The sequence below is a fragment of the Chionomys nivalis genome, chromosome 11, assembly GCF_950005125.1.
Source record: "Chionomys nivalis chromosome 11, mChiNiv1.1, whole genome shotgun sequence".
Lineage (NCBI taxonomy): Eukaryota > Metazoa > Chordata > Mammalia > Rodentia > Cricetidae > Chionomys > Chionomys nivalis.
Window position 1 is genome coordinate 18,462,610 of NC_080096.1, and position 283,562 is coordinate 18,746,171.

At 48.3% G+C, this 283,562-nt stretch overlaps 7 protein-coding genes and 1 non-coding gene across 14 annotated transcripts; 6 read left to right on the forward strand and 2 right to left on the reverse strand.

The window, feature by feature from the left end:
- The first annotated feature begins 6,019 nt into the window (after window positions 1-6,019).
- LOC130884469 (CAMPATH-1 antigen-like) lies at window positions 6,020-7,492 on the forward strand. Its single transcript, XM_057785582.1, has 2 exons — window positions 6,020-6,105; window positions 7,206-7,492. Exons 1-2 carry the CDS (start codon window positions 6,055-6,057, stop codon window positions 7,431-7,433), a joined length of 279 nt encoding a protein of 92 aa, XP_057641565.1. The 5' UTR covers window positions 6,020-6,054; the 3' UTR covers window positions 7,434-7,492.
- Window positions 7,493-8,998: 1,506 nt separating this feature from the next.
- On the reverse strand, window positions 8,999-32,679 carry Crybg2 (crystallin beta-gamma domain containing 2). Its single transcript, XM_057784736.1, has 20 exons — window positions 32,665-32,679; window positions 24,508-27,010; window positions 23,943-23,990; window positions 23,748-23,860; window positions 23,466-23,595; window positions 20,726-20,865; window positions 19,438-19,564; window positions 19,105-19,140; window positions 18,667-18,803; window positions 18,407-18,533; window positions 18,017-18,156; window positions 17,803-17,929; window positions 17,385-17,417; window positions 17,146-17,258; window positions 13,558-13,687; window positions 12,270-12,409; window positions 11,871-11,994; window positions 10,143-10,301; window positions 9,259-9,418; window positions 8,999-9,169 (listed from the first exon to the last, which is right to left on the reverse strand). The coding sequence occupies exons 2-20, from the start codon at window positions 26,956-26,958 to the stop codon at window positions 9,081-9,083; spliced, it is 4,524 nt and encodes a 1,507-aa protein (XP_057640719.1). The 5' UTR covers window positions 26,959-27,010; window positions 32,665-32,679; the 3' UTR covers window positions 8,999-9,080.
- A 7,107-nt stretch (window positions 32,680-39,786) lies between these two features.
- Znf683 (zinc finger protein 683) lies at window positions 39,787-47,566 on the reverse strand. The gene is made up of 5 exons (XM_057785210.1): window positions 47,464-47,566; window positions 45,219-45,295; window positions 43,595-44,265; window positions 41,171-41,299; window positions 39,787-40,122 (listed from the first exon to the last, which is right to left on the reverse strand). Exons 2-5 carry the CDS (start codon window positions 45,256-45,258, stop codon window positions 39,802-39,804), a joined length of 1,161 nt encoding a protein of 386 aa, XP_057641193.1. The 5' UTR covers window positions 45,259-45,295; window positions 47,464-47,566; the 3' UTR covers window positions 39,787-39,801.
- Window positions 47,567-77,550: 29,984 nt separating this feature from the next.
- Window positions 77,551-89,247, forward strand: Lin28a (lin-28 homolog A). Its single transcript, XM_057785350.1, has 4 exons — window positions 77,551-77,581; window positions 78,041-78,237; window positions 87,994-88,178; window positions 89,031-89,247. Exons 1-4 carry the CDS (start codon window positions 77,551-77,553, stop codon window positions 89,245-89,247), a joined length of 630 nt encoding a protein of 209 aa, XP_057641333.1.
- Window positions 89,248-94,317: 5,070 nt separating this feature from the next.
- Dhdds (dehydrodolichyl diphosphate synthase subunit) lies at window positions 94,318-120,553 on the forward strand. Of its 5 annotated transcripts, none has more exons than XM_057785045.1 (9): window positions 94,318-94,468; window positions 94,788-94,901; window positions 96,139-96,321; window positions 98,229-98,371; window positions 99,905-100,021; window positions 101,573-101,674; window positions 109,724-109,838; window positions 111,995-112,102; window positions 118,373-120,553. In XM_057785045.1, the coding sequence occupies exons 2-9, from the start codon at window positions 94,839-94,841 to the stop codon at window positions 118,610-118,612; spliced, it is 1,071 nt and encodes a 356-aa protein (XP_057641028.1). In that variant the 5' UTR covers window positions 94,318-94,468; window positions 94,788-94,838; the 3' UTR covers window positions 118,613-120,553. The 5 variants fall into 5 exon arrangements, with proteins under 5 accessions (XP_057641028.1, XP_057641027.1, XP_057641029.1 ...); XM_057785044.1 differs by having other exon boundaries at window positions 94,318-94,461; XM_057785046.1 differs by having other exon boundaries at window positions 94,318-94,461; window positions 118,376-120,553.
- A 1,005-nt stretch (window positions 120,554-121,558) lies between these two features.
- Window positions 121,559-124,908, forward strand: Hmgn2 (high mobility group nucleosomal binding domain 2). The gene is made up of 6 exons (XM_057785537.1): window positions 121,559-121,832; window positions 122,623-122,667; window positions 122,858-122,887; window positions 123,174-123,224; window positions 123,598-123,693; window positions 124,056-124,908. The coding sequence occupies exons 1-6, from the start codon at window positions 121,818-121,820 to the stop codon at window positions 124,089-124,091; spliced, it is 273 nt and encodes a 90-aa protein (XP_057641520.1). The 5' UTR covers window positions 121,559-121,817; the 3' UTR covers window positions 124,092-124,908.
- A 51,274-nt stretch (window positions 124,909-176,182) lies between these two features.
- Window positions 176,183-215,605, forward strand: Rps6ka1 (ribosomal protein S6 kinase A1). Of its 3 annotated transcripts, XM_057783776.1 has the most exons (22): window positions 176,183-176,398; window positions 182,981-183,025; window positions 192,223-192,339; window positions 192,763-192,844; window positions 194,801-194,881; window positions 195,050-195,129; window positions 197,028-197,134; window positions 197,826-197,863; window positions 198,351-198,493; window positions 198,886-198,956; window positions 199,352-199,440; window positions 200,331-200,395; window positions 200,654-200,756; window positions 202,704-202,834; window positions 205,405-205,530; window positions 205,732-205,821; window positions 206,100-206,258; window positions 212,111-212,272; window positions 212,468-212,544; window positions 212,660-212,777; window positions 214,274-214,411; window positions 214,749-215,605. In XM_057783776.1, the coding sequence occupies exons 1-22, from the start codon at window positions 176,336-176,338 to the stop codon at window positions 214,869-214,871; spliced, it is 2,208 nt and encodes a 735-aa protein (XP_057639759.1). In that variant the 5' UTR covers window positions 176,183-176,335; the 3' UTR covers window positions 214,872-215,605. The 3 variants fall into 3 exon arrangements, with proteins under 3 accessions (XP_057639759.1, XP_057639760.1, XP_057639758.1); XM_057783777.1 differs by lacking the exons at window positions 176,183-176,398; window positions 182,981-183,025 and adding an exon at window positions 189,623-189,713; XM_057783775.1 differs by lacking the exons at window positions 176,183-176,398; window positions 182,981-183,025 and adding an exon at window positions 191,224-191,419.
- Window positions 180,415-180,516, forward strand: LOC130884571 (U6 spliceosomal RNA). The gene has a single exon (XR_009058088.1). It is a non-coding gene; the product is annotated as a U6 spliceosomal RNA (small nuclear RNA).
- Window positions 215,606-283,562: the final 67,957 nt, after the last annotated feature.

Consider the following 283,562-nt stretch of genomic DNA (forward strand, 5'->3'; position numbering starts at 1 on the left):
GTTGTCATACTGTTCCCCTTCCCTGTGAAGGCTAAGCTGCTGGTTCCTGTTTCACCGTCATGCTGGTCAATCTTCTGTCAGTTTAAAACAAGCTAGAATCACCTGCAAGGGGGGAACGTCAGCTGAGAAAATGCCTCCAAAAGTTCCGGCTGTGAGCCGAGCAGTAGCACTCAGGAGGCAGAGGCAGGCAGATCTCTGTGGGTTCGAGGACAGTCTGGTTTACAGAGTGAGTTCCAGAACAGCCAGGGCTGTTTCACAGAGAAACCCTGTCTCAAAAAACAAACAAACGAAACGATACAAAACAATACAACAGCAAAAAAAAAAAAAAAAATCCAGTTGTAAAGCATTTTCTTAATTAGTGATTGAGAGGGGAAGGCCCAGGCCATGATGGGTGTTTCTGTCCCTGGGCTGGTGGTCCTGGGTTCTATAAGGAAACAGACTGATCAAGCCATGTAGAGCAAGCCAGTAAGCAGCACTCCTCCATGGTCTCTGCATCTGCTCCTGCCTCCAGGTTCCTGCCCAGCTTGACTTCCTGTCCCGACTTCCTTCAGTGAGGGACTACAATGTGGAAGTGTGAAAACCAAATCAACCCTTTCCTCCCCAGCTTGTTTTTTGGTCATGGTGCAATAGAAACCCTGACCAAGATAATTACAAACCTTTATCCTGCTACCCAGAGACCAAATGGGGAACTTGTCTGCTTGTTTGGGTCTCTTTTTTCCTTTCCTTTTTCTGTTTTTCTTTTATTTTCCTTTTCCTTTTTTTTTTTTTGGAGGGGGGGCTAGTGGGGCTTTTGTTTGTTTGTTTTGTTGGTTTGTTTGTTTTTGAGGCAGGGTTTCTCTGTCTTGGGTGGCTGTCCTGGAACTCTCTCTGTAGACCAGGCTGGCCTCAAACTTGGAGATCTGCCTGCCTCTGCCTTCCAAGTTCTGGGACTGAGGGCGAAGGCCACCACTGCCAAGTCTGTTCATTTCTTTAGGTATTTCCTCTGGAAGAGACAAATGCTTTCAGGAGCCCAAACGCAGCCTCTCCGCTCTCAGCCATACATTTTTTGTGCACTCCAACTCCTCAGTATAGAGCCAGGGGTTGCCCATAGTAGCCTGACCAATCAGTGCCACGGCTTGGCCATGGGGTGAAAGTGGACACCTTAGCCTCACTCACCCTTTCAGAGGTCCCTGACACCTGTTAGCCCCATGTCCTACCCTCTGCTAGGTTGGAGAGGTGATCACAAAAGAAGGTACAATCTTTTGTTGTCTGTTGATTTGTTTTGTTTTGAGACAAGGTATTAGGCAGCTCAGTGTGGTCTCAAATTCACTATGTAGCTGAGGATGACCTTGAACCTCTAACTCTCCAGAGTGCTGAGATTACAGGGGTGCACCACCACACCTGGTTTCAGGTGCTGCAGGGCATACAAATCAAGTCCTAAGGCCTTCAAGGGAAGTGAAGTATCTACTGAGCTGCACCCCAGCTCGGAAGACTCAGCTCTTGAAGGTGAAGGGACACCTCCATCTTGAAGGGATTTCACAGAGGAAGTGGGAACTTTCTCTGGGGAGGAGCTTTGTATGTGAATACTGGGGAAAGGCAGAGGAAATGCCTGCTCTCATTTCCTGAGGCTGAGGCAGCGAGGGCCAAGCCAGGCAGCTGTGGGTGAGGCTAGCTAGGAAGTGGTATACACAGGGCAGTGGAGTATGTTACCAAATGAGGGAAGAAGGCTGGGGGTGGGAGGCTTGGTCGTTATACGGAGGAATTTGGCCTCCAGGCCTACCTAAGAAGAGGCACTGGGCACATGGACAACTCTCCTGCTCTGTCAGGCTTAGGAGTCCACCTAGAGAAGGAGCATAGCCATTAGGAGGACAAGCCTGTAGTTCTAGCATTGTCTTTGCCTTACCTCAGTTTTCCCATCTGTCAAATGGGGTTTCCTTAGAGCTCTCTCAGTTTGGCAACCAGGCTTCTGTCTATTCAAATGCTGTCAAGACAGAACAAAGCTGCTCAGAGGCCAAGAGAGGCAAATGCTTGAAACCCTACTTCCCTTCTTGGTTATGGACAGACAGCAGACATCTCTGCATGTCTAAGCCCTCATGACCCTTACAGACGTTCCCAGAGCCCTCATGTTCCGTTCCACAGTACACCACACTACACCCGCACCAGTGGAAGCTTCGCCTTATACCTCACATCTCAGGATTCGAAAAGGAAACTTAGGGGCTTTGTGAGATAATGTTTCTGGGAGCGGTCAGCAGTAGAACACATGCTTAATGTGCAGTCATGGGTTCACTACTTAGCGCTGAGAAAACTAACTAAATAAAAATAAAGCTTTATTAATCAAAAATAACTAAATACAAATAAGTCAGTTGGTGGTGGCATGAACCTTTAATCCCAGCACTCGGGAGGCAGAGCTAAGCAAATCTCAGTGAGTTCGAGGCCAGCCTGGTCTACAGAGTGAGTTCCAGGGCAGCTAGGGCTGTTACACAGAGAAACCCTGTTTTGAAAAGCCAAAAGAAAAAAAAATAATAAGTTTAAGGGGTTAGTGAGAGGACAGGATGGGTAAAGGTGCCTGGCGCCAAGGCTGACGACCTGAGTTCAAGCCTCAGGACCCACACTATAGAAGGAACAAACCAGTTCTGCAAGCTGTCCTCCGACCTCCACACATGCGCAGTAGCACGTTAGCGCCCACACTGATATTTTTAAAAAAGGCTACATCCAGGCTGGAGAGATGGCTCAGCGCTTAAGAGTGCTTGCTGCTCTTTCAGAGGTCCTGAGGACCCCATTTCTGGGGTCACAGCCGTCTGTAGCTCCCGTTCTAGAGGATCCGACACCCTCTGCTGGACAACACGGGCACACACGCACACTTTTTTTTTTTTTTTTAAGGAATAAAAGAAATTTAAATTATCCCATGCATTCCCAGCAGGGAGAAACTACTGCGTGGTCAACTCGAGGGCTCAGCCCTGCTAGCTTCTCAAAATCGGGGAGAAATTGTCCAGTCGGTTGTCAGTTTTCAGCAGGGCGCTACTGGGTTCCGGCAAGGAACTCTGATTTCCTGCTGCTGGGGACCTGCTGCTGGCCTGGCTCCCAGGCACCCGGAGAGGCACCTCTCCTGGTACAGCAGCTGAGAACCTCAGGGACTGAGGGTGAAAAAGCAAAGGAGGTGGTGATCAATGGGAGGGGGGAATGTCACCCCCCACCTCCACTTAAGCTTGAGTCTCACTTCTTTATCCCTCTTAGCTTTATCACAGATCAAGGTCCCTAAGGTCCACTCAGGTTTTACCTAGGTTTGTGACAAAGGCCCTGACCCAAACTAGGGAAGACCAGGGGAATCCCCTTTATCATCTGGCATGCAAATAAGACACCAAATAGACTAAGCCAGAGAGAATGGTTGACGCAGGAGCTGGGCTGCCGAGCCAAGGAAGTGGGTTAGGGATTCAAGATTTAATCAGAGAGGGCTGGAGAGATGGCTCAGAGGTTAAGAGCATTGCCTGCTCTTCCAAAGGTCCTGAGTTCAATTCCCAGCAACCACATGGTGGCTCACAACCATCTGTATTGAGGTCCGGTGCCCTCTTCTGGCCTTCAGGCATACACACAGACAGAATATTGTATACATAATAAATAAATAAATATTAAAAAAAAAAAAAAAGATTTAATCAGAGACTGGCGACTACTTGCCTAGCTTGTGCTAGGTCCTGGAGTTTGATCCTCAGCACCACATTAAAGGGAAAACAAAATAGCAGCAAACAAGACTCCATCAAGTGCACTCGAGAACGGCCCTGGAAGTTTCATACATGACAAAGGCATGGGACAGACTTGAACTCAAGTTCAAATAATTGTTGAACTTGACAAGTCATTTTTTTTTTAAATCAGCCAAATGGGGATAATTATTGCCCAGTATGATTGGGACCACAGTTTGCTTTTTTTTTTTTTTTTTTTTTTGGTGTGTGTGTGTGTGTGTGTGAAGTTAGGGCACTCTCCAAACAGTTTTGGGAACTTTCCATAGCACTGCCACAGCAGCAGAGAGCCACAGCTGCCGTCTCCTAGTTCCTGGGTTCTGGACTGAGTTCGCCTGCTCGTCTTCCCAATCGTGCCCTCTCAGAGCACACTGAGTGACTCTGCTCCTTTCTTCACTGGAATCCCAAAAGTCTTAAGAGACTTCAGGAAGGGGCCGGAGAGATGACTCAACAGTAAAGAGCACTTGGTGCTCTTGCAAAGGACCTGAGTCCAATCCCCAGCACCTACAGCCAGCTGTAACTCCAGTTCTAGGGCCTTCACAGGAACCAGGCTGTACATGGTACACATATGCACACGTAGTTGAAATCCTTGTGCAGGTGCACGCACACACACATACATACTTTTCTTTCTTTTTCTTTTCTTTTTTTTTTTCTTTTTGGTTTTTTAGTTTTTCTAGACAGGGTTTCTTTGTATGTAGCCCTGGCTATCCCAGAGCTAGTTCTATAGACCAGGCTGGCCTTGAACTCACAGAGATCTGCCTGCCTCTGCTGCGGAGTGCTGGGATTAAAGCTGAGTGCTGGGATTAAAGGTATGCGCCATCACTGCCAGGCACACACACACATTTTTTTTAATTTATTTTTTCAATTATTTATTCAAAATTAATTCACTTAAAATGAAGCACCTGAGGCCCAGAGGGAATAAGGCCTGATTCAAAACTAACCCAACCTTGACCCCCTTTTCTGAATCTGAGTAGTCCTGAACTTTCATAAAACCAATGGCAGCATCCACCCCACTCTCTTAGTTCTCTTGTCTTGTCTGATCATTTGCATGTCTTTGTTTTCAGAGTCCCAGGTAGCCCAGGCTAGCCTCAAACTCACTGTATCTCTGGGGTTGCCTTTGATCCCCCTTCTCCTGCTTCTACGTCCCGGGTTCTCACTTTTTAAACACTTTTACCATTTATATAATAGTTGCTAGTGTTGGGTATTATTAATATACAGGGGGTTTTGTTGATTTGAGACTGTAGTTCAGGTTGTCTTGGAACTCACTATGTAGACCAAGCTAGCCTCTACATTGTGCTGGAATTAAAGGTGTGCTTCACCATTCCTGGCTAGTGGTCTTTAAAACAAACAGTGATGGCACACGACTTTGATCCTAGTACTCAGGAAGCAGAGGCAGGCTTGTTATCTTTCTTTTTTTTCTTAATGATTTATTTTTATTTTATGTACATTGATGTTTTGCCTGCATGTATGTCTGCGTGAGGGTGTCAGATCCCCTGGATCTGGAGTTACAGATGGTTGTGAGCTGCCATGTAGGTGCTGGTAGTTGAACCCAGGTCCTCTAGAAGAGCAGCCAGGGCTCTGAACTGCCGAGTCATTTCTCCAGTCCCTTGTTGACACATTTTAAAAATAAGTTATTAGTTAGCAGGGTGATGCAGGCCTGCAGTTCCAGCACCCAGGAGGCTGAGACAGGAGGATCCTGAACTCAAACCCCCAAAATAAGGATTATCGCCAGGGTGGTAGTGGCTGATGCCTTTAATTCCAGCACTCAGGTCATCTCTGTGAGTTCAAGGCCAGCCTGTTCTGCAGAGGGAGTTCTAGGACAGTCAGAAAAAAGGAAAGAAGAGGAGAGGAGGGGAGGGGAGGGGAGGGGAGGGGAGGGGATTAACACTGCATTTGATCCTCCAGCAGCTATTATTATTATTATTATTATTATTATTATTATTATTTGTTGTTGTTGTTGTTGTTGTTAAAAGACTCAGTGATTCAGCCTCAGGCCGAGGTCTGAGCTGTCAGATGATGAAAGCAATATTCCCTGACCAGGACACATGGTTCCAAGCCCAGGGAACACCCTGTAGTTGGCCTCTTGGTGCCCCTCATCTCCTGCCTGTGCTTTCGAGAACTCAGAATTCATGTACCAGATCTTGGAACCTCGAGGCTAATTTCCTCCACCCCCAGGTTTGAAAGAAGGTAGCTCCCTTCCCCGCCCCCAAGCCCTCCTTCTTCCCTCCCCTTTACCCCTCCCTATTTCCTCTACCTCCTAGTTCAAAAGCAGCCGAACTCAGAGGCCTGCAGCTAGCCTTGAACTCAACTCTTACAGCTGCTACCAGAGCCTGGAAGGTCCAGGATGAACGGCCTCCTCTTCCTCGCCACCATCAGTCTGCTGGTTGCGGTTCAGGTAAGGACAGTCCTGAGGGCCCTTACCTCCATCACCAGATCCCCACTGATGGACTGGGCTGGGGTCAGGGAAGGAATGTAAGTTCCTGGGGGAGCAGCCTTCTACCACAGTGACTGAGATAGATGGTTACCAACAGGAAGCCTGGGATAGAGGAGGGCCTGTGTGCCTGGGCTTCCATTCCTTAGTGGCCATCCATCTGCCCTCGGGGAAGCCCATGGTGCCATGTGAGGAAACCTCACAGGCTGTCAGGTACATGGAGGCACTCAGAGGGTTTTGTGCACTTCTGGATCATGAGGTATGGAGAGGATACTCTGCCGAGGAGAGCCGTAAGCCACAGTCCTTTTGGTAGGGGTGAGGAGATGTCTAACAGACCTGCCATAGGCGGCAGGGGGTTGTCCCCGCCCCTGCTATAGGGAAGCCTGGGTGTGCGGGAACGCAGAGGCAGAACTCTCCCAATCAGTCTAAATCAACCCTGGGAGGCGAGGCAGCCTTCGTGGCACCCATGTGCCCGGAGGGACCTGATTAATACAGGAATGAAGCCATCAAGTTCTTGATCAAGAACATCTCGACCAAGCATCTCGGGCAGTTTCACTGTCACCAAAGCTAGTTTGATTCCCATCAAGAGCGGCTTCAGTGGCCGCTCAATCAAGCATCCAGGACAACCTGTCACATCTGCTTATCTCCACCCCACACTCTGCCAGGGACCTTTTCATTCAGCCCTGTCTAATGTCATACTCCCAGCCATGGTGGACTCTTCCTGACAAGAGACAAAATTCCAAAGTGGGGTACCACAGACCCAGAAGTGCCCCCGTGTTTCTGGGAGGGGAAACCATTCCTCAGGCTCAGAAGGGCAACGAGGGGCTTCTGCTTCCCTGTGCTGAAAGATCTGGTGGCCTGAAAAGTGACAGGAAGTGTCTGTGCGGTGGGAGAATGACAGGGACAGAGATGGCTTTATCACCGCCTGTGACAGGACAAGAAGCCAAACCCCCAACAGGGCCTACGGCAGAAGATGCAGAGGCCTAGCGTTGGGGAAGGGCACAAAGGGGGCGGGTTCCTAACATGAGATTCAAATCCTCCTGAGCATGGCAATTCTCTTGCAGATACAAATGGGAGTCTTGGGAGATAATAAGACCAATGTGAATCCCAACGTGGCCACTCCTCCTCGTCCTGCTCCTGTGACTACCAAGGAGGGAGCCCCAAAAACTTCTGTGGCCAAAAAAACCCCTCCGAAACCCCAGAAGAGTGGGGCCTCCTCACTCATCGATGTGGGTTCCCGCAGTTTCTTCTTCTTCGCCAACACCTTAATGTGCCTCCTCTACCTTGGCTGAGGTGATGATGTTGCTTCTACAACCCTGTGCTCCTCAAACAGTTGCCCACCATCAGTAGCGAGAGATATCCCAACCCAGTCTTTGGAAAGTGTTAACACCAGAGAGCCCAGGAAGTGAAAGCTGACAGCCAATGGCCAAAATGGGGAGGTGCTGGTGGAAGGGGGCAAGTGACACCCAGCCGGGGCTCAATAAAGTTCTACTTCTGCTTAGCGGGGGCCTCCCATGTGCTCACTGGTTACTGCTGACCCCAGGAGGCACGTGTGCAGTAACATTGTCTTTCTGTGGCCAGGTGCAGGGAAGGTGGCAGCAAGGCACTCCCCCCAGGTTCCCTAGAGTCACCTTGCAGAGACAAGGACAGGAAACTGTCACCCTCTCTGCCACCGTTAGTTCTATTTGCTTCACTTGTGCCTGGTACTTGGGAGTGACAGACCCAGTTCTTCCCGCCGCCCCACACAACACCTCTCCGGCCATCTCCCACCGCCATGACACAGGTGTCTTTATGGTGACAGATGTGGGGACATCATAGACCACTTGGCTCTGTTTCTCTCAAACCCCCCGGCTGGAGCGCTGTAGACCCAGAAGCACCCCCGTGTCTGGGAGGGCTCACGGAAGGGCGTCTCCTGAGTTGTCTATCACGGGGCTAGCAAACAAGGAGGCAGGTGTTGCCACGCACACCCACAGCCAAGGAAGGCAGGAAGGACAATCAGGCTCCTCCAACTGCTCCTCCTGGGCTTGGGGCTGCAAAGCCCAGACCGGTCCCCAAGACCCTTGTCTCTGTGTCTTCGCAGGAACCTATGCCCAGAGGACCGGAAAGTGACTACAGCTCCAGGCCTCTGACAGCCTGACCTGTCCCCTAGCTAGGGACCCAGCCCCTTCTGACAGCCTGACCTGTCCCCTAGCTAGGGACCCAGCCCCTTCTGACAGCCTGACCTGTCCCCTAGCTAGGGACCCAGCCCCTTCTGACAGCCTGACCTGTCCCCTAGCTAGGGACCCAGCCCCTTCTGGTTTTTGGACCAAAGTCAAGCCTTCAGGCTTTGAGACTAGAGTTGGAAGAAGCAGGGAGGAGCCCAGGACAAGGCTTCTTGGGTGAAGACCCCCTCATCTTTCTTGCCATGCCCACTGTGGGCTCACACCCCGAACCTTGAAGTTCTCACCCATGGACACATCTGTATTCCTAGAGTACGTTCCTCTGCTTCCTCTATTTGACCTGGCTAACTCCTTCCCTCCCCATGTGTGTGTGTCAACTAGGGGTGCTTCTTCAAGTGGCACAGACCTCCACTTCCGTTCCGTAACACCCATCAGAAACCTGCACTGGAAAGCAACACAGAGAAAAAAAAAAAAAGATGGGATACAGGGCTTTGGCTAATGGTTGTGCCCCGCCCCCACAATCAGGGAGGCAGAATTGGGTGGCACACTGTTAGTCTGGTTCTGGAGCTCCCTCTGGTGGTAAGGAAAGGCTGTACAAAGAGAGAAGCCAACCTGGAGGGGGCCGGAAGGGTACCGGGGAATCTCCCTCCCAAAGGCAAAGTGGAAAGACATGACAACACCCGGTAGCGTGATAGAAAACAGCTGATGTTACAGCAAAATATCTATAAAAAACATTTCATCCCAGCAAAAGCTTCCAGCAGGAAACGGGGTGAAACTGGTTCAAAGTACGTAGACAGTCCAGATCTGGGAAGGCCTGTCCTTGGTTGGTTCCCAGAGCACCACGTGGTCCCGGTCATAACCTCGGCCACCTGAGGGGGACATTCAGAGGTGGTCAGGGTGCTGGAGACAGCACTGTCTCCAGTCCCCTTGGGTGCTCCCCACCCCCAGTCTATGTTACCCTTCACGTCGAGGATCTGGCCTTCAAACATCTGGCTGCAGATGTGACCCAATTCACTGATGCTCCAAGTTTGGCGTGGTAGGCGGCTCTCGGCCCAAAGTACTACTTTGGAGCCTGGGCTTGGAGGTCCAATCACCTGTAGGCTCATGGTGGGGGCCACCTGAAGCCCCAGAAGATCATTAGACATTGCATTCCCCACAGGAAATCTCCCAAGCTCAAGCTATCCTTCAGACACTGGATTTTTGTTGCTTGTTTTTTTTTTTTTTCGAGACAGGGTTTCTCTGTGGTTTTGGAGCCTGTCCTGGAACTAGCTCTGTAGACCAGGCTGGTTTTTGTTGCTTGTTTTGTCTTTGAGACAGTATCTCACTATGTAGCCTTGGCTGGCCTGAAGCTTACAGATATCCAACCGCTTCTGCCTCCTGAGTGCTGGGATTGAAGGCCTGCGCCACCATACCCAGGTCATAAGCTGGTTTTGAATGCTGGCTATTACAACTGTAGCCCTAGGCAAATCTCTTTATCCTTTTTAGATTTATTTATTTTATGAGGGTTTTTCCTGAATGTAAATCTGTGTACCACATATATGCCTGGTGCCCACAGAGGTCAGAAGAGGGCATCAGATCCCCTGGAAATGGAGCTAGGGATGGCTATGAGGCATCATTTTTGTGCTGGGACCTGAACCCAGGTCCTCTGCAAAAACAAGTGCTTTTAGCTGCTGTGTCATTTCTCCAGCCCCAAATACTGGTTTTTGGAAGGTTTATCATGAGAAAAAGAAAAGAGGCCACATTCTCTACTTCCTCCAGGCATCTTGGACCTAACTTGGCGGGGACTTCCTACAGTAGTGTGGCAAACCCGGAGCTCAGCAGAGCCGGCTCCGGAGTCTTTACCTGGTTCTTCAGCAGTCCCTCTTCATAGTACCAGACGCAGCTGCCCCCAGCTCGGGGCTCAGAGACCACCACACGGCCTGCTTTCATGTCCTCCACGCGATCAGGCACTGCCAGGAACCCCCCTAGTGCTGCATTCCAGAGGCGGAAGTAGGCTCGGCGCTGCGGACAAGGAAAGGCTGAGAGTCTGCAGCCAGGGGTGCCCACCACCCTCAACCCTGGACCCTCTAGAAGACCCACACCCCCAAACCCTCCCTGCCTCCAAACTCTTCCTGACCCTGCTTCTAAATCACACCTTCTTTATACACCCATCCTGAGGGCACATGCATAGCACACGTGCCCAGTTCTGTGACCATAGATACCTACCCGTGTCTAGGGTTCCTGGCCGATACACCCACAGTCCACAAGGTGGCACAGTTTAGAGAAAGCACAAACAATTCCACAGGTCCACGTAGTCACCACATTCCCACATCATAATTGACACAAAGATCCCTCAGTCTGTTCAGTACTAAGAACCTATGCTTGCTACAGGTATAGCTAATCGTAATAATACAAATGCACACAAGCACACACACATATACACATGCGAGCACTCGCGCGCACGCGCACACACAAGAGAAATGCATGCATGCATACATGCTGAAGCTAAAGAGAAATGCAGTGACACTAGATAACCAGAGATCAGAACAGGCTCAGCCAGCGTCGGCAGGGACTTCGTTAGAGGTGACAGTCAGGGAAACAACGAGGAAAGCCCTAGGTGTCATCTGTGGAGTGCTTCCCAAGAGCGTGTCACCCAAGGGTCCTGCAGTCATGGGCCCTCAACCAAGTCACGACTGTTCCCGTTCCCTCAGTTTATAGATGAGGAAACGGCCTGGCATGGTGGTGCACGCCTATAATCCCAGCACTCGGGAGGCAGAGGCCTGCGGGTCTCTGTGAGTTTGGGGCTAGCCTGATCTACATAGAGCGTTGCAGGCCAGCCAGAATTATATAGACACAATGAGTCCCTGTCTTAATATATAGGTGTACACATACATACAAACACACACACACACACACACACACACGGAAACCAAGATCCCTGAGGGGCAGCGCTTGCCCAAGACTGCAAATAAACTCCTTGCCCACTTCCCTGGGCCTTTATTTCCCCCACTGCCATGAGAGTCTATGAACAGAGAGACTACACATATGCCCTTGTACATGGATGTATATATTCATTCACAAGCTATTGGGCAGAGGTTTGAGCAGGCACACATACACATGCCCATGTCCATACACACAAAAACATACAAATCACCTCCAGAGTACTTAGATGCATGACCTCAAATGATGGAGGCACAAACATACTCTTAGATGGGCACATGTATATGTGTGTATACACACATACACGCAGGTTAGTGCCCTAGAACTGTATGTATGCAGAAATGAAGCCAACTTTTAGACAAGCAGGTACAGACATGCACCTCACGAGCAAGCTTCATGCTTCCCAAAGCCACGTGTGCCGACTGCTGGTATGTGGAGCGTGAGGTGATGCTCAGCTTTGGGGGAATAAGTCTGTTGTACACACTGAGTCTTTCAGGACAAACACAAAGTAGATTTGGCAGAGACTACTGGGATGGCGATACAGAAAGAAGCTAAGGACAAACTGTGGCAGAAGGACACAAACGTCAAGCTTTGAAACACACAGATGTGAGACAGGCACAGCCTGAGGTGCTCACGCTGACTGCTACCTACCTGTTTGATGGGGTAGAGGGAGCCCACCCTCTGGGTGCCGCTGTAGGTCAGCCAGTTGGTGATCTCACAGGTACTTACTAGCCACTGTCGTCCTCGGAAGTCACTGTGCTCACACACCACCCAGCTGCACCCGGCAGATGCCAGAGACACAGGGACGCAGACAGATAGACAGAGAGGACAAGGCACAGGTGTTAGAAGAACCTCAGCGTCCTCTTCCCTCACACAGGATGAGGGTCCTCTGGGGAGGAGGCTAATGGGCAGATTTGGGGTTTTCAGGACCCAGCATCCAGCCAAGCTCTGAGACACTCAGTCCACACTGCTCCCTCCTTCCTGGCCTGGAGTGGGGTCCCCAGCCCACTACTCACCCAGTCCAGCTAGGAGCCCCGCCCCCACACTCACACGCCACCCTTGACGCGCACAGACAGCACGTGGTTGTTGAAGCCCTGGGCCTGTAGGCTTCGCACCTCCCCGGTCAACTCGATCTCCTTGCCCTCGAAGCATTCCAGGCCGAAGAGGGACAGGGAAGGCTCTGAAAAGTGCTGGGGCCGAAGAAAGAGATGAGGTCATGACCCGAGCCCAGCGCAGCTCTGTCTCACAGTCCCAATGTTCATGCCCAGACCTGCAGGTCTCCAAGTTCCTGAGGACATTTACGATCAGCAAGGTCCCCAGAGTTTCAGTCCCAGCCTGTGACAGACTGGCACCAGCTCAGCTCAAAATCCTCTCTCTGAAACTCTTCTTGCATGGATTATCTTAGTTGTGTACTAAATTGTTCAGACTAGACCGGAACTCACAGTGCAGCACAGGCCTTGGCTTCCCGAGTGCTGGGGCTGCGGATGTGTGCCGCTGTGCCTGGCTCAGACCGCTGGCACTCCTAAGAACTAACGGCCAGGCTGGAAACCTGGGGGCTCATTTGCCATCATCTCCGGTTGACGTCACCCCAATGATGAGAACTAATAATCACATCTATGAATAACCACCCACCTTTATCTGTGGCTCACTGCAGGCCAGGTCCTCGGTAGAGCACTTTGTCCAATCTCATCCTAGCTCCTTACCGCCCCTAAGGGGCAGATGCTATCATGACCCCTGTTTAGCAGAGATGGCCCTGAGGCTGAAGAAGGTAAGACAGATGCCTTGAGGCCCCAGATCTGCGCTCCTGCCCAGGTCTAAGTAACTGTCCCAGAGCCCAGTGTACTGGCGGGAAGGGGCTCAAGCTGTAGAGCCAGGCAGCCTGCGGGAACAGCTGCTGTCTGTCCCAGCTGTGCAACCTGGAGAAAATCAGAGTGCCTCTGGGACTTAATTTTCACATCGAGTAATGACAACGAGCCTCACAAAGCTTTGGAAAGGGCCACCCAGAGAATGTCAGCACCACCCAGTCAGGCTCCTGGTCTGATCTCCACAGACACTGACATCATCATAGTGTAGGTATGGCTTCTGTCAGGCTCCTCCCAGGAACAGCAGTCACCTCTATTAAGGGTCACTGAGGCAGCCTCCCCCTGCCTTGCCCCTCCCACCTCTCCTCTGCGGTCTAATTAAGTTTGGTGCCTCTGGACTATTTCAGCAAACGATCAATAAACGCCTGGTCAGCTGAGCTGCTTTAGGAGCCTCAAAATTAAGGAGGAGTCTGGAAGGTGGTATGTGAGACAGGGCTCTGCCTCTCTGGCTACTCGGGACAGAATGGGGAACTCACCAAGGGAACCTTCCGGAGAGAGCCAAGGACCGTGGAGGCCAGGCAGCCCATGGCTGTGAGAGTGGGGAACTCTCCCTCTGACACAATGTGCTGGTCGGCCTCAAAGTTCTTCTCCTCAAACAGGACCCAACTGGAATGGAACAGATACAGGAAGGTGACACTAGAGCCCAAGTCACCTTACACCTGCCAGGAACCCTGAGAGTCCACAGTGCATGCGGACTTGATGGTGTTCCTCTAATCCAGGAGGGGTCTAGGGTGGACAGCACTGCAGCAGCAGTAGGGGAAAGGAAGAAAGAAAAAGAATAAAGCTAAAGAAGCGGGACGTAGTGGCGCACTAAGGAAAGCAGGGGCAGGTCGATCTCTGCATGTAAAGCCAGTCTGGTCTACATAGTGAGTTCTGAGCCAGCCAGGCAACATGGTGAAGCCTTGTTTCAACAAAAACAAACAGTGGGGCCGTGGTGGCACACACCTTTAATCCCAGCACTCAGGAGGCACAGAGGCAGATGGGTCTCTGTGAGTTTGAGGCCAGCCTGGTCTACAAAGTGAGTTCCAGGACAGCCAGGGCTGTTACATAGAGAAACCATCTTGAAAAACCAACCAACTAACCAAACAAACAAAAAAGCCAAAAACCTACTAAGTTTCTAGCCAACTGTGGTGTTTGTGTGTGTTCTCTAAAATGAAGCCAGGCTGTAAGACACCTCTTATCTCCATGTCTTCAGGTAGATAAATTCATTTAGTATATAAGCCTTGGGTGGTGAAGCCGAGGTTTGTCTTCTGACTCGGGGCCTTGGCCATCAGGCCCAAACCAGTTGGCAAGCCTCCTTTCCCAAGCCTTCTTCCTCCTGCTTTCTTCTGTATACTGAACTGTATCTCATCAGGTAAAACTATGCAAGTTATTTGCATTAACTAATTACTTTATTTACTGGGATAGGGTCTCACTATATAGCTCTGGCTGTCCTATACCTCACTTTGTCGATCAGGCTGGCCTCGAACTCAGTGACTCTGCCTCCTCAAGTGCTGGGATTAAAGGTATGCACTACCATGCCTGCTTATGAGCATGAATTTATAATCTTAAAAAGATTCTAGAAAAAAACCAACAACAATGTAGAATTAGGACTTGGGTATGTAGCTCACTGGTAGGATGCATGCTAGTATATATGAGGCCCTGGGATCAAACTTTACCCTTGCAAACAAACACATGAAGAGTTCTTAAAAATTAAAATACTAATCTAACTATATACCAGGTTTGTAATATAATCACAGACAAAAATGATTATTTCAGGGGCCAAAGAGATGGCTCAGAGGTTGAAAGCTCTGGCTGCTCTTTTTTAATTAATTAATTAATTAATTTATTTATTTATTTATTTATTATGTATACAATATTCTGTCTCTATATGTGTCTGCAGGGCAGGAGAGGGCACCAAACCTCATTACAGATGGTTGTGAGCCACCATGTGGTTGCTGGGAATTGAACTCATGACCTTTGGAAGAGCAGGCAATGCTCTTAATCACTGAGCCATCTCTCCAGCCCCTCTGGCTGCTCTTGCAGAGGATCTGGGTTTGGTTGTCAGCACCCACGGGGTGGCTCACAACTTTCTGTAACGCCAGTTCCAGGGCATCTGACGCCCTTTTCTCGTCCCGCAGACACTGCATGCACAGGGTACACATACATTAACATACAGGCGGGCAAAATATTCAAACACATACAATAAAAATAGATCTTCTTTTTCGGAGCTGAAGACCTAACCTGGGGCCTTGCACTTCCTATGCAAGTGCTCTACCACTGGCTAAATCCCCAAACCCCAAAATAAGTCTTTTTAAATAAGATTATTTTACACTTCTTTCAGATTTTCTTTTTCCCATGGGTTCCAGGGTCGCCTCAAACTCACAACACAGGCAAAGGCGATCCTGGGCTCTTGCTTCCACTCTCCAAGTGCTGGGATTAATGTCGTGTGACCATGTCCAGCTCTGTCTGCTGGTTTTTACTTTTTGGGACTGGGTCTCAGAGCCCAGGCTGGCTTCGCAGGCATGACCCTGCTACCTTAGCTCAGCCTCTAAGTGCCAGGGACTAAAGGGACATCCTACTATATGGGCCTCAAATTTCTTTAAAAGGTAGCTTTTTGACAAAAAGGGTTCCTTGTGGTTATTTTTGTCCTCAATTCTTCTTACACCTACACAGTTTGGAACAGTAAAAAACCTACCTTTGAAAGAAATCTGAAGCCCATATAGTAGAACCGCAAGGAACCCCCATAGTGCTCAGTGGCTCCACTCTGGAGCAGTAAGAACATTATAATTTTGAAGCACTTAGCATGCAGATTATAATGCATTATTGGAGGTGTGGCCTTGTTGGAGAAAGTGTGTCACTGGGGAGAGGGCTTTGAGGTTTCAAAAGCTCAAACTAGGACTAGTGGATCACTGTGTCTTCCTGCTGCCTGCCAATCCAGATGTAGAACTCTCGGCTACCTCTCCAGCACCATGTTTGCCTGTGTGCTGCCACGCTTCCTGCCACGATGATACTAAACCTCTGAACTGTAAGCCAGCCCAAATTAAATGTTTCCTTTATAAGATTTGCTACAGTCATGGTGTCTCTACACAGCAATAGAAACCCTAACTATGACAGCCACCATGTATATGCCTGGTGTCCTCAGAGGTCAGAAGAGGGCATTGGGTCCCCTAGAAATGGAGTCACAGATGTGCTAAGAACAGAACCCAGGTTCTCTACAATAGCAACAAGTGCTCTTAACCACTTGAGCCATCTCTCCAGCCCCTATTTTTATCATTTTTAGTTATGTGTATATGTGTGTGGAAAGGAGGCAGGGGAATGAGCATGTTAGTACAGGTGCCTGGGGAGGCCAGAAGCCTCCAGTCTCCTGGAACAGACGGTTGTGGGCCACCAGACAAGGGTACTGAGAATCAGACTTGGGTCCTCTGCAAATACAGCAAGTGCTCTTAACCAACGAGCAACCTCTCCAGCCATGAAAGTTTCTGAAATTTTGGAAAGGAGTCAGAATGTCTTCAAGTGTTTGTGTGAATGTGTGTGTGTGTGCGTGTGTGTGCCACTGTACTCAGGTGAAGGTCAGAGGACTTTCAGAGTTCGATTCTCTCCTTCCACTCTGGGATGGATCCTGGGGTTGAACTTAGGCAATCACATTTGCACGGCCATGGTGTTGACTCACTGAGCTATCTCACCAGCCTCAGATTCCTTTAAGTACAGTTATAAACGGAACACATTTCTGCTGTTGTTTAAGACAGGGTCTCATGCAGCTCAGGCTGTCCTTGAATCCCCGATGTAACTGAACTAAGGTTAGCTTTAAACTGACCTTCCTGCCTCTACCTCCCAAATGTTGAGATTACAAGCATGCACTCTTTGTTCAGCTGGGATTCTCTCCAGAGTTATATTTCGTATTAAAATGCTATTATATTTGTTTTAAAGTTGAATGACTCAGGACATAACAGTTAATCTGAAGGAAGAAAATCATCTGAAAGGTGTTATCCTTTGACCCTCACCCCTTACTCACCCACCCCCTACCCCATCCCCATCCCCGGCCTCTCCCAGCACTCCACCCTCCAGCCCCTCCTCCTGCTCACCTGCCACCATGGACCCGGCATGACTGGGGATGGAAAGAAGCGGGCAGAGAGGCCTGGTCATCCTCAAAGGAAATGTGGTCGCCCAGGAAGTTGGGGCCTGAGAAAAGCTGAATCTGGAGACAGAGAGGTGAAGAGGTCAGAGTGAAGGGGTAAGGGGTGGGGCAGGAGGAAGGGCCAAGGGAAGAGAACTTTGCCCTCTTGTGAAGATCCCACCAGATCCCGCGCAGCCGCCCCCTTACCTTCGAGACGAAATGAAGATCGCTCTCTCCAACCTGCAGGGAGAGATCAATGCTGTGAGTGAAGGATGAGGCAAACCTCAAGCCCCTGAGCTTCAAAACCGTTGCGGCGGTCCAGCAGTCCAGCAGCTACAAGCTCCGCCTCTTCCAGATGCCCCGCCACCAAGAGCTCAGGCCCTCCTCGCCCCGCCCCCTCTGCGTGACACAACTTGTCCCTCCCACCACCTAAGTCAGTTCAGCAGGTCTAAGCCCACCCATCTCCACCCTCAATGCCCCTTATACCCTCCTACCCCCTCCTTCCTTCCCCCTGGCCACGCCCGTCCTCTGTCCAGCCTCGCCAAGCAGTCGGGGTTTGCCAGACTGACCCCGCCCACCGTCTTGGCCCCGCCTCCGAGGCGACGCCCGCCGCTCAGGCACACACCTGCACAACGGGCTGAAGGGAGCCAAGGGCGCTGTTACCGGAGCCCCAGTCGTCGCAGTTGCGGTACACACCCTTCTCCAGGATGTACTGTTCGCCAGAGAAGCCCACCTGCTCGTAGGCCACCCACCTGCAGGAAGGGCGTGGCTTGGGTCGGCGAGGGCGGGGTCGGCACTGCGCCTGGACCCGCCCTGCGCCTGGGGCGGGGATTACTCACACGCCGCTGAGCACGTGGATGGCTTGCGTGCTGGGTCCGTGCTGTGCTAGCTCCACGTCTGGCAAAGCGGAACTCACCTCCACGTAGTGTCCCTGGAAGTCCGTGTTCTCAAACAGCACCACGGCCGGGTCTCCAAAGTCCTGGGCCCCCAGAGACAGTCAGGTTTCTCCCGTACACTGATGCTAACCCACGAGAGTGCCCAGACCCCAAGGAAGCAGCCCACCCCGGGGGATTAGGTGAGAGGTGCCGGTGTGTTCTGCGGAAGAGCCGCCAGAGGGAGAGAGACCATGCCTGGAAGAACGGGCAGAGGGGTGCATATTCCTCCCTTAGATTGTGCTGGGGAAGTTGGGGTGTTGCCAGACAGAAAGATAGCCAATTGCTCCTGCTCACCGTCCGGATGACCCGCAGGGAAGTCAGGAACTCATCATAGCCTCCCCAGTGTGACCAGTCAGCATATTCGCCCTCTTCCAGCAGGTACTGGTGGCCCCGGAAGCCCTCCTTCTCGTAGCCTACCCAGCTGGGGGAAGGGGAAAGATGAGCCAAGACAGCCATGAATAAGACAGTACACCAGACAGCCTAAGTCACTCTCCACCCTCAAGGGGAAAGCCTGTAGAGACAGGGCAGACAGGAGAAATCTCGTAAGTCCTCACCAGCCCCCAAGGATCCGCAGGGACCCCACAGAGGTCAGCTGGGGGCTCCGGCTATCCTCTGGCTGCCGAAGGTTGTAGATGTCTCTGCTCACTTCCCAGCTCTGCCCCTGAAAATCTGGGGCCTCATATACCACAGCCTGGAAGAAAGGATGTCAGGGTGACAGATGTCATCTGGACCAGACCCAGAGAGACTGGCTTTCTAGAAATGGCTCTACATAACACCAGTCTGAAGTCCCCAACTCTCCCGTGGAGCACTGTGGCCTGTCTGCTCTGACCTCTGACCTGATTCACACACCAAAGCCAGTGCCCAGTGAGTCCATCAGGCCTGCCCTTCTAGGCCCACCTTCTGCCCCCCACAGGGTCCTTATCTCCTGTCCAGGCTTCAGTGACCATCCCTCAGATACACTAAATACCCTTTGACCCTGAGTGTTCCCTTACCTTGGGCTCCCCTGGCTTCTCCACGCTTGGGCAACCCTGCAAAAGAGACATGGTTGAAATGCTAGCCCAGAGGTGCGTACACACAGATGAGGCTGGAGACTTAGGGTTTTCTCCATCCTAAGACTCCTAAAAATTGCAGGACCATATCTTCCCATGTCCCACACCTTGGGCTAATCCCCCTTCTCCTCTAGTCCAGGTCCCAATAGGAGCTCTGGGGCACCGAGTCTCTAGGGAATTGATCTATGGTTACTCCCCATCTCCTGCCCGAAGAATTGGGGCCACCCCACAGGGGAGTATAGACAGAGTGGCTTGTGGGTGTCCCCCACTCCTTACCAGTTTCATGGGCTTTAGTGAACCTACACTGGGGCCTGATGTACCCCAGGCCTCCAAGGTAGGGTACTCTCCAGGCTCTAGGATATAGGGAGTATCTTCAAAGAATGGTTTGGGGTATAGCAGCCACCTGGGGGGGATACAGAAGAGAAGCCACTGAACTTGGGACATAGACATGGCATGGTAGGGTAGGTTTAGAGGGGAGGAAGAACTTTTGAGGGGGGCTTGCACAGTTATGTTAGAGAAGACATCCCAATCCTCTCTCCATTCTAGAACAGCCTGTTCTTAGTACCCCTTCCTGTGCCCGCCCTCTCCAATTACATGAGGAAGTTAGAGTTACACACGTACCTGCTTCAAACCCCTACTCTAATCAGCCTCACAGGAAAGCCTAGCTACCCACAGGCCTGCAATCTTCCTCCCTTGGTGCTTCCCATCTCCCCGTCACTGTTTACACTGTATACACTGGCCAGGCTGGATTTCTGTAGTCTGATCCAGGGGATGGGACCCAGGATCTCATGTTTGCTCAAAGTGTGCACTCTACCACTGAATAACTCCTAGTCCCAGGCCAAGCTTGGGGTTTTGTTTGTTTGTTTGTTTGTTTGTTTTTGAGAAACAGTTCAAGGTGGCCTTGAAATTCCCGCAATTCTCCTGCCTCCACTTCCCAAGTGCTGGGATTACACACGCATGGAGTCCTAGTCCTTTTCTGGCTCACTTTTCACATGACCTTCCCTCTTCCAGACTCCTCCTCCAGTTATACAGAGGACAGATACTTAAGTTTTCTGACACCAGGGTTACAGAACATACAGAGACCATACCCCTCTGCATGTGCCAGACCACGTCAACAGAACCTACGAATTCCTGTCCTCTTGTGGTTTAGCTTCTGGGCTAGCTCGTCCCAGGAAGGCTTCTTTGACTACACCCACCTCCACTTCTTCAGCTGGTTGACTTTAGCATGTCCCTGCAACCCTGTGCCCCCCTCATTCCAGAACACTCTAGGTGTTATTGTTGGCTGTTTACATGCCTGTCCCCACCAGAAGAGTAAGGGTTTTTGTTTTGTTTTTCTGTTTTTTTTCTTTTCGAGACAGTCTCACTGTCTGTAGACCAGGCTGGCCTAAAACTCATATAGATCCACTTGTCTCTGCCTCCCAAGTGCTGGGATTAATGCTGTGTGCCACTGAATGCAGGCCTCAGACTGAATGCCTTTGAGAAGTGAACTGTCTATCCTGTCTGCTCTGTGTCCCCAACTCTTGGTACAGTGAATGTCCAGGGATCCCAGAATAGCCAGACTCACAGTCCTGCAGAGACAGTGGCAGATGCCACCTGTAGGGGTCTCTCTAGACCTTGAGAGTCTTTCAAGTCCCCCGTCAGCATCACTTGGTTGCCCTTGAGGCCCTCCTCAGAGAACAGGCTGATCCCCGGGGTGCGGTAGTCCTGCGGAGGGAGAAGGGAAGATGTTCAAGTGCAAACTTCAGGCTTCTCTGACCCACCTGTGTCCCAGGGCCTCCAGTCTGGCGGGGCTCCCGGAGGCTCTACAAAAGCCCAGCTGGTCGTGTTCTTAGAACCCAGAGGGAGTGTTCTCCACAAGGCCAGCCAGCCTCTAACCCTGGACCAAAGTTCTCACTGGTACCTTGTGGACTTCTGGAACCTAAGACCAAAGTCCCCAGAACCTGCAGAGTGTCAAGACTGTCCCCTCTCTAGGTGGCTGACTTCCCAGTTGCTGGAGGGAGCAAGATGGTCAGGCCCTTCCTGATTCTGCTTTGATGTACAGTTCTGACCTCTGTCCAGACTGGCTTTTTGTTATTGTTCACGTGGGTGCTGTGTCTAGAATCCACGCCCTTGCAAGGGCTAGGCAAGGTCTCTGCCACACCCCATGCTTGCTCCAGGGTGGCTTTTTTTTCTTTTTCTCAAGGTTTCATATAGTCCAGGCTAGCCTCGAATTCACAATGTAGCCAATGTTGATCTTAAACTTTTTATTTTTAAATGAAATTTATTTGTTTGTTTTTGGGGGTGAGGGAACACAAACATACCACAACATGTGTTTGTAGGTCAAAGGACAACTTGTTGGAATTGGTTCTCTCCTTTACCAGGTGGGTCCAGGAGATCAAACTCAGGTTGTCAGTTCCAGTGACAAAGTCACTGAGTCATCTCAGCAGCCCCAACCTTCAGCTTCTTATTCCCCTGCCTCGACCTCCTGGATGCTGGGATTACAGGCGTGTGGCACTATGTCTTATTTTACGTGGTGGTGGGGAATCCAAACCAGGATTTGCGTAGCTTGGCAAGCACTCTACCAAACGAGCCTGCTCATCCACTCCATAGTCAGCCTGCTCTTGGCTGTCTCATGCCGCATGGTGGCAGGGTTCTATGCATTGTCTTTCTCCTTCCCTGGGATCGCTTTTACTTGCTCATTCATTCGTCAGATGATAAATCATCTGGATCGTGCTAAGGCTGTATTCTACCTAAATGGGATCATTTAGTCCCTCAAGAGAAGTTCTCCACATAGAAACATACAGGAAGGTGAAGCTCGGCAAAGCTAAGCAGACTTGCCCAGGATCACACAGCCTGTAAGCAATGGAGCTGAGAGCAGGGAAGGGTCATTTTGGTTTAGTGTCGCAACCCAGCACCTCCCACATGCCTGGCACACAGTAGGTGCCAACTCAGGGCTGAATGAATCAGATGGTCCCAGCACTCTGTAACCTCAGAGCTCTTGTTTCTCTCCTGTGTCTCATGCCCTCCTACACAGGGATGAATTCACTGTGAGTGTCTCAGCACGAACTGCCCACCAACATGTTTGTATCCGTAGAGCCTTTGACAACAGCCATCCCTTTCTTCCAGCTCTCAACCTGTACTGGGTCCTCAGCTCCAGAACCTCATCACCCTTACCAGAGAGAGAACTCTGGGGTCAAGGGCTCATCTCGCCAAAAATACTACTAGCTAGGTGCAACAGTGCATGCCTGGAATGCCAGCACCCGGGAGGTGAAGGCAGAGGACCAGGATTTCAAGACTAGCCTTGACGACGTGATGAGTGTGAGGCTAGCCTAGGCTGACATCAGACCATGCGTTTAAAAGAAGAAAAATGTCACCAGGCATGGTGGCTTATGCCCATAAGCCTCTAAGCATAGCACTGGGGAGGCTGAGGCAGAAGGTTTGTTGTAAGTAAATTCTAGCTAAGTCTGGGCTCAGTGTGAGATCCTATCTCATACAAAACAAAGCAAAAACCCACAAACAAACCACCAAGTGTCTGATGGGTTTTATTCCTAACATTGCTCTGCATCTCTCTAGGAGTCAATATCTTTTGTGTGTGTGTGTGTGTGTGTGTGGTTTTTTGAGACAGGATTTCTCTGAAGCTTTGGAGCATGTCCTGGAACTAGCTCTTGTAGACCAGACTGGCCTCGAACTCACAGAGATCTGCCTGCCTCTGCCTCCCAAGTGCTGAGATTAAAGGCATGCACCACCACCATTCATCCGGATATAATTTTGTTAAATTCGGTATCAGTAGTTTATAAAGTCATGCTATGAAAACAAACACAGGGCCTGGCACCTAGCCAGGATCCGAGAAATGTCTGTGGGGTTGGCATGATAGCTCAGCATGTGAAGTGCCTCTTTCCGAGCCTGAAGATCAGAGTTCACACTCCGGGACCCACATGAGGACCTTCTCAAGCTGTCCTTTGATTCATCCATACTGGGGCACATGGGCGTGCACACACACACACACACACACACACACAAATTAATAAAACTTTTAATTAAAAACACCACAGAGGGGAATGTCTGTGAACGAGTAAAGAAATAGGCTCCATGGCACGTTGCCTAGAGCGGTGGGTGACTCTGGCCCATTTCGGCCACTCTGACCTAATTTTGATCTAGCACCAGCTCATACCTCTTCAGCTTGCTTACCCAGGGGCACAGCCCCTACCTGCCCATCAACCTACACCTTCCCAAAACTTTCTTTCTCTCTCAGTGCCTCCAAAGAATGCAGAGATACTCCATACTGACCCCCTTCTGACCTCTTCCCCAGGTAACTGACCACTCACCCGCACAGCCCTCCTCAGGGAGCCGATGCCTTGGGTACTCCAAGTGGATGCCAAGGTACTGATGTCCACATCCCCTTCAGGCAGAACCACCTTCTGGCCTTGGAACTCCGGCTGTTCATATAGTATCCAGCTGTGGACCCAGAGACCCCAGGGTCACAGGGCATGAGGTTGCACCCAGAGTCTCTGTCTCTGAGTAGCTGGTGGGGCTCCTACAGGCCTCACCACCTTCCTCACCCCCAGGTTCACAGCCAGGTCCCCCCTCCCTGGCCACTCCCCACTTACCAGCCTCGCACCACCCTCACGGAGGCAACAGGGGTCCAGCCTGAGGTATCTACAGTGTCTCCCCAGATTTCCCTGCTTCTGCCCTGGCAGCCAGGCTCTGAGAAGAGCGTCACCTGGGAAAACACAGCAGATGTCCTCAGGCCCTGTCACCAGGTACTGCCCCCTGCCAGCCTCCATTTGCCCCCATGTCCCTACCTTCCCAGGCCTGGTGTTCAGCTTGCCCTGAGTCTTCAGTGCGGGACTCTAGAACAGAGAGGGTGTCAGAGATCTTATGGGGTCACCACTTCCCCCACACTGCTCTTCCGAGAATCCCATGTCCTGTTGCTGGCCTCCACCCCACAGGATACAGCCCACAGAGATCACCACCATTGCTTCCAGCTCCTATGGCCTCACCACCCTGCCCTAGGAGCTGGGAAACGTTCCTTCTCCAGCTTCTGGGCAGTGAGAAGCCTTTTGTGTTGTTTTGTTTTTCAAGACACGGTTTCTCTGTGAAACAGTCCTGGCTGTCCTGGAACTCACTCTGTAGACCAGGCTGGCCTTGAACTCACAGAGATCTGCCTGTCTCTGTCTTCCGAGCCAGCAGGCCTTTGGAATCTGTATACTCCCACTATGCTATCACGGACACTGAGGCCCCAAATGATGTGCATTGCAGAGTTCAACTAAGCTCCTGCCTCCTGGGACCCTGCCTCCCAACACCACTCTCTCCAACCACGCAAGGGGAAGCCAGGTACCTCCCAAGCCCCTACAAGGTCTCACTCACCCACCCTTCCATGGGTTGGGAAGGTGCTGGCTTCTCTGGTGGTGGCTTTCCACTGCAGAGCAGGGGTAACTGTCCAGGTACCTTCCTGACCCCTGGAGCTCCATGGGGTGGCAAAGCAGATAGTTTTGAACCTAGTGGTTCCAGGGTAGGGATGTCCTTGTTGGCTGGCACCAGACTGCCAAAGAGAAGGCTGCCTCCAAGGCGGGAAGTAGGCCGGTTGCTGGGCTGAAGTCCGGGACCTTGATCTGCTGTATGCCTCTTCATCATCTCCAGAGGAGAGCAGGAGACCTTAGCAGGTTTGGGTGGGTCAGCATCCAGGGCGGGGCTGGGCCCTGCTTTCTCCTGCCTGCGCTGGAGTTTCTCATCATCGCTCAGGTAAGGGTTCTCCAGCTCCTCCTCCTCTTCCAGGGCAGGTTCCTCCTGGGGACTGGGTCTTGGAATGGATGGGCTAAGCTGATCCTCCTCAATGGGAGGCAGTGTGGCATACATGGCCAGGTAGGAGGAGCGGGGAGCTCGGGGCAGTCGGTGAGTTCGGAGGATCTCAGGGGGCTCCATGCTCCGCAAGGTATCCAGGAAAATCTCCAGGTCGGCAGTCAAGGCTGCTTCATCCTCCTCCCTAGATGGTTCTGTGGTCGCACTCCCCTCAGTGGAGTCTGGGGTGAACTGGGACTCCATGCTGGCCTCTGCTCCCACCGGCTTTGAGGCAGGAGAGCCTTCTAGACTGGGGGACACCTTGGCCTCTGAAGAGGATGGAGCAAGGGGCCTGGCAGGGCTCTGGAAGCCTTCATTTGGGGTAGATGATGAGGAAGAGTTCCCTTGAGAATCCTGGACAACTTCACCCTGTTTGGGGGTCTGGGGAGTCGGGGCAGTGGGGTCTTCAGCTGTCTCTTTCCAAGGAAGGGGATGGGAAGGGCAATCTAAAGCATCCTGGCCATCCTCCTTCTTGATGGAAGCACCTTCTTCTACACCCTGGACAACCTTGGCGGAACTGGAGGATGAGGCAGTGGAAGCAGCAGGGGCCTTCACAACCTCTTTGGGGGTGTGGGAGTGGGCAGGAACACTAGGGCCCGGAAATACCTCTTTCTGAGTAAGAACAGAAACAGGCACATTTTCAGGGTCCTGAACAAACTTATTCTTTGGTGAAGCCGGGGCAGAAAGGCCTTGGGGACTAGGGACAGCTTTCCTCCTTACAGAAGATGGGCTAGGGGGCTGCTCAGGAACTATAACCCTGCCCTTCTCCACAGGGTCCGTGGGGAGACCTGTAAGCTTCTCTTCCACAGGGGGCGGGACATGAGGCATGGGCTGGGCTTTGAGGTGTGTGGGTACCACTGGTTGCTCTGGAGGATGCACCAGGGAGGAGGCACGGGTCTGGGACTTGGGAGAAGAGGGTGTTGGCAGGTGGATATGAGAAGTCTGGTTGGGGAGCAGGACAGGACTGGAGGCTCCCTGCTGCCTTGAAGATTCCCCAGCTCTGGCATCTGAGACACTGCCTTGGTCTTGGGCTGGGTGGACTACAGGAACATCTAGGTTCTGAGTGCAGTGATCCACCACGGGGATGCCTCCTGGGGTCAGGCTTGGGCTGTTCTTCAGTTCGGTTGTGCTAGTCTCAAATGGCTGTCCCAGGGTTGTTCCCACTGTGCCACCGAGGGCTGAGCCCCTCGAAGTAAGTCCGGTGAGCCTTGGGATCCGACTGGCAGGAGGACTGCGCTCAGCCGGTACGAGGTTGCTTAGCAGTTCCAGGGCCTGGCTGCGGCTGGGTGCGTCCTCGGCTCTCGGGTTCACCACCACTGCCCGGATGGTTCGGGTCACGTTGCGGCCCCTCGGCAGTGTCTCGCCTGACATCGAGGGCCCCACATTCACAGAGCTGCTCACTCGGCGGTCCACTTGCCCTCCCACCGCCGTAGTGGTGGTGGTGGTGGTCCTCGCTGTGCGAGTCATGCGCCATTCCTCACGGTTCCTGGAACCTCCGCTCGTGACACCCGCACTGGGATGGGGACTCGGCTCACGTGGCCCGGGCAAGGGCACCAATAGTTCAGTCCTAGCCATGGATCCCACGCCTGGTGGTTCAGTCCTGGGAGCCTGGGGGCCACCATCACCCCAATCCACAGCCTCCTGTATCCTCACCACTGGCCTTTTCTCCTTGGGGGGTGGAATATATTTCTTGGAAAAGATGGGCCCATGGCTTTGAAAATTCGTGGATCCAGGCTCCTCCCCAGGACCCTGGCAATTTATAGTCTCCTCTTCTTTTTTAACAAAGCCATTGACTTCTCTCCGGAAGCTATGCTCCAACACCTCCACCTGAGGGGTTTCCATCCGAGCACCTGACACCAGGGATACTTTGTGAAATCGGTGTCTGGTCTCTTCCTGGACAGGAGGCCGTTGGCGCCATGTCAGTGTGGCGCTTACCACTCTGGCCTCAGCACCAGCTGGGGTCCCAACTCTCTCTTCCATGTTGGGCCCCAGCAAAACCTGAGATGTCCTTGTCACACTGTGGCCTGGCTCCCTGCGGATGATAAAAAGGGAGAAAGGTGAGTAGAGGGAGGGATCCCCAAAATCACAAAGCAACTGCCAGGCCCAGACTGGGCTGAGTACGCTTAGGAAAGTCACATGACCTTTTGCCCATCTCACCACTTCCAAGTGATGCCCCCTGTTCAGGTTCCCAAAAGGCAAAGCTCAGGCCTGAGCCCAGAGGTGAGAAAGGGGATGAATTATTATGTAGACCAGGCTGGCCTGGAACTCACAGAGATCAGCCTGCCTATGCCTCCCAAGTGCTGGGATTAAAGGTGGGCATCATCACTGCCCAGTGCAACAAACGTTCTCAATGGCTGAGCCAACACTCCAGACTATTGAATCTTATTTCTTTATGTTTTTGTAGTGCTGGGCATCAAACCCAGGACTTCATGCAGGTTAGGCAAACACTCCATGGCTGAGTCATATTCTTAGCCCTCTTGCTGTTCCCTCCCTCATCTCCCTGACTCTCTCTTACCTCCTTTATTGGATGGGGGGCAATGAGCAACACCTGTCAAGGCTGAAATCTGGGCTTGGGCACTTCTACAACAGCAACAGCCACCACATGTCGAGGGCACCCTCTGGGGCACCTGACTAAGCACTTTTCCATTTTATTGTTCTACTGAGCCTGAATCTGGGAAGACTGGACATGATGAAGAATAGTGTGAGAGATGGCTCAGAGTTAAGAGCAAATACTGCGCTTGCTGAAGACTCAAATTCCGTACCCAGTAGCCATGCTGGGCTGTTTACAACCACCTGTAGCTCCGGCTCTGGGAGATCCAATGCACTCACATGCAGACACCCACACAGAGATATACACATACACATAATTAAAATAATAAATCTTTCTTAAGAAGAATAAATCATAGAGGCTGGAGAGATGGTGCAGCGGTGAAGAACATGAACTGCTTTTCCAGAGGACCCTGGTTCAATTCCCAGCACCCACATGGCAGCTCACAACTGTCGGTGACTCCAGTTCCAGAGGATCCGATACTCTCTCACAGACCTACATGCAGGCAGCGCACCAATACCAATGCACAGGAAATGAAAATAGATAAATTATTTTTTAAAAAGTAAATCATTACTAAATTATAAACAAGCATTTCTATTTCACCAATGAGACTTAAAAGGTTCAGACAGATGACTCTGAACAAGAGTCACCCCTTAGCAGTGAGACTTGCACCCCAATCCTAAGAGCTTAGTCACACTCCAAACTCCCCATAGGTACGTAGAGGCTTACATATTTATCTGGTAATCAAGGCTCTGGTTTGGTGGTTAATCTAATTTTTTTTTTTTTTTTGAGACAGGGTTTTTCTGTGTAGCCCTAGCTGCCCTGGAACTCACTTTGTAGACCAAGCTGGCTGCAAACTCACAGAGATCCGCCTGCCTCTGCCTCCCGAGTGCTGGGATTAAAGGTGTGCGCCACCACATCCGGCCCTTTTTAATGTGTTGAGATAGTATCTTGTGTGTAACTCTAACTGGCCTGGTAGTAGTTATGTAGCCCGTGTTGGCCTCACCTCATATTAATCCTACTCAGCTTCCCAAGCCAAGCGCGGGAATTATATGCTTGTACTGTCATGGCTGACTGGGGTTCACGGTGAGGTTTGTTTGTTTGTTTGAGACAGGGCCTCATGTAAACCAGCCTGACTTTGAACTTTCTTTGCCACCAAAGAACATCTTGAACTTAATTTTTTCCTATGTTACATTCAGTGTGTGAGTGTGCATGTGTATACGAGCGTGTGTGTGTGTGCGTGCACACATGTGTGTGTGTTTGCATGTGTGTGTGTGTGTCCGCGTGTGTAGGTATCCCACGTTGGGCTTGAGGAGGTCAGAAGACAATTTGTGGGAGTCTGTTCCCTCCTTGCACCACATGGGCTGAGGAGACTGAGCTCAGGGTGTCAGGCTTGACAGCAGACCTCCTTGTCCACATGCTCATCTCCCTAGCCATGACCTTGAACTTTGAACTTCTGGTAGGATTATAGGCCTGTACCAGTTTGATTATCATAGTGCTGGAATGCGACCTAGGGTTTCATACATGCTAGGCAAATACTCTACCAACTGAGGTACATCCCAGCCCTGGGGTTCACCTTTAGAAGAACCCACCTCAGACCTTAAAGAACAATCCACCCATAACCACTCATCTCCACACACCGCAAGGCAAGACGGTTTTAGGCTTGAAGAGGCCAGGACTCACCCAGCTGGATGAGCCCGTCCTCCAGTCTGTACCTCATCTCTGTGAGCCTGTCCCAAGAGGGCTACACTCTGAGTGAAATAGATCCTAATTCTTTTCCCCCCCATCTCTACCTCCCTCCTTCCTGAGAAACTGGAAGAAACCAGAACTTTGACCTGTTCTGTGGCCCCAGCCATGAGTCAGGTTTTATGAGGGGCAGAGATGAAAGACTCAGAGGCCCAGAGATGCCTGACTCAATTCCAGGACCACTGGTGGCTACCAGGGCGTCTAGCATAGAGACCGCGGGGCCCCTGGCAGCCTGTGAACGGTGATGGGGGGGGTTGGATGACTCCCAAGACTTCTCCAACCAGAGTGCATGGTGAGAACCGACACACCTAGACACCCGAGGCCTGAACTCAGCTCCTCACAACAGCCCAATCCGACCCTCCCACCCTCATTGAAACCTTGTCCTCTCTGCTGGGATTCCCTATAGAACTTTGTCCCTCATTCATTCTGCGCTCCGTGCTCAGACTCACAGAGACTTCTCTCTCTCTCTCTCTCTTTCTTTTTTTCCCTTTGGTTTTTCGAGACAGGTTTCTCTCTGTGTAGCTCTGGCTGTCCTGGAACTCGCTCCATAGACCAGGCTGACCTCGAAGTCACAGAAATCCACCTGCCTCTGACTCCCGAGTGCTGGGATTACCCCTCTCCAATTCTGAGTAACAACCGCTATGTTCATCCCCCTCCCGCCCCTTGTCGCTGATGGCAAAAGGCAGAACTTGAGTTATAACTCGCCCATGGGGCCAACTGCCGGTCAAACTCACCCAAAGCTAGTTTTCTTATGAAGGTGAAATCCCCAGAGTCCACAGCTAAAGGTCCAGATGTCTGGAAAGTCCCATGGGCTTCGGCAAAGTCTCAGGAAAACAGCTCAGGGGAAGTTGACTCCGGTCAGCCCAGAGTCTATTGATGACTCCCAGCAATCAGTTCCATGCCTTTCTCAGCCCAGCCCAACCCTGGGACAACACCCCCTGATGGCCATTCATTCCTCAGGCATGTGGTCACAGCTTATGCCTGCATACTTCTAGGGACAGGGAGGTCACCTCCTGACAGTTCACCTGTCCCATCCCTGGACAGTCATAACTGCTAGAATGCCTTTACATGTGTTGGAATGTGCCTGCCTATAGCTCCCCATTTTTGTCTTTGTCTGCAGACACACCCCAGTAACCTAGCTACTGCCCCTGCAAACAGAAGTGCCTGTTCCCAGAGCCCTCTCGTCTCAAGGGCCCGAATCCACAAGTGGATTTGCTAGCAAGGTGACCTATGACCTCTAAACAAGGTGTGTGGGGATGGGAAGGGAGAGGCTGAGGAGGAAAGTGGGGGGGGGAGTGTGGGAAAAAAATCTCATCTAACCCAACAAGTCCTGGGATTCTCTCCGCTTACCTGTGAGTCACCCCCAAACTAGGCCAAACCAGTCCACAGGCCCACATGCTGCCAAACACATGCTACATCAGACAGGTATTCACAGAGCCAAAGACCCAGCACATAACAGAGCACAAAAATACACAGACACCCACCTAGACAAACACAGCCAGGAACGCGCACCACCACACGCATGGGCACACACCAAGAGACACAAACACACAGAGACACCCCACAGCACAACAGGTAGGCAAGCCACATGCTCCACCATGAAACACACAGGCACCACAACACACATGTGCACGTATCCCCAGCACACACCATTTAGTTTACAACCACGGACAAGTTCTCTCTTTCCTGCCCTTGAACAGGGATACGTACTCAGTGCACACATAGCTTCTACAATCCCACTTTCTGCCCTGGCTGTTCTCTGCCCCTTTCCCCACATAAGTTGAGAACCTTGCAGCAGAAAGTGGACACAGAAGGATAATGTCCCCGGGGGTCACCCTCCTTCATTTCTAAGTGGATCGCAGATTCCACTTCCAGTCTCTATTCATCTAGATTGCAACCAACCAGAACCCCGTGTTCCCCAGCCCACCCCACTATCTGTTCCCCACTTCTCTCTAAGTCCAGCTCACCTCCCACCCCCTCATCCTTTTACGGGCTGTCTTCCCATGCTGGAGTAACCTGGCAGCTCTCAGGGCCAGTCTGAGCCACCCATGTCCTCCTCCCTAGACACAGCACCAGGCACACCAGCTCCTACCCACGGGGACCTGAGTCTTCATGCTTTGGCGTCTGTTAAGGGTACTGTCAGATGCACAGTGTGTTCCACACAGCAGCCACAGGGCCACGCTGAGCTCTGCACGGCCACAGAGGCCTCCTTGCAAGGCAGGTGGGGGCCGGGGGAGGACGGCCAGGGCATAGACAGACCTGGCTTTGAATTCTGACTGTCCAGTTGGCTTTAGGAAAGAGACTTATCCTTACTGGGCCTGTTTCCTGATTCTCTAATTAGCTGGGGGTAATGTAAAGCTTAGCCCCTAGTTAATGAATTAAATCAAATTATTCTTAAAAAAAAAAAAGACCAGCCGGGCGGTGGTGGCGCACGCCTTTAATCCCAGCAGATTGGGAGGCAGAGGCAGGCGGATCTCTGTGAGTTCGAGACCAGCCTGGTCTACAAGAGCTAGTTCCAGGACAGGCTCCAAAAACCACAGAGAAACCCTGTCTCGAAAAACCAAAAAAAAAAAAAAAAAAAAAAAAAAAAGACCAGCCACTGATGGCAGGTGCCGCCACCATCAGTAGGAGATCAGTAGGAGTTTCTCAGAGGCCACTTTGGTGGCGCAGGATTCTTCCCTAGCGAGATCCCATGTTCGGTCCTCAGTGAGTTCTGAGGGATTTGCACTCCACCCCCTCCCCAGCCTACCAGGCAGACTCACTTCAACACAAATAAAAAATCTAAGCTTGGGAGTCTTGGCGCCTCTTCTTGGGGCTGCCGGCAGAGCCAGGTGGGATAATTACACTGCCAATGGCGTGTAATTAATAAGCATCCCTGCATTTTAGCGGCCCAGCTGAATGAGGTTCAAAGCATGCTCCCTTAGCCACCTCCTTCTTCCTCATCTCTGACTGCCATACCCAACTCTCTGGGTCGACACAGCAAGACCCTGAGAAGCTAAGGAACCTATGCCTGGGTACCCAACACCTTGGCTGGGAGCCCATTCCCAGACTGGCTCTGTGATCTCTTGTAAAAAACCCAGGAGTAACAGCAGTTAAGGAAAGGAAGGTTAGCCTGACTAGCCCATCCTCTCTGTGATGAGATTTGGCCTCCTGAGGGTGGGCAGGGAAGGAAGGTAGGGGTGGGTTTTAGGAGGCAAACCTGGGAGTGCGGGGGTGGGGGGAGAAGCAGAGAATCAGGAGCGGACACAGAGTTAGCTCACTCTCAAGGTACCAAATAAATGGAAATCTCAAGCCTGAGAAGCCCAGAAACAAGACAGAGGGACCCGAGCAGGGGTTGCCACCCCAGGCCACCCTCCCACCATCATGTCCCTCAGGCACCAGCCTTTATTTACCTGCTGTGTGGGGATCCGGGCTCCCAGCCCTCTCTGAGCTCCTGCCGGGCCTTGCTTCCCTGATGCTGTGGGACACTCAGCCTTGGCTCCTCAGGCAGGTTGATTGGACACCCGGTGATGGGGCGGAGTTCCTGGGGAGGCTCCTGCCAACCCCTGGATTCCTCGGGGCCACAGGGGTGGGGATCTGGTCTGGCCGGTTCCTTACCCTCCTCCCCAGGTGCCTGCCCGCACCCCTGCAGGGTGACAGTGATGTGGTAGTGGGTCCTTTTGACACAGGGACCAGTACGTAGTGGCTCTGGCTCTGGCTGGACTGGCTCTGGGGTGTCAGGCCTGCCCTTTGCCCTTGCTTCTGTGAGAAAGGACACCGGGTGGGGCAGTAGGGCTGTGTCTTCCAGGTTGCTGGATGTCTCTGGCCTCAGCAGAACCTCTGGGGTGCTGTGTTGGGGGTGCTGGCAGGTGTCACCTGGGGATCCCTGTTTCAAACAAGAAGGAGCAGGCTCCGGGCAGGAGGGATGACTGACACCATCAACGGATTCCGCAGAACCTGCTGGTGCTGGGCACTCATGCTCCATAGGGCCACAGGAGGCCAAGTCACCGGCACTGCCCACGGCTGGCCTCTGTAGCCTCCCCAGGGGTTCGCTTCGTCTTCCTGAGATGTGCAGTCGCTTCTGACTCCAGAAACCACCATGGCTCCTGACTTGAAGGTCCCATTCTGAATGGCTTTTGCTTTGAACCTGGTGGGAAGCAGAAGCAGGGATGTAGTGACGGGGACGTGGTGATGGCATCTCCCCTCTGGAATCCAGATAACTCCGGCTATTCTTTTTTTTTTTTTTTTTTTTTTTTTTGGTTTTTCGAGACAGGGTTTCTCTGTAGCTTTGGAGCCTGTCCTGGAACTCCCTTTGTAGACCAGGCTGGCCTCGAACTCACAGAGATCCGCCTGCCTCTGCCTCCCAAGTGCTGGGATTAAAGGCGTGCGCCACCACCGCCAGGCCAACTCCGGCTATTCTTGGTCGACCTCCTTGACTCACAGGAAATGGACCAGGGCTCTCGGAGCTAGAAAATGGGGCAGGACCCTGGCCAAGTTTTTGCTCTCCAATTTTACTTACACAGAAAGTGAAGCCCGGAGAAGACAGTCATACAGCAGGGAAGTAAAGTCTCCTCGCTCTCAGGCATCACACTGCTGCCCCTACGGATAGGGACGGCTGCCGGACCCAGCCATGCCTGCCCTTCCTGAAGCTTCCTCCCAGCCCTGTTGCTGATTTCTCCGAGAGCCCAGCCTCTGGCCCTAATCTAGGGATTAGGGAATGTGTGGGCATACCTGGCATGACTGCACACAGCCTCGCCAGCTCCCAGCCACCAAAAGGCCTGCACCACTTCTCTTAAACCCTCCCAGTCCCAAGTTCCCACAGTAGACCTGGGAGGGTGCTTATGGGCACTGAGAGAAATACAGGGCGTGAGGGAAGCGAGGGAGAGCCCCCATCCCAGTGCCAAAGAGGGGGACAATTCCTGGGCTGTCTATTGTTCTCCCTGGGATCCAGCCTGGCTGGTCATGGGAACAAGGGGAAGAGGGTAAGGATCCCAGACCAAAGTGGACACTGGCCTCACACTACCAGTTTCCAAGGATAGACTTGTGTCCTTGGCATTGGGAAAATCAAATCTAGGAACAAAATCCCACCTAGCAGGGGTGATTTTTTTTTTTTTTTTTTTTTTTTTTGGTTTTTCGAGACAGGGTTTCTCTGTGGCTTTGGAGCCTGTCCTGGAACTAGCTCTTGTAGACCAGGCTGGTCTCGAACTCACAGAGATCCGCCTGCCTCTGCCTCCCAAGTGCTGGGATTAAAGGCGTGCGCCACCGTCGCCCGGCTAGGGGTGATTATTTTTTGCCCATCATCTTTGTTTGTTTGTTTGTTTCAAGACAGGGTCTCACTATGTAACTCTGGCTGTCCTTACTATATTGACCAGGCTAGACTTAAACTCACAGAGATCTGTTTGCCTCTGCTTCCCATGTGCTGGAATTAAAGGCGTGTGCCACCACTGCCAGGCTTGATTCCATCATCTTTAAGTTACTCATTCATGAAATAGATATGACCTCTCATTCCCGAGGGATTAGACACCCGGAGACACCGGAGACACGAATATCGTGGAGGCAACCTGGGCCTGGACCCCAGCTCCACTATGCTAGCGGAGGTAAATCACTCACATCTTCACGTCCTGATATGTGGGGACATAAACTGAGCATCCCACTCCTGGTGTGTTATCTTAATGGTTCAAGTACCCAAGTACAGGGGCGCTCAGTTATACAAAGAGGACCAAAGCGGGGTGACTTGGCTGCTCGAGTGACTCTAGGGGTGGGAGGTGTCTGTCCCCCAAAGGGAGAACCCCGTCCCTCTCCTACTTGTGGCTCAGGTCCCCGTTGCAGAGGGGGAGACCATTCAGAAGGCTAAATCACAGGCCCCATATCACATCTGTAGGACTAGGTCAGGAAATAAAGAAGAGAAGGCCACAAGGAATGAAGGTCAAAGGCACTGGAGGAGCAGGGGGCCCTGAAAACAGGCCCAGTGGCAGCTGTGTGCCTCCCCAGCACCCCAGAACTAGATGCACACTTTTACTTATTGTTTAAACATTTCGTCTTTTTACTCATTAGACATTGATTTTTATTCTTAGGTTATGCGTACACACATGTGTCTGTGTGTAGATACATGCAGGTATCCGTGGAGTCCAGAAGATGGCATTGGATTCTTTGAAGCTAAAGTCACAGACACTGTGTATCGTCAGATATGGGTTCTGGGAACTGGTGTCAGGCCTTCTGGAGGCAGCAGTGCTCTTGACCACAGAGCCGGCTCCCTAGCACTAAACGGACACATTTTTGATACCCAGACGCTGTTGGCCTCCTGCATCTATTACTGAATTCCTCCCCACAGTTCTGACAGAGGCATTATTGTCTTGTCTCCTTTGGCAGAGAAGGGGAGAGATCTCCAGGGTCACACAAGGCAGTGGAAGCAAAGAGGGAGCCCACAAGTCTAGGTTCCTCACCCCGCCCAGCCCTCCAGAACTCCTGCCCCCAACCTCCTGCCATTTGCGTTCATCCTACCTTGAGGCTGACATTGTTGTTGCTGCCCTGATCCTGAGCAAGGTCAGGGCAGCTCTGGCCACCCCAGGGCCTGGGAAGGAAGCACAGGGAAAAGAATGAGCAGAATCCTGCTGTCCCAACACCTGGCACACAGACTGAGTCTAGCAGCCCCTTACCCACCTAATCCAGGGCTCACAACTCGGCTGCATGAGCCACTCAAGCCTTTGAAGAAGGCCTACCAACAGCTTCCTCGGCTTCCTTCACCACTTCCCAACACACACACACACACACACACACACTGTCTCACACACACGCACACTCAACACGCAGACACACAGTGTCACAGAGACAAATACATACACTGTCAAACACACAGGCACAGTCTCACATACACAGACACACACACACTCTCTCTCTCTCTCACACACACACACACACACACATAGATAAGATACTCACATGCAGGAACACACACAGACACACACACACATTCACACGACAAGAGGACAGTGCCCAGATGACTTCAGTGCTTCATGTTTACCAAGAGCCTCCAGGTGCCAGGCTCAGCCCTAGGGTCTGTGCCTATCTGATCTCTTTTAGGCGTCAGAAAAATATCCGTGCCTAGGGACTTCAGGTGAGAAAAACAGAGGCACAGAGAGTCAAAGTCACTTGTTCCGGAGTCACACAGCTAGTGAGCTTTAGAATATGATCACCATGACTATCCTACTGCAAAGCTTGATTGGATGTTGAATTAATGAGAGAAAGATTTACAAGTGTGTTACCAACCCTCTGCCCCTCTCCTGAATAATCAGGGATCAGAGGCCTGTTCAGGGTCCCATTCCCACGGCCGGTAAGAGCGGGGTCCGACTGTATTCACAGTGAGCATGTATCATCACGCGGACCCTGCGTTCCCGTTCCTGCCCTCCTCACTCCTGACTCACCCGAACCCCAAGCCAGCCTCCTCGCTGAGTGTGGAGGGGTGTAGGGAGAACCTATCAGGCCTATAGGGCAGGTTTCTGCCAGACAGGGTAAGGGAGAGGGTGTGTCTTCCAGGTGGGGGTGGGCAGAGCCCTGGCAGGGTGTGGGCCCCCCAGGGCACTCAGGCTTCCAGGCACAGGGTGGCTGGGCCCTCCCCTCTTTAGGGTGAGAGAGCAACACAAACCCCTCCCCTCTGCCCCCACCACGCCCTCATCCCTCCTGGGCCAGCAGGCCCGAAGACAGCTGCATCACGATAAGATCTGAACAAATTGCCCAGTAACTGCACAGACATATAAACACCCAACACCCAGTTCTGCCAGCACACCCACACACACACTCTGTTCACGCAGGGCCTACGAGCTCCAGGGGCCTCTCAGATCTTCACTGTCCCCCCTGAAGCCAACAGGCCCAACCAACCACAGGATAGGCTGTTCTCAGACAACCCACCATGAAGGGCTCAGAGAGGGGAAGGAACTCGCTCATGTGACTCAGGCAGCAGGCACTGTGAGCAGCAGCCTACCATCTTAGCTTTCCCATCTGGCCACCTCCATAGCAGCAGAGCTTTTGGAGAAGTTCAGTCGGCAACCAGCTAAGGGGCGTGTCACAGCGTCACCTCTTCCCAGCTGTGTGACTTTAGGTAGGTGACCTCACTTCTCTGAAACTCTTCTTCTGGATCTGAGTCACACAGGACACAGGCCTCGCAGGGCCGCCCGGAGGGCTGCTTCAGATCATTGGGGAAAGCAGGAAGCAAGGGGCATATGAAGGTTGGTGGTGGGTACCGTCTAGAGCTATCTCTCTAGGATTCAGGATGACAGAGAGAAGCCTGTGTGTGGCATCTGGGGGCAAACACAGTGCAAAGACAGCTCCAGGACCTGCCAGACTCACAAGGGCCAAAGAAAGAAACATTGACCTGTGAGGTGAGAACCAAAGTCCACAGCCGGCAGCAGGAGGAGGTACTACTGGGTGGGTCAGTAAGCAGCTTGCCTGACAGGAAGTTCTCAAAGTTGCTTTAAATTTAAAAAAAAAAAAAAAAAAGCACAAGGCCCTGTCCAACGTAATATAGCATATTTGTAATCCCAGCACTTGGGAGACTTGGCGGGAGGATTGTTTGTCACAAGTTTGAGGCCATGGTTACTCTACATACATATTACGACATGGGGATACTGTATTTTCTAAGACAAAAAATAAAAAAAATAAATAAAAAAGTCCACAGAGAAATCCCACAATTCTCAGACCCAAATCATGGCACATCATCACATATATTTTTGTGCTCTAAGACAATCACATGCTGATTTGAACACTCATTAAACTTTAATACACAGTAATCCCAAACACATACCCCTAGGCCAGGGACGCCCCACCCAGCCTTTCTCCATCTCCCCTCACCTATCCGGGAGTCTGGTCTCCTTTGAGATCTTGCCCCTGCGCTCCCTTCGGCCCCCTAGTCCAGTCAAGAGCCGGACCAGGCGAGCCCCGAAGCCATGGCGTGGCTCTCTCATGGCGAGATCATGGGGCTTGAGCCTGCGGGGTGCTTGGCTGCAGGTGCCACCCGGATCCGCTGTCCAGGCAGAGAAGCACCACCTCCGGCCCGTCCTCCTGAGCAAACAGCAACCTCGCTCGCAAGGGCCGCGGGCGGGGACTGATCCAGAAGTTGCCCGGTCCCTGGGACGCAAGTGCACCTTCAGGGGACCTTGAACACCCCAGGTCCTAGTCCGGAGCACTCCCACACCGAACCCTTTCTTTCGAACTCTGCTCTCTGCTCAGTCTGCCCTGCAACTTCACGCCTCCGGATGTCGGAGGTGGGTTTGTGTGAGCACTCGAGAAGCTGGACCTGAGCAAAGACGAAGGGAGTCTGGGACCAGCCGGGGCTTGGGAGCTGGATCGAGCCTAGGGAGGTACACGGTAAAGGAGCTGAGCGAGCGCGGACAGGAAGCGGGCAGACTCCTATCAACAGGGTGGGGCCAAGTCCGCGGTTGGCATCTCCGCGACCCAAAGATGTGACAAAGGTGAGCCGAAGCCCACCTGCCATCGCCTTAGGGGCTACCTAGGAGGATTCTCTCTGTCTCGGTGCCACCCACCACGTGGAGTGGGACTGTCACTCCTTTTGGAGATGAGGAAGCCACAGGAAACCAACGGAGGCGCGACTGGCGCCCTCTGCCGCAGGTCGGCCAAAAGAACCTCACAGTGGCTAAATATGAGTCATTGTTTGTAGCCTTCCTTTATTGTGGCTCTACCCTGATCCTCCCGGGCAGTTCGATTTCCCACCTTATGCCGCCTGGCTCCTGCGTGGAGGACAGGAACACTTTGCACATCTGCGGGGATCCCGTGGAGATTAACCACCGGTAGGGCTGTTACCCCCACTCTTTTGCCGGTTCTTCCCTGTCTGTAGTCCTAATTGGCTGGATACCCCCTGCCCTCTGGTCCTGGTACATCAGGGACCTCATGATTCTGGATCATGAGAGGACAGGAAAATCTATCTGTGTCTCTTTTCTCACCCCCATCCCGTGGAGATGGCAGGATTAGTAACACCAGCTGACCTCTCTGCCTTGGCTGAGTAGGAACTGAGATTAGAAGGTGTCCGGAGCGGACGATCGGGAAGGTGTTGGGTTAAGGCGTTCAGGAAGGAGGGCAACGTGTCCCGTGCTTGGACGGCACACAAATCAGTTCTTGCTTCATTCTCCCGTTACCTCCAGGTGCTCTTTGTCCATCAGCCCAGGCAACTAAGGTGGCTGATCATAATGGAATGGCTTTAGTCCTCCTGCCTGCGGTGCCCCTCCTCCCACCGAGGACACTCTGCCTTCATCCTGTCCTGAGAGGCAGCACTGTCCTCTGGAGAGATGAGATGGAGGACTCAGTCCCAGATAGGTCACAAACAAGGAGTGGAACCCAAACCCGGCCTGAGGCGGATGGTTGCATGTTCCTACCCCACACGGGTTGTGTGCCCTGCCCTGCTCCCAGGTGAGGGACGGGATCTGGCAGGTGCACGGGGGACATTTCCCTCCATTAGAGTCACTCAGGAGGTCTTCACTCAGCACTGGGAGAATCTTTTAATTGCCAACACTCTGTTCCCACAGCAACCCTAGCCCCACTGCTTAGGCTGGCTGCCCTTGCTTTCCCGGGAACACTGAGGACACCTTGACCTTGTCCACATCCCAGCCCATCTTCCCCGATGAGTCCTCCACGAAAGCTAGTGCTCCTCGGTGCCACTGGGCAAGGCAGGTGAGAGAGGTGAGGGGCAGGTGGGGGTGGGCCAGGCTACAGGGCTGAGGAGCCTGCAGCCTATGGTGCAGCTTCAGATGGACACGCGGAGCGAAGCCGCTGGAACAGCCGTTGCACTGAAGGGGTTGGGCACCTGAGTGCAGGCGGAGGTGGGTCTTCAGGTTGCTGGAGCTGCTGAAGCGTTTGTGGCATATCTGACAGAAATGGGCACTCATGTCATCCTTACCCTCCAATGGGCTCAGGGCCTCTCTCCCCATCCCACCCATCTTGGACACCTCCCTGTCAACTGCAGACCCAGAGGCTTCTCTCCCCGGGACCCACAGCAGGGCACACTAGAGCCTGGCAGGTGGGGGCTAGCATTCTCCTTTACTTCCTGTGTGACTTTGTATAGCTTCCCTCTGAGCTTCTTTCTTCTCTGTCAGTTATAGACGAGCACTAATTCCTAGCCTCATTAGTTAGGGAAGCCCGAATAAGGTTAATATCACTTAGAACTGTGATGCAAGAGGCTGCAGCATGGGCGGGTGCAGCATCAGGCAGGAGCAACATCGGGCGGGTAGTCGACATCTACCCCGGAGCTGGTCAAGCCAGGAACTGACCTTGCCTAGTCTTCCCAAGAAGCGTGACTAAACCCCAGCGAGAGAGCAGGGGCTCAGGGGAAGTGAGCCTCTAGCCAAAGGCCCCACAAGTCGGGAGGAGAGGGTAGGAGCTGAACAGTGGTCTGAATTCATAACCTAGACTCATAACCACTACACTGCTCTCCTTCTGCCCCTGGAACAGGAAGAGATTCCCCGCCTCTGCCTTCCCAAAGAATGAGGCCAGACTCGAGGAGCTGCATTGATCCAATTGTTTGCCTATTTGGATATTTTCTATCTGCTATGGTTCCTTCAACTACCTGGGGAGTCAGGGTAGGGGGTGCATGCTCCAGGATCTTCAACTTCGTTACTCTCCATGCACAGGCGCGCAGCCATGTTTTCTCCTCCAACACCACACATTCCAGTAGCCTGCCTGTGTTTGAGCACGTGCGCACGCGAACACACAGACACACACACACACAGACACACACAGACACACACACAGACACACACACACACACACAAGCTCTCGTCACTAGCTATCTTCCCACCTTCTCTCCATCTTTATTTACTCAGGATTGGGAAACAGAGGCCCAGGAGCCATCCCTCCAGGGACCTAGAACTCCTCACCAAGCTGCAAGGGCATATGTGAAGGGAAGAAGGGTCTCACCCGGCACTGGTGGGGCCGCTCCCCGGTGTGTACCAGGTGGTGCTTCTGTAGGTGGGCCAGCTGGGTGAAGCTCTTCTGACACAGAGCACACTGAAATGGACGCTCTCCACTGTGCACACGCAGGTGGACCTGGAAGAAGTATTGCCAGCTGCCCGGAACGTCTAACAGGGCTCAGAGTCCACTCCAAATCTCCCCCCAAAACCTTCTGCAGGATCCTTTGCTGTCATCCAGGACTTATCACCTCCCTCAGACACTAGCAATACCCAGGGCACTTTCATTTTTTGGTCTGCTCTGTAGCAGAGATTCAGGAAGATAGATAAGGGGTACCCCAGGTATCCCCTTGAATAGCTCCTTGGGGTGCAATTCACAGACCAGCAGCATCACGTGTGACCTTGGGAGTATGCTTTAAAAAAATGCAGAGTCTATGGGCTGGAGAGATGGCTCAGTGGTTAAGAGCAATGACTGCTCTTCCAGAGGACATGGGTTCAATTCCCAGCACCCACATGGCAGCTCACAAGTGTCCGTAACTTCAGTTCCAGGGGATCTGACACCCATAGCAAAATACCAATGCACATAAAATAAATACACTTTAGAGCCGGGCGGTGGTGGCGCATGCCTTTAATCCCAGCACTTGGGAGGCAGAGGCAGATGGATCTCTGTGAGTTCGAGACCAGCCTGGTCTACAAGAGCTAGTTCTAGGACAGGCTCCAAAAAACCACAGAGAAACCCTGTCTCGAAAAAGCAAAAATAAATAAATAAATAAATAAATACACTTTAAAAATGCAGAGTCTCGGGGCTGACCTCTAGGTCAGCTGAGCCATCATCTCTGAGGCCGGAGCCTAGGAATCTGCAGGTTTGCTAGCCCTCTGAGTGGTGGCTTGAGGTTTGTTAAGGCTTAAGCAATCCTTCCTTGGAGGATACAGTAAAGCTGTCTCCCCAGTAACCATGTCCTCCACCTAGCTTGTGGCTACCAGTGAGGGGCCCCTGTGGGCACCCCCTGCTGAGTGATGTACGTGAAGACACCTGCAGCCCCTGGCCTGATTTGTGGGACCCCACTTGAGAAAGGTTGTGAGACTGTGGTCTTGAGTCACCAAAACCTACCCATTCCTCCTCTTTGATCTTCAAAAACAAGAAAGAGGCTTAGTCGGGGACCCAGAGAGGATGCTGTCTGGGAGAGAGCTCAGTAGTTGTTGCCAAGAAACTGAAATCCAAGCTCTAACCCACTAATCAACAGTGCTTACCTTGGAATCCTGTCTACTAGGGACCTCAATTTCTCGTTTTTAACTTAAAGTGATCTCACAGACAGTCTCTCAGGATGGAGGAGGCTCTGACGTGCACACACCACCCTTTATTTTTTTTGAGACGGGGCCTCCCTATGTAATTCTAGTTGGCCTGGAACTTGATATGTAGACCAAGCTGGCCTCAAACCCCCTCAGATTTGCTTGCCTCTGTCTCCCAGGCACTGGGATTAAAAGCCACCACACCTGGCTTTTTTAAAGTTTCTTTTTGTTTTTTCGATGGTGTGAAAGTTTGAATGAGAGTGGCCCCATAGAGCCAAGCAGTGGTGGCACACACCTTTAATCTCAACACTTGGGAGGTAGAGGCCAGGCTGACCTACAGAGTGAGTTCCAGGATAGCCAGAGCTACATAGAAAAAAACCTGTCTCAAAACAGAAAAGAAAAAAAAAGGAAGAAGGAAGGAAGGAAGGAAGGAAGAAAGGAAGGAAGGAAGGAAGGAAGGAAGGAAGGAAGGAAGGAAGAAAGAAAGAAAGAAAGAAAGAAAGAAAGAAAGAAAGAAAGAAAGAAAGAAAGAAGAAAATGGCCCCATAGGCTCATGGAGAGTGACACTATTAGGAAGTGTGGATTTGCTGGAGTGGGTGTGGATTTGCTGGAGTGGGTGTGGATTTGCTGGAGTGGGTGTGGTTTTGCTGGAGGAAGTGGGTAATTGCAGGCAGGCTTGGAGGTCTCAGAAGCTCCAGCCTGGCCAGTGTGTCTTCCTCTGTTCCTGCTGCCTGAGGATCCAGACGTAGAACTTTCGGCTACCTCTCCAGTACCTGTCTGCCTCCATGTTGCCATGCTTCCCGTATAATGGACTAAACCACTGAACTGCGGGCCATCCCCAGTTAAACGCTTTTCCTTATAAGAGTTGCCATGGTCACAGCAATAGCAACCCTAAATAAGACAGGAGGAGTTTCGTTATATTGCCCAAACTGGTCTTGGATATCTGCTGTCACTCTCTTGCCACGGTCTGCTGACTGACAGAATCAAAAGTACGCTCCACCAAAACCAGACAGTGTTCAGCTTATCCTGGATTTCCGCCTGGGTGAACCTCAAGACCATTCGGCCCTAGGAGGTTCCCGGGAGTGGCTTCCAGACTTCAGGAAAGGGGAAAGGCAAGAGAGTCCTGAACCCTGGAAGGTGATACCTTGAGGTTGGAGAGCTGCCCAAAGTTCTTGCCACACACATTGCACTCGTATAGGATTTTCCCATTCTTTTTCTTCAGAGGGTAGGGCAGGGTTACGACACCGGCCTGGGAGCCTGGCCGCTTTGCAGGAGCTGCCACGCCAGCCCGTCCCGGGGAGAAGGCTGAAGCATCTCTAGAACTCCGGCTCCTGACCTGGGGGTATAGGGTGTGTCCAGCACTCTGGAAAGCCCCTGAGTAGAGAAGCAGGGGCTTCTCCTGGGTGATATGGGGCCCAGCTCCATCGGCTGTCATAGGCAAGCTGGAGGCAGCCACTATGGGGTATGAGGTGTCTGGGGGCAGCATGAAGAGGTACGGACATTGGGCTGAAGGTAGGGCCCCATATGTGAATAGGTAAGGGGGAGGCAGGAAAACTGGGTACTCAGGAAAGACTGGGCAAATGTAGATGGGGAGTTGCTTGGAGATGATGGTCGGAGGAAGCCAGGGCCAGCAGGTCGAGGGACTAGGGCTCTTTCTGTCCAGCCTGACATCTGGGGAGGAGCTGGTGAGAGGGGGGAGGGGTAGGCAGGAGCCTCTTTCTGGTGGGTTTTCCATCTCGTCTCTGCTTAGTGGGTCCTTGGTTGTGAGTTTCTCACTTTCCACAGAGTCTCCGTGCGGGCCCGGTGACTGGTGCTCTGAATCAGAAAGGGAAGTTGATCAGGCCCCCTGCAGTCTGGACTGCACATCTGGTCCGCCATAAGCCTGCCCAATGATGAGGCAGCTTGGGCTGGGCACCTCCCTGTGGGACTCAGTTTCCCCACTACTACTAAGCCTGACAGTTTCCCCACTGCTGCTAAAAGCTGTATAGGCAGCCAGAGAGGTCAAGATTAGCTGAAGTTTAAGGGAGAGGCCCCAGATTAAATATATAAATTTGGATGCTATGGGTCAAGAGGAGGTCACACAAGGGTCCCAAGGGGCAGCTGCTGAACACACAACTAAATTTACATTAAAGTAAGTTTAGTAAAATGTTCGGTTCTTTGCTGGGCATGGTGATGCATGCCTGTTATCTCAGAACTTGGGAAGTGGAGGCAGGAGGAGTATCAGGAAGGAATGCAATGGCAGCCTTAGCTGCATAGTAAGGATGAGGCCAACCTGGGCTACATGGGACCCAATAAAAGTGAACAAAAAAATTAAAATAATAGGGGCACCAAAATGGCTTAGCAGGTAAAGGTGCTTGCTACCAAGCCTGAGGACCTGAGTTCAAGCTCTAGAAGCCACATGGTAGAAGGAGAGAACTGAGTTCTGCAAGTTGTCCTCTGACCATCACGGGCATGCCTATACACAGAACGAACTAACTAATGTAAAAGCAATTAAAGCCTGCTCTAGCTCAAACATTCTAGGTCAACAGTTTTGTTGCCCCAGCCTGATGATCGGCTACAGCAGCTGCTATGCTGTTGTCTTGAAAGGGCCACGGGCAATTCTGGCCAGAACGCCAACTCTAAATGTGGCAGGAAAGTGTGCCTGAGGTTCTATCCTCAGTGACACCAGTGACACAGAGTCCCAGTTCCTTCCCCATCCTGAATCCTGTGTCCCATTCAACCCCCCCCCCAACAAAGCTCTCAGGTCCAGTCCCAGGCCCCAGACTCACTTATGTTTGAGGCATCCTCGCTGAGATCCTGTGGGGTCATGCCCAGGAGTGTCTTCTGCAGGACATAAGGTCTGAGCCTGTGGGCAGGCCAGCAAGGAAGGTTTAGCTGGTGCCAGGGGCAAGGGGCACATCCAACTGGCCAAAGACAGGTCATGAGTATCCATTGTGTCTAGAAGTGGCTGAGAAGTGTTGATTAAGAAGACCTGGGAAGCAGGAAAAAGGCCCGAGAACCAAGGCCTTGAGAGTCTCTTGCACAGACTCACCCTCAGTTTGGTTTCTAAAAGGAAGAAGCTAAACCGTGGCCACCCACTCACCATCTCTTCATTCAGATGGTTCCCTTTCCCTCCCCCAAGGGTTTCTTTCATTGACCGTAGACTGTCCCCTCTTCCCTATTTAACTCACCCCGCTCTCCCTCTACACCCCAACTCCTGATTGTCCTGGTGTTCACCTCTTGTGCTGTTCTGAGTGGGACCAAAGGAAACTTTGGAAATCCTCATCCAAGACAGCAAAGGCACAGGATACTTCTGAGCCCCCACTAAAGTCCAAGGCCACGATTATCTATACATTGTGTGGTCTTTCCCTTCTCTTGCCTATAGGACAATCTGAACCCCTAAAGCAGGCACACAGGGCCTCTGGCATCTCTGCCTGGAGCAGGAAGGGGAGGGTCTCATCCATTCAGGCACTCCACCCTTTTGTTTAATTGGGCAGACATTCTCAGGGAGATAGGCATGTCCCATCCTGCATGGTCATTGTGACAAGGCTGGAAGTCCAAGCTGAGGGACAGAGAGTGTCCCAGACCACTCAGAAATCTGGTGGTAACGACCCACTGGGCAGCTGGCTTTCCTTTCCTGTTCCCACTACCAGATGGGGAGATGGATGAGTCCAGGTGGGCTGTGAAGACTGGCACAGCACTGGCACCCTCACTGTGGGGTGAGGCTGGAAACAGGTCACTTTCTTCCTGGCCTCAGAGTCTCTATGTGAGACGCGGAGGGCACGGGACTGGAGACAGAGCTGAGTTGGCAGAGTGCAAGCCTCGCATGTATGAGGCCTTGGGTTTGATCTCCAGCAACACATAAACTGGGCATGGTGAGAAACACTGTTCTTCCAGCCCTCAGGAGGTAGAGGAGGGAGGAGCAGGACTGTAAGGTCAGCCATGGCTACACAGGGAGGTCATAGCTAGATGAGACCTTGTCTCAAAAAAGTAAAGAGAGGGCCGGGCGATGGTGGCGCACGCCTTTAATCCCAGCACTCAGGAGGCAGAGGCAGGTGGATCTCTGCGAGTTCAAGACCAGCCTGGTCTACAAGAGCTAGTTCCAGGACAGGCTCCAAAGCAACACAGAGAAACCCTGTCTCAAAAAAACGAAAAACAAAAAACAAAAGAAAGGGGGGCTGGAGAGATGGCTCAGAGGTTAAAAGCACTGCCTGCTCTTCCAAAGGTCCTGGGTTCAATTCCCAGCAACCACATGGTGGCTCACAACCATCTGTAATGGTATCTGGTGCCCTCTTCTGGCCTGCAGGCATACACGCAGACAGAATATTGTATACATAATAAAGAATTTTAAAAAAAAGAAAGAAAGAAAAAAGAAAAAGAAAAAACAAAACAAACAAAAAAACCCAAACAAATAAACAAAAGCTAAAGCAAAAAGCAAAGAGAAATGGGTACTGTTCTAGCTAATGTGTGACATCTGTCTTAGTTCTGACACGTCGAAGCCAATGACACTTCCCTGGAAGGGGCAGAAAGAATATTAAATGAAGAGCAAAGTCCTCATGGACGCTCTGAGGGAACATTCTGGATTCCTCCAGGCCATTGAGAACTGGGGAAACCTGCCTTTTCCATAGAGAACAGGACCATAGCAACCAGAGGCTCCCACCATCCAGGCTCACCCAGGTAGCGTTTCTGGGGAACACCAGGGTCTTGTGAACCTTGGTTGTTCCAGGGTCAACTCCCTCATCAGTGGTGAAACCCTAGAAAGGGTGAGCCCCAGGTGCCATCTGCCTAGACTGACAAGAAGATGCCCCTGTGTTCAGCTGGCTGGCTGCCAGTCAGCACTCCGCTGCTCTGCCATCTTCATCTGAGGCCACGCCATACAGAGGTCAGCTTAGCTAGGCAATTGTCACCTCACCCCCTCCCATCCTAAGAGACCCCAAATGACCCTCAGATTCTAAAAAATTCTCAGTCCAGTGTCTCAGGCCCCCAAGACCCTGCTTTTCCCTCTCCCCCATCCCTGTCTCAGGTCTCAAATACCGTGGCCTGGAAGGTATGAGCTGGACATGTGGGCTCCTCACCCGGCTCTGCAGCAGCCCTCTCCGGCTGGGAAGGAAGGAGGCTGGGCAGACAGACGGGCAGTCTGAGGCCCCTGGGGGTGTGAGAGACGACAGGAAGATACAACACGTTTGAAGTTGCCTTAAATAGGCTTCCAGGAAAGAAGAGAGGGGTACAGAGGAGGCTGCCAAGGCCCCTTTTGGTCCTAGGGCATGAGCCACTTGTTTGGATTTTTTTCTCTTTTTGAAACAGGGTCTCAGCCAGGAAGTGGTGGCATAGTGGCCTTTAATTGAAGTACTTGGGAGGCAGAGACAGGAGGATCACTGGACTGGAGGTCAGAAGGAGTGCCAGGACTACACAGAGAGACCCTGTCTCAAAAAACAAAACAAATAAACAAACAAAAACAGAGAGAGAGAGAGAGAGAGAGAGAGAGAGAGAGAGAGAGAACAGGGTCTCCCACAGCTAAGACTGGTCTTGAATGTCCAATCTTTTTTTTTTTTTTTTTTTTTTGGTTTTTCCGAGACAGGGTTTCTCTGTAGCTTTGGTGCCTGTCCCGGAACTAGCTCTTGTAGACCAGGCTGGTCTCGAACTCCCAGAGATACACCTGCCTCTGCCTCCCGAGTGCTGGGATTAAAGGCGTGTGCCACCACCACCCGGCTTGAATGTCCAATCTTGCTTCCTGTTTCCCAAGCAATAGTATTAGGGACACGTTACCACACCCAGCACACCAGGATAGGGCTGTGAGTTCTGCCTGTGCCTGACTGCCCCCCTCCCCAGCCTCTCTTGATAGAGTTTGTTGCTATTGTTGTTTTGAGACACGGTTTCATGTGGCTCAACTGTCTTCACACTGCCTTTATAGCCTGGGCCCGCACCCGGGTATCCTCCTGCCTTCACCCCTTAAGTTCTGCGGTAGTAACCCTGCACCTCCACAGCTGGCCTCTACAGAGTGAGGCCAAGGCTCTCCCACTGAAGCCTTTTACAGCAGGGAACCCATGTAGCACTCACTTTGACCAGAAGAAGCCACTGGGTTGCTTCAGAGTCTTCCAAGCTGCTTAACATCCCCACCCTTTAAAAATGTTTTTATTTTATGTGTATGATGTTCTGCCTGCATGAATGCCTGTGCCCTTGTGTGTGCAGTGTTCAAGGAATGCAAGACAAAGGTGTCAAAGCCCATGTGGGTGCAGGGAATTGAACTAGGGTCCCCTGGAAGAGCAGCCAGTGCACTTAACCTCTGAGCCATCTCTCAAGCCCCAACCATTACCACCGCCTCTTCTTTCCCTTGCTTTGTTTAAGTCTGGTTTTTCAAGACAGGGTTTCTCTGTACAGCCCTGGCTGTCCTGGAAGTCTGACCTTGAACTCAGAGATCTGCCTGCCTTTGCCTCCAGAGTGCTGAGATTAAGGCCACTCGTTACAACCGCCCTGCCCTTTTCTTGCTTACTGAGCAACACATCTTTTGCTACAATTTTTAACAGAGGCCCAGCTGTTGCTGAAACATGCAATTTCTATATGTAAGTTGGGGCAAAGAAATCAGCAAACAGGTGATTGTGGACATTAAGTTTGTTGATGTGGGGGTTTGTTTCATTAGGTGTATTTTTTTAATAATTTATTTTTATTTCATGTATATTCGTGTTTTGCCTGCATGTATGTCTGTGAAGGTGTCAGATCTCCTGAAACTGGAGTTACAGAAAGCTATGAGCTGTCACGAGCGTACTGGAATTGAACCTGGTCCTCTGGAAGAGCAGCCACCGCTTTCAACCACTGAACCATCTCCCCAGCCCCTAGACTTTATTTTTATTTATATATTTTTTATTTTATTTTTTATTTTTTTGGTTTTTTCAAGACAGGGTTTCTCTGTGGTTTTGGAGCCTGTCCTGGAACTAGCTCTTGTAGACCAGGCTGGTCTCGAACTCACAGAGATCTGCCTGCCTCTGCCTGCCAAGTGCTGGGATTAAAGGCGTATTTTTATTATTTTTAACTGTGTGTGTATGCATGCAGGGATGTGTGAACGTGCAGGTGAGCAGAGACCCCTGAGGAGGCCAGGTGCAGCCCCCTGGGGCTGGATTTACAGTTGGTTGTGAGGAACCCAACATGGATGCTGGGAACAGAAGTGCTCTTAACCCAGAGCCATCTCTCCAGCCCCTCCATTTTGATGTTAATCTGTGCGTGTAATTATAGATGCATCTCATCTGCTCTTGTGCGCTCTCCAGCACCTGTGGCTACGCCTCTCTGGTTCATGCTGTGTCCACAGTGCACACTTGTGTCCCACTCTCTTCTGACTCTAGCGAGCCTCCAGTACGGCATTCCCTATTGGCGGACACGGAGATGAAGCCCCCCAGAACGGCATTCCCTCTCAGCGTACAGGGAAATGAAGCCAGAAGAGCCCTCAGAGTCAATGTGTGGAATTGTTAATCCAGCTTTGCTAGACATCATCCAGCTGGGTGACTTCACCGCAAATCCCCTGATCTCTCGTTTCTTCATCTGTCAATCTCTGCCTCTTGGAACTTTGTCCAGGATTCTGCAGAATAATCACTGTAAAGCCTTTGGGTTGGGTCTAGCCCACAGCAAGCCCTTAGAATAAGTCACCCTTTGTCCTAAGCAGGGGCCTAAAACAGCTTCCCAGGGGGTTCAGATGGGCAGGGCTGCAGGCTCTTGGGTAGACTGACTTGTTTTATGGCTCTGTTCATTAACCCCTTCCTGGCTAGGGACACTGCCCTCATGCAATGGAGTCTGCCCCTCTCCAGTCTACACAATGCAGGCACTGCACCTCATGGCATGGTAGCCCTAACCATGTGCCAGCAACTGGGTAAGACATTTCTACAAGCTTTGCCTCACCCTGCCAGCACCGTAACCATTCAAGATGGATGCTAGAAAACTGACACCTACCAAGAGAAAGTGATTTACTCAACATGCGAGATCTCCAAATTTGAAGACAGAACAAAAGGTGGAAAGGAGTTTGTTGTTGTTGTTTTGGTTTTGGTTTTCTAAGACAGGGAGTCTTTTTGTAGCCCTGGCTGTCCCGAAACTCAATTTGTACATCAGGCTGGCCTCGAACTCACAAAGATCCAACTGTCTCTGCTTCCTGAGTGCTGGGATTAAAGGCATGTGCTTTTGCAGGGGTTTAAGGTGAGCCGAAGGGTACCAAGATGTAGTTATACCTAGAGATGGAATGAGAACATTGGAGAGAGCAGGGACAAGCGGTATGATCCAGAAGCCGAGGCAGGAGGATCACAGGCTCTAGGCCAGCCTGGGAGTTCTAAATGGAAAAAAGAAGGGGTAGGGGAGGAGGAAAGAAGGAAAAGAAAGCTGAGGAAGGAGGGAGGGGCTGGGGAGACGGCTGAGCAGTTAGGAGTCCTTGGTGCTTTGGCAGAGGACCACAGTTGGGTTCTGGCCCTGACAACCAGCAGCTGGAAAACCCCGGTAATTCTACCTCCAAGCTATCCAACACCATCTTCTGGCCTCAGAAGGACCTACCCACAAGTGCACAGACACACATAAACTTAACAAAACCTTAGCTGAGCCTGGTGGTGTATGCCTTTAATCCCAACACTGGAGAGGCAGGGTCAGGCAGATGTCTGTGGGCTCAAGGCCACCTTGATCTACCTAGAGAGTTCTGGCCAACTTTGTGTCTCAAAATGATGATAAAGAGCCGGGTGGTGGTGGCGCACGCCTTTAATCCCAGCACTTAGGAGGCAGAGGCAGGAGGATCTCTGTGAGTTTGAGGCCAACCTGGTCTACAAGAGCTAGTTCTAGATCAGGCTCCAAAGCTACAGCGAAACCCTGTCTCTAAAAACCAAAACAAACAAACAAAAAAACTAAAAAACTAAAAATGATAAAAGAGAAAGTGATTTCGTGATTTTGGAATCTACTGAGAAATAGCCATGAGTATTAGATTTTAGATTCTTGTGTTTGAGACTGAATTGGCAGTGTCTCTTTATCCCTCTAAGTACATTTTTATGTGTGTTTGTTAAGTAGCTTGGGCATTCAACTGACCTTCAACTCACTGTGTAAGACAAGCTGACCCTGAACCCCTCATTCTCTTTCCTTTACCCCCCAAGAGCTGGGATGACAGATGTGGGCCACCATGACAGGCTATGTTAGGTTCCTTTGCTGTACACACACACATGTCACTATGAAATGACTACTATATTAATGTTGAATTGATGGCTATTATTTGACTGTGGTAATAATTTCACACTATGAATTTGTGTGTACACAGACACATAAAATTTGTTATAAACCTATATATGTGTGCGTATGTATGTGTGTGTGTGTGTCTGTTAGGTCCCTAGGTGAAAGAACATATAGGTTTTGTAAGGAGGTGTGCTATGGTAAGAATGCCCATAAAACACCCAGAAAAATCAAGATGGATAGCCAGGCAGTGGTGGCACACTCTTTAATCCCAGCACTTGGGAGGCAGATGCAGGCAGATCTCAATGAGTTTGAGGACAGCCTGGTCTACAAAGCGAGTTCCAGGACAGCTAGGATTGTTACACAGAGAAATTCTGTCTCAAAAAACAAACGAACAAGCAAAAAAAAATAATCAAGATGGACAGAGGCCAGGGTTAAGGATTAAAGAAATGAACTATGGAATTAGCATCTGGTAACCCTCAGGAACCTGCCCCCCGCCCCCCACTTATTCACATACGTTAAGACACGATCTCATGGAGCCTAGACTGTCCTCCAATTCGTTATTAGCCCAGGATGACCTTGAATTACTGACCCTCCTGCCTTTTGAGTCCCAACTACAGGAACTGCAGGTATGTGTTGCTGGGTCAGATTTTCTGTGGTGCTGGGGACCCACTCCAGGTTTCCATTCATCCTAGGCAAGCACTCTGCCAGCCTGGTTATATCCCCTGCCCTCACCCACAGTTTTCCTGATCGCCAATGAGGTATCTCGCATTGACTACTCCCTGGGTCTACCTCTCACAGGTATACGGCCCAGACCTTGGGGTCTGCAGCCTCTCTAACAGAGGGCCTGCTGGGTGCTGTGGAATCAACATTGGTGCAAACATCAAGGCATAATGGCTGTCAGAACGTGGGCTTGGGGAGCAGAGCAAAGCAGAGGAGCACAGTGAAAAAAAAATGGGTACAATGGCCCTGCAGGTAAATCCCCCGCCTCCTCAAAGGCCTGTATCCCACAACCACTGACACCCCCAGAATGGAAACTCAGTAGCCTGGTGTCAGCTGGCCCTGCACATGGTTCCAAGAGCTTTGTTACATGTTTGAGGGGTACTGTGCCGGGACCCCATGTCAGGAGAGGGCCTGGCATTGTGGCTGGCCAGAGGGAAAGCAAAGATGTAGGACATGATTCTAAGGACTGAGCTAAGGGGACGTGGGGGGGTCCCCACCTCTTTTGTGGTTGACACCTTCCTCCCTCTGCCTGACACCTTCTTGCTTATCTCCTAGGCCAGCCCAGCTGTCAGTCTGTCATATGCTCTGAGTGGGCCCTGACTTCACACCCCAGGGTGAGGAAAGAGATCTTGCGATACAGCTCCAGCTCTCACATTTGCAGAGGAACATGCAGCCTCTTGCATCCCTCCCCTGCGCCCTCGGTGACTTTCCGTTCCTTCTGGGTACAGAAGTCCAACCCTGTCTTCAAGTGACATCCAAGGTCACTCCACCAAGCCTCTCACGTCAGCCATTGCTAAGGGCTGGACACAAAAAACCACACTGCTGGGATTCAGGTCCTCTTCTCCTCCTGTTCTTTCGCAGGCATATGCACGTCCGTGGTGTGCATGCATGAGTGTATGCATGTTCACCCTTCGGTGTGCAGGTGCAAATGCACACAGGTCTGAGGCCAACATCGAGGAGGCTTCCTCAATTGTTCTCTCGTCCATTTGTTTAGGCAGGTTTTCTCAATTAAACCCAGAGCTTTCGGATATGGTAGTCTCACTAGCAAGCTCACTCCAGGGAGCCCCCACCTCTCCCTTTCCAGGCTGGGGATTACACAACTGAGGGTCTAAAGGCTGGTCCTCACTCTTGCACACAAATGCTCTATCCACTGAGCCATCTCCCCACATCCCCCAAAGAGCTAACATACTCTTCTTAGCCACTAGGAAGCATCTCCTTCCTATACTGTGTATGGATGTCCTCTTCAGCCTTCTGTGGCCTGGGGAAAACTGGAGTCCATGTCTATATCCACCAGAAAAGAGATGCTGGTTCTGGTTATAATGAACATAGCGTTCACCTCTGTATCCAACAGGAACAGGAAGCTGTGTAAATGGCCATCCGTGTACCAGATTATGCTACGGCCAGGAAGAAGCAGACAGTGCATTTAATCGGTGTCTCCTCTATGCCAAACCTCTTTGCAGTCACATCTCATACAATGGCCTTCATCACAGTTGATGGGAACAACTTGCAATGTCCCCATTTCACAGCTGAGCAAGCAAAGACTGGCCGTCTGGCAGACATCTCCAGCTCGAGGAGTGGTGGGGCAGCCCAGGAATGAGCAAGGGAACAGCACCTGACACCAGTCTTGGTGTCAAGGCTACAGCACAGGCAGAGCTCAGAGCAGGGCGTTCTTGGACTTGCCATGTTGCACCAGAATTAGAGACCAGTGCTGTCAAGGTCTTCATCGTTCCAGAAGAGAGGAAGATCACAGTTTTTACAGGGAAAATCTCTCAGTTTTTGTTTTGCTTTTTTTTTCCTTCGGTTTTTTGAGACAAGGTTTCTCTGTGTCACCTTGCTTGGGCTAGAACTCACACTGTGGGCCAGGATGGCCTCGAACTCAGAGAGATCCACCTGCCTCTGCCTTGCAAGTGAGGCACTGCCACCCTGCTTTGTTTTGCTTTTTAAGGCAAGCGGGGCCTCAGCTAGGACTGTTGCACAGAGAAACCTTTCTCAAAAAAACAAAAACAAGACAGGGTCTCACTGTGTTGCTCTGGCTGTCCTAAAACTCACTGTGTAGACCAGGCTAGCCTTGAACTTAGGGAGAGCCACCTGTCTCCCAAATGCTAGTGTTAAAGATGTATTCAACTATTTCAGCAGCTCTTGATTTTTTTTTTTTAAATCAATTTGAATGATTTAAAACAATGTTCCTGTCAATCAGAAGGGCTGGTCTACCAGGTTCAGCAGCCTCTGTCCAGGGTCCCTGAGCCTTCCCATTTGTCTAATGTTTCAAAAAGCCTGATGGCTTCTAGTAAACATTAAAAAAAAATCAAGTCTGTAGAGGCACTCACATCTCTGCTAGTTTGGGGCCAGCCTGGTCTACATAGGGAGTTTCAGGCCAACAAGGGCTATATACATAAAATAAATAAAATAAAATCTTCAAAGATTCTTACAAAACACAGATGGGAACACTTTGTAACAATCTGTGAAGCTAATGATATTCTGATACCAAAAACCTAAAACATGAGTGGGCATGGTAGTGTAGTGTACACTTAAAAAAAATTCTAGCTGGGCAGTGGTGGTGCATGCCTTTAATCCCAGCACTTGGGAGGCAAAGGCAGGTGGATCTCAGTCAGTTCGAGGCCAGCCTGGTCTACAAAGCAAGCTCCAGAACAGCCAGGACAGACACAGAGAAACCCTTTCTCAAAAAAATAAAAATAAATGAAAAAAATAAAATTTTGAGGATGTTCAAGACAACTGGAGAGACTTAGTGGCACATGTATTTTTTTTTTCTTTTTCTTTTTTGGTTTTTAGAGACAGGGTTTCTCTGTGTTGCTTTGGAGCCTGTCCTGGGACTAGCTCTTGTAGACCAGGCTGGCCTCGAACTCACAGAGATCCGCCTGCCTCTGCCTCCAAAGTGCTGGGATTAAAGGTGTGTGCCACCACCACCCAGCGGCAAATGTATTTCTCTATCTCCCTCTATCTTTTTTTTTTTTTTTTTTTTGATTTTCGAGACAGGGTTTCTCTGTAGCTTTTTTTGGTTCCTGTCCTGGAACTAGCTCTTGTAGACCAGGGTATCCTCGAACTCACAGAGATCCGCCTGCCTCTGCCTCCCGAGTGCTGGGATTAAAGGCGTGCGCCACCACCGCCCGGCTCCCTCTATCTTTTAAAATATTTTATTTCATATGTATGGGTGTTTTGCCTGCATGAGTACCATTTGAGTGCCTGGTATCCATGGAGACCAGAAGAGAGCTTCAGATTCCCTGGACTCCTCCATGGCTGTGAGTCACTGTGCGAATGGATGCTGGGAATCATACCCAGGTCCTCCAGGAGAGAAATCAGTACTCTGAACCTCTGAGCTGTCTCTCAACCCACACCTCCCATGCTGGTTTTGCTTTGTTTTCTGTGAGTGTGTGAGGTCTCAGTATGGAGCCCTGGTTGGCCTGGAACTCACAGACTGTCCTGCCTCTGGAAGGCTTGTGTCAGTTTGGTCCCCAGACTGACCCCACCCCCATGCAGCCCTGACAGGACTAGAATTTATCCTGCAATTGAGAAGGATCTTTAGCTTGCTGACCCTCCCCGCTCCACTTCCCAAGTGCTGGGATGACAGGCACACACCACCACGCCAGGCTTAAGCAAGTATCTGTCCTGTTGAGCTCACAAAATAATCTTTTCTTTCCTTCTTTCATTCTTTTCTTGGGGGGGTGGGGGGGCTGGTTTCAAAACAGTGTTTCCCAGTAGCTATAGAGCCAGTCCTGGAACTCGCTCTGTAGACCAGGCTGATCTTGAACTCACAGAGATCCCCCTGCCTCTACCTCCCCAGTGCTGGGATTAAAGGCCTGCACTGCCACCACCAGGCATAATCTTTTCTTGATCTAAAACCCCAGAGTAGGTGGTGGCGCACGCCTTTAATCCCAGCACTCGGGAGGCAGAGGCAGGCGGATCTCTGTGAGTTCGAGACCAGCCTGGTCTACAAGAGCTAGTTCCAGGACAGGCTCCAAAACCACAGAGAAACCCTGTCTCGAAAAACCAAAAAAAAAAAAAAAAAAAATAAAACCCCAGAGTAGGAAGTGAGGTAGCTCAGTGGTGGGCCAATACAAGGTCCCCAGTTCAGTCTCCAGCTTCATTTTAAAAAAAGAAAAAGAAAAGAAAAAAAAGAAAGGAAAAAAGAAGGAATGAGGGAGGGAGGGAGGGAGGGAGGGAGGGAGGGAGGGAGGGAGGGAAGGAAGGAAGGAAGGAAGGAAGGAAGGAAGGAAGGAAGGAAGGAAGGAAGGAAGGAAGGAAGAAAAAAAATACAAGTCTGGGGAAGTAGAGCAGAGGTCACCTGCAATACTTGAGGGTTCACCTTTAGGGACAGGGTGGTCAGGCACTGACTGTGGTGATACCCGACTGCCAAGTCACAGCTGCAAGAGGTTCTCAAGGCCATGGCTTTGAGCAATATGAGAAATGGCTCACAACTGTTTGTAACCCCAGTTCCAGAGGATCTGACACCCTCTTCCAGCACCAGAGGCACACATATGGTGCACAGACACATGCAGACAAAACACCCATACACATAAGAAGGAAACAAAAAGCTGGGCAGGTAGCGGTGGTGGTGTACACCTTTAATCCCAGTAGAGATAGGCGGATCTCTGAGAGTTCGAGGTCAGCCGAGTCTACAGAGTGAGTTCCAGGACAGACCCCAAAAATACAGAGAAACCCTGTCTCAAAAAACAAACAAACAACAAACAAAAAAAGAAACAAAATAATAAAAACAAGAGTAATGTAACTTGAGGCAGAACCAACAGGGGCCCACTGTCTAAATCTGTCCTTGCAGCAGATACGCGTGGAGCCCACACTTTCTGTCACTGCAGGCTGAGGAAGGAGGACCAGGAACTCCGGTCGGCCTAGACTATATAATGAGACCTTATCCCCAGACCAAGCAACAAACAAAGCAGAAGTAAACAAAAACCAAAGCTGTCTCTGTGTCCCTCCCTGGGGACAGCCAGTGGGAAACGTGGCCTTGAAGAGAACCTGGTGACTGTCTCTTCACATTCGGGCTGGGACAACTGAGATAGGCATGGCACTTGGAGATGACAAGCCTTTCCTAACAGCAGCAATCGTGGACCGGTGAGACCAGCTGTGAATAATGGTGTCCCTAAAATGTATCATTTTCCAATACGTTTTAAAAGAAGAGGCCTGGGGAGTTGGCTCAGCAGGTAAGAGCACTTGTTCCTCATCCAGGGGATCTGCGTTTTAGTCCCAGCACCCACATGGTGCCTCATAACCATCAATCCAAGGGGGTCTGATACCCTCTTCTGTCATAAGTCGCCATTACCAGGGCGTCCCCCAACAAGACAGCAATGCCCGTGGGTCAGTAAAGGATGTGGAGATGAACCTCTCCAGAGACGGTTTCAGGGATGAGTGTGGGCTTTATCACAACTACTGCTTATAGAGTGGAAACCATCCACTGTGATTTCTTAGCACGTTCCTCGTACTGGGCAGCGAGGGCGTCTATATGGAAGAAACATGTTTTTTTGTTTTGTTTTGGTTTGGTTTGGTTTTGGTTTTTCGAGACAGGGTTTCTCTGTGGCTTTGGAGCCTGTCCTGGAACTAGCTCTGTAGACCAGGCTTGTCTCGAACTCACAGAGATCCGCCTGCCTCTGCCTCCCGAGTGCTGGGATTAAAGGCGTGCGCCACCACCGCCCGGCTGGAAGAAACATGTTAAAGAAACCTGAAGGCCACAAGTCAGCTAGTGGCTACTCAGGCTACTTCAGAATTCAGTGTTCTGACTTCTGGGGCATGGTGCGCCATGCTTCTTTAGAAGCACAGGGTGCCAGCCAGGTAGGCTGGCCAATAAGTCATACCTGAGTTTTCTCCCATAGACATCCATGGATGTCAGGTATGTTTGTGGTCATCCATGAGACAAACACTCATCCACACAAAATAAATCTGAATAAATAAATAAAAAGCTGAGAGAGGGGTGGGGTAGAGAGGAAGGGAGAGAGAGAGAGACAGAGATACACTCCATTTCATGAATGAAGTTCCTGGGAACATTCTGGAAAATTACGGATTCCAAGGGTTCTCAGTTAAGGGATAACTGGGGGTGTAGATAAAGGCACATCTTGGCTGTAGCCTCTCTCTGACCTTAAAGTGCCAGAGGGCGTCTTGAAGTGACTTGCTTGGTTCCCACTTCTTCAAATGGATGCAAGCTTGAAGATCTGAGTTCGATCCCCAGAAGCGTAAGATAGAAGGAGAGACCTGACTCCTTCACACATCCTCTGACCTCCCTCCTAGTGCTGTGGCACACTTAAATACACATGTGTGTACACACATTCCTAATGTGCTCACACACTAAATAAATGTTAAAAAAAAAAAAAATAGAAGGTACAAAGTACAAGATCCTCTTCAGGACCCTGCAGGGCAGGGGACAGTCACAGCCTCTGACCTCACCCTGACTCCGAGCCCACTTAGGCCTGTAAATGAGAGACCTTATCCCTCCCTCAGCCTCTCCCCCGCCAGCTTCTCCAGAGCAGACCAGTTCTGCTTCTGGTCTGTGGTTTCTCTCAGCTCTTAGAGCAGCTGTGGGGGCAGCAAGGTGGGGAAGCTTTGAGAGGGTTGTGGTGTGCCAAGGGAAGGTGTCACCTCCCTAAATAGCATTTGAGGAAAGAGTGGTGACCGCTCTGAAGCAGACTCTCACCACCCCCACTTCCAAGAAACCTCCAGGAGTTCCTAAGACAAACAGCTTTGGTCCAAATCCACAAGCCCTCCTGCATAGACTGGCCATATGCCCAGAGTCTAAAGAGTCCACCCGGTTTGGAGGGGGATCAGGGAGCAGAACAAGGAGGGGGCAAAGCTAGTGGCTAAAAAGGGATTGGCTGTGCCAAAAGACCTGCGTCTCCCTACCTGAAGGTCCCCTGACGGCAGCCTCACGGTCCCCCTTGATATAAGAAGGTTCCATATGGTCGGTTCGGTCTTCTATCAGGTTAGAAATTTTGTATGAGCCTCAAAATGAAGGTGTACTTGGGAGGCTAAGGTAGGTGGATCTCTGTGTTCAAGGCCAGCCTGGTCTACAGAGAAAATTCCAGGATAGCCAGGGCTACACAGGAAGATGTTGCCTTGAAATATCAATAAAGAAAAAGATAAGACAATAAAAACCTCAGCACACCTCCACTGTCTGAGCCTGTGCTAAGTTCTCTCCGTCTTCAGGAAGTCGGGCCTCCAGCACCGCCCGCTCCGCTCACCTCCCTGCATGTCCTCCACATGACATCCGGCTTCAGTTCCCGCTGGACTTGCCCTCTGCTCCTGCCAGCGCACCTAGGCCACCCTCAGCCAGGGGCAGGCACCTCTGGCTAGCTCATTTAACAGCACATTTCTGGAAACTGACTCCAGCTCTGACCACACAGGGGTCACACCCAGGAAAGGACAAGAGCCCCATCCCTAGCTGTCGAGCTGTGAGCCAAGCACATGCTAACTTCTTACAGCTGTTTCCCTGTTCCCTCAACAGCTGCTTCAGCGCCCCTCCTGCTCACAGGTCAGGTGAGGGATGCTGTCGAGATCCGCGCCTCTTGTGTCCTCCCAAATCTGGTTCCCATTTTGTATCATCAGGGGTAGGTCCTGACTTGGAACCATGTGAAATGGCAGGAAGCAAGACAACGATCAAAGAAAAATGAGGACATGTCACAAGACCCAGGAACCAGTTTGAAGGTGGTTCACACTGGATAGACCTGGGATAGTGTGAACATCAGATACAGGATGGCATTTTCGGGGTGTTGAACTCCAGCGCCCTAACACCGAGGAGGAGTCGCCCCCAGAGACCACTTCATACACCACAGCCGATGCAAAAGCATGAGGATTTTATTAATTCTGTCACGACAGGGTTCCTCAGCATTTGGGAAGCCAAGAGACCCCGAATAGATGGCACAGGCTACTTTTAAAGGGGCCACAGAAGCAAGGGGGGTTGTTCTTTGACTATTCTGATTGGCTTATTCAAAAGGGCTATTACCAATAATTGACTGGAGAGCTGTTGCCCAGATCAGGTGAGGTAAGAGGTCATTTTGACCCCGTTTCCCAGGGGACCGAAACAAAACATACGTATATGGGTAATTGTTCAGGAACTGAGTACGTGTGAGTGTAGCTGATAGGTCCTTGGTTCCCAGGGGAGGAGGGGAAGCACTATGGCACGGAGGCTGAGAGGATTCAGAGTTGTCAGAAATGGCTTCAGGATTGTCTTAAAGTCTTACGGGGGGGGGCTGGAGAGATGGCTCAGCGGTTAAGAGCATTGCCTGCTCTTCCAAAGGTCCTGAGTTCAATTCCCGGCAACCATATGGTGGCTCACAACCATCTGTAATGAGGTCTGGTGCCCTCTTCTGGCCTGCAGCCATACAGGCAGACAGAACACTGTATACATAATGAGTAAATAAATAAATATTTAAAAAAAAAAAAGTCTTACAGGGGTGGTGTTCAGTAGCAGAGCACTTACTTAGCATGTGTGAGCTCCTAGGTTCAATCCCTCCTACTTCAAAGCAAACAAATGAATAAAGAATGAGTTAATGGCGAGTGGCAGATGATGTCCCTCATGAAAAAGGGAATTCGTGAATGCATTCCGACACAGCGGGGGAGGTGGGAAACGCTTCTTTTGATCCATTTAGAGGGAGCATGTATCTAGAAAATCACCACGCTGTGTCCATGCATATGAGGGTGACAGGGGTAACTCAGAGAAGTCCCATCTAGTAAGGGGGGGAGGAAGAGAAGGGAAAAAGCAAGAGGGAGGAGTGGGGAGAAAGAACAAGGAGGAAGGAGGGAGGGAGGGGAAATAAATCACCATTTGGTAACCATAAAAAAATAGTCACTGGGGCCAGAGAGATGGTTCAGTGGTTAAGAACGCTGGCTGCTACTTTAGAGAGCCCAGGTTTGATGCCCAACACCTGTGGCAGCTCAAACCATCTGTAACTCCAGTTCCGGGGACCTGACACCCTCTTCAGACCTCCATGGGCACCAAGCACAGACACAGTGCGCAGACACATACAGGCAAATACCGACATGCATAAGATGAAATAAATCTTTTCTAAAAATTGAAAGTAACTGAAAGACTGGTGGTGTTAGTCAGGGGCAGGGTGTGTGCAGTGTGCACAGGACCCCGGGGTCCATCCCACACCACGATTCCTAATAACAGACTTAGCCCACGATTAACTAGGGACCTAAACTGACTAGCTAAGGGGGTTCTGTTTATGTCAAACTGACATAAGCTAGAGCTCATCTGGGAAGAGGGAACGTCAGTTGAGAGAATGCTTTGTCAGACCGCCTGTAGGCCAGTCTGTGGGGACCATTTCTTGACTGATAACTTGTCAGGAGCCGTGTCCCCCCAAAATTTACAGGAAGCACCACCGTGAGGAGTTTTTGCAGAGGGCTTCACTTTCCAATTGTATTGAGAATAGTCTTATTGACCAAGCCTATCTCACACCCAAATTAACTGTTAATAGAGAGCTATCTGTTAACGGAACCTGCCTCACATTCCAGACTATCTAGACAACTAGGTGGGTCAACTTGTGACTTCCTGACCAAGGAATCTTGACTTGACCGATCGTAACCTCTTGGACTACGTGACGGGCGTGGACCACATGGCAAGACCCCGTGCCCCAGCCCCCCAAGCTCCTCATCCAGGGGCTATATAAGCTGTAACCATGACTCTAATAAACGGAGGCTTCGACAAATATGCCTAGCCTTCTTCCTCTTATCAGCCTATGTCTTTCAGGTGGTGCCTCTCCGTGACCCTGGAATAACTGACCAGCCAGGCGGGTTACAAACCCTAGACAGAGTAATCCGCCGAGGCGGTCTACAATAACTGAGGTACGTGGGCAGTACCCCTGGGCAGGTGGTCCTGAGTTTGAACTGAGCAGCTCCTGGGAAGCGAGCCAGTAGGCAGCTTTCCTGCATGACCTCTGCATCAGCTCCTGTAAATTCCTTCCTTCCCAAGCGGCTTCCAGGAATAGTGCTTCATCACAGCAACAGAAAGCTAACTGAAGAGATAGGGATATGGCTCGGTGGTTAGAGTACAGGGTGCTCTTCCAAAGAACCCAGGTTCAATTCCCAGCATCCACATGGTAGCTCAAAACGGTAACTCCAGTTCCAGGAGATCAGACATACTCACATAAACGCACATGGCAAAACACCAAGTTTTTTTTTTTAATTTATTTATTATGTATACAATATTCTGTCTACATGTATGCCTGCAGGTCAGAAGAGAGCATCAGACCCCATTACAGATGGTTGTGAGCCACCATTTGGTTGCTGGGAATTGAACTCAGGACCTTTGGAAGAGCAGGCAGTGCTCTTAACCTCTGAGCCATCTCTCTAGCCCCTAAACAATGAATCTTAAAAACAAAACAAAAAGAACTCATTACTCAGCCAGGTGGTGGTGGCTTTTGTGTGTGTATACCATATTCATGCCTGGTGCCTGCAGCAGACTATGGGGAGGGGGTGCTGCCTGCTGGGACACTAGCAGCTTCACATTTAGCTAGATTTTTCTTTTTCTTTCATAAAAATCTAAAAAATAATAAATAAGGTCTAGAGAGATGGCTCAGTAGTTAAGAGCACCAACTGCTCTTTCAGAGGACCCAAGTTCAATCCCCAGCACCCACAGGGCAGCTCACAGCTCACACAAATATACATGTAGGCAAAACACCAATATACATAAAATAAAAATAAATAATTTTTTAGATTTATTTATTTATTAAGTATACAGTGGTTTGCCTGCCTGTGGGCCACAAGAGGGAACTAGATCTCATTACAGATGGTTGTGAGCCACCATGTGGTTGCTGGAAATTGAACTCAGGACCTTTGGAAGAGCAAGCAGTGCTCTTAACCTCTGAGCCATCTCTCCAGCCCAAATAAATAATTTTTAAAAATAACATAAATATAAGGCATTATCAAGTATTACAAAAAGTAATAATATGCTGATGGGCATATCACTATGCTATTTTCCAAGTCATTAGATGCTGGCTACATATTAAATACATATATTATCTACAAATTAAATTTACAGTAGTAATTAAAATACCATCCGGGCATACTTCCCCTTCCTCCCAGGAAGAACAGCCAAACTGGCATCGAGAACACCTCTGATCTACTCACTTCCTGAGGATGAGGTTTGTGGTACTTGGTTACTCTAGAAAAGCCCCGAGATCTGCTGGCTGGGAGCAACCTGAGCAGTGGAGGGTCCTGGAGTCCCAGCCATAGTACAAGAAGCTTCTGCCACTGAAAGGGTTAAGTCTCTGAGCACAGCAGAATTATATCCAGCCTTACCAGGCTCTACCCACCCACCAGCATTTCCCCTACTGGGCCATCTTTTAGCCTACACACAGGGGTCCCAAATCTTTCCTGCGTCCGGGTCCTTGCAAACTGTTTCTTCAGCCTGCCCCAGTCTCCACACACAATCACATCATCTTCATCTTCATCATTACCACCATCTTCTTGACTACTTTCCATCTGGTCAAGAGAGAGAGATTTGTTAAGTCTCCATTTCTCAGGAGCTTTGTGTAGTTCCCTATCCCTGACATTAAATCGCGATGCTTAGCCATTCGCTGTCATCCTACCCTGCACGAGCCATGAGGTCTGGAACTTTGTGTCTTTTCAGCTTGTGTTTTTCCAGTCCGCGCACTGGATCTGGCGCACAGTGACTGGCACACAGTGGCACGCAAACATTTTCAAATGAATGAATGAACAAAGGAATTGGTGGCTAAGGAAAGGAGCCACGTGGGGAAGGAGCGCCCCCTGCTGGACACAGAGTGCCAGGAGCCCAGAAGAGTCTCACTAAACTGGGAGGCGCAGTCTTAGGAACCCTCATCTCGCGGCCAGATTCCAGACTTAGGCCTGTTCCCCCACTTCAACTCCACGATCACTCTCCTCCCGACCTTCTTGCTATCTGTCTAGTGCTGACTCCCAATAGTTTGGCTTTTATCCCCCACCCTCCCCCACAGTGCAAGCTACACTGGCCCCAGCTCCAGTGACCTCCATCCAATCCTATCTACAATTAATATCCCCTCCTCCTGGGCCTTTAGCTTTGAATAAGAATAGGACCAGATTCCTCATCGATCCTCTCTCTCTCCTCCCTAATCAATCAATCAGAGTGATTGGTTAAGGCACTGGGATGGGGGTGGGGGAGATACAGGGGTGTGAAGTTGGTTAGGGTTGGGGGTGTAGTGTTTTGTTTCTTTCCGAAACAAGAACCTACTGAGAAGAATAACGAAAGTCGGAAATACCGAAAATCTGGCAGAATCATAGGAACCCACGGCACATGGGCGTTGGCGGCGGGGGGGCGGGGGGCGCAATGGCTAAAGACTCATGAGATGAGCTACTTAGACAAAAGTGAATGGGGAGTTGCCAGATACTGTTTTCTACCCAAGTCAGCTTAGCCTTCTAATACCCCCAGGAGGAACAGGAGGAAGGCAGGCAGTGGAAGACGACGGGGGCGGGGTCAAGGGGAGATAGAGGTCACTTCTCCAGCAGTAAGGACAGCAGAAAGAACCACACCGTGTCTCTCCCTAAGGTTCCCCTGGCCTAGCTCCCCCGCCCCCCAGGTACGCCTCCAAGTGGAACTGGGGAGGGGAGGAGAGCCGTTTATTTAATGACCCAGAGTCCTGTGAGTTCTTTTGAGTACCCTGTGGTCACTGGAGAGCTAAAGGGGGCTGATGCCAAAGCCCAGGTTAGTGACCTCTGGCCCCTCAGGTCAGGGCAGGGCACGAATGTGTTGCCACTCTGGGGGATTGGAGGGACCCCAAGACAATGATTACAGGCTGCACCTGGTCTGACTCCCCAACTCCCCATGTTCTTACACACACCCTCGTTAACCCCATCCTGGGGCAGGGTCGCACAACAGACTTTGGCTATCTGGACTTTGGGGTGTCTAGGGAACAAAAAGCTAGACTTACAGGGATTAATTTACTGCTCCCTCACCCCGAAGGACAAAGCCCTGGAAATCCATGATTTCCTGTTACCTAGAATCCAGTGAGATAAGGAGCTAGAACACACTTTGAGGTCGCAAAAGCATGGATGATAGAGAAAGCTCCAAACTCAGCCTCAGGGGGGCACAGAGCAAGCGGCTCTGGCTTTTGGCAAGCTAGCGGACCCTTAGGAGCTCAGTGCTCTCAGCTATAAAATGAAGGGATCGATCCTGTAACTTTAAGATCCCTTGCAGATATGCAGATAAAAGATCCGATTCTTTCTTAAATTATATTATTTATTTATTGTTTATGTGTGAGTGGGGGAGGTAACTCACTTTCTAGATTGCACGCAGAGATCAAAGGACAACTTGAAGGAGTAAGTTCTCGCCACCACTGGGTGCTAGGGATCGAACTCGGGTCTTTGGGCTTAGCCGCAAGCACCTTTATCTGCTGAGCCATCCTCCTCAGCCCACATCTGATTCTAAGGAAGGCAGACAGGAGTTGAGACAATAAAAGAGGTTAAATTAGGAGATAGCAAAAAAGAATTATTAGAGCCGGGTGGTGGTTGCACACACCTTTAATCCCAGCACTTGGGAGGCAGAGGCAAGTGGATATCTGTGAGTTTGAGGCCAGCCTGGTCTACAGAGCTAGTTCCAGGACAGGACCCAAAGCTACAGCGAAACACTGTCTTGAAAAATCAAAATAATAATAACATGAAAATTATTATTATTGCAATTAAAAATGTAGGTCCTAATTTTGGCCATTATTAACTGTGGGAACAGAGGCAAATTCACTTAGCAAACACTGTAAACACTTAACAAGGAATTATGCCAGTCTTGACATGCACAGTACTAAAAGAACAGTGGGCAAGGGTGTTGGATAGGTGAGGGGTGGGGCAAAGCGATTCCTGAATGGATGAAGTGACAGCTGTGTTGAAGCCTAAGGAATGGACTGAGGCCAGCACACACCTTTAATGCCAGCACTTGGAAGGCAGGGCAGGTGGATCTCTGTGAGTTCAAGACCACCTGGTCTACAGAACGAGTTCTAGGACAGCCAAGGCTATACAGAAAAATCCTGTCTTAAAAAGAAAGAAGAAAGAAAGAAAGGAAGGAAAGGAGGAAGGAAGGAAGGAAGGAAGGAAGGAAGGAAGGAAGGAAGGAAGGAAGGAAGGATTAAGAAAGAGATGGCTCAGAGGTTAAGAGCATTGCCTGCTCTTCCAAAGGTCCTGAGTTCAATTCCCAGCAACCACATGGTGGCTCACAACCATCTGTAAGGGGGTCTGGTGCCCTCTATTGGTTTGCAGGCATACACACAGAATATTGTATACATAATAAATAAATAAATATTTTTTAAAAAAAAGAATTAAGAAAGATGAAGCGTGGCCAGGTACGGTGGCTCATGCCTGTGACCCTAGCACTTAGAAGGGTGACGCAGAGCCAGTGAGACGGCCCGGCTGGTTAAAGCAGTTACTGCGCAAAGCCTCGTGACCTGAGTTCAGTGCCCAGAACTGTCTTCCAAAAGTTCTCCTCTGACTTCTACATGCACGTCCCTACGTCACACACACACTAATAATTATGGTAAGTTAATAAAATAAATTTTATTTTATTGCAACCTGGGTTGTAGAGTGCCTCTGTCTCAAAAGTCAGACAGATGGGCTAGAGAGGCGGCTTCGCCATCAAGAGCATTTGTTGCTCCTGTAGATGATCAAACCTGGGCTCAGTTTCCAGCACTCACTTAGTGGCCCACGAGCTTCCCTCAGTTCTCAGGTCTGATACCCTCTCCTGACCTCCAAAGATGCCAGGCATGAACGTGGCACACAGACATACATGCAGGCAATACTCATAAAATATAGTAAATCTAATTTTTTTTTTTTTTGGTTTTTCGAGACAGGGTTTCTCTGTGGTTTTGGAGCCTGTCCTGGAACTAGCTCTGTAGACCAGGCTGGTCTCGAACTCACAGAGATCCACCTGCCTCTGCCTCCCAAGTGCTGGGATTTTTTTTGGTTTTTCGAGACAGGGTTTCTCTGTAGCTTTGGTGCCCGTCCCGGAACTAGCTCTTGTAGATCAGGCTGGTCTCGAACTCCCAGAGAGTAAATCTAATTTTTTCACAAAGAAGCTGGAAGTAGTGGCACTTGCATTTAACCACAGCACTTGGGAGGCAGAGGCAGGTGAGTTTCTGTGCTTTTAAGGGCAGCCTGTCCTAGACACTGAGTTACACGCTAGCCATTGCAAGAGAAGAGCAGGGAGAAGGAAGGAAGAGAGAGAAAAAAACAACAAAAACATAGTGATACCGAGCATGGTATATGTTGGAAGACTGAGGCAGGAGGATCAGAAATCCAACGGTTTTTTTTAGCTACACTGAAAGTTAAAAGCCATCCTGGGCTTTGTGAGACTCTAATAAAATAACAATAGTAATCAACAAACTGAAAGTCTATGAAATGGTTCTCCATGCAGAGACCAGATTACAGGGAAACACCAGAAAGAGACAGCCATGGTGTCTAAGTCCGAGAATATTACTTATGGTCGAAGCGAGAGGGAGGCCAAGGAGTTGAGGGTTGGAAGTAAGGCTTTGATCTGGGACAGAGATGCATGCCCCTCCTCTTCCAACAGCCTGAGTGTCTAGGACCCAAGGAAACAAGAAATGGGAAGCCACTTTGTGGTTAAAAAAGCACGACACAAAATAGTATGAAATCATCACGACACAAAATAGTATGAAATCATCGTATGTGACCTATAGCAAGAGGCTAGGGGTCACCGAGACAGGAGCTGTTTCATTCTGACTGGAGACTATTAAATAAAAACAACAACAATAACAACAACGAGAAACATGTTTGAGGACACAAAGCCTCCTCCCCAACCCCAGTCTTCACAGAAGACTCATCCTAAAGATGCTCATGGGTCTTCTTCAGAGACCAGATTCAATTCCATGGGAGAAGCAACTTTCCCTGTCACTATCCCTGGATGGACCAGATCTCAGCAGCAGTCAGCTAGGAGTCTGTAGATAACAGTGGGCATCAAGCTGAGCCTATGGGGACAGGAGGGACGGCCTTCAAGAGATCCGAAAGTCTTGGTTCCATGGACCTTGGAGTGTGACCATCTTCATTCCACTCTCTTCCTCCAGGCAGAACAGGGGCAGGGCATCTGTGTACAGAATCTCACAGCGCCTCTAACACTCAGTAGAGGCGGAAGGGAAACGTGGGCAGTGTTATAGCATTATGCCTTTGTTTTCTCTGTGATCCTTCTCCAATCACAGATGGTTAAAAGAAGAAAGAAGAAAGAAAAAAGTCCATAATTTTCCTTTTTCCCCCCAACTTGTCACAAGCTAGAGTCTTCTGGGAAGAGAAACTTCAGTTGAGAAAATGCCTCCCCAGAGAACACCGGGGATCTGCATGCTCCTCCACACACCCTCACTATCGATTGGGTTTGCAGCCAGATGCTGAGATGCCTGGCTTCTACGTGAGTGCTGGGAGTCAAACTCGGGTTTTTGTTTGTTTGTTTGTGTTTGTTTGTTTGCTTTCGAGACAGGGTCTTTCTATAGCTTTGGAGCCTATCCTGGAACTCACTCAGTAGACCAGGCTGGCTTCTAACTCACAGAGAAAACCCAGGTTCTTTTTTATTTTGTTTTGTTTTGTGAGGCAGGGTTTCTCTGGCTTTGGTGCCTGCCTGTCCTGGAACTTGCTCTGTAGACCAGGCTGGCCTTGAACTCATGGAGGGAGATGTGCCTGCCTCTGCCTCCCGAATGCTGGGATCAAAGGCGAGCGCCACCACTGCCCGACTCCATCACCCCAGCCTACTCCAGTATAAACTTTTTCTAGGGTACTTACTAGAGAATATTCTCTTTGATGCTGAACCCAAAACCTGTTCATGTATGAGCCAGAAAGCTGAGTATGGCGACATTGTGGCTTTAATCCCAGTACTCAGGAGGGGAATCTCTGAGTGTGAGGCCAGCCAAGAAAACTGAAAATACCCAAAAACATGAGTTCTAACCTGAAAATCAATGAGGGACCCCAGGATGACCACGGGGAAGCAAGCCAGAGAATAGGCAGGAAGAGGAACAGGGACAGGCTGCAGAAGGGAGGGCTTAGCCAAAGAAAATGAGAGTAAGTTAGGGTCCATCAGTGGAAAAGGTGGCAGCTAGAAAGTCGAGGGAAAAGAAGATGCCAAGCCGAAAAAGGAGAGGAGCATCTTGGTAAGGCACTGTGGGGCATTTCCATAGTCATGACAACATAAACATCAGTTACCAATTTAGCTGGAAATGGTGATTTATCTGTACTTGGGAGGAAGGGGAAAGGGCCCTGTAGGGGTAAGTTCTCATCCATCATAACAGGAAATCAATAGGGAAGAGCTAAAGCCAATAAATCAAGGAATAGACATCCATGTGTATTATTTAGAGATACGGAAGTCTCCTCCAAAGAAATGGTTCAGAGAGGCGGCCTAAAGGAATGGAGTGGCTTGGTCACGGTATCTCTTTTATTACAATTCTTCCCACACAAATTGATTATTAATACTGTGCGTTAACTACTTTATCTACTTTGATAGAGAGGAGTATCTTCTTTTGTGATCCTTAAGTTGAGGCTGTGTCTTGTCTAGTACGATGGGGGTCACGTTTGGGCTGCTGAGGACAGACAGTGAGCATGGGCGTATGACATAGTCTCCCGATCAGGGGAGAGCAGGTCAAAAGAGCACCTAGGAAATGACAGTCCTCGGCTAGTCACCCTGCCTCCTGCCTCTGCGGTACATGACACCCACTGGATACAGACAAATGGACACCATGTGAATGACAGCTGGATGGGCTGGGACAACCCTCCCCCCACCCCACGTCCGGACTAGAATCGGGGTGAGGACCCATGAAAGCAGCAGCAACTAGCTAAGCCCAGCTGGGTATCAGAAGCTCTGCTTCAGAGGCAACCTGGAGAGGGACCGACGTTGGACAGACAGACGGCTATCACATACGTGCTCATCATCTTCTCTTGTGGGGGCCGTGTCAGAAAGAGAAGATTTAGAGGCTGTCAGGGTGAGGGTCAGAGGTCAGCTGGGGTCAGGAAGTCTATTTCATTGAGGTCACTTTCGTCTCCTTTCAATCTAATGAAGCCATTATTGGTGAAAGCAAGTGCCTGGCGTCTTGCTCTGTGAAGCAGGACCAGCATGGGGAGCAGATGAAAGTCCCCTGGCTAGTCCTCCTGCTAACTCAACAGGCCTGCGAGGGGAGAGGTGTACAGCCCTGATGGATGTAGGAAGCACTGGCCCCTGCAATGGGATGGGGTTGACAGCATGGGGCGAGGACAGATTGTTTCTCATTAGAGTTAGCAATGGAGTCTCTCTTCACACACACACACACACACACACACACACACACACACACACACACACACACAGGGCTGCAGGATTTCAGTTCTGGAAGACACATCTGTCACCACTGAATCCAACTCTCATTTCAGTCTTAAAGAATAAAGCTGGTCTTTGGCTGAGCATGGTGGCTCCCCTTTATCCCAGCACTCAGGAGGCAGAGGCAGGTGGGATCTCTCAGTTCAAGGCCAACTTGGTTTACATAGTGAGACCCTGACTCAAAAAATAAACAAACACCTGTGATAGTCTCTCGAGATCTCAGGGATGCACAGGCTGGAGGTACGTGCACCCTATATCAACCCACGCTTGCTGTCTGCCTTTGTCTAGAAAGGGATGGACCGAGAACAGGAATTTGACCTCTCTGCTCCCTGCTGTGCCCCCAGCATTTCACACAGTACCACCTGGTACAAAGTAGACGCTCAATAAGTATCTGTTAGGTGAGTCAGCTGATGAACTGCACACATCACGTTCCCTTCTAATGACATTTTACACTGTGTGCACAAGTGTGTGTGCCTGTGCGTGTGCATGTATGTGTGTCTTTGTGTTCAGCAATGCTGTGGCACCCATGTGAAGGTCACAGGACAACTTGCAGGTGTTAATTCTGTCTGCCACGTGGGTCTTGAGGATTGATATTAGGTCATCAGGCTGGACAGCAGGTGATTTACCTACTAAACATTCCTGATGGCCTCTTCACTGCTTTTTACTTTTGAGACAGGGCCTCACTACTGGCCCTGGCTGTCCTGCAATTCATTTTGTAGACCAGGCTAACCTTGAATTCACAGAGATCCACCTGCCTCTGCCTCCTGAGTGCTGGGATTAAAGATGTGTACTTCCATACCCTCCACTGGCGATTATCTATCTGTCTATCTATCTATCTATCTATCTATCTATCTATCTATCTATCTATCTATTTATTGTTTTTTGAGACAGGGTTTCTCTGTAGCTTTGGAGCCTGTCCTGGAACTAGCTCCAGTAGACCAGGCTGGCCTTGAACTCACAGAGATCCCTGCCTCTGCTTTCCCGGTGCTGGGATTAAAGGCGTGTGCCACCACCGCCCAGCTTCCACTGTTAATTTTTTAATTTTTTTTTTTTTTTTGTCTTTTGAGACAAGGTTTCTTTCTACAGTCCTGTCTGTTCTGAAACTCACCCAGGCTGGCCTCAGACGCACAGAGACCTGCCTCTGCCTCCTGAATGCTGGGACTGAAGGTGAGTGCCGCCACACCCGACTTCTCATTTTAAAATAACAATTACATTTTTTTCTTTTCAGTGTACGCACATATGTATGTACATGGGTGCATGTGTGCCATAGTACATATGTGGACATCAGAAGATAACTTTTGCAACTTAGCCCTCTCCTTTGCCCTTGTGGGTCCCAGCAATCAAGCTCAAATCAGTAGGCTGGGTGGCAGTTGAGCCATCTTCTAGACCTCTTTCTTGATGAAACACAGAGCGTTGTCACACTACACAGGAAACGTAAGTAATACACTGCTTTCTGGATAATACTTTAACTGGGCTGTTTTTTAATGTCAAGTTCTCAAATACAGCAAATGATGACCTTGAACTCCTGACCCCGTCTTCGTGTTCACAGCACTGGGGTCACGGAATACTCCTGTGTGAGAAAACTTTTTCTGGAAAGACACAACACACTCGTCTACTCATCCCAGATAGGGAGACCATGATGAACCGAAGTACAGATATCCCCACAGCTCACCAAAGTCAACTTGGTGAACCAACGAGTTTTACTGGGGTTACTTATATGAGGACTACAGGTGAGGGGTCACTTACAGGGGCAGAAATGACTGAATGACAGCCGCATCACCAAGGCCCATCATAGCATGGCTGACAGCTCACAAAACTGGGGGACCTGGAGCACACCGTGCAGCCTGCAGGCAGCTCAGCAGGTTGGAGAGTATCCTTTCCAAGGGGCTCTGTTGGTCTAAATCTCTTGCAGAGAGCTGACCGGTTTCTGCTTCTCCCAGGCAGCTGTCTGGCCTCAGAGACTTCTTTGCTTCTTTGTTTACTGGAGCAGGGAGAGGCTTGGTGAATCTAGTCAGTTTCAGGGCATTCTTGAAGCATTTCTTTTAGTTGTTTACCTTCCTGTTTCAGGAGCTCCCCTGCAGAAGTGGAATGTTTTGATCTGGGAGGAAACTGTTAAATAACACATGCACCACCATACCAGGCTTATGTGGTCCTGGGGACCAAGCTTAGAGTTCTGCACGTGCTCATAGGCACTGCCCTGTACCTCCCGCCTCACTGGTCTGTTTTAAACGATGGGGCGATGCATCAAAGGTTCTAAGGAGCTGGCATCTTTTCCTGTTTTGTTTTGTCCTTTTGAGACACTGTTCTCATGTAGCCCAGGCTGGCCTTGAGCTTCAAATTCTGCCTCCCTCTCAGAGGTACTGAGATTTACAGATATGTACACATGCATTTGTATGTGTGTTCTGCCTCCCTGTCTCAGAGGTACTGAGATTTAGAGATATGCACAAGTGCACTCGCACACACGTGTGTGTGTGTGTGTGTGTGCACAGCTGGTGGGAGAGGTATCTTATGGGACATATTGGGGGAATAGTTTTTTTTTTTTTTTGAGGGCACAGTATCATTTGTGTTAGTAGATGGCCAGGGCTTTCCACTCAGCTGTTCTGGGAAGAGAACTTACAAAGATAGCTGAGTAAAATGAGGATTAGGACTATTTTGATGATGTATCTTATTTCAATTCAAACCTATTCAGGCTGGGTGTGTTGGCTCATACATGTAATCCTAGCATTCAGGATGCTGAGGCAGGAAGATTGACATGAGTGTGAGATGCAAATGCCAGAAGGGGGTGTTGGATCCCCTGGGACTGCAGTTAGAGATGGCTGTGAATCATCCTGTAGGTGCTGGGAATCGAACTCCAGTCCTCCGGAAGAGCAGGCATCTCTTCAGCCCCCATGCCCAATTTTATGAGGGCCTGTGTATCAAGCCCAGGCCTTGGCTCTAGGGCTCAAACTCAGGGCCCTGTGCATCTCCCAACTGAGCGGCACCCCCATTATAATAGCAATGACTTAAGGAATTAAAAAACACATGACAGGTACTGTTGTATGATGTTTTACTCTTTTGCTTTTTGGGGGACCCGCCACCCAGCTCCCAAATAAATCACACACAGAGGCTTATTCTTAGTTATGATTGACAAGCCTTAGCTTGGCTTGTTTTTTTTGCCCACTTAAATTATCCTGTCTACCTTTTGCCTCTGGACTTTTATCTTTCTCTATTTCTGTATACCTTTCTGTACTTCTTTCTCTGTGGCTTACTGTGTAGCTGGGAGGCTGGTCCCTGTTATCCTCCCCTCCTTGTTCTCTTGTTTGCTCCTCTTTCCCTTCCTCATTTCTCTTTTTATACTCTCTGCCTGCTAGCTCCGCCTGTCCTTGCTTCTGCCGTGCTATTGGATCATCAGGTATTTTAGACAGGCAAAGAATCACAGCTTCACAGTTAAGTGCAATGTAAACAAAGTCACACACACCTGAAAACAATATTCCCCAACAAGGTACTATTATGAAAACATTCCCTTGGAATACCTAGTCCCTGCCCTTCATTCTCACAACGTCTCTCTGAGCATCTAAATATCTCCCCCAGGCAGGGCAGGACGCCGAGGCACACAGAGAGTAAGAAAGTTGCCCCAGATCACAGAGTTGTAACAAAAACGGGCAATGTCAATGCACCTGTGCTCTCAGGAAAGCATAAAGGTAGGTGTGGTGGTGCATGACTGAAATCTCAGCATGTGGGAGATGCAGGCAGAGAATTAGGACTCCAGAGTTTTTTGTGGCTATACAGTCTGCCTGAGGCCAGCCTGGGCTGCAAGGAACACCACTGCTTCAAAACAATAATTTAAAAAAAGTGCTTTTCAGCCAGGTGGTGATGGAGCACAACTCTGGTCCCAGCATTTAGGGGGCAGAGGCAGGCAGATCTCTGTGAGTTCAAGGCCAGCCTGGTCTACAGAAAGAGTTCCGGAGAGTCAGGGCAGTTACACAGGGAACCCTGGCTCAAAAACAAACAAACAAAAAACAAATTCAAAACCAAAACTGAAAAACAAAAGGTACTTTTCAATAATGAAACTAACTTAAAATTATTAGTAAATAAACTATTATATTCAAAGATAATATCTTTCTTTAAGATCATGTGAGTTGGCTTGAACATTGTTTTTTCCTAAAGGTGAGCTTGCAATGCCTGCAATGCTCTAACAGAATCACTTACTTCTAGAAATTTCCTCTTCAGTATTCAAGAAATATTCAGGGCTGGAGAGAAGGCTCCATGGTTAAGAGCACGGATTATTCTTCCAGAGGACCTTAATTTGGTTCCCAGAACCCACATTTGTGACACACAACTACCTGTAATTTCAGCTCCTGGGAATCCAACATCCTCTTTTGGCTTCTAAGGGCAGCAGTACATGCATGGCATATAAATACACATAAATACAAACATAATAAAATAAAATGTAAAAGAAAGATTGAGCCAGGCAAGGTGACACACACCTGTAATCCCAGTTCTAAGGAGGCAGAGGCAGGTGAATTTCAATATGATTGAGTCCAGCATGTGCCATGCAGCAAGGCCTTGTTTTAATAAAAAGCAAAAATAAAGTCAGGCGGTGGTGGTGCATACCTTTCCCAGCACTCGGGAGGCAGAGGCAGGCGAATCTCTGTGAGTTTGAGGCCAGCCTGGTCTACAGAATGAGTTCCAGGACAACTTGAGCTATTAAACAGAGAAACTCTGTTTGGAGAAAAAAAAGAAAAAGAAAAAATAAAGATTCTATTTGCCTCATGTGTGCCAGGGGGACATTCAGGCTTTCTGGGAAGGACTTGGAGACGAGAACAAAGGAAGTTCTCAGGGCAGGAAACGGGGAAGCGTTTTCAGCACCAAGGACAGAGCCACAGACTCCCTCAGGACCCTGGACAGAGCAACTGATCGAGCCTGCGGGGGGGAACCCAACCACGTTGGTGTCACCGAGAAACCTGAGCGCTCACCTCGTTTTTCTACATCCCTTCAGAAGATCTCAGCCACCGACTTCTGAAGTTCAGGAGAAGAGGTACAGGGAGTAGCTATCGTAAAGGTGCTGCTTCACGGGAGCGGGCTATGCAAATAGAGGGCTTCGGTTGTTACACTCCGGAATGATTTACCAGTCCCATTGGGAATAGGGCACTGTTAATGATACTTATGTTTTTTTTAGCTAAGTAACAGAAGGCTCACCAGAGTCTTTTTTTTTTTTAATCCTCCAAAGTCCTATCTCATACATTTTACGCTCAAAACTTCAGTCTCGTGCAAAGCACTTCCTAGGGAAGAGGAAAATATTCTTCATAGTCACTGATTCCCCTCCCTATCTTCCATTATCTTTTTTCTCGTTCTCAGATGCACACGTGCCCATGAGTGTGCACCAACACGCGCACAGCTGCAGCTTGTGAACCACAAGAGATTCTACACATTCATGGAGAAGCCTGAATTCAGGGTAAGCGGATGCCCCTGAAAGCAGGCTCTGTCCCTTTAAATGGGTTGTAGCTGTGGGGGAGGGGAACTGACCGGAGCTGGCATTGTCCAGTTTGAACTGAGCACCGGAAGTGAAGGGGCAGGGCCAGGGCCGTGCACTGAGCCCCGGGCCATTGTCCATCTCTGACCAGGGCAGTGGCCACCCCCCGGTCCACCCTCTTTATCTTCTAGTAGGGAGTTTACCTCTTCAAATGAGAAACCTCCCTATCCAGTCCTTCCACCAGCCACGCTACCCGGAGGGGACTGCAATTTAGGAAGGTGACTGAGAGCAGGAGGGTCTGGGAAGCAGAGTGTCCCGGGTACTGGAGGAAGGCCTCCACCTACAATATATTACCCTCTGCCAGCAAGGGAAGGGACATGACGGGACGCGCTGGACAGGATGAGGAGGCAGCTATCACAGAGGACACTCTTCCAGGCTTTCCCCCATGCTCTCCCAGGAAGCTCTCTACCTAGAACCAACTTTAGATGCAGGCTCGGAAGGAAGCAAAGGATTCTCTGCACAAATCAACTAGCAGCTTGTTTCTGATTGGGACAAACCCAGAGGAACTGATGTTGAGACTTGGAGACTTCTAGTTATAGTCAGAGGCAGGCTGAGTTTGAGGCAGCGCCTAGGTCAAGAGAGATCAGCTCTGTGGGGTCTCCTGCCGCCTCCCTGCACCCATACCCTGGCTTCCTAGTGCCCAGAATTCCAGGTCTATCTAAGCACACGGGGGTGGGGGGTGAGAGCAGGTCAGCGCCAAGCAGCCGGGTCAGCTCAGAGGCCTGAGGGGGAAGGGGGGAGGGGCGCGGAGGGGCTGGGGGAGGGCTCATCCATTTCTCCCTTGACAGGTGGTTTGTGTTTCTGATTGGACAGCGCCAACAGGCTCACACCTCCCTCCCCCAACTCTCTGGAATGTATAATTATCTGCCGGGGAGGGGGGGAGGGTTGGGGGGGGGGAAGTGTGTGTGGTCACGTGGTTATAAAACTCCCCCCGTCCCCCACCTGTGTGTGTGGTCACGTGGTTATAAAACTACTACCCCCCCAGGTCCCCCACCTGTGTCTGCTTTAGGTACCCGCACTGAGTCCTCAAAGTGCAGTATCCTAAATTCAGGGGTACTAAAGACTCCTAGGGCAAAAGACCCCCGTGTCCAGATATGCGTACGTGGAGGGGGTGTCAAATCTCAAGGTTCTGGGAAGGGACACCCCAGAGGTGTCAGAGACCAGAGCAGTGGGGGAGGGCGGGAGCCAGAGCCGGAGGGAAAGGGAGGGGTAATAAGAGAGGGGAGGGGAGGGGGCTGCCCGCGGGGGGTTGGGTCATTGTCTTTTAGAATTTGGGAGCCTTTGAAAAGCCGTGGGCCCTCCCACCGCTATTGTGCGGGGGAAGATGTAGCAGCCTCTTCTCCGAACCACCCCTTTGCCTCCGGACTTCTCTGGGGCCAGCAGCCGCCCGACCTGGGGCCCGGGGCCACGGGCTCAGCCGACGACCATGGGCTCGGTGTCCAACCAGCAGTTTGCAGGTTCGAGCTTACGATTCAGCGGGCACACCTTAGGGTGCAGGGCGCCCAAGAGCTAAATAGAAGGGAGGTGGGAAAGTGTCCCACGGACTTGCCCGCGGGACCCCAAGTCCCTGCGGCCTCCTGCTTCTTGGGGCCATCTCTGGAGCAGGGAACCCTGGTGTTCCAGTGGCTTGCGCGCCGAGTCTGTGGGGGCGGAGGGAGAGAAGAGGAGGGGCCTGTCCCGCCGCGTGTGCACGGGCAACATGTGGGAAGACATGCAAAACTTTCGGGGCTTCAGCATCCTCGGTGTAACCTTGGGGAGGCAGCCTGGACAGGTTTCTTCTTAGCAGCTGTTTGGTAGCTGCCTCCTCCTGGGTGTCTATCCGCGGGCTCAACACCGAGATCTCCCAGACGGGTCCCAGAGAGGGGCCCTGCGATGGCTTGGCCCCCAGCTGATCACCTGGCTCTCCCTGTCTCCAGGTGGCTGCGCCAAGGCAGCGGAGAAGGCGCCCGAGGAGGCGCCGGCTGACGCGGCTCGGGCGGCAGACGAGCCGCAGCTGCTGCACGGGGCCGGCATCTGTAAGTGGTTCAACGTGCGCATGGGGTTCGGCTTCCTGTCCATGACCGCCCGCGCCGGGGTCGCGCTCGACCCCCCGGTGGACGTCTTTGTGCACCAGGTGAGACTGATTCTGGTAACTTTGCTAGGAAAAAGAAAAACTGGATGTTATATGTATGGGCTTGGCTGATGGCCGCTCCTGTTGGATTGGAGGCGATAAAGGACACTCATTGTGCGTCCTTATCTGCCGGGACACCCCAATTTTGAGTTTCGAGTAACTACGGTGGAGCAAGGAGGAGGCACCACTGATTACCAGCACCCCCTCCCCGCCCCCTTCCGGGAACCCCTCCGGCTTACCACGTGTCTATTACCTCTTTCCCCTGGGAAGGGAGCAGGGGGCAGGGAGGTGACCCCATGTGGCAGAAACTAAGGTTGTATTGTGCTTGCCGGTGGGGGAGGGCGAGCAGGCCAACCAGGGAAGCACATGCAGGGCCTGAATCGGGCGCTAGCGCCTTGAGTTCTGAAGGTCTGAATGTCGTTCACAGGGCAAAGGGAGTGTGGCTAATTTGCCACCCTACCCACGAGCATGAACCTGCGAAGTCAGGCTCTTCCCCTGTTTTAAGTGCAGACCTCAGTCAGGTAGCCACCTAAAAAGCCAGGTCCTGTGGCCAGAATAGGTTTGGCAGATCCCGGAAGGATGAGCGTGTGGCTGAAAAGCTCCCCTAGAAGGCTGGTTACGGTTCAGAACTGGCAGGCACCTCTGCTGTCCACCAGGTCCTGCCAGGAAGGAAAACGTTAGCCGAAGCCTTCATTCCTGGCTGGGCCAGTCTAGGAAGGAGACTTGGGTCGGTGCAATCCCAAGTTCTCAGTTAAAGAAGGGCAGCGCAGTGGGGAGTGAAATTCAGTGTCGAGGGGCAGGCCGTGGAAGGAGGCTGGCCTCTTGTCCTGTTCTCCTCAGTTTGGCATTTATGGCCCCAGACAGCCATTGATTGCTGTCCCTAACATTCCTAACCCTAAATAAGGAAGGCAATAGTAGAGTCTCCAGGTTCTCTTCCTTACTCGCCTTTATCTCTCAGCATCCGACGTTGTTCAAGAGCTCCCCGAGCCTCGATGGTTAGGAGGTTCCTGCTACCCTGCCTCCCACGTTCGTGGTTAAGGCTGGACCAGGAGGGAAGAAATTGCTAATCCTTGGCCCTGAAGCTTGACACCCGGTCCGGGCAGGGAGGGGTTACTTCAGGGAGGTTAGCTTTAGGAGCTGTGGGGGAGGGGAAGGAGGATGTGGGGATTAAGAGTTGGAGCCTGAGGGATGGCGTTCTTGAGGGGGAGGGGTGGGGAAGGAGATGCTGGACTGACTGGTTGGAGGCTGCAGTGAAGACTGAGCATTGCCCTCCAGTCAGGAGGTTGATGGGGGGGAAACTAGATTTGGGTTGAAGGAATTTTGGGACCAGCTCTCTGCTCCGCTGGTGGTGTGCTAGGGTCGCTGGGCTTCTGGAACATGTGTTTAAGGGACCTACAGCGGTACCTTTAGCTACTTCCTTGAAATACCACCCCCCATCACTACCACCACACTGCAGGTTTCTGGGTGGTGGCTTTGTGCCCCCATCTCATTTACATATGTGAATGATAACTCCCAGGAAGTAATTGTGAGAGAGAAGGGAATTGGCCTCTTTAGATCTATTAAATCACTTTATTGCAGGAACCCTCTTTGAATGGCCCTCCTCCGCGGGTGGCAAGCCGCCCCCACTCTCCCGTTTATCAGATCACAGAGATTCAGATCTCTCTTGGTCTGGAGATGGGCTGGACAGCTTTCCCAATTTGGGGAGGCTGGGATATAAAGGAGGTGCAAAGCTTTCTTGACTCCTTCCAAAGGCTAAGGCTCCTTGGTAGTGTGCCTCAGACTTGGCCTTAGAATCATAGCAAGAGGGACTCTGGAGCATTGTCCCGGGGGAAAAGCAGTCAGTACAGAGCAGCCTGGAGAGCTATGTCCATCAGCCCAAATTTGAAGTTTTTGTGTGTTTGGTTTTCTGTATTTTCTTTCTCCTCCTTTTTTTGGGGGAGGGGGGAGGGTACAGAATTTCACTGTCTTTAACTGTGGCTGGCCTGGACTTTGTTCTGTAGATCAGGCTGGCTTCTAACTCTATCTGCCTGCCTCTGCCTCCTGGATGTTGGGACTAAAGGCCCCGGCTCCTTGCTGGCACCCATATTTGAAGAAGTTCCTCCCTAACCTCCACTCTCCCTCACTGTAATTGGTGTTTTACCGCAGCCTGAGCCTGCTGTTGCTTGGGCTGGTCCCACACTCTGCCATAATTTAGGCTGGTGACCCGAGTTATCCATGCTGGAGGAATGTTGTAGATACAGGTAATCTCTGAAGCTTGTTTACTTCAGGAGAGTGTACACGAGGCAGAGGAAGAAGTGTTTAATGGAACTTTTTGTTCTGGTGATGGGGTGGAAGGGAAGAAAGAAACTCAAGATGACATTTGTCATGCCATGGAAAGGGAGGGGCTCAGGATCAACCCTTCCAAGAGTGAGGTGATAGGTTCTCAGCACCCTGTTAGAGACTGCCCTCGTGCTGATCCACATACCAAACATTCTTATATTTTGGGACAGCAGCTTACACTGTAGTACAGGCAGGCCTGGGAGTCACTTTAGCCAAGCTGACCTATAGTTTGGTGACACTCCTTTCTTTGCCTTGGCCTTCTCTGTCTCTGATCTGCATATACCTCATCCTGTTTCCAGTAAAAGAGCAGGCAGATCAGGGGCTATGACACAGGTTTCTCTGATACCCATTAGGTTCAGCCATAGGTCTCTTTAGATCTTGAAATCTATGTCAGGAATTGATTAGACTAGTCTCCATATCTTATGTCAGATATCTCTTGGAAGGCAGAATAACTTCTAGTTGAGAAACAGCAAGATAGTCGTCAAAAATGGTTGGGAAGTTGCTGACCACTTTAAGTTTTGGTTTAAGTCTGGTTTCCTGTGGCTCAAAATGTAGGCCACCAAGATTTGTAGGAAGTATTGGTTTTCAGCAGCTTTTCAGAACATAGTTTTTTGCTAAGGCAGGCTCTTTTGTAGCATAGGCTTGCCTCGATCCTCCTACCTATGTATCTCCAGATGTGGGTGTGCACAACTACCATCTGGCCCAGGTGAAGACTATAATGAACTAAGTTGGTTTTGGACAAAAATTCAACATTGACACAGAAATTGAAGCTAAAACTGCTTAAGCCACAATGACTTTGACCTACATCACATACCTGAGGGACGGCAGAGAATAGCCTGAGGCTAGGATACCATAGTGGGGTTGTGGGACAGTGTGTAGGATCTTGCCTTCCTGGTTTATAACATTGCATGGACTGACCATTGTGAGTGTCCTGTCAAGAGAAGAACTTGACTGTCTAGGTGACTTTTATACTGTGTTCTTGATCTAAATGAATGACTATAGAAATGAAAACAGATGAGGGGTCTTGAGAGGACCCTGGAGGAACAGGCGTAGACAAAGTGTCTTCACCAGAGGAGACAGGGAAGGTGGTAGGTAGATGAGGCTGCTTTCTTTCTGGGCTGATTAAGATGGCTTGGCACCATATAGTGTGCCGTATTTGTGGGGTACATGTTGACAGTTTACAACTCCAAACCCCACAACTTTGGCTTCATTAAGATCATCTTGGATTCAAGCCCAGGAACACTCCCTGTCATTCCTATGTCAGTGGGGAAAGGTGGCTTAAAAATACGGGTTTTTGTAGAGTTGGTTTAAAGAAGCCCGTGTGTTATTTTTGCATCTTCAAATATTTTGGTGTTCTCTTTGAGGCGGCATGCCTCCAGAGAACAGCCTGGATGATGCTTTGCCACCGTCCCAGGCAAAGCTTCCAATATGGCAACTGTCTGCCTTGTTAATGGTGAGGTTGCTGCCTGCACTGTCAGTGGTTTCCAGGTGTAAGGCACACACACAGCCAGGGCTCAGCTCAAACTTTCCTTTTTTTTTTTTTTTTTTTTTTTTTGAGAACTTACATCTGCATGAAGAGCAAGCCTGTGTAGTCCAAGCCTGGGAGGTTTCAGCAGGAAACATTCATAATGGTACAGACCTTTTAAGCATGGTTTCGTGTTGCTGTTAGAAACCAGTATGATGGCTTTTTCTTCTGTGGTTTTGGCATAAACTTCAGGAAGCTTTTCATTCCCATTCGCACCCTGCACTCCTTGCTGACAGCCGAGGATCGGGGTTGGATGGGAAGAGAGCTCGCTGTCCTTGCATCTCCAGTCTCTTGAGGAATGGAAGGACCAGGAAAAACCACCATGAGGAGGGAGCTGAGGTGTAGGTGCTGACAGTCCCTCCATTCAGAGCCTCGCGCAGGCTGATACCCCATCTGGTGGAGAGCTGCGGAGGAGCATTTATTTGTTCTGGGCTGCTGAGCAGAGGTGAATGGCAGCTAACCTTAGAACAAGCTCTGTGCCTCTACCTGCGAGGCTTGGGTGAAGCCTTGACACCAGAGTGTCACCACGGTGTTGAATCTTTCAATTGAAAGGCATTTAGGAGTTTAAAAGCACAGCTAGAAGAAAAGATGTCCGACTTGCCTTTATTGGACCTTGCTACCCAGCAAGACCAGGCTCGTGGCAGCCAGCCCAACCAACACTTGTCCTTTCTTGATATTATGATCAAGGAGCTTATTTTTATCTGTAGTTCTTCCTTGGAACTTCTGTCCCAGGCACTCCCTCTGGCTGGCTCTCCCAAATACATACTGGGCTAGTCTCCTCACTTTGTTAGGGTTTCCAGTCAGATTTCTCCGCTTAAGCGCGTCGCTAACCTTCAAGGCATTTATGAATCTTCTGGTTGTAATGCCGCATGATTTTGACAGGAGTGTTTAGCACCCTGCTCACCTAAAGTGAGCATTGATGTGTATTTTGGTTAGAGACATGCATAGGGTCACCCAAACCTGGAATGTCCCAAGGTTCTGGAGAAGAGGAGAGAAACCCTTCTTTTGGTCCTGGTCAACTGGGACCAAAGTTGGGTCAAATTCTCTTGCAAAGTCTCCCACAAAGAAGCAGAATGAAATGGTTTGTGCAAGCCACAAGAGACAGGAGAGTCACAGCTCAATCCGACCCTTTGCTTCCTTACTTTTTTTGGCCCACATTTCTTAGATGACACGGTATATGTGGGTTTAGTCAGGTGTTGATACTTGAGTGGGGTATTTGATGTGGGGGCGGTGGGTGTTCCTCAGGACAGAAGGAGAAGTCAGGAAGTGTGTAACCGAAAGGAGCAGCATCAGGGGAGGAAATGCTGTAACTCCCCCACCACCAGGCTGCCCACATGACTAACTCCAACAGGTTGGAGAAAGGAAAATGGGGATTCCTGGCCCTCTTCCCCTTGAAATATTTATCCGCTGAGGGAAGGATTTGACAGAAGGCGCCCTAGGGGAAGTGTCCTCTTTATTAGTCCATCCTGGAGGTACAGGGAGGGTGCTGGGGGGGGGGGCGCAGAGAGAAGATGGCTGTTAGTTGACTAGCAAACTTCCCCTTCCTGAGGTCTGACTGGAGATGTTCTGAAGCCATTCCTCTCACCCCAACCACGGTGTAGAGGAAGGAAGGAACTGGTCCGATTTGAACGTGGGGGAGGGTGGGAGAGAGCCATCCTAGGGGGATCCGTGCCTTGGAACTCCAGGAATCCGACCACCAGAACCAACCAGTGTCAACCCTTTGTTCCCTGGGGCTGGGCTCTATTGGGGGAACTCAGGCCATGCCCCTCCCCCCCAGGGCCTTTGCTTTTTTTTTTTTTTTCCTTTTTTGAGGGGAAGGGGAGAGAGGCGGGGCCCTGCTTTGTGTGTGGTTGGGGGTGGAAGGAGAATTTTCAGGCTCCTTTTAGATGCTGGCCCTGGGAGTCTGGCTTGGTGGGGCTGCACACTGATTTACCTATCTGATAAGGGAAGAATTCAAACTATGTTTTAGAAAGGAGTGGGGGGAGGGGGGATGGGCAGCCACCCCTGGAGACCACCAGTTTAAATCCTGCCTAGCCTTTACGTTGAGGTGCTTGCAGGGGCAGTCTTAAGCAGATCTCTAGTGGTGGAGGAGGAGCTGAGGGGGTTAGTCAGTCTCATTGCCTCACCATTTATACTGCCCCCCCCCCTTGGTCTCACAAGTCTTAAGAGTGGGTAGAAGAGGGAGGTGTTGTTCTCCCTAAACTGGATCTCAGAGAGGGGCTGGGTTGGGTTTTGTTTTGTTTTGAGTTCCCGGGTATACTCCATTTTATAAATGAGGAAGGAGGGAACAAGCTCCTAAACTCAATTCTTAACCAGCTGAATCACAGCTGGAATCGCCCGCCCGGGGAGAAGGCAGTGTGTTGGTCTGGCTCCCCAAGTACCTCCCTCGCTAGCTCCTCTTGGTTTTTGGGTGGTTTCTGTGCAGTGGGGGCTGAGAGGTGGGTCCTATTGAACATTGTAATACTTTTATTTCCTTTTTTTTTTTCCCCCTTGCTCATATTAGATTGAGGCAGGGGGTTAGGAAGTCACCATCCCTGCTATTCCTGTGGGTGTGAAACTCTAGGAGAGACCCGGGTGGAGTATGCTTAGCATGTGTATGATTTTGGTTCAATCCCAAGAACCCTTTATAAAAAGTGAAAGAATGTATCTTCTGTGATGCAATAATTACAAATAGTCATGATTATTTAATGCAAGCTTACTAAGTCCATGCCCTTCAGAATCTGGACTTTGTTTAGGTTGAAATGGCCTGCTTGCTTTATGATGTCTACTCTGGGCCTAACCTGTTAATTCCAGCATTCAGGAGGCTGAGGTGAAAGATCTCCAGTTCAAGGCCAGCCTGGACTACTTAGCAGGATAAACACTTAAAAAACAAGCAGATCGGGCTGGAGAGAAGGCATTGCCTGCTCTTCCAAAGGTCCTGAGTTCAATTCCCGGCAACCACATAGTGGCTCACAACCATCTGTAATGAGGTTTAGTGCAGTCTTCTGGCCTGTAGGCATGCATATAGACAGAATATTGTATACATAATAAATAAATATTTTTTTAAAAAAGACAAGCAGATCTCTGAGTTCTAGGTAGACAGGTCTACATAGTGAGTTCTAGACCAGTCAAGGCTACATAGTGAGATCCTGTCTTAAAAAGAAAGAAAAGCCGGGCGGTGGTGGCGCACGCCTTTAATCCCAGCACTCGGGAGGCAGAGGCAGGCGGATCACTGGGAGGCAGAGGCCAGCCTGGTCTACAGAGCTAGTTCCGGGTCGGGCACCAAAGCTACAGAGAAACCCTGTCTCGAAAAACCAAAAAAAAAAAAAAAAGAAAAAAAGGAGAAACCAGGACTTACCTATTTTGCTGAGGACACTTAAGACCTCATTGAGCCTGGAGAATGGGTATGGTGCTCAAGTCTATGCTCTTCTTCACCAACACCCTTGATGGAGGTCTGGTTTGTGTACTATCAACTAAATTAAAACAAAAGCTAGGTCGGATACTGGTGAGGAACAGCTTTAGCAGAGGCAGGCAGATCTCTGAGTTCAAGGACAGCCAGGGCTACACAGAGAAATCTGTTTGAAAAACAACCCCCCCCCCCCAAAAAAAAAAAAGAATCCCAAAAGTTAGAGTGATGGAGGAATTTGTGCCCCACTTGGCTAATAGTTTCTTTTTTCTCGCTTATTTTCCTAGAGTCATAGTGTGACATATTCTACCACCTAGAATACCAGTGGACCTCGTTAATGCTCTGATGGTCCTGGCTAGGGGCACAGCAGTCCCTTTGTTTCTCTGAGCTCATGTGCTTTTTCTGTGTGTGTTTGTGTGTTGGCAAGAGGGTCTCTAGATAACCATCTGTGTAGATCAGGCTGGCCTTAGATACACTGCCTCTGCTGGGATCAAAGGAATGCACTACCAAGCATTTTTTTCTCTTGGGGAAGTGAGAGCCACTGACTGCTATATGAACACACTCTACCATTGAGTCCTGTGTTCTAGATGAGGACCTTTTGACGTAATTACACACTGAACTGCTTACTCTAGTTCCCGCTGTGTAGAGCCTGTTCTGGGAAGTGCTACCTCCTGAACTAATAAACAGTGCTGTCTGGTCTGTGAGCATGGGGCTTCGAGCTCCTTTTTAAAGGAGCTGGACTCTGCAAACTGCTCTAAGTCTTTATTTCGGATGTGATCATCATTCCCAATCAAGTAGTTGACCGGGTTGCTGGGTGTGCACACGTGGCCCCAGCTGTTCAAGAGGCAGGAGACTTTGGAGCTGACAAATCTGAGAGCAGTTTGGGCAACACAGGTGTCAAAAGATAAAAATCTTACTCATTGCCATGGAATCCATGTGGAATCATGGCACTTGGAGGTTGAGGCAGGAGAATCATGAATTTGAGGCCAGTATGAACAGCATAGTGAGACCCTGTCTCAAAAACCAGAAACCCATACTTCTTCATTAATTCATCCAAAAATGTACCCAGATGGGGTACCAAAATGTGGCACAAACAACAAAACCTATTGGCTTTTGTATTTTTTAAATTCCTGTATGCCTGGGTGTATATAGTACACATGCCACATGTGGAGGTCAGATCATGTCTGTCCTTTCATCTCATGGGTCCCAGAGACTGAGCTTACTAAATTTTCAGGCTTGGCAGCAACTGGCTTTACCCACTGAACCACACCCTGCCAGCTTCCTTTTTAAGATGACCTTGAAGAAGCTGTGCAGCCCAGGCTGGTCTCCAGCAGTGCTTTCTGTCCAGGCCTCCTGAGTGCTGGCATTGTGGGGGTGGTTAGAGGTAGGTGGCACCATACCTGGTATACTAGTGTTTAGTTTTCCCCCAAGTAGTAGCTTCTTGTAGATTTGTCTGATTGTATCTGACTTTTTGTTTCTCTGTTTTTTGCTTTTTGTTTTTGCTTTTATCGAGACAGGGTTTCTCTGTGGTTTTGGAGCCTGTCCTGGAACTAGCTCTTGTAGACCAGGCTGGTCTCGAACTCACAGAGATACAGAGATCCACCTGCCTCTGCCTCCCGAGTGCTGGGATTAAAGGCGTGCGCCACCACCGCCCGGCTTTGTTTCTCTGTTTTGAAACCATGCTGGCCTTGAACCTGCCTTCCTCCTGTTTGAACCTCCCTCCTGAGCCTTGAGATTAGTGCTGTGTCAATAATGCTGGCTTGCCATTCTTTTTCTTACCAAATAGGTATTTAATTCCTCCAGATATATTTTGAGCTGGACAGTGGTGGGGTGGTGGTGAATGCCTCTAATTCCAGCAATTGGGAGGCAGAGGCAGGTAGATCTGAGTTAGGGTCAGCCTGGTCAGCAGATAAGAGTTCCAGGCCTCTCAGCTTCTCCACACGTTCCTGGAGTCTCTTCATGGCATTCCATCTTAATCCTTGCCCTGAAACTGACACCAGTTTTCCGCAACATTTTCATGATTTCAAATTTATAGGAATAGTCACATTCTCTCAGTCTTTCCCCCGGATTCTTTAACATTTTGCCCTCTTTACTGTATCCTTTTATCTCTCTGTGTTTTTTGTTTGTTTGTTTATGTTTTATTGGCGGGGTTCTGTGTGTGGAGGGGAGAGACAGGGCCTCACTATGGTCCTGGCTGACCTGGAACTCATCCTGATGCATGGGTAAGGTTAACCTCGACCTCAGAGATCCATCTGCGTCTGTCTCCCAAGTGCTGGGATTAAAGCCTTGTGCCACCACAAACAAGCCTCCTTAGTAACCATAAATACAGCATTAAGTATGTTTCTGTTTAAGTATCTTAATGTGTATTTCCTAAGAGTGGAGGCGATTGTTTGCTGTTCTTATGGTGACCCTACGATTGGGTGACAGGCATGGGCTGTTTTCTCATCTGTGAAATGGGTTCCTGTCTCACGGAACAGGTAAATGTTTGCAGTTTTGTCTTACGGTAAAATCTTGCGTTTCCCTTTGCCAGAGTAAGCTGCACATGGAGGGTTTCCGAAGCCTCAAGGAAGGGGAGGCCGTAGAGTTCACCTTTAAGAAGTCGGCCAAGGGTCTGGAATCCATCCGAGTCACTGGCCCTGGTGGAGTGTTCTGTATTGGGAGTGAGCGGCGGCCAAAGGGGAAGAACACACAGAAACGAAGATCCAAAGGAGACAGGTATGGCCCAGAAGGTGGCTTGTAGAAGTTGCTCAGGATGGTGCTGCCTCAGGTCCCACCTCAACCCAGCTACCAGTGAATTTAAGCTTCGGCCATGCAGTCAGTGGTTGCTTGCAACTCCCTTTGTCCTCGGACTAGCTTCTGTTGCTAGGAGTGACGCTGCCTGTCCATACTGAATTAGAAGCAAAGGCTACCATGGATATGTACGTGAGCAACGGTATAAGATGTTACATATGTGTTTCCTTACCAGCTCGCCAATTGCTTACTGTCTGCGTTTTTCCTATGGGGCTTAAAACCTCTTAGCTCTAAAGAGGTAATATTAATTTGGCTTTAGAAACTCTTAGCTTGGTGGTGATGGCGCATGCCTTTAATCCCAACAGAGGCAGTGGCAGGTGGATCTCTGAGTTGGAGACCAGCCTGGTCTACAGAGTGAGTTCCAAGACAGCCAAGAATATACAGAGAGACCCTGTCACCAAAGGAAAGGAAAAAATCCTTTCCTTAGCCAGGTCTGGTGGAACATGCAGGACTTGGGACCAGGGACAAAAAAGGACTGCCACCAGTTGAAGGCAAGGCGGGACTATATAATGAAACCTTGTCCCAAAATGAAAATAAAAACTAGGGCTGAAGAGATGGTTCAGTGGGACCCAGGGGAGGGCTCACCCACCCATCAAGTTGTGTGTCACAGCTGATGTGAGCCTGAAGGTCATCTGAAGGTCATCGGATAGATCTAGAAAGGGCATAATAAAGAGAAAGGTGGTTACAGTGATGAACATGGATGAGGGTGTCATCCCTTAAGGGGCTTCAAACTTCTTCCCATGTTTCCCTCACCTTTACCATTCTGTCTTGTGCCAGGTGCTATAACTGTGGTGGTCTGGACCATCATGCCAAGGAATGCAAGCTGCCGCCCCAGCCCAAGAAGTGCCACTTCTGCCAAAGCATCAACCACATGGTGGCCTCCTGTCCACTGAAGGCCCAGCAGGCCCCCACGTCTCAGGGAAAGCCTGCCTACTTCCGGGAGGAAGAGGAAGAGATCCACAGCCCTGCCCTGCTCCCAGAAGCCCAGAATTGAGGCACGGGAGCGGGGGGGGGGCTATTCTTTTGCTATCGGGGAGTTTAAGGAGGCATCAATTGGGCAGAGTGGAGAAAGTGGGGATAGGGTGGGTTGCGGGTAGCTGGCACTGCCATGTATCTCAGGCCGGGGTTCCCAGTATCGCCCTGTCTTCCCTTGGTGGGGGAAGGGGGAGGCGGTGGAAACGCCAACCATGCTTTATCTAACGGCAAGTGAAGGTTTGTGGGGAACCACCCTAGAACCTGCATGCTTTTAGCCGAGGCTTTAACCCAAAATGACATGTTTTTTGAAAGTGGCTGGGATAGGAAGGTTCTTCTGTAGAAGGCTGTGTGATATTTCCCTTGCAAGACAGGGTGTGAAGCAAGTGTAATACCACATTAATGAACCTAACCCTCCAGCTACTACACTCTGTGGGAGGGACTCTTGGGAGCCAGGCAAGGGTTTTTTGTTTTGTTTTGTTTTGTTTTGTTTTTCTCACATCCTGCTTACTCAACCCCTTCCTGGGGTGCGGTGCTAGGAACGGGGGTATCTGGCAGTGGGTTGTGATGGCAACAAAGAGGGTTGGGGATAACCTGCTGTTCTACCTCACTCCCAGCTCTTTCACAGGCCAATGTGATTTTTAATTTATTTACTCCCTTGGGTAACTGCACCTTGGGTCCCACTTTCTCCAGGATGCCAACTGCACTATCTGTGTGCGAATGACGTATCTTGTGCGTTTTATTTTTTTTTCTTAATATAAATAATCGGTTTGTATTTTTGTATATTTTAATCTAAGGCCCTCATTCCTGCACTGTGTTCTCAGGTACACGAGCAATCTCAGGGATAAGTCCGCCGGCAGCTCCAGGTCTGCACAGCAGGAACACTTTTTGTTTCGATTACCATGGAGACCAACCATTTGGAATGCACAGCCTATTGAACTACCTCATTTTTGCCAGTTACAGACGGCTTTTCTGCCATATAGTCCTTAAACCTCTGTCCATCTTAAAATGTTTCGCAGGAGGCTAGGATGCAATTAAGCTGCACATGACTTGGTCTCAGATTTTGGCAAAAGATAGGAAATTAGTCTAAACAGGAAAAGCTGGTTCAGAGACCTCAAAAGGCTGGGCCAGGTGGAAGGCACAAGAGTAATTTTCCATCCCAAATCCACCCTTCACCAGATTAGTCTACCCGGCCATACACAGCAGGGTGCGAGTATGTATGCTTGAGTGTTGGGTTTTTTTTTTTTAATGCAAATTTATAAGGATGAGGTTTTTTTGTTTGGTTGGTTGATTTTGGATACTGGGATTGAACCTGGGGCCTCATTTGTGCTAGGCTGTGTCCTGCCACTGAGTTCTGGTTAGGACCAACATCCTTATCCCACACTGCTTTTTAGGGGTGGGGACATGAAAGAAGGGCTCGAATCCTTAGCCTTTCACAATCTTGGCTTCCGGAGAGACTCTAGGAGTGTGTGGGCTTCTGTAGCAAGTGTCCTGCCCTGCTGCAGTGTAATAGGGCTGGTAGCTAACGGGAGAAAAAGGGGGGTTTCGTTTACATGCTGTGAGATCACCGCAAACCTACCTCACTGTGTTGAAACGGGGCAAATGCAATAGAACACATTGGGTGGTGTGTGTGTGTCTGATCCTGGTTTCTCGTCGCCCCCAAATGCTGTCCCCCCTAGTTGATGTGTTCGTCTGGCCTTTGTAGGACTTCACTGTCAGAGTCGGTGACTGCTAGGCGGCCTAGCTGTGTAAATAGGATGTCGGTCTTCATGTTCTTTTGGGGTTTTATTGTTTACAAAACTTTTTGTATTGAAAGAAAAATAGCCAAAGCATCTTTGACAGAAAGTTCTGCACCAGATGACAGCATGAAGCCTAAGTGTGGGTCCTCTTCTCAATGTGAGCCTCTGGAACATGGTTTCCATATTCTCTTCCCCTGTCTCCCATTTTGGACTACACTCTCTGACTTTAAAACCGCTCCTATACTGCCCTCTTCTCTCTCATAAGAAAACTTAGACACATTTATTTCTTGAAGTCTGTACAACTCTTGAAAGACCCATGTAAGAATTCTGAGGAAGCCACGAACCTCACTTACCCCTTGTTCCCAAACTCAGTCAAGAATCTTGGTTGTTTATTTTGAGACAGGGTCTCTCTGTAGCCCAGGTTAACCTCAGATTCTTGGCTGTCCTCCTGCCTTAGCCTCCTCAACGCAGGCATTGCAGGTGAGCCACTTCTCCTTGGCAAGACCATTTCTTGGTGCGATTCGCCTTTGGATGAATCAAACCGACCTAGTCTATGAGAGAAGCAATTGTGGGGCCTTCCATCTAAAGACCAGAAAAGGGAAAATGAATGTATAAGTCACTCAGGAACTTAATGCAGGTGCAAGAAACTTATGTCAAAGTGGCCACAAGATTGTTACTAGGAGACGTACGAATGTAACTCCATGTTTACTGCTAGAAACCAAAGCTTTGTGAGAAATCTTGAATTTATGGGAAATTCAAGGAGGGGTGGGGAAAGTGTGTACTTGTCTGTCCTTTCCCTGATCCCTTCTCTGTCCTGAACTGCAGGAGACTGAGCCCCCTTGGGCTTTGGTGGCCCCACCACGGGGGTGTTTATTTCACGGTTGACTTTTACTGTACCCGGGTACTTATATTCCTATCGTATAATCATTTTGTAACACGTGCTGACTTTCCCTTCCCTTCTTCCTTGGGAAAATAAAGACTTATTGGTACTCAACTGTTCTCATCAGATATTTAGGATGCATTTCTCTCCGCATAATCCCCACCTTGGATAGGAAGGCACAGAACCATTAAGGTTCCCCCTTCCCACTTTGTTAGGGATGAATCTTGAAAGTTCAGCCCTTATAGCACCTCATTACACTGGATTTTTGTTTCTAGTTAAGGCCTCTTGTCCCTTCCTTGGAAGCTGCCACATTCAAGAGGGGATTAGAGGCCTGGCATGCATAAGAATGGGGATGCCTGTGCTGCTGGCTGGGATGAAAGGACCGGGCCAGGGCTCAGGGCATGAGACCCTAATAATACTTTGTCCTTTACTCCTCAAAGCCCTTTACAAATCCTAATTAACCCCTTGCAACACCCCAAAAAGGAAAATACCATACAGAACTGGGGAAATTGAGGCCAAAGGCAATTCACGGACTGTAAACCAATATTTTGAGATACAGTTTGCTAGCTTTCTAATGAACGCTTAAATGTTTTCCAAAGGAGAGGAAGATTTTAACAGGAAGAGGGAGAGAAAAGAACTGACCAGAGGGAAACCTAAGTATTAACAGAAAGTGGATTAAATAAATCCTCGCCCTGTTAGCAGAGCAGGGGGGTTGTGACCCTTTAACTAATTGTACCAAAAGTTAAACCTAGCAACGCTAACTACTGGCCTTCAGTGAGCTAGCGGGCTTCCTGAAACACCCGTGTTATTAGCAGAGACTTCACGGCTCACAAAGGGGAGAGAATGGAAGCATAAGACCTGGTGAATGGGTTATTCATCGCTACAGCTTTGTTTAATCCCAGCTCCGTGAAAACTGCGTTTTCATCAGGTAGGATTGAAAGGCGGTATTGCTTCCTTGCCCGATGTCGGTGAGACTGCAGGGCAAGTGAGGTAAGAAGGTTCGCTGGGACCTAAAGTTCCATGACGGATGGGAGTACCGCTTGAAACAAATGCTAGTTGCATCAGATATCCAAAGTTCAGGGAGTTTTTTTTCGAAGTTTTGTGTTTTAACCTTTGAGAAAACAGAACTAACAACCTCTTCCAAATCTGTATCATCAGGCAATAGGTAATACTTTTGAGATGTCTCCTGAAGCCCACGATAGCCCCAATTTTGTTATGTTCCGTATCCACAGGTCTTGCATGATTTGGTATACAGGCCATGCTTTTGATCCCTTCACTTGACTATGGTCTTTCAGTTTCTATTTTTCTTTAGTTTTGAGGCTGGGTTTCCTAAGGAAGCCCATGCTAGCCTCAAAGTCTAGGTCACCTATACTGCTAATTTTCCTGCTGCCCACTGCCACCATGCTGTTTTATGCTGGGCTCGATGTTGAACCCAGGACTGGTAAACTAGGCAAACACCATCTATGCTATATTCCCCAGCACAACAGCCAGTTATCGTAAAGTAAATCTCAGTAAAGTAAATCAGTTAATGTGGATCTTGGGAATCTGTAAATTACAAAACTCTGCATGTCTTAAATCAGCCCAGTGACCAGAGCAAGAAACCTCTTTCTGATCAACTAATAACACTAAAAGGTGATAAGCAGAACTACGTTAATACTAATAAAAAGACAGTGTTCTGTATAGATGAAGCTGACCTGTAGTAGAGAAGACCTTGAGCTAATAATCCTGGCCTCAGCCTCCTGAGTTCTAAGTGACAGGGCGCCACCATTTTCCACTAATAGTACAATGTTAGGATGAAACTGTAGCATAGTTTTTTTTTTTGTTTTGTTTTTTTTTGTTGTTGTTTTTTTTTTTTTTTTTTTTGGTTTTTCGAGACAGGGTTTCTCTGTGGTTTTGGAGCTTGTCCCGGAACTAGCTCTTGTAGACCAGGCTGGTCTCGAACTCACAGAGATCCACCTGCCTCTGCCTCCCAAGTGCTGGGATTAAAGGCGTGCGCCACCACCGCCCGGCTTGTAGCACAGTTTTAAAAGAAGCCCACTTCAGCCCTGCACGGTTTATGTCCATAATCCCTGTAGCTGGAGACTGAGGCAGGAAGATTGCTGACAGTACAATGTTAGCGGCTCAACCAAAAGCACTGTGGTCGTTCACAGAGAAACTCGTTTCTGAGGTGCAGCCGCCCCCTTCCCGCAGCTAATTGCCCCAGCACCCGAAGCCGCCGCGCACGTTTCGTGGGCTGGTCTCTGGATGCCCGCAGACGTCCTGGCGGGACGCTAACTCGCCAGATCACGTGACTTCGGCTTCCCAGCCCGCTGTTTCCACGCCCCCGCGGGAGCGTGCACCACCGGTCGACTCTCCCGAGCTCCCATCCCTCCGCCTCCCAGTCCGCAGGCGCAAAGCGTGGCCCCGCCCACCGGGGGCGGAGGAGGTGTGTCCTCGCGCGAAGCGGTGACGTGTTCTTCCAGCGCCACGTCGAGAGTCGGGAGTGGTAGAAGTAGGCTTCCCACGGAGTCCTAGGTGCAGAGTGAACGGAGAGACCCGCGGGAGGGGAAGCTGGGTGAGGAGTCGGCTGCGGGCGATACTGAGGGCCACCCGGAGGAGTGATTCTAAGATCACCAAGGTAACAGGTGCGGCTGCCGATGGGTGTAGTGATTGCTTAGCCTAGAATGAGAAATGGGTTGTAGGAGGAATTGAGTAGGAAGTTGTAGGCACCGTGATGTGCAGGATAATTGGAAGAAATCAGTGCACAGAAGATGGGAGAGAAAATAGGAACCCCCTTGTCCCAAAGGCCTCTTATTGATTTGTACAGGCCTGGGTGGTGAAAGAGCAGACCGGTGTTTTGGGATTCAGGTGCTGGCCTCTTGCCAAAGTCCAACAGAGTCCCTTTAAGTCAGGTATATTTATTTGCAAGCAAGGATGACTTCTCTCTCTTTTCATTTATTCAAGGTTATCTGGTTGGTATTTTGTTCTGGGGTGATTTCTGACATAGCAAGAACTATGTCGTGGATCAAAGAAGGAGAGCTGTCACTTTGGGAACGGTTCTGTGCTAATATCATAAAGGTAAGCAGTAGCCCAGAGGGCATGTTGACCTTTTGGATAGTTGGGTAATCTTATTAAAATTCATTATTAAATGTTAGCAGTCCCTACTCTTAAGTGGATTTTAGCAAAGAAACAAGATAATCTTAACGCAGGGCTGCATTTCTAGTGTTTACTGTTCCGAGTGAATGACTTATTTTTTATTTTTAAATGCAATCCAAGATCTCTTAATAACATTGGACAACATAGACTGTTAGATTTGGTGTTGAGAATGTCAAAAGAACTCGCTGGTAGGATGTTTACTTGGTATGCACAAGACCCTGAGTTAGGAAGAAAAGAGAGAGAACATGAATATGAATGAGAGTGAACTGATATTTGTCTCCTTAGAGCAGTATTCTCACCTGTGGGTCATGACCCCCATTGGGGGTCGAACGATCCTTCCACATGGGGCTACAGCTCAGATAGTCTGCATACCAGATATTTGCATTATGATTCATAGCAGTAGCAAAATTATGTTGGTGAAGTAGCAATGGAAATGATTTTATGGTTGGAGTCACCACAACATGAGGAACTGTATTAAAGGGTCACAGCATTAGGAAGGTTGAGAAACTTCATCAACTTTACCTTATACTATCTATGGGGATACTCTGTTGATGGTTAAGATCACCCACCTTTAATCCCAGCACTTGGGAGGCAGAGGTAGGCAGATGTCTATGAGTTTGAGGCTAGTCCGGCCCACAAAGTGAGCTCCAGGACAGCTAGGGCTGTTACACAGAGAAATCCTGTCTTGGGAAGAAAAAAATAAAGGTTACTAGGGAGGATGAAAATGACCAAAGTATAACATGTCTAACACGCATGGATGGAAAAGTTATAGTGAACTGATTTATTTTGTACTACTGAAAACCAAAAGTATACCAAGTTCTCTTTCTCAGAGGTTTTATCTCAAAGTATGTTAATGATATTTATTTAGTGTGTGTGTGTGTGTGTGTGTGCATGTTGTTTGGAGGCACATAGATGCCACAGCACACATGTGGAGGTCAGAGAAGAACTTGTAGTAGTCATTTTTTTTCTCCTAGTATGTGCACTGGTCCTGGGTCTCAAACTCAGGTTGTTGGGCTGGGCAGGAAGCACCTTTACCCACTGAGTTATCTTGCCAGCCCAGGGATTTTATCTGATTGTTCAAACCTATTAGTTCAGGATGTACTGTCCCCTTTTATCCCAAAGAGAATGAAATTGGCTCATTGTTTGTCTTATTCTATAGGCTGGCCCAGTGCCCAAACATATTGCATTCATAATGGATGGAAACCGTCGCTACGCCAAGAAGTGCCAGGTGGAACGGCAGGAGGGCCACTCTCAGGGCTTCAACAAGCTTGCTGAGGTGGGTGTGGGCAGCAGAACCGGAGGTGAAGGATTTGCACTAGATGGAGTTGGAAATGAAACTGAGGTGCTGTGGTTTAAGTACTTTTTATTTTTGTTTTGCTGTATTGTTTGTTTGCCAGCCAAGGGTCTCATACTGGCATTAACAAACTGTCGTCCTCACAGAATATTAGAGTTAATAACACACATCGGCCTTTTCCAGTCTTTAGCTTTACTGTCTTGTTTTATTGTGTGTCTTTGTCTGGGCTACTATTAAATGTCGTAATATTTATACAATTGACGGGTCAGCAGGGAAGGGCGCAGGCCACCAAGTCTGACCTGAGTTCATCCCCTGGAACACTTGTGAATGGAGCAACCCGACTCTGACAGCTCATTTTCTGACCGTCATAGACATCTCGTGTTTGGCATGACCTGATGCACACGTGCACAAATGTCAGAGTCGCCTTTTCTAATTGCACACATCACTCTGATGACTTTATACTTGTCAGGCTTTTGGATTTTTGTTTTTCCCCTTTCTGCCTATATCCTAATGACAGATTTTTGTTTGCTTGCTTATTTATTTTTGAGGGTTTCTCTGTGTAGTCCTGGCTGGCTTGAAACTTCCTCTGTAGACCAAGCTGCCCCAAACTCACAGATATCTGCCTGCCTCTGGCTCCTGCGTTCTAAGATTAAAGCATGAGACATCATAAGTGGTGATATTTATTTTAGAGACAGTGTCTTATATAGCTAGGCACCCTCAAAATCTGTAACCAAAGACAATATTAATCCCCTGCTCTAGAGGTGCTAGGATTACAGGCATGGTGCAACTGCTCATGACTTTAGTATTGTGCTGGCATTGAACCCGGGGCTTTTGTTACCAGCTGACCTACCTCCCCAACAGTCGTTTATTTATTTATTTCGACTTTTAAGAACTTTAGCCAGGTTAGGTGGTGAATGCTTTTAATCCCAGCACTTGAGAGAGGCAGAGGTAGGTGGATCTCTGTGAGTTTGAGGACAGCCAGGACTATTACACAGAGAAGCCCTGTCTCAAAAAAAAAAAAAAAAAAAAAAACACCAAAGTGAGTGCCTCCCTATGTATCCATGCTGGACTTGCACTCAGGGTCCTCTTGCCTCGGCTCGCTGTGCTGTCACTGCTCCCAGAAGCTCCTTTTGACATGGTTCGGCTTTTAGAACTGACTGATATGCGTCATATGTCACCTACTGTATGCAGTAGGTGACAGCGACAGTCCGCTTGCAGATGGTCATCTGGAAAGTGAAACACAGGATGGCCTTTGCCACTGTGCAGTCCCACCTGGCATTCCAGCCTCGGGCCACAGCATCAAGATGTTCCGTTCCGGGCAGTAATCCCTCACTTTTGTATTCTGTCTTGGCCATCCTGTCAGGATGATTTTGTAATCCCTTTCCGCAGAGAGAGAAGCCTAGACCCAGAGAGGCCTGCAGTTGTGAGTCGACGATGGAATTGCTGGGTAGAACTTTCTGTTCTTGCTGAAGAGTGCTTTGGGATAAAGTGCAGATCAGTTTCTTGTTTCCTATAGCCCACGGTGGCCTCAAGGTGAATATGTAGTCCAGGCTGAGCTTAAACTCATGATCCTCCTGCCCTCACCTCCCAGATGCTCAGATTGTAAGTGTTCACCTGCATGCCTGGAGCAATCTCTTCTGTTTATTTTTATTTATTTCTTTATTTATTTTGCGGCAGGGTCTTATTACGTAGGCTAGCTTTGATCCTTCTGCCCCAGCTTCTCAAATACTGGGATAATAGAACTGAGCCACCATAGGCAGCCTCAGGCTTTTCAGTTTCTTGAATGGTGACTTTCTTCCTAGTTGGTTTGTTATTCTAACATAGGTACTGACATTGCCCTTGCTTTACTTGTCGGGGAAGAGACAAATCCTTGTTGCAACCATTCTCAGGGTGGAAGCATTGCTTACTTCTGCCCATTCCTCCCGAGTCCTAACTCTTTATCTTTTCCCCCTCAGACTCTACGCTGGTGTTTGAACCTGGGCATCCTAGAAGTGACTGTCTATGCATTCAGCATTGAGAATTTCAAACGTTCCCAGAGTGAGGTTGACGGGCTACTGGATCTAGCCCGACAGAAGTTCAGTTGCTTGATGGAAGAACAGTAAGCTGCTGTCCATATTGAAAATGTCTCCTTCTGCCACCTCTGACCCCTCCCCCCAAGCTCTGAGCCTATTCAGAAGGATGACACCCAAGGTTATCCACGTGTACACACAGGAAAAACAGAACTACTACTAGTCTGCCTGTTCTTACTGTTTGGACATTAAATCCCTGTGTAAAGAAGAGAGGGCCTTGTAGGTGGCCACAGAAAGTTAGTGACAGAGCCCAGCTGGGAACCCAGTCCTGGCTCCTCCGTGGCCTTTGTAGTTCTTCAGTAAACCTCAAGGACTTCTTTGCCTCTGTCCTCTGAGAATGAGCATTCCTGTGCCCTTCCTCTCACTTTACCAGCCTGTGGGGACAGTAGCGCGGATGCTTATCTCCAGTTTACAGGTAGGGGGAGATTGAGAGACAAATAGGGGTTGAACTCAGAGAAGCCAGGATCATCAAAAGTGGGGTACTTTAATTGAAATCTAGGTCTTTTCAGGTGTTGCTGAACTGTACATTTTTTTAAGGTTTATTTGATTATTATATGTATACATACATACATACACATATATACACACATATATACATACACACATATACATATATATACATGCATACATACATATATATATACATACACACACACATACACGTATATGCCTGCAGACCAGAAGAGGGCACCAGGTCTCATTGTAGATGGTTGTGAACCACCTTGTGATTGCTGGACTCAGGACCCCTGGAAGAGCAGCCAGTGCTCTTAGCTGCTGAGCCATCTCTCCAGCCCCCATATTGATCTTTTATAATCTAGTATAGCCTCGAAAATAGGTAAATGATTCTTGTTTCACAGACTTTGACAAAATGTGGTTGAAGGTTATGCAGGGCAGATGGGCCATGAACGTGGCCTTTGATCTGGGTCACGTCCTCAGGACCCGCCATGACTCCTACCCCACATTAATAAGCTTATGCTTCGCAAACATAAAATGCCGGTTTCCTTACGGCATTGGGAGTGAGCGGCTGTGCACTCACTGTGTGGCTGAGTCACTGTGGGAACGACGCTGTGAATGGTCAGTGTGCAGGCTCTGAAGTGGAGCCCCAGGTTTAGACCTGGCCTTGCTTCCGTCCAGATTTCTGAACAGTTTGTCTTCTGGGCCTCAGTTTCCTTGTCTGTGAAGGGGACGTAGAGTGTGTACCTCCAAGTCTGGTGCAGGGATTGAAATGGAGTATTTCGACCATCATTTAACACAACAAAATATGCACTCTCTGCTGTCCTTATTATCTTACTTCACTAGAATACAACATGTTTGTATTCTTAAGGCACACAGATCTGGTTCAAACCAGATGCGACATAAGAAGTTGCCTTGGACAGTCTCTGTCAGAGTCTCCGGCTGTGCTGACTGACTGTCAGAGTGATGACACAGTCCTGAAATGATCCTCGTAACAGTGCCTGGCATGGCGAGCACTCAGAAGCTCCTGCTTGGTTCTTGCCCGAATGCCTCCTGCTTGTCAGTGCGGTGTCACAGTGCCGCCTCTTCCCCTCCTCTTCCCCCATCAGGGAGAAGCTAAAGAAGCATGGGGTTTGTATCCGTGTCTTAGGCGATCTGCACTTGTTGCCCTTGGACCTCCAGGAGAAGATTGCACAGGCTGTCCAGGCTACTAAGAGCTACAACAAGTAAGTTCAGGCTGTCCCTTAAGGACGGCGCCTAGAGCCTCCTCGGTCTGTGCTGGGCATGAAGTCCAGCCAGGGGGTCAGTCGTTTGGGACGCTGCTTACCCTGGGGAGGAGACAGCTGCCTTAACATTGACCCACGCACAAACCCAGTTCCTCATCACATGCCCACCCCCCAGTGTGTGCACATCTGGGGAGGAGACAGCTGCCATACCATTGACCCACGCACAAACCCAGTTCCTCATCACATGCCCACCCCCCAGTGTATGCACATCTGGGGAGGAGACAGCTGCCATACCATTGACCCACGCACAAACCCAGTTCCTCATCACTTCCCCCCATGTGTGCACGTGCAGACACACCACACATCCTTTAACGTGACAAGAGTTGGGATAGCTACAGGCCAGGTGTGCTTTTACGTCCCCTAATCCCACCACTCAATAGGCAGGAACAGGCATGGCTCTGTGGGTTTAAGGCAACCTGGACAACATGGAGAGACCCTGCTTAAAAAAAGAAATTCAACGGCTTAATTTTTTAAAAATTTCATTCATTCATTCATTCATTCATTTAGTATACAATATTCTGTCTGTGTGTATGCCTGCAGGCCAGAAGAGGGCAGCAGACCTTATTACAGATGGTTGTGAGCCACCATGTGGTTGCTGGGAATTGAACTCAGGACCTTTGGAAGAGCAGGCAATGCTCTTAACCTCTGAGCCATCTCTCCAGCTCCCTAACAGCTTAATTCTTGTCCCTATGTTTTTTAAGAATCTTATCTTATTTGTTTGGTTTTTCAAGACAGGGTTCTCTGTGGAGCTCTGGCTGTCTTGGAGCTCGCTCTGTAGACCATGCTGGCCTCAAACTAAAGAGATCTGCCTGCCTTTGTCTCTCAAATGCTGGAATCAAAGGCATGCACCACCACCACCCAGCTCAAGAATCTTTTCTGTCTCGCTCTTTGGCCCATTGACAAATTTAAAGGACAGAATTCAGCAATCCGTACCGTATTGTGCGTGGCTTTGAAATAATACTGTCTGGCAGTGATGATATATATATATATTTTTTCTTTTTTTCTTTTTTTGATTTTCGAGACAGGGTTTCTCTGTAGCTTTTTTGGTTCCTGTCCTGGAACTAGCTCTTCTAGACCAGGCTGGCCTCGATCTCACGGAGATCCGCCTGCCTCTGCCTCCCAAGTGCTGGGATTAAAGGCGTGTGCCACCACCGCCCGGCTCAGTGATTATATTTTATATTCAGTCTTCTGCTATCCTTTGATTATGCTAATATCACAGTAAATTTCTGTTCTTTGAGCTGGTTGTCAGTAGAGGGGGAGACGGTTAGGAAGGCAAAGAAAGGTCATTTGGTTTTGATCTAATTAAATGAAGAACATGTTTATTCCAAGAGCTCTTAGAAATCATAAAGCAACCACACAATCTCACCCTTCAAAAATATTCTGCGAATATGAAGTGCCTGTGTCCTTCCAGGGTATGGCTGTTCCGGAATCAGACTGTGGCTATCAGACCCTGTCCCTGTTTGGTGAACTGTTCTCTTCTGCCGTCCTCAGGTGTTTCCTCAATGTCTGCTTTGCATACACATCCCGTCATGAGATCACCAACGCTGTGAGAGAGATGGCTTGGGGAGTGGAGCAAGGTCTACTGGAACCCAGGTATCTGGGGTATCTTTCCTGGTAGCTGATAGGAAAGCTGGGGTCCACCAGGTGTTAAAACCTTTTCTGAGCCATGTACTTGCCAGAGCTCAAATCGGGTATGTATGGAAAGATTTAGGAGATTTTCCCCAAATAGTGGTTAGGGTTTCCTAAGTATACTGCACTCCAACAACCCACTGAAAAACAGCAGAGCAGCTGCGAAGGCCGTCCAGTCCAGTACGAAGTGACTCCTCCTTGCCCTTGTTAACACTTTCCCAGTCGTTCTTTGGTATGCTTTGTCGGAAGAGAATCTCTTATAGGCTTCTCATATTACAGTTTCATAACACAGGAATAAGATATTGTCAGGCATGGGTAGAGGGAGAAAGAAAGGGAATTTTTGTTTGTTTGTTTGTTTGTTTTTATTTTTCAAGTCAATTTTTGTGTGTATCTTTGGAGTCTATCCTGGAACTCACTCTGTGGACTAGGCTGGCCTTGAATTCGCAGAGATCCTCCTATCTCTGCCTCCAGAGTGCTGGGACTAAAGGAGTGTGCCACCACCACCTGGCTAGGAAGGGAAATTTTTAATCATTATCAGCATAATGGAATCCTAATTATTAAGGCTTGGAGTAATAGAGGACTTTTTGAAGCCATCTGTCTATTTGGCCTGTCTAATGTTGTTTCTGATAATATTAGTAATAGTGACAGTAAAATAAATGGTAGCAGAAATGTTGAGGTAATGTGTCATGTTCCCTGTTTACTGTGAGACAGTCCAGCCTTTTTTATTTGTTTGTTTGTTTTTTGTTTTTCAAGACACGGTTTCTCTGAGTAGCCTTTGCTGTCCTGGAACTCACTTTGTAGACCAGGCCTGAACTGACAGAAATCCACCTGTCTCTGCTTCCCAAATTCTGGGGTTAAAGGTGTGCGCGACCACCACCCAGAGGTCCTTTTATTTTATTGATGTGAAAATTGTGAGTAGCGTGTCTGAGGTTGGCACCAATTCCAGTCATTGTCTTTTATATTTATTATGTGAGCTCTTGGGATGCAAGCAATTTTCTGATTTCTTTTTCTAGTATAATATGATTGGCTGGAAACTAAAGTCATGAAGTTGGGCTGGACCTCTAATCCTGTCCACTTAGAGAGGCTTGCAAATTGACAGCCTAAACAGCAGAGCTCCAGGGAGGCTGGAGCTTGTTTGTGGGGCACTTGCTTGATAGGTGGACAACCTTGGGCTTGATCACGTGAACAAACAAGACAGTTTGTCCTTTTTTATTTTATTTTGTTTTGTTTGTCCTTTTTTAAAGAAACGACTAATGCTTAGCCAGAGGGTACCCTCAGAGTCCAGAGTATCAGATCCCCTGGAGCTGGAGCTGCCTGTGGTGCAGGAAACTGAGCTCAGTTGTCTGGCAGAGTAGCAGTCCTTCTTACCCATGAGCCATCTCTCCAGCCCCACAAAGTGCTATTTTCTTTCTTCATGTTTTCATACAGGGTCTCACTATGCACCTGGCTGGTTGGAACTTGCTGTGTAGATCACCAGATCTGCCTGCCTCTGTCTCCCATGTGCCAGGATTAAGGATGTGTGCTACTCTGCTGGCTCAACCTTTTATTTATTCTTTGTTGTTGTTGTTGTTGTTGTTGTTTTAAAGATTTATTTATTATGTATACAACATTCCTTCCATGTATGCTTGCATGCCAGCAGAGGGCACCAGATCTCATTATAGATGGCTGTGAGCCACCATATGGTTGCTGGGGATTGAACTCAGGACCTCTGTAAGAGCAGTCAGTGCTCTTAACCTCTGAGCCATCTCTCCAGCCCTATTTATTCATTTTTGTAATACAAGTTTTAGGTAAGCACATTGCTCCATATAAGGAGATATGTGGTGAGCGTACAAAGATCTACTTTTTTCTATGTTTGGAGCTCTAATAAAGAAAACAGATGTGGGCTGGAGAGATGGCTCAGTGGTTAAGAGCACTGGCTGCTCTTCCAGAGGTCGTGAGTTCAATTTCCAGCAACCGCATGGTGGCTCACAGCCATCTGTAATGAGATCTGGCGCCCTCTTCTGGCATGTGGGCATACATGGAAGCAGAATGTTGTATACATCATAAACAAACAAACAAACAAATAAATAAATCTTTTTTAAAAAGTAAAAAAAGAAAAGAAAACAGATGTTAATCAAGATACAAATTAGCACACATAATGGTGACACATATCACAAAGGCACTGGTCATGGTACTGCAAGGATTTATGATAAATGGAATATTCTTGGTAGAGAAGGCCTTCCTCCTGGAAAAGTGACCTAAGAGGGAAGAAGGAGCAGTAACTAGGGCAAGGCAGAGCTATGAATGAGGTGAGCCTTGGTCATAGCAACTCTTGAATTAATGGTACCATTCGAAGGGAGCTTGGATTGTGGTGGTGCTGGAATGGACAGCAACCTTACTGAGGGGAAGAATTCTGATCAGTGGCCTGGTTCTGGAGAAAGGATATGTTACCCAGGATGTTTGACCTGTTAGGGTCCCACATTGGAGCGACATCTGTTGGGGTCCAGCCTCGACAGGGTTTGCACATTCCAGGGTAGGGGCATGTGGATTAGAAACACCAGGCACACAAAACAGAGATACAAAAGAAATAGAGACACAGAATAGAACCAGGAGGGCAATCGGTGAATATTGAATTTTTCTGCATTTATTTTCCATATGCTTATATATCCTAATCCAAAAAGGTGGGAAGAGGGCAAAAGACGGCTTTAGTGTGATACAAAGAACAAACAGAGCAATACCTCTTAAGTACCTGAAGCATCAAGCAGCTGATACCCTGAGTTGAATATTCTGTTTGTTTAGGCAGGACCACACCTTAGGCCAAGTATCCTGTAGGCAGGAACTCTCTGAGTCAAACCTCCTGTCATAACCTTGAAGGAGCAGGAATAGGCTCTCTGACCTTTGTTCAAGGTGGAACGGATCTACCTCTTTAGCCCATTTTTAATACCCAAAACACCAAGTAACCACACCGTGGTTAAGGTCAAGACATCTTGTTAGTAGCCACACCTTAAGTCAAGCCTCAGTAACCTTGAAGGAGCAAGAATAGGCCTGAACTCTGATCTTTAGACAAGGTGGGCTCCCACATTGACCCATGGATTTTAACACTGCTTAGGAACCCTAGACAGGATCCCATTTAAGGAACAGAGCCAAGTTTGGCTCTGGGCTTGTCACACAGCGAAGATGTTGGATCAGTGGTCCATGGGGTTAAGGACCAGAGGTACTCCAGCAGGAAGGTTGATGGGGTGCGGAGAGGAAGAGGGAGCTAGAAAGTCTGCTGTGAGTAGAAGGCCAAGGGTGGAGTTCTGAGAAACTGTAGGACAGATTGGCACTTAGAAGAAAATGGGCAATCTGTGTTACAGAACCCAGAAGATAAAATTTGTTGGTAGAGATTGAGAAGGAGGTGGGCACAGGTCGGCATGACCGTGCTAATTAGTTGTAGACTAGAGATTGGCTGGTGGGGGGAACTAAGACATTGGCTAAGTAGGCAGGTCTAGGAGGCAGTCAAGCTGTTCGGGCAGGAGAGGGACATACAGTAGTGGGGATATGTTTGACCCTAGCATGTGCAAGTTCCTGGGTTCAATTTCTTGTACTTCCTAGCCTCAGAGAGACAGAGAAAACATGAGAACATACATGTGTAGATGCAAGTGATTGGTAATTAGCTTAGAAGTAATTTCATAGTTCATTATGTTTATGATTCATGGTTTGACTAGTATTATATGTATAAAATAATAATTGAAGTGATAGTGGAAAATATCTATGCTAGAAGGAAAACTCTAACTTAGCAGGCTGATTTAATATGTATTTGCTCCTGGGAACTCTGATCTGACCCCGGGACAGCTTTAACCTCACCCTGTGCTTCAGTGGCCACTGTCTTGCGTCTTGCCCACCTCCCAGGAAGTGTTTCCTAACCATCTTCCGGACTCCAGCGTTTTGTAATCTGCCTCTATGGGGCTGTCATGTTACCGGGTAGATAGAATCACCAGGGTCGTCTCAGCCCAGCACCTTCTGCAGCTTGATTCTCAGCTTTACTGAGCTCATTAGGGCCTAGGCTGTACTCTGTACTCCAGATTGAGACAAGTCTCCTTTTATATCAGTGTTACACAATGAGGTTAAACCAAATAGCTAGATTTTCTGTTCTCTTGGTACTATTAGCTATTATCCAACTCCTTTTTTCTTTAGGATAAAGACCTTTTATTTATTTATTTATTTTTAAGAAAGAAAATTAACAGGTGGTAGCTGGTAGTGACATATACCTTTAATCTCAGCACTTGGGAGGCAGAAGCAGGTGGGTCTCTGAATTTAAAGCCAGCCTGGTCTACAAAATGAGTTCCAGAACAGCTAGGGCACACAGAGAAATCCCATCTCAGAAAATAAAGAACAAAACAAAACAAATTTACTAGTTGTTTGTTAGTTTGGGATTAGAGAGGAAGGAATAAAGGTTGACCCTCAGGGTTGGTCAGTAAACTGTTAGGGAGTTACTTTGAATAGGCTGCTTGGCCTCCTGCGGTCCTCTGTCCTCTGTGTGAAGTAATAATATGACTGTTTACTGAGTAAGTGCTAGGGCCATTTGAATTTTCTGTGTTGTGGGTTTTTGGTTTTTTGTTGTTGTTGTTGTTGTTGTTATTTATTTGGTTTTTCAAAACAGAGTTTCTCTGTGTAACAGCCCTGGCTGTCCTGGACCTCACTCTGTAGACCAGGCTGGCCTCGAACTCAGATATTCACTTGCCTCTGCCTCCCAAGTGCTGGGATTAAAGGCGTGTGCCACCACCCGGCATTGTTCCAGTTTTAAAATAAGTGCCCTTCAGAGAGCACTGCCTAAACTCTTGATCCTCCTCCTTCGGTCTCCTGAATGCTGAAGCTATAGGCATTTCTGCCATACTCCGTGCTCAGATACTGTTATTCCCTAGACTCTAGAATGGATATATTGTTTTTATCTTATTTATCTGTTTAATTTATGTGTTTTCTGCATGCCACAGTGCATGAGTAAAGGTCAGGACAGTCTCCAGGTATGGCTCCTCGCCTCTCCACCTTACTCGAGATGGGGTCTCTGCTGCTGTGTCTACCTCTCCCCATACAGACACTTGATTTACTGTATCTGGTTTTTAAAGGATCTGGAGAGCCAGCCTCCAGTCATCAGCAACAATTTCACATACTGAGCCATCTTCCTAGCCCAAATCTTCATTTTAAAGATGAGAACACAAAAGCAGAAAGAGTACTTTTTCTAAATTTATAGTTGGCACACCTGCCTTGTGGTCTTTCAGTTTGGTATAATGACTGCCTTATAGGAAGGCTGGGTGGACACAGGAATCTAACAATGAAAGCAGCTAACAGGCTGGAGGGATGATTCTAATTTCTCATTATTACAAATGGTGAAATCCAGCCAGCATGGTGACGCACGCCTTTACCCAGCATTCCTTAGGCAGAGGCAGACAGATCTCTGTGAGTTCCAGGACAGCCAGGGTTACACAGAGAAGCCCCGTCAAACAACAAAACAAAAACAAATGGTGAAATCCTTGAGCTTAACTGTTGTCACCTCTTCATCTCCTCCTCTGGAGCTGGGGCTAGAGATGCCTGTTCACATTGTTGTTACCAGGGTTGACAGGATTGCTTGTTTTGTTTTTCGTCTTCCTAGTGCTGGGGGTCAAATCTAGAACCTTAAATATGCTAGATAAGTGTTCTACCATTCCAACCCTCATGTCTGTTTTATTTTGGTGAATACAGACAGTTTGGGGATGGATTGTCTTAACTGTAATCTACAGATGCTTGGTTTCCATTTGGTCAATTTTATCTTTGCCCTAGCTTTCCCTCCTTTCCTATGTAAATTCTGCCCATAGCTTTGAAGCAGGTAGCAGCAACCTGTGAGAGACTTAAAACTCAGATTGTGAGTGGATATCCAAAGTCACACAACCAGGCAATGAGGCTAGAAATAATGTCATTACTATTTCTTATTTGTTTAGGCACTTTTTAGTTCCAAGCTACGCTCGGATCATTTCATTTGACTCTCAGTAGTCTCCCTGTCTATGGTAGATGGGGCGAATGCACTTATTTGAAAGATAAGGGAGCTGAGCAATCATGTGGATTATACAGGTCTTAAATACCTTGGTTAGGGCGTTAGCATGTAGTCAAGACAACAGTATGTGATTGCCAGGGCAATCTGAACCTAGGACCCATCCTTTTTTTTTTTTTTTTTTGTTAAGAAATATATTTGTTCCCAACTTAATACAACTGATGAGTGAGGCTTACCTAAGCAGAGCTAGGTTCATATATGCAAATGTAACCACCACAAAAAGACTTTGAGAATTTTCAGCAGCTGATGTACATTGCTACCTGAATAAACTCTAGCTATATAAGAAGGTAGCTTGTCTCCATGGGTATGAAGGTGGGAATCCACTTTTACCTTTGGTACTTCTCTCCCAAGCAGTCATATACTAAGAATGGTCCCATGGTTAGTGGCTGTAGAGTAAACCCTCTGTAACAGTCCTGCCAGGCCGCGCCAGAGTGATAGCAAGCTACCTTAGCTAGCCATAACCCCCGCTGTGTCATTCCTGGCTTCGCTCCCAGCCCCTAGTTCATCCTTTGTGTTACAGAAATCTTTTGATGCCCTATGGGAATCTTGTCTGAGAGTTTCCCATGGGTACAAAGCCTATGCAAACTTGGTTAAGGGGAAAACCACCCAGGACCCTTTCTTATTGCCTAGTCATGAGTAAATATTGTTTGCTGTGTGATAATACAGAAAATGCATTTTCCTCTGTGGCTTGAAAAAAAATATAGCTGATACAAACACCTCTTAGGGTTAAAAAAAAAAAAAAAGAAGAAAAGAAAAACATAGCACAAAGCACCCAACTAATAAGTATGCTTCTTCTGTTTTTTTGTTTTTTTTTTTTTTTTTTTTGGTTTTTCAAGACAAGGTTTCTGTGTAGCCCTGCCTATTCTGGAACTTGCTCTGTAGACCAGGCTGGCCTCGAACTCACAGAAATCTACCTGCCTCTGCCTTCTGAGTGCTGGGATTAAAGGTGTGTGCCACCATTGCCTGGCCTTAAATTTTTTTTCTTTTTCTTCTTTTTTTTTTAGTAAAAGCTCAGGATTTTATTACCTTCCTAACAAAATCAGTTTGGAATCAGATCACTTGGCCCTTTCTTTACTTAGCACTTCCCAGTTCAAAATACTTGCATCTCTCATTAGCCAGTATCTTCTTTGATCTGCAGTTGGGCTCAACACACTCCGGTCTCAGCACAACCTTTTTTGGAGTTTTAGCCCTGGGCATATAAAGTATCCTTGCCCATTTTGTCCTGTGTCACATTGTGGGGTCAGAACTTGCCACATTTCTTGCAAAACATCCGGCAGGTAGTTCACCATGTTGGTGGAAGCAATATTGGCACAGAAATAAAGCTTCAATTTTTTTTTAAAATATTTATTTATGTATACAGTGTTCTGTCTGTGTGTATGTCTGCAGACCAGAAAAGGGCACCAGACCCAATTACATGTGGTTGCCAGGAATTGAACTCAGTACCTTTGGAAGAGCAGGCAATGCTCTTAACCACTGATCCATCTCTCCAGGCCCTAAGCGTAAATTTTCTTAAAAAGAAAAAAAAAAAAAAAAAACAAAACCTCACACTGCTAGGTCTCAGGTGCCTTTTCAAAGCAAAACGTCAATGAAGAACAACAGTCTAGTGAACACATCTGGTTTCAGACTGTAGGTAAATGAGTTTGGGCAAATTGTTCATCTCTGAGCCTCACTTTTCTGTGTCTATAAAACCAGGTCATGAATATCCTGCATAGGGCATAGGATGATGTAGTATAGTGTTAGAACACTTGCCTGGCATGTACCAAGGCCCTGGGTTCAATCCCCAGTAATGCCCCCACCCCCCCCAGAAAAAGGATTGTATGTGGTTGTTTAGATTTAGAGTCATTCTTGGGGTTGGAGATCTACTGGCAAATGCATTTGATGATGGCCTATAAACTGGGAGGCTGTGTACGGAAGTTCACCAAAAGAGTACTTCAGAAAGAGATGTGTGCTTCTGTTTCTTGATCGCCTAGTGATGTCTCTGAGACTCTGCTCGATAAGTGCCTCTATAGCAACCACTCTCCTCATCCTGACATCTTGATACGGACCTCCGGAGAAGTGCGGCTGAGTGACTTCTTACTCTGGCAGGTGGGTCGTTTTGGAGCATGTTATTTGGGTGTTAGACTGAACCCTAGAACCGTACACAAACCCTGAATGAGAGTGATTCATTCATATTGAGCACCGTTGTGTGAGCAGGAGCAGAGGGCTAACATCTAGAGCAATCCTTCTAGGCTGTACTTGGTAGCATGTACTTTTCTTTCCTCACCTGAAGCTGGGCATATGATGTGGTTCTTGCTCTCTGACAGTCAGGGCTTTTGTCCTAAAGAGAAAACAAAGCCATCCTACCCTAATGGAAGCTTCACATATGCTCCTTTTCAAGGAATGGGCCCTCAAAATCTTGGTTAACCTGGCAGTCACTCTGGCATGGCAAGAACCTTACCTTTCTGTTAGTAGTCTCCTCTTCAGGACATGGGCTACATCTCTGGAGGCCTATTTCCTGAGACTTAACTCTATATCCAAACTCTCAGGATTACTGTTGTCTTTTTGCTCAGTTATCCCAGCATAGGTAGTTATCCCAGCATGACCTCCACACACAGACACACACAAACTGACAGCTAGCTACTGAAAATGCTTTTGTTTAGTCTTTGGGTATCTTTAAGGAGATACAGTGTACTTAATGGTTCTGTAGCCATTTACTCAGATCACATTTTAAGAGTTTACATTGAGCTGAGATTTAAGAAACTGCAGTGGGGCTAGATATGTAGCTCATTGTTACACTGCTTGCCGAGCATGCTCAGTGCCCTGATTTGATCCCTGAAACTTTTGGGGGAGGACAAGACGGAAGAGAGAGGAAAGGAATTAGAAGATGGAAAAGAAAAAGACAGAGTCATACTGGCAAGATGAGGACTTACCCGATGAAACAATCCCAAGTCTTTAAAAAGGAGATTTAGCAGTGGACAGTGATCTACAAAAGCTGACTTTCTGCTCAGAAAAGTTGCTTGAGTTGCTCCTCTGCTGGAAGTGTTGCTGTGATGAACTCAGCAGTGGTTGCTGCTCTCTGCAGATGGGAAACTGTTGGACGAGTCTGGACTCTGAGCAAGTCATCCCATCCTAGGGAGGAGGAGACACTTGAGCCTGTCTGTTCCACAGCGAGACTCACTGTCTCACAGCTAAAACAAAATCAAAGGCACTTTCTCAGACAGGTGGTCCTTTAATCCCAGCACTCGGGAGGCAGAGGCAGGTGGATTACTATGAGTTTGAGGCCAACCTGGTCTACAGAGCAAGTTCCAGGACAGCCAAGGCTACATAGAGAAATCCAGTGTGTGTGTTTGGGGGAAGGGTGTATGTATTCCAGAGAAAGTACTTGTTTGGGGGGAGGGCGTATGTATTCCATCCTGTGTGTGTTTGGGGGGAGGGTGTATGTATTCCAGAGAAAGTACTTGGTGGCTTGGTAGCAGCTATTGGGAAGGTGCCATTGGTCTAGAATAGCAAACACGTTATCCCCTGTGAGGTATTTGGTTGTAGACAGTAAGCCTTGGCTGTCAGGAGTATTTGGGACTGGGGATAGCTCAACTGTAGTAATGATAGTTTATGTTTCTGCTGTCTGAGCTTTCCTTCATGCACATTTAATCTTCATAGTTCATAAAACCAGACTCTTGGTGTTTCCTTTACACTTGAAGCTAAGTCCCAGAGAGGTTAAATAACTCAGTCAGTTCAGTGGTAATGGTAGATCCAGGTGGTTTGGCTCCAGAACCCCTGGGCTTAAACATGGTGTCACACTGTTGCTACTTAAAATAACAAGAGCAGCTACCATTTGTTCTGGCTGACTTTATCAGATTGCGTGCATCTCAGATGACCTCCACGAGCCAATACCACAATCCAGATGCTATTTCAGAGTCCTAAAATTGGCTTTTGGGGACGTGGTGGGGCTGGTGTAGTGGCCTAGACCTCAGGCTGCAGGCAGATCAGTGTGGGTTCCAGGACAGCCTGAATTCTACATGATGAGTTCCAGTCCAGCCATTTACCTAATCTGGTTCTGCCTTGCCACAGGCAGGTGATCTCATTGCCTCATGGTTCTTTTTCCAACAGTGAGGGAAATGGGCTGACGGCAGAAACATCCAGGCCTCTGGAAAGCTCTGCCATCTTGTTTTAGGCCTTCTCCCACACAGCCTTCCCTCCACTGGAGGACTGACCAGCAGTGCAGTTCTGTGCTGTGACTAACTCCTACTCCTTATTTTTACCAGACCTCTCATTCCTGCCTGGTGTTCCAGCCTGTTCTGTGGCCAGAATACACATTTTGGAACCTCTGTGAGGCAATCCTGCAGTTTCAGATGAACCATAGTGCACTTCAGGTATGAGTCGGGCAGGATGGGATGGACAAGGTTGACCCTGACAGACCCACCTTGTGCTATACCTTGCTATGTACTTCTTTTTAAAAAGGTTTTATTGCGTTTGTTTATTTGTACATATGTTTGTGTGCATAGACATTCCATAATTAATGTATGCCTGTGTGTGTGCATGTGTGGAGGACAGCCCTTGGGAGTGTGTGTGCCTGTGTGGAGGACAGCCCTTGGGAGTGTGTGTGCCTGTGTGCATGTGTGGAGGACAGCCCTTGGGAGTGTGTGTGTGTGTGTGTGTGTGGAGGACAGCCCTTGGGAGTGTGTGTGTGTGTGTGTGTGTGTAGGACAGCCCTTGGGAGTGTGTGTGCCTGTGTGTATGTGTGGAGGACAGCCCTTGGAAGTGTGTGTGCCTGTGTGTATGTGTGGAGGACAGCCCTTGGGGGTTGGTTCTCTCCTGTGGGTCTCACGGATCGAACTCAGGTTGTCAGGCTTGATGACAAGTGCCTTTACCCACTGAGCAATCTTTCCAGCCTACCAAACATTTCTTGACACACATGGCTTATCTGAGATCCTGTCTCAAAGAATGTTTCCTTGATTGTTGTTATATAGGACATTACATACGCTCATGAGAGACGCTGACCTTTAGGACTTCTGTCCCCTGGCATGGTTGTACACACCTGCCACCCCAGACCAGGGAGTCAGGGGCAGGAAGACTGCCATGTGTTTAAAGTAACCTGGGCTAAGTTGTAAAAGTTGGTCTCAAAAAACTCCAAAAACAAGCAAACAAAAATAAAGAAAAAAAGGTGGGGGACCTAAAGAGATACATCAGTCAGCTGGTAAAGGACCCAGACCGGATGGCTGACAACTGTCTGTAGCTCCAGCCCCATGGACACCTGCACTTAACGTGCGCATAACCAGGCACACACGTATACATAACTATAAACAATCTGGGTGTCGTAGCTTGTGTTTATAATCTAAGTGTGGGGAGGTGGAGACAGGCAAAACCCTGGCATTATCAGCCATTGTAGCCGTAATAAGTGTCAAGCTAGTGTGAGACCCTGTCTAAAAACAAGGCAGAGCAGGCAAGTTGGTACAAGCCTCTGTCCTGGAACTCAGTGAGCGCTCAGACCCTGCCTCAGAAAGAGAAGGAAGGAAAACAGTGCCTGAGCAAGAACATCTGAGGTTGACCTGTTTCCACATGCGTGTACATGTACGCCTGCACAATCACATGTACCTGAACACACATGTCCAAGAAGAAAAAGGAAAGAGAAGGGAAAATAAGGACTTTGGTAAACTTGAGTATTTTTTTATTTTTTTTTTTTTCCTCCTTTTTTCTTTGAAGTAAGGCTAATAGCTCTGGCTAGCATGGTATTTACTATGTAGCCTAGGACAGCCTTGAACCCACAGCAATCCTGCTGGGGTCTCCTCTGTGATGTGATTATAGGTGTGTGCTGGAATTGCCAGTGTGTCCTACTCGCTTGGATTTTCTGAGGACAAATAACTGAGAAGGCCTCTCTGATATTGGGAGAGTAGCTCCAGACACGTGAGTGTGCCCAGAAGGTATCTAGAAGATGGCTTTCCCACCCCAGGAACCATAGCTCTCCGTAGGTACAAGAGCTGCTCCCCATCCTCTCTTGAAACCACGTTGGGCCAGTGTGGTGGCGCACGCCTTTAATCCCAGCACTGGAGGCAGAGGCAGGCGGAACTCTGTGAGTTTGAGGCCAGCCTGGTCTATGTAGTCTCAACTATTTTGTTTTGCCTTTTTTTTTTTTAAGAAATTTTAAAAGCCACTTTTGATAAACCAACAAAATTTCAGACAGCTGTATGACATAAACTGAGTCCCTTTGTGTCTGAGCCGCAGTGTCCTTGTTTGTGAAATGAGGAAAGCAGCCTAGCATCTCCCCTTGTCATGGTCATGGTGGGTGCCTGAGTCCTACAGACACTCAGGTTTGGCCTTGGCTCCTGCTTTACTTCTGGCCCTGAGCTGTGGCTGCCGTCTAGAGGAGCCCTGAGCCTGCAGGCATTTCTGCCTTTCCTCCCTCCATGGCTGTTTCCTGGGGACGGGACAGCAGATAATCCTTTTTTTTTTTTTTTTTTTTTGGTTTTTCGAGACAGGGTTTCTCTGTGTTTTTTTTGGAGCCTGTCTTGGAACTAGCGCTTGTAGACTCATAGAGATCCGCCTGTACTGGGATTAAAGGCATGTGCCACCACCGCCTGGCGACAGCAGATAATTCTAAGTGAAGCATAAGCATTCTTTTTTTTTTTTAAATGTTTTCTTTATTATTTATTATCTATATAGTATTCTGCCTGCATGTACACCTGCAGGCCAGAAGAGGGCATCAGATCTCATTGCAGATGGTTGTGAGCCACCATGTGGTTGCTGGGAATTGAACTCAGGACCTTTGGAAGAACAGTCAGTGATCTTAACCTCTGAGCCATCTTTCCAGCCCTAAGTGAAGCATTCTTTATCTCGTTTTTCTTGAGTCAGCCCTTGGAGGTAGGCGCTGTCGTCCCCATTTCCCAGATAAAGACAAACTTTAGAAGCCGGGTGTGGAGGCGCACGCCTTCAATCCCAGCATTCAGGAGGCAGAGGCAGGCAGATCTCTGTGATTTTGAGGTCAGCCTGGTCTACAAAGCAAGTTCCAGGACAGCTAGGGCTGTTACACAGAGAAACCTTGTCACGAACCCCCCCCCCCAAAAAAAAAGCCTTGGTTGCTGGAGAGATGGCACAATGGTTAGGAACACTGACTGCTCTTGCATCTTATATGGTGGTTTACAACCATAACTAGTTCCAGGAGTTCAGGGCCCTCTTCTGATCTCCCCAGGCATACCCAGGTGCATATATATAAATATGCAGGCAGAACATTCATACTCATAAAATTAATTAAAGTAAAAATTATTTTAAGGAGAAGAAGCCTTGGGGCCTGGTGACAAAGGCTGTGATCCCAGCACAGGCTCCAGAGAGAGGATCACAACAGCTTTGAGGCCAGTCAGGCGGTGGTGGTGGCGCACCCCTTTAACCCCAGGAGTTGGGAAGCAGGTGGATCTCTGAGAGTTTGAAGCCAACCTGGTCTACAAGGGAGTTCCAGGACAGCCAGGACTGTTACACAGATAAAATTGTCAAGAAAGAAGGGAGGGAGGGAGGGAGGGAGGGAGGGAGGGAGGGAGGGAGGGAGGGAGGGAAGGAAGGAAGGAAGGAAGGAAGGAAGGAAGGAAGGAAGGAAGGAAGGAAGGAAAAAAGAAAAGAAAGTTCAGGAGGCCAATCAGGGCCACATAGCAAGAGCCTGTCTTTAAATAAATAAGCCATTTTTTAAATCATGCTATAAAACAAAAGTAAAATATAGTATAATTTTGTAGCTGGCTGTTTATTTTATTTAACTTACTGAAAAGTTTTGTGTAAGATATTCAATATCTAATGAAAATTTTGATTATAGATTTTTGTTATATTACCAAATCTCAAATCTCAATATCTGGTCTATAAAATAAAACGTGTAGTTGTTCAGGATTTCTCTTTGTTTTTGAGACATGGTTTCTTTGTGTATTTGTGTAGCCCTTGCTGTGCTGGGACTTGCTTTTTTTTTTTTTTTTTTTTGGTTTTTCAAGACAGGGTTTCTCTGTGGTTTTGGAGCCTGTCCTGGAACTAGCTCTTGTAGACCAGGCTGGTCTCGAACTCACAGAGAACTGCCTGCCTCTGACTCACGAGTGTTGGGATTAAAGGCATGCACCACCACACCCAGCTAGCTTTACTCTTAAAATTTCTTGTATGTGATATGGATTATTTATAGCTCTTCCTAGAAATAAAAGAAGTTTACTTGAAAAAGAAAGGAAAATAGGGGTGGGTGGTGGTTGTGCAAACCTTTAATCCTAGCACTTGGAAGGCAGAGGCAGGCGGATCTCTGTGTCGAGGTCAGTCTGGTCTACAGAGGGAGATCCAGGACAACCAGGGCTACACAGAAACCCAATCTTGAAAAATCCAAAAAAAAAAAAAAAAAAATGAAAAAGGGGAAAATAGGAGAAATGGCTGAGCTGTTGAGTGGGCTTCCTGCTCTTCCAAAGATGAAGATCAGTTTCCAGCAGCCACAGGCTCACAGCCGCCTGTGACTCCTGCTCCGAGGGAAAGCCAGTGTTTCTAGTCTCTGGGGCACCTGTACTCGAGTAAGAACTCAAGTACAGGTGCCCACACACACACTCAATTAGAAAAGTTATAAAAACTATTTTTTTAAAAGAAGAAATAGTAGTCTTAGAAAAGCGAGAGTCTTTTGGACAGGAATTTTTCAAATTTCAGGGCTTCAAGCAAATTCATTCTGACCTGAGAAAATGGATGCATTTTTGTGTGTGTGTGTGTGGTATGGTTAATGTGTGTGTGTGTGTGTCTGTAAGTGTACATCTGCTATCTTTCTTCGATCTTTCTCCATTCCTATTTTTATTTTATTTATTATCAGTGTATGTGTTTAAGTGTAATGTGGGTATACACAGTGTCCCACAGTATGTATGCAGAGGTCATGGGACAACTTTGGTTTTCTCTACCTTTATTTTGTTTTGTTATTATTTTTGAGTCGGGGTCTCACTATGTACCTCTAGATGGTCTGGGACCCACAGTGTAGGTTGAGCTAGCCTGCCACTTCCTCTGTGGACCAGGCTGGCCTCCGACTCACAGAGATCCACCTGCTTCTGCTTCCTGAGTTCCTGGGATTAAAGCGTAGACTACCATAACCAGCTCTCCTGTCACCCTGCATGGCGTCCACAGATGGAATCCATTTGTCAGGCTTTACCAGCCCCTCTCCATACCTATGCATTTGCCAGCCCTCCCACCTCCACCTTTGTTTTGAGACAGGATCATCCTCTGAAGGTGAAGTTCATCTATTCTGCCAGGCCAGAAGTTTCAGGGATGCCCTCTCTCTCTACCAGTGCTAGGTTTATAGGCATATTCTGCCACCTTTGGTTTCTGGGGCTCCAACTTGAGCCTCCCCCCCAAGTAATTATTTTGTTTTGGGGGGGGGTGTTTTGAGACAGTCTCCCTGTTATGTAGTGCTGGCTGACCTGATTGCTGTGTAAACCAGGGTTGTCTGGAACTCAGAGATCACCTGCCTCTGCCTCTTGGTGCTGGGATCACAGGCGTGTGCCACCACACCAGGCTGCTCACAGCTCCATTCTCAAGGTCAGTGAGACAGTGGGTGAAGTGTTTGTGAACATAACATAGGCGGCTCCTAAAAAGTAGAGACGTGGTGGCACATGTCTTTACTCCCAGAACTCTTAGAGGCCCGTGAGTTCCAGGCCAGCCAGGGTGACACAGAGAAACCCTGTCTCAAAACAAAGTGAGGACAAGGCAGTGAGCTTGTAGATGACTAGGACACGGTCGGACTCTGGAGGCCAGGTATAGCGTCAGGACTCGTCTGTGAGACACATCAGCCGCTTCTGTTCTAAAGGATTTCCCACTTTGTCACCTGCACCCTTCCTGTCCTCTTGTGAGTGACCTCTGCATATGCAGAGTGTTCTGAGTGCCAGCGACAAAAAGTAGTCTCTGCCCTCGTAAAGAATCTCTCAAGACATATGCACAGTCTGGGAGGCACTCAGAGCCTGTGATCACCACCAGCTGTCAGAATCCAGGCCAGGGGCCCTGATGGCTCTGGAGCCGCCAAGGGATTCTTTCCAACAGAAAGATCAGACTAAAGACTAATACCTGGTCTAGGCAGCCTAAGTGGCTTAAGAGTTGAATTTGCTTCTCATCATTCCTAGGAGGGCTGTTTGATCAGAGAGTCAAGCCTGTCTTCAGTATAGGAGGCTGGACCCTGAAAAATAGGTTAGGGAGCTGGAGAACAGCACCTCACACTGACACAAGAAGAGCCAGTGAATACCGTCTCAGACAGTAGACAACACATAAAATTGCTGGTTCTCTTTCTGCTGATATGTTAAGAGTGGGTTTTGCATTATTATCCCTAATCCCTTAAACCTCTCTGCAGGGTAGACACAGCCCCACGCTACAAATGAACAAGAACAGGGAAGATCTCCCCACGGGTACAGTGAATCAGAAGTCAGGCTGTTTACCTGTTTCCAAGTGTAAGCTTGAAAGAATTTTAAGAAATACAAGTATTTCCACACAAAACAAGCCAAGACGAACTGCTGCTGACTTCTGTGAAACATGGGCACCATCTACTGCCTTTCCACACTAGTAGAAACTCTCCGGAGTTACTATGCTTGGCCACTCTGGTACCCTAGTCCCACCTTCTCCATCCCATCTTACCCACACCTAAAATTATCTCCCCAAACCCCACTTTTCTCTAGCAGAAGGCCCGAGACATGTATGCTGAGGAGCGGAAGAGACGCCAGCTGGAGAGGGACCAGGCTGCAGTGACAGAGCAGCTGCTTCAAGAGGGGATCCAGGCCAGTGGGGATGCCCAACTCCGACGGACACGCTTGCACAGACTCTCTGCCAAACGTGAAGAGCGAGTCCAGAGCTTCCTGAAGGCCTTGAAACTTAAACGGGCTGACTGGCTGGCACTTTTGGGCACTGCACCTGCCTAAGTGAGGCTGGCTAGTGGCCACTTTGCCCTGCCCTCTGCCTCTTGGGCCCCAACTTCCTTTTCTTTTCTTGGTGAAAGGCACCTCCCTGTTTTTGATTTGTGCTCCCTTTGCTTTTTTGCAGGGAGCCCCAAAGGCAAGGCCTACAGCCTATAGTCAGACACCTTTGGGCTCCCTGTGACAGTGACTCACCTAGAGTTTGAGGGGTCTCCCATGCTTACACTAAACCCAAGAGCAGTCACTGATAATCTGAAGAACAGGGAACCCTAACTCATAAGCTGTGTTTACTGTCCGTGCCCCCCCACCCCATTTTTGGATGCATGTTCTTTTTCCACTAGCACATCCTAAAACATGCAGAAGAGGTCTTCCCAAAATCGAGGCCATTACCCATCCTGCCCAAGCCCCCCACCACGTGACTTTGACAAAAGAATGAATCTACTGGTAAATAACTGATAGGCAGCCAGCATCGCTGGGCAGGGAAGAAAGAGGTGGGAAGGACAGGAAGAAAATTTGCCCATCTGCTGCTCCTCCCCTTGGCTCTCCACCTGGGATTTGCTATTGAATCTCCACCCCTCCCACCACCAGTACTGATTGCTCACTGAAAGGCTCAGCGCCCCCAATGGCTCATGGAAGCCAGGCGGGTGATTACAATCCAATTACCTATTGTTGACTCAGCCCACACAAGCTTTGCTCCCCCTTACAGGGCATGGGGCCAGGCTCCACTCCCCAGTGAGACCCAACCCCCTCCATGGCTACAGGGTAGCAGAAAAGCCTAGAGAGGTCCCAGAGTATAATCGAACACATCAGGACCGAACAGAACCAAGCATCTCCTGATTGACTGTCTCCTTCTGTCACCAGCTCAGACTGATTCCCAATCTTCAAGGCTCCTCACAGCTCTTTGACCTGACTCCCTAAGTAGGTCCTGAGACACTTTACTGTCATCATGGCAGAACTTACTCGAGGCCCTCAGCCTGAGAGGGCCAACACTGCCTTTCAGGAAGAGACAAGACTGCCTGCCTTCCCATAGGGCTGAAGAGAGGTCTGCAGAGCTATTCTGCATCAGGTGCCCCAGAGCAGTAAATACCAGCCAGGAACACTGACCAGTTGCCACCCTGGTATTCTCATTGTCTCCAAACCTTTCCCCAGCGCCTTCCTCCCGGAAAGAGGTGGGCTATTATAAGCCATGGTAAATGTACTCTTTAGATTCCTAACTTCTAGCCTTGCCCCCCACCCACCCAGTTTTGCGTCTAGATACCTGTCACTGGTGACCTTTTGTCCATCATTCTTCCTCTCAGAATCAAGGATAAGAGCCTGACACTGTAACCAAAAGCCAATCAGTGCACCCTTTGGCAAGGCCCCCTCTACACCTGGCACTCCCTAAAACCAAATCCTGGCACAGAGTTCCCCAAGAGCAGGTGCTGTACATTTTCCAGCTTTACAATGAGGCTGTTGACAGCCTTAATTAGGGAGGCATGAATTATGTGGCTATAATACAGAGCCCTACAATTAAGGCGGGAATGAGAGGCTGGAGGCAGCAAACGGAATCTGCCCAGCAAGCATGGCTGTCGAGTCCTGGCTGACTTTCTCTTACGATTGGAGTACAGTACAGGTGATTAATGGGCAAGGTATCTTCCAGCCTGGGGACCTGTATTCTGGGAAAGGTGCACAGGGCGGAGTGGGCTGGGGTGGGGGCTGCCTCAGGAGGCGCTGTGCCAGTGGAAAGAAGAGGCAAATCCGTTGCTACCCAGAAGCAAAGGCTGCAAAAAGCTTGTTTTGGATGTTTGCTTTCTGCTGGAATGGTTAGTGCAAACTAGCTTCCACCCTTGCCTCAAAAAATAAGGTGGGAACCTATATATGCGTCTTCCACCTGAGCGCCAAACACCGTTACAGATGTTTGGCCGGTTGTGTTCTGGGTGTCAAATAGAATTTTTTAAAATTCTTAGATGTAAGATTTGTTCCGTGTCTATAACGAAAGAACGCCTTGCTTTGCTTCTGCGATTGGCACCCTCCCGCGAGTGCGCTGGCCAGCTCTACAACGCTGGGCTTTGGACTGGGGTGCACAGGAGGGCCCCTTGGCCATCACACCTGTTCGTCTACTTGTTTCCTAATCTTCCGGCGCTTTCCTTCAACGGCTTCTTCCTCACGCAAGCGAGAACAAGCCGGCTTGATCGTGTGTTGGGGGGGGGGGGGATTTCGCCAGCTGTGGCATCTGCATAGCCCAGGTTTGGTGGCCTCTGTCGAGTGGGGGCAGCTGGACTAGCTGTATCCGAGACCCAGAGGGCTTAGGGGGAGGGGGTGCTCGCAGACTGTGTTGGCGGCTTTTCTCCATTCTGTGATGGGTTCAGGGGACCGGACGTGCAGGGGCTTAAGGAAGCCACCCGGCCGATATTGGGGGGCTGTGTAGCATTTGGGGAGGCCGTTGAGCAGTAGGTGCTGAAAGGACAGCTCCTACCTGCCCGGCCGTACCCGAAAGGCACCCCTGTGTGCAAAGTCTCCACTTGGAGCCCACGCCCCCACCTCCAGTGGACGGCTTCCCAGGTGAGGCGCACGGAGGGATTTCCCGAGGTAGCAGTTCGGAAGGATGCACGTCCGACCGCGCCAAGCCAGCCCCCTCGCTCTCACCCCACTAGAGCCGGTGGCCCCTGGAGCGGCCGCCTCCCGTCGTCGCCTATGGAGCCGGGCGGCGCGGCCAGGCCTCGCCATCCCCTCTTGTAGGGCCCCCAGCGGGAGCCGGAAGGAAAGCGGCCGAGATGTGCCCAGTGTCGCACGGCTTGGAGAAGTGGGTAGCAGGGTTGCATAAGGTGGAAGGAACTTGGGAGTTTGCAAAAGCCTGCTCGGGCGGGAGGAACCCCGAGCCCGCCGCCTCGCGCGCCCCTCATTTACTGCCTCGGGCGCGCGCCTCCCCCACCGCGCCCCCTCCCCCAAGGCGCGCGGCCGTCTAGCTCACCCTCCCCCGACACCCCCTCCTCACTCCAGAGGAGGTGAGTTTAAACCCCGCCCACGTGACCCCAGCTGGGCCAATGAGCGGCGGCGGGAGGTGAAATCCGGTTCTAACCGGTCCGAGGCTCCCAGCGCTATAAAAACTTTATAAACCCCCCGGAGCCCGAGCAGTGTGAAGAAGCAGCGAGAACGACCCCCGGACGGACCCGAGCCGCGCACCGCTGCAGCCCCGCGTTCAGCGCCGACGTTTCCCCCCCCCGCCGCCGCCATGCCCAAAAGAAAGGTACGTGGCGCGAGCGCGTGGGCGCCCGGGCGCAGCCACTGCCGCCGCTCGCCTCGAGCGCGGAACTCGGCGGGGAGAGCGGGCGCGACGCGGGGTTCCAGCCTGAGTCCGGCCGCGGGCGAAGCCTGCGCGCGCGCTGTCCGCGGGCGCCAGAAGCCATATTGGAGGAGCGGCGGCGGCGGCGACGGGAGGAGCCATGTTGGCCGCTGTTTATCCCGCTCCCCTCGACCTCCTGCACCCCCTCCCCCACCTGCCGCCCCCTCCTCGCCTGCGGGCGGGCGGGCGAGCGGGCGATTCAAACCCGAAAGGGCGGGAAGGCGGCGCTCGGCTGGGCGGGCGGGGGAGCGCTCTGCCGCCAAAAAACTGACGCTGCGAGGGGCGGGGCCGCGGCGTGGCTCCGCCCCCGGCCGCCCACGTCCCCGGCGCAGGGGCCGCGCGCCGCCGCCCACGAGTTCCCCGAGCTCCCGCCCTCGACGGCTGCCATGGCAACGGCGCTGGGCTCCGCCTCCGGAGGGGTTTGTTTGCACAATCTGCAGCTGTTGCGCCTGCCTGGCTGGTGGCGCCCGGCGACTCGCCGGCCCTGCTCCAGCTTCTCCCGCGCTTCCCGGAGGCCGACCTGCGGGGTCTGCCGGGCGGGCCTAGACCTTCGTTCGGGCTCCATCCCCCACTAAAACTACTTTTAAGAGATGCTGAGTCGATACGTTTTAGAAACGTGGTGTCGCTTTCTTTTAAGGTCGCGATGGCTGAGGTTTACCCCCAGGTTACAAATTTTTGTCTTCTGTCTTTATAGGCTGAAGGGGATACTAAAGGAGATAAAGCCAAGGTGAAGGACGAGGTGAGTCTTACCCACACAGGGCTTGTTGCACAAGGCCTTGGGTAGTAAACACCACGGGCTGCTTTGCTGTTGTTTGACCTCAGCCCCAGGTCTGGAGTTACCCTAGAGTTTCTTTCTTCACTTTCTTTAATGTGGAAAAACTGGTGCAGAAGTTGTGTTTATTTTTCTGACTTTGTTTTCTTTTTAATAGCCACAGAGAAGATCGGCAAGGTTGTCCGCTGTAAGTGTGTATACTTGACCCTGAGGTTGGGAAACATTTTGGGGATCCCTTTGGTTTCACTGAATTATAGTTGTGGTTGGTTTTGAGTAAATTACCTTGTGGTGTGGCACATCTGGAGTTTATTGTTGTCCTAAGTTGTGATTGTTATGACCAAATTGGGAGATCACTTTCAGATCGTAAAAGAAAGGCAACCCCACTGATAGTTTTCTGGATGTGGTTTGGCAGGTTGTTTCTTTTGGTCCTTCATACTAACAGTTTCCTCTTCCCCTTTGCCTACCAAAACAAGAAACCTGCTCCTCCAAAGCCAGAGCCCAAACCTAAAAAGGCCCCTGCAAAGGTAAGCAGGACTGCGGCGCTAATACCAGATGGGTGATTTTCCCAGAAAGAACTGTCCTTCCCCACCGTAACCTAATTGACCATAATGGGCGTCCACCAGTGGATGTTGTCACTTTGGCCTTATTCCTGGTGTTTGTTTTGTTAGTGTCTGTGGTACGAATTACAGAAAACTACCCTTGACTGGGAAAGGAGTGTTTTTAGTAAACTTAGATTTCTGTAACTTAATTTATGTTCGTCAGTAAAAAGTAGCTGAAATTATACTTCAGCCTAGTGGAGTGGGGTATATCTTCAGTAGGCAAGCCTGTAGAACTTGGTAGGTTACATCCTGGTATACAGAATGAAAAACTGTAATATCTGTCCTTCCTTGGCGTTAGAAGGGAGAGAAGGTACCCAAGGGGAAGAAGGGGAAGGCCGATGCTGGTAAGGATGCCAATAATCCTGCAGAGAATGGAGACGCCAAAACAGACCAGGTACAGTGAGTCTTTCATCCCGCAGTTGTTTATCACCCTTATATCTGGATCACTGTGTGGAGTGTGATTTTTCCTCCTGTTTGAAATCCTCAGTTCAAAAGTGTTATCATCTAAAAGGCACTTGCTGTGTCGACTTAATCCTGTCATGAAATTAAAGGTCTTGGGTCCTCTGATCCTATCTATCCCAATCAGTCAGTAGGCGGGGTGATTTAGTAAAGTGGGCTGTTCTTGAAGTGCAGTCTTGGTGTCCCCAAGTGGACCCAAACCTGGATTTTATCATGGGAACGATAGCGTGTATATAGACTAGAGTAAGCAAAGGTAGTGTTTAGTTTATGTATTGACTTTACTTGTTCTTCTTTTAGGCACAAAAAGCTGAAGGTGCTGGAGACGCCAAGTGAAATGTGTGCGTTTTTGATAACTGTGTACTTCTGGTGACTGTACAGTTTGAAATACTATTTTTTATCAAGTTTTATAAAAATGCAGAATTTTGTTTTGCTTTCTTTTTTTTTAAAGCTATGTTGTTAGCACACAGAACGCTTCATTGTTTTGGGTGGGGAGGAACATGTGTCCCTAGCAGTGTCTCCCAAGCTGGATGGATGATGGTTCATGATGGAAAACATCTTTCCCTGATAATTTTGAAAGACTCCTCTTGGCTCCCAGGAGAGACGTCCTGGGGACATGTTGACATATGTGGCCACCATGGCACAACATGCCTTGTGTGGGAAAACTCAGTTCATTTTTATATCCTCCTCCCCCTGTACCATCAACATAGACTTAACTCCCTTAAGACCGGAGACCTGTTGGAACCTGATCCCCAAAATTGGTTTTGCCAGTCTGTTGGGCAATCTGGACTTTGCAGTGATATTGAGTGTCCTCAAAAGTGCAGCGGTTCCTTTTATAGAAGATTATGGATCTGCAGATTGACAATTCTGCCATTTTCATTTCATTTCCTGAAAGTCAGGGTCGGCTTGTGAAAAGTTGTGAAACAACATCCTCAATGTGAAATGTCAGCCCTCACTCTAAACTCCTCCCCCTTTTCAGAGCATCCAATGAAGACTCACCGGGTTTTATAGTGACTTTCTGATTTTGGTAGTCGATACAAGAAGGGAGTTTGGAAGTTCTTGTATACTGTTACTGATTGTCTGCCCATGTTCTGCCTGGAAAACCATGATTGTTTATGGAAAGTGTCTTTAATAAAGCTGGATACAGTTTGGCTTGGAAATGCTGCCTCTGTCTTTTCCTCCACATTGGGGAACCTGGCTGTCAGTTCTCTTGGTTTGACTGGATGGTCTTAGATCCAGTCAGTCTCGCAAACACACAGTGGGAAGTGGTAGCGGGTATGTATGCGTCCCAGAATAGACCCGATCGTTAGTGGGTACAGGGAAATGGTTCTTGAAGGGTGTGGCAATCCTTAAAGTATGCAGAGCTGGGCATCCCTCTGATGAGCATTGACCCTCTGCTGTCTCTTTGGGCAGTACTGTGTTTGACAGTGAGTCAGGTGGTCTGCCACTGTGCTAACCTGCAACAATGTTAACAGACTGGCTAATCAGAAGGTGTGAAGACACAGATCTGTGGTGGTAACGCCTTTAATTGGGAAGTAGGCAGGAGTTCAAGGCCAGTCTGGTCTACAAGAGCTAATTCCAGGGCAGCCAGGACTATGACACAGAAGCCCTGTCTGGATAAAACAAAAAAATGTGTGATTTGTGGCTGTAATTTGAACTTGTTGCACAGAGTTCCGTGTGGCTCAAATTGGAGGGAAATTAATTGGGAGACAACAGAAACTGCCTCATTCCCTTCTGTCAAAGGTTGAGATGACACTTCAGGGTGGGTGTTTTGAGGCAACTGGTACCAGGTGTGTTGAACTCCTTTCTGGGTGAAGAAACCGTAGTTAAATCTGACAACACTGAGCAATGAAGTGAATCTCAGACCTCTGTCTGAAGGCCACTTGTTTTCTTCTGGTAAAACAGTTCTAGGGGTTCTGTGACCAGTCTGGAGTTGAAGCAAATCTTGAAGCTGTAGTTGGGTTACCAGTGTTCCCGTTGTGCACTTTGCTTACCTGGAGATGGCATGTAGCTCTACCATGTGCTGTGCTAGTCTTTGGGTCAGTTATAAAGAGACATTACCTCATGTGTCATAGCTGGGTGCAAGTATTTTTCTGTTCTGGACTTGTGTTGCCAAATAATTTGGGTATGTATGCTGAGATTCACCTTTGATTTTTTGCTTTTCTTTTTTTGAGACGTTTTCTCTGTAGCTTTGGTGCTTGTTCTGGAGCTAGCTCTTGTAGACTAGGCTGGCCTTGAACTCACAGATCCACCTGTCCTCGTCTCCCAAGGGCTGGGATTAAAGGCGTGTGCCACCACCACCTGGCCACCTTTGATTTTTATTCCTATAGATTGGTCTATTTGACAACCTGTTCTGTCTGCCCTGTGTGAATTAAAGCCTGAATGTAGCCATGTGCTACCTGGCTATATTTTATACTTGGGCCTGAGTACTTGTTTAGTCAAGATCAGGAGTTCAGGGTCATCCTAAGCTGCATGAGTTCAAGACCATACTTGGCCACATGAAAACCATTTCAACAGCAAGAGGTGGGCCCCTAGAGGACTGGAGATACTTTTTGGTTTTTCAAGACAGGGTTTCTCTGTGGTTTTGGAGCCTTCCTGGAACTAGCTCTTGTAGACCAGGCTGGCCTCGAACTCACAGAGATCCGCCTGCCTCTGCCTCCCAAGTGCTGGGATTAAAGGCGTGTGCCACCACCGCCCGGCCAGGACTGGAGATACTGCTTGGTGGTTAAGAGTGCTTAGTGAGTCCCACAGGGTGCAGGTTTGGTGGCCAGCACACACATGACATGCTAACACTTGGCACTTTTAACTCCAGTTCAGGGAATCCAATATCCTCTCCTGGTCTCCATGGACACCAGGCACACACATAACCTTCTAATACCTGGCACTTTTAATAAAAGTAGACCCTTCCCAACTCAAAGCCTGCCATAACTATGTAACTAATCTCAGCTCTCTCTTTTTAAAATTTACCTTTTTTAAATTTCTTCCCTTTTTTTACTTTTTTTCATATACATTGGTTTGCTTGTAAGGGGGTGTTGGATCCCTTGGAACTGGAGTTAGAGACAGATGTGAACTGCCATGTGGTTGCTGGGAATTGAACCCAGGTCCTCTGGAAGAGCAGTCAGTGCTCTTAACCACTGATAGCCTCTCCAGCCCCCATAGCTGTTTTTTTGTTTGTTTGCTTTTGTTTGTTTTTTTTACATGCATTAGCATTTGCCATGAATTTCAGGCCCACTAGAACTGGAGTAACAGTTATGAGCTGCCATGTGGATGCTGGGGATTGAACCTGGGTCCTCTGGAAAAACAAGTCAGTGCTCTTAACTACTAGCCATCTCTCTGCCCCACCCTACTCCCATCTCAGCTCTTAGGTTGTTTTTTGGGTTTTTGTTTTGTTTGAGACAGTTTCTCTGTGTAGCCCTGGGTGTCTTGGAACAGAACTCTGTAGACCAGGCTGGCCTCGAACTCTGCCTCCTGAAGGCTGGGCTTAAAGGTGTGCACCCCTGCCACCTGGCCCAGTCTCAGTTCTTAAAAAGGAAGGATGTATACCCAATTTTTCCATAGACCTCATATTGTCCAGCTGGCCTGAGTCTTCTGTTGATATAACATACTCAGCCATGCCCAGAGGCAGGATTTTAGGGTTCCTTCCTCAAAAAACCCTTTCCAGGAAACTTCTTGCCAGCCTGGGTTCCTTAAGAACAAGTGGTTCACCCACTCCAGCTGAATCTCAAAAGAGTGGTGGAACCACACACTGCTGAAACGCAGTCACTAGAACTGAAGCAGTGGTTCTCAACCTATGGGTTGCAACCCCTTTCAAGGGGGAATGACTATACGGGAGTTGCCTAAACCAATCAGAAAACATATCCATTATGATTCATAACAGCAAAATTATGTGTAGTTGGAGGCTGCTTGTTCATTTCCTGGCCACCCAGACTCCCGAAATAATCACACAGAAACCACATTATTCGCAATACTTTTTGATCAATAGCTTAAGCATATTTCTGGCTAATTCATATCCTAAACTAACCCATCTCCATTAATTTGTGTATTGCCATGTGGCTGTGGCTTACGGGGCAACGTTCCATCTGGTGTCTGCCTCCAATCTCCTGACTCTGCCTCCTTTCTCCCAGGATTCAGTTTAGTTTTCCCCACCTAAGTTCTGCCCTATCAACAGGCCAAGGCAGTTTCTTTATTCACCAATGATACTCCCAGCCTACAGAGGGGAATCCCACATCAGTTACGAAGTAGCAATGAAATAACTTTATGGTTGGGGTTACCACATCATGAATTGTAGTAAAGAAAGGGGGAGAATTAAGAAGGGGGAGAACCCCAGGAATAGAGGATCATGAGATGGAAGAGCTGTTGAAGTATGACTTCATTCACTGTGTTCTGTGACCTCTAGACCTGGCCTCATCTGATTTGTTGGACCATGGGGCACTGCTGAGTGAAACCTTTCCCCTTCTTGAGAGATAAATATAAAATTGACAGTCATTGCCAAGGAGTGGTGACACATGCCTTTAATCCCAGCGCTCAGAAGGCAAAGGCAGGTGAATCTCAGAGTTTGAGGCCAGCCTGGCTTTTACAGAGCAAGTTCCAGGACTCAGAGGAACTGTGTCTTGAAAAACAAAACAAAACAAAGTTTACAGCCTTAAATCATGAGGTTCCATGTGTGGTCTGTGTGGCTGGGTGGTGATCACTACTGCTTTATTCCAGAGTGCTCCCTTCATCCCCTCCATCCCCTCGCTGGCAGTTGATACCCCACTTGTAACTCCCTGAACCCGGCAATCGCTAATCATCTATAGTTTTGCCTGTTCTCAACATTTCTTTCAATATAATAAGATTCTGTGCTCTTTTGAAATGTCGCATTGCTTCCAAGATCCATTCATCCTTTTTTGTTTGTTTTGGGTTGTTCCCCGCCCACCCCCCAGACAAGGTTTCTCTGGAACTTTGGAACCTGTCCTGGAACTCCCTAGGTAGACCAAGCTGGCCTCAAACTCTGCCTGCCTCTGTCTCCCCAGTGCTGGGATTAAAGGCGTATGCCATCACCACCGGCAAGATCCATTCATTTTACAGAATCACTCCAGCACTCTTCCTGACAGGATGCCACATTTTATCCACGCGTTAGTTAATGGATACTTGGGTTTCCACTTTGGGCTATTTTAAGAGTTGTGTCAGCACTGTGTGGACATGTTAGCAATTCATTCAGGCATAATCCTAGGAATGAAGTTTCTGTACTGCGTGGTGACTCAATTTTCTGAAGATTTGCCAGGTTCCTAAAGGAACTGCACCATTTGATGTTTGCACTAGTGACCTCTAAAGGGTCCAGTCTTTACATTCTCTCTCTCTCTCCTTTGGTTTTTTGAGACAGGGTTTCTCTGTAGCTTTGGAGCCTGCCCTAGAACTAGCTCTTGTAGACCAGGCTGGCCTCGAACTCACAGAGATCCGCCTGCCTCTGTCCCCCAAATGTTGGGATTAAAGGTGTGCGCCACCACCAGTTGCCTAGCTCCAGTATGGTCCTGAACTCTGGAGTCATCCTGCCTCTACTTTCAGAGAGCTTTGAGTACAGGTTTTTTGCACTCGTGCAGCTGATTTGTTATGAGATGAGGTTTGCCTGTGTAGCCAGGCTGCTACCAAGCTCCTGGTCCTTCTGCCTTAGCCTTCCTGGAACTGGGTCTCAGCAGTCAGCTATTGTGCCCATGAGAGTGTCGTTGGAAGAGCAAACTTTTTTTTTTTGTTTTTGTTTTTGTTTTTCGAGACAGAGTTTCTCTGTGGTTTTGGAGCCTGGCCTGGAACTAGCTCTTGTATTCCAGGCTGGGCTTGAACTCACAGAGATCCACCTGTCTCTGCCTCCCAAATGCTGAGATTAAAGGCATGCGCCACCACTGCCCGGCTAATTCAGATCTTTTGAGGCCAGGAGGCACACTTCTAGTCTGGGCCACACCTTCTGCTGGAAGCCTATGTAGCAGACATGGAAGAGGGAAACTCTCTCTTTGCTTGACCCCTGCCCTCACTAGCAAATCCATTCATTCATTGGCATATACTGAAAATCAGTGAGGCATCTAACCTTGTGAACCAAACAATTACTGAATTCTTGGACCTTCCATTACAGACACAGGCAGCCATTGTTGGATTAGTAGATCATAGCCTATAAATCATTGTGACAAATCCCCTGTCTTAGTTTCTATCACTGTGAAGAGACATTATGACCATGGCTACTCTTATAAAGGAAAACATTTAATTGGATGGCTTACAGTTTCAGAGGCTTAGTCCATTATCATCATGGCTGGATATGGTGGTACACAGGCAGACACAGTGCTGGAGGAGCTGAGAGTTCTACATCCTGATCTGCACGCAACAGAAGGAGACTGTGCACACATTGAGTGTAGCTTGAGCATAGGAGACATCAAAACCCACCCCCAAAGTGACCCTTCCTCCAAGAAAGCCACGCCTCCTAATAGTGCCGTTTCCAGTGGGAGAAGCATTCAAACACATGAGTCTATGAGGACCATTTGTCCTGGCTGTCCTGAAACTGGCTCTGTGGCCTTTCCCTCCCAAGAGCTGGGATCAAGAGCTTGCACCTTAGTCTAGAGAATCCTGCATAAAACATGTGCAGACTGTAGCAGGCTCATAGCTGTCCTGTCCATTCGCTGCTCTGCAGCCTCCCGTCTTCCCCACCTTCGTCAGTCAGGGCTTGCATTTCCCAAATGAGGTAGCATCGTCCTAGCTCTTCCTTCAGCTGCCGGAGGCACGAGGGTGCCTTAGTCAGTCAGAGTCCTCATTCCTGCGATAAAACACTGTGCCTAAAGCAACTTGGTGGGAAGGTTCATCTTACCTTCCATGTCCCCGTCACAGTCCGCCACAGAAGGAAGTCAGAGCAGGAACCTGGGGGCAAGAGCTGATGCAGAGGCCATGGAGGAGTGTTGCTGACTGGCTTGCTCCACGTGACTTGCTCTATTTGCTTTCTTAGAACACCCAGGACCACCAGCCCACGGTCAGCACCACCCACGGTGATGGGGTCCCTCCCATGTCTGCCATCAATGAAGAAAAATGCACCACAGTCTAATCTAGTGGGGGTATTTTCTCAGTCAAGTTTCCCTTTTCCAAAATGACTCTAGCTGTGTCAAGCTGACACAGAACTAGCCAGCACAGAAATCGACAGCTGAGCAGGACGCAACCTCCACCCAAGCCTCCTAATGCTCCTGGGAACCAGTGTGTTTCTTTGCCCTGCCCTGCCCTGCCCTGCCCTGCCCTGCCCTGCCCTGCCCTGCCCCGATGACCCAAATCAGAATCTTTACAAATTAGGCCCAACATTCTGATTTCAAAAAATCTCCAGGCAATTCTTGGGTCCACTAGGGAAAGATTTTCGGGAGGAGCAGTGTCTAGAAGGGAGACCCTTTGCTGCTCCCGCTCCTGTTATTTGAGTCAGTCACCTTGTGACCATGAGGCCAACTGTCAGTGCAGTTAGGTGAGGAGAGACAAAAAGAGCCACAGCGCTGGGGGCAGAGCGGTCCTTCCGGACACTGGCCCCAGATGTTTACAGAAGGTAAACAAGTACCCTAACTGCTTTCCTTCTGTTGTTCCTCAGAGATCAGAGATAGCAGCGATAAGAGACTGAGACTAGTCTGAGATTGCCCTGGGAGAGGCCTGAGAGGGCAGGAAAATGGCCTTGCCCTCCGCACCCTCTGTGTATGCACCAAGCATGTGCGGGACCTCTGAGCTACAGGTCAAGCCTGGCAACTGTTTTGTTTTGTTTTTTTGTTGTTGTTTTTTGTTTTGTTTTGTTTTTTGCTTTGTTTTCTTACCTTCCCACCTCAGAGAGAGGAGTTGGGGGGCATGGTCTGGTTTCCTAGCTCAGGCTAGCCAGGAACTATCTGTGTACTCCCAGGCTGGCTTCACATTTGTGGTTCTGCTACCTCAGCTCCCTGAGTGCTGAGGTTACACGTATGAGCTACCATGCCTGGCTCCAATGGGCTTGCTTGTTTGTTTGTAGATAGGGCTTCACATAGCCCCAGTACTGCCGTCACCTCCATAGGACTAGGATTACAGGCATGTACCAGAGCGCCAGGCCGAATCACAGCTCCAGACCGCACCTCGGTGACTGGATACAGTGACATACAAATTTTATTTTATGTGCATTGGTGTGAAAGTGTCAGATCCCTGGGAACTGGAGTTACAGACAGCTGTGAGCTGCTATGTGGGAATTGAACCTGGGTCCTCTGGAAGAGCAGCCTGTGCTCTCAACTGCTGCTGAGCCATCCCTCCATCCCTCCAGTGACTTTCTTTAGACAGGATCTTAGTGGTACCTTCAGCCGTCCTGGAACTTCCTATGTAGACCGGGTTGGCCTGGAACTCATACAGATCCACCTGCCTCTGCCTCCTGCATTCTGGGATTAAAGATGTGTGCCACCCTGCCTGGCCCTTTGACAACTTCTAAGAGCTGAAAAGGCTCCGGGGAAATACTGACACGCTTTTATGAAACAAAAACTCTGCCTCCCTCCTGAGCCTTTGCTATGGGAACGTGTTATTCAGGTTCCCGCCATTTCCTTTCCCAGCACTACCCTTGTTATGATGGCAGGGGACTTGAAGGCCAGGAGAGCTCTGTAGGCGATGTCCAACTCTCATATGTGACTAAACCATCAAGCTGCGTGATATGAGCCTGAAAGCTACCTTAGAAATACGTCAGCTGGGCCTCGGTGGTGCAAGTCTTTAACCCCAGCACTCAGAAGGCAGAGGCAGACAGATCTCTGTGAGTCCAAGGCCAGCCTGGTCTACAGAGTGAGTTCCAGGACAGTCAAGACTACACAGAGAAACCTTGTCTCAAAAAACCAAAAAGAAGAAAGAAAGAGAAAAAGAAAGAAAGGAAGGAAGGAAGGAAGGAAGGAAGGAAGAAAGAAAGAAAGAAAGAAAGAAAGAAAGAAAGAAAGAAAGAAAGAAAGAAAGAAAGAAAGAAATACATTTAGCCACATAACCTTAGCCACAGTGATGCAGAGGGACTAGAAACAGTATCTGCTTGCTTGGCCGATTCCCATCACCTCAAGGGCTAGCCTCTAAGCCCCAGTCTTAGAGCCACAGGCTGTCACCTGACCCCCAACCATCTCCTACTCCAGGGCCTTAGGAAAGGGCCACCATCCCAGAATCAAAAGCCCAGTAACTGCTTCTTCTCGGCCTGTCAAATGGAACAACAGCCCAAGTGTTATATTAGCATATAGGAGTCTTGATCAGGTTAGCTCTCCCTGTCAGTTAAAGAATTAAAAGGCAGGGGACGAAAAACAGCTCAAACACTACAGGTACTCTATGGGGTGGGGCATGGTGGAGGTGGGGCAGGGTGGAGGAGCCTCAGACACAGCAAACGGAGTCAGCTGGTAGAGAAAGGTTTTTAGTAGGGCTCGGGAAACACACACACAGCTGGCACACAGAGAGTGGACCCTGGGAAAGCAGAGGGGGCGTTCTGGGATCCAAAGCCTTTCTCTTTTTGAGGGCTGTGTTTCTTTTGGGTTTTGTTCTCCTTTGTTTTCTGTTTTTTGAGACGTGGTCCTCTGTACTGGAACTCACTCTGTAGACCGGCCTGATCTTGAACACACAGAGATCTGCTTGCCTCTGCCTCCAGAGTGCTGGGATTAGAGGCAAATACCATGCTCAGCCTGAGACCTAGGGGTTTTGTGGGTCTATTATTATTATTATTTTTTGTTTGTTTGTTTTTTTAAATATTTATTTATTTATTATGTATACAATATTCTGTCTGTGTGCATGTCTGCAGGCCAGAAAAGGGCACCAGACCTCCTTACAGATGGTTGTGAGCCACCATGTGGTTGCCGGGAATTGAACTCAGGACCTTTGGAAGAGCAAGCAGTGCTCTTAACCACTGAGCCATCTCTCCAGCCCCTGTTTGTTTGTTTTTTGAGACAGGGTTTCTCTGTGGTTTTGGAGCCTGTCCTGGAACTAGCTCTTGTAGACCAGGCTGGTCTCGAACTAGCAGAGATCCGCCTGCCTCTGCCTCCCTTGTGGGTCTATTATATTATTATTATTATTATTTTGGTTTGGTTTTTGAGACAGGGTTTCTCTTTGTAACAGCCCTGGTTGTACTGGCAATAGCTCTTGTAGACCAGGCTGGCTGCAAACTCACAGAGATCCGCCTGCCTCTGCCTCCCTAGTGCTGGGATTAAAGGCATGTGCCGCCACTGCCCGGCTTGCCTATGTTTTTACATATGTATGCCATGTACATGCCTGGAGCCTTCAAATGTCAGAAGAAAACATAAGATCCCCTCAGATCCCCTGGAACCAGAACTGAGACAGATGGTTGGAGAGCTGTTAGCCACCATGAGTGTCCTCGTAAGAGCAGCAAATGCTCTTAACCACTGAGCCATCCCTGTAACCTCACCATACCTGGCTTTTTGCCTGGGTGCTGGGAACTGAGCTTAGCTCCTCTTGCTGGCATGGAAGCCCTTTAACAGCTGAGCCGTCACAGCAAACTAGAATACCTTTTTGTTTGTTTTAGGATAGATTTTCACTATGTTGCCCAGACTAGTCTTGAACTCCTGGGCTCAGCCTATCCTCCTGCCTCAGTCTTCCTAGTAGCTGGGACTCAATATGCTGAGTGGAGCATCTATACTTACTAAGAACTTTCTGTTAAGTGTATAACCCACATTAACTCATTTAACCCTCATATAATGATATTTTGATGCCAGAAAACTTAAGGAACTTGCTTGCAAGAATCTGGCCAAACTTGTGGTCACTGCCACAGACAGGCCATGACTTCAAAACCTCCAGTGACCTTTTTGTTTGGGTTTTGGTTTTTCAAGACAGGGTTTCTCTACATAGTCCTGGCTACCCTAGAACTTACTATGTATACCGGGCTAGCCTCAAACTCACAGGCATCAGCCTGTCTCAGCCTCCTAAAATCTGGGATTAAAGGCGTGCGCCACCACCACCCAGCCTCCTCCAGCATTCTTAATGATGGCCACAGCTCTGGACTTCCTTAGGCTCCATCTTCCCAGCACAGTCCCTAACTTGAGCTCAGACATACCCAAGTCAAGTAGTCCCAAGCAAGGACAACGCGACTCAGACACAAAGATTAGGACCCCTGTGATTCTGGCCTCTTTGACTGCTCTGGATAAGAAGCAAAATCATAGGGGATTCTGCCAGAACTACACCACACAGAGCTGTCCAAAGTCCGCACATTTGCCCAGAACCTAACAGTTGTCACCGGAGAGAGCAGTATTAGTGGTGGTGGCCAGGGCCGCGCGGAGTGCTAATGACTTCTTACCTACTCCCGTTTCTTCCCTGTACATTTTGGATTGCCACAGTAACCAGGCATTCCCAGTGGGGTAGGGGTGGGGCAGGGTTTTTTTCTTCTCTTCCTTTTAAAACCATCGCCTGCTCACAATGGAGATGTCTGAGGGTTTTCTACTGCTGGGGTCTAACACAGGCCTTGGACAAGTGTGCCACAGGGCCCATAAAATGCACGAGGACCTGAGTTCAAGTTCCCAACACCCAGGTCAAAACTAGGAAACAGACAGATCTCTAGGACTGCTGGCCAATGTAGCCAAAAACCAGGAGTTCGGGGGTCAGTGAGAGACTATCTCGGGGGACAAAAGGGACGAGGTGTGTGTGAGTGTGCGTGCGTGCGTGTGTATGTGTGTGTGTGTGTGTGTGTGTGTGTGTGTGTGTGTGCATGTGTGGGCCAGCATCCCTTTTAGTCAGTTTTTCTGCTGGAACTTGCCAAGTAGGCTGGGCTGGCCCCCATCGAGCCCCAAGAATCCACCCGTCTCCACTTTTCTGGTGCTGGGATCGTGAGTGTTCAACTCCATGCCTACAATTATTTTTTTTTAACATGATCTCTCGGATTGCACTCAGGTAATTTCTTCTTATAAGGCAAACACTTTACCCACTGAACTTCCAGTATATAAAATCCTTTGCCTCCTTAACCTATGTTCCTCCCAGAGGCAAACACCCGCATTCTGGTGTGGATGCGGCAAGCTTTTCCTAGGACAGCTCAGACACCACCTGCGGCTCCTTTTCCTCCAGGGATGTAGGACAGATGTTGAAACTGGCTCAGACCTTCCCCAGAATAACAGAGCTCCCCCAGCAGCCTCCCCCCCCCACAAACTCCACCTCCCCATTTCTAAATTTGAATCCCAAGAAGGTATTACTGAATTTACTCAAAGTCTTCAGTTTAATCGTGGCAGGACAGTTGAGGAGGGGAACAAGGTCCTAGACAAAGAATGAGACTTTCTTAGGAGAAAAGACGGAACACTTCTCAAAAACAGCCCTGCTGGGACGTGAGTTAGGAGCCATTAGGCCGTTGGTGGCTGTTCCCAGACTGGTGGGCACCTTCTCTCAGCTGGTGGGCCTGAAGCTGCTGCTCAGATCCTTATCATCCCTGGCTGCCTCGCAGTCCTGCAGATCCCCAGAACAAAGATCATCATAGCCTGGAGCTCTTCTGGTTACCGATTAGTTCGCCCACACACGCAGTTCCTGCCGGTTACACAAAGTACAGGCTGGAGGGGCAGCTGCCTGGAAGCCTTGCTGAGGTCCTCGGACACACTGATGAAGGAAAAGGTGACTGTGACCAGGATGGAAGACAAGGGTCAGCAAAGTCAAAGAGGATCAAGTATGAGGTCTGGTCTCAGTGCTTGCCTGCAGATGAGTCAGGAGAAACTCCACACTTCCTGAACCACAGAACCCCCATCATTCCACCCCTCAGTCCTCAGGCTCTTCTTCTTTTTTTTTTTTCTTTTTTTGGGGGGGGTTGGGTTTTTGTTTTTTGTTTTTTTTTTTGTTTTGTTTTGTTTTGTTTTTTTGATTTTTCAAAACTGCGTGTCTCTGTAGCTTTGGAGACTGTCCTGGAGACCAGGCTGGACTCGAACTCACAGAGATCCACTGGTCTCTGCCTCCCAAGGGCTGGGATTAAAGGCATGTGCCACCACCTCTGTTGTTGGTGATCTCTTTGATTTTCTTGAGAAACAGTTCCTTTCTGGATCCTACCACCTAAATGGGGAAGGGTACAACTGCAGCCACTCTAGCTCCAGCCAAAGGACAAATGGGGAAGTAAGGGGGGGGTCCTCTATAACTTACAAAACGGGCTGCCTGGGGAAGTACTGACTACAAAAACCTATCTCAAGACAGTGCCCTCTACTGCAGGAAAAAGAGACCGCCTCACTACAAGACGGCTGTGGAAATCTGATATTAAGTTTCTTCCAGGGCCTGGTGCAAGAAATTGTTCAGGGGGCTGGAGAGATGGCTCAGTGGTAAAGAGCACTGGCTGTTCTTCCAGAAGGTCAGGGTTTAAGTTTCAGCATCCACATGGTGGCTCACAACTGTTAGGGAATATTATTTTAAGGTGTGTTACTTTTGTTGATGCTGCATTTGTTTAATTCTCTGAAGCTGTTACTATGTCTGTCTAAAACACCTGATGGTCTAATAAAGAGCTGAACAGCCAATAGCGAGGCAGGAACAAGGATAGGTGGGGCTGGCAGGCAGAGAGGATCAGTAGAAGGAAAAACTGAGGAAGAAGGGGAGTAACAAGAGAATAAGGAGAGGAGGCTCTCAGGACCCAGCCACCCAGCCACCTGGCCAGCCATGGGGTAAGAGTGAAAGAAATATATACAGATGTAAGAAATGGAAAAAAGCCCAGATGCAAAAGGGAGACGAGATAATTTAAGAAAAGCTGACAAGGGACAAGCCAAGCTAAGACTGAATGTAAAACTAAGAATAAGCCTCTGACTGTGTTTACTTGGGATTTGGGTGCTGCCCCCCCAAAAAAGCCAAAAGAATAAAACATCATACAACACACAACTGTCTATAACTATAGTTGCAGGGCTTCTGACACCCTCACATAGACATACAGGTAGGCAAAACACCAAATGAATATAAAATGAAAATGAATTATATATAAAAAGCAGAAGAAAAGAAATTGTTCAGGACTTCAATAGAGATCCGAGCATCCAGAGTGCGTGCAGTATTGGTGATTTGCAGGAGGCAAGTGAGGGCTGTTTGGCATTTTAAAGATAATAACCCTTGTGCTTTCTATGCCAAGTGTCTAACAATCATGCTAAAAAATACCCAGTGAGAATACCCCATTCTCTGTAACAGCTATGAATAAAGTTACCCAGCTAGCACACCCCATTCACTGGGAAAGTGAGCCCCATTTTTCCAGGAAACCTTTCTTTCTTTCTTTCTTTCTTTCTTTCTTTCTTTCTTTCTTTCTTTCTTTCTCTCTTTCTTTCTTTTTCTCCTTTTTGGTTTTTCAAGACAGAGTTTCTCTAGGTAGCCCTGGCTGTCCTGGAACTCACTCTATAGACCAGGCTGAATATTTCATTCTTAATTTATTTTAACTCACTGATTTTTATTATATATAATACACATCTAAATATATATTTAACTTACGTGCGTATCTGTCTGTTACGCATGTGCATGGGCGCCGGCCTGCAAGGCCAGAAGGGGCCTCAGAGCCCTGGGGCTGGAGTTGAAGGCAGTTGTGAGTCACTGTGTAGAAGAGTAGCAAGTGTTCCTAGCCACTGAACCTTCTCTCCAGGGCAAAATTTTGTACTTAATATTTTCTTTGTCCTCTCCTCTTGTCATATTCTGTAGGGTTAGAAGGAATCTAAATTGTTGACCGTGAATAGAAAATCTGGGACAGAAGTCAGGTATTGATACGTCATTTCCATTTGTGTGAAATTTAAATATAAACAAAGGTCAAAAGCATCTTTGCGATGGGCTCCAATTTCTGGTCACTGCCCATCATAAACAGGCACATCCCATTATGTCACTATCATGTCCCTCCCTCCTGGTCCCATTCCTCCCACACTCAAGAAATTCACTTTATTAGGGTGGTGTGGAAAGTCCTTCTGTCTATGTGTTGCTTGTATTGGTTAATGAATAAAGCTGTTTTGGCCAGTGGTTTGGCAGAATATACCAAGGCAGAAATTCCAAGTAGATAGAGGAAAAAAGAAGGTGGAGTCAGGGAGACACTATGTATCTGCCACAGGAGGCAGACACCTGATGAAACATAGAAATATAACCGGTAGGCCACAACCACATGGCGATACACACATTAATAGAAATGGGGCCAGGCGGTGGTGGTGCACGCCTTTAATCCCAGCACTCGGGAGGCAGAGGTAAGTATATCTCTGTGAGTTTGAAGCTAGCCTGGGATACAGAGCTAGTTCCAGGACAGGTTCCATAGCTACTGAGAAACCTTGTCTCTATAAACCAACCAACCAACCAAACAACCAACCAAACAAACAAAAAAGGATTAATTTAAGACATAAGAACTAGAGTCATTGGTCAAGCAGTGTTGCAATTATTATAGTTTCAGTGTGATTATTTTGTGTCTGAGCAGCCAGGAATGAACAAACAGCCTCTGCCCACATTAGGGCTGGAACTGTGGCTCAGTGGGAGGGTACTTGCCTGGCATTCATCATGCCATGACTTTGATACCATGGTTTAATTTTCTTTCACATTTAAATATAATAAAACTTTGCAGGGAAGTGTCCACATGACAATTCTCATAACAAAACTTCAGGGATGACTACATCGAAATTGCCTTGCAAAATATCTGCTATCGCCAAGTACCTGAGACCTTTATTATAAGAACGTATTGTAGGCCGGGCGGTGGTGGCGCACGCCTTTAATCCCAGCACTCGGGAGGCAGAGGCAGGCGGATCTCTGTGAGTTCGAGGCCAGCCTGGTCTACAAGAGCTAGTTCCAGGACAGGCTCCAAAGCCACAGAGAAACCCTGTCTCGAAAAACCAAAAAAAAAAAAAAAAAAAGAAAAAAAAAAAGAACGTATTGTAATGACTGGGAAACAGCGCTCAGGGCGAAGGGTTTGTAATGAGGAAAAGGATGGATTCTATTGGTGGAAGACAAAGTACATGGACCTCTTTCATAAGGATGAGTTCTGTTTACTGAGAGACAAAAAAGGATTAGAGTCTAAACAATTCTCAAGATTGTGGGGGAAATCCAGGTGGAGGCTGACCGAATAGAATAGTAAAAGATCACCAGGTTGGGCTGGAGAGATGGCTCAGAGGTTAAGAGCATTGCCTGCTCTTCCAAAGGTCCTGAGTTCAATTCCCAGCAACCATATGGTGGCTCACAACCATCTGTAATGGGGTCTGGTGCCCTCTTCTGGCCTGCAGGCATACACACAGACGGAATATTGTAAACATAATAAATAAATAAATATTTAAAAAAAAAAAAAAAAGATCACCAGGTTGTTTGGCCACTGTAGGTGGTTGTTTGACTCTTTGATCTGGGAGGGGCACCATCTAGCTCCCAGAGTTTTATTATTATTATTTTTGGTTTTTCTTTTTTTTTTTTTTTTTTTTTTTGGTTTTTCGAGATAGGGTTTCTCTGTGGTTTTGGAGCCTGTCCTGGAACTAGCTCTTGTAGACCAGGCTGGTCTTGAACTCACAGAGATCCGCCTGCCTCTGCCTCCCGAGTGCTGGGATTAAAGGCGTGTGCCACCATCGCCCGGCTCAGAGTTTTTTTTTTTTTTTAAATATTTATTTATTTATTATGTTTACAATATTCCGTCTGTGTGTATGCCTGCAGGCCAGAAGAGGGCACCAGACCCCATTACAGATGGTTGTGAGCCACCATGTGGTTGCTGGGAATTGAACTCAGGACCTTTGGAAGAACAGTCAATGCTCTTAACCTCTGAGCCATCTCTCCAGCCCCTCAGAGTTTTATTATTACTTATGAATGTCCAGTCCTAGCTTGGCTTGCTTCTAGCCATCGTGTCTTAGCTTAAATCATCCCTCCCGTCTATCTTTTGCCTCTGGGCTTTTACCTTTTTCTATTTCTGTGTGTCTTTTCTTTCCTTCTTATTGCATGCCTGACTGTGAAGTTGGGTGACTGGCCCCTTCTTTTCTCACTCCTTGAACTTCTCCTTCCCCTAGATTTCTCCTCCTGTTTTATTCTCTCTGCCTGCTGTAGGGAGAGACTGCTTGTTCGTTTCTGGCTGCCCAGACCTGAAATAATTACACAGAAACTGTATTAATTAAACATCTGCTTGGGCTATTGGCTCAGGCTTCTTATTAACTAACTCTTACATCTTAAATTAACCCATTTCTATTATTTTATATTTTACCATTAGGCTTGTGATCTACCAGTAAGGTTCTAGCGGGTAGGCATCTTTCTCCTTTAGTGACTACATGGCATCTCCAGAACTTTGCCACCTTCTTTCCTCCTCTATCTCTGCTTGGAATTCTAGACTTGCTCTATTCTGTGCTGCCATAGGTCAAAAGCAGCTTCTTTATTAGCCAATGGTAATAAAACATATTCACAGTATACAGAGATGAATCCCACATCACCTCCCCCTTTCTGTCTAAATTAAAAGGAAGGTTTTAACTTTAACATAGCTGTGGTGTCGCAAATGAATGTAGACAGATTATATAGATATATACAGCTTTAATAAGGAAATAGACTTACAGGACCACAGGTTCCCGCGGAGCACTTGAAAAGCGGAGCAAAAGAAAAGGGGCTGCTGGGCTCATGCCCGGCAGATTTATCCGTAAACATTAGCCCGAGGCGAACACGCCCCCAATGGGTGGAGCTATGTCCCTACATCTCCCCCTTTTGTCTAAATAAGATAGAACCAAACCAAATACAACTATATACAATAATAACAAATAATAAATATAACAAACAATATTGAGAACAAAACTTTTGCTAAACATTCTATCTCAAGGAGTCTAAATAACATAGAGAGTAACTACAATTATATAATCTTCAACTCCGTCAAAGATCTGAGAAGGGAATAAATATTACTTAACAATCGAGAGATATCCAAAATGTGCAACAATTGACAGAGACAACTGACTACCTGGGCAATCACCCAAAGTCTCGTTTGCAATGTTGAGTCAACCAACTTTGGCTAAGGCCTAACATAACTGGCATACCATTATTAAAGGCAAGGAACTTTCTTAGGACTATCCTACCCTGTCTTGGCAAGATAAGACAATCCTGTTTCATCCACTTAGGGATATTCTGTATCTTTGTCAGAAGTTGAGGTATGGGCTTTTCTTAACCCAAAGGCCAGTTCTGCCAAGAAGACAAGCTCCCAGTGGAGTGTCTTTGGTACTCAACGTTCTCTCGGGAGTAGAGTGGTATTGCCAGGAGTAATTGTGTCTCTTTGGCACAGAAATTTTAGGTTAGATTAAAGGCCATTTTCTACAGCTCTTCGAAGAGGCTGAAGATCATACTATCTATACTAAATATAATCTCTATGTAACTAAAAGACCTGATAAACTTAAAAATAAATATGACAAACATATAATTCTCAATACCTATCTAACTTTGAAGACTAAAAGAATAAACAACTGTGCAATATATGAAGACAATGATCTTCAATTGTAAACAATGTCATAGTATCAGAGGTAGAAATGTACAATGTAATATGGTAGATGTATCAATACAATATAGACAAAGTTATAAGCATACTCATACAAAAATAGAGGTAGTAACACTCACATTCAATATTCAATATATCAATATACAAGAAACAGTACCAATACAATTTTCTATAAACAGTAATTCACAAAAACCAATCATCCCATAAAACCAGTTAATCCCCCTTCTTCCTCCTCCTCTTCTTTTTTTTTTTTTTTTAAGTCCATAAAAATATCACCCCATCCCCTCAACCCTAAACCAACCACTAAAAGATGTCCCTAACCCTGAGGGCAAACTCTGTTGGGAGAGGGGATGTCGCCCCCTGTCGGTAGAGCATGAGACTCTTAATCTCAGGGTCGTGGGTTCGAGCCCCACGTTGGGCGCCAAATGTGGTGTCGCAAATGAATGTAGACAGATTATATAGATATATACAGCTTTAATAAGGAAATAGACTTACAGGACCACAGGTTCCCGCGGAGCACTTGAAAAGCGGAGCAAAAGAAAAGGGGCTGCTGGGCTCATGCCCGGCAGATTTATCCGTAAACATTAGCCCGAGGCGAACACGCCCCCAATGGGTGGGGCTATGTCCCTACACATAGCAAGATTACATATAACAAAATAGTTATCAAGCAAGATTTACAGTTACAATAGTTAGCCCATTTACATTTGGCAAATAAAGGAAAATACTCTATTATTTATACTATCTTTGTGAATCTAAAATTTTATATCTAATATAGCTTTTATTTATTTATTTTTAAATATTTATTTATTTATTATGTATACAATGTTCTGTGTGTATGCCTACAGGCCAGAAGAGGGCACCAGACCTCATTACAGATGGTTGTGAGCCACCATGTGGTTGCTGGGAATTGAACTCAGGACCTTTGGAAGAACAGGCAATGCTCTTAACCTCTGAGCCATCTCTCCAGCCCCTAATATAGCTTTTAAAATTATAATTATCAGCCGGGCGGTGGTGGCGCACGCACTTGGGAGGCAGAGGCAGGCGGATCTCTGGGAGTTCGAGGCCAGCCTGGTCTACAAGAGCTAGTTCCGGGACAGGCACCAAAGCTACAGAGAAACCCTGTCTCGAAAAAGCCAAAAAAAAAAAAATTATAATTATCTTTCATCAACTCCATCAAAGACTCCAGAAAGAAATATTAGCTAAGTAAACAGGAAGTACATTATAAGAAACTTCCAAAACTCGAGAATTGACAGAGACATCTCGCTGCCTGGATAGTCACCCAAAGTTCCTTTGTAACATTGGGGCATCCATCTTGAGCCTACAAGACCATAATATCTGGCAGACTTTTCTAGAAAGCAAGAAATTTCAAAGACAGTTTTGCCTAAATATTGGAAGTTTGTCAGTAATGTTCTTCTGTGTTCTGCAGAATGTCTGGCAGTCTCTTTTATGAAGCAGGATCCCCGAAGGACTGTCTTTTTTTTTTTTCCTTTTATTGTTTTTCAAGACAGGGTTTCTCTGTAGATTTAGAGTCTGTCCTGGAACTAGCTCTTGTAGACCAGGCTGGCCTTGAATTCATAGAGATCTGTCTACCTCTGCTTCCTGAGTGCTGTGATTAAAGGCGTGCGCCACCACGACCTCGGAAAGCCTCACCTTCTTTAGGCTAGTTCAGCAGTCATTTTTCTGTGGGTCCTGAATGTCCAGTTCATACATATACCATCAAGCAGTCCAGGCAAGAGCAGTTTCTTGCCCAAATGGCTAGCAAACTCCTTAAGTAGTCTCTTTGATGCCCATCATCCTCTTGAAGTAGATTGGTGCTGCCAGGAGCAGATGTATCTCATTGTCATTTAAAGTCCTAAGCTCTTAAAATATTTTAAGTGCCATATTCTGTTAGCCCTTGAAATATTTGAAGAATACCTATTCATCTGAAATATATCTCTGTACATCTAGAAAACCTAACTAACATGATTACAGGTTTGACTATAATAAATGACTATCTAGCCGGGCGGTGGTGGCGCACGCCTTTAATCCCAGCACTCGGGAGGCAGAGGCAGGCGGATCTCTGTGAGTTCGAGGCCAGCCTGGTCTACAAGAGCTAGTTCCAAGACAGGCTCCAGAACCACAGAGAAACCCTGTCTCGAAAAACCAAAAAAAATAAATAAATAAAAAATAAATAAATAAATAAATGACTATCTATTAACCTATATTTCTTAACTCTACATTACATTTTTTAAAAGATTTATTTATTTTGTTTATAGTGTTCTGTCTGCATGTATGCCTGCAGGCCAGAAGAGGGCATCAGATTTCATTGCAGATGGTTGTGAGCCACCATGTGGTTGCTGGGAATTGAACTCAGGACCTCTGGAAGAACAATCAGTGCTCTTAACCTCTGAGCCATCTCTCCAGCCCCTATACATTACATTTTTAAATGAGTTGCACAAACAAAATGCCTTAATCAAAACCAGAAATTTACATATAAAAATTGACCTTAAAGTTGTATCAATAAACCAAAATCCACACCAAAGCAAAGTATTCATCTCTATGTCATATCCCCCTTTAAATGGAAACAAACATTTATAAACAATATTTGGGAACTTGGGTGTAGTTCTCTCCACACTACTTCCTGCTCTTTTGTTGGGTGAAGTATTTTGGGGGGTTTATGGAGACCTCTCAGGGGATCTTGGTCCATCAAACCACATTAGTCTGGAGGAAATCCACAGGTTCTCATCCTCTGTGTAAACAAATGCAGAACCTCTTTTCCAAAACAACGTATTCTTAGACCCAAAATTTGAAGTCAAGATCCCTTTATGTTGGTTTAACAGCCACACAATGAAATGTCTGTCTATACTTAACTCATCCATACTAAAAAAAATTCAAAGAAAACACAATAATATACATAACCCAGACTCTCTATGTATGTTCCTTTTTTTTTTTTTTTCAAGACAGGGTTTCTCTGTGGTTTTGGAGCCTGTCCTGGAACTAGCTCTTGTAGACCAGGCTGGTCTCGAACTCACAGAGATTCACCTGCCTCTGCCTCCCAAGTGCTGGGATTAAAGGCGTGCGCCACCACCGCCCAGCTGTATGTTCCATTTTTATGTGGCTTATTTTTCTCTTTTTCTACATGTTTAATATTTATTTTATTATCTTTACTCCTTTAACCTATGACTGTCTGTACTCTTTTATATTATAACTTTTTATACTCTTTTTCCTCTCTCTCTTTCTCTCTCTCTCTCTCTCTCTCTCTCTCTCTCTCTCTCTCTCTCGCCTACATACATTTATCCAACACTGTGACCCATTTAGAGGTCTTTTCCATCTGAATTTGTCTTTATTGCATGCATATCTGTAATTATTTTCTGACCGGGGTGCTTTTTTTTTTTTTTTAATGCTAAGCAGGCAAGGCTAGAACCAAATTTGTGGCCCTTCCTGTTGGCTCAGCCCAATCCAACATGGGGGAGGCCTGTTCACTGCCTCTGAGAGCCATGTATACAACCCCAGCTCCAGGGTCTCGGTCTATATCACCATTAAGCAAATCATAACACGCTGCTCACAGACCCCATTTACATTTTTGGCCACCTGAAAGAGCCAGAGGTGTTCGTGAAACTACCATGAACCAGGAAGCCCCCCTAAAGAAGCCATGCAGCCTTCACTGCCAATGCTGAGACAGGAAGACCTCTCTCTCACTTTTAAAAATTGTATTGAATTTTATTGAGTTCTACATTTTTTTCTGCTCTCCTCCCTACCTCTCCCTTCCCCTTCAACCCCCTCCCAAGGTCCCCATGCTCCCAATTTACTCAGGAGATCTTGACTTTTTCTACTTCCCATGTAGATTAGATCTATCTATGTCTCTTTCAGGGTCCTCATTGTGATCTAAGTTCTCTGGGATTATGATTTGTAAACTGGTTTTCTTTGCTTTATGTTTAAAAATCACTTATAAGCGAGTACATGTGATAATTGTCTTTCTGGGTCTGGGTTATCTCACACAAAATGATGTTTTCGAGCTCCATCCATTTGCCTGCAAATTTCAAGATGTTGTTATTTTTTCTGCTGTGTAGTACTCCATTGTGTAAATGTACCACATTTTTCTTTTTTTTTTTTTTTTTTTGGTTTTTTGAGACAGGGTTTCTCTGTGGTTTTGGAGCCTGTCCTGGAACTAGCTCTTGTAGACCAGGCTGGTCTCGAACTCACAGAGATCCGCCTGCCTCTGCCTCCCAAGTGCTGGGATTAAAGGCGTGCGCCACCACCGCCCGGCAAATGTGTAACCCAGGCTGGCCTCAAACTCGTGATCCTCCTGCCTCTGCTTCCTTCAGCAAATCCTACCGGCCACATTTTTCTTATCCATTCTTCAATTGATGGGCATTTAGGTTGTTTCCAGGTTCTGGCTATGACAAACAATGTGGCTATGAACATAGTTGAGTACATGTCCTTGTGGTATGATTGAGCATCCTTGGGTATATACCCAAAATGGTATTACTGGGTCTTAAGGAAAGTTATTTCTTAATTTTCTGAGAAATCGCCACATTGACATCCAACGAGGCTGTACCAGTCTGCACTCCCACCAGCAATGCAGGAGTGTTCCCTTTACCCCACAACCTCTCCAGCATAAGTTGTTATCAGTGTTTTTAATCTTGACCATTCTTACAGGTGTAAGATGGAATCTTAGAGTTGTTTTGATTTACATTTTTCTGATGACTAAGGATATTGAGCATTTCCTTAAGTGTCATTCAGCCATTTTAGATTTCTCTGTTGAGAGTTCTTTGTTTAGATCTGTACTTAATTTTTTTTTAATTGAATTATTTGTTCTTTTGATGACCAATTTCTTGAGTTCTTTGTATATTTTGGAGATCAGACCTCTATCTGATGTGGGGTTAGTGAAGATCTTTTCCCATTCTGTAGACTGTCGTTTTGTCTTGTTGACCGTGTCCTTTGCTTTACAGAAGCTTTTCAGTTTCAGGAGGTCCCATTTATTAATTGTTTCTCTCAGTGTCTGTGCTTCTGGGGTTATATTTAGGAAGTGCTTCCCTGTGCCAATGTGTTCAAGTGTACTTTCCACTTTCTCTTCTATAAGGTTCAGTGTGGCTGGCTTTATGTTGAGGTCTTTGATCCATTTGGACTGGAGTTTTGTGCATGGTGATAGATATGGGTCTATTTTTATTCTTTTACACGTTGATATCCAGTTATGCCAGCATTTGTTAAATATACTTTCTTTTTCCATTTGATATTTTTTGCTTCTTTGTCAAAAATCAGGTGTTCAAAGGTGTGTGGATTAATATCCAGGTCAGGAAGACCTCTCTTAAAGGAGCCCCGGGCGCCCCTGCTCACTACCAGCAAATAGAGCTCATCTGAAAAAAAAAAATACATCTACCAAGAAGCTGCACCAAACTCTGTGTTTGTGTCTATAATTCCTTTCCAAGCTCTCTCAGGTTTTAAGTGGATGTACTCAGCCCACGTTGCTGCCAATTTGTAGACCAGGGCTGCTTGTTCATTTCCCAGCGACCCAGACCTGAAATATTCACAAAGGAACTAAATTTATTATAATACTCTTTGGCCAATGGACTGTAAAGTATTTCTAACTATCTCTTACATCTTGAATTAACCCATTTCTATTAAACTATGTATTGCCACTAGGCTGTGGCTTACCAATGCCAACATGTTATTCCTTCGGCAGCTACATGGCGCGTCCCTGACCCCACCTTTTCTTCTCCATCTCTGTTTGGAGTTCCTGTCTTGCTCTATTCTGCACTGCCATAGGCCCAAAGCAGATTCTTTATTTACCAATGGTAATAAAACATATTCATGGCCTACAGAGGGGAATCCTACATCAAACTGGTGCCTTTATGGATCCCGAGTTCACGTCTACAGGAACCAGCCCAAAAGGTATGCGGCCTTCTCCCGCCCCTGCCTACCTGGCTTGATCTCACCTACTAAGCATTTTTGCTTTTGTTTTTGTTTTGTTTTTTGCCTAAACCCCTCCGCAGTGGAGCTACCCCTTTTATGGTCCCAAGGCACAGCAACTTAGAAATTTCCCATTGGCCTGCATGCAGCTTGTTCGTGCCCACTGATCTGGGAGCACAGACTTCTCTGGTTTGTGTTCATGGCTCGCGACTGCCTGCAACCTCTGGGTTTGTTGATATTCTGGCCAACTCAAACCTTCTGCCTGAACGAATGCACTGCTCTTAATTAATTAAGTCCCAGGTAATTCAGGTACTAGGACCTTTCTTGCCACTGCTGGTCACAGGCTCCTGAAACTGCGACGCCTGCTGGCCGACAAAGATTATTACACCTAGAAAAATTTGCTGAAAACTCGTAAGGGAGGTAAGTTCATTTGATTCATAAATAAAAAAAATAAATTTGAAAGCTAAACAATTGCAGATAATATCACAACCCAGGAATTTAGTAACCTTTTTGTTTCTACTATAGATGGAATTCTCCATTGATTATGCAGTTTTTCTTGTACGTCAGTTTTTTAAAAAATATTTATTTATTATGTATACAATATTCTGTCTGCGTGTATCCCTGCAGGCCAGAAGAGGGCACCAGACCTCATTACAGATGGTTGTGAGCCACCATGTGGTTGCCGGGAATTGAACTCAGGACCTTTAGAAAAGCAGGCAATGCTCTTAACCACTGAGCCATCTCTCCAGCCCGTATGTCCAGTTTTTGATCTTGGGACTTGGCCTCGTTCTTCATATTGTATCCTTAAAGAAATGGTTTAATAATAGATCAATAATGAGGCACTTTTAGAAATGATACAGTCTTTACAGACCAATAATCAACAGCTAGCTGGCAGGATTCATACCACTGAAAATCAAAAGGTAGCTGAGAAAAGTAATGCCATTGAAAAGATAACATTCATTTGACAGACAAAATTCAATCCAAGTTAATGGGTTATGAAACCTTACAAGAGTGCTGAGAAGCCGGGCGGTAGTGGCGCACGCCTTTAATCCCAGCACTTGGGAGGCAGAGGTAGGCGGATCTCTGTGAGTTCAAGACCAGCCTGGTCTACAAGAGCTAGTTCCAGGACAGGCTCCAAAGCCACAGAGAAACCCTGTCTCGAAAAACCAAAAAAAAAAAAAAAAAAAAAAAGAGTGCTGAGAAATTATATGAATTATATAATGTTGAAATTGACACACTCAAAATCTGTTAAAAGTTAGCAGTTAGAGTATCTCTCCAGAAAGGCAATGTACACACCATCCAAATAATATCTAAAGATGGAAAGTTATCATTAATGGAAAAATTTAATACTTTGGAATCATATGTGCAGAATGAGGATGAAAAGTTATTTGAGTCAATGAAGTCATTAGAAATATTCACAAGTCAATTCAAGCTTTATAAAAGACAGTGGTAAAAAGATTTGAATCGCCGGGCGGTGGTGGCGCATGCCTTTAATCCCAGCACTCGGGAGGCAGAGGCAGGCGGATCTCTGTGAGTTCAAGACCAGCCTGGTCTACAAGAGCTAGTTCCAGGACAGGCTCCAAAGCCACAGAGAAACCCTGTCTCGAAAAACCAAAAAAAAAAAAAAAAAAAAAAGATTTGAATCGATTGAGGAAAATATCAGAACTGATAAGCAAGTAGAGGAGGTACAAGGAAAGGATTTAGCATCGCCAGTACTTGTCAGAGTCAGAGATGACATACCAAGAGTCTTACCTACTTATGCTGTTATCGCCTCTGATGAGCAGATACTCAATACCCAAATGGGTACCAAGAATGTAAATGAAAACCTATAGGTATGAAAGATCTAAAAGTAATTAAGCAAGCAACAGTATCTTATGGCTTGTATTCACCATCTGTTAGGGATGATAAAGACACAAGCTCCAAGCAATAAGGCTACTCCACATGATTGGCTTCAATTAGTCTCAGCAGTCCGTGAAGACAGAACTCAATTACCGTGGATGTGCTATTGGAGAGAGGAGGCTAAAGTCTTAGAACAGGAAGGAAGGGTCAAAGATTTGAGGCTTCCCAAGATCAAATTCTTAGTGAGGGCTGTTATGCTGGTCCACAGGAGGGTAGGGGCATAGGCAAGCCCCATGGCTTCTGGGTTCAGTTTCTGTTCCCTGCTCATGCAGAGGGTTGCTGATCTGTGAGTCTACCACTAAATAAAGAGACCGTTATTATACTCTATTCTGAGCTAGTGTGGGACTACTTTATTATAATTGTCTACAGAGGGGCCTCTCACAGGCCCCCAGGTTAAACATGGTCCAGTCATTCCCAGTCACTGTGGAGGACATGACTCCCTAGAACAATTTTAAAAATCTAGTACCTGGGGGCTGATGAGATGGCTCAGTGGTTAAGAGCATTGCCTGCTCTTCCAAAGGTCCTGAGTTCAATTCCCGGCAACCACATGGCTCACAACCATCTGTAAAGAGGTCTGGTGCCCTCTTCCGGCCTGCAGGCATACACACAGACAGAATATTGTATACATAATAAATAAATAAAATATTTTAAAAAAATCTAGTACCTGTTGTAAAAAACCATACTGTTCTGGATGATGGAATAAACATTGACGATGAATCAAAAATTACAGTAGAAAATAGAAATGTATATTTTGGCAGACTTCTATAAATGATCAAAGACCAAAGCTGAGAGTGCAAATAAATAACATTGTAATTGAGGGATTACTGGACATTACAGATGTGACTATTATCCCAGCACTTGGGAGGCAGAGGCAGGCGGATCTCTGTGAGTTCGAGACCAGCCTGGTCTACAGAACTAGTTCCAGGACAGGCTCCAAAGCCACAGAGAAACCCTGTCTCGAAAAACAAAAAAACAAAAACAAAAACAAAAAAAAAAAAAAAAAAAAAAAAAAAACAGATGTGACTATTATTACTTCAGAATCTTGGCATCCAAATTGACCTCGTCAGGAGGCAGATGTTTGATTCCTGGGAATTGGAACCCTATCTCAAGTAAAACAAAGCACTAGATGGGTTGAATGCCTAGGACCAGAAGGAGAGAGGAAGGCTGAGGCCATATGTGGCTAATGTAGCAGTAAATCTCTGGGGTCATGATCTGCTACAGCAATAGAATACCTAGATTGACATTCCTACAGTCCCAGAAATGGGACATAAACCAATTCATGTTTCTGGAAATCATATTATAAGACATTATATATATATAAAAAAAAAAAAACACCAGCCAATCAGGCTGTACAAGAACACAAAACAGCAAGCAAACCTTCAGAGATGCAAATGGCCCTACATTTAAAATGGTTAACTGAGGAAACAATACTGATTAAGAAATGGCCTTTAATGGAAGAGAAATTACATACAGGCTTTAGAAGAGTTGGTATAGGAGCAACTATTAGACACTCACTGACACAGCACAGGTTAGACACTGACACAGCACAGGTTAGACACTGACACAGCACAGGTTAGACACTGACACAGCACAGGTTAGACACTGACAGGACAGGTTAGATACTGACACAGCACAGGTTAGACACTCACTGACACAGCACAGGTTAGACACTGACACAGGACAGGTCGGATGCTACCACAGTTGTTCTGTCCAAGGGGAAAGCGCACCAACCGTAAGCTGTCTGCCCCACTCTATCATCCAAAGGAGCATGGAGCAAAAGAGAACAGAGGACCCCCATCTTATCAGTTGTCAGAAGGCAGATGAGACCACGCCATAGATCTTGTCGCCAAGAGTTAATGTTTAAATGAATCAAAATTCCATTACAGGAGTGTCTAATTTGCTTGTTTTTTTTTCCTTCAGTGTTTTCAGTCACGTCTTGCTGTGTAGCATCCCAGGCTTGCCTTAAATTCAGAATCCCTATCTCCTCTCTTAACAGTGTATACTATAGTCCAGCTGGTCTAGAGGTCACTATGTAGCTGAGCTTGAACTCCTCATCTGCCTCCAGTTCCCAAGAGATGGGATCACTTGTGGCTGGCTTTAGTCTCTTGCGTGCTGGGAAAAGAAGCGTGGGCTACCATATCTGGCTTATCACGTTCTTTTTAAAGACTTATTTATTTTATTTGTATGAGTGCTTTGCCTGAATGGATGTCTGTGCACCACATGTATTCCCTAAGCCCACAGAGGTCAGAATCCCCCCAGAACTGGAGTTATGAGCCACCATGTGGGTGCTGAGAACTGAACCCAGGTCCTGTGCAAGAGCAACAAGGGCTCTTACCTGACAAGCCATCTCTGCAGTCCCTGGCTTACTGCATTCTTCAGGTGGGTGTTTGTGCATGGGTGTGTGTGTATGTGTGTGTGTGTAAACATTCATTAAGTAAGAATAAGCCTCTGTGTGTGATGTATTTGGGAACTGAAGAGTAAAACATCACACAATAAGTCCCTGGTATCCTCCTGTTTCTGCCTCGCTGTGCAGTGCTATTAGGCATAAGCAATTTTTATCTGGGTATATGGGATCTAATCTCAGGTCCTCTAGCTTCTATAGCCAACACTTTACCAACCTAGCCATTTCCCTGGCCCCTGCTTCTCCAACCCCACCCCTTTGAGACAGGGTTTCTCTGTGTAGCCTTGGCTATCCTAGAACTCACTCTGTAGACCAGGCTGGAATTCAGATCCATGTGCCTCTGCCTTCCAGGTGCTGGGATTAAAGGCATGCACCATCAACACCCAAAGAGTTCTTTAAAAAAAAGGTTTATTTTTAATTACGTGTACAAGGGGTAGAAGGAGGGGCTGGAGAGAGGGTTTGGTGGTTAAGAACACCTACTTCTTCAGAGGAGCAGAGTTCAGTTCAGATTAAAACCACCTGTAACTCCAGCTCCAGAGGATATAACCACAATTAGAGTTGGGGTTGGGATTAGGGTTACGGTAGGTTTGGGCTTAGTGTTGGGGTTAGGAAAGCAGTCCATAGCCTCCAGTTTAGCTCTGGGGCATGAACCCTGAGAGAGAAGCATGAGAAACAACTGAAAGCCTTGGAGGTTCTTCCGCTCAGAGGAAGATTCAAAGTGTAGGGAAGCTCTCCAGTAGGGTGAGGGTTAACGGCGTCAGGGTTAGAGTTCCTGTTGGGGTTAGGGTTGGGGTCAGGGTTATGGTTAGGTTTGAAGTGAATGTTAGGGTTAGGATTAGGGGTGGGGTTATGGTGTAGGGTTAGGGTTATATCTTGGGTTATGGTTAGGGTTAGGGTTGGATTTAGGAATAGGGTTAGAGTTTGGGTTAGGGTGGGCAGTAGGAGTAGGGTTTGGATTATGGTTAGAAGTGAGCATTAGGTATAGGGTAGGGTTAGTGTTGACATAACAGGTTAGGTTAGGGTAAGCTTTAGTGTTAGGGTTATGATTAGGGTTATTAGGGTTCAAGTTATGGTTAGAGTTAGGCTTAGGTTCAGGATTTGGGTTAGGTTTGAAGTTTGGATTATTATGGGTTTTAGGAATAGAATTTGGATTATGGTTAGGGGTTAGGGTTAAGTTAGATTGCTCATGCAGACAAAAATAGACTAGAGATATCTAGTAAAGACAGATCCAGAGGGAAAAATACCTTCTAAATAGGTTGAGTGTTTAAAATAATGCACAGGCTTAAGAATGAAATAGAAAAGATATAGACCGTAATCAAAGGTAAAAAAAATGGTGTTAAAATAATAAGTCTGTAAAGAAAGAAGTAATTTAAAAAACAAAAGCCACGTAGAGATGGGAAATACACAGGGAATCTGGATCCTAGGTTGCTGTAATGACCTTGAAGTTTTGGTTGCTTATAAGCTAAGGACAGCTGCTAGATTCCTGGAACTGAAAAAGGGGACTACTGAAATAAAATAAATAAAAATAATAAAAAACAGCCTATATATTTTATAAATGCCTTAACCTTAAAATGGAACTCAAAAATATATGTCACTTTGGAGAAGAGGTGTTGCTTTTGTTTTCACAGGAAACAAGAGGCTACCCGATTAAAACAGAGCAGGTTTGATTAGTGAAGACCTCCCAAATCTTGAAAGGTGCTGTATATCAACAAATGTTACTGATGTTGTTCCCCAGGACTTGGCCATTATCTCAATTTTCTCAGGGACTCCTAAAGATGCCTTTGCCCACAGACAACAGAAAGCAGACTAGAAAAAAGGATGCCCACATTCCCAAGAGTTGGAATGTAGGTGGTCTTTGGTTATTTGGTCGGTTATGGAAACTTGCTATCATTTAGGGGAATATAGGATAAAAAACAATTATTAATCTCTGGTGTTTTCCTTGGCATGGATTTTAGTATAGTGATACAAATTTAAGGTTATTTTTGTCACAACATGCTGTATATATGTTTCTACTCTTTTAAAGGTATTATACCTATGGAGCTCATTTTATTTATTTATTTATTTATTTTTATTTTTTGGTTTTTCGAGACAGGGTTTCTCTGTGACTTTGGAGCCTGTCCTGGAACTAGCTCTGTAGACCAGGCTGGTCTCGAACTCACAGAGATCCGCCTGTCTCTGCCTCCCAAGTGCTGGGATTAAAGGCATGCGCCACCATCGCCCGGCTGGAGCTCATTTTAAAATGTTAAGATAAAGTTCTGGAGCTGGGCGGTGGTGGCGCACGCCTTTAATCCCAGCACTTGGGAGGCAGAGGCAGGCGGATCTCTGTGAGTTCGAGACCAGCCTGGTCTACAAGAGCTAGTTCCAGGACAGGCTCCAAAAACACAGAGAAACCCTGTCTCGAAAAACCAAAAAAAAAAAAAAAAAAAAAAAAAAAGAAACACAGGTCAGTCATTAGTTATCTATAAAATCAAATTTGTAGATTGTTGGGTAGGTTTTCAAGATCATATATTTTAGATTGATAAAAGGCCTTCAAATACTTCAAAGACCTATAGAATATGGCATTTAAAATATTTTGTTAACATAGGACTTTTCGTGACAGTGAGACATGTCTGCTCCTGACAGCACCAATCTAGTTCACAAAAGGATGAGGGCCATCAAAGAAACTCTGTATAGAGTTTGCTTTCAAAGCAGCAAGACTAACCATTTGGGCAAGAAACTGCTTTTGCCTTGACTACTGACATAGGCATACACTCTATAGACAAGTGGGACACAGGAAAAAGACTCTTGAACTTTGACAAGACAAGCAGGATACTCTTTTGAGATTCCTACTTCACAGAAGAGTCTGCCAGATAATTCTGCAGGACACAGGAAAGCAACTGATTAACTTTGCCAATGCAAGGTGGGAAGTTCTTCAAATTTCTTGTGTCACTATAAAATCTGCCAGATATTTTAGGCCTGTAAGCTGGAGATGAATGCTCCAATTTTGCAGAGAAACTCTGGGTGGCTGTCCAAGTAGCCAGATGTCCCTGCCATTTCTAGAGTTTTGGAAGTTGCTTGTATTGCACTTCCTGTATACTCAGGTAATAATAATATCCTCCTGGGATCTTTGATGAAATTGAAGAGTAGATAGCTACAGTTGCAGGTTTTCTTAGTTATGATAGAAAGTAAATTAGGTATAAAACTTTGGACTCACTAAGATAGGATAAATAATGGAGTAATCTTTATAATTTGACAGACACAAAAGGACTGGACATTGTGAATGTAATCCTTGCTTGATAATTGTTCTTATTGTATAACATCTTACTATGTTTAAGCTAAAACCCTTTCTTTTTCCTTATGCAAAAAGGGGGAAATGTTGTGGAATATTATTTTAGTTGTGTAAAGGTGTGCTACATTTGTTTCTGCTACTTTTGTTAATGATGCAAAGACCTGTTATATTTGTTTGATTAAATAAAATCAATCTGGGGTCACTGGGCAATGGGAGTACACCCCTTTAATCCCAGCACTTGGGAGGCAGAGACAGGTGGCTCTATGTGAGTTGGAGGCCAGCCTAGTCTACAGAGCAAGTTCCAGAACAGGCTCCAGAGCTACACAGAGAAACCCTGTCTCAAAACAAACAAACAACAAAAAAAACCCAGCCGGGCAGTGGTGGCGCACACCTTTAATCCCAGCACTTGGGAGGCAGAGGCAGGTGGATCTCTGTGAGTTCGAGACCAGCCTGGTCTACAAGAGCTAGTTCCAGGACAAAAAAAAAAAAAAACCCAGTAAATCTTGATGGAACAAACCTCTAAATAGGTTCCAATATGTTTATTGTGTATGCTTAGGCAAGAAAAGAACAAACAAAACAAAAAAATCAAAAACCATACAAACAAAAAACAATTGGTCTTAGTGTTAGGTTTAGAGATGGGGTTAGAGTTAGGGTTAAGGATTATGGGTTAGGGTTAGAGGGTTAGGGTTAGAGTTAGGGCTATAATTACTCAGGGTTAGGGTTAGGGTTAAGTTTATGGTTAGGGCTTGGATTAGGGTTAGCATTAGGGTTGGGTTTGGGGTTAGGGTTAATATTAGTGGTTAGATTTGGGTCAGGACTGGGGTAGAGGTTGGAGTTATGATTGGTGGTTAAGGTTAGAGTTAAGGCTGGGATTATGTTTGGAGTGAGGTTGATATTCTGGTTGAGTTTATATGGTCAGGGTTAATGTTTGTGTTAGGGTCAGGATTAGGTTTTAGGGTTGGGGTTATTGTTAGGGTTACTCAGGTTCGCATTAGGGTTAGGGTGTCTTTTTGTGTTCGGGGTTGGAGTACATACAACTCCTCTGGCCTCCACAAATCTGAACACACATATATACTCACACAACAGACACACAAACAAGTTCACACATGCACACACATAATTTAAATTAATAAACATTTTAGCCACAGTCCTCTGCTCTACCAGCTGAGCTACCAAAGGGACACTAGTACAAATTTTAAAACTCAGGATTTGTCTTGTTTTAATGAGCATGTGGGGTTGCAGGAGCCCAAAGAGACCAGAAGAGGGCATAAGATCCCTGAAGCTGGGGTTACAGGCACCTATGAGCTTGATGCAGCTGCTGGGAACCCAGCTCTGCAGCTTCTGAACCATGCATGTCTCTAGCTGCTTCTGTCCCCCCTCTCCCCCTGCAAGACAGGGTTTCTCTGTGTAGCTTTGGAGCCTGTCCTGGAACTCGCTCTGTAGACCAGGCTGGCCTGAATTCACAGTGATCCGCCTGCCTCTGCCTCCCGGTTGCTGGGATTAAAGGTGTGGGCCATCACCGCATGACTGCTGCTTTTTTCTTTTACTAAATAATATTTTATGTTTTTTTAATGATTTCAATTTTTCTTTTTTTTTTTTTTTTTTAGTTTTTCGAGACAGGGTTTCTCTGTGGTTTTTGGAGCCTGTCCTGGAACTAGCTCTTGTAGACCAGGCTGGTCTCGAACTCACAGAGATCCGCCTGCCTCTGCCTCCCAAGTGCTGGGATTAAAGGCGTGCGCCACCACCGCCCGGCTTTTTTTTTTTTTTTTTTTTTTTTTTGGTTTTTCGAGACAGGGTTTCTCTGTGGTTTTGGAGCCTGTCCTGGAACTAGCTCTTGTAGACCAGGCTGGTCTCGAACTCACAGAGATCCGCCTGCCTCTGCCTCCCAAGTGCTGGGATTAAAGGCGTGCGCCACCACCGCCCGGCCCTTTTCTTTCTTTTTTAAAAAAATTTATTTATTAAGCATACATTGTTCTGCCTGCATATATCCCTGCAGGCCAGAAGAGGGCACCAGATCTCATTACAGATGGTTCTTTCTTCCATCCTCCCTACTCTTTCTGTGGTTATTGGAACGGTGAACTCTCCACCGCTGACTACACTCCTAGAACTTTAGTTGTTTTTGCTGTTTTGATTTTTTTTTTAATTTTTTTTAAAGATTTATTTATTTTGTTTATAGTGTTCTGTCTGCATGTGTGCCTGCAGGCCAGAAGAGGGCACCAGATTTCATTACAGATGGTTGTGAGCCACCATGTGGTTGTTGGGAATTGAACTCAGGACCTCTGGAAAAGTAACCAGTGCTCTTAACCCCTGAGCCATCTCTCCAGTCCTGCTGTTCTGATTTTGTGTTTTAGGTTTGGATTTTTTGAGGCAGGAACTCATTGTTTAGTTAAAACTGTTTATGAGATCCTTTTGTATCCTAGGCTAGCCCCAAACCCAAGCGCTTCATGCCTCTGCCTCTTAAGAGCTGGATTACAGGCCTGTACCACCGTCCTTGGCGCCTGCGTCTTTATATACAATTCTCTGGCCTAGAATATTCTTCTCAAACCACCCTCGCATCCTTTAAAGGCCCAGTATTCACCCCCTCGGGACACTGGCAAAGGGAATAAAAACCATGGCTTAGAAATAAGAAGATACGAACTGGGAATGCAGCCAGGTTGGTAGAGTGCCTGTGTTGAGGGTGCAAGGCCAACCTGGGCTACAAGGACTATCTCAAACAACAACCAACTTAGTACACCACTGTATTTGACTTTGCTGTTCGAAGGACTGAAACAGCGGTCCACAGTATTGGGTAAGTGCTCCGCCACTGAGCTACATCCCAGCATGACTCTGGATCTAGGTTTCCTTATCTCTGGATCGCGGTGAGGAATGCAATTACGGCTACACAAAAGCGCTCCATAAGGACCTAGCACATCAGCACTCCTTAAATTTTACCAACTTGACTTTTTTTCCCTATTATTATCAGGGTCGGGGAATGCAGCTCAGAAGACAGTTTTGTGGAGCCTTGTTTTTCTCCTTCCACCTCTGCATGGATTCTGGGGCTCAAACTCGAGTGTTGAGGTTCGCACCGCAAACGCTTTACCCAGCGATTCATCTCACGGACCCAAATATTACACATTTACATGAACTGGGAATGAGAGGACTCCTAGGGTTGTTGATCTCTGCCTTCACACCGTAGGCTGTTAGGAAAGGCTCATTTGTTCAAGGCCTTGCTGCTTTGGGGCGGGATCAATCCTCACCATTTAGGTTACTGAGCGAGGACGATGAAAAGAGAGGCTGGGTAACTACACTCCAGCCCTCTCTGTCCAGAATAGGAGTCACAGCAGCCGGAGGAGAGCGCTACATCTGTTCAGCCGTCTCCATGGCAACCTCAACCCGTCCTCCGGACTGTCTTCGGAAGGGGGCGGCGTCGGGAAAGCCGATCGCCTAGGTGGCCGCGCGTGCCTGGGTCGCGTGCAGCTCGGAGGAGTCCTCCGGCAGCAAGCGGGCGCTGCGTCCTCTGGCCACACGGGGGCGACGCAGAGCCGAGCTCCGCGCGTGCGTGGGAGCCAATGCCCGTGCTGCGGCCTCTGCGCCCGAAACTCCCGCAGGCTCCCTTCAAGCCTCTGATCTGACGTCGTCCCCGGCGCGCGTCGGCCTCTCGTAGAACCGCCCTGCCTCACTGTCGCTCAATACGGCAGACACACTACCCCCGGGCTCTCCAAGCACGGCCCTTAAGAGCGGCCGGGCGGCGCCGGGAGGCTAAAGGAGCACGCGCACGCACGTGTGTGGGCGGGGCTTCGGGCCGGGACGTCTCCAGGGGGCGTGGCCAGAAGCTGGGGCGCGCACAAGAGTGAGGGGAGCAGGAGCGACTGGCGGAAGCGGTGCGGGCACCCGAGCTAGTTCGCAGGGGACCACGTGGTTGGTGGGTTTGGGTGTTGGATGGTGACCCTAGAGTATCTCGGGTTTGGGGTCCATTGTGTGATGGGGCGGATCGTGGCTTGGGGGAGGACAAGACGGATAACCCGAGGACCCAGTCTGGGACTAGATTTAGGGCCTTGGTATGCCCTCCACTCGTTTACATTCCAGCAACTGCCCAGGCTTGTCACTCAGAGGCATCCTCCCTCCACACACTGCAGGATAGGCCCTGCAGAACTCAGCCAAGCAGAGAAATTCTTGAGCCTGCCAATCTTCAGTTTCAACAAGATTAGGAAGCCAGGCGTGGCGGTTCATGCCTGTCATCCTCGAACTGGGGAGCCTGGGGCCACAAGGTCACCAGAGTTGGAGCCCAGCCCTGATTACAACACAGTCAGTTCCAGGCTTGTTGACTACAAAGTAAGTCCCTGTATCAAAGAATAAAACAACGTCAAAACCCTAAAGCAAGCAGGATAGAAAGCTAGAGATAAATATATGGTCACTTTTCCTGCTCTATTTGTGGTCGAGCTGCAGTAGTTTCCCTACAGGGAGGGCTGGGGGCAACTTTCGACACCTAACTCCAGAGGTTTTTGTTACCCGCACAGCGATGGAGGGAGGTGCAGCGTCCTTCACTCTCTGTTCTCTTCAGTGCAGTTAGGCTAAAGCGTGGACAGGACAAAAAACCCTGCCTATTTTTCTTTTTCTTTTTTTATGTGAGGCCCTGGTACCATGAGAAAAGAAAAAAAAAAAACACTTAAATGTAATTTTAATCCGTAAATATTTTTAAAATTAACCTTACAAAACCACATTTAAACCAAGTGATGGTAAGTGCACACCTTCAATCCCAGTACTTGGGAGGCAGGAGCAGGCAGATCTCTTGAGTTTGAAGCTAACCTGGTCTACAGAGTTCCTGAACAGCCAGAGCTACACAGAGAAACCCTGTCTTGGGGAAAAAAAGAAAAGAAAGAAAGGAAGGAAGGAAGGAAGGAAGGAAGGAAGGAAGGAAAGAAAGGAAAAATTTAAATCAGCTTAAAAGTGTATGCCTTTAATTCCAGCACTTGGGAGGCAGAGGCAGGTGGATCTCTGTAAGTTCGAGGCCAGCCTGGTCTACAAGAGCTAGTTCCAGGACAGGCTCCAAAGCTACAGAGAAACCCTGTCTCGAAAATAAATAAATAAATACCCACATCCTTTTACTGACATAGTCCAGTATTTCTGTGTTTAAATACTTGGATCCTACACATAAAGAGGTCACATGCCTATGGTTTGTCCTGTATGTGCCATTGCAATAGGAAAATGGATACTTAGAATCCAGTTAGTCCTCTACTCCTGAGCTTTTAGTCTGTGCCTGTGCTTAAAACAGTCTTTATAACTTCATAAATACATGTTCATGTGCACACTTTTAGAAAAACTATTAATAGGAGCCAAGAAATTGATAAAGATTAAGATTACACCATGCTCTCCTCCTCCAGCTTGTATTTACCTGTTCTTTTATTTGGTTCTGGTTTGGTTGACAGGGTCTTACTTTGTAGCCCGGCTAACCTGGAACTCACTATTTAGACCAGGCTGACCACACTCTGCCAGTTGGTTTTGTCTTTTTTTGTTGCGGCAGAGTCACTGTGGCCCAAATAAGTCTGGAACTGGCAATACAACCCAAGTTGGCCTTGAACGTCTAGCCATCCTCCTGCCTCAGCTCTCTATGAGCAGAGAATACAAGTGGTGAGCCACTCTGCCTTGACTGCTTTATTCTATAAACTACGCTGTCTGGGGTACTTAATGCTTAGTAATTCATTCAGTGGAAATCTGGGAGCTGGAGAAAGTTCTCCTGCGAGGGTCACTTGCTCAAGGTCACACAGCTAGGCCAGAATGGCACAGACCCGAACTGTGCCCAATGTTATCTGATCCCATGGCTCTGTTGATCTTTTCCTGTTAGCGTTCTGGTGACTTCCAATCTCTATTTCTGTGCAACAGGGAAAAAAAAATATTTACATGTAAATATTCATGGTTTCTCCTCCTCCAGTCTTGGTTCAAAGCATATTGTGAAGATTGCCGAGGGAGGGCGCAGACCAAAGCAAAAAGCCTGCTGTGATCTGGAGAATTTCCTCCCAGGCCCTCTTGCTCACTCCCTCGCTCTGGAAAAGCTGCGGGCAGAGGAAGCAGATGTGGGTTGGCAGAACCACGGTGGTCAGCAATTTGGAGGAGGGAGAGCGAGCAGGGCCTTCTGGAGCTGCTCTGGAAGCTTGGGACTTGGACGACGACTTTGGAGGATTCTGAGCAGCTATGCACTATGAGATGAAAACCCTGCAGCCTCTCCATTCAGGCTTTTGCCTCCTGTGTGCGCCTTTTGGGGTTAGACGGGTCGCGAGGACAGAAAAAAGGACTGGCTTATTTAGGTATGTAAACTGGGTTCTCTTTCTCTCTAACGACTGATTTTTTATTTTAATGTACATGCCAGGTGCCTGTGGAGGTCAGAAGAGGGTGTCAAATGCTCTGACATTGGAGTTGCAGACAGCTGGAATCAGTACACACACACTCACCTACACACACCCCTAACACACACCTATACACACACCTATACACACACATACATAAATAAGAAATTATTTTTAGAAAAAGAACTGTGCAGCAGCCAGCCAAGTGTTGTGGTTAAAGTCTGTACTTCTAGCACTTGGGGTGATAGAAGCAGGAGGATCAGGAGTTCAAGGTCATCCTTGGTTACTTAACAGTGAGAATCTGTCAGCACCCCCACCCCCCAAACACACACAAGAGAAAACCACAGAGAAACTGCTGCTTTGCTGGTTTCTCAGTCCTGTGGTCAGGCTCTTCCTGCACCACTTGCTTCCGACTACAGAAGTGAAGAGCTTCTCTGCTTCTTGATCTGTATTTTCTTCGTTCTAATTTCCTTTTTTATTCTTCCTTTTGATTTTTCAAGACAGGGTTTCTCTGTGTAACAGCCCTGGCTGTCCTGGAAGTCACTTAGTAGATCAGGCTGGCCTCAAACGCAGAGATCCGCCTGCTTCCGTCTCACAAGTGAGGTGTGTGCCACCACGTCCGGTTTTAAAACCTCTTTTACTGTAGAAAATGTCCGGTGTCATAGGCCTGGAATCCCAGCGCCTCAGGAGTTGAGACAGGAGGACTGCAAATTCCAGACCAACGCGGGCTGCAGAGTGAGTTCAAAGGTCAGCCTTGGCACTTCAGCCAAACCCTGTCTGAAACTAAGGACTGAGAAGAGGTTGGGGGTCTAGCGCACCAGGAGTGTGCATGACACCTATGGTGGTCTTTACTGTCACTTTGGCTGGGTTTAGACTCTTAGGAGCCCCACCTGTGGGTGTTCCTGAGCCTGTTCACCAAGAGGGAGGACCCTCTCTGAACGTGGGCGTGGGCGGCACAAAAGGAAGAAGGAGACACTGAGCATTCTTCCTTCCTCTCTCCCTCCCTTTACCCCTCCCCTCCCCTCTTCCTGAGTGCAGCTGTGTGACCAGCTGCCCAGAGTTCCTAAGGCAGCACCTTGGATCCCTTCAACTGTGAGCCAACAGACGCTCTCCCTTAAGTTGCTTTTTTACCAGGTATTTATTTGGCCATGGGAATGAGAACAGTAACTAATTCATCTAGAGTGCAAGAAGGCCTTCAGTCACCGCCCAGCACTGGGAGAGCCAACATTCCATAAAATTAAAAAAAAGTTCAATAATTATTAACATTTGCCAACGTTTGTTTTTCCCTTTGGGACTAAATCTCTATAAGTCTGGGCAAAAGTGTCTCCTTTTTATTTTAAAAGTTATCATTCGTGCTAGCAATATTTGGTTTCGGGGTCTCAAATTTGGCTTTGTAGTCTGGCTTTGTAGCCAAAGATGGCCTCTCACTCCTGATCCTCCTGCTGCTGCCTCCAGGGTGCTGGATTCTCAAGCTCCACCAACATACCCAGCTCTGATACTTCTCCTACAGACCCTTTTATCTATGACAGCTACACACTCATCTTCTTAAAATTTTTAATTGCTTGTTTATTATTCTGTGTGTGTGAGAGAGAGAGAGAAAGAGAGAGAGATTCGGGGAAGAGCCCGTTTCCTAGTCACATGTGGAGTTCAGAGGACAATTTGGGGACTCAGTTTTCTCCTCCCACCTTTCCACAGCCCCAGCAATCCAACACAGGTCACCAGGCCTGCGCAGCAAGCACCTTTCCTCGCTGAGCCATGTCACTAACTCTCCTTTTTCTTTTTTTCTGTGTTCTTTATTTGTGGAAGAACCAGAGTGTTTGTCCAATAAGAGCTCCCATACTCTAGAAGATTTGGTTCTTCCTGGAAGTGTATTTAAACTTGCTCTTCTGCCTAAGTTTCCCGTAAACTGAAAGTCAGCTCCAGAGATCTGATCAGATGGGGTTTAATGCATTTGGCAACGGTACTTTATTGGTGATGGTCATGGACACTTCTTGCATTGCTGTTTGTTTTTCAGACAGGGTTGTGGATTCTAGCCTGACCTCAGACTCCTCGTTGTGGCAAGAATGACCTTGAATCCTGATTGAGTGCTGGATTCTAGGTGCACACCACCTTGCCCACTTAATTCAGCACGGGGGATGGAAGCCAAGGCTTCCTGTGTGCTACGGGAGCACTCTACCGTCTTAGCTGAATGCCCAGCACGATACATTCAATATTACAGCAAATCTGGAAGTGCGTAATGTCTGGCTGAGTTATTCCAGCTGACTAATCAGTGGACTTGATGATCTCTTCATTATAAAAGTTTCCATCAACCTTTCACCTTTTGGTTTTAGCATCCACCAATGAATCATTATTTTATCAGGTATTGCAAGCTGGTGATTTTTCTTATTCTTTTTGCGTTCATTACCTGAATAATTCTTCCATAAATATGAACTTGTCGATTTTATTCTTCTGAAATACAGTTTATACGAAATAGGAAATACTTGATTTTTTGTGGGTTTTTTTGTTTGTTTTGTTTTATTTTTCTGTGTACATTTGTCTGTGTGAGGGTGTCAGGTCCTCTGGAACTGGAGTTACAGACAGTTGTGAGCTGCCATGTGGGTGCCGGGAATTAAACCCAGGTCCTCTGGAAGAGCAGCCAAGTGCTCTTAACCACTGAACTGTCTCTCCAGTTCAGGCTTTTTGTTTGTTTGTGTTTTTCTGTTTGTTTGTTTGTCTTGTTGAGAAAGGGTCTTACTATGTAGCCCTGGCTGGTCTGGAACTCACTATGTAGAACAGGCTGACCTCAAACTCATAGCGATCCACCTGCCTCTGCCTGCCCAGTGCTGGGATAGAAGGCGTGTGCCACCATACATGGGTTTGTTGGTTTGTTTTAAAATAATTTTATTTTGTTTATTTTTATGTGTATGGGTGTTTTGCCTACATGTATGTCTGTGCACCACACGTGTGCAGTGTCCACAGAGGCCAAAGAGGGTATCAGATCCCCATGCACTGGAATTATAGATGGTTGTGAGCCACCATATGGATGCTGAGACTGAAAACCCAGTCCTCTGGAAGAGCAGCCTGCGCTCTTAACCACTGAGCCATCCCTCCAGTCCCTCCTTTCTGATTTTTTTTAAGACAAAGTCTCCCTATGTTGTTCAGACTGGCTTTGAATTTGAGATCCTCCTGCCTCAGTCTCCCAAGTATTGAGTATATGTACTGTCTTAACCTTCTTCCTCTTAGAATGTTTTTCTAATTTTCTCATGTGTAGAACAAAGTGTTCGGAGAATGAATGGAGAAAGGCCTTGGAGTATGACTGAACTCAACTCCATGTTGTGTGGTGTAGCCACACAGTCCTTTGAGCCTCTCCTTCCTTAGACGTGGAGACAGCTTCCAGACCCCAGCTTTTCCGGACCATCCACAGAATCATGTCTAGGCCTAGATCAAACAACTCCTTGTATAGGAACTAAAAGTGTATCAACTGAAAATAAACACAGGGGAGGGGACAGAAGTGTGGAGGGCAGCATCCAGCCTAAGCCTGGCACATGGCAGCTACTGCTGACAGTCTCAGCGCTCCCTTGGAGGAAAAGACTTTAGCCAGGGATTACTCCAAACAGCCAGGCCTGTGTGAGAGGCGAGGCTGTCTCCTGAAGGGAGCTGGAGGTCTTCCTCTGGGCTTCTGTCAGGAGCTGGTGCGGATTTAGACAGATCTGCCCTGAGCTTGCTGTGGGATTCTGGGAACGTCAACTACCGCCCTGCACCATGGTTACCTGGAAGATAGAGGTGGGGGGGACATGGCAGGTGGGTGAGGATGTACCCATCACAGTGCTGCACTTGGGTGTGTTCAGGAAAAAGAGGTAGCTTGGTCTGAGCTGGGAAACTCCATTTTTGAGTTCCCATCCCATTTGAGGGCACTGACAATTGTCCCTGTCACTGAGGGGCCATGTGAGGCTTGGCATAGCACCTAGCTTTGTCACAAAGCTACTACCTACCTGTCAGCCTCTTCCTCCCCGGGATTTAAGCGTCCTCCATTTGTAAAATCACTGCCATGGAAGTGCAAACAGTCACAAGAGCAACAGGAGCCCGAGTGAGTGAGGAGCTGGGAGGGGAGAGCGGGGTAGAACGGAGGGGTGTCATCTAAGAGAGGGGACCAGTCGGTTCCTGCTGATGGGTGCAAGGCAGGACAGGGATCCGGGTGGCCAGTTTTTGTTGTTGTTTGGTTTTGTTTTTCAACACAGGATGTCTCTGTGTAGCCCTGACTGTCCAGGAACTCACTTTGTAGACCAGGCTGCCCACAAATTCACAGCCCTGCCTCTGCCTCCTGAGCGCTAGGAGTAAGAGTATGAGCCAGTGTTCCTGGCTCAAAGAGAGGACAATTTTTGTTTTGTTTTGTTTTTCGAGAAAGGGTGTCTTTGTATCTTTGGAGCCAGTCCTGGAACTAGCTCTTGTAGACCAGGCTGGCCTCGAACTCACAGAGATCCGCCTGCCTCTGCCTCCTGAGTGCTGGGATTAAAGGCGTGCGCCACCACCGCCCAGCTGAGAGGACAATTTTATCACCAACATTATTTAGAATCGCCAGGATATGGTGACAATAAAAGCCTATCTGGTTTCATTACTATGTCTTAAAATTCCCGCTCTCTCTTCTGTGAGGTTCCGTGTGGTTGGTTTTATGTGGTAATACGCGCCTTGGTTCTTGAACATAGCTGACAAGCCGCCACCCTTAGCAGATTTGTTCCCGCCCGAGGCCATCAGTTCTGAGCCTTGGCTAAGATGAACCCAAAAGAGCACCTCCCAAAGCTAACTTTCCAGTTCTGACACCGTAAGGGATGCAGGCAGTCCAGAGGCTGTTTTCCCTGGAGACAAGTCCATAATCCATACCTGCCCTATCAGGCAGGCGAGTGAACGCTGTCAGAGGACAGGTATGTGGATGGCAGGCCTTAAAGGCCATTGGCTGGATGTGGTGGCTTATCCTTGGGGTCCCATCCCTTGAGAGGCTGGGGCAACAGGAATGCTGCTAGTTTGAAGCCACCCTGGACTACATAGTGAGTTCTAGACTAGCCTGAACCTGTCTAGAGACCCTGTCTCAAATACAACAACAAAATCCCCCACATGCAAAGGTCATACGTACCTCCAAAGTCTCCCAAAACTTGCTCCTATATCCAAATTCTGGGAGGGGGAAAAGGGAGTTTGGGTGGATCCTATTGACCCTGAGAAAGGGGGCTGAAGGGTGGGGCAGGGGCTCGGGAGAAGCATCCCGTGAGGAAATACTGCAGCCCCTGACAGAGCTGACCTGTTCCTCTGTCTGTCTGCTCCACTAAGACTGTACCTTCCTAGAGCCCGCCACACACTGTTTCCCAAGAGCCTGCTCGTAAATATTTCCGACTTTGCAGGCCATATGGTCTCTGTTGCAACTACTTAACGTAGTGAGAAGGAAGCATAGAGAATCCACAAATGGAGCGTGGCCGTGTTCCAATAAAACTTTATTTACGGGTGCCCAAATCTGTAACAGCTCTGGCTGTCCTGGAACTCACTTTGTAGACCAGGCTGGCCCAGAACTCATAGAGATCCACCTGCCTCTGCTTCTGGAATGCTGGGATTAAAGGTGTGCGCCACCACTGCCTGATCAAATTTGAATTTTATACAGCTGTGACACATCACAATTTTCTTTTCACTTAAAATTGCTTTAAGATGTAAAGACCACAGGACTTGGTGGCCCACACCTATGCTCCCTGCTCTCAGGAAGCAGAAGCAGATGGACCTCTGCGATAGGTCAGCCTGGTCTGCACAGTCAGTGCGTTCCCAGTTAACGGATGCAAAAGCTACGGCTCAGGGAGGTTAATTTAAGTACTCAGGTCACACAGCTAAGAGATGGGCTGAGAGCTCAGGTGCGCAGACCTGTGCTCAGAAATACAGTCTGTGACCTGTGACCTGTGATATTATCTATCGTACATGCGTGTTTATGCTTACAGCAGCAAGCAAGAGGCAGATCTGGCCCCTACAACTTTTGTGGGTTTTTGTTTTCTTTGTTTTTTTTTTTTTTTTGCGGGGGGCGGGAGATTGAGATAAGAGTCTTAATGTTGTTTGAAACTCACAGTCCTGCCTCAGCCTCTCAAGTGATGGAATCACAGGAGTGGGTCACCATCCCCTCCTGGAGCTTGCTTCTCACGGGAAGGTGGACAGGTACGCAGGCATGGCATTGGGTTACAATTCTCGGCTGCCACCTCAGTTAGAAGTCCTTTCTGAGGTGGCACCATCAACGCATAGACAAGGCTTATGGGGTGAGAGCTGGGGAAAGAATGTTCCAGACAGAGGGTACAGCAGGAGCAATGCAAGGAGGGAATCTATCGGGCATGCGTAGTGGCAATGGTAGCAGGAAGGTAGAAAGTCCAGGACAAATGGCACCCGGGCAGTGCAGAGGGAGCAGGCATCCGTCATGTGGGGCTTTGCAGGTGTGGCAAAGGCTTGTGTTTTTCTTGAAGTGTTATGGAGAAAGTACAGTAAAGTTTCTGACTGGGAAGTGACACTATCCCCTGCCCCAGACCTACAGGAGTCCCTACCCCTCACCTCAGCTTGTCCTCCCCCTCCCTCCCCAACGCTGGGCTGTGGGTCAATACCGATGCTGGTTTTCAGGTCTGAGGTAAGTGAGTTTTCAGTCCAACTGCAATATCTGCTATCTGGCTGGGGACGATCCCATCCCTCTCTGAGCCTCGATTTTCTTACCTAGAAAATGGGAGCAGTGATTTCTGTCTGGTGACCTTATTGGGAGACATATGATGAGAATTTGCTATGCTGACAGGATTGGTTGAATGCGAAGAGTTCCCCACAGTCTCTGGCATTTGAATGCTTGGCTCCCAGGGGTGGTCCTGTTTGGGAAGGCTTAGGAGGTGCGGCTTAGCTGAAGGAAGTATGTCACTGGGGGGGGGGGGTGAGATTTTTGAGTGCCAATCATTTGAGTTTCTTCTTTGTTTCCTGCTTATGAGATGTGAGCTCTCTGCCACTTCAGCTGCCCACTGCCATGCTGCCTTCCCGTGGTGGGGATGGGCTCTGGAACCACAAACCCCAAAGAAACTATCTTTTCCAATTTGTTTTATCAGAGCAAGAGAGCAATGACTAATGTGGTAGACTAGGCCAGTCTTGAACTCACAAAGACCTGCCTCTGCCCTCCAAGTGCTGAGATTAAAGGCATTGGAGAGAGAAGAACAACCAGGTTTACAGCTGCACGGTGCTGGCTTTGGAGAAATGCAGCTTCCTGGCTATAGCTCTCTGCCAAATGGCTGTTGTCCCCTACTCCAGGAACAGATGGCAAACTGACCTGCCCAAGGGCCCCACACAGAGTCCATCTGTCCTCTGGGCTTCCCTCTTGCCACGGTGACACATGTATCGCTGACATCTCCAAGTGCTGGGGACCAGCCTTGATGAAAATACCTCTCGCCAGGGTAGAGGGCGGGGACTTAGAAATATAGTAAAATGGAGAAACATATAGGATAGTGTCAGGAGGGAATTCCAGAGAGTACTGAAATTCACCCGCGTTTAATTCCCAACTGGTTAATTTCCCTGACCCTAAAAGGTAGGAACAAGACAAAAAAAAAAAAAAAAAAAAAAAACAAAAGCGCACACCTTTAATCCCAGCACTCGGGAGGCAGAGGCAGGCGGATCTCTGTGAGTTCGAGACCAGCCTGGTCTACAAGAGCTAGTTCCAGGACAGGCTCCAAAACCACAGAGAAACCCTGTCTCGAAAAACCAAAAAAAAAAAAAAAAAAAAAAAAACCTGCATGTATTAACATGATACAAGGAAATGAACAGACCACCGAAGGTCACAGGCTACAGCCACAGCTGAACATTCCGTTGCTAGGACGAGTCGCTCACACCCTAGAACAAAACATTTTGTAGGCAAACCACTCCCTGGGTGGACTGCACAGTTACCTCCTTAAGGAAACTGGAACTTAGTTGGGTCCACAGACTTTTGTTTGAGGTAGAAGCAGATCTACTCCTCAATTCCTGAACAAGGGCTGGCTATTAGCCACACCTGCTGACGATAACCTTGAGAGAGCAGCACTCTCTGATCTACAGCTAGGTGGGGTCTTTGAGGTAGAAGCACAATAACCATGAAGGAACTAGAGGTAAGTTCCAACTGTGGACCTTTGGTCAGTGTGGAAATAGGCTCACATTTTTGGGCCTCCACATCCACAGAAAGGAGATGTGGGAAGTGAAATGTATTCATCAAAAGCAGGGCTGGAGGGATGGCTCAGAGGTTAAGAGCACTGGCTTTTCTTCCAGAGGTCCTGAGTGAGTTTAATTCCTAGCAACCATAGGTGGCTCATAACCATCTATATTGGGACCTGATGCCCTCTTGTATAAAAGTATACATAGAGATAGAGTACTTATGTACATTAAATAAATAAATAAATCTTTTTTAAAAAAGTTCAAAGTAACTGGCAGTGGTGGCCTATGCCTTTAATCTCATCACTTGGGAGGCAGAGGCAGGTGGATCTCTGACTTAAAAGCCAGCCTGGTCTACGGAGTGAGTTCTAGGACAACCAGGGTTAAACAGAGAAACCCGGTCTTGAAAAACACAAACAAACCAACAAAAAGTTCAAAGCTTTGGGGGACTGGAGAGACGGCTTGGTTAAGAGCATTTGTTAACTTTTGTAGGTGGTAGCTCAGAACCATCTGGAACTCCAGCTCCAGGGATATCTAATGCCTTCTTCTGGTCTTCACAGGCACCAGGCATGCACATGGTACATACGTACATACATACATACATACATACATACATACATACATACATACATACATACATACATTCAGGCAAAGTTGTATGGCAAAACTTCCTGGGGAAATAAAACACTCTCAGTTACTTATCCTAGATAGGGAGCCCACGACAGACCAAAGTATGGATACCACCAAAGTTGAACTTGGTAAACAAGAGAGTTTTATTGGTTTACTTAACAGGAGCAGAAATAACTCAAAGACAGCTCTATCACCAAGGTCCACCCCAGCATGGTGAGCTGAAAACCTGGAGCATACAGCACAGCCTGCAGGCCGCTCCACAGGTTGGAGACGGTCCTTTCCAGGTGCCTCAGTTGATCTAACCCCTTCCAGGCAGCTCCTCAGGTGTCTGCTTCTTCCAGGCAGCTGGTCTGGTCCGTGTCTGCCCGCAGCTCCCCACCCCCCCCAATTCTGCGAGGGATCTCAGCTGCTATTGTTTACTCTGGCGAGGAGGGCATAGTGAATCTGGTCAGTTTCCGGGAGTCCAGCTAGTGGAGCTCCTCTGCAGGGTGGAATGCTTTGATCTCAGAGGAAACCGCTACACAAGCGCCACGCCTTCCTCTGGCTCTTAAAGTTCTTTCTGCCCCCTCTTCCGCAATGATTCCTGAGCCTGCAGGGTGGCTAAGGATTAGGCCACATGTCACAGTAACAGCCAGATGTTTGCAGGAGCTTCACCTGTAGGATGGGTTTGACCGTCTTCACTTGTATTGTTTTGTCCTGGATGCCGCCTCTGAACTGCTCCTCGGGCCGTAAAACCTTCCAGAACTCCTAGACACACAGTTTGGCTTTCTACCAATTTTTTCCTCGGGAACTCCAGCTCAACAAAAGTCTTGCCATAATTATCTTCGAGTAACACAGACAGGCCTCTTCCTTGGCCTTACCTTTTTCTGATTTTCTTTAGAAAGCTTTCTCACTTACAAAACTCTCTTGACATGCTAAATCACTGAGCTCTGCCCAAGCCTTCTTTACTTTATATAAAGATATGGGCCCAGCAAAGGCACTAAAGGTTCATATCAGCCTCGAGCGCTCTGCTGGATCATCCTTTTCTTTAATTCCTTTGTGAATATGGTTCTATCTGGCCCAGTTCTCTCTCTCTCTCTCTGACTGGGGGACGGGGGTTCTAAGACAAGGCTTTTCTGTGTGGCCTTGGCTGGCCTTGAACTTGCTATGTAGATGAAATAAATTTTAAGCTGAAGAGGTCATCACTGACCTAGCCCTTAAGTGAGGCTGGCAGCCTGACAGGGCAGAGTCCTTGGACAGGGAGAAGGAAGGAGACTGAAGGCGGAGCCACTGCAGCATCCCCTCCCTGGCTACAGTCCAGCAGTCCGCCACTTTGCCCAGGCCTTCACCAGCAGGCTGTGGTTCTCAGTGTGTCTTCCTCAGGAGTCACTTAGAGCTGTTTGACAGTTGTCGCCTGTGTACAAGCTCGTCTGAGCCCTGAGGAAGATTACCAGACTGAGCATGTCAAAACCCAGGATCTCTAGTTCAATTTGAGTATCAGATAAATGGCAGGTAATAATATAATCAAGTGTGCTCGAGTATTTAGGTTCCGGCCCTGACAGTCAGAGCTGCAGCGTCTCAGCGTCCCAGGCAGTCGGCGTGGACAGTGCCGACACCGATGTTCACAAGTACTACCATCTGGCACAAAGCTGTCCCCAACGTCCTCATCTGCTACATTGGGTAGAATAGCCCCTGTCTCATCAGGTTGATGTGTATACTCCAGTATACAGAATACAGGAAGGGTGCTTAGGAAGAATACAGTAGTGTCTGCTAGCCTTAGCTACATTAATTTATAGTCAGGGTATATGTGTATAGAGTGTATGTGTGTGAACAGATTTGTGTTCCTATGTGTGTGTGCCCACTTTATGGGTCTCTTACTGAACCTGGAGCTCACCAATTACAGCTAGTCTGGCTGGCCAGCTTGCCCTGCCGGACCCTTTGTCCCCGTTTCTCCGGTACTGTGACTGCATGCGGGCGCTAGGACTGCCTGGTTTTTTCATGGGTTTGGAGATCCAAACTCCCATCCTAATCCTGGCACTGCTTTATCAACTGAGCCATATCTCTAACCTTATTTATTCATTTATTTATTTACTGAGACAGGGTCTCACTGTGTTGCTCCGGCTGTCCTGGAACTCAATGGGATCTTTCTGCCTGCTGTCTTCAGAGTGCTGAGATTAAAGAGCAGAAATACCATTCTGGATTCTATATTTTTCTTTTTTTTCTTCTGTGTGTATGTGTTTCCAAGTGCACAATTTTGGGAGTTAGTTCTCTCCCTCCACTATGTGGATCTTGGAGATCAAACTCTTATCTTGATGGCAGGTGCCTTTACCTTATGAGAGATCTTGTGAGGAGCTTTGAGACAGAGTCTCCTGTAGTTTAGGCTAGCCTAGAACTCAATACAAAGCTGAGGATGCTTCTGAACTCCAGACCCTCCATGACCTGGGATTACAGGCATACACCATCACACCCAACTGGATTGACTTTTATTTTTTTGAGACACAGTCTCACTATATAATCTGGGCTGATCTGCTTCTAATTCAAGATCCTCTTGCCATAGCCTCCTGAATGCTGGGATTTCAGGCCTGTGCCACTGTGCTGAGAAGGTCTGGTATGTAATTCACAACTATAAATTATATATGGGCTTATGAGTTTGGTCCTAACTACAAACCTAAAAGACTGGAGTTCTAATCCTATTTTTCAGCTAAAGAAGATGAACGTAAAGACAGGAGTTCTCCAAGGCTGAAGAGGTGGCAGATCTGGGATTCAAATCCATGGTTTTGGGGTCCCAGTGTCCTTTCCACTCAAGATGCAGCTCAAGCCAGCAGTGGTCCCACTAAGGGAAGACACGGGATAGGGGAACATGTAGATTTGGGAGAAACTGGTGTCTACTTCATATGTGCATGTGTGTATGTCTATGTGTATGTTATGTGTGCCCATGTATGTGTGTTGGCCATAAGTTGACAAGCCATGTCTTTATCTTTTCATTTGTTTATTTATTTATTGTATGGGTCTCTCCCTGGACCTGGGGCTCACTTATTTGGCTAAGCTGGCTGAACAGTGAGCTCGGGCGACCCTGTCTCAGCCGCCTCAGATGAGATGAAAGTGCATGAGCAGCGTCTGTTTCTATTTCTTTTTCAATTTGCCATTTTAAGACAAGGTCATTATTATACAGCCCAAGCTGTCTCCAGAATTAAATTTATTTCTATTTATTCATTCATTTACTTACTTGTTTTTTCTTTTGGTTTTTTTGAGACAGGGTTTCTCTGTATAACAGCTCTTGCTGTCTCAGAACTAGCTCTGCAGACTAGGCTGGCCTTGAACTCACAGACATCCCTCCTGCCTCTGCCTCCTGAGTGCTGGGATTAAAGGCGTAAAGGCATGCCACGCCACCCAGCCTTTCTTTCTTTCTTTCTTTCTTTCTTTCTTTCTTTCTTTCTTTCTTTCTTTCTTTCTTTCTCTCTTATTTATTTATTTATTTTTTGGAGACAATATCACTATGTAGCGCTGGCTGGCCTGGAACTCAGATCCTCTTGCCTCTGCTTTCCTAGTGCTAGGAAGTCCTTCTGCATATGTTGCTTTCATTGGTTAATGAATAAAGGCCTTTAGGCCAATGGCTCAGCAGAGTAAAGCCAGGCAGAAAATTCAAGCAGAGATATGAAAAGAGAGAAGGCAGAGTCAAGGAGATGCCATGTAGCTGTCAAAGGAGACAGACACCCAGAACCTTTACCGGTAGGCCACAGCCTCGTGACAATACACAGATTAATAAAAATGAATTAATTTGGCCGGGCGGTGGTGGTGCACAGCTTTAATCCCAGCACTTGGGAGGCAGAAGCAGGCGGATCTCTGTGAGTTCGAGGCCAGACTGGTCTACAAGAGCTAGTTCCAGGTCAGGCTCCAAAGCTACAGAGAAAGCTTGTCTCAAAAATAACCAAAAAAAAAAAAAAAAAGATTAATTTAATATGTAAGAGTTAGCCGAAAATATGCCCAAGCTAGTGGCCAAGCAGTGTTGTAATTAATACAGTTTCTGTGTGATTCTTAGGGTCAGGGCATCCAGGAAACGAAGGAGCAGTCTCCTCTTACAATTAAAGGCGTGCACCATTACATCCCACTTAAAAATATTATTGCATTTAAATTTATTGGGGGAAGTTGTCCCTGTGCCATAGCATGTTTGTGGAAGTCAGAGGACAGCTTGTGGGTGTTGGTTCTCTCCTCCCACCATCTGGGGCTGGGAGTCACACTCAGGGAGGGAATCGGGCCCACTGGGTCATCTCGTAAGCCCACCCCACACTCATAAACACTAGTGTACTCCTGATCTGCTGGGTGACTTTGGATAAATCACTCCACCTTTCTGAGTGTCTGGTAGGAGGTGGTAAGTTCTCAAGAGACTCACAAGCCACCTGGAGGTATAGGTCCATGGTACCAAACGCAACTTAGTGTGCAAAGCCTGGGTTCCATATCCAGAACCAAGCAAGAAAACACACACCGGACCCAATCTCACATACACACATTCTCATTCTCTCTCTCTCTCACGCGTGCGCACACACACAAGGACCCAATCACAATTCTCTCTCTCTCTCTCTCTCACACACACACACACAGACTAGGACCCAATCTCAATCAAATACTCTCTTTCACACACCAGAACCCAATCTCAAATTCTCTCTCTCTCTCTCTCTCTCTCTCTCTCTCTCTCTCTCTCTCTCTCTCTCTCTCTCTCTCTCTCACACACACACACACACACACACTAGAACCCAATCTCAATCAAATACGCTCTCACACACACACACCAGAACCCAATCTCAAATTCTGTCTCTGTCTCTCTCGTATGTCCTTGGGCTCTCACCCGAGAGTAAGTCTCACCACACCTGGGCTCTGGCCAAATCCTGCCCAAGGGAATCCTGATCCCACCAGGCCTAGACTTTGCCCTCTCCACAGGGCTTCAAGCTCAAACCAAGACCACCATCGGGCCTGCCTAGGAAGAGACGCTGGACCTGGCCTGAAACCAGCGCCCTCAAGTGATAGGACACAACACAGACTGGGAGGGGAAGAAAATGCGTATTAGGAAATCACCCTGGGGGCGCTATGGGTCCTGGCGCTGGCCGGCTTGACACCTTAGAGACCCCAGCGTGGGTTCCCGTGCGGTGCAGCTTTTGGAGCTCGGCGAGCTGAGGACACACAGCGCCGGATCCTTTCAAGCCTCGGTCCGGATCAGGCCCAGGACAACCCGTGGAGGGTGGCAGCCCCTCCCCCTGGAGGGCGAAGGCACATCTGGGTTAAGATTCCAAATGCCGCTAGGACAGGACAACGGTGGGCCGGGCGGGGTCTGCGCAGGGACACACAGCCCGGGAAGAAGATACCCTCACAGTCTCCAGTGGGCAGGGCCGAGAGTGGGCCAGGGGCTCGTGTGGAGGCGGGGCCGGCTCCCCAGCGCGTTGGGGGCGGGGGTCCGCGCCGGGAATGCCGCGCCGTGGGGGAGTGGGCGGGGCATCCAAGGCCCCGCCCCCGCGCAGGTAGCCAATGGGCGCGGCGGTGCCGGATGACGGAGGAGCGAAGTGCGAGTGCCGCGGCGGCGGCGGCGGACGGCCCAGCCAGAGCGCGAGGGGCTCGGGGGCGCGCGGGGGTCTCAGTGCAGCGGCGGGGATCCCGGGGCCCGGAGGCGGCGCAGCCCGGGGCCGCCGGGAGGAGCGCGGGCGGTTCGGCGGCGGCGCGATGCCGCTCGCCCAGCTCAAGGAGCCCTGGCCGCTCATGGAGCTGGTGCCGCTGGACCCGGAGGTGAGTGAGAGGGGCGGGGGACGGGCGCCGGCGGCCGGCCAGCCCGGATCCGCACAGGGGCGGGGCGGCCCGCGGCGTCTCTGCAGCCCCGCGAGGACGCGAGTGCCCTCTGGTCTCTAGCCCACTGTCCGGCTCCACCCCCCTGTGCTCCGGGTGTGCGTGTGCAGGGGACGGTTCTGCTGTGGCGCTCAGTACCCCGCTGCGGTAGCCAGGAGAGGGAACCCCACGGGATGTTGAGATTTGACTCCCTAAGCACCCCTAGGACACGTCCCGCTTATCATCTTTTGGGAGCTGTGGGAGGTGCCCCAGTCAGTGCAGATGGCAAAGGCTTGGGTCAGATGTCTGGGGTTCAACTAGAGACAAGGATCATGGGAATCCGGTTTCTCCCCGTTCCTTCTCCCCAAGAGCTCTCTTCGTTCCTCCACTTCTGACCTCAGGAAGGTAGCCCTTCCGGACCCATGGCAGTTATGGAAAGTGGGATGAACCACCTCTGGATTGGTTTCCTTTGCCCTTATGCTAGTGACCCCCGAGTCTCCTACTTCAGGTTATGCTGGAGAGTGGGCTTGCCCTTAGCCCTTGAGAAGATTGTCTCTGGCGAAGAGACTCAGCATCCGTCTCTCCCTCCTTCTTCCTTTCCCTTAGAAAAGGCTGGGCCTTGGGCAGTGTGGCTTTTACCACCTACTCTGTTCCAGAAGCAGCTCCTATCCTTCGGGGGCTTTGTGGTCCAAACATGCAGGAGACCACTTTTGGTGGTGGCCCATGACCCTAGAATCAAGGTCAAGTCTTGAACCAGCAAGTGTGTAACTTTGCCCTGCTCTCATGCTGGGAAGGGGGCAGGTGAAATTCTGCCTTAGCTGGAGCTGTTAAGGGTATAGAAGAGGGATGGAGACCTCACTTGACCCCGGAACCTAGATTGGTTTTCTCTTGGGCTTGAACCCTTCCTTGTCTATGTTTGTGTCAGGACCACAGGAAGAGGGACCCACAGTGAGGACCCCAGGTCTTCAGGCACCCAGGGTTGGCTGCCCCTTTAAAGGGATGGCCTACACTGGCTATTGGAGGGTGGGCGCGGCTGGATTAGGTAACCAACCTGAAGGCGCAATTTGGAGTAAATTGTTCTGGGATCCCTGCCACGGGGTTTTTACAGGCCCTACACAGCCCTCAGGTTCTCTCGCTGACTCACCCTGGTAGGTGAGGAGCACTGCCCTGTGCAGCCCCTGTTGCCTCCCCCCTGTACCTCGGGTCTGGGCACAAGGCCCGCGGGAAGGCTCAGAGGTGTATTCCTTTGCCTGGGCACGCCCCTGCCACCTGGGCCTCCAGAGGAAGGGAGAGTTGAGCTGGGTATGGTTGGGGAGGGGCTTAGCCTCGCCATTCACAGAGTTACACTAGCAGGGAGGGTAGAGATCTCTGGGAGCTCTGGCCTCCTCCAGGGCAGCACTTCCTGCTTCCCTTTGGGAAATCCTGAGGCCAGGGCCAACTTCATAGGGGCCAGGTTAAACCGGAAATATCTTAGTTTGAACAGTGTTGCACCTGAATTCAGGGAGAGGAGACTGTCGGATTTCCTGGGATGGGGAGAGGATTTTTTTTCAATGAACTTTATTTCAGAAATGCTGGGTGGCCCTTAGATCATGCTCAAGTCATCTGGACTTCTCTTTCCAGCGCCACAAATGAGCTTCTAACTCTGCTTCCTGGGCCTGACAAGGTGCAAAAAAAAAAAAAAAAAAAGCTGGGTACTGCTGTCTCTGTCCCCTCCCCCAGGCCTTGGAGGGTGCCAGTGGACTGGGTGTTATTGTCTGAGTAACAGGAGCCATGGGGCAGTGAGGGTGTGCATTCCTGGTTGAGAACAGGGCCTTGCTGTTCTTAGTACAGATGACATGTAAGCGATACATGAACCTGACCTGCAGGTACTGGCGCCATTGTGGGCAGCTTCCAGTCAGGAAGGAGGCAGGTAAGGGGGTGGGCAGGGGCATTTGGCAAAAGAAGTCTGGATCTGAATTGTCCTGTCTTCCCATTGCTGTCACCAAAACTGGGCTGCTGGGCCGAGGTGGAATAAGCCAATGGGAAGTATGGGTGAGGATGCTACCTGGATTTGTCTTGGTTTGGGCAGAAACAGAGCTTCGTCTCCAGGCCCTGTCCCGCCAGGACTTCGCTATCAGCTGTGCATGGATGTTATGTTACTTTAATTTTCACAACCTCTTGAGATAGAAATGACTCCCATTTTCAGAGGGGACAGCTGAACTTGGAAATGCCAGCCCGTGCACTAATATCTGGACGAGGATTGGAACTCGGTGCTCCTGCTGTTTCCCACCAAGCAAAGGAGGCTTGAAGATGAGCATGGGTTGGGTTTAAACTGGCGCAGGTGGCAGGTACTCCGAGAGCAGCTCCGGATGTTGGCATACGCCGCTCAGCCCGCAGGGCCCTTGTCCAGCCTTGGCCGAGGGCTAGCAGTGTCCTGGCAGTTGTGCTCCAGGCTCCCACAGTGCATAGGGCTGCCCGTGCTGGGCTCAGACCTCCGTTCCTGGGGCTGCTTCCTGCCTGCAGGGCATGTGCTGTCCTTCTCCATCTGTTCTGCTCCCAGCTTTTTCAGGAGCTGCTCTGGACCCTTAGGTGGAAGAAGCCTGCCTGTTAGGAAACGACTCCAGCTACGGGAAGGGGTGCAGTGCTCTAGGGCTCCGAGCAGATCTCCATCCTCACAGTGTTCCTGAGGGAGATAGGAGAATGGAGAACTCCAAGAAGACCAAGGGCTGTCCCTGTCCCAGGCTTTTTGCCCTGGTCCTTGGGTCTGGTTTGTGTCCCTAGCTCCTGCCCCTTTCTTCCCTTTCCTTTCCTTCCTTCCAGGGCCTTGTTTGTGGTAGGCAGGTACTCTACCTCTGAGCAAAACCTTCTCCCCTAGGCCTTTTAAAGAATAATCATTAAAGATTTATTTATTTATTTTATTTGTATATGTGTGTGTTGGTGTCAGCAGGGGCCGGAAGAAGACACTGGGTCCCCTGAAGCTGGAGTTACAGGCAATTGTGAGCTGCTCGATATGGGTGCTAGGATTTGAATTCATACCCTCTGGAAGAGCAACAAGTGCTCTTAACCACTGAGCCGTCTCTCCAGCTCACCATAGGCTTTTTAGGACTTCCTTTAGTATTCTGAGCTCTCGAATGCAGCTGCTGACTAGGTAGATGTGTCCTCGTGATACGGAGGAAGAAACCAGGCTCTGAGAAGCGATGTGACAGGTGTGGGGTCCAAGTCAGAGCCGAGACCTGCGGCTTTGTGGCTACACAGCCGCGTTCTTCCCACTGTCCCTCCTGCCTGTCTTCTCTGCCTCTTTCAGTCCTTTACTGAGAACCAGTCACTTCTCTAGAGACCTCAGTATCAGCTCTTAGAGAAACGCTCCCTGATAATGGTACCTAGGGTAGGATCTTAGCCAAACAAGGCTGGGTGGGGGGGTGTCCCTGAATTATGCTAAAGGGGAAAAAATCTTGATACGTCTTGCTATGTCTTCTCTTTCATCAGGGATTTAGGCTTGCAAATACATGAATTTGAGTTATGGCCCCATGGCTGTCACCTGCTAGCAAGAACCTACTCTGGCCCCCTAGCTGTCCTTGCTGGGTTGACCTTTCACCTTTCCTTTGACAAACTGTATGTTGGACCCTGGGTCGGTACTATGAGCTGCTGAAGGACAAGTAATGCTGTGCTTCTGAGCTAACCTGCCTGGGTGCTCAGTGCTGTGGGTGCCTGGGAGAGAAGGAAGAGTTGGAGGCTGTGTGGACAGAGGAGCAGGAAGGGTTTTCTTGGTAGGGTAAGTCACCATACAAATGCTCGGTCATATTCATGATCTGGGGTCACTCAGTGGAAGCCCCAAAGAGGACCCAATAGTGCTTGCTTTGACAGTACTAAAATTGGAGTGAGCTGCGAGGTGGTGCATGCTTTTAATCAATGCCAGCTCTTGGGAGGCAGAGGCAAGTGGATGTCTGTGAGTTCAAGGCCATCCTGGTTTACAGAGTGAGTTCTAGGACAGCCAGGGCTTTACAGAGAAGCCCTGTCAGCAGAAAAACTGGAATGGTACACAGAAGATTAGCATGGTCTCTGGGCAAGGATGGCTGCAGACTCAAGAAGCAGCCCATCTTTAAGATGTAATTATTATTGCGTGTATGTATACATGATGTGCATACATACCCATGCATCTGCACACATGTGGGAGCCGTAGGACAGCTTTGTGGAGTCTGTTTTCTCCTTCCACACTTTCATGCATTCCAGGGCTCAAACTCAGTCTTCAGGCGTGGTGGCAGGTCCCCTATGCTGATGAGCATTCTCAGCAGGCCGGCGTTCTGTATCTTTAAGGCTTGAGAAAGGGTGTTCTTGTTGGTTGCCCTAAGATGTTTTAAGGGGGATGAGAATGTCGAAATTCGTTGCCTTTGTCAAGAGCGCCGTTCAGGTGGATGTGGTGCGAGCTCTCATGGACAGACGTTCTCGGGGTAAATGTTGACCGGCTCACTGCTTTACCAGATCACAAGACAAACGGTTGTGTGAGTTAGTGAAAAGACGCGAGCCAGGTGGTCGGGGTGGCGATAGTAATCATGGCTACAGTGGCTTCTGCTTGTGGGCCAGTCACATGCCAGGTGTGTGTCCTGTTGGGCTTGATTCCTTGACTGTAGCAGCTCTCCATGAAATGTGTTATTTTTATCCCCCGGTTTACAGGTGAGGGGACTGAACTGTGAGAAGTAAAATGACCTCCTCGGGTGGTCATGCAAATGGTAGAAGCCAGAATTTGCACCCACTTCTGAATCCTTGTGCGGGATAATTGGAGGGTGATGGCCATGGGTTTCGTGTTGAGGAGCCGGAACTTGATTCCGGCTTCGTCTCAGTCACAGAAGATGTGTGGTTTTCAGTGAACAGTGGCTGGGTTGAGAGATGTGGAGGAAGATGAGGGTTGGGAGTACCTCTGGAGGGCTAGGGCAGGGGCTTATGGGCAGGCTGTTCATGCCTGAGGTGGGAGAGTTCCTCAGTGACTGTGACATCTAGGTCTGCTGGGTAAGCTGGACTCAGCAAATACATCTGTCTAGTCCTGCCCTTAGGCCCTGACCAACCCATCCCTTCCCTAAGTATGTGCCTGTGTGCGTGCGTGTGTGTGTGTGTGTGTGTGTGTGTACCCATGTAACACTTGACTCTTGGGGAGTATTAGGGACATTTAGGAAGCTTGGGCAGGAAGGATGGCCTGGCAGGCAGGGGCAGCCACTCCAGGAGCAAAGGGGAACACACACTAGGTAGAATGTAGCTATGCCTGCTGCTGCCAAGCAGAGCCAAAGCTGCCCTATGAACCTGGCTCTTGGCTCCAAAGTCCCAGCCTTTGGGAGCCTCCTGTCCGTTTCACTGTACTTACTCTATGCCGGGAGGGGTGGGGACAGTGTCTTCAGTTGGGTTTCTAACCTCATAGCCTGTAGGAATGGAGAGACCAGCTATGGTACACCCCAGCATGTATAGTTTTCAACTGGGGTAAAGTCCAGAAGAAGCAGGATAGCTCAGAGGTGGGTCCTGCTCCTGTCTCTCCCTTCAGGTAAAACCTGGCCATGGTACAGGCCACTCTGCAGCGGGCCTTTCCTTAGCCAACTCCTCCATTTGGGGCCACACTTCAAATCGCGTCTTTTCGGCTGTGTCAGAGCTCCATCGTTAGTCCCCTCTGAGCCCCGGCATCCTCCTCTACCCCCTGGGCCACGGCCTGACTCCCAGGGCAGTCAGAAAGACTAAGCAGTGCCACAGGTGTGGAGCGATGAGCCCAGCTTGGCATATGGCGGCCACTCTTATCTGCTTTCCTGGGAATCCCTGGTTATTGGGAAGGGCGCGTCCCTATGTGAACAGTAGTGCAGTGGAGAAAAGCAAAGGTGTGGGTGCGGCCATCACTTCACCTGCTGAGGGCTCTTAAAGTAGGGCAGGGACCAGGGAAGTCACCAGGAGGGACACCTTCCCCAAATTTGTCCTCTCCTTCCTTATAGCAGTTTGTGGAAGTTAGGGTATCTATCTGAGTGGTCCAGATGGGGATACTGAGGCCTCTCGTGGTTGGTTAGTTTGCAAATGATTGCACAGTCTGCCCTGCAGAGCATGGCCGTGTGTGCCGCGTCCTTCTCCCTAGGAAGGGTACTGTTTGAGCTGACACTCTGTAGATATGGAGTGTTTGCTAGGGAGGTTGGGTATTCTGAATACCTGCATCTTGGGAGTATTCTGTCTGGGTTGGGAGGGGCTGTTGCCAGAGGGCTTGATTCTTGCCTACTGAAGCAGAGATGGAGGGGACCCATGTAGAAATAACTGGCCTTGCCGGGCGGTGGTGGTGCTTGCCTTTAATCCCAGTACTTGGGAGGCAAAGGCAGGAGGATCTCTGTGATTCGAGGCCAGCCTGGTCTACAGAGCTAGTTCCAGGACAGCCGAAACTGTTATATAGAGAAACCTTGTCTTGGAAAAAAAAAAAAGAAAAAAATAACTGGTCTCTATGGCTTCTGTGGCTATGCTATTAGGAACATCCAAGGATGGAGAGTCCCAGCATGCATCTGTCCCCCTGAAGGTGAGTTGTGACAGTGCCCTCATTCTGTTTCTCTTTTCCAGAATGGACAGGCGTCAGTTGAAGAAGCTGGACTTCAGCCATCCAAGGTGAGGACTAGGAGCGACAGGTGAAGTTGTGGCCGTGAAGGAGAGAGCATTGCTCTTGCAGCACCTGGATGAGAAGGCCCTGGCCTCTCACTCCTTTGTGTAGCCTGGCCCTATCTCTATGCTTGGGGCGGAGCTCAATGGTTTCATTTTCCCTTTCTCAAAGATGAAGGAGGGCACAGGTACAGGATCCAGGAATTCTGGTTGTCTGTCACCCAGACCACAGCACTTCCCGGGCTTATGTCCTTGTAGTGGGGCCTAAGGAGGGTTTGGAGAGGTCTGTGTTCAGTGCTGACCTCCTTGGTGGGTGGAAGTGGGTGCAACAAGGACTTGGGGACATTTGGACCTCTGAACTGGAGTGGTGGGAATGGGAACCTGGCGGATCTTCTGACCATGTCCAGTGCCTCCCAGGTGGTTTCTTGGGACTCCCAGCTCCAAAGCTCAGGCATAGTCCCTCATCTCAGGTGTCTTTGCCTCCTTAGGATACTTACCCCTTGCTGGCTTTTTATTTTTTTAAAAAAATTACTTTTTGCCGGGCGGTGGTGGCGCACGCCTTTAATCCCAGCACTCGGGAGGCAGAGGCAGGCGGATCTCTGTGAGTTCGAGACCAGCCTGGTCTACAGAGCTAGTTCCAGGACAGGCTCCAAAGCCACAGAGAAACCCTGTCTCGAAAAAACCCAAAAAAAAAAAAAAAAAAAAAAAAAAAAAAAAAAAAATTACTTTTTATTTTTTGAGACTGGATCTTACCATGTAACTCTGGCTGGTCTGGAAGAAATCTACCTGCTTTGGCCTCCCAAGTGCTGGGATTAAAGGTGGTTGCCACTGTGCCCAACCCCAAAAATGTATTGCACTTTTTGTTTGTTTGTTTTTGATTTTGGAGACAGAGTTTCTCTGTGTAGCTCTGGCTGTCCTGAAACTAACTCTATAGACCAGGTTGACCTCGAACCCAGAGATCCGCCTGTCTCTGCCTCCTGAATGCTGGGATTAACTTTTATTTGATAATTTTGTGTGTGTTTTTTGTGTACATATGTGTGCATGTGCATGTCCCTAGCCATGCTGAGGTCAGTTCTCTCCTTCTGTTGTGTAGATGCCAGGGACCAAACTCAGTTTGTCAAGTGTGGCAGCAACGCTCTTTACCCACCAGTCTCCCATAGCTAAAGCCTTCTGTGTGACCTTAGCTGAGTACCTTGTCCTCTCTGATCCTGGGCTTTCTCATCTCTGTAGTAGGAAGAACCACACCTCAGTCACAGATCTGAGGAGGGGGGGAAGAGGGGGAAGAGAGAGAGAGAGAGAGAGGAGAGAGAGAGAGAGAGAGAGAGAGAGCGCTAGATTCCAGGTACTCCACCCTACCCAGAAGCTCTTCTGCTTTCTGAGTCCCTGCAGTCAACTGTAATTTGGGGAATAGGCCTTTCCTGAGTGGAGAACAGATGAGGTAGTAACTGCTTTGCAGGCAGTGGGACTGCCTCCCTAGTTGCTCAGTTCTACTTCCTGCCCACGGCCCCACCTTCTAGGCCTGGTCAGCCTAGCTCTAAGTATGACCTTTGATTTGGAGTCAGGGTTGGTACTGTTGTTTACATTGACTTAGCTTCCTCAGATAAGGTAACTCAGCTGGGTGTGGTGGGGCTGAGTGAGAGAAGAAGGCCCCTACCTCCTCCTGCTGTTGGTTACTATAACAACAGAGCCTTGGGGGCCAGTAAGCCTTGTAGCTTGGACCTTGGTTATCTCTGGCTGTTACAGGAGATTCCTCCTGTAAAGGAGCTGCCTCTACTTTCCTTGTAATAAAAGGAAGAAGCTGGACCCGTGTGAGGCCTTCAGATCTTGGGTTTGAAGGTCCAAGTGGGTTAGAGCAAAGGCTTGGGGAACTGGTACTGAGCTCAGTTTGTTAAAGGGCCCGGCTTGGTGGTGCAGGCTGTAATTCCAGTACTTGGGAGACAGAAACGGGAGAATCAGGAGAAAGTACCCCTGGTATGTAGTGAGTTTTAGGCTAGTCTGGGCTATATGAGACCTGTCTCAAAACCAAACCAAAAGATTGGCTAAGTCAGGGTCTTGTCTAAGCAGGAGCCTGAACCTTTGTCCATTCCACAGTCTAAGACTCCCACACTGAGATAGAAGGTCCTGGTGCGGGGAGGGAGTCAAGGCTGGGGATAGTGAGGCAGTGGGGCTCTCAGATACCACGCGGTGGAAAAAGCTGAACCTGGGCCTGGCAACTGGAAGCTTTTTATTTTGGTTTTTTGTTTCTTTGCTTTCGAGACAGGGTTTCTCTGTGTAGCCCTGGCTGCCCTGAAATTCACTCTGTAGATCAGATTAGCCACCTGCTTCTGCCTCCTGAATGCTGGGATTAAAGGTGTTCACTACCACCTGGCTTCAAAATAGAGGCTTTGTGCTCAGTTTTTTCTTTTTTATTTACTTATTTATTTTGGTTTTTTTTTTTCAAGACATGGTTTCTCTGTGTAGCTTTGGAGCCTGTCCTGGAACCGCTCTGTAGAGCAGGCTGGCCTTGAACTCACAGAGATCCACCTGCCTCTGCCTCCTGAGTGATTAAAGGTGTGCGCCACCACTGCCCAGCTTTTATTTATTATTTTTTATAAACATTTTAAAATGATTTATTTATTCTTATTTTATGTGCATTGGTGTTTTGCCTGCATGTATGTCTGGATGAAGCTGTCAGATCCCCTGGAACTGGAGTCACAGATGTTGTGAGCTGCCATGTGGGTGCTGGGAATTGAATCCAGGTCCTCTGGAAGAACAGCTAATGCTCTTAACTGCTGAGACATCTCTCCAGCCCCTATTTATTATTTTTTAGATTTATTTTTATTTTATGTGTATGTATGTTTGTGCCTCATATGTGTGTAGTGCCCGGGAAAACCAGAAGAGGGAGTCAGATCCTCTGGCGCTGGAATTAGAGATGATTGTTTGCAGCCATGTAGGTGCTGGGAATCAAACCTGGGTCCTCTGGAAGAGGAGTTTTGTAACCAATAAGTCTCTTAACCAATAAGCCATCTCTCCAGCCCTGTGTACAGTTTCCAGAGGTAGAGCAACATTTTCCAGATGGGAAAATTATGTCACACAGAGCTAGGGGTCCAGCCTTGTTTGACCAGAGCCCCATTCCTCCCTGGCTGGTGAATCTTGAGTGCTAAAGAGGAAGAGCACTGGGTGTCTCCCACCCAAGGGGGCTAGCACGGAGTGTGAGCTCAGCCACCACTGGATGAACATCCCCTGTGGCCACGTTTTAGTGCACTAGGGAGCACTCAACCTGCAGCCAGGACCACACCATTGGGTAGCGGATGGAGCGGGCAAATTGTCCTTCATCACGTATGTGTGCTTCGTATTGTTTCACTAAAGGGACCCCTTGCCCAAATGTACTGAACTCTCTCCCCTTCAGAGAGCACCCAGGTGTGGAGGGAGGTGGAGACAGGAAAACTGGTTGGTGCTAAGATGGGGAAATAACATGCTTATGGGCACACAGAACCTACATACAGCGCTTCCTCCCCCAACCCCATTCCCCTCAGTAGAGTGATTAGTGACCTGAGCACATCCTAGCCTCAGCCAGTGTCATCTGGGCTCTTGACGGAGTGTGAACCAGAGAGTGGTAGGTGAAGGAAGGCTGGGTGGTCTCTGGGATACCCGACTATCTTTCCTGCAGCGTTAGCACTTGGCTGGACATTGAGTGGCCAGAGAGAGAGGCATGTCTTCCAAGTGGAGGTGCCTGGGGCAAGCTGCTCTTCCAGAGCGCAGAATAGAGCCTAACTACAATGCAGAAGAACCTATTTTGCTGGGCGTGATGATACAGGCCCTCAACCACAGCACTCAGAGGCAGAGGCAGGTGGATATCTTTGAGTTCGAAGCCAACCTGGGCTACATAATGAGTTCCAGGTCGCCTAAGGCTATATATCAAGACCTTGTCACAAAACAAAAAAGGGACCACCTAAGAGAATGTGCTGTGTACAAATTAAAGCCTCCAAGTTTGTGCACAGTGTTGTTATCTAGTGCTGGCTGCTTCGTCCTTACAGCTGGAAAGAGTGTTGGGGCTTAGCATCCGTAGCGAAGGGCAAGCACTCCTTGGATCCCTTTCGGTTCTGTAGCTCTTAGTATTCTCAGGAGCACCTGGGCTCCACTTACTCCCTCTCCCCTCTGGGAGTGGAGTGGACAACCCAGGCCCCCTCCTCTTGCTCTCTCTGAAGCTGGACCCCTTTGAAGTGTCTGCAGGTCTATTTTGAGAGCTGAGTATCTCCCGCCTCCCTTCCTCTCTTCCTGTTTATTAAACCCTGATCCCTCCTGGATCCCTTGTGCTCCCCTGGCCCTGGAGCTTAGGCAGGATGTGACTCTGGGCTTCAGGCAGCCTCAGGCAGCCTCAGGTACTGAGAGAAACTTCTCTCGGATGACCGGAACTGTCCAGACTACCTGCTTAGCGCCCTGGACGCCTGCCTGGGCCTCTCTTCATTCAGCCTGCACTAGGGGACAGCCTGAGGTCCAGTGGAGAGAGCTTTTGTTTACAATGTCTCTTTTCTCCATGGCCCGTTTGGCTTCTAGAGAACCTTCTTAGCAGAGGGCGACCGATACTGAGAAATAAAGACTTTTTGCCTGGGAGCACTGGCTTGTGGGAATCATTGCTCCCTTCTCAAGCACCTTGCTCACAATGCCCTTTCTTGGCATGGACTTTTTTTTTTCTTAAGTCCCTTTCTGTTCAGCCCATACCTGTTTATCCTCAAGAGCCAAGGTACCGTCTCACCCAGAAAGTGTTCAGGACCTCAGCCTGACAGTCTCTCTACCTTTGGGGCAGTTACAGCACCTTAACCAAAGCCCTGGGGCAGGACAGTTGGGTTTCATTACCAAAGTATTTCTTTTTGGAGCTGCCTGAGAATGAGACCCAAGCCAAGGCAGCCTTCTCTGTGCCTCCTAGTGTCTGTCTCCCACCTGGCTGAAGCAGGGGCCGGGGAGCTGTCAGTCCCAGCCAGAGGAGAGGCACTGGTGTTTAGTGCTTGCAGGAAAGCCTGGCTGGGGGTGTTGAGGTGTGAGGGGGGCCTAAGGGTCAGTGATGAAGTGGGGTAAAGCTTTGGCTGGCTCAGGAGCAGGCTTTTAGTTTAGTTCTTAGCTGTCCCCTGTGCCATCCACATGGGCTTGGACTTGTCATTCTTTGAGTCCTGTTTCCTTATCACTGAAAATCAGAAAAGGATCCGTCCTTGGGAGCTGTGCCAAGCCAAGGCCCGGTGAACCTACTTCAGCAAAGACTGAAGGAAAGAGTGACCACGTGGTTTAAATGACCCTGTGACGGGAGGCTCAAGTCTCAAGCTTCTTCCCAGGCCTGACCTGGTGCCTGGGACCAGCCCCTCCCTTGGGATGCTGAGGTGCAGGCAGCCTGCCCAGAGGCATGCTGGGAGTCATACCTGGAAGGCCCTGCAGGTTTTGCCAGCTGGGGAAGGGAGTGTTGATGGCCACTGGGGCCAGCAACTGACAGGTGGGCTTGACCGCAGCAGGCAGGACACCCAGAGTAGAGCTCCTAGAAGACAAACGTCAGGTGGCATGGCTCTGGGCTTCTCTTCCTGCTACTCTGTGGAGGAAGTAAATACAGGGGCTGAATCTGGAGGAACAGGAAGACTCAGGGATGTAAGCTGATGTGTGTCCTCCCTCCTAGCCATCAGGGGCTTTGAGTCCTCACACGGTTCAGCGAAGGCAGCTCTGAGACCGTTTCCTTCCTTCTGCCCCTTCTGGTGCGCTGTTTGCCACGGCGCTTCTTTCCCTGTTTGTGGGGACTGGTGGGTTGAGGGAAGCCTGGCACAGGTGTTTGTGGCTAATCTTCGGGCAAGCTGCCCTGCCTGAAGTAGCAGCAGGAGCTTTGGTCTGGGGTGGCATCTTTCACAACCCCACTGGCCGCCTACCACAGGCTTATCAGAGCCCTGTGAGGACAGGGAAGGGGAAGTACAGTGTGCGTGAGGGGGCATGTGTTTCTTTTTTTTTTTTTAATTTTTTTGGGGGGCATGTGTTTCTACATTGGGCTGTCTAGAAAGGGTTTCTGATCACCAGCATGAGTGAGCATATGTGTTAGTTCCTGTGGGTGTGCTAATGTCAGAGGAGGTAAAGCCCCTTAGGAAGGGATGGGCCTGGTCCAATGCCTGCCCTCAGGAGCCCATTCCTCTTCTTAGGTCTTCTGACTTCTTGTCCATCCCAAGGCTTAAGATTAGTGTGTCTGGACAGAAACAGGACGAGGCAGGGTGCTGCCTGCTCTGTCGGGAAAGGAGTGTCTCAACTCCAGGCTGTGCCGGCCAGACTGGCCTTGCTGACTCCTGTCCCATCTGTTGTTGGGGACCCCCAGGTTGTGTATTTTCAAATGCTGAATGTATATTGTGTGGGCGTCTCCTCACCTTCTGGCTTCTGTTTGCATTCCTGTCTCCCCTCACTGGGGGTCAGGAGACGGAAAGGGTTGTGGCTTTGGACTCTCCCTGGGTCATAGCTGGGGGTCTGCCGTGTCCCCTCCTTCGCAGGGGAGCCTAACCCATTTTGAGTTCCTCCTTCCTGCTGAGAGGGAAGTGAGAAGGAGGGGAGCAAGGGACCCTGCCTTCTGGGCTAGGAAGGCTAAAAAAAGCAGAAGTTGTCGGAGTAACCGGCCCCTCTGGCTACCGGCTTGAGTCCCACCATGCAAACCCCAGCAGATTTCCCCAGGGTTGAGAGAGACTCTGACTTCTGTCCCAGAAAGGTGAGGAGATGGGTAATTTGTCTCCACGGGTGTCTCATCAGGCCTCTGAGCACGGAATAGGTTTGGGGAAAGCGCTCTGTCCCCTGGAGTTTCCGGGTAGCTGCATCTGTCCCCAGTGGGTCTTCTCAGGCAGAGTTAAGCAGCTGACCTCGGGGTGTGGTGAGCAGGAATTGTGTGGCCTTAGCCTGACCACAGTCATACCTTCTGCCTGTTCCCCCAGATGACTCTGGGGGACTGGTCAGCCTGTGGTGTTCTTGGGGTTTGATGGCACTGTTGAAACCCTTGGAGTCTCTGAGAGTGACAGCTTGGAATGGGAAGTCCCAGACTGACTTTAGGACCGAGAGACGGCAGGCTTGGGTGTGCAGGAAGTGGGCTTTGGCTGATTTACCTGCCCACCCTTTCCTGGCACTTGAGGCTGCTGACTGCAGTCAGACAGGACCCAGAGGAGGGACCCGGCTCAGGGCAACTCTGTCGTTGATTTGTCTTGAACTTGAACCACAGTTTCCTGTTCCCTCAGAGGGGTTAGAGGTTTTAGGGATATTTGGATCAGAGTTCACTCAAGACGGCTCTCTTGGTTTCTCTCAGTCCTGGGGCCACCTGGGAAGTCCCTGAGAAAGTTCTGGAAGACCTCACAGAGATGGGATTGAGCACACTTTCAGTGCTGGGGCCGGCAGCTTTTGTTCCTCTTGTCTCTTCCCTAAGAAAGCACCTACAGCGTTGTCCCCTTGTCCTCTCCTGGGGAATCCCTGCCCTGCTGCCTGTCTGGGTCTGCCCTGGAGACCTGTCGGTCTGTGGAGGTCTTAACTTTGCCTGGCTCTCTCTCTGCTGCAGCTCTGTCTCTCTCATTGGGCTCCAGGCCCCGTCTCTAACTGATAAGTGCCTGTCTTCGTGAATGGTGTTCATGATAAATGTTTAGTGGCTCCTTTGCCTCTGCGTGCTTGGGTCCCTTCTGTCTCTCATAGGCACTGGCTCCCCCCCGGATATGTGCTGTGTTCTTGCCTCTTGGTTTAGATCTCCCACCCATCTCTGTGTTGAACATGTGTGTGTGTCTGTCTGCCTCTGTCTGTTTGGTAATCGTCCCAATCTATCTCTTGCCACTTGGGGATATGGCCTCATCTTCCCTGTCTGTTTACTAAATGTGTATATGCTATGTACATACACACATTGTTAATATGTCTTCCGGCCTCTGCCTGATGGGTGTCTGTCCTTGTGTGCTGCTACATGCTAGATGCCTTTCTCTGCCTCCTGAGGACCTTGTCAGGTCCCTACTGTTCTAGGACCTATCTGCTCAGCCCCTGGGCTGGTTGGGGGCTTTCTCTTTGTAGGGAAGATGAAGGAGAGGGCCAGAGGGCAGACCTCAGGCACCGGGGAGGGGGGCAGAGAGAAGAAGGGAACAGAGTGAGGGTGGAAGTCTGGAACTGGGAAACCACAGGCCCTGTGTGATTGGCTGTCTTGGGCCTGGCCCAGCCCCCGCGCCCTCACCCTGCACATCCGCCTTGGGCCCAGCCACCTCCTCAGCAGCCCCAGTGGGTTGTTGCCTACCCTTGCCATGGTGCCGTGGCCCTGCTGGGCGGATGGAGCAGGACCCCAAGCTGCCCCGCCTGCGGCTCAGGGCCCTGCTCCCCTGGCTGCTCAGGAAGCAACGGTCCAGGATCGGCCAGACTCTGCCTGGCCCTGGCCCTGGCTCTGGTCCCCAGCAGGACTCGGTAAGTGTACCCGGATATCTGGTCCTGGATTGGCAGTAGCCCCTGGAACAGGTGTTTGGGCAGCCAGTGTGGCCCAAATTAGCTTCCAACTCTCCCGGCTGTGCTAGATGCCCGGACCTTGCCCAGACTTGCTTCCTGGGGAAGTAAGGTGGCATCTCAGTGCTTCACGGCAAGACTGGCAGGTTGGAAGGCCAGAGAGGTCCCTGCACAGCAGTGACCCAATGAGGGCTCCTAGATGCTTATCAAGGGACGTTTGATAGGGCATAGGGCCTCTGGCCTTAACCTCAGTTGCTCCAGATGGGCATTGAGTGGGTTGACAGGGATGTCTGGGTGACTCTTGGGTCTCTGTGTACCTCAGCCTTATCCATACACCAGAGAGTTTGCCTCATATCATCCTGACTAGCAAGAAAGGCCCGGCTCTACCTCCCCATTATGAGCTCAAACCTTACTTCCTATTGTGGCAAAACCCAAACAGCTGGGGGGAGGGGAGCCTTAAGGGCGGACCTGAGTTGGTCCCTACACCAGACCCAAGCCTTGGGTCAACTCATCCTGGTCATGTCTATACCTTCCTTTGGGTCTGAGCAGGCCCAAGCATCCATGTCACAGGAACAGGGCCTCACTTGAGTTGGCCCACTGGTAGTCTGCCTTCTTGGCCATTGAGACACTGCTGGTGCCAATGAGCCTGAAGGCTGCTGGGGTAGTGGTCTGTTGGGATGGCTTGGATAAGCTGTATGCCATGTTGCCCTGGAAGGGCCCCAGGCCTACAAAGGGGCCCGGGCCTACCACCTCTGTCCTTCTGTCAGGATGAGGGCGTCCTCAAGGAGATCTCCATCACGCACCACGTCAAGGCTGGCTCCGAGAAGGCTGATCCATCCCAGTTTGAGCTCCTTAAGGTTCTGGGCCAGGGATCCTTTGGCAAAGTAAGTCAGAGGGCACCTTATTGGGAGGGCACCATAGGTCATGTCTGAAATGGGGTGTTGGGGGGCCTTGCAGTCCACCAAAGGATCAGAGGTCACCTTGATAACCCAGGGAAAACAGAAAGTCAACTTGGGGTCCCAGGGAACTTATAGGTCAATGTAGGGGGCTTTAAGATGGTTGGGTTAGCTGCCTCTCACCCCCTCCCTGATTTTTTTTTTTTTTTTTTTTTTTTTTTTTTTTTGGTTTTTCGAGGCAGGGTTCTCTGTGGTTTTGGAGCCTGTCCTGGAACTAGCTCTTGTAGACCAGGCTGGTCTCGAACTCACAGAGATCCACCTGCCTCTGCCTCCCAAGTGCTGGGATTAAAGGCGTGCGCCACCACCGCCCGGCTCCCCTCCTTGATTTTTTCCCGCCCTCTGTCTTCTCAGGTCTTCCTGGTGCGCAAAGTCACCCGGCCTGACAGTGGGCATTTGTACGCCATGAAAGTGTTAAAGAAGGCAACGTTGAAAGGTGAGGAAGAGTTCCTCCCTGGGCAGAACTGAAGCTGGGCTCAGGATCAGAGGAAGCCCAGGCTGCAGGACTGGAGAGCTGGTGAGGGAGGTGCCTCTGATTTCAGGAGCCTCTGGTGTGGGGGCAGAGAGCAAACCAATCCTCAGCCAGCCCCTCCTTTTCCCTCCTCCAAAACCAAGTGAAGGCAGGTACCTAGAAGGAAGTAGTGGGGTGCAGAGGCTTGGGGTGGGAGACTCTCAGCCATCACGTTGTTGGGCAAAAGTGTTGTATCGGCAGAGTTGCTTCTATGGTGCTTGAAAGCCTAAGGGAGATCTCTCTGGCCCCATGAGAGAAGAGGCGGGGAGCCTGAGGGTATAGAAGCTGGGGACCCATGAGTTGAGGGCAAGGCCACAGAGTTGGGGGGCAGAGAGGTTCAGAAGGGAGTTCCAAGCCAAAGTCAAGAGTTCTGGGGACTGGGGCTGGAGAGATGGCTCAGAGGTTAAGAGCACTGCCTGCTCTTCCAAAGGTCCTGAGTTCAATTCCCAGCAACCACATGGTGGCTCACAACCATCTGTAATGGGGTCTGGTGCCCTCTTCTGGCCTGTAGGCATACACACAGACAGAATATTGTATACATAATAAATAAATAAATAAAAAATTTAAAAAAAAAAAAAAAGAGTTCTGGGGACTTAGACAGTACATGAGGATGGTTACTTGGCTGTGGGTCAGTTGTTGACTCTGATTGGTCTGGGAGCCAGTGTGGCCAGCAAGCAGGTCGAGACCAAACTAAGCCTTGACTGGGAGTGTAACGCAGAGAAGGTGGGGGGGGGGGGTCAGCCTTAAGGACAGATCTGCCCTTGGCCTACCAAGGGCTTTCTGCTAGATGCTAGTGGGTTTGGTGTAGTCTGACCGTAGGGTCGTCCCTCAGGAGAAATCGTGGGAGTCACAGGGAAAGATGTGGTCCCTACTCATGGACCAGGTAGGGACTGGGAGAGTCTTCACATGGCCTAGCAGTGAGGTATAGCAATGCTGGGCTTTTGTACATGGATGCCCAGGCCAAGGAGTTGAGGGATGGGCTGTGGAGTCATAGAGGTCAGGTCAGGCAAGGATTCTGGGGACACTCTGGGTAGTAAGCATAGGCCCTGTGCCTTGAAGGATGTTGGGAATTTACCAGAACAAGATGGTAAAGTTTGGACCCCCAGGAAGGAGGAGCCATGAGATGACGGGAAACGTGAGGTGTGTTTGAAAGTGGCTGGACTGGTTAACTGCAGCATGGCCCCTGCCACATCTAGGGAGAGAAATAGAAGGATTAAAACAGAGGAAGCAGTGATGTGGTTGGAAGTCCAGGGCACCCAGCCCACAGGGATGCTTCCTAGAGGTGGTAGGGTTTGAGCCCAGTCCACCGAAAACCTGCTGATGGCCAGGATTGGCAGCCTCTGTCCTTGGTCCCTACCAGACGTTCATGAGACCCGTAACTGAGGTGTGGGAGGTAGAGGCAGGAGGATCAAAAGTTCAAGGCTAGTGCTGGCCACCTAGTGACTTTGAAGCAAGCCTGGGCTATACGGCAATAAAATAAAGAAGAAAACATTAGTAAACAAAGCTTGTTAAGAATGTCTACTTAGACCACCCAAAAACCACATTTTAGAATGGCCTTAGAAATTCCCATGGAAATGGGAAGGGGTTAATAAAGATGTGCTGGAGGAGGAACACGGCCAAAGTCTGGGGACCTCAGGAAATAGGGCACCCTGGGGCACAACTCGGTAAGACACCAGGACTCTGCCTGGACTCTGTGAGGAGCAAGAGCAGGCCAAGAAGCCAGGACAGTGTGGGGAGGAAGGGGGAACTGAGTGCCCCAAGGGTGAAGAGCCTCGGGAGTGCGGACTTGGAAGGTTGAGTGGGAAGTAGCCCATAAGGTTGGGCTTGGGGAGGCTTGTCTTGGGTGTAGACTTTTAGTGACCTCTCTTCTCCTCTGGCCAGTGCGTGACCGCGTTCGGACCAAGATGGAAAGAGACATCCTGGCTGATGTGAACCACCCGTTCGTGGTGAAGCTGCACTATGGTGAGATCACAGACCCTGCCCAAGTGCCACCCCTCTCCTCAGTGTCCACCTTTGCCTATGACCTGCTTCATTCCTTGTCCCACCTCTCACGGGCCAGCCCAGGAGCCAGGGACAGAGGCATAGGTCACAGGCCCAGCTGACTCCGCCTTGGCTTCTATCCTCTCTCAGCCTTCCAGACTGAGGGCAAACTCTATCTCATTCTGGACTTCCTGCGTGGCGGTGACCTGTTCACACGACTGTCAAAGGAGGTAAGCCAACGTCCCACAGCCAGGGATGCAGTGCAGAGTCCAGTCCCGGGGTCCTGTGAAGCCCATTCTCAGTGTGTTCTAGGCCTTTAACTTCCCGGCTGCAATAAATGTCACACCGGCCCTGGAAGAGAAGCCACCCCTGTCAAAGCCTCTGCGAGTTCCTCTGAGGATAGGCTGAGGATGAGCAGGCCTGCATGCAACACCACCATGGTCTCTAGTTGCTAAGGGAATCCCCCAACGCTTGAGGTGGAGTGCCACAGTCTGTCCTGGTCTAGGGAAAGAAGCCCAAACCCGCCCAGGAAACTAGACTTAAGGTTCTTGCTGGGCAGTGGTGGCACACACCTTTAATCCTAGCACCTGGGAGGCAGAGGCAGGAAGATCTCTGAATTCGAGGCCAGCCTGGTCTACAGAGTGAGTTCCAGGACAGCCACAGATACACAGAGAAACCCTGTCTCAAAAAACTAAAAAAACAAACCAAACAAACATAAAACCAATAAGAGGCGTAAGTTTCTTATACTGTCATTCATATAAAGGAATATAATATAAAGGACCCAATATAAAAGGATGTGAACTTCATTTTTTAAAAATCGGGACCATTAATACAATTCTTCTTTGGAGGGAGAGAACCAAGCTTGGCCAGGCATGCTGGTGCAGGCCTGCCATCCCAGCTACTTGGGAGGCTGGTGGGTGGATTACAAGATTAAGGCCTCCCTGAGCAACTAGGAGTAAACAAGGCTTGGGATATAACTCGGTGGTAGAGAGTTTGTCTAGTGTGTGCAGGGGCCTGATTCACTCACTAGAAATAAAAAAATAATAATCCACACTTTCTTAAAAATAAAATAGCTGGAACTGGGCAGTGGTGGCGCACTCCTTTAATCCCAGCACTCAGGAGGCAGAGGCAGGCGGATCTCTGTGAGTTTGAGGCCAACCTGGTCTACAGAGTGAGTTCCAGGACAGCCAGGGCTACACAGAGAAACCCTGTCTTGAAAAACAAAACAAAAGACAAAGCAGAAGAAAACAACAACAAAACAAAACAAAGGAAAAAAACAAAAAAACAACAGATGTGTGTATTGGGACATATGCACACAGATGTGTGGACATGCATGTATGTGGAGATCAGAGGACAGCTTGTGAGAGAAAATTGGTTCTCCTTTCATCATGGGGGTTCCAGGAGGATGGATCTCCCACTGCATTGTCTCGCTTACTCAGAACCAAACTGTCAGTATTTGAAAAGTTAACGCTTAATTAGGCAATCCGTTTTCATGACTCAAAAGTAAACATTAATGGTACAGTGTTGTTACTACAGCTCCCTCTAGCCCCCCCCCCCAGTTGTTTTCCAGACAGGGTTTCTCTGTGTAGCTCTGACTGTCCTGCATCTCGCCCTGTAGACCAGGCTGGCCTCGAACTCACAGATCCGCCTGCCTCTGCCTCCCAAGTGCTGGGATTAAAGACGTGTGCCACCACCGTCCAACGTCTCAGGTTCCTTTTATAAATACATTTTGAACATGTTCTGAGTCCTTATCCCCACTCTCTTACCTGAGAAGGATTAGTTTCTGTACACTGTGCTAGGCTTGGCCTCTCAAGTCAGTATATCTCGGGTTGTTCTGTATCAGGATGCGGAAAGACTCCCTGTTCTACGTTACGGCTGCGTAGCTCTTGATTCTACCCGGGAGAGGCAATTAATTCTAGTCTTTTACTCCTGGGTACTTGGATTGTTTTACTCTTTGCTGTTTCTGAACTTTAGCTCAGTGAGTGACTTGTGTATTGGAGAAAGGTATGTGGCATTGCACTATGTCCCCAGGGCAGACCCTCAACACCCAAAGGCTATGGCTGCTCTGTAGCCCGGCTCTTAGGGAACAGGATGTCCTGGCTGAAGCCTGTCTCTCTCCCTGCAACAGGTTATGTTTACAGAGGAGGATGTCAAGTTTTACCTGGCTGAACTGGCACTGGGCCTGGACCACTTGCACAGCTTGGGCATCATTTACAGAGACCTCAAGCCTGAGAAGTGAGTGAAACTCTTGGCCTCTCCGCAGGTTACAGAGCAGGGCCACTCGAATGGAGGTGGCGTGACTCTCCTCAGGATCTTACCTTTTTGGGGTTATCGGGGAGTGGTTGGAGGGGCAGTGGCAGCAGCAAATTGACCTTAGGTAATTCGGGACTGCCTGATCTGTAGTGCTATTACCAAAGGCCACCAGGCAGCTGTGTCATGTGTCCCATCCTGTCTAGTGACGTCAGAGATGCTGCCGTTAAAGATCACGTCCTGATAAGTCTCTCCTGTGGTTTTCCACAGTTTACAAATGCAATGCCTTAAGAGGTAGGACAGTCTGGTGGTCGAGGTAGGCTCACCCCAAGTCAGGCATTATGGTGCACGGCTGTGGTCCTAGCTGCTAAAGAGACTAAGTTCCAGAGTTTGAAGCCAGCCTGTGCAATATGGTAGATGTCGTGCTTAAAAGAAAGACAGGTTCCTCCGACATTTATATCCTGTGGAGGAGAGTCACTTTCCTGAGATGTAGTTTTCCCTTTAGTACAATGGGGCCCTAATGTCACTGCCGGGCCTCCTCTCTACCACTGTCCCATTGGGTAGATCTGGACCAAGCCCTTCTTCTGGGCAGGCCCAAGTTCCTCCATCGCATGGCACCACCCGAACCCACATAGTATCTGCTGCTAAGGCTCTGACCTGTCTCTCTCTGTTACAGCATCCTTTTGGATGAGGAGGGCCACATCAAACTCACCGGTGAGTGAAGTGTATTGGACTCCGGGGAAGGATGGGAGGGGTCCTGATAGGTCTTAGCTGAGGTCTGGGAGCTCCCTCTGCTGCCTGAGAGATGGTGCCAGTTATATACATGAATCCAAAGCCCAGGGCCTGGCTATGTTATTTATTTTGTTTTGTGTGTATGGGTGTCTGTGTCCCTCATGCATGCATTGCCCACAGAAGCCAGTATCCCGTGGAACTGGTCGTTAGACATCATATGGGAGCTGGAAATCAAACCTGGGCTCTCTGAAAGAACAGCTGGTGCTCTTAATTGCTGGGCCACCTTTCAAAGCCCCCAGGTTCCAGTTTAGAATCGCAGCTCCCCACCACAACCTTCAAATACCCATGGGTTTCAGCTTTCTCTTGGTATCACGGAGGTGATCCCCTGTTCTGGCCAGGGGAGCTCAGTGTGGTAGCAGTGAGGATGGCAGGGGTCGTAAAGATGGCTTCTCTGCCTTCCTTGCTACAGACTTTGGCCTGAGCAAGGAGGCCATTGACCACGAGAAGAAGGCCTATTCGTTCTGCGGGACAGTGGAGTACATGGCCCCCGAGGTGGTCAACCGCCAGGGCCACACCCACAGTGCAGATTGGTGGTCCTATGGGGTGTTGATGGTGAGTGTCCCGGCAAGAGTAAATGATCCGGTCCCAGACTCAGGACTCAGTTTCCCTGTGTGTACAGTGAAGAAGGATCGTCCGGTCCTCCCTCGTCTCCCAGCCACGTGTGCCTCGCCCTGCACACCTGCACCGTCTTTCCCTGGGAAATGCACGGGCTTCAGTCCACCCGGAGTGCCCTGCACCTGACGTGGGGTTTCTCCTCCGTTTCCAGCTTCAGTGCTGCCTCTGGAATCTAGGTTGGGATGGGGGCAGAAGCAGGCAAGGTCCTCGCTCCAGGTCAACTCTAAAAGTCCAACAGGCCAGCAAAAATCCTGGGACTGGAGTAGCCTGGGAAGGAGGAAGAGGATGTGGGAGACAGAGATCAAAATTGCACCCTTTTTGTCCTGCAGTTTGAGATGCTGACAGGCTCCCTGCCTTTCCAGGGGAAGGACCGGAAAGAGACCATGACCTTGATTTTGAAGTAAGCGCCAATGTTGCCCCGGCACTAGTCTGGTCTTCTGATCCCACCCCAGCTTTGGGGCCAGAGAGTCACCTTTTCCCACAAACCTTTGTCTACAAGAGTTAGAGGGAGGTGTCCCCTGCCTCCACACACCCTTGCCATCTACCGGGGCCAATGGGAGGTGTCCCCTGCCTCCACAGACCCTTGCCATCTACCGGGGCCAGTGGGAGGTGTCCCCTGCCTCCACAGACCCTTGTTGTCTACCAGGGCCAGTGGGAGGTACCCTAAAGTCTTTGGGAGGTGAGTTAGTGGCTGGCTTCTCTGGACCGAGCTGGGAAAAAGACCTGGACAAAGGGAAGGGGCTCTGGGGCTTCTGGGGTGGGACTTGTCACTCATGAGACCTGTGGTTGTTCCAGGGCGAAGCTAGGCATGCCCCAGTTTCTGAGCACGGAAGCCCAGAGCCTCCTGCGAGCCCTGTTTAAGAGGAATCCTGCCAATCGGCTTGGTAAGCAACCCCAGCTCAGGGGAGGGGGCATGGCAGTGGGGAACAGGGTACAGCTGCAGCCTAGGCCACAGGGCCACATCGGGGACTGAAAGGAACCGTTGTGCTTTGTGTGAACAGACAATGCTGCTGGCCACCCTGTTTTCTGGCTCCATGTGTGGTGTTGGGAGGGTGACCTGTGTGTAGGGGGAAGGCAGGAACTGAGTCATCCCTACCCACTCAGGGACAAGGACAGAGGCCCCCACACAACTTCTCTGCCAAAGTTGCTGGCTCAGGAGAAGGCACACGAGCTCAGGAGTGAGAAAGGTCCCAGGACTAGCTGTGACTGTCCCCACTTCCTGGCACCTAGCAGGCACTGTAAATATTTGTTGAGTGATTGGGTACCGTTTATGAGCTCCGTGATTGGGCAGGTGACTTTACCACTCTGAGCCCCAAGTCTCTTGTGTTGGTGGAGACAGTGATCCCAGCCTGGCTCCCAGGGTTCTTTGAGTCAGAGAAGGACATGCCTGTCGCATACTGGAGTCTACAGTGTTTGTTGACTTTTTAATTGCCCAGTCCAAGTCCCTGTGTTGAACTGAACAAGAGTTTGTCTCAGGGATGAAGAAGGCAGTAGGAGAAGTACAAAGATGGGACCTTGCTAGAGCTCAGAAGCCCAGCTTCTGTCCCGGCTGTCACTTGGACAGGTCGCCTGTCCTGCCTGGTCCTTCCTTCTGCCTGTACACTGGGACTTGGTCATCAGAGGCCCCGTAAAGTAGCGGGTGCTGAGTGTGCTGTGGGCTTCTGGGTGATGGGTGCAGATACAAAGCAGGGCGGGTCCGCTGCTGCAGCAGCTGGTCCAGAGTTGGGGGACAGGCTCCGTGTCTGAGGTTGGACCTTCATTTGACTTCTTTCAGGCTCGGGTCCTGATGGGGCCGAGGAAATTAAGAGGCATGTCTTCTACTCCTCCATTGACTGGAATGTGAGTGAATTTGTTCACACCATGGCTTTCTGGGGGACACAGGAAGGGTGGGAAACAGGGCCTCTGCCAACTAGGACCTCAGATGTGGGAGATAGAAGGTGAGCAGCCCTTGACATGCCCTTGGAGGGCAACGCCATGCCCTGTGGGACAAGACTGGTCTCCCAAGGCCTCGGTCTCACTGTTACTACTGGGCGGCGTAGCCTCCACTCTTCCTACCGGAGTCACCATGGTGACTAGAGCACACACCCCACCTTGCAGAAGCTCTACCGTCGTGAGATCAAGCCGCCTTTCAAGCCAGCTGTGGCCCAGCCCGATGATACCTTCTACTTTGACACTGAGTTTACGTCCCGCACACCCCGGGGTATGTCCCTGATCTGGTTAGTCTGTCTGGGGCTGGGCCCAGTGAAGCAGATCTTTTGGGGAATCCTGGGATACAGAGGCGACCAAGAACTCTGGGAGCTCAGGTGTGTGGGTAGATAGGTAGTCTCTGACTCCGTGGGATTTATACTCGTCCTGGTCTCGTACTGCCTGGCTGCCTCTCTGCGGCTCTATGGGCCTCTTTGTTCCTGGGAGACAGAATGAGATGTGGGGGTGGTTTAGGGCACAACAGGAAAGTCGGGACCCCTGCCCCAGGCATCTTCAGCCTGCTGGGAAGACTCGCATCAGACGTGAGGAACCTGACCTGGCAAACCCGTGACAGGGATAGAGCCTGGCAGAGCAGAGGTGGCAGTACCCACAGGTTGGGCGAATGTAAGAATGGATGTCGGCTTCTGATGCTGAGGCACCTTGGCTCATCTGGAACATTCAGACAGCCACAGACCTGCCTCGGTGGCTACCGAAAGCCAGTGAGGGGGCTTCCGGGAGGGAGTGCGGGAAAGCTGACACTCTGGCCAGATACTGCCAGTGGATGGGGACTTGCGTGTTAGTTCTGCAATGCCTTCCTGGAGGGTGATTTTTTTTTTCTGCATAGCTGGCACACTGCCGAGGACAGGAAGCCCTTCTGAGCTGTGTATCTTCTCTTTATCCGCCAAGTCCATCCCAGGTCCCTGCTGTGTATCAGCCTTAGGAGAGAATGGGCAGACCTGGAATAGCTGCACATAAGTCGGAACCACATGGCTCAGCCTGTCAGTGGGAAGGAGATTCTAGATGGTCAGAGAAGCAGCCTCAGGCAGCGTTCTCGGGAGGGCATATGAACTAAGCCTTGAATGATGGACAAGGAGTAGATTATCTAATCCGGAGGAACAGCGTGTGGGGCGGCTCCGAGGCTCTTTGGAGAATGTGGAGCTCCACTGTGGCCGAGCTGCCGAAGGGAAGGAGGGGGCCACGTGGATCTCACTTGCCAGGTGGTGGAGAGCATCCTGCTGCTGGCAGGTGCAGAGGCCAGGTGGCCAGCAGACTTGGTGGTTGTGCTAACGATAGACTTAGAGAGGTGGACCTGAGATGGGGAGGCTATGGGGGAGGCATCGTGCATCTGGCCTGAGCTGGGGGCCCTATGTGGGGGTCTTGCATTCCTCATGTGGCGGGGCAGGGATGGTCTAAGTTCACGTTTATGTGTTTATATTGTATGCATTAGCTGTCTGGGGTTTCTGTAGCTCAGGCTAGCTTGGAACTCTGTGTGTCACCCAGACTGGCCTCAAACTAGCAGCAATCCCCCTGCCTCGAGCTCTGAGGGCCGGGACTGCAGCGTGTGCCACCGTGCCAGGTTTGTTTATTTATTCTCTTAGTGTGTGAACAGAAAAATGGAGTAAGAGGAGGAGGCCATGACTGCCCCTAAAGCATGGAGGTCTTTTTTGCAGATAGGAGGAAGAAAGCAGGTGGGGGCGGGGGGAGTCCAGGCTGAACATGGCAGCAGACTAAACCAGACCATGAGAGGAGAGAAGGAAGGGGAGGGAGAGCAAGAGAGGAGCCTGACCAAGAGGGGTAGCCTCCCCCCCAAACAGACCTAGAGACTGGGGTAGCCAAAATGGTTAAGTTATCTCAGGGCCAGGCTGAGGGAAGGGAGGGGAAGCCCAGTCCCTGGGAGGGAGGGGCTAGGGTAGGGGCGTGGTGAGGAGTGCTGGGAAGAGCTTCAGGCACTGAAACTTGCTTGTCCCAGGTTTCCTTGACACCTAACAGTACATGTTTTTGTATTTCTGTGGTGCTGGGAATCAGACCCAGGACATCGAATGTTCTAGGCAAGGACTATACCACTGAGCTCCACATATGAACAGATAGGAGATAGGCAAAGTCCTTAAACATGCTCCCGGCATGGCTGCCTGCCTTGGATCAAGGGTACTCCCCTCACCCCCATGTCCCCTCCTCTCAACAGACTCTCCAGGCATCCCCCCCAGTGCTGGTGCCCATCAACTGTTCCGTGGCTTCAGCTTCGTGGCCACTGGCCTGATGGAGGACGACGGCAAGCCCCGGGCCACTCAGGCCCCCCTGCACTCGGTAGTGCAGGTGAGGAGGTGGGGGGCTGCCCCCCCCCAGTTGCCCATTTCCATGCAGAAAGCACAGCAGGAAAGCCGAAAACACAGGCTCTGGAGCTGAACAGGACACACTTCTCTAGGACCCAGACAACTCTAAGCTCCTGGACCCTCGCTGTCCTCAGGTGTAAGCCTATTAGTGAAACACAGTCGGGGACTCCTGTCTCCTGTCTCAGTGGAGCAGCCCTGATTGCCCAGAAACAGAGAGAGAAACTTCTTAGCAGGAATGCCAGATACTGCCCTGAGGGTGAATGAGGGAGTGGCTCAGGTGTCCCCGCTAGGAGTAGGTGGCCAGGGTGTGCAGGGTGTGTGTGTGTGTGTGTGTGTGTGTGTGTGTGTGTGTGTGTGTGTGTGCGCGCGCGCGCGCGCGCTCACATTCTCCCCTCCTTTGTGCATAGAGATAATAATGTAGATGTCAGAGCTTAAGGCTGAGCCTTGAAACGTGCAAGACCCTGGCCTTAGTTTCCTCATCTGTAAATGGGATGATAGAACCTTCTCTGCCGTGTCTTAAGGCTTTCCAGAGCTGATGTTTGAAGTTAAGATCACCATGTAATTCCTTTTCTTGTTTGTTTGAGAAAAGGTCTCACTAAATAGGCTAAATACCTTGTTTGATCTGAAACTCTTTATTGTGAACCAAGATGGCCTTGGATTCACAGAGATGCAAAGGCCTCTTCCTCTGGAAAAGGCTATAATTAAAGGCATGTGCCACCACCCCTGCCCACTAGGTAATTTCTTACCTAAATTGGGATGTCTGTGCAGGACAAACCTTAACCAGACTAGCCGGCATAAGCCAGGGTTGTCTATAAGGTATGTTGAGACTCTTCCAGAGGTCCTGCGTTCTATTCCCAGCACCCACCCAGCAGCTCACAGCCGTCCATAACTGTAATCCCATGGTATCTGGTGCCCTCTTTTTTTTTTTTTAATATTTATTTATTAATTATACAATATTCTGTCTGCGTGTATGCCTGCAGGCCAGAAGAGGGCACCAGACCCCATTACAGATGGTTGTGAGCCACCATGTGGTTACTGGGAATTGAACTCAGGACCTTTGGAAGAGCAGGCAGTGCTCTTAACCGCTGAGCCATCTCTCCAGCCCCCTGCCCTCTTTTAACGTACAGATGAAATACCCATATGCATAATATAAATAAATAAATCTTCAAAAACCACCTTGAGCCATGAGCTGAAGAAATGCCTCATTAATTAAGAGCACTTGTTGCTCTAGCAGTTCCCAGCGTCCTCATGCAGCTCACAACCATCTCTAACTCCAGTTTCAGGGAATCTGATGACCTCTTCTGGTACAGGCATCGATACAGGCATCCACCCACGCATAACATACATCCACATGCTTAAATTTAATAATGAATAAATCTTAACAGTATATATATATATATATATATATATATATATATATATATATATATGGTTTTTCAACATAGGGTAGCCCAGGTTGGCCTCAAACTCACAGAGATCCACCTGTCTCTGCCACCCAAGTGCTGGGATTAAAGGTGTGCACCATCACTACCTAGCTCAATATATTTATCTTTATATAAAGTATATACCAACCTTGAGACATGATGGTATAGACCCAGATACCCCAAGAACAGGGACCCATTACTTAAAGCTGCATTAAATGGAAGTCCTAAGATATAGTTGGGTTTTTATCCAGCTTAGATCTATGTAGGCTCTTAAAACCATGAACTTCTCAGTGTCTGGTTCTCCTGGTCTGCCCTCTTCCATTTTGTTTCGTGTATTGCTGTGTCCCCCATCTCCCCCGCTTGGGCTACCCTGTGACTGTACACCGCTGTGAGTGTGCCCCTGTGAGTATGCCCCTGTGACTATACACCGCAGTGCGTGTGCCCCTGTGACTGTACACCGTGGTGAGTGTGCCCCTGTGACTGTACACCACGGTGAGCGTGCCCCTGTGACTGTACACCGTGGTGAGTGTGCCCTTGTGACTGTACATCGTGGTGAGTGTGCCCCTGTGACTGTACACCACGGTGAGTGTGCCCCTGTGACTGTAGACCGCGGTGAGTGTGCCCTTGTGACTGTACACCACGGTGAGTGTGTCCTGTGACTGTACCCATGGTGAGTGTGCCCTGTGACTGTACACCACGGTGAGTGTGCCCTTGTGACGGTACACTGAGGTGAGTGTGCCCTGTGACTGTACACCACGGTGAGCGTGCCCCTGTGACTGTACACTGCCGTGAGTGTGCCATTGCAGAGAGTAGAAACTGAGGCTCAGGAAGGGACAGGTTCTTTTGTTTTACAAGACAGGGTTTTTTGGACTCTGTCCTGGAACTAGCTCTATAGACCAGGCTGGCCTCAAATTTAGAGGTCCTCCTGCCTCTGCCTCCCTAGTGCTGGGATTAAAGGCGTGCGCCACCACTGCCTGGCGGGGCAGGTTCTTGACTAAGGTCACAGCAGATAACACTTAGGCCTTTTGACTCTCCTTTCTCCATGCCATCTTTACTGAGGCAAGGCCTGATCTTAGGGATGACCCTGGACCGGGGCACCTGGGGTCAAGCTGACTCTTGTCTCCTACAGCAACTCCATGGGAAGAACTTAGTTTTCAGTGATGGCTACGTGGTAAAAGAGACCATCGGTGTGGGCTCCTATTCCGTGTGTAAGCGATGTGTCCACAAGGCCACCAACATGGAGTACGCTGTCAAGGTCGGCTTCCCAACCATATCTCTAAGGCTGCTGGGTTGGGGGTGAGGCCAGTGTACCCATGGCACTTTGATGGGAGGGTCTGTGGATTATAGCAGGCATGGGACTGATTCTCCCTGGCCCTATGGTATGGGCTTCATGGCAGAGAGAATCAGACCATGGGGCCTGTGCTCCTGACACTGCCATGTCTCCTGCTGTCTTCAGGTTATTGACAAGAGCAAGCGGGATCCATCAGAGGAGATCGAGATTCTACTGCGGTATGGACAGCACCCCAACATCATCACCCTGAAAGATGTGAGTGGGGAGGGGTCCTTGTTGGTGACATCAGGGCCCCTTTCCAGTGCTCATGAGAAGAGGCAGGGGTCCCTGAGCCCTCCCTTGCTGACTCGGGTGTTCCTGGAGCCCTCTTTAACCACCAGGGATGAGGCCAACACCCACTGCCCAGCAGTGGTGGCCCGGAAGGGTGGAGGCCCAGCAGGGTCACTGCAGTGTGGCAGAACCCAGCCCTAAGACTTCCTTGTCAGGAGACCTGGCAGCCGAGGGTCCCAGCCTGATGGCGATGTGTCTGGCAGGTGTATGATGATGGCAAACACGTGTACCTGGTGACAGAGCTGATGAGGGGCGGCGAGCTGCTGGATAAGATCCTGCGGCAGAAGTTCTTCTCGGAGCGGGAGGCCAGCTTCGTCCTGCATACCATCAGCAAGACCGTGGAGTATTTGCATTCCCAGGGGGTAAGTCTCGATGATGAGGGCAGAGTGTGAGAACTGGCTGCCTCAGGAGTGGCAGTCTCCAAATTGCCAGTCAGAGGGGACCAGGGGAGGGTAGGTGGAAGGAAGCGATGAGGCCAGGCTCAGGAACATTTGGCCAGCACCTGCTGTGTGTCGTTTGCCTTACTAAGGTTTAATTTAAGGGAAAGCTTCCTTTGTGGAATTCCATTTGGATTTCCATAAAGTCCTGAATTAGATGACCCTCGGCGGGTCAGAAGTCTGAGTGTAAGGTTGCTTCCCTGGGATCACACCACGGGTAGGGTAGGGGGACTAGAAGTTGAGGGGAAGAGTAGATTTTGTTTGGAAGGTGCAAGGGTCCCTGTGGGGAGCTTTGGGGCTTCAAAGAGGGAGAGGTTGATCCAAGTACTAAAGAAGAGGGAGTGGGTGGGGCCAAAGAGCAGGGTGTGGCCTTCTTTGTTGATTGATGCTGCCCTGGGTGAAAAGCTAAGTGGGAGGCTAAAGTTCCTCATAGTTGAGTCACTTTTCAGTTCTCTCTAGGTCATGGGATGCTTTGGGTTCTTCTGATCAGACAGTGAGAGGGTTAGGAGTGACGTCAGCCTGGGGTCACGTGCCTTTAATCCCAGCACTGAAGAGGCAGAGGCAGATGAATCTCTCTGACTTTGAGACCTGCCTGGTTTACCTATCCAAGTTGGGGGGGGGGCAGGGGGACACGACAGTGAATCAGACATGGCAGCCCGCCTTTAATCCCAGCACTTAAGAGGCCTAGCCAAGAGAAAAAGATCACCACAAATTGGCAGAGAGCCTAGGGTGTGTGCCACCACCCCCTCACATGTATACATGTATGTATATGTAAGATTGCATTTGTATAGGCGTGTATGTGGGCAGGTTTGCATACACACGTGTGCCTGAGTATGGAGGTCAGAGAGGTCACACTGCACTGTATGTTTTGAGGCAGGGTCTCTCACTGATCCAGAAGCCTGCTGACTTCAGGGTCCCTGTCTCCACTTCATAAGTGTTGCAGTTACAAGCAGCCTGCCAGATCTGCCGCGTGTTGACATGGGTTCTAAAGATCTGGACTCAGTTCCCATGTTTACATGGTATCCTCTTTTGTTTTCTGTTGCTGAAGTAAAACATGATGACCAAAAGCAACTTGGGGAGGAAAAAGATTTATTTTGGTTAGACTTCCAGCATTGAGGGAAGTCAAGGCAGAAATCTGGAGGCAGGAACCACAGAGGAGCAGTGCTTACTGATTTGTAGCTTGCTTGGCTTACCTTTATTATCATTATAACTAATTTATGTATATTTTATGTGGATATTTTGCCTACTAGCATATATGTGTCACATGCATTACCCCAGTGCCTAAAGAGGCCAGAAGAGGGCATTGGATCCCATGCAACTAAAATCATAGACAGTTGTTAGTTCCCTTGTGGGTGCTGGGAGTCAGACCTGGGTCCTCTGGAAGAGCAGCAGCTCTCTTAACCGCTGAGCCATCTCTCCAGCCCCAGTTTACTTGGTTTATATAACCCAGGACTGTAGGCCAAGACTGCTCTTTTGTTTCCCGGCTTCCCAGACCCAAAATAATTACACAGACACTTTATTAATCACAACACTGCTTAGCCAACAATTCAGGCATATTCCGAGCTAACACATCTTAAGTTAACCCATTTCTATTAATCTATGTATTGGCACATGGTTGTGGCTTACTGGTAAGGATCCGGCATCTGTCTCCTTCAGCAGCTACATGGCGTCTCCCTGACTCTGCTTACTTTCTCTCTATATCTCTTTCAGCTTGACTGTATTCTGCCCTGCTATAGGCCAAAGCAGCTTCTTTATTAACCATTGGTAATAAAACATTCACAGCATACAGAGGGGATTCTCCCATCACAGGACTGACTACCTGTGCAGAGGTGGTATTGCTGTCAAAGGAGATGGGCTCCCACATTCAAATCAGTCATAATCAAGAAAACGCCCCACATTGGGCGTTGGTGGTGCACACACCTTTAATCCCAGTACATGGGAGGCAGAGGCAGGCAGATCTCTGTGAGTTCGAGGCCAGCCTGGTCTACAGAGCAAGTTCCAGGACAGGCACCAAAGCTACAGAGAAACCCTGTCTCGAAAAACCAAAAAAGAAAAAGAAACTGCCCCACAGATTTGCTGCGGGCCTGTCTGATAGAGGCATTTTGGCATTTTCTCATTAAGATGACTGTGGTTTGTGTCGTGATGACAAAGAATTAACCAGCATGCGTGGCAAGTACTTAAAAATTTGTATGTGCAGCGGGGCGGTAGTGACGCATGCGCCTTTATTTACATAAAGTGTACAGCAATGTCATCTGCGGTGCAAGACTTTCCTATTGGTAAGCGACGTACATGTAAAAGAGATCAGTGTTTCCTCGGAACATCCCGGCTCTGAACCTGTCATTTCTTGGCAGCATCAATTGTGTTACTTTGTAATTCACGTCATGGCTGTGTTTCTGGTACACTGAAACTTGCTGCAGCTCCTCTAGCCCTTTGCAGTCCCGTGCCTCACCATTGGCATCCATTGCGTGTCCTGATGAGTGGGAGGAAGAGTCTTTTTTGTCCATGCTGAGGATCAAACCTAAGTCCTCATGTGTGCCAGGTACACACTGCCCTAAAGTCTTAATTCTACTTCACTTTCTTGCAGGAGTGGGAATAAGGCTTGGAAGGCCAACCAAGGTCTGAGATCTAAATGAATTATGTAGAAGGCTTAACTAGTTTTGTTGTTTTGTTGTTAGTTTGTATTTTGAGACAGGGTTTCTCTTAAGTAGCCCTGGCTGTCCTAGAACTCACTTAGTAGATCAGGCTGGCCTTGAACTCAGAGATGCACCTGCTGCTGCCTCAAGAGTGCTCCTTTAAAGGTGTGCGTTATCATGCCCTGCTTTTGTTTATTGTTTTGAGACAAGGTCTTGTAATATAACCTAGGCTAGCCTGAAACTTGCTATGTAGCCCAGGCTGATCCTGAATTCACTATTCAACCTCGCCAGGCTGGCCTGGAACTCATAGAGATCAACCTGCCTCATCCTCCCCAGGGATGGGATTATAGACATGAGTACCAAAATCCAGCAAGAGTACTTAACTATTACAGGCCACTGGCCTCCAAGAATTCCAGTTTTCTTTGTCCTTAACAGGCTGTCTATAGAGGAGGACTCTGGAAAGGGGGCTTATTGTGACATGGCCTCCAGGTCCATGTTTTATTGACTGGGATGGAAGTGGGTAGGGGTCATAATGTCCTCACGGGTGCACAGACTCAGGATCTCTTCTGCTCATGCCTAGGTGCCAATCACAGGACCTGGGCTGGTTATGTAGAACAGCTGGGCTCCCGTTTGTACCTATGCGCTGGCTCTTCTTTCGCAGGACGATCTGGTCGCTATGGGTTATGTTAGGCAATGGGGGCGGGGAGCAAGCTCGCTTGTCCTCTCAGTGTGACATTGTCCTTGACCCTGCATAGCATCCACAGACACAGCCTCCCCTGATTACTCAAGCCAGGCGGGAGCAACCCCACTTCCTCATTGGGAAGCCCTTGTCTTAATGGATTTATCCTCTCAGAGTCTTTGGATCGAGTATTTTGCTAGACTTGGAAAAATGGCAGCGTTTGATTATGTAGAACTTGCTAGGAGAATTCTTTCACACTTGTTTACTTAATTTCATACGTGTGTCACTGTGTGCGTGGGTGGAGGTTCGAGGACAACTTGTGGAAGTCACTGATCCCCTTTCAACATGTAGGGATCGAACTTGGGTCATCAGACTTGCCTGCACGTACCCTTACCAATGGAACCATCTCAGGGGCCCAGCATTCTTTTATAGGGGACTTTACCTCATAACCAAAGCTTTGGTTTGGTTGGCACGTGTCTTTTTAATGGTCATATTTGGAGTGGCTTTGTTTTCTTAAATGGTCAACACAAGCAGACTAATATTTAAGTGTGTCAGATCAAATAGTAAATATTTCCTTTTCCTGTTTCATTCTCAAGTTAATACTGGTTGAAGCTCCCCTGAAGGCTTTCTTCAGTGGTGGATAGAGTGCTTGTCTACTGTGTTTGAGGCCCTGAGTTCCGGTCACAGTACGTGGGGGGTGGGGCACACACGTGGTGGTACCTGCGTGTAACCCTAGCACTCAAGAGTCTGAGGCAAGAGGATCATGATTTTGAGGCCAGTCTGGGCTGCTATGTAACAAGCTACAGGCTAGCCTGAACTACATAACAAGACCTTGTCTCACAAAAACAAAGGTTTTGTGCCCGCAGGAGCAGTGTTTAGTCCGGTGTCTGGTTCTTTCGGGCCTGCCCAGCCTGCTGTGACTTTTGTGATGGTGTACACTGATGGCCAGTGGATACTATGGCACTTTTCCCAGCTGGGCCCCGCCCCCTCTGTGCCAGCCATGATGAGGCACGGTTCCCGTCAGACTTACTCATTTCTTAGGTTGCTAGGGCAGGGCAAGATCACAAACTTCCCTATCCCTGTTCCCCAAAAATGTTCTTTGTGCCACACTAACCTGAAAAGATCCTGCGACCATGGTCAGGGCTGAGTTCAAGTCCTGCCCTTGTTTCTCAGTTTTTCTCTCAGGGTCTGCTTCCTCCTGAAAAATGTTACCTACCCAGATACTGAGGTGTAATGAGTCATGACTGTGAAATGACATTTTTAAAAAGGCTTATGTGTCTGTGAGATTGTGTGTGTGTGTGCGTACCAACATGTGGGGGCCAGAAGAGGGTGTTACATATTCTTTGTTACTCCGTCTCTTCCTTTCAGGCAGGGTCTCTCCCTTTCCCTAGGGCTCAAATTTTCTTGGCTAGGTTGGAAGGCAGCCAGCTCTATCAATCCGCCTGTCTCTGCCAGCCCCATTTGGAAATGGGGTTACAGGCACAGCACACAGTTTCTTCTGTAGGTTCTGGGATCTAAAACCCTACTCTGGTCCTCACGATTGTTCTGCCAGGGTTGTGTTTTTGAGGGAAGGATGAAGTTCGAGGCAGGGTTTCTTTGTGTAGCTCTGGCTGTCCTGGAACTAGCTCTGTAGATCCACCTGTCTCTACCTCCTGAGTGCTGGGATTAAGCCATCTTTCTAGCTTGCTTCTGTTGGTTGGATGGTTGACTGTTTACAGGAAAGTGTATGTCAGGTTGACCTCTAACTAACTGTGTAGTCAAGAGTGATCATGCGTGCATGTGTGCATGCTGTGGCACATGCATGTGGCAGTCAGAAGACAACTTACGGGAGTAGATGCTCCATGTGGAATCTGATCACACTCAGGCATCACACTTGACAGTGCCATCTCACTGATCCCTTGACTCCCTCTGGCAACAGCAGAGTCTCAGGGCTGGTGATGGTGTTGGGGACAGGATTCCTGACAGGAGAGGGGCTGAGAGCGCCTGGGCCGAGCCAGCAGAGTTTGTTGGTGAAATAGAGAAGTACAGGGAAAGAAGAATCTTTTTAAAAAAGGAAGAAGAAAAGGGAAAAGGACCCCTACTGTAGGAAGGAGGGAGCTGCCCCAGAAGAGCGTGGAGGATGAGCATACTGAAGGGGGAGTTGTTAAGCAGGGCTTAGAGCCACAGGCATCTTCATGGAGATCTCAGCAAGGCAGCAGAGCGGGTGAGATGGTTCGTCAAGTAAAGGTGCCTGCTGCCAAGCCTGACAGCCGAGTTGACAGGACCCACAAGGTAGAGGAGAGAACTGACTCCAGGCCGTGCGCCCTGGCACCCCGCCACACCATCTTCAAAGGCGGTATACCGGCATAGGGTACTTCAACACTTTCCTCCCTCTCTTTGGGTCCCTGTGACTTTCCCAATTGTGACGTTGGCCTGGGTCACTGGTCCCTCCACCACCATATATTGACCCAGCCTTCTGCCCCTAGGTCGTCCATAGGGACCTCAAGCCCAGTAACATCCTGTATGTGGATGAGTCCGGGAACCCCGAGTGCCTGCGCATCTGTGACTTTGGCTTTGCCAAGCAGCTGCGGGCTGAGAACGGACTTCTCATGACGCCTTGCTACACAGCCAACTTTGTGGCTCCTGAGGTAATTGGAGGCAACAGGAGCGCTTGTGCCTGCTTTCAAAGGCCCCATGCTGTCTAGAACTGGTGTTCATGACCCTGACCCAAGGGAAGACCTATAGCCCACGGGTAGGACTGCTTCCTACCCTTCTGGGAACTGTTTCCGAATGCCCCTGAGTTTGACCACTTCCCTCACGCCTCACGCCCCACCCCCGGCCAGGTGCTGAAACGTCAGGGCTATGATGAAGGCTGTGACATTTGGAGCCTGGGCGTTCTGCTGTACACCATGCTGGCAGGGTGAGTGTGAATGCTGGTCCCGTGGCCCTGCCTCTGGGAACTGCTAACCCCCTAACCTACTCCCGGGACCAGGATGGAGGCCAGAGGCTAAAGCCGGGTTCGGGGACTTCTCTAGATACACTCCATTTGCCAATGGACCCAGCGACACCCCAGAGGAGATCCTCACCCGGATCGGCAGCGGGAAGTTTACCCTCAGTGGGGGAAACTGGAACACCGTCTCAGAGACAGCCAAGGTGAGTCTGAAGGACGAAGCCAGCCTGCTGACATCCGGGCTCTTGCACAGTTCACGGGTGGGTTTCCTGCAGCCTTCCCCATTTGTCTGGATGACGTCACTAACCCTTCCATGTTCTGGGCCCTACGGGATGCGGAGAGCTGCCCAACCCAATCTCTATGGAAAGTCGATGCGGTAGGCATTACAGACCTGCACATCGAGGTTGGTCTCTTTGGCCAGACGTGTGGGTACCTGCCCTTGCCCTGAGTGGTCCCTTCCCAAAGGAGACTGCGCTTGAACTCTCGGTATTGGGAAGTTTCTACCAAGAACCCCTGGCTAGATCAGGCTGAACCTGTCACGAACAGCACTGCCTACACCAGTGTTGGAGGCAGGTACTGTCCCCTGTTTCTGAGGGACACTGAGGCTCAGAAAGTTAAGTAACTGCCCAGGACACTCAAGCTCAGTAGAAGAGCCGAGTTTAGGGTTTTTAATTGTTTGAGGTTCTGTTGCTGTTTCAGGGTTGGGTTTGGTCTCATTGTGTAGTCTAGGCTATCCGGGAGCCAGGTCTGTAGACCAGGCTGGCGTTAAACTCACCCAGCTCCGTCCTCCTCTGCCTCCCCAGTACTGGGTTTAAAGGTGTGCCCCACCACCCCACACCTTATTTTTATTTTTAATTCTATGTGTGTGTGCGGGAATGCGCATTTGAGTACAGGTGCCCGCAGAGGCCAGAAGGCACAGGGCCCCCTGGAGCTGGGTTTATACCTGTTGTGAGCCTCCTAGCAAGAGGGCTGGGAACTGAACTCCAGGCCTTGAGGAGAGCGGTAAGCACTGAGCTTGTTTTGATTTTTACATCAAAGATGGTCTCTCCCAGGCCTTGCTGGCCTTCAAGCCTACTAGCTAAGGTTGACTTTGAACTCTTGATCTCCCTGGCTCTGCCTCCCAAGTGCTGGGATTGAATACCTAGCGTGCTTTTTCATGGATTTTTCTCTTTGTTTTTGTTCTTCATTGTACTGGGGACGGAGTCCAGCTCCTCGTGCATGCCAGCCAGGCAAACTCTTTCTCATCCCAGGAAGGGTTAGATTCGAACCTGTGTCTCCTTGACCACCCCCCGACCCCCGTCTTTAGGCAGGTTCCACCTTTTCACGTAACTTGCTGAAAGGGGAGGAGGAGAAAGATGTCAACCCACAATGCCTGCAGCAACAAAGATGGAAGAGAAAGTTTCCTGAGCTGTTGTTAGGGGAAGGCTTTGATTTCTCTGTGTATCTTTGGAGCCTTCCTAGAACTTGCTCCAAGCTGGCCTCAAACTCAGAGATCTGCCAGCCTCTGCCTCCCAAGTGCTGGGATTAAAGGGGTGTGCCACCACTGCCTGTTTGCAGGGGCATTTGTAAGGGCGCAGGCCAGAGGTGGCTGGGCACGATTGCCTTCCAGTCATTGGCGATCAGTGTGGCACTCGGTGGGGCACAGCTGTCTGCCTCCTCGGCGCCCCACCCATCGCCTCCCTGCCCACTGTGTCTCCAGGACTTGGTATCTAAGATGCTGCATGTGGACCCCCACCAGCGCCTCACAGCCAAGCAGGTCCTGCAACACCCGTGGATCACCCAGAAAGACAAGCTGCCCCAGAGCCAGTTGTCCCACCAAGACCTGCAGCTTGTGAAGGTGGCCATGAGGGCCTGGGGCTATTGAATGTGGGGGTGGGGGGGTCTCAGCCCAGGGGGGTATAGCAAGGACTGAAGCGGCAGAGCCAGGCAGTTCTGTCTGTGCCCGAAACCAGATGAGCCAAAAGACATAGCCCTGCCCCCAGGGGATCCCAGACTTATATGCAATAGTGTCATTGTATTCTTGTGTTCCAGGGAAAACCAGTGGCCATAAACTGCCACCAAGGCTAGGGACAGTGGGCTGGGTGGACAGTGGGAGGGGCGGGCCACACCCTGGGGTTCATGTGTTTTGTCTGTCTGCTGTCCCTCATGGTTTGCTCTCCTACCCTCTCTCCTAGGGAGCCATGGCAGCTACCTACTCTGCACTCAATAGCACCAAACCCACTCCCCAGCTGAAGCCGATTGAGTCATCTATCCTGGCCCAGCGGCGGGTGAGGAAGCTGCCATCCACCACTCTGTGAACCACACTGCAGACAAACTCCTTGGAGGCAGAGTCCTTCCCAGAGGGAACGGGCCTGAGTCGCAGGACCAAGTGGAGTGGAGTCCTAAGGGCCCGGGAAGTAGCCAGCCCAGATCACCCAAGTGACGGTGTGAAGTGCCTTCCTCCCTAGCACGGACTCCTCTGGGCTCAGGCTCTGTGTGTGAGATCCATTCACTGTACAAACTGTTTTCTAAGGGAGAAAAAAAAATGGCATAATCTACCATGGATTTTTACAAGATCCATTTGCCTTTCTGGCCATTGCAGTCCCGGGAGGAGCAGAGTCACATAGAGACCGTGATCAGCTTTGGGGGCGTCCCCTAAGCGCCCCTCTGTTGGCCGTGGAGCCATCTGCACACACCTCCAAGCAGCCCAGTGTTGCCTCTCAGAGTCGCCCACTGGCTATTCAGCAGAAACTGGTCCCCGCCTCTCCGTTCTGTTCTGGAGTTCCAGAACCACTTTCCGCGAGGACGCCGCCCTGTTAGCTCCAGGCACCAGCATCCGCATCGCCCTTCCACAGTGACCCCTGCAGTCGGGTCGGACAGCCCCGTGGAGAGGAGGCAGAGAGCACTTTTTGGGCAGACTCCTCCTGTCTGCCACTGGACAGAGGAGACCAGGGAGTGGGCCACAGGGGACGAGGGCTTTTTCATTTCCTCAGCTGGTAACTCAGGGTTCATCTGTCCAAGGCCTTTCTAATAAACTTACAATCCAGTCGAAGCATGTCTCTTCTCTTTCTCATATTCCAGGACTTTGGCGGGGACAGGAAACCGGCTAGGGACAGTTTAGCCCTCCTGCTTGGAACACACTTCATTTGAGGAGCGTGTGAGACTCCCTCTGGTTCCATCCATATGCTCCTACCAGGGGACTCCACCACAGTATGGATAAACACAATGACAGTAACATCCTTGACAAATGCTGACCCAGTGGCTAGCCCTAAGGTGTCTGTCCCTCCCTTTGTGCTGAGAGTCCGACCCCAGGGCCCCATACACTTAACCAGCCCTGTCAGGCAAATCTCCGTTTTATAGAGGGAAGACAGGCTCAGAGAGGGGCTTGCATTTTCTCATGCAGCCATGTGGAAAGCAAAGCCTTAGGTCTTACTCCATAGCAGGCAGATGGACAGATAACCCGAGGTCGCCTACTGACAGGACCTGCAGAGGACTGAGTGGGGCCGGGAGGGAGACCCCTGTAGAGGACGAGCGACCCAGAAGCTGAGACCCGGAGGATAAGGAGCAGCGGGGACAGGGCAGACCCAGAAAGGGACCCAGGGCTAGTTAGAGGCCGGAGCTAGGGAAACGGCTCAGCCGGTCCAGTGAGAGGGCTAGGACACTCCTCAGCCGGAGCTGGGCAGGGGTGGGCCATGCTTGAGCATCTGACGTAGGCCAGTAGTTCTCAACCTCGTACTTCGACCCTTTAATACCGTTCCTCACGCTGTGGGGACCCCAACCATAAAATTATTTTTGTTGCCACTTCATAACTGTAATCTTGGGGCTAGAGAGATGGCTCAGAGGTTAAGAGCATTGCCTGCTCTTCCAAAGGTCCTGAGTTCAATTCCCAGCAACCACATGGTGGCTCACACCATCTGTAATGGGGTCTGGTGCCCTCTTCTGGCCTGCAGGCATACACACAGAATATTGTATACATAATAAATAAATATATAAAAAAGAAATCATAACTGTAATCTTGCTACTGTTATGAATTGTAAATATTTGTTTCCCAGTGGTCACATGCAACCCTGTGAAAGGTTCATTCCACTCCAAGGGGTCATGTGAGAAGCACTTAGGGGCTAGGAATGTCCTGACACCATATAAAAAAGACATAATAACATGGTCTATCTCTCTCCCCAGCACCTTCCTAGTATAGCCCCGGCTGGCCTCAAACACTGTATTTCAGCCTCAGCCTCCTAAGAGGAAGTGGGGAGTCACTGACCTGTTTTTACGGTGCTGTAGATGAAGCCACCTGGAAAATGATAAGCATGGACACTATCCCTGAGTGATTTATACTTTCTTTTTTTTTTTTTTTTTTTTGGTTATTCAAGACAGAGTTTCTCTGTAGCCCTGGCTGTCCTGGAACTTGCTCTGTAGACCAGGCTAGCCATGAACACACAGAGATCTGCCTGCCTCTCCAGAGTGGTAGGATTAAAGATTAAAGATGTGTGTCACCACCTACCAGCAATTTATACTTTTATTATGGATATTCTGCCTGCATGTTCACCTAGACGCCAGAAGAGGGCACCAGATCTCATTACAGATGGTTGTGAGCCACCATGTGGTTGCTGGGAATAGAATTCAGGTCCTCTGGAAGAATGCTCTTATCCTCTGAGCCACCTCTCCAGCCTTCCAATTTATACTTTTGGAAATCACTGGCAGGAAGGAAAAACAGCGGTGGCTTGAGCAGGCTGGTGGGAGGGAGTTTATAGCCAAGACATGCCTTGGAGGTAATTGTTGGAGAATGAGAGATTCAACAATATCTCCTCAGAGCCAGTGAAACGCCCCTTTGGGTAAAAGTGCTTGCCATGCAAGTCTGACAATCTGAGATCAAGTCCCAGAAGCCACAGGAAAGAAACCCTGACCCCAGCAGGTTGTCCTAACCTTCACCTGTGTGCTGTGTTCTGTGCACCCACGTGCGCATACATACATCAGACACAATCAAATAATTAAAAAATCTGAGCTGGTTGTGTTAGCACAGATTTGTAACCCCAAGCTTGAGAGGTGGAGGCTGGAGGGTCGGGACTTCGAGGTCTTTTTTTTTTTTTGGTTTTTCGAGACAGGGTTTCTCTGTGGCTTTGGAGCCTGTCCTGGAACTAGCTCTTGTAGACCAGGCTGGCCTCGAACTCACAGAGATCCACCTGCCTCTGCCTCCCAAGTGCTGGAATTAAAGGTGTGTGCCACTACTACCCAGGTAAATAATTTTTTTTAAAGAAAAGAAAGTTCAGCCGGGCGGTGGTGGCGCACGCCTTTAATCCCAGCACTCGGGAGGCAGAGGCAGGCGGATCTCTGTGAGTTCGAGGCCAGCCTGGTCTACAAGAGCTAGTTCCAAAGCTACAGAGAAACCCTGTCTCGAAAAAAAAAAAAAAAAAGAAAAGAAAAGAAAGTTCTTTTCCTTGGCAACTAACAGACGACAAATAGGAGATTGGGAAGTTTCCTAACGATCAGGAAATAGAGGCCATCTTTCCGCTCTACAATCTGGGCTCTGCGGAAGCCCTCCCTGCAGGAGGTTCTACAGCTGCCTGCCACCCTTCGTGCCTGCCCACCCTGTGAAGGCAATCATGCCCGCTGTTTCTCCTGCTTCACACCTCACCCTACCCACAGAGCTGGGCAGTGCCGGCACACATTGCCTGTTGCTGCCAGAAGGCGCTGGCCCGCCTGTCCTGTGTCCTGAGCACTCCTAGGACCAGCCTCGCACAGTTCAACACAATGCCCAGCAAAATCCTTCACAGACCTCGAAAGAACGGTACTCAACTTCATATGGAAAAGCAAAAATCCCAGGATAGCCAAAACAATCCTGGGCAATAAAAGAACTTCTGGAGGCATCACAATCCCTGACTTCAAACTCTACTACAGAGCTACAGTACTGAAAACAGCCTGGTACTGGCATAAAACAATGGAACCGAACAGAAGACCCGGATATCAATCCACACATTTTCTAACACCTGATCTTTGATAAAGAAGCAAAAAATATCAAATGGAAAAAAGAAAGCATATTTAACAAGTGGTGCTGGCATAACTGGATATCAACATGTAGAAGAATGAAAATAGACCCATGTCTGTCACCATGCATAAAACTCAAGTCCAAATGAATCAAAGATCTCAACATAAAGCCAGCCACGCTGAACCTTATAGAAGAGAAAGTGGGAAGTACACTTGAAAGCATTGGCACAGGGAACCACTTCCTAAATATAACCCCACAGACACTGAGAGAAACAATTAATAAATAGGACCTCCTGAAACTGAAAAGCTTCTGTAAAGCAAAGGACACAGTCAACAAGACAAAACAACAGCCTACAGAATGGGAAAAGATCTTCACTAACCCCACATCAGACAGAGGTTTGATCTCCAAAATATACAAAGAACTCAAGAAGCCGGGCGGTGGTGGCGCACGCCTTTAATCCCAGCACTCGGGAGGCAGAGGCAGGCGGATCTCTGTGAGTTCGAGGCCAGCCTGGTCTACAAGAGCTAGTTCCAGGACAGGCTCCAAAAACCACAGAGAAACCCTGTCTCGAAAAACCAAAAAAAAAAAAAAAAAAAAAAAAAAAAAAGAACTCAAGAAATTGGACACCAAAAGATCATATAATCCAATAAAAAAAAAAAAATGGGGCCGGGCGATGATGGTGCACGCCTTTAATCCCAGCACTCGGGAGGCAGAGGCAGGCGGATCTCTGTGTGAGTTCGAGACCAGCCTGGTCTACAGAGCTAGTTCCAGGACAGGCTCCAAAGCCACAGAGAAACCCTGTCTCGAAAAAAACAAAACAAAACAAAAAAAAAAAAAAAAAAATTGGAGTACAAACCTAAACAGAGAACTCTCAACAGAGGAATCTAAAATGGCTGAAAGACACTTAAGGAAATGTTCAACATCCTTAGTCATCAGAGAAATGCAAATCAAAACAACTCTGAGATTCCATCTTACACCTGTAAGAATGGCCAAGATAAAAAATACTGATAACAACTTATGCTGGAGAGGTTGTGGGGTAAAGGGAACACTTCCGCATTGCTGGTGGGAATGCAGGCTGGTACAGCCTCTTTGGATGTCAGTGTGGTGATTTCTCAGAAAATTAGGAAACAACCTTCCTCAAGACCCAGTAATACCACTTTTGGGTATATATCCAAAGGATGCTCAATCGTGCCACAAGGACATGTGCTCAACTATGTTCATAGCAGCTTTGTTTGTCATAGCCAGAACCTGGAAACAACCTAAATGCCCCTCGATTCCTTATCGAAGAATGAATAAGGAAAATGTGGTACATTTCCACAATGGAGTACTACACAGCAGAAAAAATAATGACAGCTTGAATTTTGCAGGAAAATGGATGGAGCTAGAAAATATTATTTTGAGTGAGGTAACACAGACACAGAAAGACAATTATCACATGTACTCACTCATTGGTGGTTTTTAAACATAAAGCAAAGAAAGCCAGCCTACAAACCACAATCCCAGAGAACTTAGACAACAATGAGAGACTTACATAGATCTAATCTACATGGGAAGTAGAAAGTAGAAAAAGACAAGATCTCCTGAGTAAATTGGGAGCATGGGAGCCTTGGGGGAGGGTTGAAGTGGGGAGGGGAGAGGCAGGGAGGGGAGCAGAGAAAAATGTAGAGCTCAATAAATATTAAAAAAAAAAAAAAAAGCCGGGCAGTGGTGGCGCACGCCTTTAATCCCAGCACTCGGGAGGTAGAGGCAGGTGGATCTCTGTGAGTTCGAGGCCAGCCTGGTCTACAAGAGCTAGTTCCAGGACAGGAACCAAAAGCTACAGAGAAACCCTGTCTCAAAAAATCAAAAATAAAAAAAAAATAAAAATAAAAAAAAAGAAAGAAAAAAAAAGGACAGACCTTGCCTTTGGACTTCATAGGATACCTGGCCCTGGATGGAGTCCACAAAGCAGAGGATCTGTGTCGGGCCATGGATTGACCTCAGATAAAGACAGTTGTATTCCTGAGGGGGTGATACTCTGAAGAAGGACTCCCACCCCCTGGTACCTGCCACAGATTAGTGAGAAGCAAGCTGCAGGGACGCACCCTGGAGGACACGCCCTGGGTCATGGCAGAGGAAGACAAAGGTGTGCACAGACCTGGATCTCCAGTTTGAAAGGGTTGTTTTTCCCCCAAGGACTGGATGAAAGCACCTGGGGTTCTTTTTCATGATTCCCAAACAACAAAAAGAACTCATTTTCCAGGGAAAAAAGAAAAAAGAAAATAGAGGCTCGGCAGTGGTGGTGCATGCCTTTATTCCTAGCACTCAGGAGGTAGAGGCAGGCGGATCTCTGAGTTCGAGACCGGCCTGGTCTATAGAGCTAGTTCTAGGACAGCCAGAGCTACACAAAGAAACCCTGTCTCGAAAAACCAAAAATAGGTAGGTAGGTAGATATATAGCCTGGGCCACACACACTGGGGATGGTTTGGCAAAGTCAAGGAGGTTCCTGTTCTCACAGAAGGATGTCGGGAAGCACTGTCACGTTCCCTTCGGATCAGATATTCATTCTCATACAGTATATACTATTAAAGGTTTATTTATTTATGTGTACAGGTACTTGCATCTGCATGTACATCTGCACACCAGAAGGAGGCACTGGAATTCATGAGACTGCAGTTATAGATGGTTGTGAGCACTGAGAATTGAACTCAGGACCTATGGAAGATCAACCAAGTGCTCTTAACCCTGAGCTATCTCTCCAGCCTCTGGAGACTCATTCACAATTGCTGTCCTGCACATCAGGATCTCTGGGCATCTTTTTTTGTTTGTTTTGGTTTTTCAAGACAGGGTTTCTCTGTAGCTTTGGAACCTGTCCTGGAACTCCCTTTGTAGACCAGGCTGGCCTCGAAATCACAGAGATCCGCCTGCCTCTGCCTCCCGAGTGCTGGGATTAAAGGCATGTGCCACCACTGCCCAGCTTTTTCTTTCTTTTTTAAAAGGTGTATATAGGATGGAGAGATGGCTCAGTGGTTAAGAGCACTGTTTTTCCAGAGGACCCGGGTTCGATTCCCAGCACCCATATGGCAGCTCACAACTGTCTTTAAGTCCAAGCTCTGTCAGTTTCACATAGATACAAGTAGGACACCAATGCAAATAAAATAAATGATTAAAAGGTGTACATGTATGTGCCCTCACTGGTTTGTATGCACACGTGTGTGCAGGTACCTATGGAGGGCGCTGGAGTTACAGTTTCCAGTCGCCTGATGTGGATCCTGGAATCCAAACTCAGGCCCTCCGGAAGAGCTGCAGAACGTGCTCTAAACTGCTGAGTCATCTCTCCTGCCCCATGGACCCTGAGGCCTTCTTGCGTTTTGCTTTCCAGGAATGCCTCTCAGAAACAGTCCCCATCAAAGGAAGGCCTGGCTTCCTGCCCGTGCCAAACATCCACACATGCGGGACCTCGACACATACATTTCAACCCTTCACTCAGTCAGCTCTGTAGCGGCGGGTCTGTGGCTTGGCCATTTGCTGAAGAACTGTCGGCGGTGTGATCCACCAAGCCCCACCTCCCACCAGGCAGGGCACTGATGCCCCACTCATGGCTGAAGCAATCGCAGAGGGCTGAGGTGGTTCGGTTGGTAGAGAGCTTGTGTTGCGTTCATCATCACTAGGTTCCATCTCCGACACCGTGGAAAACCAACTGTGGTCATTTCACCCATAAACCCAACACTCTGGAAGTAAAGGTAGGAGGACCAGGGTTCAAGGTCATCCTAAGCCATATAGAAAATTTGAGGGCAGCCTGACTCATAAAGAGAAAAAAATCCAGATAGTCTCATGAGGTAGGTATTTTTGATGTTAGAAGGAAACTGAGGTTAACTGAGGCAGCTTACCCAGTGTCCAAGCAAGGAAGTGGCTATGTTACTTTTTTTTAAAACATTATGTGTGTACCTTTATGTGTGTGGGCACACATGCCATAGCAACTAAGTGGAGGTCAGAGGGCATCACACAGACATTGGCTCTCTCGTGGTATGTGGTTCTGGGAACCGAATTCAGGCCATTAGGCTTGGTGGCAAGGACCTTTATTTGCTGAACCATCTCGTCAGCCCCATTTTTTGTTTTGTTTTTGAGAAAGAGAATATTTCCTCTTGTCAGGAAGGCCTCTATGGTGCTCATTCTCACCTTGAACTTCTGGGTTCATAAATCCTCTGGTCTCAGCTACACCATACTGTGCCAGTGAGGGAGGTTTTGAACCTAAGTCCCTCTTGCCCCAAAGTTCAAAGGTGTCCTATATTTGATCCACATTCAAAGGCTAAATTTCAGCTCATAATGACCCATAAAAGCCTTAAAGGCCTCAACCCAACCCTTGCCTCCTACAGGAAGCCCCTTCAGATAGCCAACCAGGCATCAATTAAATGTCATCAGTAGCGGAGACTCCACTACCACAGGGTAGTCCCCACACCCGTGGAAAGTTCCTCTGCTCAGAGCTGAGATTTTCTGAGTAAATATTTTCTTCTTGAAATGGAGAGAGGGGTTCCCCACTAACTCTGGGGGACTGAGGGAAAAATGACAAGTACAAAGGAGAGAAACCTCACTGGGTGTTGCACCTTCAGTGACGGTAGCAACCACAAGCCACAGGCAGAGGGGTGGCACTAAGACTGTGCAAGGGAAAAGGGGGGTATGAGGGCTCAGGCCCAGAACCCCAGGATCCCTGAAGTGCCCCTTTCTTGTCCCTGCCTGTCCAGTCCATCAGAGAAGGCAACAATGGGCGAATACAACCCAGACACCAAGTCAGTTGGATCTGTGACATCCTCAAATGCCAAACAAAAGTATACGATAGTTTTCTTATTCCCATGTGTGTTCGCACGCACACGTATATACACTTGAGTCAGAGAGCAACCTTCAGTGGCCTCTTCAGAAATGCAGTCCACGCCTTTGAGACAGGCAGGTCCCACGGCCCTAACTCATTAGGCTTAGACTAGCTGGCCCCAAGAGTCAGACCCTCCTGTCTCTGCTTCCCGAGCCCCAAGAGTTTCATGTGAATTCTGGGATTTGAACTGGGTTTGCTAAAGGGAGCTTTACCAAGCCAACCCCTGCCCTGGTACAGTTGTGAGCACGGATGAAGAATAAGCAAGCTGCCGGAAGGATGAGGCGTCTGGAGCAGTGGTTACCGAGACAGGGTCAGCTGTTCAGTTTGGTTGAGATTTGTGGATTTGAGTCTCAAGGTGCTAGTCTGGCCTCCAACTTTCTAGGTAGTCAAGGATGTTCTCTAACTCCTGATCCTTCCCTATCCACGTCCCAAGTGCTGGGGTATAGTACCACCGCATGAACTCTGGCCTTGCTGGATAACTCTTTGGTAGTGGGAGAAGGGGTTGACTGAAGGCTGCACACATGCTAAGAAGCGCTACCATTTGCAGTATGGGCAGTCTTGGTTTACAACCCAGCTTTGGCCACTGGCCAGCAGATCTTGGGTAGTCCTTTGACATCTCTGCTTTGATTTCCCCATCCTTCTGTTTGTTCCTTTGGTTTTTCTTTTTTTCTTTTTTTTTTTTTTTTGGTTTTTCGAGACAGGGTTTCTCTGTGGCTTTGGAGCCTATCCTGGAACTAGCTCTTGTAGACCAGGCTGGCCTCGAACTCACAGAGATCCGCCTGCCTCTGCCTCCCGAGTGCTGGGATTAAAGGCGTGCGCCACCACCGCCCGGCTTGTTCCTTTGGTTTTTCAAGACAGGGTTTGTGTAACAGCCCTGGCTGTCATGGAACTCACTTTGTAGACCAGGCTGGCCTCAAACTCAGAAATCTGCTTGCCTCTGCCTCCTGAGGGGTGGGATTAAAGGTGTGCGCCACCACCACCCAGCTGTGCCTTTTTTCTTTTTTTAAAGTGAAACAAGATGGCTCAGGCTAACACGTGTTCACTGCCACCCCCCCTTCCTCACATACTCCGACCTTCTAGCTCAGGTTCCTTCCTCATCCCAAACTAGAAGAGCAAAACCATGGAGAGAAGCCAGCTTCTCTGAAGGACCCAAACCCCGGAGAGCAGAGGGAACCTTCCCCGAGGCCTTCACTCTTTCCCTTCCTGCCCAGAACCGCTGAGCTATAACTCGTGTGTGACTCAATCCGAGACTGCTTTTTGTAAGTCATTTCCTCTGTCTCTTCTGAGGCTCCACACCTGCCCCAAAGGCTGTGGGCTGAATTGAGAAATCAGAAGGCAGATGACACATTCTGACCTGGGCATGAAGCTTGCCTCTGGGACAGGTCAGGGTCACTCATCCATGGCAAAAAAAACTTCTCCCTGGGGCTGGATTTAGCTGGCCCCTGTTCCTATTTGTGGCTCTGGAGCTTTAATTACTGGGCCCTCATCAGGGATTTCAGGGGGCGTCCAACTAGAAACTTTGAGGACTGAGTGGGGGTTCATAAGGGCACAAATAAGGCTGAGTCTCATTCTGGCCATTATTAGCTGTATATTCTTAAACAGTCACCTGGCCTGTGAATCTCGGGTCTTACATCTAGCTGCTAAGCCTCTTCAGAGAGAGTGGGGGCACTTCAGAAAGAATATAGCCAGATCTGGCGGCTCAGGACTGTCGTTCTAGCTATGTGGAAGGCTGAGACAGGAAGACTCAAGTTCAAAATTATCTTGAGCAACTTAGTTGACTGTCTCAAACTAAAAAGTAAAAACGGGACTAGGGACACCGCTCAGCAGTAGAGCCCTTACCGGCCTAGCACATGCCAGGACGTAGGTTCAATCCCCGGGACTGGAAAACAAAGGAATGAGAGTCAAGGCTTTGGCAGTGACCACGGGCAGAAGAAATGGCGACAAGGGTGCCTCCTGACTAATTCTCGTTACGAACGCCCGGTCTCAGCTTGGCTTGTTTCTTGCCAGCTTTTCTTAAATTATCCCGACAACCGTTTGCCCCTGGGCTTTTATTTTTCTCAAATTCCGTATATCTTACTTTCCTTCTTACTCCGTGGCTTGCTGTGTAGCTGGGTGACTGGCCCCTGATGTCCTCCTCTCCTTGTTCTCTTCTTTCTCCTCGGTTCTCCTGTTTATCCTCTCTGCCTGCCAGCCCCGCCTACCCTTGCTTCTGCCTCGCTATTGGCTGTTCAGCTCTTTATTAGGACCATCAGGTGTTTCAGACAGGCACAGTAACAGCTTCACAGAGTTAAACAAATGCAGCGTAAACAAAAGTCACACACCTGAAAATATTCCCCAACACCTGGGTGTAGAATTGGTGCCGTAATCCTAGTCTTTGGGAGGTAGAGGCAGGAGGATCAGGGGTTCAAGGTTGTCCTTGGCTACATAGCTAGTTTGAGATCGGTCCACACTAAATGAGATCCTGTTTCTGAACAATAACAACAAACAAGCAAACGGAAAAAAACGAACGTCTGCCGAGAGTGGTGGCCCACGCCTTGATTCCCAGAACTCAAGGGGCAGAGGCAGGAGGAGCTCTGTGAGTTTGAGGCCAGCCAAACTATAGTTTGCTTGTAGACTATGCTTGTGTCGAACTTACAGAGATCCACCTATCTTTGCCTCCCAAGTGCAGGATTAAAGACATGTCATATGATGCTTGGTTTGAAGTACACTAGATAGGCCAGGCTAACCTTGAGCCTGATATGTCGGCCTGCCTAGCTTCAAACTCACATTCTCCTGCCTCGGTCTCCCAAGTGCTGGAATCACGGGCATGTCTCACCATGTCCAGGTAAAACCACAGAGTTCTGAAGGAAGCCTACTTCTGCGGCTGGAATTGAAAATCTGACCAAAAAGCCTTTCTGTTGCTGGGTCTCAAAGAGAAGCTCTGCCGGGAATATGGGCTATGCTGCTGGGTCACCTCCAGGGGGCGCTGGTGAGCTGCCTACCAGTCAATAGCGTCCAGTTCTTCCCACCTCACTTGGACAAAGAATTCTCTTCTTAAACTCTCACTGAGGCTGACAGACCCAGGAAGAAATTTCACGTCCATGTTTATACTGACTATTGAGTTTTAGTTTAAATACAATAAAGAGCACAGGGATTTACAAATGGATGGTATTTAACAAACTTAATGCCTATGAAAGTCACACCAGTCTCAGATACAGAGCAGAGCAGAGGGGGACCTTTTGCTGTGCAGTGGGCACAGAGCCGTAAAGCTCAGCGGAAAGACCCAAGCAGCTCATTTAGAAGATTGGGGCTTCCTGCATTCTGCTGTTCTTTGTCCTGGCTCTCTGATGAGGTGCCATGGACCTGTCTGGGGTTCTGGGAGTCTGCTGAAGGCAAGATTATTTCAGGTCTCCATGAATGACCAAGTTAGTAAATCTTGTCTAAGAAAGTGGTTTTATGTTTTGTTTTTCGAGACAGGGTTTCTCTGTGTAACAACCCTGGCTGTCCTGGAACTCGCTCTGTAGACCAGGCTAGCCTCAAACTCACAGAGATCCACCTGTCTCTGCTTCCCTAGGCATAGGCCACCACCACCAGGGAAGAAAGTGGTTAATGAAAAGGCTACCTAGAGCCAGGCAGTGAAGATGCACGTCTTTAATCCCAGTACTCGGGAGGCAGAAACAGATCTCTGTGAGTTCCAGGCTAGCCTGGCCTACAGACTGGGTTCCAGGACAGCCAGGACAGCTAAAGCTACACAAAGAAATTTAGTATCGAAAAATGGGAAGGAAAAAAAACAGAACAAAAAAAACCCTACTTAGGGCTGAAGAAACAGCTCGGCATTTAAAGCACATAGTCTCTAGGACCGAGGTTCAAGTTCCAACACCCATATCAGAGGACTCATAACCACCAACTCCAGGTGATCTAACAATGCTCACCTCGGCACACACACACACAAATCTACACTCATATATGATCATAATATGATTTAAAAGAAGAAAGAAAGACTACTTAAAGACCAATGTTGACATCCTAGCAAAGTGGTCCAGACCTGTAATCCCAGCACTTCAAAGACAGAGGCAGCCTGCTTCCTGCTGATCTGGGGGTGTTAGAATCTTGGGAGGCCTGAGCAAGCTGGGGTGCTGACCACGGTGTTGGGATTAAAGGCGTGCGCCACCACCACCTGATTGATGAAAAGCTTTTTAATTAAACATTTTAAATGCTATATTCTCCTGATCTGTGAGCATTTGAGAAGTGTCTGTCTATTAGGTATATCTAAGTAGACAAACTTTGTTTCTAGTTACTTTTTAAAAGCTTAACTCTGAAAACATATATAGGGGACTAGGTAAGGCTTATTCTTGTAATTATGTCAGTACTTAGCGGGAATACAGCTAAAGAACTTGATCATTTATAGAAATGAATATTTACATAAAAATGGAAAAACTGGACAGTGGTGGCTAACGACTTTAATACCAGAACTCGGGAGGCAGAGGCAGGTAGATCCCTGTGAGTTCGAGGCCAGCCTGGTCTACAGAGAGTACCAGGAGAGCCAGGAACACAAAGAAACCCTCTCTTGAAAAATAAAACAAAACAAATAAACAAACAAAAATGACTATTTACTTGTATTTCTTTTTAAATAAATATTTATTTATTTATTATGTATATATTATATTATTCTGTCTGTGTGCCTGAAGGCCAGAAGAGGGCGCCAGACCTCTTTACAGACGGTTGTGAGCCACCATGTGGTTGCTGGGAATTGATTTTTTTTTTGTTTATTTATTTATTTTTTTTTAAATATTTATTTATTTACTATGTATACAATATTCTGTCTGTGTGTATGCCTGAAGGCCAGAAGAGGGCACCAGACCTCATTCCAGATGGCTGTGAGCCACCATGTGGTTGCTGGGAATTGAACTCAGGACCTTTGGCAGAGCAGGCAATGCTCTTAACCACTGAGCCATCTCTCCAGCCCCCTGGGAATTGGACTCAGGACCTTTGGAAGAGCAGGCAATGCTCTTAACCTCTGAGCCATCTCTCCAGCCCCTTACTTGTATTTCTTAACAGTCTACAATAAGACTAGAAGCTTGATGTTGAATACTTGGCAAAGACATGAGTACTTAGATGTAAATCTCTAAGTTAGCTTTTGATGATCTGAATATATCTTCATAACCTTAAGTTTTTATCACCATATAGAATATATTTTAAAGCAAAGTTGAATTACATATACAGTATGTTGTAACAGATCTAACCAACTTTTATCATCATCCAAAAGTCCATATCCAACATATTTGAAACTTGTTGCTTCCTTAGTCTAGAAGGAGATACAATAAACAGAGAGTTTACTAGGAGTAAGAAATGTACTCTTTAACCTCAGTAAAAGATGGCTTCCAGCCACATGGCTGCCTAGATCATGATGAGGTCACCAGCTGTTGTAATACATGGCAGGGCTGCGTCCCCGGCACCCGGCCGCCCGCATGGCTAGCTTATGCCCCGAACTAATTACACGGAAACTGTATTCTTTTAATCACTGCCTGGCCCATTAGTTACAACCTCTTATCGGCTAGCTCTTACATATTGATCTAACCCATTTCTAATATTCTGTGTAGTACCACGAGCTGGCTTACCAGGAAAGATCTTAACCTGCGTCTGTCTGGAGTGGGAAAATCATGGCGACTCACTGACTTGGCTTCTTTCTCCCAGCATTCTGTTCTGTTTACTCCACCCACCTAAGGGCTGGCCTATAAATGGGCCAAGGCAGTTTCTTTATTAAATGAAAGTAACTCCTCCATCATTTCCCCTTTTTTTGTTTAAACAAAAAAGAAAGGCTTTAACTTTAACATAGTAAAATTACATATAACAAAACGGTTATCAAGCAAGAATTACAGTTACAATATTTATATCTATTTTATCTTTTATCATAACTAAGGAAAATTATAACTATAACTAACCATTCTTTAACTCCATCAAAGACTCCAGAAGGATATAATATTACCTAAGTAAACAAGAAATAAGAAACTTTAAACTTTAGAAATGACAGAGACATCTCGCTGCCTGGACAATCACCCAAAGTTCTTTTGTACCGTTGGGGCATCCGTCTTTGGCCTTCAGGCCCATAGTATCCAGCAGACTCTTTCATGAAGCAGGAAATTCCAAAGACAGTTTAGTCACTTTTTGCTGTGTTTTGCAGAATGTCTCGCAGACTCTTTCACGAATCAGGAACCCCGAAAGAACATCTCACCTTTAGGCAAGTTCAGCAGTCCTCTCTCTGCGGGTTCTCTGTGTCGTTTATGCATCAGTCCAGGCAAGAGCAGTTTCTTGCCCAAATGTCTATCAAACTCCATAAGTTTGATGCCCATCTTCCTCTTGAAGTAGATTGGTGCTGTCAGGAGCAGATGTGTCTCATTTTCATAAAAAGCCCTAAATTATTAAAACACTTAAATGCCATATTCTGTAGCCTTTGAAAGATATGAAGAATGCCTATCTGAAATATATCTATGCATATCTAGAAAATCTAACATGACTACAAGCTTTACTATTATCGATGATTATCCATTAATAACCTATATTTACATTACATTTTTAAATGAACTACATAATCACAATACCTTAAGAGCAGAAATACATATACATATAACAAAATTAACCTTAAAACCCATACCAATGCAAATTATTTATATCTATATCATTTCCCCCTTTAAATGTAAAAGAACATTTATAAACCATATTTGGGAACATGGGCGCAGTTTTTCTCTCCAAACTGCTTCCTGTTGAATGGGGGCGCTGTATTTAGATCTTTTATGGTGTAACCTGTGTGTCAGGGTCATCTCAGTCAGCAGTTGAGTGAAGTAATTTTCTGAAGGTGTTCACAGCAACCTTTTAGGAGGGCGTGGTCTATCATACCATATCGGGATAGACGCAATCCACAGAGTCTCATCCTCTGTGAAAACAAAAGAAGACCCTTTCCAAAGCATCATATCCTTAGACCCAAATTTTGAAATCATAATACCCTTATATCCATTTTGGTTTAGCTTGGCAGCCCATATAATGAAATGTCTCTCTGCATTTAGCTCCTTTACAGTCAAAAATTTTAAAGAAAACACAATAATACAAAGAATCCTGACTCTCTGTGAATTTTTCATTTTTACGTGGCTTTTTTTTTTTTTAATCTATAACTATCTGTACTCTGTCTCTTTAAAGACTTTATCCCTTCTTTTTAAGGGCATTAACTTTATTCTCTTTATATATTTTTTTTTCTCTCTCAAGCCTACGTACATTCATCCAACAATGTGACCCATAGAGGTCTTTTATGTCTGAATCTGTTTTATTGTGAATCTGTATTTTTTTACTATCCAGGAGCACTTTGTTTTGTGCTTTTAAATCGCTAAGCGCTTAAGAATCTAAGCTGTGACATTCCTAGGTCAAAAACAGGTACTGCTTGCTTGCCCCGCCCAGTCCAACATGGCGGAGCCGCTCGTGCCTCTGATCCTTGCACATTGCACCAGTAGCATGATGGAGCTGCTTGTGCCTCTGAGCCGCAGCACAAAATGACTTCCTTTTAGGCACACAGTGAGTCTAGTTGCCATCAAACAAATCGTAGCACTTTACTCCAAATGCTCCATTCAAAAGCTCTGTCTCCCGCAGGAGCCAGACAGAGATTGCAATGGCGGCACAGCGCAGAAAGCCGGCATTTTAAAACAGCCAGTTTTTTCCTGCTGCTGAGTCAGGACAATTTCTTTGCGGCACGCAACCCACAAACAGCAAAAAGCTGTCTTAAATTCTTTCTATGTTCTTTTTAAGCCCTCTCAGGTTTTACGTGGAGTTTATTAGCACGTTGGGTGCCACTCTGTTGTAATACACGGCGGGACTGCGTCCCCGGCACCTGGCCGCCCGCATGGCTAGCTTATGCCCCGAACTAATTACACGGAAACTGTATTCTTTTAATCACTGCCTGGCCCATTAGTTCCAACCTCTTATCGGCTAGCTCTTACATATTGATCTAACCCATTTCTAATATTCTGTGTAGTACCACGAGCTGGCTTACCAGGAAAGATCTTAACCTGCGTCTGTCTGGAATGGGAGAATCATGGCGACTCACTGACTCGGCTTCTTTCTCCCAGCATTCTGTTCTGTTTACTCCACCCACCTAAGGGCTGGCCTATAAATGGGCCAAGGCAGTTTCTTTATTAAATAAAAGTAACTCCTCCATCAACCAGCCAAGATGGAGGAGAGCCACATGGTGGCTGTCTTTCTAAATAATAGTTGCATGCAGACATATGCACAGTTGAATCCAAGTTAATACACACAGAGTTAAATCTGAATCCAAGTTACACACGCATACACACAGAATTAAAGCTCGCATACGTTCACACATATAGGGTTTAATCCAGATCCCGTGCATATACGAACACACATATATATTAGACAGGAGTTGGGTAGATAGGAAGAAAGGGAGAACCAGCGTGTGCTGAGTGAGACAAAACTAACTTCTCCATCTCTTGACATTGTAGCAAACAGACAGGGCGTTTGAGGAGAGAGACTAGACAGACAGAAGCAGGTCTTTGGAGCAAAGAAAAAGAAATGAAGTGGAGAATCAAAGCTGCCAGTAAACGAGAAAGCAGATTTGTTGCAATGGGAGAGGACAGATCTATTGCAGGCAGAGTAGACAGACCGGTAGGGTCCCTGCATTAAGTGGGCGCCTCTGGAGGGCCCGGCCAAGGCATGCCACGAAACAAACACGCCACAGGCAACAGAGTTAGTGAAGAGGTTGATCGGGAGGTGGGGAGCAAAAGAGTGAAGGAGAGTAGGGGCTTGGGAGAGGCAGGCAGATGTGAGGGAAGAGAAGCCAGAGAGAAAAGAAGAGGCGAGAGAGGAAATTAGGGACAAGGAGAGGAAGAAAAGGCAAGGGGAATGAGCTCTGCCTGGCGGGCACTTTTAAAGGGTGCACGTGCCGTGGAAAGGACCTGGTGACAGGTGATGACATAACTGCTTTGGCAGAGATTGGGCAGGGGAAATGCAGCTCAATAGGCTTCATAGCCAGCAGGAGTTGAGTAGAGCAGTAAGAACTAACAGAGGGAGGGCTTGGAGCAAAGAAAAGAGAAAGCGTGACTGTAGGGAAAGGGGACTCTCTTTCCATCTGTTGGATGGCTGGCAGTTTACAAAGGTTCCGTGAAATATCGGGATGTGGGGTGCTGGTAAGCAACCATGCGGATTGATATCTAAGGGGTACTGGGGCAAAGGTGGATACGTTTAGAATTTTGCACGAATGAGATAGAGAAGTAAGATCCAAGGGCTGAACTTTAGCCTCCCAGAAATTCAGCCAGGACCGGTGAGGTGGCACTGGCTGGCCTTGGATCGTCCATCACACCAAGATCCTGGGGCTGTGGAGTGTTGAGTGGGCTAAAGCTGTACCCTACGTCATCACGGGGGGGTGGGCTCTGAGCCCGAAAGACACATGATTGCCTAGTACCGGGGTTTGTGGGCAGGGGCAGGACGTGAGAAACGACGACAGTCAAAACAAATGGTCACTTGTGGAAAATGGCTAGAAGTGGAGGAGTGGTTTACTGATCGTGGTGGTGGAGTATGGAGGGACCCAGCAATCCTTTATTTGGAAAAGAGAGTTCTACGGGAACAATGTTATAATTTAAAAAAAACGGCCAGGCCAGGTCGTGGCGGTGCACACCTTTAATCCCAGCACTCGGGAGGCAGAGGCAGGCGGATCTCTGTGAGTTTGAGACCAGCCTGGTCTACAGAGCGAGTTCCAGGACAGGCTCCAAAGCTACAAAACAAAACAAAACCAAACAAAACAAAAAAGCCCTCCTCGAAAAACAAAACGTCCAGGAAGAAGGGTATTTTAAAGACCTGCCTGCTTCTTAGGAGGACCTGAGGGATGTGTGTGTGTGTGTGTGTGTGTGTGTGTATGGGCGGAGCTTCTCTCTTAATGGGGGTGCATAGTGCACGTGCATAGACTACATAGTGAAACAACAACCATAGGACCCTGGGCTGGCCAGGGTACTGCCTGAGTGTATCCTGCAAGGTCCCCAATGGACAGGCTAGCATAATTCCCGAATGCTAACATTACAGTCTACACAGTGATTTCATTAAAAAAAAAAAAAAAAAAAAAGTAGTGGGGCAGTGGTGGCGCACACCTTTAATCCCAGCACTCAGGAGACAGAGACAAACGGATCTCTGAGTTCAAGGCCAGCCTGGTCCACAAGAGCTAGTTCCAGGACAGGCACCAAAGCTACAGAGAAACCCTGTCTGGAAAAACAAACAAAGTACTGCGTGTTTTGTTTTGATTGAGGCTACCTTAGGCTACAGAGCAAAACTCTGCCTTGAAACACACACACCACAGCCACCCACATTTATTAATTACACACACATTTATCACACAAACTTTTTTATTACACACACATTTATTTATTATACACACACACTCACGGTATCAAATGTTTTGCAAAGTAGTTCTACTTTCCTACCAGGAATACATGACTGGCAGTTGTTACTTCCAGGTGCGTCTAACCTTTGGCCAAGGACGACCGAACAAAACCCAACACATTTGGACGCGGCAGCAGCACGTGAAATGTCGAAAGGTCGGACACCTGTGCTTTCGTTGTGACATCGGTTGTTTTAAATTTAGTCACGCTGGTGGGTGTGGAGTGGTTTCCCTTTGTGAGTTTAGTCTGCATTTCCTGATGACTAACGTTGGTGAGCGTTTTTCCCAACCTCGCTATTTCTATGTCTGTTCATGTGAACCTCTGGCGGACTCTTTCAACTGAGGCGTGTCTCTTACAGAGTGCAGAGAGCTCCGCGCGTGTAGGTACTGGATTCAAGACTTTTATGAATATGTTCTCCCAAACTGTGACTCATGGATTTATTTGAAGAATGGAAGTTTTTGCTGAAGGAGAATTTTTTTTATATATATAACTTATTTTTATTTTATGATCACTGGTGTTTTGCCTGCATGTATGTCTGTGTGAGGGTTTCAGAAGCCCTGGAACTGAAGATACATATAGATGTAAGCTGCCATGTGGGTACTGGAAATTGAACCTGGGTTCTCTGGAGGAGCAGCCAGTGCTTGCTCTTAAATGCTGAGCCATCTCTCCATGCTCATGAAAGAACAATTTACAAATTTACAAATTTAGTTTAGCTGGACGTGGTGGCACACACCTTTAATCCAAGCACTCAGCAGGCAGAGGCAGGCAGATCTCTGAGTTTGAGGGCAATCTAATCTACATAGTAAGTTCCAGGACAGCCAGAGCTACACAGTAGAGAGACCCTGTCTCATAAAACAAAAAACAGGGACTAGAGAAAAGGCTCAGAGGAAGATCAGGCTGTTCTCGAACTCACAGAGATCTGGCCACCTCTGCCTCCTGAGCACTGAGCCACACAGAGAAACTCTGTCTCAAAAGTTTAAAAAGGGGGGGGGGGGCTGGAAAGATGGTTCAGTGGTTAAGAGCAATGGGGCTGCTCTTCCAAAGGTCCTGAGTTCAATTCCCAGCAACCACATGGTGGCTCACAACCATCTGTAGTGAGATCTGGTGCCCTCTTCTGGCCTGCAGGCAGACTACTGTATACATGATAAATAAATAAAATTTAGAAAAAGAAAGATAGGAAATACTAACAGTCACTGGGTCTCCCCACGTAGTGTGCTGTAGTGTGACTGTCAAGGACATGCACTGTTAGAAGCTCCATTAAGATGAGAAACTTAGATCATGAGACCTGGGATGAGATCCTGGTCAGTCTCCCCGAAACTTTCTTCTGCTGTTACTGCTTTTTCTTATACTCTGTGTGTGTGCACATACGTGTGTGTGTGTGTGATATCACACATTTATTATTTATTGTGGTTCTTTTTTGGGGAAGGTTGTTTTTGTTTTCTTAGGATTAAGGGTGTGAACCACCCATAGACTGAGTGTTTTTTTTTTTAAGACAAGGTCTCATTCTCTCTTGCCAGGCCTTAAACTTGTGATGGTAGAGCAAACTGGCTTTGAACTTTTTTTTTTTTTTTTTGGCTTTTCGAGACAGGGTTTCTCTCTGGTTTTGGAGCCTGTCCTGGAACTAGCTCTTGTAGACCAGGCTGGTCTCGAACTCACAGAGATCAGCCTGCCTCTGTCTACTGGCCTTGAACTTTTGACACTCCTGTTGCCTCTGCCTTCTGAGTGTGCACAGATCTCTATTGTATGATCCACCATTTCACAGTGTTTGATTTTTCTTTCCTCTCTTGAGTTCAAGGCCAGCCTGAGCAACTTAGTGAAACCCTGTCTCAGAAATTAAAAGTTATAAGAGGACTTGGGGATGCGGCACAGTGGTAGCGTGCTTGCTTAGCTTGCACGATGTCACCATAGGACCAATCCTAGGAAGGTAGGAAACTAGGGGGAACTGAGGGCTCTCCATCCCCGCTGTGGTGTAGGGTGCCATGGTCTAGCACCCTCACCAGCACAGGGCACTAGTTAGCCCTTTTCTCATTCTCTGCTCCCCTCCTTTCTCGGCAGTTGTCCCCTAGTTTTGGGGTCTGGCTTCAGAGAGCTCATTGTGGTTTGAGTTTGCACATCCCTGCTGACTCACAGCAAGACTTCTTAGGTTCTTTATGTGTATCTTTTTTGGAGAAGAATCCGTACAAACCTTTTGCCAGTTTCTTTTTCTTCTGGGTTTGTCTAACTGTTGAGCAGATTCTTTTTTGTTATTTTGTTTTTGTTTGTTTGTTTTTTCGATACAGAGTTTCTCTGTAGCTTTGGAGCCTGTCCTGGAATTAGCTCTTGTAGATCAGGCTGAACTCGAACTCACAGAGATCCCCCTGCCTCTGCCTCCTGAGTGCTGGGATTAAAGGCGTGCGCCACCACCACCTGGCAACTTGTTTTGTTTTTCAAGATAGCTGTGTTACAGCTCTGACTGTCCTGGAACTCGCTTTGCAGACCAGGCTGGCCTCAAACTCACTGAGATCTGCCTGCCTCTGCCTCCCCAGTTCTGGGATGAAAGGCGTGCGCCACCACCGCCAGGCCCATGTTTCATTTTATGAGTATGTCTGTTCATATAACAAACCAGTAAACTGCTGAAAGAAAGAAAGAGAGGAGGGAAAGAAAAGGAGGAAGGGAGAGATGCAGGTAGACGGGGGGGGGGGCGGGGGGAGAGGGAGGAAGGTTTTGATACCATCAAAATTCCAAATCTCTCGAAGGGCTTCACCTCTGTTTCCCCGCTGTTCTTCTTTTGAACAGCAGGTGGCAGGAGAATCCCACAAGGTCGCCAGGACTCGATTTTAATTGCAAGGAGAAGAAAATTGCTTCTTTCCCCACACATATTTCTTTTCCCAGATAACCAGTGCGGCGAGCGTCTGCCTGCTTATCAAGGAAGAGAGCCACATAAGAAGGTCGCTTCTCAGGCGAGAGACGGGAGGGTCGCAGCTTCAAGCTTCAGCTTACAGCACTGCAGACAAGTTCCTCAGAAAGCAGCAGACATTGCTTAAAAGTCGATTGTTAAAATTCCACATGATCTAGATTCCCCCAGTTAATAATCATAAAAAGTTTATAACCAGAAATGACAGAGGCCCTCCTGTCGTAATTGTTAGGGTTTTCGAGTCAGTGGAAGTTTTCAAAGCCAGACCCCTCCCAGCACGCCTCTCCCCCAGCACTCCCTTTCCAGACCTTCACAAAATTGCCAGGGTAATTGACTCTTCACGGGATGAGTTTGACTTCCCACCCTGATTTGGTAACAGACTTTTTTTTGCTGAGGTTCTTTGTTTGCAAATGCACAATAAAATGGCTTTTGAGTGACTTCAGAGGACTCTCTTTTTCTGGTGCCAATAACAGATTCCAAAGCAGCTATTACCCGCGAAGTGGGGGACCAGGTCCCTTGAGACCGGTCAAGTGTCGGCTTTCAAAGTGCTTGGAGGCTGAAATGTCTTGCATGGTGTATTTGCAGGTGCATAATTGGCCCTGTGCTCCCTGGGCATAAAGGCAGCCTTCCTGTGGTCGCAGCAGACAGATTGAGCCTCTTGCTAAAACTGAAGGCTGCAATGTTGATAACAAATCTGATTCCAACTCTCCCGAGTCACTTCAGCCCAAAGGTGCCTTTGTCTCCCAAGAGAAAGAGAGTTGGAAGTGAGTGAACGGCCTTCAGCAGGGCCCTGTGGAAAACATTGCCAAGGGACACTTTTGTCCTGAGAGTGGAGGTTTGGGGCTGGTGTGTGTGAAGTGATTTCTCTTTGTTCACGGCCAACCTGCCTGAAAGCCTGTGATGCGGAGGTGACAGCAAAATGCTTTAAAAGCAGCCTGCAGTGAGAAACTCAGAACACACAATGGCGTTATTTTTGTTAGACATAGTTCTCCCACCTCGCCTGTTTATTGCAGGAACCAAAATATGTCTGGGTAAGCTTAAAAGGCTGCCTTGATGCTGAAGGAAAATGGATATTATCTCTCCCCATAGTGTTTAAATGGTAGTACATAATCCTAGCCATATCCAGATAAGAACACGCCCCGCCTGGAGAAAGTGTTCTTGGGATAGAGTAGTACCAAGAAATGTATTCACGAGGGGGACAGGACGGGACACTGGAGGGTTCCAGACTGTCTTACCGAAATTTGTAAAACCTAAAGAGACACCTCGCCAGGTCTTTACACTTCCGTTTACAGTTAATACTTTTGTGTATTAGTAATATCCCAAGCCCTAACCTCCCACCTCCAGCATTTGATCCCTTGAAGACACCCGTGAAGTCCCGCTTCATCATCGCAAGCCCTCCTCACTGCTGCTGCTGCTGACTCTCTTTCTCTCTTTCTCTCTCTCTCTCTCTCTCTCTCTCTCTCTCTCTCTCTCTCTCTCTCTCTCTCTCTTTCTAAATGGCTCAGCTTAGGAGAGCAGGGATTCAGGGAGCTCCTTCTAAGATTAAGTGTGTCTTTTTGTTCATTTGATTTTGTTTATTGAGACAGGGTTTCTCTGTGTAGCCCTGACTATCCTGGAACTCCTCTGGAGACCAGGCTGGCTTCGAACTCACAGAGATCCACCTGCCTCTGTCTCCCAAGTGTTACTTGGTTTACGTGTGTCTTTTACACATCAAGATCTTCAGTCTTGAAGGTTTGGGTGAAACTTCTTCCCTCAGGTGCCTCTCAGCAGGAAAGATCTAATCAGCTCGGCCTCCCAGCATCAGTTACCAGGTTTGAACATTTGTTTCTTTGTGTTCCAGGCAGGAGATGCTTCTAATTATGGGAGCAATTCTCATGGATACAAAGAATGAGCGGGGCCCTGATCAGGAGGAGGTTAAGGGGGTGGATTTGCTCAATGGTTAAGAACACTTGTTGAGCCGGGCGGTGGTGGCGCACGCCTTTAATCCCAGCACTTGGGAGGCAGAGGCAGGCGGATCTCTGTGAGTTCGAGACCAGCCTGGTCTACAGAGCTAGTTCCAGGACAGGCTCCAAAGCTACAGAGAAACCCTGTCTCAAAAAACCAAAAAAAAAAAAAAAAAAAAAAAAAAAAAAAAAAAAAAAAAGAACACTTGTTGATTTTGCAGAGGACCAGAGTTCAATTCCCAGCACCCAGAAGGTAACTCACAACTGTCCCAGGAAATCTGACAACCTCTTCTGACCTCTATGGGCATCAGCAAGCTCATGGTACACATACATACATGCAGACAAAACACTCAAACCTGCTGGGCATGGAGGTGCACACCTTTAACCTCAGTGCTGGGGAGGCAGAGGCAGGCAGATGTCTGAGTTCAAGGCCAACCTGATCTACAGAGCAAGTTCCAGGACAAGTTACTCATACATATAAAATAAATACATCTTTTTCTTAAAAATTGTATTTTTGCTGGGCATAGTGGCATAAACTTTTTTTTTAATATTTATTTATTTATTATGTATACAATATTCAGTCTGTGGATGCCTACAGTCAGGAAGAGGGCACCAGACCTCATTACAGATGGTTGTGAGCCACCATGTGGTTGCTGGGAATTGAACTCAGGACCTCTGGAAGAGCAGGCAATGCTCTTAACCACTGAGCCATCTCTCCAGCCCAGTGGCATAAACTTTTAACCCCAGCATTTGGGAGGCAGAGGCAGATGGATCTCTGTGAGTTCAAGGCCAGTGTGATCCACATAGTGGGTTCCAGGACTGCCAGGACTATGCTATCTAGTTACAGAGTGTGACCCTGTCTTGAAAAAAAACAAATAAAAAATAAAAGTATTTGCTTTGAAAATAAAAAGGAGTCTGTGGGGGAAATGCACCCAACATCTTCAGTGTCCTCAAGGGACACGGCTTCTCTGCGTTTGAGCACCTAGCAACACCCTTCCTATCATCTTCCTATCTCAGGAGTTACACGGTCCTGTCTTTGAGAGACAGAATTTTAAAGATATTTCTTTTTTATTAACTTACTTTTTGTGTGTGTTTCCCTGCGTGAAAGTCTATAAACCATGTGTGTGCGGTACCTCTAGAGGCCACAAGAAGGGGTCGGAGTCCCCAAAACTAGAACTATAGATGTGAGTCACCCTGGGGTGTGGGGAATCCAACCTCTGGACTATCTATCTCTCTAACCACAATAAATAAAATTTGAAAAGTAAATTCTTTTATTCAAATATTGTATCAAAACTAATCCGTAAAGATTCAGAATAACCCGCCGGTGGTGGCACACGCCTTTAATCCCAGCACTCGGGAGGCAGAGGCAGGCGGATCTCTGTGAGTTCGAGGCCAGCCTGGTCTACAAGAACTAGTTCCAGGACAGGCTCCAAAGCTACAGAGAAACCCTGTCTCGAAAAAAAAAAAAAAGATTCAGAATAATATTTCTCCTCAACTTAAGCCAGAGTCTGAAAGACAGCCAAGGGGAAGAGGGTGCTCCTAACTCAACTGTTTAAAGGAGCAGGAAGCCAAAACATAGTGAATCTTGTCAGACAAAAGCCTAAGAACTTTGGCTGTGAACAGGACATCTAACCAAAGTCCTCACCTGCTTGGTCAAATGGCCTCATTACACCTGGCTGCAGCGGCAAACGGCTGTCTGTCCCCTGTCAGCCATGAAGGTGTCTCCTGAGACTAACCAGTTCTCCCAGCCTGGACTGGCAGACAGTCTCCCAGTTGCTTAAGTCACCGCACAAGTACAGACCAGAGACCATAGGCTTAGCATAGGCTGCTGGCCTGCGCTAAGACACCACCTGTCCTTTGAGTGGGGGTCAATACTGTCACTGTGGTGGTGGAGCAGGGATGCTCAGCTGGTGGTGATTACACATTACAGCCCCAAGGGAACTGGTAGTCTCCCTGCCTGGTGTCCAAAGGTGGGTTGTAAACGGAGACTGCTTTTGTTTCCCAGCCACCCAGACCCAAATAATCACACAAAAACTATATTAATTACAACACTGTTTGGCCTATTAACTCAGGCTTATTATTAACTAACTCTTACACCTTAAATTAACCCATTTCTATTATTTTATATTTTACCACAAGGCTCGTGTTTGTTACCTCTTTCTCCTTTGGCAGCTACATGGCATCTCTTTGACTCTGCCTACTCTCTCTATATATCTCTGTTCAGATTTCCTGCCTGGCTTTACTCTGTTAAACCATTGGCCCAAACAGTTTTATTCATCAACCAATAAAAGATTTAAGGCACACACCTTAAATCCCAGCACTAGGGAGTCAGAGGCAAGTGGATCTCTGTGATTTTGAGGCCAGTCTGGTCTACAGAGTGAATTACAGGACAAGCTCCAAAGCTACAGAGAAACCCTGTCTTGAAAACCTAAAAAGAAAAAAAGATCCCAGATTAGTGGGTCCCTTGCTGCATGGGGTTTGGGGAATGCAGAGGCCAGGCCAGACTGGGGACACCACCCCGCTGTCTTTATACAGGTTAACTCAAAGACAAAGAGACCCTGGCTAAGCTGGTGGAAACTACCAGATCGATTGCAAAGACAGACATGATGAGATTTGTTGCCACAGGGAGGCAAAGCCCTGGGTCCAAAATTCTGTGACTTTCAAATGCACACACGCATGCACGCATGCACACACAAATACAACAAGGGCAAGGACTATAGCTCAGTGGTAGAGTGTTTATCTAGCACGTTCAAGGCCTGGTTTGATCTCTAGCACCAAAAATGAAACAAAACAATAAAAACAGTGTGGAAAACCCAGCCATGGTGATGCATGCCTTTAATCCCAGCACTTAGGAGACAGAGGCAAGTGAATCTCTGAGTTCAAGGTCAGCCTGGCCGACAGAATGAATTTCAGGTCAGCTAGGACTACACAGAGAAACCCTGTCTTTAAAAACAAAACAATACACACCCACAAGTGACCACCTCCACTTAAGTTTATAGCTGCCCCTCTCTTTTCTCCTTACATAGGCCAAATGCTCCCTATTCCTCCCCAGTCCTCCAGCTGTCTGTCTCATTTGTGTCAATTAAGAATTCACTACTGAGCCGGGCGATGGTGACGCACGCCTTTAATCCCAGCACTCAGGAGGCAGAGGCAGGCGGATCTCTGTGAGTTCGAGACCAGCCTGGTCTACAGAGCTAGTTCCAGGACAAGCTTCAAAGCCACAGAGAAACCCTGTCTCAAAAAAAACAAAAACAAACAAACAAACAAACAAAAACCAAACAAACAAAAAAGAATTCACTACTGGGGGCTGGAGAGATGGCTCAGAGGTTAAGAGCACTGGCTGTTCTTCCAGAGGTCCTGAGTTCAATTCCCATCAACCACATGGTGGCTCACAACCATCTGTAATGAGATTTGATGCCCTCTTCTGGCCTGCAGGGATACATGCAGGCAGAGCTCTGTATACATAAGAATTCACTACTGCTTGATTTAATCGAATGAGTTTTCCCTGAATAGAACATTAGCGGCAGATAGAGCAGCAACTATCTCTCCCATGTACAAGAATAAAAATTATTACAATACGAGCGAGGCATCAAGCGTACCTTAGAAAATAGCAAGGGGAGCCTGGCGGTGGTGGCGCACGCCTTTAATCCCAGCACTTGGGAGGCAGAGGCAGGCAGATCTCTGTGAGTTCCAGACCAGCCTGGTCTACAAGAGCTAGTTCCAGGACAGGCTCCAAAACCACAGAGAAACCCTGTCTCGAAAAAACCAAAAAAAAAAAAGAAAATAGCAAGGGGTCTGCCAGCTTTGCCAGTGAGGGTGAGGATGAGATGGCAAGACCCAGCTCCCTGCAGATAGTAGGCTATGTATCAGGAGGCCCCTCGAGAATTAGCAACACAACGAAGCTCATTTGTGATTCTACAATGGTTTTTTTTTTTTTTTTTTTTTTTGGTTTTTCGAGACAGGGTTTCTCTGTGGCTTTGGAGCCTATCCTGGAACTAGCTCTTGTAGACCAGGCTGGTCTCGAACTCATGGAGATCCGCCTGCCTCTGCCTCCCAAGTGCTGGGATTAAAGGCATGCACCACCACCGCCCGGCTCTACAATGGGGTTTTGAGGTTTCAAAATCAAAGCATCAACTAGAACAAACTTCTTTTTTTTTTTTTTAAAGATTTATTTTTACTTATTATGTGTACAGTACGTCTGCATGTATGCCTGCAGGCCAGCAGAGGGCACCAGATCTCATTACAGATGATCGTGAGCCACCATGTGGTTGCTGGGAATTGAACTCAGGACCTCCTGAAGAGCAGCCAACGCTCCCAACCTCTGAGCCATCTCTCCAGCCCCCCCCTTTTTTTTTAGGTTTATTTATTTATTATGTATACAACATTCTGCCTTGATGTATGTCTGCACTCCAGAGGAGGGCACCATATCTCAGTACAGATGGTTCTGAGCCACCATGTGGTTGCTGTGAATTGAACTCAGGACCTCTGGAAGAGCAGCAAGTGCTCTTAACCTCTGAGCCATCTCTCCAGCCCTAGAACAAACTTCTTACTTTATGCAAGGGCTTTCCATTTCTCAGAAGTATAGCTTTGTCTTTCTGGTCATTAAGCCCTTTAATAAGTAGATCTATTTTTGTTTGTTTTTTGTTTTTTGAGACAAGGTTTCTCTGTGTATCTTTGGAGCCTGTCCTGGTACTTGCTCTATAAACCACGCTGACCTAAAACTCATGGAGATCCACCTACTTCTGCCTCCCAAGTGCTGGGATTAAAGGCATGTGCCATCCCTGCCCAGCCATTTTTGTTTCCAAATAGGGTCTTCTGTAGCACTAGATGGCCTCAAACTCCCTGTGGAGCTGAGGATAATCTTGAATTCCTGGTCCTTCTGTCTTCTCTCCTGAGTGTTAAGATTACAGGTGTGAACCTGTGTGTGTGGTACTAAGGATCAAATCCTGGGGCTTGTGCACATGAGACCAGCACCCTACCAACTGAGCTACGTTACACCCCTGCTGTAGGAACTCCTTCTGTATATGTGTTGTTTCTATTGGTTAATGAATAAAGCTGCTTTGGTTAACTACATGGTAGAATAGAGTAAGGTGGGAATTCCAAGCAGATAGAGGAAGAAAGAAGGCGGAGTCAGGGAGATGCCAGGGAGATGCCATGTAGCTGCCGAAGGAGACAGATGCCTGGGAACTTTACCACTAAACCATGAGCCTTGTGGTGAAATATAAAATAATAGAAATGGGTTAATTTAAGATGTAAGAGTTAAGGCCGGGCGGTGGTGGCGCATGCCTTTAATCCCAGCACTCGGGAGGCAGAGGCAGGTGGATCTCTGTGAGTTCGAGGCCAGCCTGGTCTACAAGAGCTAGTTCCAGGACAGGCTCCAAAACCACAGAGAAACCCTGTCTCGAAAAACCAAAAAAAGCCGGGCAATGGTGGCCTTTAATCCCAGCACTCGGGAGGCAGAGGCAGGTGGATCTCTGTGAGTTCGAGACCAGCCTGGTCTACAGAGCTAGTTCCAGGACAGGCTCCAAAGCCACAGAGAAACCCTGTCTTGAAAAACCAAAAAAAAGAAAAAAAAGATGTAAGAGTTAGCTAGAAATATTCATGAGCTAATTGGCCAAGCAGTGTTATAATTAATATAGTTTCTGTGTGATTATTTTGGGTCTGGGTGACTGGGAAACAAACAAACAGCCTCCACCTACACACCCAGTGCCAGACACTACACTATAGTAACCTTTCTCTTGCTCAGCACAGTCATATGTCAGGCAGTGTTAAGGGAGCTCAAAACAGACCTTTCGGCCCAGCCTGGTCTACACAGTGAGTTCCAGGACAGCCAGGATTACACCGAGAAACCCTGTCTTGAAAAACCAAAAACCAGACCTTTCTTCCATTCTTAAAATTGTTTGTTTGGATTTTTGTTTCCCTTCATGTAGTCCAGACTGGTCTCAAACTGCCTATGTAGCCAAGGATGACCCTGCTCTCCTCTGATCCTAATGCCTCTTTATCTCTGGTGCTGGGATCACAAGCATGTACCACACACCTGCCATAAAAACAAAACAACAGTTTTCTGGACTGGCAAAATGGCAGTAGGTAAAAGCGTTTACCACACAAACCTAACTTAAGTTTTTTCCCTCTAAGTCACATAAAGATGGAGAGAGAACTGACTCTACTGAGTTATTATCTAACCTCTTATACCCACGAACATCACACACACACACACACACACACACACACAGAGATAGGAAGATAGATAGACAGATAGATAGACAGATAGAATAGTGTCCTAAAAGCAGAAAATAAAATTAAGTTCCTGTTTACAGGTATATTAGTTTTCTCAATACTAAAATAAAATGCTTAAATGAGCCAGGCCTTCCTTCCTTCCTTCTTTTATTAAAAATTTTCTAAAAATTTATTTATTTATTTATTTTGAAACAGAGTTTCTCTTTCTATTCCTAGCTGTCCTGAAACTCACTCTGTAGACCAGGCTGGTCTTAAATGCAGAGATCCCATTGCCTCTGCCTCCTTAGTACTAGGATTAAAGGTGTGTGCCACCACTACCTGGCTATGATGACCACCTTTAATCCCAGAATTCAGGGGGCAGAGGCAGGCAGATTTATGAGTCTGCGGTCAACCTGGTTTACATATAGAGTTCCAAGCAAACCGTGGCTGAGAGGTAAGAGCCTGTCAAAGAAGCAAATAAATAGTGGGGGAGGGTTTATTATTTCGCTTTAGGGTTCAATCCATCATGGCTAGGAAGTTATCCTGGAGTAGAAGGCAGTTTGCAGATGCATAGGAGAGGGAGCAAGCCACACAGATCTGGGGGAGGAGTGCTCCAGAGAAAGGATGGTAGGTGCAGGGGATCTGAGACCACACAGACCTGGGGCAGGAGTGCTCCAGAGAAAGGACGGTAGGTGCAGGGGATCTGAGACAGAATCTGAGACCAGTGGATTGAGGAGTTGGGAGAATGAGAAGAGACAGGTGTGGGAGGCGGGTCAGGAAAGCAGGAGGGGAGGGCAGGCTTTGTAAGGCTCTGTAAAGCAAGGGAGAGTCTTTGCTCTTTATTCAGACAAAGAGGGTTTTTGTTTGTTTGTTTGTTTTTTGTAGAGTGATGACATACATTTTAAACTATGTTAATCTATGTTCTAAGTTGTGTTAAATTATGTTTCTGGCTACTATGCAGGAAACAGAAGACAGCAGCGCGAGGTTTTGTAAAAGCAAGGAGAACAGTTAGGGAAATCGCAGGGTGGGTCCGGGTGGCAGCAGCAGAGATGACAGAGTTTTTAGTCAGGGATGCCAATATTCACGGAAGGACACGATGAAGAAAGAGATCATGGCTCATGCCTGTGTACTCAGAGTGAGTGGCTAAGGCAGGAAGATTGGTGCAAGTTCAAGGCCAGCCTGGGCTACAGTGCAAGACCCTGTCTCAAAACAAAGAAATAAAATAAACAAAAATGAGAGGCTGGAGAGATGACTCAGTAGTTAGGAGGACTTGCTGCTCTTGCGAAGGACGTGGGTTTGGTTCCCAGCACCCACACAACAGCTCACAGCCACCTGTGGCTCTATTTCCAGGGTACCTGATGCCCTCTTCTGGTCTTTGAAGGCACTAAATGCACATGGTACACATACAACATGCAGGCAACCACTGAAACACATAAAATAAAAATAAGTCTTCTCAAAACAAGAGCAGTGGTGTGGGTTGTACAATCATGAGGACCAGCTCAGCTTCTAGAACCCATGCAACAGGTCAGGTGTCCTGTGCATGGGCTGTAACCCCAGTTCTCAGGTGAGCAGAGAGACAGGAGGGTCACTGGGTTTTCCTAGGCAGTCTAATGAAGCCATTTGTTACTCTCTAAAAAACAATCTGGCTGGGTGGTGGTGGTGCCTGCCTTTAATTCTGGCACTCAAGATGCAGAGGCCAGTGGATCTCTGTGAGTTCAAGGCTAGTCTGGTCAACAGAGCAAGTTCCAGGACAGACACCAAAGCTACACAGAGAAAACCTGTCTTGAAAAACAAAAAACTAATTAATAATAATCTGGGGAGTAGAGGTTGGCTCATCGGTTAAGAACACTGACTGCTCTTCTAGAGGACCCAGGTTCAATTCCCTGCAGCCACATGGCAGCTCACAACTGTCTGTAACTCCAAGATCTGACACCCTCACATACAGAGACAAACATACAGGCAAAACACAAATGCACATAAAATAAAAATAAAAAAATAATAATCTGGGAAGCCGGGTGGTGGTGGTGCATGCCTTTAATCCCAGCACTCAGAAGGCAGAGGCAGGCAGAGCTCTGTGAGTTCGAGGCCAGCCTGGAATAGTGAATTACAGGACAGCAGGACTGTTTGACAGAGGAAAAAAAAAAACAATCAAAAAGGAAGGAAGGAAGGAAGTTTAAGTCCAATCCTGGCTACACAAGAAGACCCTATCTTTAAAAAAAAAATTCAGAGATGATGAGGGCAAAACTGGGATGCGGGGGGGGGGGGGGGGGAGACCAAAGTGGGAGAAAGAACCAGATAGTCTACTTTTAGAGAAATTCGAGCAATGTAAGTGACAAGGGTCTTGCTTGACTGGAGTGGTTTTGGAAGTAGGGAGAAAGAATCAAATTCAAGAAATATAAGCATCCTTTCTATCTCTCGGTTGCTTGAATTCGGGTACTGATAAATGTTGGGGCTTAGCGAGCTCCGTGCTGTTCTTTCTCAGCGTCTCCGAATTCCTTGTCCAGGAGCCCAGTGTTAGAAGCAGATAGTGTTTCGGCTGCTATTGAGGCTTCCAGCCTTCAGGACCTGTGCCTTGGAACCTGTGCCAGCTGCCTGCCCTTTGGTTTTAAGTTTAACTTCACAAGCAACCTTTCCAATGGCGCTGTGGCTTTCTCTCCCTTTTTTATGACAGATGTGGTTTCACAGGGCATCGAGAGGTTGCTTAGATTTGGAGCGAATGCTGGGGGTAGCTATTCTAATTTGGAAACTGAAACGGCAACTCTGATAGAAGAAATACGCTGTTTGGAGTCAAAAGACCTGAGTTTCAACACTTGGCTCTGCCACATTTTAGCTGTGTGACTTAAGGCTAGACTTAATCTCTCTGGGACTTAGCATCCCTGAGAGTACTGAGCACCTCCTGTGAGTACTGAACACCTCTGTGAGTACTGAGCACCCCTGTGAGTAGTGAGCACCCCTGTGAGTACCGAGCACCCCTGAGTACTGAGTACCCCCTGTGAGTACTGAGCACCCCCTGTGAGTACTGAGCACCCCCTGTGAGTACTGAGCATCTCCTATGAGTACTGAGCACCTCCTGTAAGCACCGAGCACCCCTTGTGAGTACTGAGCATGAGTCAGTCAGTAGTCTGTATGTCACAATGCAATGCAGGGCCAACATCAAACCAGAGAAAATTATTTTTGTTTTCTTTTTTAAAAATTATTTATTTATTAATTACGTATACAGTGTTCTGTCTGCTGTATGCCTGTAGGCCAGAAGAGAGCACCAGACCTCATTACAGATGGTTGTGAGCCACCACGTGGTTGCTGGGAATTGAACTCAGGACCTCCGGAAGAACAGTCAGTGCTCTTAACCTCTGAGCCATCTCTCCACCCTCTCCAGCCCTTTTTTTTTTGGTTTTTTCTTTTCTTTTTTTTTTTTTCTTTCTTTTTTTTTTGTTTGTTTTTTCGAGACAGGGTTTCTCTGTGGTTTTGGAGCCTGTCCTGGAACTAGCTCTTGTAGACCAGGCTGGTCTCGAACTCACAGAGATCCGCCTGCCTCTGCCTCCCGAGTGCTGGGATTAAAGGCGTGCGCCACCATCGCCCGGCTTTTTTTGGTTTTTTCAAGACAGGGTTTCTCTGTGTATCTCTGACTGTACTGAAACTCACTCTGTAGACCAGGCTGGCCTCCAACTCACAGAGATTGGCCTGTTAGCGAAAATTTTTTTTTTAAGTTTTCTAATTTGTATATGGGTTAATTAAAGTTTTAAGAGCTAGTTAGTAATTAGCCTAAGCTATTGTTTGAGCATTTATAATTAATAATAAAACAAACAAATAAATAAAACATTTCTCATTTTCAAAAAACAAGTCCCATGTCAGGCAGTGATGGCACACATCTCTAATCCCAGTACTCAGAAGGCAGAAGCAGGCAGATCTCTGTGAGTTCGAGGCCAGCCTGGTCTACAGAGTTCCAAGACAGCCAAGGCTACACAGACAAGCCATGTCTTGAAAATAAAAAAGATAGGAAGGAAGGAAGGAAGGAAGGAAGGAAGGAAGGAAGGAAGGAAGGAAGGAAAGAAAAGAAAAGAAAAGAAAAACGAAAAACCCCAGGGATAAGCTCTAACTCACTTGATAGAGTGCTCGCCTGGTGTATATATAGCCCTAGATTCTAGCTCTCGCACATAAAATCAGGGATGCAAAACCAGGCTTGGTGCTACATGACTTTAATCTCAGCATCCTCTGCTAAGTCAAAGCCAGCCTGATCTAGCCTGATCTAGCCTGGGAGTTCCTGGACAGCCAGGGGAACATAGAAATGTCCTGTCTCAAGAAACCCACATATGGGGGCACTGAAGAGATGGTTCAGAGGTTAAGTGCATTGGCTACTCTGCAGATTGGGAAAAGATCTTCTTCACCAACCCCACATCATATAGAGGCATGATCTCCAAAATATGCAAAAACTCAAGAAACTTGACATCAAAAAAACAAATAATCAAATAAAAAAATGTGGTACAGACCTAAACAAAACAAAGAACTCTCAACAGACAAACCTCAAAAGGTTGAAAGAAGGCCGGGCAGTGGTGGCGCACGCCTTTAATCCCAGCACTTGGGAGGCAGAGGCAGGCGGATCTCTGTGAGTTCGAGACCAGCCTGGTCTACAAGAGCTAGTTCCAGGACAGGCTCCAAAACCACAGAGAAACCCTGTCTCGAAAAACCAAAAAAAAAAAAAAACACTTATGGAAATGCTCAGCATCCTTAACCATCAGAGAGATGCAAATGAAAACAACAACTCTGAGATGCTATCTTTTTTTTTTTTTTTGGTTTTTGAAGATAGAGTTTCTTTGTAGCTTTGAAGCCTGTCCTGGAACTAGCTCTTGTAGACCAGGCTGGCCTCTAACTCACAAAGATCTGCCTGCCCCTGTCTCCCGAGTGCTGGGATTAAAGGTGTGCACCACCACCACCCAGCTTGAGATTTCATTTTACACCTGTCAAAATGGCCGAGATCAAAAATATTGATGACAGCTTATGTTGGAAAGGATATATGGGGTAAGGGAACACTCATCCATTGCTGGTGGGAGTACAAACCTGTACACCCACTTTGAAAATCATTTTCTTGGCCGGGCGGTGGTGGCACAGGCCTATAATCCCAGCACTCGGGAGGCAGAGACAGGCAGATCTCTGTGAGTTCGAGACCAGCCTGGTCTACAAGAGCTAGTTCCAGGACAGGCTCCAAAACCACAGAGAAACCCTGTCTCAAAAAACCAAAAAAAAAAAAAAAAAAAAAGAAAATCATTTTCTAATATAAAAAAAAACAAACAATGAAAATCATTTTCTCAGAAAATCAGGAAACAATCTATCTCAAGACCCAGCAAGCCGGGCGGTGGTGGCGCACGCCTTTAATCCCAGCACTTGGGAGGCAGAGGCAGGTGAATCTCTGTGAGTTCGAGACCAGCCTGGTCTACAAGAGCTAGTTCCAGGACAGGCTCCAAAGCCACAGAGAAACCCTGTCTCGAAAAAACCAAAAAAAAAAAAAAAAAGACCCAGCAATACTGCTGTTGGGTATATACCCAAAGGATGCTCAATCATACCACAAGGACACGTGCTCAACTATGTTCACAGCAGCATTATTTGTAATAGCCAGACCCTGGAAACAACCTAGATGCCCCTCAACCGAAGAATGGATAAAGAAGATGTGGTACATTTACACAATGGAGTACTAGGGTAGGCTCACGGACCAGTAAAGTCTTGGTACCTACCTGTCAGCCTTCCCAGTGCTGGGGTGACCAGTGTGCACCAACGTGCCTGTCATTTTACATGTGGGCTCGGGGGTTGAACTCAGTTCCTCATTCTTGCGCAGCAGGCACTCTGTGAACTGAGCCATCTCCTCAGTCCTGAGCATGTTTGTTGTTTTGAAACTGGGACTCTCCAAAGCTCAGGTTGGCCTTGAACCGGAAGCAGTGTTATCCATAGAGAGGTGAGATTTCAGCTGTCACACCTGGCCCTGATATTGGTTTTTCCCACTATACCTCCATACTAATACTATTTGGATCTGGAATGTAAAATTTACCCATGTTCCCTAATGTAGGGAGTGTACCCACAGACTCACACAAGCTCTACCACATACCAGTCCCCACATTTTACTTCCTTTTCTCTCACAGCATCGCTCTCTTTGTGTTGCTCAGATTGGTCTGGAACTGGCAATCCTCCTGCCTCTACCTTTACCTCTGAGTGTCCTGGCATTAGCTCTTGTAGACCAGGCTGGCCTCAAACTCACAGAGATCCGCCTGCCTCTGCCTCCCGAGTGCTGGGATTAAAGGTGTGCGCCACCAGTGTCAACTTTTTTTCTTTTGCGTTTTTGGAGACCTGGCCTCATGTATGGAAGGCTGGCCTCAAGCTTGCGCTGATGCACCTGTCTCTACTGCCCACGTGCTGGGATAACAGGTCTGTACCACCATGTCTGGTTTTAGGCCATGCTAGGGATCAAACCTAGGGCTTCATGCATGGAAGGCAAGTGAGCTATCAACAAGTGACAACTCCTTACTCTGTGTGACAAAAACTTCATATGTAGACTGGCTGGCCTCAAATTCAGAACTCAGTGATTCTCCTGCTTCTGCCTCTGTCAGGCTGGGACTGCAGGGTGAGACACCAACCAAGCTAGGCAAACATTCCCTTTTGATATGAACATTTCAGCAGAGGCTTAAAGGCTTTCTCGCTGTAATGAGTAACTGTCCGTGGGAACGCAGAGAGATGGCTCTGTTTACAAATAGATTTACTGCAGACTTAGGCACTGGTTTACATATCCTAGATCACCGCCCAGGATTTGAGAGGCACTAAAGCAGTTATCTGGAATTCTCTTATCCCAGATAAGTGCAGAGTTCAGCTTGCCTGCTTCCTCGCCTCCTTCGGAAACTTACGCCTGCCACTTCTGCAGTGAGGTCTTCTCTGCCCAGTCAGATTTTTCCTTGACTTTTTTCTTGGAGGGAGGGAGCGACCGGGTCCTTAGGTGCAGTCCTGGCTGTCCTGGAACTCACTTTGTAGACCAGACTGTCCTTGAACTCATATATAGATCCACCTGCCTCTGCCTCCCAAATGCTGGGATTAAAAGCGTGCTCAAAAACTGCCTGGCAACATTTTAAATTATTTATTCTTATTGATTGTGCATTGATGTTTTGCCTGCATGTATGTCTGTAGGAGGGTGTCAGATCTTGGAGTTATAGACAATTTTGAGCTGCCATGTTGTGGGTGCTGGGAATTGGATCATGGTCCTCTGGAAGAGCAGTGCTCTGAACTGATAAGCCATCTTGCCAGCCTTTTCTTTCCGCCGTCGTCGTCTCCTCCTCCTCCTCCTCCTCCTCCTCCTCCTCCTCCTCCTCCTCCTCCTCCTCCTCCTCCTCCTCCTCCTCCTCCTCCTCCTCCTCTTCTTCTTCTTCTTCTTCTTCTTCTTCTTCTTCTTCTTCTTCTTCTTCCTTTGATTTTCGAGATAAGAATTTCTCTGTATAACAGTCCTGACTGTCCTGGAACTTGCTTTGGAGACCAGGCTGGCATCAAACTCACTAAGATCCACCGCCTCTGCCTCCCAAGAGCTGGGATTAAATAAATACATGTGCCACCACTGCCTGGCTTTTTTTTTTAATTAATTAGTTAATTTATTAAAGACTTCTGCCTCCTCCCCGCCACCGCCTCCCATTTCCCTCCCCCTCCCCCATCAAGTCCCCCTCCCTCATCAGCCCTAAGAGCAATCAGGGTTCCCTGACCTGTGGGAAGCCCAAGGACCACCCACCTTCATCCAGGTCTAGTAAGGTGAGCATCCAAACTGCCTAGGCTCCCACAAAGCCAGTACGTACAGTAGGATCAAAAAACCCATTGCCATTGTTCTTGAGTTCTCAGTAGTCCTCATTGTCCGCTATGTTCAGCGAGTCCGATTTTATCCCATGCTTTTTCAGACCCAGGCCAGCTGGCCTTGGTGAGTTCCCGATAGATCATCCCCATTGTCTCAGTGTGTGGGTGCACCCCTCACAGTCCTGAGTTCCTTGCTTGTGCTCTCTCTCCTTCTGCTCCTGATTTGGACATTGAGATTTCAGTCCGGTGCTCCAATGTGGGTCTCTGTCTCTGTCTCCTTTCATCGCCTGATGAAGGTTAATATTCAGGAGGATGCATATATATATATATATATATATATATATATATATATATATATATATAGACAGGGTTTCTCTGTGTAGCCCTGGCTGTCCTGGAACTGGATCTGTAGGCCAGGCTGGCTCTGAATTCAGGGATCTGCTTGCCTCTCCCTCCCAAGTGCCGAGCATAAAGACACGTGCCATCATGCTTGGCCTCACTCAGTTATTTTTTTAAATTAATTTTTACTTTATGTCCATTGGTGTTTTGCCTGAATGTTTGTCTGCGGGAGGATGTCTGCTCCCCTGGAACTGGAACCACAGTTATAAACTGCCAAGTGGGTGCTGGAAACTGAACTCAGGCCGTCTGGAAGAGCAGCCAGTACCCCAACCTCTGAGCCATCTCTCCAGCCCCTGCTTTTATTTTATTTTTTTATTTTTATTTATTTATTTATTTATTTTTTGCTTTTTCGAGAAAGGGTTTCTCTGTGGTTTTTTGGAGCCTGTCCTGGAACTAGCTCTTGTAGACCAGACCAGGCTGGTCTCGAACTCACAGAGATCCGCCTGCCTCTGCCTCCCAAGTGCTGCCCTGCTTTTATTTTTATAAAGCTTTATTTTCATTTATGTATATGTGTGGGTCTGTGCATGACACGTGGTTGTGCCCATGGAGGCCAGATTCCTTGGAGCTGGAGTTCTAGGCAGTTGTGAGCCACTCAGTGTGGGTTCTGGGAATTGAATTGGGTTTCTATGAAGGAACAGCAAGTGATTTTTTTTTTTTTTTTTAACCTCTGAGCCCTTTCACCTTTCCAAACCCTTCTATCTGCTCCTTTCTGTTTGTTTGTTTTCCAAGTTTCCAAGAATGGGAAGATGCAGAGCACTGTCCTGGTGCCCTCTGAGGGCAAATCCTTGGCTCTGGCAGCCTGCCTGTCGAGTGAGGTTGGAGTATGACGATAAGCCTCTCCTCTCATGTCTGGTGGACCTTCTGAGGCACAAATGCCCAGGAGGGGATCAGGACTGAGTCCATCACTTACTGCTTGAGCTGGACTCAGGGTCTGAGTGAGGGTTATTTTGTTTATTCTGTAGATGTGTCTAGGACACAATCAGACCAACTCTCTCACATGCTGGACTCCTCTGCCTTCTAAACATCATTCCTAAACTGGTGCAGGAGCACAAGGAATGATTCCATTTCAACTAACTAACTCACTTGATCTGTGTATGCGTACCAAATGTGTCCTACAGACTGGCAAACAGACTGCCTTAGGGGCAGGCTTGGGTGTGGAATGCTCTGGTAAAGTACAAACAAGTCCTTCCTCCCTTCTTCCTCTCCTGGACTAACCCAAAGGCAGTGCCTTTTTTTTTTTTTCTCCCTTTTATCCTTTTGAGACAGGGTCTCTTCATAGTTCTGACTGTCCTGGACTCTACCTCCTGAGTACAGGGATTAAAGGTGTGCACCACCATGCCCTGCTTCAGTATTTCATTTTTTGCCAAGCATATGTGGCCACTGAACTCTACTCCCACCAAATGTGATATGAATACATTTCCTTATGTAGTTGAGTACAGATTTTTTTTTTTTTTTTTTTTTTTTTTTTTGGTTTTTCGAGACAGGGTTTCTCTGTGGCTTTGGAGCCTGTCCTGGAACTAGCTCTGTAGACCAGGCTGGTCTCGAACTCACAGAGATCCACCTGCCTCTGCCTCCCGAGTGCTGGGATTAAAGGCGTGCGCCACCACCGCCCGGCCAGATTTTTTTTTTTTTTAATTATTATTTATTTATTGTGTATACAGTGTTCTGTCTCATGCCAGAAGAGGGCACCAGATCTCATTACAGATGGTTGTGAGCCACCATGTGGTTGATGAGAATTGAACTCAGGACCTCTGGAAGAGCAGGCAGAGTTCTCAACACTGAGCCATCTCTCCAGCCCCAGTGCAGATGCTTATACTGAAGTTGAGTGTTTCCTGTGCCAAGAGCTATGTGCAATGATTCCCTAGCTCTGATGAGAAGACTGGCTATTTTGGCCAGATGGTGGTGGCGCACACCTTTAACCCCAGCACTTGGAAAACAGAGGCAAGCAGATATCTGTGAGTTCAAGGCTAGCCTGGTCTACAAGAGCTAGTTCCAGGACAGCTAGGGCTGTTACACAGAGGAAACCCTGTCTTGAAAAACCAGGGGGAAAAAAAAGACGGTTGGTCATTCTTTTTTTTTTTTTTTAAGATTTATTTATTTATTATGTATACAACATTTTGCCTCTGTGTATGCCTGCATGTCAGAAGAGGGCACCAGATCTCTTTACAGATGGTTGTGAGCCACCATGTGGTTGCTGGGAATTGAACTCAGGACCTCTGGAAGAGCTGCCAGTGCTCTTAACCACTGAGCCATCTCTCCAGCCCATGATTGGTCATTCTTACGGTATATACAAAAAATACAGACTTCTGGGCCCCATCTACAAAATGGAATCTTAGGGAGGTATTATCTGCTGGCATGTGGAATTGGCTTTTGAAACTGGATCTCCCTACATAGCCAAGTGTGGAACTCACCCCTCCCCCGCCACCTCTTTAGAACTAATCTGTTTAACAAGCACCCAGTGGTTGTCATGATGGACACTTTGTGAGTGGTCACAGTTAGTGCATGCACTATGACCTGAACACAGGCACTTTACAGTTTATTTGGAAAGGCAGAACTAAGATATGAAATGCGGCGCGCAACTCTGCCAGCAGAGAAGACGACCACAACAGGATTCTTCTTGGAACGTACTTTATTGGAGCGCAGAAGACTGAAGATAAGATGGAGGCGAAAAGACCCCGAGCCCGACCGCGCGGGGAATATATACAGTGCCTGGTCCGCCTATGATGTGTCATTGCTTGATTGGCTCGGCCCACACTGATGCAATTGCGTGAGCAAGACGTGTGAGCAATTGATAGGTGGATTCAAACCACTCTTGGGCCGGTAGCGAGCGTGCGCAGAAGTTGTTTACTACTAGGGACACTAGCAAATGGCGGCAACATGCTTAGTGCCAGACCCTGTGAACATGACAGCTGACAGCTCCGAGGTGCGCAAAGCGCCTGGCGCACAGAGCGCCGTGGCGCGCTACATCGGAACATGACAGCTGACAGCGGAACATGACAGCTGACAGCGCCATGGTGCGCAGAGCGCCTTGGCGCGCTACAATGAAATAACTAAATGGGGGCTAAAGAGCTGCCTAAGCAGTTAAGTGCACGTTCTGCTCTCATAGAACCCCTGACTTCGGAGTTCGCAGCACCCATATCACAACTGCCTTTAACTCCAGCTCCAGGGGACCAATGCCTTCTTCTGGCCTCCATGAGCAACTGGACTCGTGTGCATATACTCCCTCACAGACACACACACACACACACACACACGAATAAAAATAAGTCCTTAGCCAGGAATAGTGGTGCACATCTTTCATCCCAGCATTTGGGAGGCAGAAGCAGGTGGATCTCTGTGAGTTCAAGGTCAGCCTGGTGTAAGTAGTGAGTTCCAGGACAACCTGAACTACAGAGTGAGAACCTGTCTCAAAAACAAACAAAAAAGCCGGGCGTTGGTGGCGCACGCCTTTAATCCCAGCACTCGGGAGGCAGAGGCAGGCGAATCTCTGTGAGTTCAAGTCCAGCCTGGTCTACAAGAGCTAGTTCCAGGACAGGCTCCAAAACCACAGAGAAACCCTGTCTCGAAAAACAAAAAAAAAAAAAACAAAAAACAAAAAAACAAAAAAACAAAAACAAAAAAACAAAAACAAACAAAAAAGCTGGGCGGTGGTGGCACACGCCTTTAATCCCAGCATTTGGGAGGCAGAGGCAGGCGGATCTCTGTGAGTTCGAGACCAGCCTGGTCTACAAGAGCTAGTTCCAGGACAGGCTCCAAAACCACAGAGAAACCCTGTCTCAAAAAACCAAAAAAAAAAAGAAAAAAGAAAAAAAAAAGAGAGAAACAAAGAAAAGAAAAGAAAAGAAAAGAGAAAAGAAAAGAAAAGAGAAAAGAAAAGAAAAGAAACTATGAGGGCTGGAGAGATGGGTCAGCGACTAAGAACACTGGCTGTTCTTCCAGAGGACCTGCATACAATTCCCACTACCCATATGGTGGCTCACAACTGTCTGTAACCCCACCTCCAGGGTGGAGTTCATCCCCATGAACATGCTGTCTGACATACATACATGCACGGAAAACATCAATGCACATAAAATACAGAAAAAAAAAAATAAGTCATTTTTAAAAAGTTTAAGGCTGGGCATTGGTGGCATACACCTTTAATCCCAGTACTTGGGAGGCAGAGGCAGGCAGAGTTTGGTGAGTTAGAGAGAACTTGCCTGGTCTACAGAGCGAGTTTGGGGGGGGGGAGGGGGCAGTGCTAACAGAGAAACCTTATTGCAGAAAAACAAAACAAACAAAAGTTTTAGAGAGAGACCAGGCTGATCTACAAGAGCTAGTTCCATGACAGGCCAGAGAAACCTTGTCTCCAAAAAAAAAAAAAAAAAAAAGGAAAAAAATTACAAATGACTTTTATCCAAATGGTCAACAGTTTGGTACATCACTACCCATGTGAAAGCAGAAAGAGAGACTCAGTGCTGGGGAAGAGGAAGAAGTGAGACTCAGGGCTCAGAAAGCATCTGAGTGAAGACACCAGGAGGAAAGTCACTAGGCAATGGAAAGGATTTGGAGGCAGAGCCAGAGCAGTATGTTCTGAGAACAAGGAGTCTCGCCAGATTTGAATATGTACTCATGCGCAGCTCCAATTAGGGATTGGTGGAGCCAAGATATAGAAGATGTAAGACATCAGGAGGAAGAGTTCAACCTTCCTGGGGTGGGAATGGAGGAAGCAGATAAGGCCACTAACAGCAAAGGATTCTCCAAGTGGCAGCAGGGACAGATTCTGCAGTGTATCTGAGAGTGAATCCTACCACTGCTTCTTGGCTTAGTCCTCCAGAAGGCAAAGGCCAGTGAGGGTCTGCGGAAGGCTGCCTATGTGTGCCGTCCCATCCCACACTGATGCCACTTTTTCTAGTCTCACACTTCTCTGCCCCTCATCCCAATGAAGTTATCAGGAATGTTCCCTAGGAGGCTGACTGACCATGGCATGGCCCTTCAGAGCCATGCTTGCCTCTGTGCTAGGGACCCATCTGAGCTGTCTGAAACCTGACTTTTCTAAATCCTGAACACATACTGGTCTGGAAATTCCCCATGATTCGGGAAGCAGTTTGACCACACTGAACACTTTCTGAATGTACTGTTTTCCAGTTCTCCTGGTAACACGACTTGTGAACTATGACCCTACAGAACACCACTGGAAGACACACTGGAGAATGTTATGTGCCTAACAAGGTAAAATCTCTCCTTTTCTGTTTCTCTGAGAGCTACAAGACAGGAAGTTTCAGAAGCCAGCACTAAAGCCAGAGAGCCAGGCTCCTGGGTGATTGAGGGTTTTCTGGTTTCAAATTAGACAGAAAACTAAATTAGCAAATTAATTGTTGGATGTGTTTCCTGGGCCCTTCATCAGCTGCTACAGGACCAGTAGCCAATGAAAGATGGTTTCTGGCTGCCCCAGAGAGGGGGCAGGGTTCAGAATCAGGTTCTGCCAGCCTCCAAGTGTCAGACATTTTAATTTTAAATTACTTTTGTACAGCCTGGTGTCAAAATGATTAAAGCATGAAGAGAAAAACAGAAGGGAAGGAGAGAGAAGTGAAATGATTTTTACCTTGTGTTGGCAGCAAGGACACTTAACAGTCCTGTTAAAGCCGGTTTCTTTCTATAGGACAAATCAAATTTAAGCTATGGTCCTCTAGTGAACACCTAAAATGGGGGAGGGAGGTATATGGCAGTCACTATTTTTTGTTTTCTTTTTTCTTTTTGGTTTTTCGAGACAGGGTTTCTCTGTATTAACAACCCTGGCTGTCCTGGAACTCACTCTCTAGACCAGGCTGGCTTTTAACTTACAAAGATATGCCTGCCTCTGCTGGGACTAAAGTCCTGCACCACCATCCCCAGCAGTGCTACAGGTGGTTTTAAGCTACTGTGTGGGTGCTAAAATATGAACCCATGTTTTCTGCCAGTGCTGTTAACTGCTGAGCTATTTCTCCAATGCATCCATGCTTAATTTTGTTTGCTTTTTCCCAGAAGTAAAACACACACACAAATGGTAGACTGCTTGCCTAGCAGAGGTCTCAGGATGATCTCAAGTTCCAAGTCAGCAGGGACTACACAGGAAGACCTGGCCTCAAAATATAATAAATAAATCTATAAGCACAAGATCAAATAATGGCTCTCAGTTGGGCAGTGGTGGCACATGCTTTTAATCCTACCACTAAGGAGTCAGGAGGCAGGCAGATCTCTGAGCTGGAGGTCAGCGTGGTCTACAGAGAGAGTGTCAGGACAGCCAGGGCTACACAGAGAAACCCTGTCTTGATAAAAAAATTGCTCTGAGGGCTGGAGAGATGGCTCAGTGGTTAAGAGCATTGCCTGCTCTTCCAAAGGTCCTGAGTTCAATTCCCAGCAACCACATGGTGGCTCACAACCATCTGTAAAGAGGTCTGGCGCCCTCTTCTGGCCTTCAGGCATATACACAGACAGAATATTGTATACATAATAAATAAATAAATAAATAAATATTTAAAAAAAAATTGCTCTGATAAACTCACAAATACTGAACCTTAGAGGTTGTTATGGTAGCATTGTATGTAGTGAGACTCTCCTTTTTTTTTTTTTTTTTCTTTTCTGTTTTTTTGAGATAGGGTTTCTCTGTGTAACACCCTTAGCAGTCCTGGAACTCACTTTGTAGATCAGGTTGGTCTCAAACTCACAGAGATCCAACTGCCTCTCAGTTGGGATTAAAGATCTGCTTCCCCCAAGTACTGGGATGAAAGCATGTGCCACTGCCCAGGTTAGACTCTCTTTCAAATTGTAAAGACTTGGAGATGCAGCTCCCGCCTAGACTGCTTGCCTAGCATGTGCAAGGTGCTGCCTTCATCTCCAGCAAAAGCACCAAGATGAACAAATGGAGCCCTAGAATTTCAAGAATGTTTTATCTGTAGACTTTAAAACAAAGCTAATTGCTGGGTGGTGGTGGTGCACACCTTTAATCCCATCACTCGGGAGGCAGCGGCAGGAGGATCTCCATGAGTTCGAGGCCAGCCTGTTCTACAAAGCAAGTTTCAGGACAGACAGGGCTACACAGAGAAACTGTTTCTGGGAAAACAAAACAGTGCAGGGCTGGAGAGATGGCTCAGAGGTTAAGAGCACTGGCTGCTCTTCCACAGGTCCTGAGTTCAATTCCCGGCAACCACATGGTGGTTCACAACCATCTATAATGAGATCCGGTGCCCTCTTCTGGACTGCAGGGATACAGGCAGACAGAACACTGTATATATAAATAAAATAAATCTTTAAAACAAAACAAAGAGGCTGGAGAGATGGCTCAGTGGTTAAGAGCATTGCCTGCTCTTCCAAAGGTCCTGAGTTCAATTCCTGGCAACCACATGGTGGCTCACAACCATCTGTAAAGAGGTCTGGTGCCCTCTTCTGGCCTGCAGACATACGCACAGACAGAATATTGTATAAATAATAAATAAATAAATATAAAAAAAAACAAAACAGTGTTAATCCTATGCTTTTCAACAGTCTTATGAGGTTATATTGTTCTCTCACTTTGTATAGTATCGCAGAAAATGGCACGTGTTGGGACAGGCACAGTGTCACACAGGCCCCCGATAATATACATTTACAGTGCTGCTAGTCATACAGACTTTGTTCCATTCTAAGATGGCCTAGATTATATTTACAGGACCTCTTCCTTATTCTAAACTAGAATATGTGTCTAAAGTTCCATCCCATCTGTTCTAGAGCCCTGCTTTGGCCCTGATCAAGTTAGATTCCTTTAATTTTTGAGACAGGGGCTTAGCCTGGAACTTGTTATATAGATCAGGCTGGCCTCAAACCTGTAGTCATCCTCCAGCCTCTGCCTCCATAGTGGTAGGATTACAGGCTCATGCAACCACACCATACTTAATAAGTCTAATTACTTTCCATCACTCACGAATCCAGCTTTCTTGGTCAGGCAGGGTTCAAGCCTTCTCCCCGCTTCGATTGTTTTCATTACTGTATCACTGAGAGGAAAATGTGTTGCTTAGGAATGGTCTAACAGAGTTGAGAGCGGCTTTTCCCCGCTGTTCCGGAGGCTGTATTTCCATTAATCCAATCTAAAATTATTCCTGTTCCAAAGCTCCACTTGGAGAGAAAAGCCATTCTGACTCCCCAACACCTTCCCTGCCTTGTGCTGAGTTTTCATGTTTATGTTCCCTTTGTGGCTCTGTCACAGCACGCCCACAGGCTCTCTTCTGCATGACCTTGATCCTCATTCTTTGCAGTGGATTACAGATCCGAAGTGCATACACACTACACTAATTTTTCTCGAGTCTTCCATCTCCTCCTTTCTTCCCACTTTCACTTCTGACCTCTACCTGCACTAGCCTAAGAATACCAAGCTGTCCTCCCAGCGGCTTGCTTCTTTTAACAGGTGGTAGGCATGTCCCAAAGCACCACTGTCCGCTGTCGGGATGCTGTCTCTCCTGGTTAGTGCTCATAATGCACATGCTGACAGTCGGAGGCTGGTTTCCAAGACAGTAATCTGATTTGGGAATGCTTCCTCTAAGCGGGTCTCAAATTTCACTTTCTTGAAGTTCCATAGGAAAAACGCCTGGCCTAACCAAGGAGCTGCTCACATATATTTGACATCCTCCGTGGAAAAGTGGGGAATTGAGAGTCACTGTTCTTTCCATGGACAGTTAAATGAGGATCAGCTTGGGTGACAGGAAGCAGCTGGAAACAGCCTGTATTCAAATCATAGATGTGTTGTTCTCAGGCTGGGTGTTCCTGGTAACTGCTCCGTCTGTAGAACCGTGGCAGCAACAGTGGCCACCTCTTGTACCTACTGAGAGGAGTACAATTACTTGAAGCATTTAGAACAAGGTCAAGCTCTCACAGTTAAAAACAGCTATTATTATTATTATTCCCTCACATTGTAAAAAGATTTAAAGGTACAACAGAATCGAGATTCTTTCTCCCAGGCACTGGGGTTTTCTGCTTGCATCTTTGCAAGCTTGGGGTCTTTAAGCATTGGTATGGAGGTTCTGGCTTAAAGGAAGCAGACTTTCTACAGAGGCTCAGGAGTCATTTGTGAATGAATGCCCCTCAATCTGGTGCTAGCAAGGAGTAGGGTACAATTGTTATTTAAGAGGAAGAGTAAAGGCTAGAGGTCCTGGAATTTATCAGAGCCGGAGTTAGAGCTTCCTCTCCTGCCTGTTGGAAAACAATAAACCAACCAGAGACAACAAACAAACCAACCAAAAAAACCCATTTCAGACAAAAATAAGCAAACGTGGAGCCGAGCTGGATTTAACAAGAGTGGGCTAAATGGTTAAAGTCTTCAGGTTAAAATAAAAGAAAGAAAAAAAAATGACCTCTCCTTTCCCTTCCAAGCTTCCCTTTTTATCTCTCGGCCACCACAGCTGCTCGACACAGAATTCTAGAAAACGTCAAGGGTCCCACAGGCAGCTATACCTTGTCGTAATGCAAGCACGGTTCGTGGGCAGACTACACTAACATCGAAGAAATTAGTTTAAAGTTGTGTCAAATCACCTTCAAACACATTAAGTAAATGGAACAGCCAGAACAAAGAAAGTGATTAAGCTGGTTTAACCGCATTCAAGCTCACTACGCCTAATCCCCTTCAGGGGTTCACGTTAAACAACAAATTTGGTCTCTAGGCCTAAACCTTTCTTCTTAAGAGAACAACATTTTCTGATGTTTGTTTCTGTCGTCTTTATTTTTCAGACCCCGAGAAAGAAAAGAATTTACCTGATTGGGTTGCATTTTAGGACAAGATAAACTAGAAAACGGAACCAGAGGGTGATGGTTTAGACAATTCTTGGAGCTACTGAGGCATGGGAAGGGTGTGATTGTTCAGCCCCAGAAAAAAGGGCCAGTTAGTGACACCCGGGATGAGGACTTCATCTGGCGGCGAATTAAATAAGGCTGCGAGAGAGAGAGAGAGAGAGAGAAACGGTGTAATTAAGCCAGTGCTGTTCGTGCCTGCTTCTGCTTACGGGGCCTGGCAGCAATTTGGCTGAACACCCTTCATCTTGAGAAATTTATAATTTGGCAGCAAGTTGGCACAAACCCAGTTAAATATTGCAAAATCTGGGAAATGTCGAAATGTGGCTTGCTCATTGAACTTTTCCAAGCTCTCTCAAATTATTTTTCTCGCTCTCGGATTCAGAAAGCGGCGTGCCTCTTTTAGAGGCCACGAGGTTTTGTTGTTTTTTTTCCCCCCCCACCAAGCACAAAGTCAAGGAAACGCAGTCATGCGGGCTGCAATCACCCTTCCCGATTTTGACTTTTGTGTACGCACAAGCGGAGGAAAATGGTCTCAACTGCCAACCCCGAGTTCCCGCGGTTGGTAGCCCTTTAAAAAAACCCCACAACCCGTACTTTGGTTTCCGGAGTGAGAGCCGCGCAACGCTTCGCCCCAGCCCGTTCCCCGTTGTTTTAAAGTACAAGAGAGGTGGCTAGGCTAAGTGACATGTGGCCAACTCCGGCTGCCTGGGCCAGAGTGGCCGCAACCGGCTTCTCGAAGTAGCCGCAAGTTTTCTGACAGGAACCCCGGGCAGGTTTAGAGCGTGCGTGCCGGGTCCGGTTCCCACGGCAGCGGCGCCCCCCGACGCCTCCGTCGAAGCCACGGCGGGCGGCAGGGGGCAGCAGCGGGAACCCGTTGTTCTGGAGGCGGGGTGGGGCGGGAAGCGCCCCCCACCTCGGCTTCCGCGCCCTCCCCTCCCCCGCCCGCCCCTCCCCTCGGCCGGGAGAAGGGCGGGGACGCCGAGCCCTCCCCCGGGAAGGTGGGGGGGGCTGACGCGCACCCCTCCCCCCCGGGCCGGCCGGCTCTCCTGGCGCCCTGAGGCGGGAGTTTCCAGGAAGAGCTCCGAGCGCGCCGCACCGCCGGGCGCACGGACACATTAAGTAGTTCCTCCGCGCGCCCTGAGTCGGAGGCCTCTCAGGAACTGCCAAGGCCGGCCCGGGTGGGAACCCTGAGGAAATAGGGAGTGGAGGTTGGCCCGGGGACACTGGAGGGCGAAGAGGGGTGCGAGCTCACTTTCCGTTCCGGTGGGGTGGGGGGAATGTGAGGGGGTGGCACAACGAGTTCCGGCCGAGGGCTCGGGCGCGCCCGCTGGAGTGAAGCGCCGCGCGGTCGAAGCGCTCACAGAGTTAAAGTGGGCGGGAAAACCCGGAGCGGACTCGCGGTAACACGCCCCGGACCTCCCGCCCCGCTCGTGGGGGAGGGGGAGGGGAGGGACCGCGTCCCCCGCCTCGGCTCCCTAACCCCCAACTGAAGAAACAGGTGTCCGCCCGCCCCCTCTAGGGGCCCCCTGCAGGCCTCGGGGGGGCGCGCGTCGCGGGGAGGGCGGGACGGCTCCTCCTCTGCCAGCGTGCGCACCGTCGGTGCTGGCCGCTCGGCGGCCGCGAGCCTGCCGGGCAAGCGGGCTGGCGGAGCGCGGCGCGCATGCGCGCGGCGGGGAGGACGCGCGCTTCCCGCCCCTTTCCCGAGCGAGTTCGCCACTCCCCTCCCCCCACGGCGCTCAGCCGCCACCTCCGAGCCTCCCCCGCAGCCCGCGCGCTGCCCTCGGGGGAGGTGGCCGGTCGGGCCCGTCCACTGGCTAACCCCTTCACCCCAGTTTCGCCCCGCCTCTGCCGAGCTCCGGTACAAACTCCGCAGCCGAGTGCTCGGCTTTCACATTCCCGCCTCCGCCCTCCGTCTCCCTCCCAAGCCTGAAGCACTTCCTGCAAACTGCGGAGCCGCGCGGCTGGCTGCTTTCCGTTGCAGGCGCGGCACCTCCCTCCCTGTGCCCGGACTCCCTCTGCCTAACCCGCCCCCATTTCACAGACGAGGAACTCAAGGTCGACCCCTTAAGGCCCCTGGAGCCTTCCCGAAAACGAAGCACGGGAACAGCCGTACTGGAAGGCTATCTCGACTTAGCACAATTTAAGCTACTTCATCACCAGCCCTTACCCTCCTGGGACCCTGTGATCCCTCCGTTCACAGCAGCCCACTTAGCAATCGCCAGTGAAGCAGTTGACCCCAAGTCACGTGTGAAAGGCTAATAGAGGGAGTCATTTGCTAAAGACTTCTTGTTTGCTTTTAGCCCAGGCTGGCCTCCAACTCTAGCTCAGGATGACCTTGAATTTCTGTTCACGTCTCCTTGTCCCCAGGGCTGGGAATCCGATTCCAGGGCCTCGTGCTTGCTACCAACTGCTTGCTACTAGCCCACAGTTTTAGTTTAGTCATCTTTAAACATAACATATAGTATTTTTCTTAGATTTTGTAGTTATGTTATTCCCTCCTCCACTTAAGACCAGAGACCTTTCTTTGCATTTTGAAAAGGCTTTCAAAGAATGTATTCCGCCCCCCCCCACCCGCAACAACAGCAACAACACAAATCTCACTATTTGGGGGAAGGTAGAGACTCCAGACGCCTGAGGCTGACCTTGAACTCGTGAACCTCCTTCCTCAGCCACCGAGTCTGCTGACTATCTTCAAAGGGAACTTTTCCTTTTAGGACTGTTGGTCTCCCCCCCCCCCCTTTGGTTTTTCAAGACAGGGTTTTCTCAGTGTAACAGACATGGCTGTCCTGGAACTTGCTTTGTAGCCTAGCATGGTCTCGAACTCACTGAGATCCGATCCGCCAGTCTCTGCCACCCAAACGCTGGGATTAAAGGCTAGCGCCACCACCTCCCGGTGACCCTTTGTTCTTCTATTCTGGAACACTCCCATGTCCCCAGGGTCAGTTCTTCCTTGGAAGGCTAGGTCTAATTATGGTGAGCTCAAGTCCACAGAGGCTTGCCAGGGAATTGATAGATACCAAGATAATCTTGAAAACCTAAGTGTAGTAAATCTGTTTTGTGACAGAATTAAAAGCTATAATCAGGAATTTGCTTATTTTTAAATGTCTCCCCACGCATGCACATATGTATGAGTGTGTGTGTGTGTTCACTCTAGTTCAAATTGTTTGAAGGTCAGAGGACAACTTGTGGGAATCTCCCCACCATGTGGGGTCTTGGGATTTAATTCTGACCAGGTTCTTAGGCAGGTACCTTTCCCTGCTAAACCATCTGGCGATCTATAACCAGAAATTTAAGGGAACAGAAGACTTAGGTTTCATTATACATATTTAGGGATTGATTATTTCATATTTAGATGTTTTGAGGATCTCATTGCAAACATTGAAAATATGGAGGTTTTTTTTTTCACTTTTGTTTTATTCTTTCATTTAGTTTTGGGTTTTTTCCAGATAGGGTTTCTGTGTAGCCCTGTGTAGTCCTGAATTTGCTCTGTAGACCAGACTGGCCTCGAACTCTCAGTGATCCACCTGCTTCTGCCTCACGAGTGCTGAGATTAAAGGTGTGCACCATCATATTTTCTTGAGACAGGGTCTCCCGTTAAACCTAAAGTTTGTCAATTCAGCTAGAGTGTCTGGTCGGGAAAGTCTCCAGAATCTTCCTGACTCTGTCCTTGTTGGGATGACCAAAAACGAAACCAAATTTATGACAGTGCTTCTACCGTAGCCACCCAAGCTCAGTGGCGCCACACACCTTTAATTCCAGCACTTGGGAGGCAGAGGCAGGCCAGTTCAAAGCTAGCTTGGTCTACAGAGTGAGTTTCAGGACAGGCTCCAAAGCTACGGAGAAAGCTTGTCTTAAAAAACAAAACAGCCGGGCGGTGGTGGCGCATGCCTTTAATCCCAGCACGTGGGAGGCAGAGGCAGGCGGATCTCTGTGAGTTCGAGACCAGCCTGGTCTACAAGAGCTAGTTCCAGGACAGGCTCCAAAACCACAGAGAAACCCTGTCTTGAAAAAACAAAACAAAACAAAACAAAACAAAAAGTGTGATTCTCTGGGGAATCACATAAGACTGAACAGGCTCGCCGGCGGTGGTGGCGCACGCCTTTAATCCCAGCACTCGGGAGGCAGAGGCAGGTGGATCTCTGGGAGTTTGAGGCCAGCCTGGTCTACAAGAGCTAGTTCCGGGACGGGCACCAAAGCTACAGAGAAACCCTGTCTCGAAAAACCAAAAAAAAAAAAGACTGAACAGGCTCCCGTCTGCAATTTCAGCACCACAGAGGCATGATTCAAGCCCAGCCTGGGCTGCAGAGGGTGTTCTCGGACTTTCCTTGGGACCACCAGCTCACAAATAACACAGAGACTTCTTATTAAGTATGAAAGCTCGGCCTATAGCTTAGGCTTGTACCTAATTAGCTTTTATAACTGAAATTAACCCGTTTATATTAATCTATGTTTTATCATGTGTTCTTGTCTCTTGTTTGGTTAGCAAGAGACATAACGACAACAACAAAATTACAAATATATAAGACACTTGTCTTTTTTTTTTTTTAAATTTTTTTATGATTTATTTATCTTTATTTTATGTGCATTGGTGTGAAGGTGTCAGATCCCCTGGAACTGGATTTTTCAGACAGTTGTGAGCTGCCATGTGGGTGATAGGAATTGAACCCGGGTCCTCTGGAAGAGCAGTCAGTGCTCTTAACCGCTGAGCCATTTCTCCATCCCCAAGACACTTGTCTTGAGCTGTCTTCTTTTTAACTTTGAAACCTGGACAGTCAAATGCTCCTCAAAACAGCGGCTGAATGTGATCGAGATGGCATGCCTCAGGATTCTAGGCGTCACATGAAGGGATAGCTCACAGTGATGACATTAAGAAACATCTCCATCTACGGAAGGAAGTAAACTACAGGGTACAACAAGGGCACTTCAGGTACTGCAGCTATGTTATGAGAATGAATGACAGCAGATACACAAAGACAGCACTGCTTGGAGGAGTGCACGGGATAAAGCAAAGAGGAAGGCCCAAAACCGCTGGATAGACAGCATAAAGGAAGACTGTGTAACTGCCCAGGATAGGAGCAACTGGAGAACTGCCGTACATGGACTGCCCATGCATGCTTAAGCATTGCCGGGCATGAATGAATGAATGAATGAATGAATGAATGAATGAATGAATGAATGTTCTATCACGGGTTGTTTCCTCTTTTCCATTTAACCCTCTTGTTTCCTGTGTTTCCTGGCTTCTGCCCCTTGATTCCTCCTCTTCTTCCTTTCTCTCCCTGGAAGTCTTGTCTATACCTCGTGCCTAGCTATTGGCCGTTGAGCTCTTTAGTAAACCAATCACAGCAATATGTCTTCACACAGTGTACAAATGTCCCACAAGAGTGGAACTCGAAAGGTGGGCAAAGGGGGAGCAGTGAGCTGACTCTGCGGGTGATGGTGCTTTTGGCCAAATCTGCAGACCAGGCCTGGAAGGCACGTGGTGGAAGGAGAGGCCAGCTCCTACAGGTTGTCCTCCCATCGCCACGCGTGTGTCGCAGCACACGGACACATGCAAACACAAAATAAATAAATGCAGAGAAATGGGACTGGGAAGATAGCTCAGTTGGTATAGCTTGCCACCCAAGCATGGGGAGCTGAGTTCAAACTCCCGATTCCACATGGAAAAAAACAAACCAACTAGGCACGGGGCAAATACTTGTGATCTCAGTACTAGCAGGGAGAAACTGACAGCGTGATATCAAGCACCTGTCACAGTGAACCACAGGTCACAGTGAGGGACAAAAACAATATCTGAAAAGCAAGACGGCTGCCTCCTAGGAACTACCTCCCACAGGATACACAGACATATGAAAATGCACATAGCCCGTCATACAAAAAGAGTCTAATTTATAGGAAAAATAACACAAATGTTGTCAGCTGGCTCAGGCTGGAATCCAGGCCCTATCAGGCGCTTCTGTCCTATTGTGCCCAAGCAAGATGCATTACTCTTTCATTTAGGTGCTGGGCATTTAACTCAAGGCTCCATGAATGCTATATGCTAGGGAAGTACTCTGTCTCTCTGAGACAAAATCTTACTGTAACGCAAGCTGATCTCAAACTTAATACCTTACCTTCCTATCTAATGTGTGCATCCCAGCGCCCCGCTAACTGGAAATCTGGATTCCTCTCCTCTGCCCACCCCCCTCCTCTCTCTCCACAGTCTCACTCAGTAGTTGAGAATGATCTGGAACTCACTATATCCCAGACTGGTCTTGTATTTATGGCAGATCTCCTGCCTCACACTATCAAGTCGTGAGATCACAGGTATGCATGATTACTTCTGGATATACTGGGACTTTTTGTGTTTTTTAATTTGAGACCAGGTCTCAGATAACCTAAGCTGTATCCTCAGCCCTGTAAACCAGAACTGTTCTTTCTTTTTGGTGCATATGTGTTAGTTTACGTGCAAGTGTGTGTGCATTTTCGAGGCTAGAACATGATATTGGGTGTCTTTCTCATTGCTCTCTACCTCCTATCTTTTTGCTGTTGGTGGTGGTGATTTGTTTGCTTTTTGTCTTTGTGAAATAGGGTCTCACTAGGTGGCTCTAGCTGTTCTGGAGTAGAGCTCACTACCAGGCTGGTCTCGAACTCACAGAGATCACCTGTCTCTGCTTCCCTAGTGCTGGGATTAAAGGCATGCGCCACTATGCCTTGCTAAATTGAATTCTTAAACATTTCCATTCTTTTTTTTTTTTTTTTTTTTGGTTTTTCGAGACAGGGTTTCTCTGTAGCTTTAGATCCTGTCCTGGAACTAGCTCTCTTGTAGACCAGACTGGCCTCAAACTCACAAAGATCTGCCTGCCTCTGCCTCCCGAGTGCTGGGATTAAAGGCGTGCGCCACCACCACCCGGCTATCATTTCCATTCTTAACGTTTCAGAAGGCACAGCTACTGGATGCCTAGCGAAGGGAAGTCTTTCTATTACTAAGCCTTCTAAGAGACATTCTGGCCAATGTCTCTAATTCTATGATTATTTATTTATTATTTGTAATTTATTTAGTGTGCGTGTATGCCACAGCATATATGTGGAGGTCATGTTGTTCTCTGCATCTAAGGTCCTGGGGATTGAACTCAGGTTTGTCTGCAAGCAACTTAACTCTCTGAGCCATCTTTCTGGCCCATCAGTTGATTGTTTCATTTAATTTTTCTTAATTGTTATTTTATATGCATTGGTATTTGCCTGCATGTATGAGGGTGTCAGATCTTGGAGTTACAGACACTATGAGCTGCCATGTAGGTTCTGGGAATTGAACCCGGGTCCTCTGGAAGAGTAGTCAATATTCTTAACTGCTGAGCCATCTCTCCAGCCCCAGTCTGTATTTTAGATGTTTTTTTTTAGTGTACATTGGTGTTTGACCTGCGTGTGTGAGGGTGTTGGGTCCTCTGAAACTGGAGTTATAGACAGTTGTAAACTGTGATGTGGGTGCTGGGAATTGAACCTGGGTCCTCTGGAAGAGCAGCCAGTGCTCTTTCTTACCTATGGAGCTACCTCTCCAACAATCTATTACTCCACTAAAAAAAAAAAAAATATTTGCCAACTGGTGATGGTGCATGCCTTTAATCCCAGCACTCGGGAGACAGAGACAGGCAGATCTCTGTAAGTTCAAGATCAGTCTGGTCAGGCTGTAGAGATGGCTCAGAGGGTAAGAGCACTGGCTGCTCTTCCAGAGGTCCTGAGTTCAATTCCCAGCAACCACATGGTGGCTTACAACCATCTATAATGTAATGAGACCTGGTGCCTTCCTTGCCAGCAGTACATTGTATGCTTAATAAATAAATAAATCTAAAAAAAAAAAATTAAAGATCAGTCTGGTCTACAGAACAAGTTTCAGGACAGGCTTCAAAACTACAGAGAAAGCCGGGCGATGGTGGCACACGCCTTTAATCTCCGGAGGCAGAGGCAGGTGGATCTCTGTGAGTTCGAGACCAGCCTGGTCTACAGAGTTAGTTCCAGGACAGGCTCCAAAGCCACAGAGAAACCCTGTCTCGAAAAAAACAAAAAACAAAACAAAAAACAAAACAAAACAAAAAAAAAACCTACAGAGAAACCCTGTCTTGAAAAACAGAAACAAAAGCAAAAAACGTATTCATGGCCGGGCGGTGGTGGCGCACGCCTTTAATCCCAGCATTTAGGAGGCAGAGGTAGGTCGATTTCTGTGTGTTTGCCTCCAGTATGCCTGTGCATTGCATTTCCTGGGTCTTGGTGCAGAGGGAAGTCAGCAGAGGATATGGGATCCAGATGGTTGTGACTACCATGTGGTGCTGGGAACCAAACCTCAGGCCTCTGCAAGAGCCTGTCTATAGACCCATTATCTATTTTTATGGGATCTGAAGTAATTCCCTTCTCTTCTTTTCACTTCTGTTTCTTTTCTGTTAGTCTCGATGGGCCTACACACCAGTACTGAGCCAGTGACAGCATCAGGAACACAGGCAGAACCAGAAGAGGATAGCTTATAGGATCTTTTGTTTGTTTCATTTTCAAGACAGGCTTTCTCTGTGTAGCCCTGACTGTCTTGGAGCTCACTTTATAGACCAGGCTGGCCTCAAACTCAGAGGTCGGCCTACTTCTGTCTCCAGAATGCTGGGACTAAAGGCATGAGCCACCACTACCTGGCTTTTTTCTTTTTCTTTTCTTTTTTTGAGGCAGGGTTTCGAGCATTCCAAGCTGACCTCCTACTTGATATGGAGCCAAGAATAAACTTCAACTCTTGATTTTCCTGCCTCCTTAGTAGAGGGATTATTGGAGCAAACCAGCATGTGTGGCCTAACTAGGACTCAGAGATCTTCTTGTTTTCCTTTTTAAAAGCTAATACATGTTAATTACTAATTGTACGTGATTGGTTTCATTGTGACATTTCATGCAAGTATACAAATTGATCACTTTCACCCTCTCTTGCCCTGGTGCCCCTCCCCCATCCCCATGTTTCCTGTGACTGGTCTCTCTTGACTTGAGTATCTTGGATTTTGTTTTGTTTTGTTTTGAGACAGGATTTCTCTATGTTGCTCGTGCTGTTCTGGAACTTGCTCTGTAGACCAGGCTGACCTGGAACCTAAGGGTGTCTTAAAGCCATTTCTCCTTTTGCTCAGACCTGTGTCTTTTTAAATCTTAGTCTTTCTCCATTGATAGGACGTGTGTGTGTGTGTGTGTGTGTGTGTACTGAGAACTGAAATCTGGGACTTATAATGTGATTCCAAAGTGGGCTCTTAGAGAAACAAGGGCATTTTTGGTATCTAGGAAAAACAATAAACATCATTTGGTCCATCAAAGTAGAAGGAAGAAACGTGCAATTTTTTTTTTTTTTTTGGTTTTTCGAGACAGGGTTTCTCTGTGGCTTTGGAGCCCGTCCTGGAACTAGCTCTGTAGACCAGGCTGGTCTCGAACTCACAGAGATCCGCCTGCCTCTGCCTCCCAAGTGCTGGGATTAAAGGTGTGCGCCACCACCGCCCGGCTAGAAACGTGCATTTTTATTGTGACTAACTTGGGGTTGGTATGTAACATTTGCTATTAGTATTAATGTAGAAAATAAAATCACAACACTATTAGCTGCACAGGACTAACAAGTTCATCATCAAAACAGATCAGAAACTGAGATGGCTCAGCAGGTAAAGGCACTTGCTGCCACGCCTGGCTGTCCAAAGGGTGGAAGGGGAGAACTGATTTGTGTACGTTGTCCTCTGACCTCCACTACATGCCATAGCAAGCACACATCTGTGCTCATGTGTTAGTGCATGCATGTGTGTAAAAGATATCTCAGGGAATTTCATATCACTGTACAATTGTTAAAGACACACTGCTAGGTCCTAGCTAAAGTTGATTTTGAGTATTAATTTCACGTTTCTGAGCGCTTTGCCCGCATGTGTTTTTGTACAGCACATGTGTGCCGAAGGAGACGTATTTATTTTATGTGTACGAGTGTTTTACCTACATGTATATGTTTGCACCAGTGCCTAAGGAGGCTAGGAGACAACACTGATCCCCTGGATGGACTTACAGACAGTTGTGAACTGCCCTGTGGGTGCTGGGTAATAAATTGCTCTTAACAACTGAGCCATACTTCCATCCTCACCCCGACTTTTGCCTGTTAATAAAGACGTTTGTTGTGTGTGGTGGCCCTGGCACAAGCCTGCGATCCTAGCCCTTGGAAGGCCGATGGAAGAGAAGATCAGCAGGTCAAAATCAGTTTCACCTCCATGGCGAATTCAATTTGCAAGAGTTCTTTCTACTGTTTGGTTCCTGGGCATAGAGCACGGGTTGCCAGGCTTGGCAGTAAGCCCCTTTACCTACCTAACCATCTTGCTGGCACATGAGTTGTAATTTTGGTTTCTTTGTTTGTTTGCTTGCTTGTTTTTAGAGACAGGGTTTCTCTGGGTAACAGACCCGGCTGTCTTAGAACTCACTGTGTAGACCAGGCTGGCCTCGAATTTAGAATCTGCCTGCCTCTACCTCCTGTATGCTGGGATTAAAGGTGTGCATCGCCCCTGTCCAGCTTGACAACTGTTTAAATTGGTACAGAAAAGGTTTAGAATCCATGCTTTAATCAAAACAATAGTAATGGGTTATAAGTCATGAAATAAAATAAGAGTCTATTAAACCATAATTATAAATCTTAACTGTGGAAATGCAGGGGAAGGGAAAATCTTTCCTAACAATAATTGGGTATGAAACCTGTGCGGAATCCAGTGCTCAACCAGTGGGTCACGACCCTGTTGGGAGGGAGGACACTTTCAGAGGGGTTGCCTAAGACCATCAGAAACCACAGATATTTACATTAGGATTCATAACGGGAGCAAAATTACAGTGATGAGGTAGCAATGAAAATGATTTTCTGGTGTGTGGGGGTGTTCACCACAGCGTGAGAAACTGCATTAGGGAGTCACAGCAGCACTGGGAGGAAGGTTGAGAACCAGCAGTGTAGAAGATGAAGGATAAAGTCATAGGTGCTGAAAGCTGTGGATGACAAGCAGTGTGTTTCTCCACTGGGTACTAAATAATTATATAGGGAAGATAGTGAAAGAAAACTCACAAAAAAAAAAAAAAAAGCCGGGCGGTGGTGGCGCACGCCTTTAATCCCAGCACTCAGGAGGCAGAGGCAGGCGGATGTCTGTGAGTTCGAGACCAGCCTGGTCTACAGAGCTAGTTCCAGGACAGGCTCCAAAGCCACAGAGAAACCCTGTCTTGAAAAACCAAAAAAAAAAAAAAAAAAAAAGGAAAAAAAAAAAGAAAACTCACTAATACCTGACCACGTCATCAAACCTAATGGGCCTCATGTTGGAACAAAATGACTTTATATGCCCACTATAAGAAGCAATGAGGGTGGGGGCTGGAGAGATGGCTCAGCGGTTAAGAGCATTGCGTGCTCTTCTAAAGGACCCGAGTTCGATTCCCAGCAACCACATGGTGGCTCACAACCATCTGTTATGAGGTCTGGTGTCCTCTTCTAGCCTGCAGGGATATATGTAAGCAGAATATTGTGTCCATAATAAATAAATATTTAAAAAAAAAAAAGAAGCAATGAGGGTAACTTTAATCCCAGCATTTAGGAGGCAGAGGCAAGCCTGGTCTATGTAGCGAGTTCCAGGACAAAAGGGTTACACTGAGAGACCTTGTCTCAAACAAAACAAGTACTTGCTGCCCTTCCGGAGGACCCAAGTTTTGGTTCCCAGCACCCAGGTAACACAGCTTACGTTATCCTGTATCCAGGTCTAGGCACCTGAAGACTGGCATCCTGATATGCTGATGGTGGCGGCATATGCACCCACCTCCATAAATATCATTAAATAGAAAAGAAACCATGAAGACATGACATGACTGTAGTGGTAATTCTACCAGCTGCACGGACTGAATCTAGTCACAAAGAAATGTCAAATAAACCCAAATGGAGAACCGTTTTGTAAAATAACTGATCTGTTGAAGCCTGTGAAGATCAGGAAGCAAAAAAGAAAAGCATTGCCCGGCAGTGCTGGCACAGGCCTTTTAATTCCAGCACTCAGGAGGCAGAAGCAATCGGATCTTTGTGAGTTCAAGGTCAGCCTGGTAGACCAATCGCATTGCAGGACAGACAGAGCTATGTAAGACCCTGTCTCAAAAAAAAAAAAAAAAAAATTAAGGAGACAAAAGAATCTCAAAAACTAGGGAAGTGGGGAGACTGGGAGGAAGTGGGAGGGGAAACGGATCAGGATATAAAATTAATTAATTGAAAGAAAAGAATTACAAAAAAACTAAAGCTGATGTGTGGTCTTGGATTTGATTCTGGACCTGGAAGGAGTGGCTGAATGTTGTTAGGACGCTGACAACGCTGGAGAGGAACCATGGGTGAGATCTCTGTCTATCTGTGCTAGAGGTCTTGGCTGTTGTATAATGTTGTATAATGCTATGGCTACGTTTAAGAATGATGTTTTTGGTAGAAAAAGAAGTAAAAGAATATGATATCCCTCATCAAACAGTACAGAAAAAATGTGCAAATATTTGTAACTACTATGTTTGTCAAGGGAGAGAGGATAAAAGCAAACAGGACAAAATGGAAATGATTCATGGTTGAATTTTTTTTCTTTCCTTTTTAGTCTCCTATAGGCCAGCCTGGCCTGGAACTTACTCAGTTGCTGCAGCTGCCCCTGAACTCCCTGATACTTCTCTCTCTACCTCCCTCACACATGCAAAACTGGAGATTCTGAGAGCTGGAGGTTTGTTCAAGATCCCTCCAGCAGTTATCCAAGGAGTTAGGACCAAACCCCAGATCTCAGCTGTCAGTCACTTACATCTGAATCCTCCAGCGGGCGCTTGGATGGCAGAGGTTGAACCACCCGGTTAGTTCTCTTTTCAATTTTAGTTCCCTAGAGCTAGTTCCTTCTGTCAGAAACCCAGAGTGCTCTAACTGAACGTTTCTTTCAGTTCCTCGTGAGGACCAAGGCAAGGATGGGTCTGAGGTTTCTGAGCTGTGCGGTTGGGATAGACCTCTCCTCTGGTAGCGTCATGGCTGCTCTCGCCAGCAGTGCCCGCCCCCCGCGATGGTTGGCGGCTTCTCTGGGTGTTTGTCCTCCTCTACACAGTGGGGTTTGAGCTGTTGTTGTTTGAATGGTTTTTTTATACATTCTCTTTTTTTTTTTTTTTTTTTTTTTGAAACAGGGTCTCTCTGCATATCCCTGACTATCACAGAACTCACTGTGTAGATTAGGTTGGCCTTGAACTCACAGAGATCTCTTTGTCTCTGCCTCCCCATTGTTGAGGTTAAAGGACTGTTCCATCACACCTGACCAGGCTACTCTGTTTCTTTCTGTTGTTGTTGTTGTTTGTGTGTGTGTGTGTGTTTGTTTGAAACAGGGTTTTCTCTGTGTAGCCCTGACTGCCTCTGCCTCCCACTTGTATTAAATTAAATTAAAGACATGCATCACCACCACCCTGCCTTTGTTATTTTTTTTTTAATATTTATTCATTTATTATGTATACAATATTCTGTCTCTGTGTATGCCTGCAGGCCAGAAGAGGGCACCAGACCTCATTACAGATGGTTGTGAGCCACAATGTGGTTGCTGGGAATTGAACTCAGGACCTTTGGAAGAGCAGGCAATGCTCTTAACCTGTGAGCCATCTCTCCAGCCCTTTGTTGTTGTTTTTTAATTGCATTTTGTTTATTTATCTAGCGTGTGTTTGTGCAGGAATGTTTCCGCCCTGGCAGAAGTGTGAGGTCAGAGGATGCAGCAGCTCTTGTCTTCCACCCAGGCCCAGCTCCTCAGGCTTGGTGGCAATCACTTCACTCTATCTTGCCAGCCCTGACTTGTGATTTTTGAGACAGGATCTTATTCTACAGCTCACGCTGGATTTGAACTCTTTACCTTACTTACTTCACCTCCCGAGTGCTGAGATTGTATGGGACACCACACAGGCTTGATAACTTCACGTCGTCATTATTATCTGCCCTGAAAATAACTAAGGAGACAATTATGTGGTTTCGTATCTGGGACCCAATGACTTATTTTCTTCAATTATATTATATATATTATTTGTATATAAAATTTATATTATATAAAAATTATAGCAACACACACACACATATATATATATTTGTTTTGTTTTCTGAGACAATGTTTCTGTGTATTACAGTCCTGGCTATCCTGGAACTAGATCTCATAGACCAGGCTAGCCTCAAACTCACAGAGATCCGCCTGCTTCTGCCTCCCAAGTGCTGAAATTAGAGGCATGCTTCACTACTGCCCGGCATATAGAAACATATATTAAACCAAAAAAAGAGAATGAAGCTGGCTCTAGTCATACAGATGACCTGTAAAATCAGTTCTGGGGAAGGATGAGCAAGACAGGCAAGAGGATCCCTGGGGCTTTCTGGCTAACCAACCTAGCTGAAAAACTGTTGAATGAAGGAACTTGTTCCAAGGAAATAAAGCAGAGATCAATCAAGGAAAATACCCAGTGACCTCCTCTTGCCTCTGCTTGTGGACAACACACACGCACCCCAAAAAAGAAAAGGGCTGATAGATGGCCGTACACACCTTTAATCCCACCACTTGGGAGGCAGGCGGATCTCTGTGAATTCAAGGCCAGCCCAATCTACAAGAGCTAGTTCCATGACAAGTTCCAAAGCTACAGAGAAACCTGTCTCAAAAAAAACCAAAATAAATAAATAAATAGAAAAGAAAAGTGTCTGGAGAGATGGCCCAGTGTCTGGAGAGATTGCCCAGTGGATAATGGCACTTGCCACTAAGCCTGAGGACTGAGATCAGAGTTTGGTGCCTAGAAGTCACATGGTAGAAGATGAGAACCATCTCATGCAAGTTGTCCTCTGACAACAAACACACAATGTTTTTAATTTCTATTTAAATAAGAAAAAGTATAAAGCATCTTAGAATTTAGCAGAGTATGAGGGCACCCAAAGACCTATAGAATATGGCATTTAAGGTATTTACTAATCTAAGGTTTTTCATGACAGTGAGACATATCTGCTCCCAGAAACACCAATCTACTTCAAAAAAGTATGATGGGTATTGAAGAGCTTTCATATGAAGTTTGCTTTCTTTATGGCAAAAGCTAGCCATTTGGGCAAAAAAAAAAAACAAAAAACAAAAAACCTGTCCTTGCCTCAATTGCTGCAGTATGCTGTAGAAACTGGATCAGCAGGATGCAAACGGAAGTGTCTAGCAAACTTCGCCAAAACAAGGGAGGAAAATCCTTCAAAATTCCCTGCTTTAGCCTAATGAGGGTGGCACACACCTTTATTTATTTATTTGTTTATTTATTTATTTTGGTTTTTCAAGACAAGGTTTCCCCATAGCTTTGGAGCCTTTCCTGGAACTAGCTCTTGTAGACCAGGCTGGCCTCAAACTCACAGAGATCCGCCTGTGTCTCCCTCCCGAGTGCTTGGGTTAAAGGTGTGCGCCACCACCATTGCCCAGCTCTAAATTTTCTTTAACAGAACTACCTATTTTAAATAAAAATACACATGCCTTTAATCCAAGCACTTGGGAGGCAGAGGCTAGCCTGGTCTACAAGAGCTAGTTCCAGGACAGCTAGGACTGTTACATCTTAGGAAAACCCTGTCTCGAAAAACCAAAAAAAAAGAAAGAAAGAAAGAAAGAAAGAAAGAAAGAAAGAAAGGAAGGAAGGAAGGAAGGAAGGAAGGAAGGAAGAAAGAAAGAAAAAAGAGATAGAGATAGAGAATGCTAGGACAAAGAAGAGAAGAGGAGAAGGGCAGAGAGTCACCAGTGAGAAGAAGAGGAAGCAGGACATATACAAATGAGGTAATAAGCCATGAGTCACGTGGCAGCAAGGAAATAAGTAGAAATGGGTCAATTCAAGTAATAAGAGCTAGTTAAGAACAAGCCTAAACTATCAGCCAAGCATTAATAATTAATAATAAGTCATTGTTTGGTTATTTGGGAGCTGGTGGTCCCAACAAAATTTTTCCCTGCATCAGGTGGTGGTGGTACGGTTGGACACTGGTGGCGCACGCCTTTAATTCCAGCACTTTGGAGGCAAAAACAAGTGGATCTCAGTCAGTTCGAGGCCAGCCTGGTCTACAAAGAGTTCCAAGACAGCCAGGACTGTTACACAGGTAAACCCTGTCAAAAAACTCCACCTACACAAACACACGTGGCACATACCTGTCGTCCATGCAACAAGCGCGCACACACACACACATACACACGTCTGTTTGTTGGCCCTTCCCTTCACTTTCCTCAGTGCTGGAGATTGTTCCCAAGAGTATGTGCACGCTGTGCCAGGAAAGCACTGCACTCCACGACAGAGTGGTGCCCCGTGAGACCTAACATTTTCTGGCTGCACTCACTGGAGTCAGGTCCATCTCACGCCTTACTCTACCCTTGTGGTCTTATCCATAGTCTCGGTTCCTGTTGGTTACCTGAATCTTCCTTGTCTTCTTAGTCTTAATTTCCTAATTCAAGAACAGCTTTAACCAGGGTGTGATGGTGTATTCCTGTAATACCATCAGTTGGGAGGTAACGGGAGGATCAGGAGTTTGGGGACAGCCTTGGATACTAGTGAGTTCAAGGCCAGCCTGAAATGTATATATATATATGAGACATTGGCTGGCAGCAGGAAAAAAAAATAGCTTAACTTTTGAATTTTTAATTTATCCTTTTGCTACTTTGCTGTTGGTAAAAAGTGGGAATAACTGTATTCCTTAATTTTTTTTTTCCTGGATTGATGAAATAAATCCCAGAGAAACTGTATTACTACAACGCCATTTGACCTTGAACTCAGAAATCTGCTCGCCTCAGACTGGGAGTCCTGGGATTAAAGGTGTGGCCCCACTCCCTGGACTCTGGTGACTTAGTTCTGCACTCTGATCTTCAGGCAAACTTATGTTTTTTGTTTTTTAATATTTATTTTTATTTCGCTTGCATTGGTGTTTTTGCCTCCATGTATGACTATATGAGAGTGTCAGATCTCCTGAAACTGGAGTTACAGAAGGTTGTGAGCTGTCATGTAGGTGCTGGGAATTGAACCTGGGTCCTCTGGAAGAGAAGCCAGTGCTCTTACCTACTGAGTCATCTCCCAGCCCCGCAAGCTTTATTTGTTACAACATAAACAAATATCACTACAAGGGTACGGTTCAGCGATGGAGCATGTACTTAGCATGTGTCAGCATTGATTTGTCTTCAGCACTGAAAAGAAAATAAAAGGAATAAAAAATTATGAAGTCACACAAGAATCCAGTGGAATCAAGGCTTCGGGTTTTGTTTTGGTTGATTTTGTTTTTAGATACAGTCTTGCTGTGTATCCCAAGCTGGCCTCAAGTTTTGGGTTCTGGCTATTTTATGTCAACTTGACACAAGCTATAGTCATCTGAGAGGAGGGAGACCTCAAGTGAGACTGAGACAATGCCTCCATATGATCAGGCTGCAGGCAAGCATCAGAGCATTTTCTTAATTAGGGATTAATGGGGGAGGCCCTAGTCCAGGGCTGATGGTTCTGGGTTCTATAAGAAAGCAGGCTGAGAGCCGGGCAGTGGTGGCACACGCCTTTAATCCCAGCACTAGGGCGGCAGAGGCAGGCGGACCTCTGTGAATTCAAGGCCAGCCTGGTCTACAAGAGCTAGTTCCAGGACAGGCTCCAAAGCTACAGAGAAACCCTGTCTCGAAAAACTAAAAAAAAAAAAAAAAAGAAAGAAAGAAAAGAAAAAGAAAGCAGGCTGAGGCCCTGTGGTGGTGACACAAGCCTTGAATCACAGCACTCAGGAAGCAGAGGCAGAAAGATCTCTGTGAGTTTGAGGTCAGCCTGATCTACATAATGAATTCCAGGACAGCCAGGCTATACAGAGAAACCCTGTCTCAGAAAACAAAAATTAAAAGATAAAAAGGAGGAGGAGGAGGAAGAAGATGAGGAGGAGAGAAGAGCAGAGGAGAGGAAAGAAGAAAAAAGGAGAGGAGAGGAGAGGAGAGGAGAGGAGAGGAGAGGAGAGGAGAGGAGAGGAGAAGAGAAGCACTCTGAGCAAGCCACCGGGAGAGAGCCAGTAAGCCACACCTCTCCATGGCCTCTGCATCAGCTCCTGCCTCCAGGTTCCTGCCCTGCTTGAGTTCCTGCCTTGACTTCTTTTAGTGATGAACAGTGTTGTGGGAGCATAAACCACACAAACCCTTTCCTCATCAAGTAGCTTTGGTCATGGTGTTTCATCACAGCAACAGTAACCTTAAATAAGACATTTAGGGTCTTCATGTCTCAGCCTCTCCAGATGTGTACTACCACCCTGTGCTTACAGTTTACTCTTTTTGTTTGTTTTGTTTTGTTTTTTAAGACAGGGTTTCTCTGTGTAGCCCTGGCTGTCCTGGAGCTCACTCTGTAGACCAAGCTGGCCTTGAACTCACAGAGATCCACCTGTCTCTGCCTCCCCAGTGCTGAGATTAAAGGTGTGCACTATCACTGCCTGGCTACAGTTTACTTTTTTTTTTTTTTTTTTTTTTTTTTTGGTTTTTTGTTTTTCGAGACAGGGTTTCTCTGTGGTTTTGGAGCCTGTCCTGGAACTAGCTCTGTAGACCAGGCTGGTCTCGAACTCACAGACATCTGCCTGCCTCTGCCTCCCGAGTGCTGGGATTAAAGGCGTGCGCCACCACCGCCCAGCTTACAGTTTACTCTTAAAGAGGAAGACTTTAAAGTTTTTCTCCCTTCTCTGAATAGCATTTGTATTTCCGGTATTAATCTTTTGGACACATATATGTATGTGTACATGTGTGAATGAATGTATGTGTGTGCATATGCACGCATGGATGAATGCGGAGACTTGAAATGGTAAAGAATAACCTCTATATCGATTTATTGAGATAGAGTTTCTCACTGAACTCTGTGAAGTCTGGTTAGTCTAGCTAGCCTATTTTCCCTGTGATTCCCGGTCTCTGCCTCCAGAGTGTCTGGATTATGGGCCCTGCCCATATTACGTTGTGCAGTACATCTTTATGTTTGGGTGGCAAGTGCCTTATCCATGGAGCCATCTCCCCAACTCCCTTTCTTAATCTTTTTACTCCTGATGTCTTAAATATAAACTAAGACTTTCTTGAAAACCATTTATGGCAAAGTTATTTTTCTTTGGATGCTAAAGGATGTGTATGTATACGATCATTTCTGGGCTCTTTTTCTTCGGAGCTTTATTATCCCGTTCTTCATAGACTTAATTCAGAAACAAGAGACTTTATTGTGGGCATGTGGACGGACTGTCAGTAATTGTAACTGGGCTGGAGAAACTCGATTCTGTCTCAACGATGTAGCAATGCTTAACTCTTTAGTTTTCTCCCTTGCAGGATGATTGCAGTTGCTCCTGTCAGACAGCTGGAGCTGGAAGGAGTGTCTGTTTTGGGGTATATTCCTGGAACAGAGGGGTGCTGGGAGGTGGGGAGCACAGTGCAGCAAGTGCTTTAACAAATACAAAGGAATCATTAGCTCATCACAGGAGTCTGCAGGTTCGCAGGTGTTCCTTACAGACTCAGTGGGCAATACTTTAAAACATTTTATGATTTTGCACATTTGCTCATGGTTATCTTTTATTTGTTGAACTTTCTCTAGGATCCCAGAAAAAGGATCTCGGCTGGAGAGATTAGTTGTTGGATTTGACTTAGTCAAGAAGCTGCCTTGAATATGCCCCAGATAGGACATTCAGCTGTGTTTGTTTGTGTGCTTACAGGTGCCCATGCATGTGCACTTGTGTGTGGTATGTATGTTTGTGTGTATGTGTGTTTGTGTACATGAAATATAGAGGCTAGGAGCTGAAGTCAGGGGTCTTCCTTAATCACACCCCCTTTGCCTTTTTGTTTTGTTTTATTTGAGGCAGCGTTTCTCATTGAATCAGCCCTCATCTGCTGCCTAGACTGGCTGGTCAGGAAGCTCCCTCTTGGCTGACAGTGGTAAAGAAAGTTCATTCCGCCCAGTAGTCATGCCCATGGGTTTTGGAGCTTTGAACTTGGGTCCTCGTGCTTGCACAATAGGTATTTATCCTAAGTCCTTGTAATTTTAAATAATATATTTAGGGTCAGAGATGGCTCAGTGGGTGTCTTAGTTAGGGTTTCTATTGCTATGAAGAGACACCATGGCCATGGCAACTCTTTTTCTTTGTTTTAAATATATATATATTTTGTTTTTGAGACAGGGTTTCTCTGTAGCTTTTTTTTTTTTTTTTTGGTTTTTTCGAGACAGGGTTTCTCTGTGGCTTTGGAGCCTGTCCTGGAACTAGCTCTGTAGACCAGGCTGGTCTCGAACTCACAGAGATCCGCCTGCCTCTGCCTCCCGAGTGCTGGGATTAAAAGCGTGTGCCACCACTGCCCGGGAAATAATACATTTTTTTAATTTAATCTTTGGGCATTTCACGTCATGCACCCAACCCCACTCCTTTCACAGTCTTTCCACAGCTGCCCGCCATCCTTGTAGCCTCCCTCCTAAAAAGTTAACTGAAAAATTAATAATTAGGAAAGAAAAGGAGGAAACAAAACAAAAATCTCATTGACCTCCCATCAGCTTCAGCATTCTGAGCAGGTGCTATTCCTCTCCTCTGTCTTTCCCAACTCTCCATCACACACCTGCACTGGAAGTGGCAGGGTGTCCTGCAGTGAACCCCTTTGCCCAATCAGCCCAAACATTTATTTGCAAATGTTTATTACAATAAGGCATTAGGCTAGTTCAAGACCTCTGACTTCTGCCACAACGTCAATACTAGACCCCCTCAGAGACTCTCGGATATCCTCCTCTT

Coding starts and splice junctions, on each gene's coding strand:
- LOC130884469 (XM_057785582.1), top strand. CDS start 6,055: ATGAACGGCCTCCTCTTCCTCGCCACCATCAGTCTGCTGGTTGCGGTT. Junction 6,106..7,205: donor GTCTGCTGGTTGCGGTTCAG/GTAAGGACAGTC, acceptor ATTCTCTTGCAG/ATACAAATGGGAGTCTTGGG.
- Crybg2 (XM_057784736.1), bottom strand. CDS start 26,958: ATGGAAGAGAGAGTTGGGACCCCAGCTGGTGCTGAGGCCAGAGTGGTA. Junction 23,991..24,507: donor CCCAACCCATGGAAGGGTGG/GTGAGTGAGACC, acceptor TCTCTGTTCTAG/AGTCCCGCACTGAAGACTCA. Junction 11,995..12,269: donor GTGCGCGTCAAGGGTGGCGT/GTGAGTGTGGGG, acceptor TGCCGGGTGCAG/CTGGGTGGTGTGTGAGCACA.
- Znf683 (XM_057785210.1), bottom strand. CDS start 45,258: ATGACCCCACAGGATCTCAGCGAGGATGCCTCAAACATAA. Junction 41,300..43,594: donor GGCAGCTCTCCAACCTCAAG/GTATCACCTTCC, acceptor TACTTCTTCCAG/GTCCACCTGCGTGTGCACAG. Junction 40,123..41,170: donor AGCGGCCCCACCAGTGCCGG/GTGAGACCCTTC, acceptor CATTTCTGTCAG/ATATGCCACAAACGCTTCAG.
- Lin28a (XM_057785350.1), top strand. CDS start 77,551: ATGGGCTCGGTGTCCAACCAGCAGTTTGCAG. Junction 78,238..87,993: donor TGGACGTCTTTGTGCACCAG/GTGAGACTGATT, acceptor TCCCTTTGCCAG/AGTAAGCTGCACATGGAGGG. Junction 88,179..89,030: donor CGAAGATCCAAAGGAGACAG/GTATGGCCCAGA, acceptor GTCTTGTGCCAG/GTGCTATAACTGTGGTGGTC.
- Dhdds (XM_057785045.1), top strand. CDS start 94,839: ATGTCGTGGATCAAAGAAGGAGAGCTGTCACTTTGGGAACGGTTCTGT. Junction 96,322..98,228: donor GAGTTGGAAATGAAACTGAG/GTGCTGTGGTTT, acceptor TTTCCCCCTCAG/ACTCTACGCTGGTGTTTGAA. Junction 112,103..118,372: donor TGAACCATAGTGCACTTCAG/GTATGAGTCGGG, acceptor ACTTTTCTCTAG/CAGAAGGCCCGAGACATGTA.
- Hmgn2 (XM_057785537.1), top strand. Junction 122,888..123,173: donor GATCGGCAAGGTTGTCCGCT/GTAAGTGTGTAT, acceptor TACCAAAACAAG/AAACCTGCTCCTCCAAAGCC. Junction 123,694..124,055: donor GAGACGCCAAAACAGACCAG/GTACAGTGAGTC, acceptor TTCTTCTTTTAG/GCACAAAAAGCTGAAGGTGC.
- Rps6ka1 (XM_057783775.1), top strand. CDS start 191,288: ATGGAGCAGGACCCCAAGCTGCCCCGCCTGCGGCTCAGGGCCCTGCTC. Junction 195,130..197,027: donor TCACACGACTGTCAAAGGAG/GTAAGCCAACGT, acceptor TCCCTGCAACAG/GTTATGTTTACAGAGGAGGA. Junction 202,835..205,404: donor CCCTGCACTCGGTAGTGCAG/GTGAGGAGGTGG, acceptor TGTCTCCTACAG/CAACTCCATGGGAAGAACTT.